The sequence below is a fragment of the Cheilinus undulatus genome, linkage group 6, assembly GCF_018320785.1.
Source record: "Cheilinus undulatus linkage group 6, ASM1832078v1, whole genome shotgun sequence".
Classification (NCBI taxonomy): domain Eukaryota; kingdom Metazoa; phylum Chordata; class Actinopteri; order Labriformes; family Labridae; genus Cheilinus; species Cheilinus undulatus.
Window position 1 is genome coordinate 24,449,966 of NC_054870.1, and position 288,358 is coordinate 24,738,323.

At 38.9% G+C, this 288,358-nt stretch overlaps 7 protein-coding genes and 1 long non-coding RNA gene across 18 annotated transcripts; 5 read left to right on the forward strand and 3 right to left on the reverse strand.

The window, feature by feature from the left end:
- Positions 1-3,214: 3,214 nt before the first annotated feature.
- On the reverse strand, positions 3,215-53,909 carry abch1 (ATP-binding cassette, sub-family H, member 1). 6 transcript variants are annotated; one of them, XM_041788956.1, is made up of 23 exons: positions 53,853-53,909; positions 53,229-53,370; positions 52,476-52,529; positions 50,282-50,395; positions 45,104-45,252; positions 42,182-42,341; positions 39,232-39,386; positions 37,247-37,354; positions 35,313-35,406; positions 32,203-32,277; positions 31,133-31,313; positions 27,574-27,670; positions 27,300-27,468; positions 26,604-26,704; positions 18,991-19,061; positions 18,601-18,650; positions 18,018-18,074; positions 17,808-17,878; positions 16,573-16,661; positions 16,008-16,111; positions 12,556-12,715; positions 10,246-10,350; positions 3,215-7,106 (listed from the first exon to the last, which is right to left on the reverse strand). In XM_041788956.1, the coding sequence occupies exons 4-23, from the start codon at positions 50,351-50,353 to the stop codon at positions 7,000-7,002; spliced, it is 2,175 nt and encodes a 724-aa protein (XP_041644890.1). In that variant the 5' UTR covers positions 50,354-50,395; positions 52,476-52,529; positions 53,229-53,370; positions 53,853-53,909; the 3' UTR covers positions 3,215-6,999. The 6 variants fall into 6 exon arrangements, with proteins under 6 accessions (XP_041644890.1, XP_041644891.1, XP_041644893.1 ...); XM_041788957.1 differs by having other exon boundaries at positions 52,476-52,524; positions 53,297-53,370; positions 53,853-53,903; XM_041788959.1 differs by lacking the exon at positions 53,853-53,909 and having other exon boundaries at positions 52,476-52,524; positions 53,244-53,284.
- On the forward strand, positions 53,294-68,395 carry LOC121510752 (galectin-related protein-like). 3 transcript variants are annotated; one of them, XM_041788964.1, is made up of 6 exons: positions 53,323-53,380; positions 56,622-56,856; positions 57,364-57,456; positions 57,545-57,633; positions 58,342-58,528; positions 62,461-68,395. In XM_041788964.1, the coding sequence occupies exons 2-6, from the start codon at positions 56,824-56,826 to the stop codon at positions 62,602-62,604; spliced, it is 546 nt and encodes a 181-aa protein (XP_041644898.1). In that variant the 5' UTR covers positions 53,323-53,380; positions 56,622-56,823; the 3' UTR covers positions 62,605-68,395. The 3 variants fall into 3 exon arrangements, with proteins under 3 accessions (XP_041644896.1, XP_041644898.1, XP_041644899.1); XM_041788965.1 differs by having other exon boundaries at positions 57,373-57,456; XM_041788962.1 differs by lacking the exon at positions 56,622-56,856 and having other exon boundaries at positions 53,294-53,380; positions 57,373-57,456.
- Positions 68,396-70,000: 1,605 nt separating this feature from the next.
- On the forward strand, positions 70,001-72,674 carry LOC121510757. Its single transcript, XM_041788971.1, has 4 exons — positions 70,001-70,306; positions 71,181-71,534; positions 71,743-71,946; positions 72,094-72,674. Exons 1-4 carry the CDS (start codon positions 70,114-70,116, stop codon positions 72,540-72,542), a joined length of 1,200 nt encoding a protein of 399 aa, XP_041644905.1. The 5' UTR covers positions 70,001-70,113; the 3' UTR covers positions 72,543-72,674.
- A 118-nt stretch (positions 72,675-72,792) lies between these two features.
- LOC121510758 lies at positions 72,793-77,359 on the reverse strand. 2 transcript variants are annotated; one of them, XR_005991987.1, is made up of 4 exons: positions 77,295-77,359; positions 74,776-74,840; positions 74,239-74,368; positions 72,793-73,571 (listed from the first exon to the last, which is right to left on the reverse strand). It is a non-coding gene; the product is annotated as an uncharacterized LOC121510758 (long non-coding RNA). The 2 variants fall into 2 exon arrangements; XR_005991986.1 differs by having other exon boundaries at positions 77,031-77,308.
- A 196-nt stretch (positions 77,360-77,555) lies between these two features.
- Positions 77,556-79,770, forward strand: LOC121511357 (zinc finger protein 239-like). The gene is made up of 2 exons (XM_041790006.1): positions 77,556-77,696; positions 78,078-79,770. Exon 2 carries the CDS (start codon positions 78,130-78,132, stop codon positions 79,216-79,218), a length of 1,089 nt encoding a protein of 362 aa, XP_041645940.1. The 5' UTR covers positions 77,556-77,696; positions 78,078-78,129; the 3' UTR covers positions 79,219-79,770.
- A 957-nt stretch (positions 79,771-80,727) lies between these two features.
- aftphb (aftiphilin b) lies at positions 80,728-92,954 on the forward strand. 2 transcript variants are annotated; one of them, XM_041788729.1, is made up of 10 exons: positions 80,728-80,801; positions 82,001-83,490; positions 84,083-84,252; positions 84,719-84,845; positions 86,374-86,430; positions 87,297-87,416; positions 87,562-87,622; positions 91,833-91,928; positions 92,138-92,261; positions 92,408-92,954. In XM_041788729.1, exons 2-10 carry the CDS (start codon positions 82,036-82,038, stop codon positions 92,547-92,549), a joined length of 2,352 nt encoding a protein of 783 aa, XP_041644663.1. In that variant the 5' UTR covers positions 80,728-80,801; positions 82,001-82,035; the 3' UTR covers positions 92,550-92,954. The 2 variants fall into 2 exon arrangements, with proteins under 2 accessions (XP_041644663.1, XP_041644662.1); XM_041788728.1 differs by having other exon boundaries at positions 80,739-80,807.
- Positions 92,955-95,431: 2,477 nt separating this feature from the next.
- LOC121511535 (actin-related protein 2-B-like) lies at positions 95,432-113,867 on the forward strand. The gene is made up of 9 exons (XM_041790277.1): positions 95,432-95,579; positions 98,172-98,282; positions 99,863-100,078; positions 103,716-103,788; positions 104,443-104,579; positions 104,811-104,960; positions 108,147-108,292; positions 108,691-108,823; positions 112,246-113,867. Exons 1-9 carry the CDS (start codon positions 95,532-95,534, stop codon positions 112,414-112,416), a joined length of 1,185 nt encoding a protein of 394 aa, XP_041646211.1. The 5' UTR covers positions 95,432-95,531; the 3' UTR covers positions 112,417-113,867.
- Positions 113,868-119,594: 5,727 nt separating this feature from the next.
- On the reverse strand, positions 119,595-163,721 carry LOC121511027 (sprouty-related, EVH1 domain-containing protein 2-like). Of its 2 annotated transcripts, none has more exons than XM_041789506.1 (6): positions 163,511-163,721; positions 134,976-135,168; positions 134,720-134,888; positions 134,404-134,468; positions 124,475-124,633; positions 119,595-124,354 (listed from the first exon to the last, which is right to left on the reverse strand). In XM_041789506.1, the coding sequence occupies exons 2-6, from the start codon at positions 135,132-135,134 to the stop codon at positions 123,563-123,565; spliced, it is 1,344 nt and encodes a 447-aa protein (XP_041645440.1). In that variant the 5' UTR covers positions 135,135-135,168; positions 163,511-163,721; the 3' UTR covers positions 119,595-123,562. The 2 variants fall into 2 exon arrangements, with proteins under 2 accessions (XP_041645440.1, XP_041645439.1); XM_041789505.1 differs by lacking the exon at positions 163,511-163,721 and adding an exon at positions 154,704-155,265.
- Between the last annotated feature and the right edge of the window lie 124,637 nt (positions 163,722-288,358).

Sequence of the window (288,358 nt, forward strand, 5' to 3'; positions counted from 1 at the left end):
ATCAAAGAGTGAAGATGGTGTACTTGTTAGAGTCAATGAAAGCTTAATTTAGCCCATATTTTTAATATCTGAAACATACGTCATACAGTGCCAATAAAACAAGTATTCACTACCTTTAATGTTTGATCCTTTTTTGATTTTAGAAACCAATTATTGTCAATAATTGGGCTTTAAAAACAAACAAAAACTCTTAAATTTCAATGTAAAAACAGATTTCTACAAAGTAATATAAATTACTTAAAAATGTATAATGTAAAATAAGTGAGGTTTCAATCATTATTGCACATCTGGACGCTGCAATTTCACTCTATTCTTACCGTTGTCTACCATTCCATTCCATTCCACCATTCCATTCTGTTCTACCATCCCATTCCATTCCACCATTCCATTCTGTTCTACCATTCCATTCCGTTCTACCATTCCATTCCATCATACATTCCATTCCATTCTACCATTCCATTCCATCATACATTCCATTCCACCACTCCATTCCACCATTCCATTCCATCATGCATTCCATTCCATTCTACCATTCCACTCCACCATTCCATTCCATTCTACCATTCCATTCCATCATACATTCCATTCCATTCTACCATTCCATTCCACCATTCCATTCCATTCCACCATTCCATTCCACCATTCCGTTCCATTCTACCATTCCATTCCATTCTACCATTCCATTCCATCATACATTCCATTCCATTCCACCATTCCATTCCATTAACATTCCATTCCATTCTACCATTCCATTCCATCATACATTCCATTCCACCACTCCATTCCACCATTCCATTCCATCATGCATTCCATTCCATTCTACCATTCCACTCCACCATTCCATTCCATTCTACCATTCCATTCCATCATACATTCCATTCCATTCTACCATTCCATTCCACCATTCCATTCCATTCCACCATTCCATTCCACCATTCCGTTCCATTCTACCATTCCATTCCATTCTACCATTCCATTCCATCATACATTCCATTCCATTCTACCATTCCATTCCACCATTCCATTCCATTCTACCATTCCATTCCACCATTCCGTTCCATTCTACCATTCCATTCCATTCTACCATTCCATTCCATACCATTCTACCATAGTGCACCACTCCACCTCCCCCCAAAAAAACATTTTCCTAAAGGCCATTATGACTATAATGTTATATTAAAATGTTGATGTTGAAAAATTTGGGTTGCACATGTTTCGGTCGCATTTATGTCCATTGAAAATGAACACATTTTAGTACAATGCAAATACATTCAAGAACCATATACAGTATGTGTACTACCAACCTACCTCTTTGCTGGTGCTTGGTTGGGACATCGCTCCAGTTCTCTTGAGTCTCTGCCAGGGACATCTTTGTCCTAGGCTACATATGTCTGCTATTTCCTTGCTGGAGTGTGACATGATTTGTGTCATATCTGAAGGTGCAATGGATCGCGCACAAACCAATAGAGTGTCAGAATGGTATTATGTTTATACTTCTCATCAAACCACAGTCAAATTCACTCTATCTGGATGGAACGATTTATCTGGTTGATTTATCTGGGGTTTTAATTTGTGTTTTTTTGAACGATGCCAAGCCGGAATGAAAACAAGCTGAAATGAAATAGCAGTAACGAGTATATTTTTAAAATGTAAGGAGTAGAAAGTATAGATTATCGTGTGAAAATGTAAGGAGTAGAAGTAAAAAGTCGGCAGAAAAATAATTACTCCAGTAAAGTATAGATACCCAAAAATTCTACTTAAGTAAAGTAACAAAGTATTTGTACTTAGTTACTTGACAATATAAGAATTTGTTCTTCTACTGTTTTTATAATGTTCATGTTCATTGCAAAGTTGTAATTATGCATGTTTAGTTTATTTGCTTGTGTTTTAGTGAGAAGTGTTTTTTGAAGTGTGACACCATGAGTGAGTCATGATGGAAGCATTGCCTGCCGGTGTCAACAGATGCACTGACAGTCTCACCGATGGTTTTTTGAAAATTTTGAAATAGCCCCCCCCCCTTAAAGAATTAAACATACCAAGATATCTCAGTTTAACATGATCATTGCATTGCATCTTTCAGCTGAATGGTACAAATGACTAATTTGATTTAGTAATGTCAACGTTTTCGACAAAACATAAAAGAATAAGTAATAATTGCTAAAAAAGTTTAAGTAGAAACAAAATCCGGGTTTACAGTGTAATATGCAAGTTTCGCACATGGTGCTTTGAGCGACATCGTGCACTCTATTCCCTTAAGGGAAGGTAGGGGTCCCCGATCTCTGACACTATTTTGGGGGTCATAGGCTTAAAAGTTTGGGAACCCCTGACTTAAGACATAATCATTGCAATCGGTTGCCCCCTTTTCACTAATTGTTAGACTACTAGATGAATATTTATGCAGTCACTTGTTTTACCCTGCAAATTTTTAATTGACGTTACTTTGTAGAAATCTGTTTTCACTTTGACATTAAAGTTTCTTTTTAATGCCAAATTATAATCAAATGATTTCTAAAATCAATAAACATCCAAGGAGGGGAATACTATTTATAGGCACTGTAATTTACAAATCCCATGAAGAGATGAAATCATTAAAAAAAAAGAAATAAATTCCAATAATGTGTCAACTTGAAACATATCTTAACACCCCAAATGCACAGTTCTGAACAGGTTTATCTGAATAATCCCACTGAATAACAAGAAAGGAGACATTTAAACACTTTGAGGTCATTTTTCACCTGTATTCACTCTAACATAAAGTTCCCCAAAAAATCCTAAAAGATTATAGTTAAGTTAAAAGCCAGAATGTGATATCATTTTCTTCATCAGTACTGTGTGGTTTAATCAAATTTAACTGTCAGTTCCTGGAAATGCCAGAAAGCGTTCTCACAACAAGCTTTATTCAAATATTCCTAAAGTATGTGACATCCTCTCTTTGCTGCCAGTTCCAAACCACAGACATAAATCACACAGAGAGGGCATCCTGAGTCATTCATGAGCCACTGCTAGACTTCATTATAGACAAACTAAAAGGATGAAGTAGTTTAATAAGAAGTTATGTAATCAGCTTTATTTTCATAAAGTGCCTTCAGAAGTATAATTGTAGTTCTTGTAAACATTTACAGTTGAGGAGTTTTACTTATGGATGCTTACTTTAACAATGATAAGCTGATTTTGTGGGTAGATTTATGAATATGTTAAAGTACAGTGTGAGGCTAAGGGTTTAACTCAAAAGTTGTGCTCATAACATGATTCAATGATGTCCTCATTTTATGTAAGCAGTGTCACTTTTACCAAAGATTAAGCATTTTAAGTTTCTTCAGTGAATGGTCCATTATAGTGTGATTGGAGTTGAATGAGGCACAGAGGTAATCCCACTGAGACCTTCAGCTATCTGCCAAGGACAGAGAGCAAACATCCTCAGATAAAGTTCTATTAGGTCCATGAGGAGTGTGTCTTTGTGTTTGGAGTATTATTAAAAATGTTCAGTAAAGAGTTGCCCTATTTCTACCTAACAAGAGCACAAATAGACTTTAAGAGTCCATGTATGACACAGATTAATGTCTAGCAGAGCAACAGCAGACTCACAAAGCAGGGCAATCTCCTCTAAAGGTTCAACATACACAAAGTACTGTACATCTTTATCAGCAGTTCATTATGTCATCAATCATCATTAGAGAGAAGAAAACAACAAGAGGAATTTACAGTCAAATGATTAATTATTTATCTTGTTTAATGGACACATACATTTTTCATAACATTTATATAAATGCCATTTGCAGTATGTTAAACGATAGCAGCTGAACAGGGGGAACATCCAAACACAACACATGCTGGTATATAAGTTTGGTCCTGCTGTCAAACATGTGCTATTCAAAATAAAAATACTTTTTCAGACATGCCTCCATGTTGCTGTAAACATTTCAACGTTTATAAGACTGGCTTAACGTGATGCTGGAGTGAGTCAAAATTTTCATTTTTTAAAGAAGAAGCTAAAGTATTTTGGAAATCAGCTTCTTTTTGTTTTCATCAAAGAGTTAGGTGAGAGGATTGATATAACACAATCAGAATCTGATTAGCTAAGATTAGCATAAAGACTGGAAACATGATCACAGAAAACATCCAAATTTCCAAATTTAAAAAACAGTTTTGCCCTGGATAGTGTGCTGAGATATTTCTTTTCCATGAGTAGTGACCCTCCTGGGATTGTTGTTTTGCAACATCACAGTGATAAAGCTCCAGGAAGTTATCATACTTTGACAGAGATAAATGTGCTTTAGAGCTGCTTTAACTCAGTCAGTCTTTAAGACAGGGGTGAGCAGGGCACAAACTGACATGGGGTAAAATGTAATGTGGAACTTTAAGGGTGTTAAACATTATGTTGATGCTCAACTGACCACAACACCAGCAGGGCATCACCTGCTGATTCTTATCAGTTTAGGATTGGTTTTGGTGGAGTTTTCAAGGAAAGTAAATTTCTTTAGCATGTTTCATTTCAGTTACTTAGCTCTATGTAGAACTTACTTAACCCAACCTTATATCACCCAAATAACCATCCTGTTGTATAACACCAAGCACTGATTAGAAGTATGTAACTACCTCATAGCCAGTGTTAAATGGGTGAAACAGAACTTCTCACACTGGGGATAATTGTAACACTGTAAAAACTAACTAATTAAACAGCTTATGGTGCACAAGGATAAGAGAATACAAAAGAGGAATGAAATAGAATCAAAATGAAAAAATCTTTATATTTAATATAATTCTTATCTTATATTAATTCATGAAAACAATATTGATCTAACATAATTTAATAAAATATATCTAATATAAAGGATGCAAAATTTAATACGAAGACATACATATTTATGTAATAATGGGAAGATGTATTTGATGATATATTTAAAGATACATTTTAATATATTGTCTTTATTACTGTGTTTTTTTTTTTTCTATATTATTTATATTCTTAAATATTTTATTGGTGAAAACGTAATATCCATACTTGCCTAATATCCATCTGTAATCTTTCCACACGACATGAATGGTATGGATAGACATGTAAATATGTATCATAGACCATCTCCCTAAAGGATATATATGATGATAACTGTATTAATTTAATAATATTCAAATAGTCTTTTTTGGCAAGTCTTACAACCATTGTAACTAATTTACAATTAGTTACAATTCCCCCATTTGTGGTATAAGTTATAATATTTCACTTCAGTCACTTTCAGTGCAAAAGTAGTTCAGCATAATAACAAAATTCCAGTGTTGATTTGAGGCAGAGATGTGTATGTTGGTGATATACCATTCTGGTTAATGTAACACTAATATGTTAAAAATTATTGAGCCAAATCCAAAAAGTGTTAGGTTGTGCCCCGCTCCCTCCTAACATTTTGTCAGCCGTATATCTTTGTTTCAGTTTTTTTATTCTGGAGTAAAGAATTGGAATTTGATCATGGTGTTAGCATGAGGGTGGTATCAATCTTCTCATCTAACTTGGATGAGCATTTCACAGAGTAATACATTTTTGTGGAAAGTAAAACATAGATTTTGTTTAATTCTCATTTTCTGTTCTTACATTCCATGCCTTTATACACTGTCTCATTTTTTTAAGATAGTTTTTCATCAATTCCCACCTTTCCTTGGAAAACATCCCTTAAAAAAGAAACACTTGCCTTCTGTTAAGATAACATTACAATGTTGTGTTAAATTGCTTAAAAGAGGACAAAAAAGATTTGCAACTAATTGTCAGTTCTTCATTTCCCCTACAAATATGTATTTTCTAAAATTGGGCAAAACAGCTATGTTAGTTTTAATATTCATTCCTCATTTCTACATGTCCCTTTTTGAACACTAAAACATCCCAAAGGCACATCCAAAATAGCATTAATTGCTGTGCACTTTTATTGTGTACCTGCTTGGTGATGATCCACAAACAAGGCATAAAGTATGAGCAGTTTGAAACTGATGTAAAAAAATATCATGTCTTGTAAGTATGGAGACAGTTAAAGAGTATGTCACATTTAACCTGTGAGAGGAATAAAATCACACGTCCTCCACTCTGTCCAGCAAAGCAGAGAGTCATCAACAAATAAATGATACAGTACTAAAAAACGTCTTCCATCACCGGCATCAATCCACAGGAGAAGCAGGCACAAAACACAAATTATGGAGAACACCTTCAACCTGAACTGTAGTTGAGCACCAAGGTGAGACACATTTAGCACTTCCTGCCACACACCAGACAGGAACAACATAAATCTGAACAAAGATATAACAAACAAGTGGCTAGAGAAGATTCTACTGCAGTGGGGGAGAATTTCCTTCACATGATGAGGTTGAAAGCTTTTTAGAAACCTAGTTGTGGTTCCCACAACATGATGTAACCACAGACCTTCACTTAGTTTCTCTGCTTGTCAATGAACCACACTCATGGTAGGAAATGTTGTTATGCTAATTCCTTTTACTGTTTGGAATAATGTCAACTACTATTGTTAGTATCTACACAAATCTCTCTCATAGCTTTGAGACCAAGGGCAAACAAAAAGTTTTAAAAAGTGACCCTGAATTGGTGTGTGGCCTTTCCTTGGAGTGAATGTTTCAAAAAAGCTGCTCAAAAAAGAAACAATGAAAAGACAACATATTCTCATTATTTAACAACTATTCTCTTAATATGCATGAGCATACTCTTCTGTTGGCAGCTTTTTAAACTTCACTCACGCTTAAACAGGCCAAAACAACTGCTGCAGGAACAGGCAGCTGACTGAAGTGTGTGTCAGTGTCTATGTGCATGTGTGTGCTGATAATTAAGAGGAGGGAGACTGATGAATCATCCTCATCAGTTTGTTAAACCACAACAACCCCTCTCTCTTTCTCTCCCTCCTCCTGATCTCTGCTGTCCTGGCTCAGGAGGTCTGGGTGAGTTGTCGGCTGCTGGGCTTCACCTGATGGCTCTGTCCTCAGACTGAGGTAAAGTTCTCCCTGGGGCGTCTGTCACGTCCTCAGCTTTAAGATGACGGTGGCCAGGATGAGGAAGAAAGTGTTCCAGCCTAGAGTGACAGCGAAGCCTCGCCACACCATCATCCGAGACAGACCCCAGCCTGTTAGAAAGAGTCATGTTTACACTCACTATTAAGGAACAACATAAGCTATATGCTTCATAAACTAAAGCAGCTGCACAAGATCAATGGAGATATAAACAGAGTTTATAGAGAAAAAAATAGCTTAGCATGGTGACATGCCAGGGAAAAAAAGCTAGCCTGGCCCTTTGAGAGGTAAAACAGAGCACCAACCAGCACCTCTTAAGCTGAGTTATTATGTAAAATGTATTTTATCAAGCTAAATCAACCAGCTGCCAGAGGTGGCCTTTTAGCTGAAACACATATGAAATGCTGGTATATTTACTCTCTGAACAGCAGCAAAGCTGTATTATCACAATGAAGAACACCTTAATTAATTTACATAAGATGTGAACTTTAATCTAGAGCATCTAGAGCACCAAAAATGCACTGCTTACTTTATTCTGACTACTTCTAAACTACTTCACAAACTGTAAAATTACACTGCTAATATGAGTAAGAATATGAGTCTGACATTACCTGAGGAGGAGCCCTGTGGGTTCATTTCCTTGATTTTATCATGTTTACTATTGCTGCTAGTCTTTGTTAGCTAACAGAAATACTTCTGTTGTATTTATGCAATGACAGATGAAGCATTTATGTAACAATAAGAGTCATCACATGGAGTGTGACAAACTGGTTTTGTTGGTCTAAAAGCCTAAATAAGGTAAAGCTGCAAAGCTGTCAGTTTCATTGTCTCACTGCATTCAAATGGGTGTTAAAATTATCTACTGGGGGGTCTATTTCATTCAAATCCAAGATATATTTTAGAGCAATATTCTTGAAACAAAAGTAAAATCAGTTTTTAAGTAAGTGATCATTAGAGGCTGTAGTTGGTGTTTAGTAATTTACATTTTTATTGGACAGTCATGGAGGGTGTTGTGTGCTTGTTTTCTCAATTATTGTCCACCTATATTGTACTTTATTCAAATTCCTCAGTGATGTGTTTAACAGTCTCTACTTTTTGCACTTTTTTGTTTGTTTTTCCTTTGTTTTCACAATAAATTTAGGCACAAATACTACATAAAAATGCTTATTTGCAACTCACAGACTTTTCATAAACATACATTCAAAGTATATTGTTACCTTGAAGCCATTATACATTAAAATAGCCCAAACACTGACAGCTTAAGAGCAGCTATAAAAGGTACCATGAGAGACTGCTGTTGCCAAGGTCAAGAACAAACCTTATTCTTTAGTCAATACAGTTAAAAGTAAAAAGAAGACACCATGACTTCCCAGATTACTTGTAAAATTAATGGTAGAAACGGCCATCAAAACTGAAAATCCAAGGCCCTCTGATGTAATAAAACTCCTTCATTGAACAGGGATATCTACGCGATTCAACCTCAATGAGCCATCATCCGGACATGAATGTCCTTTATGTTTGCATGTAATCTGGCAAGTCATTATTCCATCTTTTTGCATTACATCCCTGTCTTCTTATCCTGAAAGAGCACCTGATCCTCGTTACAAAGTTTTAGACATTTTGATCCCATGTAGCACTCCCCCTCCTTTTTCTATGGGTAAAAGTAATTAAACCTAAAAACAAAAAACAGTAAAATAAAAACGAACAAACAAAAAAAAACATTCCATTAAGCATTTTCTCTTCTCAGAAATCTACTGTAAAAGCTAATCCAGGATAACACTGACTGTGTCTGAAACCACACACTCATACTCCCTATTCCCTACATAGTTAGCTGTACATTGTAGACTTTATAGTGAACTCAACTGCAAAAAAACAAACAATTTCAGACACTACTCTGGTCGCATCTCACAAATAAAACTTTAGCAACAATGGCTCATGACAATGGCTGAGGATAAAAAATTAGAATTTCACTGTTTGTGTAACAGCACTGTTTGTTTGTTCATAAAGATAATGGTCTCATGTCTGTAATCACCTGAGGGGAAAAGTTACTTTGATTCGAATACTTAGCATGTTACTACAAATTATATATCTTGCTTAAAAACAAACAAACAAAAAATTCTGAAAAATGAACTCTCCTGTGTTCCTATGCCCCTCTCATTTATCTGTCATGTATGAGAGCTGTCCACCGTTACTCTCTGCTTGTTAAGGCTTTGCACCACAATGCATGAAGGTAAATATTGCTGGGCTAGAGACTATCAGTTGTTCACTACTTTTCACAATGCATTGTGGAAGAAACTGAGTGCATTATATAGTGTGCAACAACGCTCACTCAGAATTTGGACACCACTCCAAGATGGCGTTTTCACTACATAGTGAATAGGGAGTTATTTTGGACACAGACATTGGTATGTAACCTAGAAAAAAATCAGTGAAAAAAAAAAAAAAAAAAGAAAAAAGAAAAAGAAGCTAAGCTAATGCTAGCAGCAGCTCAGCTTGCAGCTGTCTAATGTCAGACAAAGACTGTCAGGGTATCACAGATTTTATGTTGTTTAACATTTAATAAAACTGTTAATTTACTAGTTTTGACTGAAGTTTTACTCTTACCTTTTAATGTACTTTTCATCTTGAACTAAAAGCAAAAGTTACTAGCAGAGCTGATTATACTTGCTATACTTGCTGTTGTAACAGCATATAATAATCCAGATTGTAGTAAATTCATACACTCAGTGCATTCATGAAGAAAGAGATTAATATAACACTCAACACAGGGTTTGACACTAAGTTTCAAGCAAATACAATCAGTGAATGTTGTAGGACGCAGTTGCGACAAAAGTTTCTGTTCATCCCCCAAACTGAATTGTGACTCTGTAGACTTCTGCCCTCATCTTGTCTTCCACTCCACTCTCTGATAAGCTTTTCAAACAGGAAATAGTTCCTCAGACTTCCTGTACTTGATGTGTATCTTGTAACATGGAGGAGCTTGTGCTGTCGCCAGGTTTTATTGTTTGGAGTCGACAAGGTCAAGAGAAGGAGAAAGATCGGGAAACAGAGTGAAACCACTACACCTTTCAGTCCAGGAAGCTGAGCTCCACAGTAACTGGGCTGATTAATGATTCAGACGGCTGCCTGGTACACTGGATGTGTTGTATATAGTGACCTGAGCCTTGTGCATGCTAAAGGCACAGCAGATGAGCTACAGTCGCTTCTATTATGCAACTGAAGAGTGTTGTGTAACATATGCATGTTCATTACCTCTGTACATAATACAGCGAAGAGCCTCTGAGGCGTACGTCTGAGGGAGCGCAAGGCTGAGGTAGCGCAGAGGATACGGGATACACTCCACAGGCCAGATGATACCTGCAGCACAGAGGCAGAAAGGATGCTGGGTAAGACATCGTGTACACCAGATTAAATACAGGAAGTCATGTTCAAATCAACCCAAATTAGCAAAAACTTAAAAGTGCTAAATTCTCTGTTATAAAACATGAATACAGCTACTAAAAATTTAATACTATCCCAGGACTGTCATTATCACACAGTTTGTCCAGTTGCTATGGCTCTGTGATGATACATTTTTTGTGGTGGGATGTTAGGGGGAAGGATACACTTTGTACTCAATTAATCAAAGAGAGAGAAGACACATAAAGCATGAACTCTTTAGCCCAGCAGGGGAAATATTTCAAAATAAAAGGAAACAGCCACAATAACAGTTCAAAAACACTTGAAGGATCAACTGCACAAGACTACAAGCAAAGGGTAAAATGCAGCAGTGCTATTTGTCAAAGTGTTTTTCTATATACTGCACATTTCTCTGTTGCACTAGGGTTTAGTGTTTGAGTTCAGTGGCTTGATGGAGGCTTGGACAGATGATAGCTACAAAGGGTTTTGTTTACACTTTGGTACACAGTGTTCTCTCCCTGATGGTGGAGGTCAACATTCAGAGAAGAAGGGACAAAGATACTCCTCTAGGATTTATAGTCCTTGTTTTATGACTATCAGCTCATGCAGGCTCTGTTCTGGCTGATGTCCTTTTTTCCTTTTAATGTCATAAGCTTTTTTAAATTTGATTCAGCCTCTAGTTTTGGTGGAACATTAGCCTGGAGTAGATCTTTAGATACAGCCTCAATACTCCATGGTAGACATAAGAGCCCCCTGAAACTGAAGCCAAAACATGTGCTCCTTCTGATTGGTGGTAAAGGTCATAAACCCCACCTTATCCATGTTGACAGGTGGGACATAACCTTACAAAGCATTGCCAGTCTGTCATCAGGCAAATCCATCTTGAAAAGCTCCAACTCAGAACATTTGTGACAAACCAAAACAGTCCAGACACATCAGCATCATTTTAGGAGAATGAGGCAGTAGTTACGGGTAAGGTATAGTTGTATTGAAAGACTATAGCAATGGCTGCTGCCAGTATGAGGATTAGCTCAGATATAGCTAAGTATAACGGCAATTCTATCACAACTGGACCACGTTTCTGCATGAAGTAAATCGCTCTTCTCCCAGCCTGATTTGACGGGAGTTTGCGATTGTTATGGGTTGAGCTTTCTGGTGTATTCAACAGCTACTGCCGTAGCACAGATGTAGCTGTAGCAGTTGAATCAGAACTTGACATTTCTTTGTTTTGGTAGAGAAGATGTTTTTGCATGTCTCCTGACTGGCTTTAGCAAGAAATCCTCTTTCTCAGACCTTAATAGGGAAACTTTGCCATTTATATTTTATGGCAGATGAATGTGAAATATATCCATGCAATTGATATAGCATGCAACATTCTATCTGGCATGTCAAGTAAGATGGGACATGGATCAAAATATAAAATCAAAATATACATCAAATAACTTTGTGTTGCAAAAATGTTTTATACCATTCTAGCTGGTACTGCTGTTAAATGTCCAATAGATGCTATAAAAAGGGCAATTGTTAGTAAAAGCTGGATTAACAGAACAGAGGAAGAACTTTGAAAGAAAAGACAACAAAAGGCTAACGCAAGAGTGAGTGAACTTTGGATAACTGTGTCTGCTTCAGACTTACACAGGAACCTGTTCTGCTCTGGACTCTACCAACTTAATGGATCTTTGCCTTCTAACTGGTAAGTTGAATGTATGCTTGACCATCTGATCTATACTGTGCCTCCAAATTACTGCCACCAGATTAATCTGTCAGCATTCATAAGAAGAGTATTTTTTTTGTTTCATTTTATAAAACACAATGAGTCAAAAATCTTTCTTTCAACTTCACACCCAGTCAGGTTTCTGAATGTTATTTTCTTTTTAAACTGTATAAAGAGGATTGGACTCAGTGGTCTTTTGAACATCTAAATCTTTGAATACACAAAACAATCTACTGGACTATCTTAACACAAAACTGCACCTAGTTCAGAAAACTACATCAGGTTTAAAACATCTTCCCTGGGTGAATATTACTCCACTTACTCTACTTTTACATTAATATAAATGTACTTACAGCAGTCTAGCCAGTCTTAGCCTGCTAAAGCTGCTGGTTCAACCAGAGGATGGTAATACGTTTCACCAGTAATAAAACTCAAATATTGAATCTTACCACTGATTATGAGGTTGGGGTAAAAGATGCCCAAGGCAGCCTGGTTGGCGTTCTGCTCATCATCGATGGCAGATGAGATCACAAGGCCAAACGAGATACCGGTGACGCCCTGCAGCACAATGAGGATGACGACCAGCACCAAGGAGCCTTCATTAGGATTCTGCAGAGAGATAGAGACCAACATGACTCATAAAGCCTCTGAGGACCTAAAAGTGGAATTAACTAAAGACATATGAAATATATTTCAATTGATTCTTTTCTCACAGGCAAATCCAAAGAAGAAACTGGAGCACATGAGCCACTTTTTGCATTTTAATAAGGTGCAAAGGACTAATGTTTTCACTGTTTCTACATCAGAGTCAAACAACAGATTTTAAAAAGTTAAACACCCCCTCCCAACAGAGCATCAACACTGACTGGTTGCTCAAAGTGGGAATTCAGCATGCAATGAACCAAAACCAACCACATGTGAGGGGCTGACATGCATGAGACTTGTGCTGTATGGCATTAACTAAACTGAGAATTAATCAAAAAGATACAAACAGAGCCCATGTCGGGTGTAACACGGTACAAAGGGTCATGTAACGGCACTTCTTTTGTTGACATAACTTACGTATCCTTAATTCTTGTACTGCATGAAATAGTGCTATTACATTATATAACACTACTGTGGTGGTATGTAAGGTTAAGCATTGCATTTTTTATTGGAAATTAAGTTAGATCTCAGCTGACAAGGAGTGATGCAAAAGTAATGTAACTAGTAGTGTTGCTTACTTTTTTCTTTCAGTAAGTAATGTAACTCAGTGTTTTAGAGAGAAATTTGTTATATGTAATGGATTACTTTAATTGAGTAATGACCCTAACACTTAACAGAGCCATTAAAGTTACAAACTATAACATAACTAAATACCATAAAATGAAGGAGCTTCATCATCCTTGACCACACAATGAAAAAGTCCTAAAATTGTTTTGTTTTAGATTAATTAAGCTCAAGTTACAGAACTTATTAAGAATTAGAATCAGAAAAAAAGATTTATTGCCAGGAAATGTTACACAAACAAGAAACCGCAGTTCTTTTATTGAGAATCTTAAGTAAAAATAACAATAAAAAATGAAAACAAAAAGTAGAAAATGTGCAAGTAGATATACAGTATGATGTCCTCAAAAAGTTGCTAAATACTATACCTATTCCCTTTTGAAGTCTGAAAGTGTAATGGCAAATAAGTAAGAAGTGTTATCCAATGACAAGATTAGATAAAAGCAAAGGGAGAAAGAAATTAAGTGGACAAAGGAGAGACAGGAACAGAGAAATGCACTGATGTTTTGCAAAAACATATTCAGCCAAAAATACAAGACATACGAGGGCATGCCTCTGCATGTTAAATCTGGATGTAAATTGCACCGACAGAGGGAGTGGAGACAACTCAAGCTTTTTACAACAGCTAACAATTTTAAAACAGAGAAAAAAGTCTGAAAATTTAAGCTCAGAAGACTCAAAGGTGAAAAAAATGTGTGTCAGTCTTTGTGTGTGTTTGCATGTGGGTCGCTGCACTTGTCCTCAGTGTGTTAAGACACTATCCGTCTCCCCTGACAACGTGCAAAAATAGACCTGCACCGAGAGGCCACATGACTAGCCGGTTGCCACAGCAATCAAGTGCTGTTGTCGTGGCGATCCCACAGTGATCCCTGGATACAGGGGCCAATGCAGGAAGTGATTTATGCAGTGGTGGTCTCTTTGGACTTCGACACCTTAATTAACGCACACATGAACGCTCGCACGCACATTGACACACATTCACGAGATTATGTGCCTGCACAGACTGGGCATGCAGACTCAAACACACAAGCACACACATTTAAATGATCCTTACCATATCATGTTTAAGTGCATTCTCTTTGTATTGATACATTTCACATGTGTATTGATAATCAATGATGAACAGAATCCCCCACGTTGTCAGTGGTTTGTTATTCTCACAGAAATTGTGACTCCTCTGACCTTCAGACTCAAACAAGAAGATTTACACAACACCTCTCTGTCTGTACAATGGGTCAAATTATTGACAGGAAATAATTCACTGACAAATGATGAAGACACTAAAAAATAAAAGGCTGTACTTTTATGACTGGTGGGACAACCATGGCTCTAATGGGATATTGTTTAAGTCAGATTTGTAAGATGTTGTAAATATATAATAATAATATAATAATATAATATAATATAAATATAGATATTAGCATGGTAACAGAGCTGCTACATGGCAGCAGTCAATGGATCAAACTCTTCAATGACTGATTTTATATTTGAAATGTAGACATTGAAACATTCAAAAAGCCAACAAGTTGATTACTATAAAGCTTGACTACTATACTATACCTCATTGCCTTATGCTGCCTGTTAAAACAAAGTGGCTAGTAAAAAGAGTGAGTGGCGGGTAGTTTTCTGAGTCCACAACCCCACCAATTATACACACAGTAAACAAACATTTTAGCCTTGCTTTAGTCTCTGTGACAAAATTCAAACTTTCATCACAGTTTTATCATCAAAGATCTTTTTTAGTTAGTCCTAATCTTGTATTCCTCATGGAAAATTGTAGTGAACTAACAAAATTTTAGTTAATAAAATTAAAACTGCATACAACCCCAAAATATAATGCCTCCTGCCCTGGCTACTGCTGGCACAACAGTAACACTGCTGGCAAGTATTAAAAACTGAAGCTCCTAAAGTGTACATGTGAGGCTAGAAAAAAAAAACAAACAAACAAAAGAGGCAAAATGTGGTTTTATATATAAAAGGCCATTTTAAAGACAGAACAGCTGGGTTCAGAAAAGAGGTTTCGTCTTTATAGTTCATATCTTGATTGGAAAATATCCTAAAGAGGTTAGATTTTTCAAAATGTAAAATATCTTTAAAATGTATTAAGGCCGCAGAGTTTTGCGTACATTTGTTTACTTTGAGGCTAGAGTGGTTTTCTAGCCTCAGCTCCTCATTACTTGTTACTAGACTGAAAGTTAGATGGAGACGAGATTTTCAACAGAGCCACTGCCATCGTTTGACTTCATAATGCCTCTTCAGAAACCAGTGGTAGCATCACTGAAACTACATCAATGTTTTATGGAGTCTTTGGGTTAAATAGTTCAACCCTGTTTTCTATTACGGTATAAAGTAGTTAGTATTTAAAAACATTTAAATAATTGGAAATGAATTTCGATCTGTATTAGAGAATAAATGATTAAAGCCGCAATATCAGTGTCTTCTGTTTTTATAATTGCTGGTAACTGTTATGTTCATTGTTTGTATCATCACTGTTTTTCTGCTGTGACTCTCCTCTCTGCTGTTATTCTGCTGCTGTGAAGAACCAGCTTCCCGATCAATAAACTCTCATCTAATCTGAGGAGTGTGTGCTTGTGGTTGTCAGCATCTGTTTTATTTCCCACATCGGGGGACAAACCTTAAAGACGAGCAGTATGAAGAGAAGCAGCAGGATGATCTGAACGCTGATGACAAACAGCTGAGAGAAGAGGTGAGCCAGCATCATCTCTAGAGAGCTCACACCTGAAACACAGACAAAGATACACACACACACACACACATATAAAACTGTGATTTTCTCTTTCAAAGCTGTGGAGGAATCTGAAGGGAATTACAACTGAACCAAATTCATTGAAATTCCCCTACTATAAAAAAAGAAACTATCAATTACATTTTAGTAATGACAAAGTATGAAATCAAGACTGGGAACCTCATCTTTACATTCAGCACTGGCCATATAACTCCCTCTACTGGTTACGTATCACATTACACTCAAATTACCTTCTTTAACTTGTGAATATTTACTATTACAAATGAGTTAAAAGGAGCTACAAGTTGGAAGTATATTAGGAACTATCCCCAAAAATATGACCACATACTTTCTTAACTATCAGAATATTGTTTTCAAATATGCACTAAATCGAATTTCTGCTTTTATTTTGTAAAGATGTAATATTTTAAACTTGCAAAGAGCTTTGCCTCACCTGCGACCCAGCACCTGTCCAAAAGACCCTCCTTCCTCTCCAGGACAAAGGAGAGAGCTGTCAGACCCACAGCCAGGTAGAAGGTAATACTATAGGGTGAGAAAGGAAAAGGAGATAAAATGGACCTTAAATGGCACAGAATTATTACAATGGGAAGTCAACAAAATCATCTAGGTCAACCTCTAGATAAGTAGTTCCTCAATTTCTCATGATGTGATTCCTCAAAGTGATGGGAATTCCATCTTTCTTTAGAGATCTGAAGCCTGTTGCAGCAGTTATGAGTTACCCAGTGTCTGTTAGAGAGCAGCCTCTTATGTTGATCTGACTCTAAACAGGCTAAAAATGTATTATGCTAACTGTAGTTAATCTACAAACAGCACTGAAAATGTATGAAAAATAAGGCAAAGTATGTTCCTTAGGTGATACCAAAGCTTACAGCCTAAACTTAGAGCAAGTATAAAATAACAACACTGACATCAAGTGGGAAAATTGTGATTAACACAAGATAATTTAGTGGCAGTCAGTAGAAATGGTCTTGGCTCATGGAAAACAACACTGTTATTGATCAGGGAGAACACAATGTTGACATGAAATGTTGGTGAAATCCTCAGCTCCTTGTCATCCTTCTAGTTATCTGACCTTTCAAAACCATCACCACGACAGCAATATTTTACTGAGGACTCCACACCCAGTAGAAAGTAAGTTTAATATTTAAGTTATAACTTAAGCCTACGTATAAACTGTCTCAGCTGGTGCAACATCTCAAATGTAGCCATAGCATAAACTCCATTGTAAGAAGTAAGGTTCAATCTAAGCCATGCTTGAACTTACACACATTTGGTGCAACCCATAGCCAGATGATTTGGCTTAGCGCAGTAATAATAGCTGTCTGATAAATAATACATCACTGTTTCTTTTAAAGGCATGTATATGAAAAAATAAGGGAGAAAAGCCATTCAGCTCAGTGTAAAAAAGGGGCATTTTGTGTTTGTTTAGTTTTATAGCTGATAGAAGGTAAGTGGTAATTCTTTCAACTAATAAACAGGCTGCAGTGATTCTAGCTCTACTCTTAAGGTTTGGATCGGTCCACTTGGTACCTGAACAGAAAAGTAGAACAGTGCTGATCAGTTAATTTGATAACCTTTCCAACTTTTGGCAAGAAAAAAAAATGAACAAGCTTGCTTGGGGAATTTGCAGTTTTAGTAGCTTCTCAACTCCAAACAGCCCAAACTAACCTGAGAATAGCTCCAGGTGTCACAAAGGTAGTGAAGTCTGTGTTTAGATCTCCGTAAATCGGCTCTTCAAACTGTAGGATTAAAGCAGCAAACGTATGATTAATAACTTTACGTAAAAATGTCTGTTGGGTAGTTTTTCTTTCAAGAGTGCGGTACATGCAGGTGTTAGAGATGTTATTCATTCTGAAATTATTTTTGTTTCTGTCTCACCTTTATTGGCAGGGAAGCCAGATAGGCCATACTGCCCAATTTATTGTCCACAAAGGCCTGCAGATGGAAGACAGAGAAACATGGTAAGTTTAAATGTATGAGTCAAACGCGGTATACAGATTATGCCTTGCAGATGGTGATTGGTATACTGAGTTATTGAATAAAAAGATATTTCAGTGATGTTGTTTCAGTGTTATCGTGATGCTAATGAAATCACTAATCTGTAACCAAAGATTGTCAATGGATGAAAACATAAATGGTTTGTTTTTAAATATGAACCCTTTCTAAATATGCCAAGGCATGTCTAGAGAATAAGATAAAGCAATTAGTACAAATTAAAGCAAACATGACAAACAAAATGAGAAAATTAAGTTTAGGAATGTACACATAAAACGATTGAAGAAAAGTGTATATAAACAAAGGTGTATAATGTAAAATCTTTGCTGTCAAATGTTCGTCATATTTTCTAGACCTGTTCAATAACTTCTGATGGGATCTCTCCCTGACAAATGTTAACACCGGAATATTTCCACCATGCAACCAGACTTAAAGGCAGAATAAACACACAAAGAATTATTTTTACCTGAAAGGCCTCATGTAGTTTCTTCTGCAGCATAACTGCAATTTGTCGATCTGAAAAAAAGAAGTGAAACCAAACATCTTGAGACTTTGATATCTGTGTGTCATGCGTTTGCCAGTGCTTTTATTTGCACTGGGATCTTGTGTATGTAGTGTACAAATATATAGTTATTTATTTTGAAAAGATGCACCAGATTTAAGGCCTCTAGTTCATAATATATGTCAAATATGAAGAATTTAAACAATCCTTCATGGAAAAAATGTTTTATAAAGTAATGTGAATTGTACAATAAATAATCTGACTGAACTATACTGAAATTAACTAATTTGAGTAAAAAGCTAAGGAACTGCAGGAAATGTATAAGAAACAGGAAACAGAAATAGGTAATCTTACTTGTCAGGTCCAGCCAGACGTGCACTGATCCTCCATCCACCACCTCTCTAGAAACCTGCCGCTGCATCATCCTATAAAACCAGAGACACAGTCAGTCTCAACAACATCCCTGAATTTGAACATCGCTTTAAAATTCAAAATCAGCCAATAAAACTAAGGTGCAGAGGCTGCAAAACAAACAAAACAGCAGAGTTTAGATGTAGTTTCTCTAAATGTAGCCATTCCCAGACTTTTTTGCAGACAAAATACAAGATATTGTGATATAGATGTAGCAGTGACGTATGTGAAGAAGGGAAAAAAAAATCACTTTTAGCACTGACTGTTTTTGAAACTCTGCATGTTCCCTTTTTCTACAATAAAAAATAAACCTTAAAGGTTTTGTGTTCTGAACAATAATCTACAGCAAGCCAAAGAACTGATAGATGAAATATTTTCTAAGGCTGCAGTTTTCAAAGAGACAGGTGAGTCTCCTCTGGGGGGTGCTAGAGGATGTCAGGGGAGGCATGGTGATAGAAAACATTAAGAAGGGATCTGCTGAGCCAACTTGGGGAGATTTTTGGCTGACCACTGAGGTCAACCCTACACATGGCAATGTTTGTGTCTGAGTAAGTAATTAAGTAAGTCAGTAAGCAACTGAATGAGTGAGTGAAGCTAATTTATAAGCCTTACAATACAGAGTTGCGTTTGCTTGTACCGAATGCTGGCAGTGATGGCTGCCTCCAATGTATTCACTAAAGCCATACATACAGAGTTGTGCTATGGGCGGCATTTACTTATGCTGAAAGCCCTCTAATGGCTGCCCCCACTGCTCTAAATACTCAGATATAGCTTTAGCATGGGCTCTGTTTAACCAGAACTGGGCCACATTTATGTATGACAAAAAATAAAACACAAGCCTATAGCTTTTCGTATTGGGAAAGATGTTTTCACTCCTCTGCTGACCTGCTTTGGCATGACTATGTGATAGTTGAGGGGGAAAAGGTAACTTTTTGTGTAAATGCTTGAGGACAACTGCTGCTCGTGTAGTGATTAGCTCTGACTAAGTCACAGCAACACTTAGTCAAAACTGGACAGTTCTTTATCAAAACCAGTGCAGACAGCAACACTAAAAGCTTTCTGTAACAGAAAGGGTGTTTTTGCTTTTCTGCCAACCCGCTTCAGCGTGAGTGTGTGATAGTTAAAGGGGAAAGGGTAACTTGTTGTGCTTGTATTTACAGCTGCTAACCGAACGTTAGCTCAGCCTTAGCCAGACCAACACATGTCTTCATCACAGTTAGCGCTGAGAGCAACACGGAAAGCTTTCTACGACAGAAAACTACATTGTCGCTCTTCTGCCACCCCGCTTTGGCATGATTATGTGATAGTTACGGGGAAAGGGCTAGTTGTTGTATACAGCTAATGAGTTGTTGTGTCCCAGCTAATGACTCTAGCAGGCCTGCTAGTCATTAGCTGGGACTGAGCCGCAGCAGCGCTTTTGTCTGAACCAGACATCGTGTCTAAATCCAAACAAGTGTAGAGAGCAACACTGAAAGCTTTCTGTGACAGAAAGAAATGATCTCGCTCTACTCCCGGTCTGTTACGGCATGGCTTTCCAGACATGGCGGTGGGATTGTCCATATTGTCCGCACGCTAACATTTCGTTAGTGTAGACTCAAGGCTTCTATTTGTTGAGGGCAAAACTTTCAGAATACTGGAGCATAACCTGCAGAACTTTCTCCTCTTAAAGCCCCTCTCTGACCATGGAGGACCAGTGCGTCAGCGCTGTGTGTGTGAGCTCCAGCTGTGTGTCTCTTTGTTGCCCGCATGAGCCAGGGGTGTGTGCTATGTTAACAAAAAAAAAATTGGTAAATATTCCATTAATACTATATGATTATGGGGAACAAATAAATGTTAAAATCTCCGCATTTGCGTTGAATTTGCGTTGAGAATGCTACTTAAACGTTTAGCACGTCTTTATTTGCAGGGAATATGATAATTGGGCTGTTTATTGATAATCAATGGATATAAACAACAATAGGAACACTGAAGTAGACATTCAGCTTAATTTTACACATATAAAGACCCTTACACACCTGAGGAGAATTAGAAATGCTCATGAAACCTGCTGCAGTTTTTCTTTTATTTTACAATAAACAGTTCATTAACAGTGTTTTATTGTTAGTATAAACTTAATACCATTTAAGACTTATATCTGCCAAAAAAAACAACAAAAAAAAAAGAATCTCCAGTGACACTGTCTGTCTCTATCAGTGAAGTCTGACCCATTTCTGTAGTGTTTCATATATACACAGACAAGAGCTTTATTAAGAGGAGAGACAGAGAGAGAAAGAGGACAGCATGTAGCTATGTACATTTAAGTTGCCACAATAAATTTGGCTCACAAAAAACAGCAATAATGACAAAATCACTGTGCCAGTCAGGCATTTCAACAGACATCCCAGACAGATGTGGTCAGCCATATACTAGGTTTTAACCTAGTCTTGTTTTAGATACTGCAGAAGAAGTTACTGCAGAAATGAGCTGGAAAAAAGAAAAAGTATGCCCACGACTATTTAAAGTTTGGGCTTTAATGAAAGACTCCTGATGTTACTCCAAGGCCATGGTGTCTATTTTGCCTACTTATGACAGCATGATGCCATGTAAACTCCGGTGTCACATTGAGACAAACATGCAAGTTTGGTGACCAAGTTATGTGAGTTTTGAGAGAAAGTCAGTGGCTTTATGCAGATATATGTTTGTTAATGGTGGGAGAAGCTACTGCCAAGCTGAATGTGATCCTAGTGTCTAACACACCATCTCAGACATGCCCTTTGGTGTAAAGCAACAGGTACTGGTCAATGTTCAGGAAAGTCCTTTCTTCTCCATCAGGCCCAACCCTGCATCAAATATGTTTAAAAAAATAATTTGAAAATGTGTATTTTCAAAACCCGTCAATTAATACTATAATTGGTGGCATGTCTGTCTGGATTTGCACACCACTCCATTGCTCCAATTCTCCATAATACTTCTGAGAAGACTTTTTGGGTGTACTATTCAAATCTGGTGCCATGGAAAAAAAAAAATGGAAAGATTTTTAATAAAATCCTAAAATGTTGTGCCAAGTCATTGTTAGGGGACTTCCCCTATTGAACACATTAATTTTTCTTTCTGTTTTTTTCACATCCATGGGTGGCTTTCGCAACACCACCCTTTCCCTTTTGCCATTCTATTATGTCTTCAGGATGCCTTCATACACAACGTTTAGCGGTATTACTGCTTCATAGTTGCTCGCTTAATTACTTGCTACCACTCCCACCTCACTGCACCACCATGCTAAAGACGAGACGGTGTTCGCTGTCAAAAATGCTAAAAGAAAGAAAGGAACTACAACAGGCTCATGGGATTGCTGAAGCAGCAGGTAAGCTTCTTCATTATTGCTCCTGCCATGACCTGGCTCGTGCCAGCGACTACTACAGCTCACATAAAGTTTTGTAAAACATCACATGTATTTAATGACCAGTGCTGCAGACCTCAGCTGGAACAAAATGTATGATTGAACAAAGAGATGGGGAAAAAAAATGTTTAAAAAATGCATCATTACAGAAGCTATGGGACGATATGCAAGCATGCATTTGATTTGACTCCATCATGTGACAACATGTAAATTACGTTGTATTCTAGATATCATGAGAAATTAACACATTATCATCGAAAAACAGATTTGTGTTCCTAAGACTCAAGATGAGATCTTGGGAAATGACAAAACCTATTATTCCAGTAAAATGGAGTAAAGTGCTAACCTGACATGCCAGACTGACTGTTTCATATCGCCATTGCGTGGATATATTTCACATTCATATAGAAAACCTCTCATTCAAAGTGTTTGGGAAGGGCAGGACTTTTCAAAGAATTCTGAGAAGGTGATTGGATGAACGTCCAGCCTGTCATGCTATACAGGCTCGCGCTACCGTAGTGTTTGAACGGTGAATTATACCGGTGGCTAAAATTCATGCCGAAGCCACTCAAGAGAAGAGCAAAAACATCTTCTCTGCTAGGAGAAACTTTTGGTGTTGCTCTTTGCTCCTTCTTTTTTTTGGTATAACAGAAATTATTTTCTTTCAGGTGGTGCTCATTCTCATAAACTCTGGAAATCACTGGTCTAGTTGTCTGGAGTATCTAGAGATATTAATTTCAATTACCCAGCATCCCCACTATTATCATGAGAAGGTTAGCTTAGTTTATAATTTCTTTTAGAAAAAGAAAATATATATTGCAGTCTGTGCATCCATTTCAGTAAACTTTGTTTGGGAGTCAAGCCAGGCCTTGACTGCTTTCCTAGTTGTTCATGTTGATTGTTTGTTGCCTACTGATTTATAACTACACCATAAAGGATCAGTCAGCTGGGTTTGAAAGTTTTATTACGGTTACATCTGCTGATTATTTCATAGTTATAACAACCTACTTCATTGTTTATAATGTATCATTAAAAAGTGAAATAATAACTTAAATACTTTTTGGTTTGTTTTTTTAAGCCAGCAGTTGGAATTTAAAGGAAAAAAAAGACTATATATCTCATTAATCAGTGTTTCCAGAAATGAGGTTTATATTTTGCTCTAACTCATGAACCATCACCATGAGTACAACGTTTTCAAGCACCTAAGGGAGCCTTGTATACAGATTATTTTTATTATTTTAAGAAAACCTGTTTTGTTATTCGAAGATAGGGATAAAGGATGTGTTGCCATGGTGGCAGTCAGAAAAGAAAAATCCCTGATGTTAGCTCTCCACTCTAACAAGAATCAGCTTGAATATAACAGTAATTGAACAACTGAGGCTATTTTTAAATGAGGAGGAGGCATACATAGAAGCAAAAACGCCTTTTTGTCTCCCTCAGGCAGGTCTGTCACATGAACGGCACATGATTGAGGAGGAAAGAGCATTTGATTGGTCGGTGCTAAGCTGTGACCTGCTCAGGTGTGTTAGGGACAGGAAGGACCAGACTGTCTACCCAGGCACACAAATACACACATATACAAAGAGCTGTGATTCAAACCTTAAAAACAACCACTCATGCCTTTTACCCACCAGGATAGACTCATCCTCACATGATTCTGAGGTGTGTTTGTGCTTATGTGCTTTAAAGACTAACAGAGGACCAGACAGTATAATTAACAGAGACAGTATTTTACTATAATGAGTTATACAACAATACTAATTTCATCATATTCAATAGTTTTACGTTTTTCTTTTAATCTATATTTCCATCAGTTTTAAAGGATCAAATGTAATTTTCATTTTTCTCACTTTTTATAGAAAGAAAAGGTTATGCTTGATCTATTTTTCTTTTTATGTGATGTGTCTGGCATATTGAACTACCTTTAGGAATGTTTGCATAAAAATAAATAAGAGTGAACCAAATGAATCTTCCAAAGAAAAAGTCAGGACATCATCATACTAATGAGGACGCATCTCCTGGGGTACCATCATTTTTGCAGATTTCATGGCGAATGGTCAAATACTGCAGATTTCACAAAGTGTAATCTTTCTGTTTCTTATCTTGGGGTGCAGCCAAGTTAAAAAAAAAACTACTCTGTGTATTTATTATGCATCCTTGTGTGATGAGTTTGTAGCTGGAATGCTGTCTGTGCGTCACACAGACGTTTTGCTGGAGCCGGTCTGCTCTACTGCGGTTTCTGTGTGACTACTTTGACGCACAAAAACAGCCCTCTGTACTCAGCATTGCATTGCAGGTGTATAACATCACAAACATAAGTCTTTGGTGTGACATGAATAGAAACTACCAAGGAGGAGACACCAGAGGAAGAGAGTAAGGAGAGAACAAAAACAAAGCTGCATGCTGAGAGTCAGCAGAGGGGAGAGCAGAGGCACAAAATAAAGGTGAAATCATGTCAGACATGTTGAGACATGTCGGCTTACAAACAGGTGACACAGTAGCTCCTGGCACAAGTCATGTAAATTTGCTTTTTATATCATGCTGAACAAAACCATATGTGCATTTGTGAAAAATTCTTAAGCTTAAACAGGATTCGTAATCGAGTTAAATTTGCCAAATTCCATAACCACGACCACAAGGTTCAACAGTAGCAGTGAGTGATACATCAAAATGATAAATGTTGGGGCGCGCAGATGGTCGAGTGGTTTAAGGCGCCACCCATGTACGCAGGCGGCCTGGGTTCAAATCCGGCCTGTGGCCCTTCACCACATGCCTCTAACCACTCTCTGTCCTGTTTCCGAGTCTATCCACTGTCCTTCCTCTATCAAATAAAGGCATGAAAAGGCCCAAAAATAAATCTTAAAAAAAAAAAGTTAAGGTTTTCTTTTCACCCCATCTATTGAACAGCTATAACATCATAGAGGAAAGGAAGGTTAACGCTTTAAAGCCTGAAAACACAAATTATAGCCAGAAAATTCAAATTTTTCAGAAATGAAATGTTTATTTCACTTTCTAATGAAATCCAAATAAAATCTAAATTTCCAAAAAATTCAGCATGTATATTTTTGTATCTCATTTGATGCATTAGGTGTTTTTGGTAACTGATAATCCACTTGAGGGCATTTTTATCATTTATCATATTTTATTCAGATTTTTTTTTTTTCATCATTTATAATCATTTTGATTTGATAGAGGTATCATAAAAGTATGTATCAATATGGTACAATAGGCTTTAAGGGATTAAAATTAATTTATGAAACGGGGATGAGAGAGTGGGGGAGAGACATGCAGGAAAGTAGCCACAAGCTGGACTTGAACCCCGGCTGTTCCCCATACATGGGGCTCAACCTAATCCCTGGACTATCTGCACCCTGGGATGGTGAAGATTTTAAATGATATTATGCCATTATGTCCAGCTAAAACAACAAATTCAACAATAAAAAAGAACATGGTCTCATTTCAGTGAACAGAAGCATTTTACCTAAGTTGATCTGATTTCTGAAATGAAAACTGGGGACGTTTCCAGTTCAGCGGACGAAAACCACAAATTATTGTCATGTCGCTAGCTATATCACAAAAATGCAGAAGCGTTATTAATGCCCCTCCTCTACTTCAAATAATATCACATTAATATAGCCTTAATCATATAATTTTGATGGCTAGGGATTATTTTAATGCTAACTTTTGTCTAAAGAAGAATTTAATTAATTCCTAGCTAACATTACTGACAGCTAGCAGCTAACACAGCAGTCACTGAGTAGCCAGTCTTACTTTTGGTGAGCTGTTAACTTTTCAGTCAGCAGGTAGCTAGCAATGCTCTCAGTGATAGCAAACAATGGTGCCAGTGACTGGCTTATATTACCTTCAGCAAGCAGCTGCTGCTGCTGTTAGCTAGCTAACTTGACTTTTGCCTGAATAAAATTACTCTGAGCTTGGAATCCGTGATTTTCCTATCCTTGAAATTAACTAACTCTAACAGTGAAGTTCGCACAGAGCAGTACTGATTGCTAATGTTTGCTGTTTTCTGCTAATGGATCATAAATTAAACAAAATATGGCGATAATTTCTTAAATGGCTAGATGTTGGTAACATTTAAAAGTAATTAAACATAACTTTTAATGATGTTTATTAATTATTGAATGATGACTGTACCACAGAGGATAAATTATTTTTATCTCACCTTTTTGTCAAGTAGCTGGTGAAGTTCTTGCCAAAGCCGATGACACCCCAGTACTCTCCATTATAGATCCCTTCAAAAGCTTCTCTATGGGATAAGGGCACCTAAGGGTGACAAGACAAATTTAAAAATGACAAAAAATAATCTTTTTACTTCAAACGGCTCATAAACTCCCAGTTTAAAATATATGTGTTTTAGTCACTTCACTAAAAGGCTGTGGTTTCACATCTCAGATCTATTTTTCACATTCAGAGATTTCCAAGAAAAAGGAAGTATTTATGTTTATTTTCGCAGAAAACAGAGGTGCACCTTACTCGCCTGAATATAAATTAGAACAACTGTGAGAAAGGCATTTTACTTCCTCTTTAGACTGATCCATCACACCACAGAGCAGCTACTCTAAGCCACAAAACAAGCACAACTCTCTGCGCTCTGCTTGTGAGTAACAATATATCATACTGAAATGAATCAATATAGGAAGTTAGAAAATAAATTACAATCTATTGATAGTTTTGAAGGAAAGATATGTTACACTGAAAAAAATAACAATATGTAAACATAAGCAACAACATGTAAACATGAACAGAAACCGCTTTGTTTCTCTTTAGTTGTGCCACATTAATGTAAGTACAGATGCCATCTTTCTGCCTCCCTCTGTATCTGTAGTATCAACAGCCTCTTGAGGCACAATGACAGTACCTGGTGTACACTTGAGTTGTCCAGGAAGGAGAGCAGGGATTTGCTGAAAGCGGATGTGGAGGTCTCATTGTTCACCACAGCGACCTGGATCCCCTTTGGGTCTCCTCCAACACACAAACAGATCAGAGAGACCTGGATGACAGGCAACAAGAACTGGAAACACAGCGAGCTGCAGAGCACAGGAGGAAAATTTAGCGCAGGAAGAACAGCTGCACCGACATTTTTCCTGTGTCATTTCTTCAGATTACTTTGAATACTTTATACTAAAACCCACCCTGGCATTCTCTTCATTCGCACCATTGTTTTGATCATCAGAGCAGCGATGTTCCTCCACTTTGGCAACACATGTCGGGCTCGCACCTTCCAGTCCGCTAAACAAACGAAAAAAAATTGATCTCAGAATAAAATCAGAATCTCAGAAATAACTCCTTCTTCTAAAGTGCAAATGTGGTTGCTTGATCTTTACATCAGCAATCTGCTTTTACATTACAACATTTAAGAGGCAATGTTGTATTGTCACTAATTATATGAAATCTAGTGTTTAGTAAAGAAATAGATTATTGCAAAACATTTATAAAGGGCTTATTTCCTTTTTAGGTAAATCAATTTAATAAATACTCAGCATCATCTTCATTAATAGCAACTTCATCAACTCATTAGTTTATCAACTGCTAGTATTTTTTTTTTTTTTTGCCTTTTCAGTGTTCTAAATAATATTAGGGCAGTCAAACAATTAGAATTTTTAATTGTGATTCATTTAAGAATTTTTACAGTTCATTAAGATTCATCATGAAATTCCACTATTTTGCTTTCAAAACTTATTCGTTTTAGTTAGGATTTTGGTATTGTCTTTAAAGATAACAGGCTTCTTGTTTGGATAGAGATCTGAATTTATTTTGAAAGGAAACAAAGACGTTTGGGTAGATCGAAGATAATGACATAACCTTTACCATGGAAAAAGGAACTTGTTATGGATTGAAAAGAAAATAAGGGGACAATACAAAGGAAAATATTTGATAACACGAGCTACAGATGAATGTTTGTTTGTCCACTGAGCTTTCTGTGAGTTAACTGCAATTAAAAAAATGCACTAATTATGGACTTTAATTAATCATGATTAATGCATTAATGCTGACAGCCCTAGTTATGAAACCAGAGACACAGGGAATGCAAATAGATATGACCAACTAATCTGGGTACTTTGCCTGAACAATGCTAGCCCCACCCCTTTCTGTGGAAAAACATTTCATAAAAATGAATGACAGTAAATGTGAAAGACTGGGTCATAAGGGATTTAAAGCTTAAAATATGAAAACTGTACAGTTAAATGATGACTGGGGGCCAAAATCCAATGGCTGGTAAAATAAACATATAATGTAGGACATTTATGTCATAAACCAACATCACATACCTTATGTGTGCTGGATCTTAACACTTGGATGTGGTTAATAAAAGCTGTTAACAGGCAGGCAGACAATAGCTCCTGCTGCCACAGAGTGATTGCTAGCTTAGTCATGAAGAACACAGCACTGGTCCAACATTTGCCTGCTTTACTCCTCTCTAGTTTCAGCCAAAAGACACAGAAGCCTCTTTTGACACTCTTTCGTCATTGAGAATAACAAAACATGCCTTACATGATGACTTTTTAATTGTTTCCAGCACAAAACCTAACAAAATGGCTTTTAATCGCGTTGTCACCGCTGTTTTCTAACTTACCACCATTCAATCTGACAGCTTGTTTTCCCCCAAATGAGGGCATGCTCAGATTGGAAAGCAGCAAGTGAAACTGCACTGCTCTTATCCATGGACTAGTGGTTAGGTCGCGCCCCATTTAAGTGGGCAGCCTGGGTACAAGCCCAGCCTGTTGCTCTTTCACCTCATTCCCCACTCTCTCACACCTGTTTCTGGCTCTCTACTAAAGGCAAAAGCCCCAACATAAATATAATTTTTAAAGGGATCAGAGTCATGTATGTTGACTATTACTAGCAGTGTGAAGGAAAGAGTAGAGCAACCAATCAACAACTTATAATTCACTGATAGCAATTAAATGAAAATAATCTTTAGGTGGAGGATGTTAAGTGGTAACAAATTATTTTTAGTTTCACTAAAGGACCTAAAAACCCCTCCACTAATGAGTTACATAGTATTTTCACTCAATAATTGTATTTATCAAAACATTAATGATTCCCCTCCAAAACTGGGCATATTGGTAAGATAGGAAAAGGCACTAAAGTCTGACTGTGAGATTTTTTTCATTTTTCCATTTTAAAATGCAGATACAAAAGCTAACCAAATGAAAGAGGCGGACTGTCTTTCTCCTTTATTTCACTTGTTAACTGAGGACATTGAAGTTATGTGGTGTGCATCTTTGACCACGTGGCAACAGTCACATAAATATTTATAACTAAAGAGTTAGATGTTGGAGGAATCTGAAGCAGCAAAAATATTGCTTTTACGGCAGAGTGGCTAGTCAGAAGACTCTCCTCAGTGCAAAACACATGAAAGGCTGCTTGGAGTTTGCAAAAAAGCACCTGAGGAACTCTAAGACTGGCAGAAACAACAGAAAAAAGATTCTCTGGTCTGAAGAAACCAAGATTGAACTGTTTGACTTCAATTCTTAACGTTATGTCTAGAGGAAACCAGGCATTACTCATCACCTGCCCAATACTACAACAACAGTGAAGCATGGTGGTGGCAGCATCATGCTGAGGGGTGTTTTTCAGCAACAGGGACTGGGAGACTAGTCAGGGTCGAGGGGGAAAGATAAAAGCAGCAATGCATAAAGACATCCTTCATGACAGCCTGCTCCAGAGTGCTATGGACCTCAGACTGGGGCAAAGGTTCATCTTCCGGCAGAACAAAGACGCAAAGCACACAGCACACAAGATAACAAAGGAGTGGCTTCAGGTCAAATCTGTGAATGTCCTTGAGTGGCCTGGCCTGGGCCGAGACTTGAACCTGATTAAACATCACTGGATAGATTTGAAAATGGATTTGCACTGATGCTCCCCATCCAACCAGATGGAGTTTGAGAGGTTCTGCAAAGAAGAATGGGAGAAACTGCCAAAAATAGGTGTGCTAAGCTTGTAGCATCATACTCAAAGAGACTTGAGGCTGTAATTTCTGACAAAGGCGGACTGGTCAGGCTTGTGGGAATGGAGCAAAGTACAGATATCCTCTGTTAAAACCTGTTCTGCAGTGCTCAGAACCACATACTGGGCCAAGGTTTACCTTTCAACATGACAAGGGCCCTTAGGACACAGCCAAGACAACACAGGAGTGGCTTAGGGACAACTCTGTGAATGTCCTAGAGTGGTCCAGCCAGAGCAATGACTTGAACCCTATCTCTGTTGGGCCGGAAAATGGCTGTCCCCAGACAGTCCCCTTCCCACTCACTGGGTTTGAGAGAATTTGTGAAGGAGAATGGCAGGAAATCCCTCAATCCAGGTGTGCAAGACTTGTTATGTTGCATTCAAAAAGACTTTAGGCAGTAATTTCTGCCAAAGGTGCTTCAACTTAGTGCTGAGAAAATGGTCTGAACACTTAAGTTAATGCAATATTTCAGTTTTTGCTTTTTAACAAATTTTCAAAAATGTCTGAAATTCTGTTTTCACCTGGTCATTATGGGGCAGGTGAGTGTAGATCAATGAGGGGAGAAATCAATTCAAATGATTGTAGCATCAGGCTGCAACATAACGAAACTGAAAAAAAGTGAAGGGGGTCTGAAGACATTGTATCTTTACTGTTAATAAGCACTATAATAATCACACCAGATAACGGTCAAACCTGATAAAATCTTATCAAGAATAACATCATTGTATTAAAAAATGTACCTGAATATTTGGGTTCTTCCTCTTTTGCTCCTGCTGTGACCCCGAGGATTGGTCGACTCTCATCCCGTCCACTCTCAAATGACTGGCTGTTCGCTAAAGGCCCCTCTTGTGGACTGGACTCCCGTTTAGAGCCGATCTGGTCAGACGTCTCACACAGCTGCAGGAAGGCACGCTCCAGTGTCTGAAGCAGAGAGTGATATAGTTCACAAGAACTGGACAAACAATTTAGAGTATTTTATTTATTTTCACTTTGGTTTCTCACATTATAACTGTCTTTGTTTTCTTTGATGAGTTGCTCTTTAACATTTATTAAAATGTATCCTTTTTTTTGCTTGGTATAAAAGTAAAAGTTATCTCTATAAATTTTTCTTCCTCTCAACATTCCCTGTTCTTTCACTCAAATATAATCTGCTCAAGTTTAAAAGCTATGTGTCCCCTCTGCTCCATGAAGAATTTATTTTAGTATGCAATTCTGTCATTGAGATCAATTTATCTTGCTTTACTTTACAATTTTATTTGTTTTGTTTTACATCTTTTTATTGCTATCCTTGTAAAACAGCACTTGCTAACTTATCTTACCCTTATCATGGTTTATCTTTATTTGTTACTTATTTGCTATCTTATCTCATTTTTATATCTGGACACAATTCCTTTCTTTTATTGTGTATATGGTGCAGAAAATATGTGTTATTGCAGAGAGGATAGTGCATAATTACAGGGCTGGTGTAATATAAGCTAGTCCATGTAACTCCAAAGTCATCTTGTTACAGTGTAGGTCGTCTTTTGTTCCTATGTGTGACTCATTTTGTTTCTTGTCTCATTTGTGAGATGGATGTGCTGATAGTGATCACATCTCTGTGTGGCACTGTTGTCCATGACAAATTTACCACTGGGAACAAAAGAGTTTATCCTTATATCTTTACTGTGTCACTGAATATGAGGCACATCTAATGGCTGTTTTTTTAAAATAATAAATTGCCTTGATAGCACATGAACAGATTCCCTGCCTGACAACCACTAGCTCCTCTGGGTGTCAACATGTCCCATGTGGGGTTTTGATGAACACTCACTGTTGCACTGTGCTGCTTCATGACTGCGTCTGGAGGACCTTCAGCCAGCAAATGTCCATTCCTCATGAGACCAACCTAGAGAAATGACACTGTTAGTCTGAGAGAACATATTAGTTCAATAAAACTGTGATTGTAATTAAAAGTAAGGACAGAAGACTGAATTTTTTTACCTTTTGTAAAGAAGGTTAAACGTGGACAATATATGGTAGACTTACTGTAATAAGGTTTGCACAGTGCACTACCCCTTTAATGAATAACAATATTTCATACATCTGAACAAAATTTTCCATAAAACAAACTTCCCCTTACAAATCAGATAATGCCCCCACAATTAAAAATGCAAATATTTCAAACAAAATTGTTTTACATCAGCTTAGTAAAAACTATTGCATCAAAATTTTGATGTCAGCATCAATAAAAAAAAAGTGTGAAATTGAGCAGGTTATGAAGTTTGTCAGCCATTATTTCATTCATATTTGTGCTTATTTCTTTTCACTTTAATGGAAAAGTTCCCATTTATTTTAAGAAAGACTCATCTATCACAGCAATGTGATATATATATGGAGCACTACTGTTTGTTCACCTCTATGGAAAATAAAGTGTCAATTTTATAACTGTGTATATGTCTCACCAGAGTCTTTTATTGTGCTCAACATGCCATATAAAATGTTCAGTTGCTATGCAGTAAAAGTCTGCCTGATGTAAAAGAGCATTGAAACAACAAAGGGTGTTGAAATGACCTAGTAAAAGCTCACCTCTCAGTGCATCAATGCACTGTTGTACTTCATGCTTTACTTACTTCACCTGACACAGTTTTGTTGAGGTTAAAGTCACACAGACACAAATACAGCAGAAAATGGGCCTCATTCTACCTCAGTCAGTGTGATTGTCCTCCACCCACCAGTCACTGAGTGGAGCTGGTTGAGTGGTCAGACAGGTTTTAGGGGAGAGTTTCTGGCTCCAAGTTTAAATTTAGCTGCATGAGTTAGAGGCCGAAATGACCTTCAACCTTTTTTGTTTGTTTTCGGAGCTTAAAAAATGTTACTTATGCAATGTGGTTTTGCTGAGGGAGTGTCAGATCATGAAGAAACTCAGAAAAAGCATGGATGGGTAACTCAAGCACCAACAGCTGGAGTTTATCTCTTAACATGACAAAAGGAAAAAATATTCACCCTTTATTGTCTTGACCACAATAGTTAAAGGCTCTAAAAGAAAGGGAAAAAATGTAAAACTATTCATCTCCCAAGATTTCTCATCAGGGTGGAAACTGTCTCGCAATATCATATGTGTGCAGAGGAAACGTGAAACATGATCAATTTTTTAAAGATTTATTTTTTGGGGGCTTTTTCATGCCTTTATTAGAGAGAGGACAGTGGGTAGAGTTGGAAACAAGGAGGAGAGCAGGGAGAGACATGTGGGAAGTAGTGCCACGGGCTGGATTCGAACCCGGGTCGCCTGTGTATACACCTTAACCACTTGACTACGCGCCCCAAACATGATCAATTTTAAAGCAAAATAGCTAATAACATTAGCTTTTACTAGTAGTTTAGACATGTAGCAAAACCCAACTCGCCTATTTTTTATTCATCCTGCATATTCCCATTTCCCCTTTTTGAATTTGAACACTATAAAATATGTATGATGTTTTTAGCTTCTAACTTGAGGTTTGGGGTGTTACTGACAATTGCTGGTTAGCTATATTTAGTCCTGATGACCTCCCATATGGGCGTTCTCTCACGGCTATACACCGTTCAGTTCTGCTAGATTACACTGCAAAGATGGCTAAAATCACACAGAAGAATGAAAATGAGACAGATGTGTATATAAGATGCATTAACATTTTTGTCCACTAACTGAAGTGGGGCTGAGAGTTTAAAACTGTCTTACTATGGTGCGTTGTGGCTGCCTAATCTGTGCAAACGTGTACATGTAAAGCACTCAGTTTAAGGACTTCATGAAAAAAGAGGATTACTGGGGAAACAACGACTAACTGGAGGTTGATTGGATTTATGCTGAACAGAGAATTAGTTTGACAGACAGTGAACTTGACAGGTGTTAATTGTAGCGTAAAAATGTGGTGTTATATGCTTACAGCATGGAGTCCATGTTCCTGGAGTGAGGCCCCATAGCTTTTGTGTTTGCCAATAGACCATAAACTTTGAGTTATCTGTAGTATTTGACATGACTTTGATGAAAAATTGTTACTGTATGCAAAAAATGTCTATCAGCTGTTTTTGTTTTCAACTGTATCAGCATTTGGTTTTGTTCTGAGTATGACACAGTTTAACTATAACTTATGTAAACAAACCATGCCAACAAATAGCATGCTTCAACACAGCCACTGAAACTACAAGTGGAGAAAGATGTTATTTTAAACTTTACTTAAAAAAACAATGAAATAAAAATACTGAGTAAATATCATTGTATGCCTTTCTTGACTTTCTTATTCTGTTTTTGGCGCTTTGAAACTGTAAAAATGGTTCACATTTATTAAATATAACAAACTGGTAATTTTACTGACTAATTTTACAAAACAGACTAGCCATGTAGATTTTAAGAGTACTCTTCTCAAATAGGAGTAAATTATGAATTTATTTGAAACATTTTTCAGTGGTATTTTGAAGCCCGTTCATTGCTCCAGTGAATATTTACAGCACGTTGGACAAAATTCTAACCTAAAATCTAAAATTTCACACACAGTTTATATTTTAATCAACAGACCCTACGCTTTAAGTCATAAACCAAAAGTAGAAATCATTAAAAAAGCAAAAGGGTCTGAACTTTTTGTTTTATCAGTATAAAACACACAAATGTGCTCCAAAACAAATTCTGTAGGATATTTTTCCCACTAACTCTCATTTTTTGTTATCCATTATTTCTCCTGTCAGAGATAATTAAGAATAAACTTCATCTGCCATGTTTACACAGCACAGATATCAATGGACTCATTGTTTTTCTAAGAAGGGATGAAACATATGCAGTGCTTTGTTCTATTGATTTTGCCACAGCATTCTTGCTTGTGTGTATTTATGCTTCATCTGTCTCTCTGTGTTGATGTATAAGCGTGTGTTTGTGTGAGCATGTGCTCGTTCATGTATGAATAACCTCACCACATTAGCTTGCCTGGCCTCTTCGATGTAGTGTGTGGTGATGATGACAGAGACTTTGCCTGTCTTCACAATCTCCACCAGATGCTGCCAAATCCTAAAAGATACAAAAAAATAAACTTAAGTTGCATAACTTTCATTTGTTTATACACTTTTACTTTTTTTAATTCACAGTTTGAAAAAGTTCACAGTCACGCCAGCAGTAGTTTTCCTGCCAAGAGTCTGATCTGACCAGTCTCGGTGTTACACAATGAGACTGGAACAACGAGCAGAAGGAGAGCAGCATGCTTTCACAAAGGTTTCAGACTTCTCTAAAACATATGGTTCAATACTTGTTTAGAGTTTATACCAGTTTGAAGTTGTAAGACCAAAGTCATCATGTTTTCAAGGTGAAAAAAATGTGATTTAAGAAGGACACAACAGCTGTGAGCTCCTGTGGAAATTTAATTTGACTGCATTATTAACCTTTTAAAAGAAAAAGGTAACAAAATAGGAAGAGTAAGTAGTGAGTATAAACAGTTATAGTGCCTGTGACATGGGGGATCACCTGAGTGTAGTGAATGTGATTAAAGTGAGTGTAGTATAAAGACACCTGTATTTGGAAGGTCCAGTAACTGGTTAATCACTATTCCTGGCTACCATTACACCATGAAGACAAAAGAACACTCCAAGCATCACAGAGAAAAAGGCGTTGAAAAGTATTAGTCAGGGATGATGGAGAGAGACTCTGCATACACCAGCTGTTGCCCCGGTTCTTTGCCAGTCAAAGCTTTATGGGACAGTAACAAAGAGAAAGCCGCTGTTGAAGAAAACTCATCAAATCTCAACTAGAGTTCACTAAAAGGCATGTAGGAGATTCCAAGGTCAAGTGGAAAGAAATGGTGCTTTTTGGCCATCAGACAAGATGCTATGTTATGCAGACTGCACATCACCATAAACACACCATCACCACTGAAATGAATGCACAAAATATAGAAAAATCCTGGAAGACAATCTTATTCTGTCTGTCAGAGAAGTATGGCTTCAGAGAAGATTTATTTTCCAGCAAGACAATGACCAGAAGCATACAGCGAAAGCTACACAGAAATGACAACAAGATGAATGTTCTGGAGTGGCAGAGTCAAAACCCAGACCTCAATCCAGTAGAGAATTTGTGGCTGGCACAATCTGAGGGAGCCTGAGCTGTTTTGCAAAGAAGATTGGAATAAAATTGCAGTGTCCAGATGTGCCAGCCTGACTGACAGCTATTCACACTGACTCAGTGCTGTGATTGTAGCCAAAGGTGCATCTAATAAATACTGACTTGAAGGGGATGAATATCTATGCAGTCACTTATTTTACACTACATATTTTTATTTAATTGACATTACTTTGTAGAAATCTGTTTTCACTTTGACATTCAAGAGTTTTTTTTGTGTGTGTCATTTTGTAGGAGGTATGGTAACTGATACATCTGACTGTTAAAAGCCAGTACTTTCAGGCGCAGTGGAGTCGTGACATAAGCGAGCAGCAACAAGAGCCCAGTTCAAATATGGCGGAAGACATTAGAGTGGATGCTGCTAAAGTGCCATTTTTATCAGAACTTGACGACATTTCTTCGTTAAAAGAAGAACAAAGAACAAAGAGTTGTTTACTTTTACTTTTCAAAAACAACAAAAGTTGTGCACTGAAATGTCTATAGTCGCCATGGTTCGCATTATTCCTCGGTAGCTGCGCACACGCACCTCGGTCGTGGCAACACCACATGTTTTGTTGCTCTGGTTGGCCCGTAAAGATGTGACAGACAGAACATTCATCCAATCAAATTCTGAGTTTTTTCAAATCCTCTGCCCGTTCCCAAATGCTCAGTATTGAAGGTTTACCAGATGGATGTGTGAATCACATCCATCTGGCGTGTCAAGTTAACAAGTTTGAGTATAAGTGTGAATATAACATACTTGGCCCTGAGCACGGGGTCCACTCCGACTGTCGGTTCGTCCAGGATGAGCAGCTCTGGATTCTGTAGTAGAGCCGCGCCGAGAGACACCCTGCGTCTCTGACCTCCACTATAACACACACAAATAAAAACAAGTGAGAAAGGAAACTAGGACAAAGGTGCATTTTCTCCCACATTCCTAATCGTTGTTTCATCACTGATTTCTCACTCTGGAAGTGAAAGTGACAAAACCTGCAGGACAAACCTGCCAGACGACACAGGGGGGAAATGACAGTCCTGATGTCAGGAGGAAGGGGCTCTATGAAAAAACTTACTTTTTCAAGTTGTTTAATCTAAAAGTATCTTTTTAAAATGTATTTTAAATGAGCTGGTAGCTACTTCAGTGTGTGTAAGAAAGAAAAGTGAGCAAATTAGAACAAGAGGAGGAAACTACATGCCACAGTGAATGTGTGTGTTTATTCATACCAGAAATGTCTTTCATATCATGTGTCAGAACAGTTTCAACAACCTTTATGTGACACTTTGTTGGAGCAGTACAAATAAGGGCATCATTAACACAATTAAATAAAGTAAACACTTGTGTTGCTGTAAGGGATAAACAGTTTCTAAAGTGAATCCTCTCTTCTAGAGGGAGTTTTGTCCTACTTAGTGGCACAGGTGACATAAATGTTGCATGGACATATAATGGAAGCTGGTTTGTTTGTCCTGTTAAGAAACAGAAAGGTCTTTGTGGGGAATCAAGGATGTGAATCAAGAAGTGAAACAAGAGATGCTGATTGTTCTTCATTTTGTTAACAGCTGAATAAAAAAGTGCAATAAAGCAACAGACAACTTTTGTTGGTATAATGTGGCTGAGATACAACAAGGTTGTTTTTTTATGTGTCTTATGTCTTATGTTATGTATCTTGGCATGAAGAATTAAGTCTCAAAAACAGTTTGTGATTCAGGCAGAAATCCAACAAAAAAGGCCAGTGTCTGCTGTATAAGTTTTATTTGAAATAAAAATAAATAAATAATTTTTATTGTCTTTTTATGGTTCAAGGCATGTTGTCTTTGCAGGATGTTCCTTAGTAAAGAGTACAAAAATAGACTGAGCTGATGTTTGGGAGTGTTTCTTGTGAACAGAGCAAAGGGCTACAAGCTTTTTGATGTAGTTACAGCAGACTGTTGGCAGAGATCTGATGAGGTCTGAAGATTAGTTGTTTACTGGGATAAAACATGTTGCATAGGTACATTTAGTACCCCAAAAGAAGGGTGCCATAAGAGTAGGACAGAAAGGATCAGCTTTTTTTGTACTTTCCCGAGTATGACAGTGGTAACACAAATAGATGCATGCCATACCAAACTGAACTGAATCTGACCACTTGGTGGAAAGCAGCTTTAGTGGCTGACCATATCATAATAAATCAAATTACATAATCAGGGTCAATGTTTAATGTTTCTTGAAACTTCATGTATAATCCACAACAGCCAAGAAACAAGGAACATGTCCACATTAAGGCTGTAAGCATATAATGCATGCAGCATTTTAAACCTGCATGCATAAAGGACCTCTTCTGAAATTGAAGTTTTACACCACAAACTCCTGTTAGCATCAGCCTTATCAGAAACTCTGTTGAAAAAGCAACTCTCATTCTTTACTTGACTTTGTTGTCTGGTTATGTCCGACTTGATCAAATTGTTTTATGAGCCATGGGTTTACAACCTGCAGAGGACAGCGTGACTGTGTTTATCTTTGTGATATCAGGTAATTTAAGTATCAAAGTCCACAGGTAGACAGCACTAATATTACATTCACTTCAAAAACAGCATCATGCTATCAAAGCTTTCCAGAATTTCACTTCAATAACTGCACAAAGAGATCACTTGTCTGTATGCTGATAACTTTTCAATAAAGAGATATCAAAACATCATCAAAAGATACAATTAGTATCAAATAACCCCAGGAAACTGGTTTAAACAGTCCCCAAAAACGTGTGCTTATACCTGAGATTTCGGACAAGATGGTTCTTTTGAGGTAGATCCAAAAAGTCAATCAGAAAATGCATGCGAGCCTGGGTTTCCTTTGACGTCAGGCCGTGAATTCTGCCAAAGAAGGTCAAGGTGTCGCTGATGGTGAACTCATTGTACAATGCCAGCTCCTGCACAACACAGAGAGGAGCTTTAAATGATTTTGAAGTCATTTAATGCAAGATGTCACTAATTAATTACACAAAAAAGGTCTTACTCTGATAATAAATTTGATCACAGTATTTGAAGTTATAACAGCTTTTTTTATTTGTACATTGACTTATTAATGCACCTAAACTCTTACATACATGTTTAGGTAGAAATGTAGTAAATGACTATTAAATAATGATAAATACTAATGAAATAAATAATGAAGTAAAAGTCATAATAAACAAAATAAATATGTCTCATCTCTTCATTGATATATGTGTAGCTTGGGTATGAGGTACAAAAATGCATTGAATTTGTGTAGTCTGAAACCATGACATTGAAGTAGAGTCTTTAAAGCGAACACTCTGTCAAATACAGCATTTAACTCTGTTTTATGTGAAGAAAAATGTAGGAATGCATGTACAAAATGGCTCACTGAGGTCAAGTAACACATGGTTAGTATGACAGCATTTGCACTTTCCATGAGATCTAGTTTTGTTGCTTCCTATGTATACATAACCCAGAAAAGGGGAATAATTAATCTGAGAGATTTTCTCAAGAAAATGCTCCTTGTTATACTATTATTTTGATATTTACTATCTTAAGCTAGTGGTACTTGACATCATGTTTGGATAATAAAACAGCTTTTATTTTAAGACAAAATAAGGAACTTCTGGTGGTTTGAGAGAAACGGCATTTCAGTCAGGTACACTCTCATCAAACATTAACAGTTTTATTGGAAAACAGATATATAGTTTTACTCAAAGATGCTCCCTGGGTTAGTGAAGCAGCATACCTTGACTTCCCAGGGAGCAAATAGATAGAAACCCCCAAATAGATTGATATGTTTATGACAATGCATAAATACAAAAATACAATAAAATCCTTTAAAATCAATGAATCCATAGCAGCATGAATCTGAATATGAGGGTGCAACAGCTTTATGCTATAAAGGAGGAGGCTGGGGTGGAGGAGGTTAAGCTTTGTCAGCAGCAGCAGTGTGGAGCATCAGCATTAACGCAAGCAGGGATTAGTGAGAAGGGCATCATATTTAAATGAGCCGCTGTGTTGACAGAAAGAGCTATGACTGGCTGGGAGAGCTGGGAAGCGATAATTGGGATCAACTGGTTGTCAGCTGATCACGGCTGGGTGTCATGACTTCTGTGTCCTGCATGAACTAACGGCAAGCTTCATTAGTTTAACCATTGGAAAAAGACATTACTACTGATAGAATTTTTTCAATGGCAAAAGAGAACAGTAAAAAACAGTGTTTTATATCATAAGGTGTACATTACTTTTCACGTGTCTACTGAGCAGCCTGTAAATTTTTAAACTTCTTTTTCAAATCTTTAAACTTTTTAAAATTTTACTTGGTGATCAGGAAGATGCTAATGTAAACAGTATGCAACTGCTGCACTGCTATGGCAGTTTAACTACAGTGCACCTAAAAGGGCAAAACAGCATGTGATAAATGCAATTTAAAAATTTAATGCAGTCATTATCAACATTAAATGCATCGTGATTAATGTGTTAATGATGGTAGCTTCAATTAGGAATCTAAACAAGCATTTAAAGCCATGTCTGATCATTGACAACTCTCAGTACAGTGCAACAGCATGTTCATTCACTACTATACCAGCATGCTAATCAATACACTTTAGTCTGAGAAATCTCTTCCTTTATTTCCTTCACTGACTGATTCAGATTGATCAAGATTATTCTTTTTCAGTGAAGTAATGGTGTAATCCATACAACAACATCTACTATTAAAGAAAATCCAAAAAATAATAATAAAAAACAGAAATACAGAAATACAGAAATACCTCAGAGACCTTTGACTTCACATTTTCTTAGAGCTCTACATTACTGAAGGATTACCGCCCGGATTTCTGTAAGAAATGTTTAATCTTGCAGGATTACAGGCTTAAATGATGGTATGTATGTACATTTTTCTATAGAAGAGAATGAATAGGGTTTTACTGTATAGCTTCTTTTGTGGGAAAAATGTCACGAGTCAGCGGATTTCTTCATATTGTGGCTCCAGACGGCACAAGCATCAGCGCACCAGTACAACAAATACACACTGAGGAACAAGACGTGGTTTCACATTTCTTCTTCTCCGGGTCACAGATCACTTCCTATAGGGATGGATGAGATGCTACAGGATACACAGGGCATGTGTGTGTGTTATCAGGTTCATCAGATATCCAGCGTGACAGTAAGGAGAGACACTAAGGTACAGACCACTGACTGCCATAAATTAAAAAAGTCACGACTATAAAAAGAAACTCCCTGATGTGATTGCTGTGGTGAGAATATTCTTGAAAAGCACAAACTAAAACAAGGTCTAAAGTTTGCTCTAAATGACAGAAGAAATAGACTAGAGGTGGGCAAAGAGCTGTGAAGAATTCTTAATGGGAACAGCAGGTTTTAAATGAGGAAAGTGTAAAACTTTGCAAAACAAGGACATTTGAGGTGACCCTGTTTTTATGGTTGCTGTATTATAAGGATGGATCCCAAATAATGATTAAATCATAATACCATGGTGCAGTAATTTTCAGTGGCATGTCTTTTCAACACAACACTTCAGAAAGAAAATGTTTTAAGTCAGAAGCTATCAATTTTCATGAATTTTTAACCTTAGGAAAATAAACATTTTGCAGTCTATTCATTGAAACAAATAGAAGAAAGTGAGCTTTCATTAAGTTTTTACTAAATGGTCCCTGTTCATAAAAAGAATACAACTTAAAGACACATTGCTACATGTGGTGTTTACCTGTGGCATGTAGCCCACCATCTTCCCTGGCACATCATGACCTGGAAATGCAGGTGGCTTCCCTAATACAGTGATGTGACCTCGTGAGATTTTCAAAGTTCCCACGATGCATTTTAGCAACGTTGTCTTCCCACATCCACTGGGCCCCAAAAGACCGTATCTGCAACACAAACAAGAGCAAGAGATATAAAAGTAGAAGTTTTCCACTAGTGAAGTCATAGAAATCTAAATTCATCATCTATTCTTAGAGAACTGCACAGTTGCATTAATTCAATAGTGCATCCATTCTTTAAAATTAGATTTTCAAAAACTAAACAGGCCATTTAAGAGAAACTGTAGCTTCTGTACACCTAAGGTCGGGTATGAAAGCTTACAGAGTTCCTAAATAAGGACAAAAATGTGCCCTCTGCGTCAGCATTTTTCCCCCACTGTACTCATACTACTCTCAGTTGAAAAAAACCTTAACTTTTAAAATAGCTCCCCATTATCAATGTCACTACTCAGGACTTTTCAAACAATTCTTGGAAGGAGGTAGGATGAACATTCTGTCTGTCACATTCAGTAAAGGCCAGTCAGAGCAACAAGAAGAGCAAGGGCAGCTCCAGTAAATAACAGGAGCTCGGCAGTAAGGTGCCATCATAGTTTACCAACTGTGGAGCTTGTTGTTGGATAAAACTCGTGCTGAAGCCAGTAAGGAGAGGTGCGAAAACATCTTTCCTGCCAAGAAAAGCTTTGTTTCTTTGCTCCTCTTTCAAGAAAGAAATGCTTTCCACATCTGATTAAAACTGTCACTAGAGCTACATCAGAGCTAATAGCTTCACTGGTGGCAATCATTACCATTGGCTTGCAATACAACTAAACCTCACCTGTAACTATTGCAAACTCCTGCTGAAGCAGGTTGGGAGAAGAGACAAAAAACAATAAATCTGTTATGAAAAGTTTTCAATTTTCTTTGCCCTTATTAAATAAAGAAATGTGGTCCAGTTCTGATAAAACTGTCACTATACTATAGCTACATCTGGGCTAAACGCCACACCGGTGGCAGCCATTGCTTCCAACTTCCATTACAGCTTAATCCTGCCAAAGCTACCAACCTTGTCCTCCTCAAATGACTCTGATTAGTCTGATTTTACCCTCAGCTTGAATTTTCATATTTAACTTCAGATACCACATTTTTTTTCAACCCTTTAGAAATTTGTAGAATTTTTTGAAATACATTCATTTGCTTTGAGGCTGAAACTGCAATGAGTCACACATCTTCAAGGGTGAGAAAATTAAGTTGTTACAGAGACATGCACTCCCCTGAGGAGTTGGTTGAGACCAAAAACAGCACTAAAAGGAGGGAGACTTGTAAAAAAAAAACAAAAAAACCTTGTGCTATGCCATGTGCACACAGGTAATAGTTTGTTTTTTGTGGTCTATTGCTTTCAGTCCAAGCCTTGAGTGATTATTTTTTCTTAATTTGAAAAGAAACTAAAGTCATCAATCTCATTAGGTGAGATAAAAAGTTGTAACATGATTGTTAGAAATTTTCACCCCTGATGACCAACTATTAAACCATTATGATAAATTATCTTATCTTATTAGAGTTTCCACGGAAGAAAAAGAAATGTAGTTAATATATACCAGTCCTCTATGAATGTAATTTTCTCTGTGTGCATTCCTTTGTTGTAATATATCAACTTTGTCATTCAGCTCATTTTCAGCCTGTTATGAAACTTTTTTGTCTCTGATAGAGCCTAATACTATTCACTTCCTCACAGATGTCAATTTCTGACTTCAGGTTTGTTTTCCATCAAACTTCTTTATCTACAGAGTCACTTTAGGTATGCAGGTATGTGTGAGAAAGGTGATTTTGTAGCTGTGTTAGCTTACATAAATCCTCTACTTTGAGACTCACGTGCTGGGAGATGACAGAAAAGGATGACTGACAATGACAACAAAATAAAATGTGAGCCACAAAGACATGAACAGTGCTGTACTACATATCTGACAGTAAATTTCTCTCCATTAAGTTATAAATCCAAAAACTATCAGAGGTTTAAAATGACCAGACCATCCTAAAGGAAACTGGGGTTTTGTCAACTGATCAGTCAGCAGATACATGACAAAGATTGGTTCAAGTCAGGTCAGAAGCTCTTCAACTAGGAATGTAAACCTTATTAGCATGTAGACAACATGTCTGCTGACTGAAAAGAAGTAAAAGCCTATTGTTTGTGCATGAAAATTCTCAGTCAAAGTTGTATTCTTTTTGTGAGTATTTTCCCCTTATACACTATCAATTAAGGCTGCGCAATCAACTGCCAGTTACATAACATTAAACACATTGTATAAGTTTTGATTTATCCCAATAATAAGAACAAGAAACCTGTTTGAACAAGCTTTCTTACTTATGATGGGTACTTTTCACCCATTAAAAGGAGGCCTGTGTGACTTCGACATTCTTTCACACTGTTTTGATGCAGTCAGATGAAGCACAGACAGTTATCAGATACGCTGAGATTTACTGATGCAAGATTAGTGGTATAAAAGAAGAGATTTATTTTGCATTCAGGGAGGATATACAGCAAATTTAGGTACTGTCTAGAACATAGGAAAATAAGATAGACATAATATTAATTGGAAGTTACAGTAACAGTTTGATTTTTATCTATTTATCACATCATGTCATTACTGTAGAATTTAAAAAAAGCAACAGCACAGTAGATTACATATTTTACTCATGGTATGTAGGTATAGTATCAGTGTTTCAGTTTTTAATGTCTCCACAGTATAAAAATAAATTATGTTGAGATTAGGGAAAATTTCTGCTATGAAACTGAGCGTCTATGGCAAATTGCAAACAATAAATGTATCACCCATATGAGGCAAACAGTTGTAAAATACAGTAGAATGATAGATTTCAGTCTGAACTTCACTCACATGTGTCCCTGTGGTACAGTCAGGTTAAGGTTGCTCAAGACCTTCAGTTTGCCGTATGAACGGCATACATCTCGACATCGGATTGCGCACTCCTCCTGTCCAGCAGGCAGAGAAGCCTCCAAGTCAGCCTTCATATTCCCCTCCTTCACCTGAAGAGAAGATGAAACTCTGTTAAACATCGGTTAAACTCTCTCTGGCTGGCTCCTCATCCATCATGGCAAAGAACTGCAGGAACAACCCCCGAGATGAGGCCTGCAAGCAAAGTGTTGTAACACCTGAAGACTAGACCTAATATGGGTCACTTTATCTTTGTTTGAATAATTTTTACTTTTCTATAGCTATACCATTGTTTGATCAGTGGCTTTGAGACGTGATGCTGCCATATTTAAGATGTATATGTTGTTGACTATGAACTCAGACTACAACAAAAGAAAGCTTACAGTTTAGCCAGTGAACAAATGCATACACTTCACTGTTGCAATCATTCTTTACACTGTTTCTCCAAGAAGTATATGTTGAAATGTTTGAATTATCTCAGATTACAGAGAGGTCACGTATTCAACATAAAGGGCTACCTAGAATGAAAAAAAAAACTAATAAAAGACTTAAAGTGACAAACTGAGATTGACTGAGGATACAAAACATGCTACTTTAATTGGAAATGTGTTTGTGTGTCAGTGTATCTGGCTGGATTTGTGCGGCACACCATTGGTCCAGTTGTCCTTGATACCTCTCAGAGGATATCTTGGATGTACTGGTCGAAACTGGTGTTATTTAAAAAAAATCATAAATATAAAATCCAAAACTTTTGCACCTTTTGCTTCAGTTTGCCCCCCTCCCTCATTGTGTGCCATTCCATCACTTCCCCTGCACAGCACATACGCTTACTCTGCCACACAGCCAAGGGGAGATGGCCTTGGTTCTCAAAAACCCACGCCTAAAGAGGGACACTACACTGGCCTCATGAGTCTGTTTTTTTTTATATAGCTGAGGCAGAAAAGGGCAGAGCTGGAAAACAACTAGATTTTGTTGAAACACATCCACAGGGAAACGTATTTGACGTGCCTGGATGTGATGATACACCTGCCCCACAATCCCTGATTAAAGTAAGATCTCTCTGCAGCACTTCTCCATGCTCATATTTGACAACATAACACAAAAGATGTGTCACATGGTGCTGTTAGGAATCACAGTGTATTTGCTCTTATTTGTCAGCTGTAGTTAGCTGTCAAACATGTTTGAATATGTGTCTTCTCTGTGCTGCTTTGTTAAAGCTTCACAATAAACCACAAGCACTCAAACTTTTTAAATGAGTAAAAAGGCAAAGCTTAAATGCTCCACTTATAATGTTGTCGGCCAATCACCATAAATATGCAACAGTGTGCGGAGACACTGAGCCATTTTGCAGTTATTTGGGGAAGAAACCTCCTTTTCAATGCAAATCAGTCTTATTTCATTGAACATCTGATGATGAGGTTGGTAACGGCATAAACAGGTTAAAGATGAGTCTACAGTTGGTGAGAGCTGATGGAAGTGCGATGCAGTTTTTATGACGCACCAATTTTCCAGAGATCAGGAAACAATTCCGTCTCTCTTTGACTTTACAATCAATAATGATAAATGACTGTACTTTGACATTACTATTACAAAGCCATAACTAGGAGTTAAATCAGTCTGAGGCGCTCAGCTGCTCTTTTATTCATGTGTGGCACCGTTACCCATGATGAGGATGTGAGTGTTGTGGTTACATTCTGAAACTTTTCCTTCATTCAGAGAGGAAACTTTGTCAAGGTGGTGCTTAGTAAACACAATATTACAATTCCTTTGAATAAACAATCATTTATTCAGAATATTTGACATAGATTGTCAGTCTGTGCAGGATGCAGGCAGAATTGGACACAACTGTTGCGGGTAGGAGTGGATGGCACGCACTGCGGGAGTGAGCAGTAATGATCAGATATCCAGTGGGAGCAGGTAGGATCAAGACAAGACTCCCATGTGGGGCTCTAGTTATTATTAAAATAGGCATGAAGAACAACGCTCTTATTGCTTTGTCTTCTTAGTTTGTTTTTCCATTGCTTTGTTGCTGCAGGTTTCAGAGTCACTGCTGCAGTTTTAACATTGATATTAAAGAATGAAGAGAAGGGGATCATGGTCAACTTCCTTTTCTTGTATAGTTTGTCTCACTTTACGGTTTAAAAAAATGTACATCTGTTTCTTCTTGATGAAAATCACACATTAATTTGCACCAGCACCTTAATAGAAAACATGTTGTTCAATGGTTCAGAACACAGAGTTTTCCTGAAGTGCACTCTTCTGGCGACTCACACTTCTGTTTTACGTGTCTGAGGTGGTTTCATTGGGAGGGCCTGAGCTGTCTAGTTTATCTTCTTGTCATTCAAGGATGCCACAAATTTCACTCATGCTTTTCTCAGATTTGTTTACAATATTATATTTCAGTTAGGCTAAATAAGATTTAGTATCTCTGCATTTTTACACATTTTGGAGAGAAACTTTGGAATCACACAAAGAAAAGATTTAATATACATTCTAATTTCTCTGATTTCTCTGAAATGAGGATGGTCAAGACAAAAATCATCAATACCCGACAACAAAGCAATTCCAAGGCACTAATTGATAAGAAATTTCTTGTTTTTGCTCAGCAAAACAGCAGGCCTACTTCTGCATGTTTGGTACTGACAAGATAATATCTGATAAAATTTAATTAAATTAAAAAATATATTATATATATATATATATATTATTGTTTTGTAAAGCTTTTATTTCTCAACTCTTCTTCAGTTTTGTTATTGCCATAAAACATTTCTATGATCCACCAAAAACCACCAAATAAATATGCTTTATCAAATAATTCTTTTAACAATGTTTAATCCACACTCCAATCTATTTTACAATTCTGGTCATGCAACAATAGCAACAAGTTGTCTGGAAATCTTTCTGAACAATCAGTAACACCAGAGCTAAATAACAAACACCTCCTGACTATGTGTAATTCCTGCATAGAAGTTTGTAGCTCCATAAGTAGTGGTTTAAAAAAGCTTTACTACAAACCAAAGAGGCACCACAGTAATCTTTTTCAAGAATGCAAATGTGACGAGGAACTGCTTTGCCTTTTTAAACCTCAAAGTCCAAGAAGGATCTCACTTCAGCAACAACAGACTGAAACTCTCTCGTGCTTTGAAATCCCTGGTTTGTACTCTGCATCTTGTCAGGCTGCAGCCGACTCCATATTTGGGTCGTAAAACAATCCTTTGCTTAGTAATCTCTTATAACAGCCTTCTTTCATGGGTTTCCCCGCCCCATGTCTCCAACTAACTCCCTCTTTATAATCCAGCATCTCTCATTTTCCAGTGAGGAGATTAGGGCAATGCATTGCGTAATCTGACACATTTGGTCAGCCTCACCTTTGACATCATAGCCTACATCTGCAGAAGATACACAAACACATCTCCACACTTTCTGTGTGAACTATGCTTCAGTAACTGCAAGTTATGACAGAGAGCTAAGTCAAGCTCAAGTAAGATCCACAAGCAGCAGTCTGAGATAACACTTGCAAAAACAGATAAACTCATGGGTAGGATAGTAAACTTGATGGAAGATTAAGGAACAATTTAAGCACTCACCCTGAGAGACAACGGAGGCACAAAAAGGAAGCAGAGAGGATGAAGAGTGGCTGATGAGTGAGTCTACAGACTGAGGACAACGGCTAAAGAGCATGTGAACATCAGCTGACACGAACATCTCAGCCAACTCAATGCAAAGTGGAAGAACAGGTTCAGTTCAGCAGCCAGCAGGTGGAGAAAGCATGAAGAATACCCAGCTAATACACACACACACACCCCTCCTAAGCCTACAACAGGTGCATTAGTCCCAAGCCAAACTAAATGTGTGTACTTTTTTTTTTTGTACAAATACAAAAAATATTGATGGCTGCAAAAGTCTCCTTCATCACATAAAATCGACACTTTAGGGTTCATCTTGTATGAATCTGGCTCTCTTTGGGTTCTGAAAACTTCTGTACAGAAATAAAGTCATAAAACTTGATTCTAATGCATTTTTTTTAATCTTCAGGCAAAATCCAAAGCTTACTGATAAACAGGCCTGTAATTATAGAAAGCAGCACAACGGTGGTTGAATTTTAACACACCACGTGCTACAATCTCCTCAAATTAAGTGATCAATAGTGCTGAAATGTACCAGAGCTCTCCCAAAGGCTGCTAGGGGCAAAAAAGAGAGCACTGTCAAAGCTTCAAAAAACACATTAACAAGACACCCATGTTGCCAAAGTATTTGAGCAATTTAGACACCGTGTAGTACTTTTCCACAATTATTTGGTTATTGAAGGCAAGAATTTACACAATTTATCCAATAAGGTGCCGATGATGTCCATTTTCATTGCCCTGGTATCAAAACACGTGTCCTTACTGTATTGGGATTAAAGTGCTTGGACTCTGACAGCCATAAATTGAGCACATTGAGCCTCAGCAGGCTCTCCTGCTGGACTGTCTTCTCTGATAATGACCTCAAATCAGCCCAACAAAGCTTCCCTTTTCACTTATTCATTCATTCCCTGCTCTGCTCTGTTGATCAGAAAAAAAAAGCTCCTACCTTTGCCTGCCAAGCTGCCAAGTTGTTGCCAAGTTGCGTTACTGCCGTGTGGGAGAATACGGGCTAAACGGGCGTGCTCAAATCTCCCAACGGTGAAAACAGGCGTGAGATTTTGACGCAAACTGTTTAAAGACGGGCCAGTGTCACGGTTATTTATAAACTGAGCCCCAGTAGCCTACATCCACAGAGCGAGCGGCCAGCTGCTGCTGCTGCTGCACTCTCACTTCTCTTCCTCACATCAGCGCGTCACACTGACAGGATGTCAGCTGTGCAGCTGCAGCAGCTCTTCACCTTCTCCCTCCGCCGGTTAAAATGTTCACCCTCCCCTATTCCAAGCCCAATTGTCAAATACGTCAAAAAGCGCATGCATGATGGAAACGCATGACGTTGCAGCGGCAGTGAGCGTCCCGCTGCAGAGTTCCTCTCCATCTTGCTGCAGCAGCGTGTCATGAAAGGATGGAGGGCCCGCCTTCAAGAGACGGTCGCAAAAATGAAATGAAATTCTACGCCAAGAGAGAGAACCGTTCATTTTTTAAAAGGGTATCTTACCCGGTTCTCCATCTCTGTGTAGTCTGCAGGATCGGCCGTCACGTCATCCTGATCGGCAGCCTCCACGGCCATGGCAGCAGGGAGAAGGGCGGACTGGACAGCCGGCTCTGCAAACTGAGAGGGAAAGGGAGAGGGAGAGAGAGAGAGAGAGAGGGGGGGGGGGGGGGTGAGAGAGATGCGCTATGTGACTGCTTCCATCAGCTGATTCTTTCATTTTAAACAATGACTTTGAATGAGAAATACTCAATTGTAAAATGCCGTTATTTTAAGGGTTTTTCTGATCGCTTCTGTGTTTCACTTCTGTGCTAGAAAGAATGTCTAGAGCTGCTGTGTGTGCAGACCACATAAAACAATCTGTAGCTGCAAGGGTGATCCAACTCAAACATACATATATTAATTCTAAGATGTGATTTCATGTAAAGTGATGATGATTCTCCTTTTCATCTATTTGTCCAGCTAAATCGGTGCTCTGAATTCAATTTGTTATTGTTTTAAAAGGGAGAACTCGTGAAAAATCCCACGCTTCAGTGTTACTGCACACAGGGCTGTTCTGACCATTTTAGCACCCTTTGGCGTGATTACAATTTGGCGTCCCCCACCCCCAGCAGCACCTAATCATTACCTCAGAGAAAAGTTGATAAAGTTTACCCACTGACATCAGCACAAGATTATTGTTTTGATTTTTATTTTTGCCTGAAGTAGTAAACATTGTTCATATGGTGTACTGTGAAATGTAAAACACTCTGGGCACTTTATTTACTATTAAATCAATCTCTGAAAATTTGAAATGTGGGCCTTAAATGTACTCGACAGGCAATATAATTAAACTTTTATTTTGAAATTTCTGTGCATTTATTTTACAATTACTTAAACGTAAGAAATTATTATCAATATAATCATCATTAATATTATTATTGCTATCATTATTATCATAAATACTATCATTATATTATTATTACAACTGTTTATTATTTTCCATATTATTCACAGAAACTGAAAACAATTATTTTTGGTCACAATTTTTAGTTTCTGTCTTTATAATACACTGCTTTTTCTCCCTCTCCCCTTCATTCTGCTGTCTAATTTGAATAGTGTATATTTCCAGTTTAATTGCTAGTCATGTTAGTAAAAAAAATACTAACTTTTTGGGCACAGATGCCTTGGTTCCAAACTTGGGGTCTGAGACCCCCTTTGGGGGCGCCAGGGATTTCAGGGGGTGCACGAGGGCATGTCTGCTCTGAGGTCATTACAATCAGGTTCACTTAAACTACCTAAAATCATGATAAAACCCATATTAAATGTTACATTTAAACAATGAAAACAATTGACAGCAATATGTCACTTTATTCTGTGTGTGTGTGTGTGTGTGTGTGTGTGTGTGTGTGTGTGTGTGTGGGGGGGGGGGGTCTTCTTAGACATTTGAAGGAGGGCCTCGATGGAAAAAGGTTGGGAACCACTGGCCTAGTGGTTAGGTTGCACCTTATGTACCCTGGGTACAGCTTGGGTTTAAGTCCAGCTTGTGGCTCCCTTCCATCATGTCTCTTCCCCACTCTCTCATCCCTGTTTCTGACTCTATCCACTGTTGTCCTCTATCAATAAAGGCTTATAAAGCCCCAAAATACATCTTTAAAAAGAAATATTAGTTTTTGTTGTAATATCTGTTCCTTTAAAGTAAAAATTGTTTCTCTATCACTGCCTATAGAAATCCAGAGACCAAAGTCATTGATTTAATGTTTCATTATAAATATAGCTTACCACAACATTCTGTGATGTGGAGATATGAAGGGAATTTTTAAGGTTAAAAGTTTTGGATAATTATACTCTAGTTTTATGCTATTTCATCCTCTGTAGGCCCCTTATTTACATTCAAATACATTACATTTGTGCACTGTTGACGCTCATCTGCTATCATTAAACCTCTTGGCTAGAGTTGTGGAAGAAGTGAATGTGTTTTTATGATCATCGCATTAATAGGCCTAACTATTAAAAATATATTCTCTCTATGACAGAAACCATGATGGAAACAAATGCATGTCATTAATGACCTGTTTCCTCTGCTTGCACATTTACCTACCAACTTCAAAATGTAAAAAAGTCAACCCAATCCTCATGGACAAAATGAAATCAAACTGTTCATTCTGAATCTGTACTCACTGAAACATAACAATGAGTCATTATAATATTTGCAGCTCACCTTGTGGCTCCACCTGTAGCTCTCCACCCACAGCCATAAAAGCTCACATCTGTACTTGAAGAAAAGAGGGACAAGGTTAGAATGAGCATATTTGCATTTATTTGTTTATTTTTTTAAATACACTTTAACAAAATCAAGCTAACCCAGAGAAAGCAAAAATATTAAATATTGGTTAAGGAATATATATTTATATATAAAACATGTTGTATCTTTTTAATGAACCTGTCTGAGCAGAGTACTGTCTCTCATTTGGCCTTCACTTTCCATCATTGTGTGTCTGGGTCCCCCTGCTGTCTCAAATATGTCTGACATTTCTTTTGTCCTTACAACTCTATGAAAAATAGATTTATCAACAAATTATGTCCAACAGTTTGCATAAAAAGCTGTAAAAAAATTGTTTTAAGATTATCATGTTGCCTAGAAAATAAGCACAGAACACCAAACTAATCATTTAGACTTCAGAGTAAGGAAAACAATGCATCTTGATTATCAGATACTTCATAAATTCTGCATGTAACTACTTTAAATGATCTTATCAAAACAGTTGTTTCTGACTGACTATAATTACAAAAGAAATGTGCAATCAACGAGCAGAAATTTGAGCAAAAAGTGAACAGTAATTCATCTGGCCTGGCTGATTAGATATTGTGTCTCAAAGAATAAGGTTATTCATCTGACCAGTTAGTAGTTAGTTAGCGTTTGTTTTCGTTAGACCAAAAAAATGTATTAATAAGAATAGGAGAAAAGACTCACTGCTCGCGTATTTACATCTTAGAGAGGGGTAAGCATGTGAATGAACCAAACCCGGTTATTTTTCAAACCTTCTCCTCTCCACAGCCCGCCATGTCCCGTGTGGGATGGATTGGGTCACATGCACAGGCCTCCTCCTTTGGCCCTTCACAAATGTAAGAGAAATATGTGTGACACAGTTGTACCATTCAGCCTTGTGTCAAGACTGCCGAGTCTGGCTCAAGTCCAGCTGCATAAATTTGGGTCTTGACTCTTTTGCATGACAAAGCGGCGCCTCTGGGGCTTTATAACCATGCTAATGCTAATCATTACATAACTGCTATTTAATATTTCGGTCTTCAAAAACTGGACATGGCATCACACAAGGTGAAAATAGTAAGTCAGATATTGTAATGTCTTATGTTTGTGTACTATGTTAAACTTAAAGTTAGTAAATGTTCAAGCTAGCTTGCTAGCTACTACTAGCCATAGCTACTGATAATCCTGTCTGGTTAAAGCATCCGGGAGCACTTCCGGCTGCATCTTGTGCATCTTCTCATATTTGTTATTGATTAATACTTGCTACATTTGGAGGAAAATTCTTTTAGAATTATATTTTGAGACACTCTGTAAGCACAATTAGCCTACCAGGTACTCAGTGATCCAGACTGGGCAGAGAGCAGCTACTTTTGACTTGAACATTTGGTCTCTGCAGACTCTCAAGGGTCAAGTTTGTTTACAAAGCAAAACTTGGCAATTATTTGAATAGGCTTTAGAGGCCTTTGAAAAACAAATTCCCATGACCCAGCTTTCTTGTAGGAAAAAAAACGTCCTGGAAATTGAAGAACTATCAAGAAGAAATGAAACTAAAAAATAATGATAGAAGAAAATGCATTACAGTAAATTAGAGTAACAAAGAATAAGAGTGAAAAGACCTCTCTAAAATATGTTGAGCTCTTCAGCACAGAAGTGAAAAAGCCTTTCAGATGTGAGGTGAAACCTGTGGACTCAAAGTCCAGCTACCTTTTGAATGCACATATATTAAGCCAGTGATAGCTTAAAATGTAGTCTTAATCTATGACACTTGAAGTTTTTAACTTACTAAAATGTAGAGTTTTTTTCTATTTCTCACTATACAAACACATCTTGTGAGGGGTGTATGTAGGAAAAAGTGGAGGGTTGGCCCACTCAATTACAACCCCAATTCCATAAAAGTTGGGCCGCCATGTAAAATACAAATAAAACAGAACCTAATGATTTGTAAATGTCATAAACCCATATTTGCTCACAATAAAACATAAAATTTAAGATATTCAAACTGAGACATGTTTCAATTTCATGATAAATATTAGCTCATTTGAATTTGATGGCTGCAACACATCTAAAGGTTATCGACTGGGCCATAAAAGGCTGGAAAAGTAAGTGATACCAATGCAAAACAGCTTGTGGAGCATTTTGCAACTAATTAGATTAATTCGTAACAGGTCAGTAACATGACTGGGTATAAAAGGAGCATTTTAGAGAGACAGGGTCTTTTAGAAGTAAATATGGGCAGAGGTTCACCAGTCTGTGAAAAAAACTGTCTTAAAATAGTGGAACAGTTTCAGAAAAGTATTCCTTAAAGTGAAATTACAAAAACATTGAATATCCCAAGGTACATAATATCTTCAAAAGATTCAAAGAATTTGGAGAAATCTCTGCACAAGGGACAAGGCTCCAGCAAGACAATACCACATCCATCACAACTGCATGACATTGCAGTAGAAGTGCCCTGGTGCTGAACTAGTCTGCTTGCAGTCCAGGCCGTTCACCAATAGAAAACATTTAGTGCATCATAAAATAAAAAATCCAGTAAAGAAGACTCAGGACTGTTAAGCAGTTAAAATACTTCATCAGACAAGAATGGGAAAACATTCCCCTCACAAAACTGCAGCAACAGGTCTCCTTGCTTCTCAGATGTTTGCAGACTGTTTTTTTATAGAAGAGGGGGATGCTACACAATGGTTGACGTGGCCCTGTCCAAACTTTCTTGAGATGTGTTCCTGCAATCTAATTCAAAATTAGCTCAATTCTCTTGCAATTGGTAAAATGTCTCAATTTCAGCATCTGATATGTTGTTTATTATCAACTGTAAATGACTGCAAATTATTGCATTCTGTTTTTATTTAGGCTACATTTTACACAGCACACCAAGTTTTTTGGAACTGTAGTTGTAAGACAAAATCAGAACCAGGCTAAGTTTAACTGATATTGAGATCAGTTATACTTAGCACAAGCATGAATTTCAAATGATTGCTTCCTCTTTTTAGCCTCAAGGGTCAGCCACATTTGCTCTCTCGCTCTCCAGACTAACAGAAGTACGAGCCTTTGCTCCCTCTGCTCCTCACTTAAATTGAAGCTAGAGCTGTTTTGTGGGAGGGGCAGGGCATACTGGGCACTCTGTTTACCACATGTAGCCTACAAAAAACTAGAGAGTGCAACATGGCATTCAGCAGTTATATAATCTCACTTAGCTTGTTTTCATTCTTGGAGCTGAATTTGAAACTTAATGAGTTGTCCAGCACTGGGCATTAAAAAAAATAGTCTATTTTGTGTTGTTTCCCTAAAAGCAAAACAGTCTGTGGACAGGACATAATACTTGGGCTTCCATAATTCCTGCTTCATGCCCCACATCTCACAACATTAACTATCAAGTTGCTGTTGAAAGGTAAATTACTTGTACGGGGATAAAAAGAGATACCATGTCCTTATAAGACTGCGTGATGTAATTGGATGTATCAAATCCCTGGTATAAACGGCTCTGGGCGCTTCTAATTGGCTGTTGCATCAACAATCTTTGGGAAAGGTCTTGGAAAGGTTGCTCTAGCTTGTAATACCGTCAAACATCCACAGAGGGGCAGAATGGCCCAGTTTAAGTGATCGAGCCGAGCTCCACAAGGGAGAGAGGGAGACGTGAGCAGGCACTGGAGTGGACAGATAGAGGGAGATAGAGTAGGAGGGGGTGGATCGTGCAAAAGTCAATGAAAGGGAGACAATGTGAATGCCCACTTCAGTCACTGGAAAGCAATTAATGTTTGGAAGCTGGTCTATTTATAGCCTCAAAGCCTGGAGTATTATTCAATCATTCAAATGTATTGAGCGTGCACACTTTGCCCAATTAGGCCAGAGCCCAACTGTGTCACATTAAAACTAAACAGGCGACCGCAGAGTTTTGAGGGCTGTCAAAAAAAATCCACTGATTTAGTAAAAGTTATAAATTGTTTTGTGATAAAGTAGATGAAAAAATAGCGCATAGAATGCGTTGCTTAATTGGGTGAAGGAAAATCTGTCTGATTAGCCCTCTCCAACAGAAGGGGATTAAGCTTTTAGGCGGTAATTATTATAAAGTATACGTCAGCAGATATCCACCCATTTCAGGCGGACAGACGTGAGCTGGAGGGGTGTCCTGCTTGGTGGATGTGCTCTGTGTAGGGCCCGGTCAGACGTGGAGAGACCCACCAGGAACACAGGCAGGAACAGGAATATCCTCCTGAGTCAGTGCCACGACGCTGACACACCACACTCCCCGGCAGGGCAGCCTCTGCTCCGATAATAAGCATCCTATGCTATTCAGCTCAAGATGGCGGTGCAGGCAGCGGAAAAGGACGGAATAGTGAGTATTTTGGAGCTTCGTTGGAAACGAGGAGGGGGTTGGATTGGAATTTATTCATATAGAGTTCATAACGGGCTGTGGTTTTTACCGTTATGTCGAGTATCCGGTGCTTATTGTGAATGCAGAGCGCAGTGCGCAGCGCATTGAGCGCAACGCGACTCCTCTTTCATGTATAGCCGGAGAGGAAATCCAATACGAGCAAGGTGAAATGTACCGGCGTTTGCTCACCTTAGCAGGTTCACCGGTTTTCTGTGTGCATACGTGCAAGTTAACGAGGCTAAATTATGATCTCGTATGGTTTACGAAAAGGTAACCTGCTGCGACATGACAGGTCTGGTGCCACCTCGTCATTGTTAGTTTACACCGCGTGCAAGGCCACACAGTGTGTTTGTATTTGACAGACAGGCCCGCGGCCTCATGGTGTTTATTTTAACCCGACCAGGCCACTTTGCATCCCACCTGGCGGGGCGATAACTGACAGTTTGCTTGTTGTTTCTTTTGTCACTGGTGTTGCAGACTGTGGAGGATGACCACCTGAACGACTCGCTGGGGAACCCCGGCCTCATCTCACCTGACAAGGAGGATTTATCACGTCTCCTGGTAGGAAGAAGCCTTAACTACCTCCTGCCTGTCCTTGTTTGGCGCTCGCTCCGTGCTGTGCGTAATAATTTTAATGTACTTTACGTAGACGGTGCCATTCAGCGGGCGCATCCGGGGCGGCATGCGGCCAGGGAAGAAGATCATAGTGATGGGCATTGTCGACTTGGAGCCAGACAGGTAGGATAACGCTCAGCAATGCATGCACAAACTCCCCGCCTGCAGCCTGAAACACTATTTTGTCATGCATATGCAAACAGAGAAAATCTAGAGATGTGTTTTTGTTGTAAAGGCAGTCAGACTTGCACAGCCACTCCAGGACACAGTGAGTAATGCGTGGGCAGCCTGAGAGAGAGAGAGAGAGAGAGAGAGAATAGTGGCTTGTTAAGTATGCAGAGACAGGGCGTTCCCCCCCAACAAGCTGGAAGAAAAAAGGGGGGGAAAAGGGGAAAAAGGAGACCAAGCAAGGCAGGCTTGTTTGGGTGTGTCCTGACCCTACATTGGAAACTTGTGTTAAACTTGGAAGAAACCTCCCCATGACTTCATCGCTCTCAGTGGCTGCTGCTGGCACAGTTTTCATGGCGAAGTTCATGTGAATGTCCTGCAGAACAAAACTGCTCCAAGGCTCAAAATAAACAACTGTTTCCCCAGAAAGTTTGAGCCTGCAGCCTTGTCAACACACCACAACAAAGAGGGTTGTGTGTAAACAGCACAGCTGCAAAGGAGGGCTGGTTAACCAAATCTAGCAGCAGGGATTATGCATTATTAACTCACTTTGGTTTTACATTGCAGCAGCAGAATTCTGCATTTAAATTAATCCAGATTAGTGATTGGGATCATATGCTGTCAGTGTTGTGCTGCAATCCTCTGTTTTCCTTCCTCACTCAGCTTCAATGTGAGCCTGACCTGCGGCCGTGACTCAGAGAAGGAGGAGCCTCCATATGATGTGGCCCTGAAACTCACTGCCCGCTTTTCTGACCGCCAGTTTCTGCGCAGTGCCCGTGTCTCTGGGAAATGGGTTGGGGAGGAGGCGTCCACTGCCTACTTTCCCTTCATCCCTGATCAGCCTTTTAGGGTAAACATCCTTTTCTTACAAAGTCATACGCCACATGTGGTTATTTCTGGTTCAGGTCAAGTGTCTCTAAGTTCTTGATGAACAATGCTTTCATGAAAATAGGTTGATGCTCTATTTTTCCCTGCAGTCTGCTTTCATGGTTGATCATGATCCTTTTTTTCACTGCATCTTATTTGGTATGCATCTGGAAGTTTTATTGCTGCTATTTGGCTTTAACTCTTTTCAAAAGCATCTACCGTGTAAAGTTGTCAAAATCATGATAAGACTTTTCAATACTGGACATTTCCAAATAATACCATCTTTATTATTTTAAAGATCCATCTTATCTAAAAATACCAACGCTTAAATAAGACATCCTCAGCCATACTTAAACCAAAAAGTGTCTCAAAAGACAGAAAGGGCAGCAGTGATGCATTAAGACTCACAGGACACTTATGTTTCTCAAGTCCTTTTGGCATCTAAAACATATGCAAAAAAAGTTGGGTTTTTTTTCTATTTCTCTTGCAAAAGACACAGAACAGACATAAATGTATTGTCCAAATTGCATAGATAAATTAGAAGTATTTAGCAATGTATGTGATTTGAAACAAGAAATTACCCAATACTGGGGCTTTAAATTTAGCTACTTTGATATCATAACCTATATCAGTATTTATTTTTGAACTAATATCAAATATTAGTTTGAGATACATTCAAACTACAACAGCTATGTAAAGGGGATAGGATCAAAGTGAGCAAAGGATAAAATACTTTACTAAAACAATCATCTAAGAGTGTAAAATGAAACAGAATGAGTTGAAATCATTGTGTAATTTAGCAGCATTTGCATGGTGTTGTACTCAGGGCAGCTTTTGTCTGTATACAATCCTGGCACCCACCAGCATGCTTTTCTCCTGTTTATTTCATGGCAGTTTTTATATTTTATGACATTTAAGGTTAGTCAGAAGAAAAGTCTTGATCTTGTCAAAAGATTTTATTCATAGTACATCACCTTAGCATGCAGAAATAAAAGGCAAACGGGAAATCTTTTCCACGCTTTATCATATTCCTCCATAGCTACAGGCTGTGAGCTCCGTGAAGTAGTCTGTGAAATGCATTAGAGGTGGCATCAGCTGTTTATGTGTGTGGATGCAGTGGTCGGCTGAGCATTACATATGCAGAATGAGTAATTCTCATATGACCAGAAGGACTCTAATGTCATATTCCGCTCCAGTAATTCTGAATATGCTCATTAGTAAGACATATGGTGTTTGACAAAAAATATATGAAGACTTTTTTTTTTTTTTTTAACTTCAAATGTGAATTCCCTGGACTTAAATTACACAGTCAAACTCATCTACTTCTGGAAGAAAGAAGGTTTAGGCCTTTAGAAAGCACAATAAGCTAAACAAAGCCACCACCATCTTTCACCTATTTATAAAGAGGTTATCCCTGCGTCTGGTTATGTAATGCCTGCTCTCTGTTAAAGTGTCATTGTTTATTGTTGGAGCGTGACTGAGCAGGTCAGCACATTCATGACTCTGCCAAAAGCTGGAGGCTGCAGATTAAAGCTGCCATGCAGAGTGCTGCCTCACAAATTCACTCGCAGGCATGTGGTCAGACACATGATGAGTTGTGGTTTTAGAGCAGGTTAGACGGAGTTCAATGATAACTGTCTGCATCAGGAGGTGGGAGCACGACTACAAAATTGCTTTTCTTTGGTAGAAAATATCAGAGACGATATTAACACTGATCAGTTTTTCATGTTGGCTGATTTAGGTGAGCAAGGGCTTGTATGGTAAAGTTACACAGACTTCCTTCTGGCTTTGTTAGACAGTGTTTGGATGGTTTGGTACACATAAACTGTTGTTTTTTTGAGAATCAGTTTGGATTGTGGTGTTTACCTTTTAAGCTTTTAATATTAGACTGGACAAACATGATTAAGAGCTGGCTACAAAAGTCTTCTCATTAAGCTCATAAAACTTTTTTGTCACCTATTGTTTTCTGTATTAAGTCAGAGCTGCAGCCGGTAATGTTTTAAATGACTGTGGGAAAGATTAACTGCAGAGTGAAAGGTGTTGCTCAGTTCTGCCTAAAACAACATTGTGCACTTGCACTACCTATCCAGAACAAAATTAGCAAATGGTTGAAGTGCATAGTGAAGCCTAAACAGAAAGATATTTTAATTTCATTTGTTAGAGAAAAAAGATATTTATCATGTGGGCTCAGAAATATGAATGACTCTGGATATCTTTTTGTCTTAACCTGATTTTGCAGATTTCATCAAAAGATATTGTGAATTCTTTCATATCTAAATACCGAAACTAAAGTAAGGATTGTGGAGATGAACAACATCTAATTTAGAGTTGTTTAATCAATCTACTCCTGTTGAGTGAGTGTGTGTTGGGTTGATTAAACAAAAACAGATGTTCAACTGCAGCAGAAAAGCAGTTCATTAGTCGCACCCTCATGCAGCTGCTACTGAATTGGAACAGACATCTTGATTTGAATTTTCTTTTGAGTGAGCTTAATCTAAAACTAACTAGATTTACATTGCAATGGCATCCTCATCATGAAGTAGTGCAGAATGTGAATGATTACTTAGAACCCTCACTGCATGACAACAACTGACTAGATATTTATAAAAGCAGAGATCTGTGTTTTTAAATAAAACAAGGTGAATAGGTTGGTTAAAGGACCATGCTAACCTTTTTATTAAACATATTATTGGGGGAAAAGGTAAGGAAATGTAGGTTTGGTAGATTATTTCTTTGTTGTAACAATGCTTCTTGGCAATAAATTCTCTACCCTGTTTATTATTAGTTTAAATGGTGCCTCATTTGTAAGGAACATGTCTTTGTGGGATGAGCAGTAGAGCTGAGTGTGTGGGTTGTGCCCATGAAAAATTTGCCAGATCTTCTCAGATGATGCCAAACAGCTTATTCTGCTGTTGCTATTGACTCTTGTTTTGAGCTTCTGATACCCACAGGTACTGATAATCAGGTGTCTGATTGTCATCATTGGAGGCAATGTCAATGCAGAGAGATATTGAGATGAGAAATGCTGGTTGAAGAATGGGATGCCATCCCACAGCAGTGTGTGACCAGCATGAGGAGGAGGTGCCAGGCTGTTGTGGCTTTATATGGTTCTTAAACGTGTTACTGAGGCTCCTGTTTGTAAAATGAACGAATTGTTAAATTGCCAATATATCTTGATTTCAGACTTCAATCTTCAACCCCAAACAAGCATCAATGGCAGAATCAGCTGTTTGACATTGGCAGAGAAGATTTGGCAATTTTTTCATGGGCACTGATCAGCTCTGCTGCTCATCCCACAAATGTATGTTGCAAACAAATGTGGCATCATTTAAAAGGGAAATAAACAGGCTTTCCAACAGTATAAGATGTATTGCCAAGAAGTATTGTTAAAACAAAGAAATAATCTACTGAACACAAATAACCTTACTTTTCTTGTGCTAAGTTTGGTTATTTCTTGTTTTAATGACTGATGCAATTGAAATCAGTCTCATTAGTACTTAAGCTGTGGTGTGAGAGCAAGATTTTTTGTAGCTTAGCACATGGACCTGAATCAGAGGAACAATAAGAAAACATATTTTTGTAGTCTGTTTTGGTACAAAATTGAACTGTTTTTCTTCCAGCGTGCATTGTTACGTCACATCAGCTAGCCTGCTCGCTAGATGTTTTTGTTTTACCGCTTAGCAAACCTGGCTAGTCTGTTTCTTATTTTTGTGCTAAGCTAAATGTTATCTTGTTATCCAATGCTCTGCAAAGGAATTGAGTCAGCATGTAACACTGAAGGTTTCCTTTTAGATCTTTGAGGTGTTGATTGCTCCTTTATGCACTGAGCTCCCAGGTTAATCATTTCTGCCATCTAAAATTCTCTTTCTCTTTTCCTTCCTCTGTACTTTCTTTGGCCCTCCTCCCTCTCTGCAGATTGAGATCCACTGTGAGCACCAGAGGTTCCGGATATTCGTGGATGGACACCAGCTCTTTGACTTTTATCACAAAGTAAAATCTTTGGCCTCTATCGACACAGTACGGATACAAGGAGACCTACAGATCACCAAGCTGGGTTAACTTCCCGCTCCTCCTTTTCTGCAAGTCAAGTGTGAAACAAGGACTCAATCACAGACGACCATGCACACACAGTACGCGCCTGTTACGTCATCATTCCTTACCCATCATGCAACACTGCAGCGACAAAGCAACTGGAAAAAGACTCCGGCTGTGACAAGTTAGAGTTCCTTTGTTAAGTCTCATTCACTTCTTTCTTTCTTTTAATCAGGATCTGATACAATGAGGCTTTGATGGTGAATGTGTTTGTTGGTTTTCAGGGTTTCCCTCTTTGTAGACCCAGTTCTGTCAGATCAAGGATCTTATGATTTATTACTATCCGTTCCAGGTTGAATCCTTTAGGGAGATAGAGGCAGGTGTGAAGCACCTCCATAGATGGGAATAATAATTTTAATTTCATAGAAACAAGTATCTCAGGAAAAAATGATGAGGAAAGCAAAATATAGAGGTTAATTAAATGTCCTTATTCTTCAGGTTATATCTGGACATTTAACAGCTCCCATAAGTTTTTGGATAAACAGCAACATGCCTGAGATTAAGACAAAGTAGAGAGTTCTTGAAGATTGTTCAAACATGACAAGTCTTCAAAATTCAGCCGTACTGGACTCAGATGTGACAGGTTAAATCTGAGTCACAATCAACAGTTTTGAATATCAGATAAAGTTTTGCGTAAATTATTTCAGATTGTTTCTGTTCTTTCGATGCAGTTATCTTCTAAAACTCCTGATCAGATCACAGTAGAGCAGTGTTGCATCCTGTTTTCTCTATGCTGGTGTTTCTCCATAGGGTATTCCTCTGTGATCCCTTGGGTTTATCCAAGTTGCCATGGCAACACATTGCAGTCTCATCGACCTAAATTCCCAAAAATAAGGATTACATCATGTCAAGATTTATCAGAGTGGTCCCATGCTGTACACAGCATGTTTTGCTACGTAATTAAGCCATAATTAAAGGCATATTTGCTGTTTGAATGAGTTCATGACTCTGCTGTCACACTTGCAGATTTTTCACTTCCTCTGAATAGTACACTAAAGCAGTATGCAACTTATTTTCATTTTTTCAAAGCACTAGTTTCACTTAATATTTAGAAAAACAGTGCTGTCAGTGTGCATGTGTGTGCTGAGCAACAATGACACAAATCCTTCGGTCTCATTTGGTTGCAGCGAGTCTCTTGGAAGCAGGATCAGATCCTGATGGTATTCTGAATGTATAGTATTCATGTTTCAATAGTAGCATAGAAAATATAGTGATGCACAAATTATGATGTTAAGTCACAGTTTTTGGTGGTATGGCTGGTGCTGTTATAGTCCATTTTCAGTCATACAGTATGTCTTATGTGTTTATGACTTTTTAAAAGTGTTCCTGAATCATTCCACACTAAGGCAGGTTGACGTTATGAAGCAGGTCTGTCTTTGTTTGAATCAGCCAGCAGGTCTAACAATTGTAATTTATTGTCTTGAATTTATTACATGGTTTTATCTCCATTACCTCTCCCTTCACGTAGTATGTCTTTATCTTTAACTGAGGCAGAGACAAAGTTAAGATAAACACGCAGTGACTGTCGAGGTTCAACGTGAAACTCACAGTGTTGAAAGTATGAAGTCTTAATGTGCTCTGTTTACACTTCATTCACTATCAGTGCTCACCTTGCCTGCTATAGAACTACTACTTTCAACAAAAGCCAAATAAGATGACTGACTATTATAACGAATGCTTATTTTCAGTTTGGATTAAGTTCCAAATAATTGTGTAAAAAATATGAATCATGCCATGTATAAAAGGATATAAAAATTGTGATAAATGTCCATCCATGAGAATATTTTCACATTCAAAGTGAGGTCTTCTTTTTTTCTGTCAACAGTCAAAAACAAAAGACCCTGTTTACTTTCAAAAACAGCAAAGTAAAGCAGCAGCTAGAGTAGAATGAGTTTATTGAAAAATGGCTGAAATGCCTTTTTTATAAACCCATATACTGTAAAAACTACAAAGTATATTTGCTGCATTAAATGAGTGACTAATAGGGATGTAACAATATCAAAATCTCGCGGTACAATAATACCCCGGTTAGTCCCGGTATGGTATTTATTTCTGTATCAAAAAACAACAACAAAAGACTTGGTAAAAAAAGTGACATTGTGTTTACAAACCTTATAAAACCTTCACAGTTACACCTTGTGATCTGATGAGCCCTCTGTTGTGGGGAAGTAGATAGTGAACTCTTCCTTTAGAGTCTTTAAGCCTTGCTGGATTCTGCTCCTTGTATCTCTGTGAATCTTTACAGGGTGATGATTTGCCAACTATCTGCTTATGTTATTGGTATTCCCCAGTAAGTGTGTCCCTGCAGTCTGACAGTGTCTGCACATTATTTTTGGATTGTCCATTGCCCTTTCTTCTTTCTTGACACCAGGAAACCAAAATGCTTCCACATGTCATATTTTAAAGTCCCTGGAGCCTTCTTAATCTCAAAAACTTTGTCACATGGTCCACCCTTGACACTCATAACATCCACCATTTTCACGCTGTTGGATCAAGCCAGCAAGCGGAGTGCAAAGGATGATGGGTACACAAGTGCAAAGTTTTGGGTTGACAGAATTTTAAAATTTGTGTTTCTTATCAATTTGGTAACAATTTTGGCATTAATTATTGGTAAAAAAAAAAAGTAGCTCTTAATGGTGATAAAACAACTAGGGACGCATTATTCTTGCTTTAATGTAATGCATAACTCAGTTGTCAGTGAAGCCTGAAGATTTTGGAAAAAACTCTTGTATGGTGCATCAGTCAGTGAGTTTTTCTTAATATTTTCTTTTATAATTCGACCTTGAAGCATTATCTAAAATAAAGTTAACCAAATTAATTTCTTACAACTTCTATGTCAATTGGAGATGGATGAAATATTAATTAGCTGTTAATAACAAAAACCTCGACTGAGCTTTGAGAAGCTTTGACTGAGACAGATGCTCATTCATATCGAACAGATTATTAAAAGGCATTCTTTCAGAGGCTGTTTTCAGCCTCTGCATAAGCAGTTTGACCCATCAAGGAGGCAAAGAGTTGGGACTGTAGTAGACTGCACAGAAATACATTTAAGATTTGTACACTCAGTCTTCAGCTGATGAGGGTGTCCCGTCTCATTCTGCTGCTGTGTCTTTGGAGTAAGCTTGTTTTGGATGCATGCATACATCCAGTGTTTATCATCTCTACTCTTATGTTGGACTAAGTTTCCCTGTTCCAGCTCTGATGGCTCTGAAGCAAGCCTTTTTTTTTTTTCTCCTGCTTGGTCAGACAGAATCTTCCTCACTTGCTTTCGCTTGGTAGGCGCTGGTTTATTTTGGTCACAAACAGGAAATGAGTACAGTTTGTTATGAAGTGCAGTGCTGACTGAAAAGATATGAGCCAGTGAAATGGACCATTTCTTCAGTATTACAACTGAGAAAAGTGGGAGAATAATGTGAAATAACTGTCCACAGGTTTTTTTGTGTTCTTTCTTTTACCTGGTGACCATCCATTTACAACACTACATTTTCTACATTTTACAGCAACGTGTTGATGTTACTCATGTAAAGACTACAACTTTAACTCAGCAGTGTGTGTCATGGATGTTGAAGCAAAATGTACTCTAGTGTTCATACAGGTTCATGTTTTGCAGCAGCAGTAGTAGTGCTGTTTTTAAGAACTATGGGGGAGGAAGATGACCAGTTCAAGACCTCTGAATTAAAGGGCTCACATCAGGGAGGGTTTTGTGTTTGAGTGAGTGTACAGGGATCTGAGCTGTGTACGTGCTTTCTTAACATACAACAATGTAAATCTGCAATAGCATGTTTGGGGATTTTTTTTTTTTTTTTTTTTTTTTTGAGGTTTATGCACAAGTGATTGTCTGGCACATGATAAGCTGGCAGGGTACTTGAGCTTTTTTTTGGTACTAGCACACTTTTAAAAAGGCTGGTTTGCCAAAGGATACAGTGCGCAGAATTTGTCATTTTGGGCTATCTTGCTGTTAAGTTGCAGATTGCAATCAACTTGAGCTTTTTCCCTGTATCCTTCCCTAGATAAGCTGAAGAAAAATACAGGAAAGGTGTTGCAGCAACATTTGAAAACTAGAAACATTAAAGTTCCTCTCTGGATTCAGTGCGTGGAATATGCCTACATGGAAAAGGCCTTGGTCCCTTTGTTAATACAAAGAGCTTTTCATATTTAATTTCATTCATTTATTTTAAAAAATCATTTTGAGATGTTCTAATACTGGGTTTTATTTGTTTTAGCCTCTTATACTGCAGAGCTAAATTCAGCTATATTATCATTGGACAGATATGAAATAAACACACTGTGCCATCAGGGTGTTGTAATCATAAGTTAGTAAAATGTCAGCAATCAGTTTCCTTTCACAGATAGTGTGTAATCCCCCCTCCCCTCATGTTAACAATTATCAGTGTTGGTCAGCACTAAACTCTACCTATGAATACCAGGAGAGAAAAGTTGTTTTAACATCTGTATATTTTTGTTTCTCAATACTTTGTTTAATACAACGGGCCCCACTTTCTTACCTTTCCATGATCCCATTGCTATTGTAACAATTCTTCTTTTTAATGAATATTTAATTGTTCTTCAACCCTTTAAAACGCCACTGAAAAACTGAATGTTACTCTCCTTCTGATTGTAATCTATTGATATGAACTCAGCTTCATGCGTGTTCTGAAAAGGTGAAACAGACCATCTTTCCTCAATTAAAACATAAAAGGTTTAAGATGAACTTGACATGATTGGACTTTGGATGTACATATTGTGGAACATGGCCTTTAGGCTGAGTTACCAGCAGAAAGCATTTTGATGTGCATGTAAGCTACCTGGAATTTTGTATGAAAGACTAAGGTATTATGTTGTCAGTGTTTGGTGCATTCAGGCATGCTATTTCTTTTATTCCATCTACTGTGTACAGCGTGTTTTGAGGGCAGATTCCCCCTTGTGGTAGCATTTTATTTTCCTTCTGTTTAGCCTAGTATTTATGAAGAGACCAGTTTACTAAATGCCGAACTTTGAACAAATTCACATGAAGAAAGATGACGGGCAAAGTGTACAAGTCACGCTATTTACCATTTCAGATTTGCACTTTTAAAACGTGCTAAAACTACATCATGGTATCCATTCACAGTATGAAGTGTCCTCAAAGTAGGCTGATATGTTGGTAATGTGTTGTGTGGTTGTACAATCATGTTATTATTTCTATTTATTACAGTGTAACCAGCAGGGTTGTGTGTGGTAACATCATACCTAATGTATTGGTAACGTACTAATTTTTGCTGTTTCTATGAAGGCATCTTGAAAAGTAGAGGTTTTTTTTTATATAATGATCAAAGCGTATCTTTGGTACAGGCTTACATATTCAAATTTACATATTCTACTTTCTGTATGACAAACGTGTGGTGAAAGGTGTGTTGGACTTTTTTTTCTGTTAACCTTAAAGCTAAGCATCATTTTGACTGAAGTATTTTTTAGGATGTACAGTCTGAGGATATCCAGGGTGTCATAAAGCATCATGTTGTCTCCCTTTCAGCTGTGCAGCTTTCAAAAACCTGCTCCACAAATAGCAGAAGCACTCTCATGTATGACATGATGCAAATTCCCCAAATATCTTAAAATGACCCTGATTTTGTGTCTCACAAATGTGCACTGGACCAGTGTTTAGATGAAGACGGTACATTCTACCACTGTGCTGTAAGACTTCTCCAAATGTTCCTTTTTTCCACCTCATGCTTTTGTAAAAACAGCTACTTTGCAAACCAATAAACTTCTCATCTTAGACGTGTTCTTGTGCTTAATGTCTCCGACTGTTAATGCCCCCATAGGACAAATAACCTGTTTGCTGAGTCCTTGTTTAACTAAGTGGTTTTTTTTACATAATAAGATGGAGTTCATCCTACCTTTCCTAGCTGCAACAACCAAAGTCAGATATACACTATGGACAAAAAGTATTTGGCCACACCTGTTAATGATTGAATTCAGGTGTTTCAATTAGCTCTGTTGCCACAGGTGTGTAAAATCAGCATGCAGCATCCGTTTGCAAACATCTATGATACAAAATGGGTCGTTCTGAAGAGGTCATTGACTTCAGGTGTGGTACTGTGACAGATGTCAGAAATCAGAGCAGGGCAAATGACTGCCGATGTAGATGATTCATAAAAGTCACCAACAACCTGCTGATTCCACAGCTGAAGAGCTCTAAACTTCCACTGGCATTAATGTAGGTGCAAAAACTGTAGGAGCTTCATGGAATGGATTTCCATGGCTGAGCAGCTGCATGTGGGCCTCATATCACCCATCCAGTGCCAAGCATCAGATGGAGTTGTGAAGAGCAAACTGACAATGGAGTGTGGAGCAGTGAAACGTTCAGTAGCAGTCTTCATTTAGAGAACTCAATGAAGTTGTCACATTTAAGTCATTTCAACCCTTTAAAATTTTAGGAGATGAAAATTAAAAATCGTTTCAGTCCAGTGTTAGTCCATAAAAACTCCTTACATTTTAGTCAAAACTTCTGGTCAAAACATTTATTTTCTTTGCCTGAATCTGATGCAAATCATACATGTCTTTTATACACCCCACAAAACCTGGTATCCCTGCTCTTTACAGCTGAAAGGCAGAAGAGCCGTAGATTTACCCAACCTAATGGCTTGTGCTGTCTCATATTATGAATTTTCAATGTTTGACAAGAACTACATTGCATTTTAGTCTTGTTTTAGTCCCCCTGACAAAAAGTAAGCTTACTTTTCGTCAGAATTTTTGTAATTAAAGGTCTGTTTTCAGCTAGTGTCAGTATTGTCTTCCTCTTGGAAAAATATTGTCAGCCAAATACTTTTGTCCATTTAGTGTGCTTTTGAATGAATGCATCAAATAACATACTCCAGAACTTGAATCAGCATTGAGGAACATGCAAGTCTGGCCTAAGAATGGTCTGACTTGTGGGACTATACATACTGTATGTAGCAGGCAGACTACTGTATGTCTACACTGCTCTTCTATTGCTAACCCTGAGTACAATAATGCTCTAATAAATATCTTGATTTGTTATTATTTCTTAAATATATTTTAGGGGTTTAAAACAAATAAGCAAAAACAAACTGCAACTTATGTACTTGAAAAAGATAGATATATTTACATTGCACTCATTTATTGACTCAGGGTTGTACAAAGGGTTGAAAGATTAGCTTATCAATTCCTTATAGAGCATAAACATAGGCAAGAGTTTTTTTTTTTCGTGTTCATTAACATTAACATTACATAACATTACATTTTATTCTATCCTATTGCGTTTGAGATTTTAAGAGTCACCCGCGTCAGCAGGGGGCGCTGTGATGATTTTTACAGTATGTCATAAGCTGACCCAGAAGCATTACCTTCACACTGTTGACTCACATGCTGTTTGTGTTTGTTACTGAGCAGAGTTTTCAGTTTTTATCTCGTTATTTTCATGTCTGTCCGTCCTCCTCACAATTCCTGGTGACATAATCTTCAGGCTTCATCATGTCAGGGACGCTGCTGCTCAGACAGCTGGTCAATAAGAGACTGGCAGCGGCTGCGGAGGAGATCTTTGGGCTTGTTGAAAGGACGATAGCTGAGTATCAGGATGAAGCTGCCCGAGCCAAGAGGGAAATCTGTCAGCTGAGAGAGCAGCTCGAGAAACAAACAAAGGCCCAAGTGGCATTCCTCAAAACACGTGAGCATCACAAATACGTTAACTTTTTGCCTGTTGATACATTGTTTATAGCAAACGCAAGCTAAATTTAGGCTAGCCATAGTCTGGAGACAGCGAAGGCTCCATGGAAACTTTATTTGATAAACCTGTGTTTTGCATACAAATGTTGTAATAAACAAATAGAACATTTAAAATCATGTCCTTTGTTTTCATTAAAGTAGAGATTTTCAAATTACAATTACTTGCAATCGTTGTTTAATTAAAGATTAAAAATTCTACATATTCCACATATATCTCATGCAAAGTGAAATATTTCTAGATTTTTTTAAAAACCTTGACCATTATGGCTTAGAGCTCACAAAAAAACAACAAAAGTCCACTATCTCAAATGATTAGAATATCACAACACATCAGTTCTAAAAATGGTTTACAATACAGAAATCTTGCCCTTTTGAAAAAAATGTGCCCATTCATGCACTCAGCAATTGGATGTAGCTCCTTTTGCACAAATTACTGCACCTATGTGATGTATGGAGCTGATCAGTCTGTGGCACTGGTGGGGGGGGGGGGGTATGAAGTCCGGGTTACTTTGATAACAGCCTTTAGTTCATCTATATTGTTGAGTCTGGTGTCGCTCATCTTCCTGTTGTCAAAATGTTGTTAAATGCACCTGTATGTATCAATTACAGCCATAAGTAAATGCCAAATTATTAGTCAGTAGTCTGATATCTGTCATATGTGGAAGTAGGGGGGTGGAATGAAGTGAGGCGTATCAACCAGTATTGACACTGAGTATCAGATAACTTAGTGCATCCCTGATTGAAAACATATGAATAAAAATATCTTACTTGCACTAATACTAATGAAAATGTCATGCTCTTCTACATCCCTTCAGATCCTCCACAAGTCTCAGAGAACCAGCTTCCTTCACTTCAGCAATGTGACATCAAAGTGGAAGAGATCATCATCAGTGAGGAAACAGAGCTGCAACCACAGGTCAAAGAGGAACCGTTGGATCATGTGATCAGTCTGGACTTTTCCAACACTGCTGAAGTCGGACATTTTAAATCAGAACTAGAAACAAACTGTGAGCTGTCTTCATCTCATACTCCCTCTACTGAGAGTGTAAGTGAAAATCACCAGATGAGTGACTGTGATGGGCCATGTTCCCCACCTCACAGTTGTAGCACTGAAGGCTCTGTGGAGCAGGAGCAGCCACAGAAGAAGAAAAAGTCCAACTATTTTTTTGGTAAATACTTCTTATGTTTAACATCAGTTTGGAATAACTACAGAGCTAGCTCACTTGTGATTGGACAACTAGTCGTATAAAATCTGGGTTAGACAACTTGAAAAATCTGGGGAAAAACTTTAGATTTTGAAAAAAAAAAACATAAGAAAGCACAAAAACTCACATTCTTGATCTTACTGTGGTTTTCTCGCATTATTTTTTATTTTAGGTATGGATTTTGAATGTGTTCAGGAAATTCAGCAAGCACTTCCTGAACTGAAATATTCGAGGTTGATGGCTGTTATTGAATACTTGGCAACAGAGGTTGGAATCACAAAGACAGAGGACCTTGTCTATGTTGAAGAGGAGGACTTGCAGAGTCATTTGACGGCAGAGCAGTGCTGTAAAGCCACCCAAACGTTCAGAAAAAAAGGTGAGAAAAATACATCATAAAGGTTGTTTATGTTGTGAGAGGCACTTAATAAAGGGATCGGTATGGCCAATATATAAATCAAAGTGATTATACCTGTTAATGTTATTTAATATTTATTATAATGTGTTTATTTCTGTCTGTTTACAGTGTTTAAAGACATAAATCCTGTCAACAGTGGTGTGCATCATGAACAGACTCCTTCTCTTTCATCCGCGGACTCATTTTGCAAACGGCCACACCATCCTGGACCTTCATCAATAGGAACACTGAACTCATGGATAAACAATTTAGAAATTCCCTTTGACAAGTTGCCTGCTTCACTCTCTCAGGCTGTGGCCAGAGGAACAAAGGCATACCCTGCAGATATCAGAGCAATGGTGAGAGCTGTGGTGGACGTTATGCAGAAACACTGCCCAAACCCCAGCAAGAGTGCCTGCATAGAGGTGGCTAAAATGCTTGTTTCAAAATATCCAGGGGTTTTTTCAGACATGACAGAGGGAGGAGAAGTATCTGGGAAAAGTTTCTTCTCACTTGTATATAAGCTAAAGACACGAGTTGAACATGTGAACCGTGACAGTAAACATAAGACAAAGTGACCTAGTATGGAAACAAGGACAATAAAAGAAACTGGGATGCTAACAAAGGTGTCTCCACCTTTATTATCACCCCAGGGATTTTTTAGGTCATCATCTCTTGGCCTTAAGTAAAGGTTATGGACATAAAACTTCCATTGAGTAAATGTATCATTACTTCACGTATCTCAGTTGTTACAGCACATGACCCATCCATCCCCATTTCTGTTCAGCTGTCTTGTCAATCTAAGGTGAAGGATAATTAAAAAAAATGTGCAAACAATTTCACAAAAACCTTGTCTTTTGCTCTGGTCTATGAGAAAATACTTCTCAATTGGATGGGATGAGTTACAGTGTAGCAGTTCATTCATTTTGGGTGGATTTAACTTCCTTGATCGTATTTGCCCCAAATGATTACTCTGCAGCCATTACAGCCACCTCATATAAACCTTATTTATAGGGCTGATTTTTGTTTCCTTGGACACAGTTAAAAGGGTTCCACAAACCACTTTTGGGTCCTAACCTACCAGTTGAGAACCACTGGTATAGCTCAAGAAAGTTTAAAAAAAAAAAAGGATCCCCTATTACTGACTGATACACTTTTTTTTTTTTTTTTGTCCATAGCGAATTTGTTTTGAGTTGTGCAAATTAGGTTTAAGATAATTGTGCATGATACAGGACCACTATGAATAATGTAGAGCTTTCAGGAAAAAAAACACAAAATTTCTGATTTTTATCATCATTTGTATTTAGACAAACATTCAATACAGGTTAAAAAAATGTAAACTTGGAATTGTCATGGCATTGAGAAAAAAATGTAATAAAGCTTGTGTCAAGTTTCAGAGTAGTGCTTGAGGTAGCTGGCAGAAGCTTCAGTTGGAGAGATTGGGCACAGCTTCTGGTAACAGTTGCAGATCAATGCAGTGGCTTAAGGTTGCTGATAGAAGTAGCAGGTGGAGTCAGCAGCTCAGTAAGGCTGATGCTTCAGACAGACGCATCAGCTGGTGTTTGGCAGAGGCTGGTGTTGGAGGTTAGCCTGAATGAATCATTTTACTGAGAAACAAATGCATGAGAAAATGAATGAATTCAATGTTTTTCTAATGAGTGCATGCAGGCAAATGATTTTTCTACATCATCCTCCTTTTTAGGCATTTCTTATGGCAAAGTTTCCACTCAGTACAGATAATGATTAGGGAATTATACAACACGATTTTCCCAACATCTGCAACTCATCAGTTTTTGTTCAAAAGGTACATTTTAAGACAATTCAGTGGGCATGTTTTTCCCCCTTTTATAACATCTTGTACAATGTACGGTATTAGTTGGAGGATACAACGTCGAACGGAGCATTAATGATCATTATCTTTTGCAAAGCTGACATGCTTAATCCAACGAAAACAAGCTTACACCCATTACTAAAAATGGTAACTGCATAATATGACCTGATCAGTTATGCAGGAGTACATGCAGAGTTTTAGCACTAAACACAACCTTTAATTTTTTTCGCAGAGATAATAAAATGGACAAAATCAACACAAAGTTCAAAAGTCAACAGAATTAATTTACTTTGACAGTGAATGGTTCAGTGTGGTTGGTCGGCTCGGCATATGGGCAAGGAAGAGTGTCCCTGTCTGACAAGAGTGCCCTGGACAAGCAAGACTGTCATGGGCAGACAAGAATATCCTCGACAGACAATAGAGTACTGGACAAAGAGACTGACCTTGCCAGATGATTTTCCTTGCCATACAAGAAGGTTGAGGCTTGACAATAAAGTCCTGACCAACAAGAATGACTTCACCAGACAAAGAGTGTCCTCGCCATACAAGAGTTGTGGCCTGACGACAGAGCCCCTGCCAGATAAGAGTGTCCTGGTCAGAGGATCCATCTGCCTGAACACCAGCACAAGGCCAGGTGGCACAGGAACTGAATGGCGGGCCATAGTGTAAGCTAGCAGTACATTACCATAAGCAGAGCAAATAAAGGCCCATTGCCAGCATGAATGCTTATACTTTAATTACCATTATCAGAGTGAAATATAAGGATCATTGCCAGCATGAATGCTTGTGTTTTCATTATCATCAGCAGGGTAAATTAAAAGGTCAGAAGCAAACATGAATGCTCATAATTTCATTACCATTAGCAGGGTAACATAACAGGATCATTGCCAGCATGAATGCTTGTATTTTCATTACCATTAGCAGAGAGAAGAAAATGGACAAAATCAACACAAACTTAAAAGTCACCAAAATTTATTTACCTTGTCAGTGAGTGGTTCAGTGCGGTTGGTCAGCTCGGCATGTGGGCAGCGAACAGTGTCCTCGCCTGACGAGACAAACAAATATTACTTTTTACTCCAATACAGCAAAATAAAATATACTGACGTCTGTATGTAAGCTTAGGCTTAAATGCTAACAGTAAAAGTAATGAAAACACACTCCAACAGCCAACATAGTCAATGTTAGCATTAGCTTTAGCCTCATTAGCTTATTTGGCTATGTTGATACATTAGCTACATTTAGCATTAGCTAAATAAATACTTCCTACTGTTGATTCAGGTCAATCCTGTCCTGACAGAGGTGGTGTATCACATTGGTTATCTGAGAGTGGCAGTCTGCAGCCAGACCCCTCTCATATTTTTTTCCAGGCACACATTCACGACCCACTTTTGGGTCATTACCCACCAGATAAGAACCACTGCTCCAAACAACTTGGATGGGTGTGGGGAAAAAACTAAAATAAAATCAGTCTAAACTGCAATAATAATAATTGACAGAAGTTTTAGTCTGTGTGAAAACGGGATTGATGATGTAATTACATTTATTTTTAATTTTACAAAATTAAATGTGCAAATGTACTCTGACATTTGCCATAAAGGCCATTTAATCTGGAAATAAGATAGGCCTATGTTGTTCATCAACTATGAAATTGTGTCCAAAAGAAATATCAGTTGTAAGTTTAAATACAGTTAACTGGCAAAACCATGTACATTCAAATAAACCAAGTGGAACAACTGATAAGAGAGTGTGACTCTCAACCCTTACACATGCTGACCTTCTGAGGTCCTACTGATACTAGGAAATCATTTAACAAATTACCACCTTACTGAATATAATTAAAAAGCTTAAAAGTAGCAGTGAGCAAATTAAACCTCATGAGGCATTGGGGGGATTTCTTTCCATTTGTACTGAAAGAGATTAAAAGGTGTTTTTTAAGGATTAATGGTGACATCTGGTGGCATAGTGAAGTGACACCAGACGTTTTAAAGTGAGGCTGAAGCATTAGCAGAACACCTCAATGTCTGAATCTCTAATTTTTCCAATAAAAGTCCCATAATTCTGAAGGAAAGGAGTAGATCTTTTACTTTGAAATAAGTAAATAAATACATACAAACCCAGAGATTAAAAGCAGTAACTTATCTTGGTGTGCTACCATAGTAGATCCACATTTCCATTTAAAGAGTAATCAAAAGATATTGTATTTGTGACATTAGACTTGCACATCTTTAAAGACCGACGTGAACTCAGATTTCATAGAAGAGGTGGTTTGATTCATCGGTCATTTGGAAACACTGTGCAGTGGTAGCAGAAGCAAAGTGCAGGCACACAAACTTGTGCATTTTTTGCAAAATTTTTATGTTAAAATTAATGTAGAAAAAGGTAGCCCCAGAGGGAATTATACTGGTGTAATCAAATTTAAAATCTTCAACATTTTCACTTTAAACAAAATCAGTCCCCTCTAGCAAAACTTCAACAGCGTGTCATGATTTCCACAAAATGCATGGTATGCAGTGCCTCAGAGGCTAAACAATGCAAGGATACAAGGACAGACTGATTTTAGAGTTTTATGATAAAAACTGAGCAATTTGTTGTGATTAAACCATTATATTAAAGGCTGAGAAATGATCTGCCAGATTACTGAAGAGTCTGACTAAAGCTTGTACCTCACAAATCTGCCAATAAGTACAACAAAAAGACTGAATCCTGCTTTTAAACAGTAGCTTCACCTTCATGAGTGATTCATTTTTTGAGTGAATCAAAAAGTAGCAGTTAATTGATGCATTATATAGACATGCAATATTGTGACTTTTGTTGCAGAAATTTGAGATTGAAAACGGAGAGGTATTGTGCAGTGCTTCTGTCCCGCTACTCAACAGCTGCCGTAAGTTCACTGTGCTGTCATATACTATTGCTGTTTCTGATAATTAAACCCTAGTGTTGAATCTTTCAACATAAATTGAAAGAAAGTCCCAATGCTATGAGTATCCAGCCAACCATCAATAAAAATAGGGAGTTTTTCAGTTTAAATAATTAATAGGCCTACATACAGGGAAAGGATGCCAGAGCTCTGATGCTTATTCTTACTGCAACTGGTGCCTAACATATAAGTTTAAACTTTCACTCTCAACATTTACGGCACCAACTTTGTATATGCTTTTTCTGTCATTTTAAGCCGACACCAAATTCGCATTTGTGGAAAAATCCATGAAACAAACAATAGAATTTTTTTTCGAACCTGGAAACCTCCTTTCGCGCCTTCCTGCCTACTGAAATGCGCCGCCTCGTTTTGCTCTGATTTACCCAAAGATGTAACATGGCAGGGTGTTTGCCGCGGTCTAGGTAGACCAAGGTAGGCATGTGTTTTAACCGGCTGTTTCGGACGGTATACTTGACGAAAGCATAAAGTAAATAACTGTTTGTTTTGATGTATGTTTCTTGTTTTTTGACAGAAACAAATAACTACCCCATAAAATTGAAGAAGCCCTACACAAACACCTACTCAACGACAGTTACTCCTTGGTTTTAAACCTTTTTTCTTCCGGGGCACATCCAAGAACGAGTCGGAAGTAACATCATATCCATAAATGCACAAACAGACGGTGAAAACGTGCATTGGTTGTAAATATTTTTCCTTTTGTTTGAATGGACCGATAGTCAATTTATGGAGCCATCCTCTGCAGCAGGGGGCGCTGGTGAGCCTTAACGACCATAAACAGGAACCAGATTCTCGGGCTGTTATCTTGTATTCGTCTTTCAGGTTCAGCATTTCACAGGGCTTCGTTATGTCGGTGAAAACTCAACGAACTCTCTGTAAGAGACTTTAGGCAATAAACTGCCCACCAAAAAAACGACTGCACCGGCTAAAGAGGGAAGAACGCAGAGCTGAAAGTGAAGATATCAGGTAAACAATAATAGAGCAGCATAATGACATTTTTCAGTTATATGTAGTCTCATCCACAGGTCCTTATGTTCTTTGTTTTCTACAGTTCCTGTGTATTTTGTTGAAAATTCTTAAAAGTGAGTGAGGGACTGAGAAAGAAGGAGGATTTGTGTGAAATACATGCATAGAGGTGCTTGATTATGCAGGACGGAGATTTTCTAATGGATGGTGTCATTTTTGAATCTCACAACTTTATATGAGGAGCTGAAAAAGTTATTATCAATAATAATTGGTGTTGATTTTTATAAGCCAGTGGATTCATATAACTTGAAGACATTGTTCTTGGCTAGATAGTACGTGGAGATTTTAAAGTGAATAGCATGTGTTCTCTCTGTCACTTAGACAACCAGCTGGCCTCTGAGGAACCGAACTTCACACATTACAGCAAAGTACCATGAAGGAGGAACAGATCCTGGAGGACGCAGAGATGAAAGATCATCCACAGGTGAAAGAGGAACAGGAGGATCACTGTATCAATCCAAATGTGGAGGCTGATGCTTCAAACTGTGCTGAAGTAAAACTTCTCAAATCAGAACCAACCAGTGGATGTGAGCTGTTCCCCTCTTCCAGTAGTGTATCTGTGAATGTAACAGAAACATTGGACAAAAAACAGATTGAAACTGAAGGACCGTCTTCCCCTCCTCACAGTCATAGCATTGAAGTGATTGTGGACATGGAGCAGCCCTCAAGGGATGAAAAAAAATGCCGCTTTTGTGGCAAACATTTCAGGAAAGACTCTTTTCTTATAAGACACGTAGAAAAGAGTCACAAAGGGAAAAAAGCCTTTAAATGCCTGAAGTGCAGCAAAGAGTTTGATGCAAGGCCAAACCTTGTTGTGCATACAAGAATACACACAGGTGAAAAGCCATTCAAGTGTGATTTTTGTGACAGAACGTTTGTGCAGAACTCAAGTCGAATCGTTCACATGAGGGTGCACACTGGAGAGAAGCCATATTTTTGTAAGAACTGTGGAAAAAGTTTTGCCATAAGCAAACATTTAAAATTCTGCAAAAAACAGAATAACAGTTGCCAGAGCCCACCAGTAAATGTGACAACACAGGAGGATATGAAAGTGGAGAAACGCTTCAAATGCTTTGGATGCCAAAAAGAATTTCAATATAAGTACCAGTTTGAACAGCATTCCAGAGTTCACACTGGTGAGAAACCTTTCCGCTGTGAGGTTTGTGGCAAAACCTTCACTCAGAGCTCCAGTCGTAATGTTCACATGAGGCTGCACACTGGAGAGAAACCATACTTCTGTACAAAATGTGGCCAAAGTGTTACCCATCAAGCACATCTGATATACTGCACAGGTACACAAAACAAACGCAAAAAAAAGTCTTTTCGTTGTGAAATGTGTGGAAAAACCTTTTTCACTAATTCAGAGCTGAAGGTGCACTTTGAGGTTCATGAGCAATGGAAACGATACATTAGTGAAAAACAAGAACCAGAGATAGAGGAGAAAAAACCCATGGACAAGTAAGGGAACAACAGAGGATCTCTAATAACAAATAGTTTATAAAAGATAATTAATAAAAGAATACTCCAGTTTTTAGGAATGGTGTGTTTCAGCCACAATATGTCATGAATGGAATATATTTTTGTCTTTGTTGAAATGTAGTTATATGAGAAAATGCACTGAACAGTGTGTACAGACAAAGGCAAATGTTTAGATGATTTCACTGCTTCACCTTAACCTTTTTTATTTCTTTTTAAATTTTTGGAGTGGTATCAATAAACTCTTCCAAAGCTGTGCTGTATGGACTCCATTTACATGTTATGAAAATGTTTGATTGAAATGCGACACAGGTTGGTTAAAGCAGCCATACCAGTTAAACTATCAGTGCCTTTTAAAGGTATTTTTTTTCTTTTTATTCCCAATAGAAAAATATTTTTCTGCACTTAACAATTTTAATCCTTTAATTTTTGTTTTGGAGCTTCTGTTTCATGTAGTTCTGTTTTATTAAGAGGTCAAGAGTTGAATAGGTGCATTAAACACATTAAGTACTACTGCCATGTGACCAGAAAAGCATTTGTTTCTACTTGACGTGTAAACTGTGTGTTGCTTGCTTTCATTAAAGCTGGTGTAATATTCAATTGATGGAGGAATCTCCATTGAGGTCCACTCAAAAAATGTTTCATCTTTGCAGCGTAAGCACAGCAACTAGTCCAATTAAAGTCTTTGTGATATTTGTAGACATGATGTAAGAAATCTTTAACAATCAAAGAATCCATGATAAAGCTATAAATTTATTGTGATTATTTCTAACAATGGCTTGAAATCATCTGGAATAATTCTGAATCCATGATCTTTTTATTTATCCAGTTTTGAGAGACTTAAGGACACCCTCTCTCTATGCTTTACTCTTTGCCATCCAAACAGGAAACATATAAGTATGAGTAGAAAATAGTGTACAGTTGTCTTTTACATGCAGATCTATTTTTGCCATGCTTGTGCTTGTATAAACTAAAACACAAGGCAATCCAATAAACAATGTCGCACGTTAAAATCCATTAACATACTTAAACAAATGACAAATACATAGGCTAAAGAATAGAGCTACATTACAGTAATCACAAGGTTCTCCAAGTAAACAGTGGTGGGTGTTGAAATAATTTGAAGTGCTATGTGCTTTATGAAGAAGGCTGGCTTTAAAGTAACAGCTCCACATACCTACTTTCCATATAACAAGTAATGAGCTGCCACATTGTTAGCACTCTTAAAAAATAGAAGAAGAATTAAATTCTTTAACGACATTTGGGATGTTTTTTTAATAGAATCCCTTACATTGTGGTTTCTGGTCTCCCCACTAGATGCTGCTATTACACTCATTCATTGACTGTAAATTAACGTTCGCTGAACATCAAAGATCGTCTATTAAGAAGAAGCGCTCTGTTGACTACAAAATGAACGTTCCCAAATTCTCTTCTTGTTACGTTAAAAAACGGTACGTAGTGATAGCTCTTGCCTTTTCGCATGTCCCATTCAGTACTCGAAGAGAATGATGACAGAGGATGGAGAACGAGGCTTGTGCACTGACAGACAAGAAGTAAAGAGACGACGAGGTGCAGGTTAAAACTGGTTCTTTGTATTTATCGCTAGATGTCTTTTTGAATATATGTAGCTCGCCGGTCTGTGGTTTGTTTTGAATGGTAGCTAGCATTAAGTTAAGCTAGGCACAGGCTGCCCGAGCTAACCGTTGGTCATGTAAGCTAATCAGTCACTGTAACAAGGTAGCGGGGTGAGACTCGAGCTGTGAAATTCGCATCTTGCCGTAAACATACCGATTACCCTAATGATTTATTAGTAGCTTGTTATATATGGTCTACTTTTTATTCTAAGACAACATTTTGTTGACAACTGTTTGGAACCCGCAGGATTCGGCTGGTTATGTCATGGAAACACACCTGTCTGAGAATAAAAGACAGAAAATGGCAGGACGTCAGCGCTTGTTTTGACTACTGTCAAAGGCTTATAATAATGTTAGAATATCTTTTATGTAAAAAGAAATAAATCTATCGATTTAATCCAGTTTTATCATTCTCTTTATGTTAATGTTTTAATAGAGACTTTAATCTATGACCGTGAGGTGGCAGCTGTAGGCGCAGGACTGAGTCTGGACTGTTATCTGGACAGTACAAAGCTGCGGATAAAGTTTCCTGTATCAGTTTACTGACTGGACACTTTTTCCACACAAGGATCAGTATTAGAAGGAAGGGTGGTTGTTTCTCTGTCAGACGATTTATGATTTTAAAGAGACAAAAAGATGATATGTAAAAGGAATGAGATTGTGTTATGCATTTAACAGTTCAGATTTTATTTGCGGAACAACTATGCAGCTTCCTCTATCTTAACACAGGCTGAGAGTTTGAGGGGAAACACAAAGCGATAGTGTTTGTACTGAACCAACACTTATCCAACCGTATATCTGTTTATTTCCACTTATTTGTCAGGGGGTTACTCTTTGATGTGTATTAAGTTTTTTAAAGTTTATTCTGTGATAGTGACACCCTATCCTCATACTATAGTTAAGCTGTTATCAGAGAAAGAAAGGTTGCAGTGTTTTCTAGCACTCGTATATTACTTATGGGTAATCAGTAAGACTCTTAAACCAAAACAAACAGGTAACCAATGGAAGGATCTCATGTTCTGTTGTCTTTTCTGCATTATATTGCTCCTTGAAAAGGCAAATAGTCTTGTGCTGAGCATCTGGCATTATTTATACAAAGAGATGTTGTTTTTAATGCTTCTCTTTCTTCTTCAGGTGCATGAGGCCTTCAGGTCCAACTAGGAGAACTCATGGAGCCACACATCCTGTCCCTGTACTCTTCCGCCCCTCCTCCACTGGATGATGATGGTGATGAGGCCGGATCAGAGGAGGACAAGTTTAGGGACTTTAGAGAATTCTCTGTAGGGGAATCCTGCGCTTCCTCTGGCTTTGATGATTCTACTACTCCACCTCCAAGGCTCAGATATTCTTCGCCTGAAGTAAAGCTAGCCAGCCACCAACCAAGCTGCAGTTCTAATCATCCTGTGGACGAATATACCCCCACATCTACTGTGATTTCAGGGTCTGGCATGGATGTGGAAAAGCAGGGTTGTGATGCTGAATCACATGTGCACCTCACAAATGGGTATTCTGAAAGAGACTTTAACTCAGCTGTCTCTGCAGGGGATGCAAGCTCTCCCTGTGAGGAAACTGGGTTTGCTGATTTTACTGTGTTTACAGAGCAGGCTGCAAATCCCTGGTGCTGTGGCTTCACTCCCTTAGTCGGCATGGAAGAGAAAACCTTTTCCAACAGTTTAGGTAAACAAATCTGTGATCCAGAACAGGAGATTATTATGGAATCAGAGCCCAGATCTTATTGCAAATTGAAGGCAAAAGAAAATGTTTGCACTATCAAGCACTGTGAGAAAAGAGATGCAGCACTCATGCAACCATCTCAGGACCAACAACAGCCTCAGGAAGCTGCTGCAGCAGCTTTGGATTTTCCATCTGAACCACCTCATTCTGGAGAGAAGGACTTAGGCCATCCTGAAGACATTAGGGATAGTTTAGATTACTTATCAACCACTGGGATGCAGGAGGATGGAGAGCCAGATGAAGGCAGAGAAGATCAAGAAAAGAGTTTTTCCATTCTCTCCCAAACATTCAGCATGTGTGGGTCTGTTTCAGACGCGTCCTTCTGTGATGATTTTTCATTCGAGTGTCCCTCTGCTGACTTGGAGCCAAATGTTTCATCTCTTGGTTCACCAGATGATCAGACTGACTGGGACCAGACTGATGATGAGGAGGAACTGGAAAACTTTCAGTTAGACTCTCTCAGTAACAACACTGCTAATCCCATGGATCCTAACACAGGAAAGGGTTCTCAATATTTAGACCAATCTGCCCCTCAGGAAACTTCTGCTACCTCACAATCTGAATCACACACAGAAGACAAATTTGCAGACTTTAAAGACAGCGGGTTTGCGCCCCACAGGAAACAAGGACATGTCCAAACAGCTGATGCAGGGGTGCAGCTTCTGGGAAACCTCCCACCCAGTGACAGCTTTGCAGATTTCTGCTCAGCACCCACACGGGAGAGTTGGGAGGAGTCGTGGGCAGACTTTAAAGACCTGGGAGCTCAAGAGGAGTGTAAAACTTGGACTCAGTCCCAAGAGCAAGTCAGTAGCCTGAAGAGGGATTGGGACACAGAGGAAGAGCAGGACAGGGAGGGACAGTGTGTGGAAACCAAGAGGAACAGCTATCAGGTGAGGGACTACCGTTGGGGTTGTTTATTAGACAATCCCGGCTCATAGAGAATATTAATTTTATTTGGCCAGAAGCTGTCTGGTGCAAAGTTGTAAGAAATGACAACAGTCCTCAGTTTTTAACAGGGATGCAAAGATACAGATAAATGTTTCAGGTAATGGTGCTAATACCAAACCTAAGTACTTGTACTCGTGAACACTGCACATACCGTACTCAGAATAATAATAAACATGATGTTAGGAGGAATATGTCAAAAGTGCCAAAAATATGTTAATAGTGGCAATAATGGGTGGAAAAGGCTGTGAAAAGGGATTAAATGCCTAAAAAATGGTTGAAAGTCACAAAAATCAATGAAAATTGCACTAAATTGATTGATAAACTTTGTATTAAACCAATGCCATTATTGTGTTTAAAACTCTGTTGCATGGTGGCCCTGAGTTTGTTGTTTTTGCTTTATATTTTTTCTGATTAGGTTTTCATTTACGTCTTTTGCACAACAGACATAATTTCCTAACACATTTAAAGGCAATGCAATCATAATAGTAAAGGCCTGTAAGAACTTCATTTATTACTGTCTTTTTCTCTTGTTAGACATTACTGTCCGGCCGTGTCCAGCAGCTTTTCCTTACCAGTTTTCCAGAGGTGGAGGTCCCAGCTGTAGAAGATGACGAGGTGCTTAGCCTTGCTGCTCAGCTCCATAAATGGCAACCCCCTGTGAACGAGGAGGAGGATACTGCAAAACTCTGTCCAACATCTCAGTGGTGAGGATGGCTTCCTACTGCAGAAATGGTGGGGATGCTATTAGTGGAAATGTTGACAAAAACCTGTTTTATAACCCAGTTTAGTACAGTGTATTGTGCTATATAAAGCCCAACAAGCCTTGTTGATTTGGCCCTCTAAATTCATGATAGCTAAAAGAGATTTGCAGAGAAAAAACTGGAGGCACATTGTAGAATTGACTCATTTCTAGGAAGATGCAACAACAGTGGGGTTCTGGGTAGTTGAAAGGAGCCGTGTTTAGTTCGATGACTGAATCTACACTGAAAGTTAGTACAAAGAAAGATTGTTTTCTCTGCAGTCATTGCCATCTGTACCATTTCAGATTTTCAGCTGTTGCTCTAAATTTGCATTTTCCTGTGCCTCTTCTGTGTTAATATGGTGTCCTAATCAAATTAAAAAACTAAATTAGATCAAAAATCGACTTTGTTATGTCCCATGTTTCCCCAGGATTCAGCTTGGCATACGGTGGCCATATCAGGATGTCCACAGTGCAGTTGGTCTCAAGTTTCAGTGGGGAGGTTCCCACACAAACAGGGCTCTGCTCAGGTGCCTTGATGTGGACACAAGAAACATTGTAAGTTTAACTCAACTTCAAAAACATCTTTTAGATGCGTCCTTTAGGAGTTCAAATCAAAACAGCATCTTTACCAGTGACTGGTTAATACTGACAAAGCAACTTATATCAGGGCAGCTTTCCTCACAGTGCATCTATTAGTACATTTCTAATTCCTTTTGATAAACTGCACAAGTTTATCCACCTTATTCCTGGGGTTCTTCTGTGACTACGAATGTGGGTGGAACTTCCAGTACAGTAATGTTAATAGCAAACATGCGATTCTTCCAGATGTTTACAAAAGTGATTTGGCATCAATGGTGGTTGATTTGAAAGGAATAAGTCTTCAATGTAGTAAGTACTTCTTCATTTATATTAAATCAAACATTTTGCGAAATATCATAAGCTGAAAGTTATAAATGATATATTCTGTAACACTCAGTACCTGTTGCTCTGTTCCTGGTACTGATAACGTGACAAAGTTAAATTTGTCATCAACAACAGTGTTTTAAACATGCTTTTCACTGTCTGAATGCATCAGGAATGTGATTCTTTCAGTATCCATTTATCATTAATCCTTCATACAGAATTTGAGATTAACCAAACTGAAGGGTTGACAATTTGAGTCGTGCATAGTAATAATCAATATAATCCCCACATTTTAAGAGGGATTAGTTGGTGAAATAATGAAATAATTATTTCAGCAACCCCACTAATTGCACAGAGAAATATTAAAGCTCTGACTGGGCTTTACATCTTATCTTATCTGCGGGTGGTGTCCCAACTTCTTTAACAAAACGCCATCGACTATTACTTTAGTGATACAAAACTAATAAAGTTTGCTAAATGTGCTTGTCTAGAGGTTATCTGAGGTAATGTCCCATCTAGTAGAGGGCAGAGAAAAAAATACTATTATTACTATTAATATTATCCCATTTGAGGTGTGACAAATGAATTTTATCTATTTTAATCTCATAGCCGCTCTTATAATCCTGTTAAGCATCTTGTTTTATGATAAGTCCCGTTTAGACAGAAAGGATCAGAAATTACGCCAAAATTTCATGTTAAGTATCACCAGGGCTAGAAATAAGGTGCATAAGCCATAAAACAATGTTGGTTGTGCATAAATTTTATTATTTAATTGAATTAATTGTTGTGATGTTTATTTGGCTATACACAAATGGGGGTGAACATGGCGCCCACAGGTTAAAGTAAATACATTGTCTTCAAATTTATGACAGTCTAGAAAAATGCAAGGAATAAATAACATCTATCATAATCTATCATACAGAGTATACATGTAAAAGAGCAAATAGCACATTACATACAATACGCCTAGACTGCTCCAGTAATGCTGTCTTTATATTACTTTCGTATTTTCAAAAAGTATTTTCTATTCATGTTCAAGGTTTATTTACATTCATAACAACATTAAAAAGACAACAAAACAAAACAGTGCTAAGATCAAGACTCACTCATTTTTTAAATCATTTTTGTTACCTTTTAACAAGTCTGTTTTTTATTGTTGTTTTTCTGTGCCTTTTCAAAGGTATTCATTGGTATGAAGAAGCAGCCAGTGACAGTTCCTGCTTTTGCATCCAGCCTGGTGAGCCAACAGTTAGATATGTGAAGTAAATTAATTTTGCTTTATTGGAAATAAGAAGAACTGTCATGGTGTAGGATGATGGGTATCTGTGAATGTTTACATTTTTCAGTCGCTGTTACCATGAGAGGGGTCTGGCTGCGGACAGTACATCTCTAATGGCCACTCTCACAGACTGTTTATCTGAGATATCGTCTCTTTCAGAACCAAAGTACACGAGAAAAAGTTTTAAATAAACAGGGAAATAAACAGGGTATGTTCTTAACATAGTTAGCTTTAGCTACACTTATGTAGATAGCATAGCTAAAGGTAATGTAGTTAACAGTAAGCTCACAAAGTGGCTATGTAAGCTATTTAGGTACGTTCTCTACAAAGCTGCATTATCTTTAGCTACATTTGCTAAGGCTCACACTGTAAAGCTAACTTGTCTACATTGGCTTGTGTAATAACGTTAATTACTTAGCTAGCATAGTTATATTAGCTTTAGCTAAAGCTAACAAAGCTAAAGCTAGCCACTGTTCACATAACTACTTCTAAAATGGGTCTGTACATAATTTAATCATGTATTAGACCTCTAACCTTTTTCTCAGATTTATTTATAAAAAGTTGCTTAGTCAGTAATGCTTGTTTATTTCATGTATGTAATTGCCAGACTTTGTTTACGAATAAAGTTGAATTAAAAAAAATGTTGTACTAGCAAATCATGGCACTTCTTTCTGGAATATGCGGCATCTTAGATGAGCAGTTTGTTTGAATGGCCCTCTGAGATGTACCGTCTGCAGCCAGACTGTTTTGGGTTACCACTGAAGGATAATGCTCGAAAGGTTTTGTTTTTAATTGTTCCTCCCATTTTTTATTTCACTCATCAGGGAATGCTGGAGCCAACCAAAGATTCTGCGCCAGCCGACTATTCTCCAGGACATGCGGTCATGTCACAGGCATTTCTGGAGCCACAGGTCACATCAGCACCCTTAACAGATTCACTACAGGTAAATATGTATATTCTGTATGACAAGTTATAGCTGTATCTTGTTGCTAAAATATAACACGAGACTTCTGCATGGGAAACAATATGTTTTTGACTGGTTCCACAATCAAGCATACAGTTGTGTGTTTTTCTTACTGTCTGTGTAGGAGGCTCTTCCCTCTAGCCAGCTGGACTGGAGCCGCAGTGGCCTTACCAGTTCTCAGGACGGTACGTCCCCTCGCCGAGCACCTCACTTCTGGGGCCGGAAATAGACTTCAGTATCAGCAGTCCCTCTACATTTCTTCTTCTGATAAGCCAAAAACTTTGAGAGTTTATTCTGGGTCCTCTGGACTCTTGATTTCCTTCAGGGCATGTTGTGTCTTTTGATTTTTGTTGTGTTTCCCCCTGATTTACTTGGGTAAAAATGAGTTTCCTCTCATAAATAACACAAATCCCATCTACATCATGATTGGTCCAAAGAAGAAAACTTAATGAGATCTAACATTCAGCAGACCCAAACCTGGACTCAAAGTGTGCAACCAAACAGAAAAATGTCTTGGCAGTCACAGCTGATCTGAGCAAAAGCAGGGGAAACAGAACTGGCTTCCTTTTCTCCCTCCTCCAGCTAATGTAGTGTGCCAGCTTTGCCTGCCGCTCCCTCTTTATGTCAGTATCTACGACTTCCACTTGTTTAAAGGAAAAACTGTTGTCATTTTAAGGTGGTAAAGATGTTATGGTCAAAGCCAACTGAAAACTAATGAGCTGGCAACTAAAAAAAAAAGATGTGCATAATGCTACTATGCAAATCAATGATAATGATGTTTTGGTAGGAAAAGAAACAAAAATTTAAAAAAAGAAATTAACAATTCATGGCAGATTCATATGACATGTGCAAAGCACTAACACCCAGTTGAATGACAACTTAAGGAACTTAGCCATAATAAATTCTGTGTTGATTTAATGAATATGTTTATTGAAAGGAAATACTCAGTTGTATTTATTGGTGGCCACTGTTGATGTCCAAAACATACAGTGTTAATACTTGGTCTAATGTTTGCAAAGTGCATGACTTTATTAAAAAGCAAGATTTGCCCTTAAAATCCAACAGAATCGTTCAGTTTTAGTGTGACCTAACCCAGTCATATCCTCTTTGTGGCTGAAATGTATTTATTCATATAGGCATGTACAGGTTTTCCTTATTCCCACAGACATGTTAAGAGAAAAATCAATCATATAAGTATTTTATTTAGTAAGAAACCAACACAGAAATCAATCACTCTTTTGCTCAGGAAAAGTGTTTAACAACAATCACATATGGTAAAGTAGTGTTTAAATCAGTTTTTGCACAGCAGTAATTAGGTTTTTATTAAATGTAAAATCTGACCCTTAAGTATAAAACAGTCTCTTCTTATGATAAACACGCAAGTGTAACAATGTACTGTAAACATTGCTCTTAAAGATATCTGACCAAATTTAACTAACCAGTTAATAATATATATCTTTGTTTTAATAAAGGTTACATGAACGGCCTGACTCCTTATTGGTTGATTTGTAGCTCTGTTTGGAGCATGCAGTCTGACAGTTGGTAATAGATTGGACACCTTGTAGTTTCATAGAAGACATCTAGATGAATAGGGTCCTCTCATAAAGACGAAATCAACTTTTTTTTTTCAATAGCAATATTAAGTGAAGCAAAGAAGAAAATACCATAGCCTGGCAGCTTTAGACAGTTGTAATAGTAAAGTGTGCACAGCAGAGGGCAGCGTCTCTGATTTTGGTGTTCACAGCAAAAAAAGTTGAACACATTTACAGTATTTACTGTAGGAACTAATGAAAAGAATTAGTGTTATTCTCTCAGTTCTCCATCTCGCCATCAGCCATGAAAGCATTCAAATATTACTGACATAAATTATGTAATGCTTTTTTTTCATTTTCACATTTGTTTTCACATTGTTTTCCTCTGTGGTTAGGTAAATATATTTGGGGAGTTCTTTTCATGCATCTCTTTGACATGGTTTCAAAGACTTTAACAGAAAATGTGATGATGGCAGAGCAGGAAAGAGGACAGCAGATGCCGTTACGTTTTTATGCTCTCTTACTTTATGAACCTTGTGCACTGAGGCATATAGCATATGAGCATGCTTAATATGGTAATGGAGTGTTAATTTCTAAAGCACTGATGTTTGAAACAAAAATGAACTAAATCAGCTTCTAAGTATTTAATTACTAATCAACAGGTTTGTACAAAACCTGTGTAACTGCGCGTGCAGTGTTTCATAATGAGTTGTGCCTTTATGCCAGCAATTCTTTGAAGAAAAGTTTATTTTTGTTTTCAAATGGGGAAACTTTCTCTGGACCTACATTTTGTTGATTTTTATTTTTTCGGATATACTACTCTAATCCAGATTTAATGCACTGCAATAAGGAGCTTGTTTGAAATCCTTGTAAATACTTATTAAAGTTGGTTGATCCTTTCTGGTTTGTTCTTTTCCTCCTCGGTTTCATCTTCTTTAAGGCTGTATTAATTCTCTCTGTGGTGAAATGCAGTGTTTTGGCTCCAAATGGCTATGCCACCTGCTGGATGTTGGTGTGATTTTTTTTTTTTAATCATAGTCAACTTTATTGTCAATTCTGCCATATGTGGAGGACTTAAAGAGAATTTAAATTGTATTTATCTCCCATGTGTGGAGCAATATCAGTAAAGATAGAATCGAAGTCAAACAACAAACATCAATATAACAGTTTGTATATATAGTGCAACAATAGAGCCAAAATAAGCAGAATATAATAAAATAAATAGAATAGAATAAATAAATAAAAGTGGCTAATAATGACACCAGTCTGAATTTCCAGCCCTGGTACCAATTCCAATACCCAGGCCTTTGGTGATACAAAGTACTGATCCTCGCTCAGTTTTTAATCAGTCAGTCCAAATGTGTCAGAGAGACTGGGAGCATTGGTCTATGTGCGGGGTAACATCAAGCATGACTGAAATTTTCCCTGACTTTATTAAACCCAATGTAACCAATTTTCATTTTTACACATACACAAAAGTTGGAGGTATGTGTGCTATATCGGGACATACTGAACAGCTGACATTTAGATAAGATAAAATATACATTATTGTCCTTGAAGGGAGATTTGCCTTGGGGAGTAATGCACTGTACACAGCTCAAACATACACAGACATGTAAAGAAGTATGAACTGTACATACAAGGTCTAAACAATAGAAATATATGGTCTAAAAATATAACACATAGTGCATAAAGGTCATATAAAGCTTTCATCAAATAGGCAGACTATCTCTGCTTTGAATCAAGTCAGTTTTAGGGCAGGCTTTGTTTTTGTGATCAAATGTTTTTATTTTCAGTATGAAGGCTAAATCACATATTAACACAAATCATTACACACATTTCTTCCTCGCTTCAGCTCGTCCAAACTTAATGCAGAATCATCATCCAGGAGTAACACGTTGGGTAAGATTGGAACATTTGTTCCACTAATATTGGATAAAACTTGAGATACAATAGACCAAAAGTGCTTTATATCTGGGCAGTTCAACATAACATGTACATGTATGTGAGGCAAAGTTGAAATTGGAAACGTTTTCTAGGTGCTAAATAAAATCTATGAATAAACTTAAAATGAAATATTTGATAGTTGCCATTTTGAGATGAAAGTGCTACGTTTTCCCAAACTCTTTCCCAGTTGATGGGTTCCTTTGATTGCTTTAAGTCCATATTCCAGACCTTGGTCACACCCATGGATGGACACGTACCTTCCTGAAGTTTCTTATCCATATTTGACATAAAATCCACACCTTTAATTTTGTAGGACATACAATTAATGAAAGGGTGAGTAAGGAGCACAGCTTTCAGTGGGATCCCATTGGCTTGGAAAACTGATCTTAGCTGCAAATAAAAGAAAAATGAGGCTGATGTCAAGTTATATTCTTTCCTGAGGTCTTCAAAGGATCTTAGACGGTCTATAGCGGTTACTACAGTCAGACCAAGACAGAAATGACATGGGTCGGCAATCTAGGCAGAGAAGCTGATTATTAAAAATTGGAGTATGTTTAAGACATTTCATATCCCAGTCCTCCAACTTAACAGCCTGCTGCCATATTTTTATAGGGTGAGCTTTGGGGAAGACTTTGTAGTATTTTTCCATAGGCACTTTTTTGGATACAGAATCAATATAATATTGTACTGTATTAAAGAACATTGAATCCAGATAAAAACAGGTTGAATAACAAAACTTTGCATTTCTTTCCAGAGTTTTGCTAGATTTGTATCTCCACACTTCCTCAGTAAAAGGAGAAAACATCACGTGTTTTAAGTACATGCTTGTTCTCCTTCTATAAATAAGAAATCAAGCCTCCCTGTCCCTCCTCAGCCCACAACAATCCTCAGCCTCTGTCTCCTCTTGTTAGCACAGACTGCTCTGCTCTCAACCTGGATTATTTTGGTCCTGAGGAGGAGAGTGCATCCTTCAACAGCAGCGACAACATCCGTAGCAACAGCCCTCCTCCAGGTCAGCATGTGAATCTGCTGAAATGTAAATGATGTGTCATCTATGAGGTTTATGTTTTTAGGAAACAACCAAAAGGCTGCCACTGTGATAAAAAAAAGAGTGATGCTAAATTTAGCTCATGTTGTGGCTGTGTGAGCCCTTTTCTCCCTCATTGTTTCTCTCTTTGATGACATATTGTATTTGTTCGGCATACATACTTCGTGTAAAAGGAGTTGACCGTGAGCTGTATGAGCTGACCATCAGCAAACTGGAAACCAGCAATACCAGTAGCCACATGGAGGACACTTTGAATCGTCTGATGTCCACTGCAGAGAAGACAACTACTTCAATCAGGTTAGTCATTGCATCTATGTAATGTACATATTTAATTGTTTTATGTCATTTTATACAGAATGAATCCCATCTCATTCTTTAATATTATTTCAACATCTCATTGTCTATCTTAATCTTTGAAATCATTTGTGTGTCTGTTTTATTAGGAAACCACAGCAGGATAAAGAACTGAGTGTGGAGGCCAGTAGGGTGATCTCTGGACTGCCTAACCTGTCTTTCATGCGGGCTAGGGTTCTCATGTTCCCAGCTGTCCTTGTACCCAAAGAGTCCTGCCCCCCTAATTTATAGTGATGTGTGATGTTTGCACTTAATGATATTGAAACTGGACTTGAACACTCCACAGGTGTGAAAATAAGGCATTGTGGACCTAAAAATAATTGATCTTTCTTATATGGTCAAAATACTCCACCTGTTGGTCAAGATCAGCTTTAAAAATTAGCTCTTTGTAGCTTTTTAATGCTTAAATACACTCCAGTGTACATCAGTCCTCTAATTGCAAAATTGTTTTGCACTTTTACTCTGATGTTAAAACATCTTTATGGCCATTGCAGAAATGTTGTTGATATTACTGCAGATTTTTTTGGTTTAAATGGCCAATACACACATTAGATAATCTTAAGGCTGCAGACTCCCAGCCTTGAGCTATGTTTGACCATTATTGTTTTTATAAAACATATACACATTATTATGAGCTTAAATAACACTATACAAGGGATGAAAGATGTGACTTTTTGAATGCTTTAAAATGTGGCCTTGTGAAGATGCATTAAATATAAAACACTTTTATCTCTGGCTGTTGATTATAGTTTTTTTTCTCAAGTAAAATAAGGGGGTTACATTTCAGGTTTGTGAACCTGAAATGTAACCCTTGAAAATACAGCTAGTGAAACTGCCTGAATATGTTTCGGATCAGTTAATGGTCAGTCATGAGCTCTAGTCTTCAACACAGATCTTTAATTTGACATTTGTGGCATTGATACAAACACCCCCAGGCTAAAATCAAGCTTTCAATTTAAGTGTCTTTGCAGGAGGAATCACCCTTATATTCTGAGCAGGTCATCATGCACCAATTTTCACCCCGTAAGTATTTTTATATTCAATGTTCAAATTATGCTTAGAGTTGCTCATTTATTCTTTTGTATATCATAGATATGCTTTTATCATAACGTGAAATTTAAAAAGTGCATTTTACAGGTGCATTTTAAAAAAATTAAAATATCATGAAAACATTTTTTTTCCCCTGCGATTTAATTCCAGAAATGAAACTTCCATATATTATAGATTCATCCTTACAATGTGAAACATATGAAGCTTTTTTGTTTTAATGTTGATGATCAATGCTTACAGCTCACAAAAATCCACTATCTCAAAATATTAGAATATCACAAAACACCCCCCCCCCAAAAAAAAAAGGATTTATGATACCTAAATGTTGACCTTCAAGAAAATGCTGCTAATTTATACATTCAGTAATTTGTTGGAGCTCCTTTTGCACAAATTTTGCATCAATACAACATAGCATGGAGCCAATCAGTCTGTGGCACTGGGGTGTTATGAAGTCCAAGTTGCTCTAAAAGTAGCCTTCAGCTCATCAGGTTTGTTGAGTCTGGTGTCTCTTATCTTCTTCTTCACAATACCACAGAGATTCTCTACGGGGTTCAGGCCAGGTGAGTTGGCTGGCCAATCAAGCACAGTAATACCATGGTCAGCAAACAGGTTCTCATAGTTTTGGCTTCCCTGGGGGCAGGTGCAAAGTCCTGCTGGAAAGGGAAATCAGAATCTCCATCAAGTTTTTCAGCAGGTGGAAGCATGACGTGCTCTCAAATCTCGTGGTAGACGGCTGACAGCGTTGACTCTGGACTTGATAAAGCACAGTGGACCAACAGCAGCAGATGACATGGCACCCCAAACCATCACTGTCTGTGGAAACAGAAAACACTGGATTCCAAGCACCTTGGATTCTGTACCTCTCTGACCTTTATCCTGACTGGGACCTTTCTTTCCAAATGAAATGCAAAATTTAGTAGCATCTGAAAACAGGAATTTGGACCACTGAGCAACTGTCCAATTCAGTTTCTCCCTGGCCCAGGTGGGAAGTTGATGAAGTTGTTTGTGGTTTAGGTGTGGCTCGACACTAAGAACTCAGCACTTGCAGCCCATTTCCTGAACCGGTCTGTGTATGGTGGCTCATACGCTAACTCCAGCATCGGTCAGCTCTCTGTGAAGTTCCCCTAAGTTCTTTCATCGGCTTTATTTGACAGTCCTCTGAAGGCTGTCCTCATCCCTGTTGTTTATGCACCCTTTCTTACCACACTTTTTCCTTTCAGTCAACTTTAAATATGCTTTGATACAACACTCTGAAAACAGCTTGCCCTATCAGCAGTGACCCTCTGTGGATTACCCTCCTTGCAAGGATGTCAGTGATTATCCTCTGGACATTTGTCAGCAATCTTCCCCATAATGGATTGGGATTGTGGGAACTAAACCCGAGTGAGTGAATTTAGGCTCACTAAACCTTTGCAAATTGGACTTTTCCATAATATTCTAATAGTTTGAGATGGTGAATTTGTTTTATTTTTTTAACTAAGTTGTAATCATCAAGATTAAAACAAACAGGTCTTGAAATGTTTTACTTCCTTTTATTAATGTTATTATTTATGAAAATGTAATTTTCTGAAGAAGCCTAAATCGCGGAGAAAAAAATGAACTTCTACTTGATATTCTAATTTTTAGAGATGAACCCATTTTTGAGATGCACCCAAAAAAAATAGTGAGAAACAGTATTTTTTTAAAAGGACGAAAAGAAGTACGAAAAGTTAGAAAGAGAATGACAGCAATAATATTGGCAGAGTAGACCATGGAAGAGGTTTAACTTAAGTAATATTTTTGGGGTAATATGTCAACTTTTCATTTATCGAGTGGGTTTATTTAATATTTTATCCCTTAAGTACATAATGATTTGTTTTGAGTTTTGTCTAATAGTTATTTCATATTTTTATCTCAGATCACTTTTTTTTGCATTTATGAAAAGCAATAACGCACATACGGTCGTAGCTAACTTTGAAAATAGTTAAAGTAAGGGTTATAGGTGAGGTATTTGAAAACCTAAATGTTTTTCTTAGGGAGGTACCGTCATCTGAGCGGCTGTCTGTCAGTCACTCACCGGATGAGCACCCTTCCCTTCCTCCTCTCGGCCGGGTTGGTGTGTCTTCCTTCCGGCTTGCCGAAGAAAGTTGAGGGAGGTTCAGCGGCAACTGGGGCTTTTACATAATGGACAGCCAGGGAAGGAAAGTGGTGGTCTGTGATAATGGGACTGGGGTAAGTGTACCGCTTTGGTTTGACACTTTGTGAGACCGTGGCTTGCTTTGAACGGAGCCGTTATGTCGAACGATTAGCTGAAACAGGAAGTGGTCCTGTCAGCGTCTGAGCTAGCTAGCGTAAACTGGGTGGGTAGCTAGCTAGCCTGTTAGCTAGCTAATTTTCATTCATCCAGACCCGACACGGAAACGGCTCATGTAGAGGGTGCACTTGGCAGGGTCTTTGCCGAAAACACAACTTTTGCTATAGCTTACTTTGCGACACATCCGAAAAAATAAGACAGAGGAGTACTTGCTCATTTTCCAACAGCGGTTATTGAGCTAATGCAGCTAACTAGCTAGCCTGCTAGTTAACAGCTAGTGAACAGCTGGCTGTCTGGTTTAGCTCTTCTGTCTGGCCGCTGCGTCGTTTATTTCCCTGATTCGATTTGCAAACAATGCTGATTTTAGAGATTCAAACCCCATCTAGAGCCCTTTTAGAAATGTACTAAGAAAAAATCTGCAAACATAATACTGTAACCCCTGTCGGCTAGTTGGGTGTAACGTTAGCTAGGCCATGTCAGGTGAATCGAGGAAACACCTTTATGTTTTTTATCCAGCTGGGCAGTGCTGATTTTAGCTTATGGTGACTTGTTTAACTAATGCATTCATCCGTAACCAGAGCTGCTCTCAAAATAAGAAAAGCCATTCCGTGCTCACATATACTTGATAACTTATGGATGTGTATTACCGGTTATTACGAAATAAGCCTAACTGCACAGTTGAGATGGCATTATGTGAAGCTTTTGTCAAAAACTTTCTTGCTTGTGCTCCGTCTTAGCCCAATCTTTGCACATCTGTATTTATGGGCAAGAGTTAGTCTTGAAACCCTGCCTTTTTTTAGGTGGTAGGGACTTCCTTTCTGAACCTTGTCAGCAGTGAAAGAGGATGTTAGCTCAGCACGTCGCTGACTAATAAGGCTTTTTTGAGAGGTGACTTTGTAAAGAAGAGCACTGTGCGGAAAACCTGCCCTGTGTCAGAGTTGAGTTGAGAAGTCAAGAGGAAATGAGAACATCTAAACCACAGCCTTATCTGTAGCTCATATTTTTTCATAGCCTTTTTATATGCTATTTCACATCACAGTTTACTGCAGAAAAACTGACAGTTGATGTTTGCACTGTGTACTTGCAAAGACATGCTGCTTTAACAGGGAGGATTTCTTTTAGTCTACCGTTAATTCAATGATCCCTAACAGAAGGCATGATGAAGGGTGAGCTGGTTCTGCAAGATAATTAATCAAGCTGCAGCTGTTTTGAGTGACATTTCTATACACTGTTGTTTTGTCTCACCTGTTGCTCTTACATTCTTTTAAAGCAGATTTCTTTGAAACTGCTTATTACATAACATTTGACTTTACTCAAGATACTGTTTTTCACTATTAAAGGTGTTCAGAATTTAACAAAACTTAATTGTGGGCTTGGACCCTATTATCTTGTGTGTTTCTAGACTGTAAATGCAATGAGATGTGATAACAGGCATACATGCACATGTTATAGCTTTGCAGAGAAAATAATGTGGCAGCATCTCAGATTGCTCAGATTTTGTAAAAGTATTTGTTGACAAAATGTCAGTATTTAATTAACCAGAAATAGTGATGGTTTTTAACAGAGCTGTGCGAATTTGTAAATTATTTTGTTCGAACTAATAACAGATGAGAAATTTTAGTATTTTTTGTGCCAAAATGTTGGACATTTGAAAGTTTAAACTTCCTCAGTGTAGGAATTTAAGCTCAGTGTTACTGATCATTTATGACAGAAATTTTAAGTCATTTCATTTTTAAATTTTGGTCTGATAAAATGAGCAATGTTAAGAAGACATCTATATGGCCTTGTCAAAATTAAGAAACTTTGTGCATTCTGTGGACTAAAATGATTTGTTGATTCATCATGAAAAAAGTACATGAACTGCTGATGATGAGCCTCTTTTTTAATCTGTTATATTTTTTTAATTTGTTTTTTTCTCAGCCATTACGAATGTATGATAAAGGCTGAGTACAATTTTCTACTCAAAGACAGTCTTATGGGTCAGTGACTTTAAGTTTCTGAGCTTGTATAGCTTTTTTTTGGCCAAATGTAATGAACAGACAAGGCCTTGACCTGCTTTGTCCTTCCTTTCAAAACAACACTGAGGATTTTCTTTCACTGTAAAATCTCTGCAAAATACTGTGACATATTTGTATAGATGTGCCAAAAGAACTTTATTACTGGTGAGACAAAATACCTCATTCATGTCTTAAGTATAATTGGCAAAGAAAATTTAAACATTTAAAAAAGTTTAGGTATTAGTAAATTGAGGCTTTTTCAGTGACTGGATAAGAAAGAAATTAACCCAAAATCAATGCTTATCCCTCAAAAAGTAAAGCTTAACGGTTGTTGTTAAATGTTTAAGATCACCCTTAAAATGTCTGTTTAATCTCCGCCATCTAAGATCACTATCTACAGCAGGGTGACAGTGTTGTCAGCTTCCTTGTATTGCAAAGTTTGCCTCATCAGGAGAGCTATATTTCTTCACAATTTCCTCTGTAATAATTGCTTTTCATGTCTTTCTCCTATAGTTTGTCAAGTGTGGCTATGCAGGCTCCAACTTCCCAGAGCACATCTTCCCTGCGCTTGTTGGGAGGCCAATCATCCGCTCGACAGCCAAAGTCGGAAACATTGAGATCAAGGTAAGAGCTGATCCACCTGATGTTACTGAGATTATTGTTTCCATGCCTGGAAAAGCTGAATCTGTTAAGTAAACCATCGATGAGGCCCATATTTTAGAGCTCCTCCTTGTTGAAACAGGAGTAACTCGAGGGCTGCCAGTAAAATGATGTCACTTTGGTAAAGATCTGTTGTTGTTTTTAGAGTGGAAATGCAACTGTCTTGAATATTCCCTCAACTTAGCATGAAGCCTTTCTCTTTTCGATCTCCTTTTCAGTTTTTCTTTATCTTTTTATGTTAATATCTACCCTCCTCTTCCTCCATGTTTTGTTCCCCCACGATGAAGTAGAATGCCCAGAAGATGGTAAGTTCAGGTCGGTGTGTGCCCTCTGATCCTGCCTGCTCCAAGAGTTGTGTCATGATTTGATCTAAACCTAAAAAGAGGCCTTCTTTCTTTATTTCAGTTGTTTCAGTGTGATTTCTTTCATCTCTTTTTCTCACAAAATGTTTCCATTCTTTCTCATCCTACGTGGTTTGATGATTGAAGTGTCGTTGGCCCAGTGAGTGGCAGAGAGTCAAAAAGATGTTGAGCTGTTATGTTGCTGCACTCTTCTCTGCGGGCTGAAAGTGTTGCAGAAATGGCTGTGATGAATCATGGGCCAGCTGCTATCGATGCAAGTGTTGAAAGAAATTTTGGCCTGATTTCATTTTCACAGTCTCTGATTTGCTGGTTCATCCTGACAGCTACGCCTCCCCTAAATCCTGCTGTTATTTAGGGACAAACAGTTCACCAGAAAACTGAAACTGTCAGTTGCAGCAAAAATACTGGCTGCCAAATGATAAATGTTGTGTATGTTAATGCACCACGGCACCATTTAACTGTACTGACAAGCATAGCTGATTTGAGAAATGTCATCATTTAGGCATAAGCCCTGTTACCTTTAAGTCCCCTCTCCAGAGGAAGTGTCCAGACTGAAGGATGCATGGCAGACAGCTGAAAGTCAGAGACGGAAGCACATCTGTTTTTCTTTCTGCTTTTTTTTTTTTTGTTATTGAGACCACATGGAGGCAGAGCCTTTGACTGGTACTTTGTTTAATGCCAAAGCACACAGGATGAACCCATAAAATGGCTGCCTTCAGTCGTCTTTTGATGTCTCCAAATGGAACGTGAGATGCTTGACTGTGTGGCTAACACTGAGCTCTAACCCAGCCGTTGTTTACATTTGCAAGGCTGCCTTGCATGCAGCTAGTTGAATGGTGCTAAAACAAGTGGTTTACTTAAACACAAGTGTTTCCAGGTGTACATGCATGGAAAATGACGGCTTGTCGTGCATGCTGGGTAACTGAGTTTTAAAGGACAGGCTATTTTGGGTGGGCATTTCTGATAGATGACTCAAGGTCAGTTAAAGCTTGATGATCCAATTTATCTGATTTTATGAGACTAGCAGATCAAGGGGAGCAGTTAAACTGCCAAACTACATCGCCCTGCAGCACTACTCAATGATCTTCCCTAATAGTAGTGACTCCAAGTGATCCAGTAGGTTCACTGCACTGCAGTGTTTCTTAATATTTCTCTCTTTTGTGCTTTGACTTCTTTCTGCAGGACCTGATGGTGGGAGATGAAGCCAGCGAGTTGCGCTCAATGCTGGAGGTCAACTACCCAATGGAGAATGGTATTGTCAGGAACTGGGACGATATGAAGCACCTGTGGGACTACACCTTTGGCCCAGAGAAGCTCAACATCGACTCCCGCAACTGCAAGATCCTCCTGACTGAGCCCCCCATGAACCCCACCAAGAACCGTGAAAAAATCATTGAAGTATGCACTTATTTATTTATTTATGTGCATTTTAGGATGTTAGTGCACAGTCATTGACTATATGTCTAACTAATCAAAATGTTAAAACTATCCCTTTTAAATGATTTCAGGTCTCTCTTGCTTAGCATCATTTATAATGGGCCATTGTCTGTTAACACTTTATACAGGTGCATCTCAATAAATTGGAATATCATGGATAAGTTAAGTCATTTCAATAGTTTAATTCAAAAAGTGACACTTATATTTCATAGTCATTACACAAAGTGAAAAATTTAAAGCCTTTATTTCTTTCAATTTTGATGATTATGGCTTACAGTTGATGAAAACCCAAATTCAGTATCTCAAAAAATTAGAATGTTTCATAAGACAGAGTTAAAAAAAAAAAGGATTTTTAATACAGAAATGCCGACCCTCTAAAAAGTATGTTTAGTATGTCCCTCAGTACTTGGTTGGGGCTCATTTTGTATGAATTACTGCATCAATGTGGCGTGGTATGGAGGCAATCAGCCTGTGGCTCTGCTGAGGGGTTATGGAAGCCCAGGTTGCTTTGATAGTGGCAATCATTGTTTCGGGGTGTTTTGGGGTCTGGTGTCTCTCATCTCCTTCTTGACAGTACCCAACAGATTCTCTATTATGGTAATTCTCATTTCCGGTGAGTTTGCTGGCCAATCAAGCACAGGAGTATCATGATCATTTGACTGGCTTTTGATACTTTTGGGTGCCAAGACCCACTGTAAAATTAAATTAGCATCTCCAGAAAACTTGTCTGCAGAAGAAGCATGAAGTGCTCTAAAATTCCCGGTAAACAGCTGCATTGACATTGGACTTCAGAAAACATAGTGGACCAACACCAGCAGGTGATATGGCACCACAAACCATCACTGACTGTGGAAACTACACTGGACTTTAAGCTTGGACTCTGTGCTTCTCTGACCCCCCCAAGCGGCAACCTCCGGTCCTGAAAAATGAAGCCAATGCGGAAGTGCAAAAAATTGCAATACCACGAGTGTCCACTTGAGGCTGCTGCAGGAACATTGGAAGTCCCGTCTGATCACTTGTTAAACAGACAGGTTTTTACACTATTAATAAACTGGTTTACAGTCTGGTTCAAAAAACCAAACGTGTCTCATTAGCTAATGTCTTCATGTGCTCTCACTTACGGGGGGAATTTTTTTTTTTACCAAAATGGTTTAGATTATATTTAGGAAAACGTCACTGCGGATTGATTGGCGCGTCTCATTTGATTGACAGATAGCTCGACAGGCAGAAGCTACGCCTCTGTCAACCAGAATGCTAGCAAGCTAGCTGACAGGAAGTCGAGCTTAGTGGGTAGGCCGTTGGGTTGATCCAAAATTCAGTTGAGACAGCAATTTCGATATGGAAGCCGCCATGGATTGGCTTCAAGAGCTGTTTTAATTCACCTATTGTAAGCAGACAGCTGACCAGGGTTTGTCCAGTTCTACAGTCTATGATCCTCCCCCAGACTGTGGGACCTTGATTAAAAATGGAATGCAAAATTTACTTTCATCAGAAAAGAGGACTTCAGACCACCGAGCAATAGTCCGGTACTGTTTTCCTTTAGCCCAGTTAAGACACTTCAGACATTGTCCCTGGTTCAAGAGTGGCTTAACACAAGGAATACAACATTTGTAACCCATTTCCCTGATCTTCTGTGTGTGGTGGCTTTCTACTCAATGTGACGTTCCCCCAGATTCTTGAATGGGTTTTACAATCCTCTCAAAGCTGCTGCTGTCCCTGTTGCTTGTTCATTTTTTTATATCACACTTTTCCTTCTACTCCACTTCCGATTGATATGCTTGAATACAGCACTCTGCGAACAGCCATTTTCTTTAGCAGTAAACTTTTGTGGCCTTTCCTCCTTGTGGAGGGTGTCAATGACTGTCTTCTGGACAACTGTCAAGTCATCAGTCTTCCTCATGATTGTGTAGTCTACTGGACAAGACTAAGGCCGATCCGAGGCAAGATTTGCCTCCCCCGACAGCTGGAGCCTGTCATAAATGACTATTTGTCTGAATAATCGTCATGTATGTGGTGTCAACACGATTGTTTTACTGCTCCAAATTGTGTCATAGCCTTCCAGACCCTGAATTGTAAACACCAAACATGTTTGATGTTTACAATATCAAACATGTTTGATATTTACAATTTTAGGTTGTAATGCCTCTGACTGAGCACCCACAACAACCGATGAGTGTGAGCAGACAGGGTAGTGTCACCAGCCGGATCATGGGTACTTTCACTGCCCACAACCATGAAAACAACTGTAGCTTCATTCCAGCCAGGATTTCGTCCTGGGTCTTTCCCTTGTTTTATGATTTTTGCTGCACCTGCGTGTGCCAGGGCAACCTGTGTGGAGGGACAGCAAGAGGATATCGACAGACATCCTCCTTTTCATTTTTCTGAAGTCATGTTGATCACCCAGGGTCAGCAGGTGTGTGGTCTCCAGTGATCTGACAGTCTGGCTGAGTTGTCTGGTTTGTGCATTCAGTTTTAATGATGAAAAATCATTTGAAATTGTCTTGATGTCTGTGGTCTCTCATGCTCTTAAAATTGTGTAAGATTTGAAAATTGTCTAATGTGTGGCCGGCCTAAGAGACAGGAAACACAGGAAACCTTTGAAGGTGTTTTGAGTTAATTAACTGATTAGTGTGTGATGCCGTTAGTTTAAGATATTGAACTTTTTCTCAATATTCTTATTTCATGAAATGCTGAGTTTTGGTAACTTGGCATGAAAACCTTTGAAAGACAGCATTTGGGAAAGGGCAGAGGCTTTGAAAAAAAAATCTCAGAGGGTGATTGGATGAACGTTCTGTCTGTCACATCTTTACAGGCCAATCAGAGCAACAAGACATGTGATGTAGCCGCTAATGAGCTGTGCCTGCGCCCCTACCGAAGGAGTAAACTCCATTAAAAAACTGCTTAACATGAACCATGGCAACTCTAGACATGTCAGTACACGACTTATGTCGTTTTTGAAAAGAAAATAACTCAATGCTGTTCTTTGCTCTTCTTTTAACGAAGAAATGTCATCAAGTTCTGATAAAACTGGCGTTTTAGCAGCATCCACGCCAATGTCTTCCGCCATACTTACAACGGCCTCTTGTTACTGCTTGCTTACGTCACGATTCTGTCACGCCCGAAAGTACTGCCTCTCGTCGCTGATTGGTCCTGTCACTTTCTAACTGGGCCCAAACGGTTCAGATGGGAACTTTGCAAGATGGATTTGCCAGTAAGAAACACGGAAAAGGGCGAATCTATTTGCTTTGCACAGTTAGAATTTTGGGTTTTATTAACTGTAAGCCATAATCGTGTGTATAATGAATCTATATAATACGAATATCACTTTTTTAATTGAATTACTGAATAAAATTTCCTACAATATTCCAATTTGTTGAGTTTCATCTCCACTACTTGAAAGATATTTTCAACTGTTTTTGAGGAAAATAGAGGAAAACAATGTAGGCATTACAGAAGTGACACTTTGACTGTGTGTTGTTTCATGATGTATTATTCCAACATTGAAGATACAATTGTGTTTATGCCACCAGGTAATCTAAAAAATGATTTTGTCAAACAATTGCCTTCTATTCTTGATGTCATCTGTCTTTCCCTTTAGGTGATGTTTGAGACCTATCAGTTTGCAGGAGTCTACATTGCTATTCAAGCTGTGCTGACACTGTATGCCCAGGGTAAGAGGACACATTCAACAAAACATTAACTTATTCTCATTTTTCTATTGACTTCTCCAGTTTTCATGTCAAATCTTTCCAAAACTTTATAATTTATTTTGAATATGTTTGCAAAGAGAGTGCAAAATGTTCATAAAATTAATAAAAAATATAACACAAAAAAAGAAAATAATATGCAATACAAAAATATCAAACAATGATTTAGTCAAAATATCTGAAAAAAAATTGGAGGAAGAGTACACTTATTTGATCCTACCCTTCGTAACTCATTGATTGATATTATCCAGCTTCCTCATAGATATAAACCTCAAAAATAGGAATTTTCCTAACATACAAATCTCTTGTCATAATTATCTTTCATCTTAGTTTTCCAAAAAGAATACACTGCATTTGAATCTAAAACATAATGTTGTGCTGTTAAATAAATATTTATTTACTATTAATTAAAAATATAACTTCTTATATTGTATTACCAAAAATCTAAGTGCATGACTGATTTGTGTACCTTTACCAAATTTACAGCATACGTGTATAATATGTGTTTATATACTTTAGATATTTACCAAAAGTAGAAAATACACAGAAAACAAACTATTAAATCACTGATGCAGAGTTGTATTTGTTATAACTGGAACTGGCCTGTGTGTGTTTTAGGCCTTTTAACTGGTGTGGTGGTGGATTCGGGTGATGGCGTGACACACATCTGTCCAGTTTATGAGGGTTTCAGCCTGCCCCACCTGACAAGACGTCTGGACATTGCAGGCAGGGATATCACCCGCTACCTCATCAAGGTGAAAAAGAACAAAATATTTATTTATATTTGGAGTGTGGCCTCATTAATCGAGGTCATAATCTTGGTATAAAATTGTTTTGTATGGTGTCGTCTTAAGTTCTTTGGTAGTTCTGAGAAGGATTTAGTAGTACCATTAAGTCATTTCAGATAAACATACTAGGGATCTCTGTAAGTGACTGAAAAGAGTATGTTTTCTATCACCTTTCTTCTTTTTCTTCTCCATTCCTAGTTATTGTTGTTGAGGGGTTATGCCTTCAACCACTCTGCAGACTTTGAGACGGTGCGCATGATGAAGGAGAAATTGTGCTATGTTGGCTACAACATTGAGCAGGAGCAGAAGCTGGCACTGGAGACCACTGTGCTGGTGGAATCATACACGGTAGGCAGATGTCTTAATTTGGAACAAGATGAAACACAAATAAGTATGGTATTAAATGTGTTTAAAAATTTACAGACATATGCAACATGCATTTCCTAAGTGCACTGGTTGTTTGTAAGGTCACTTGACTTACATGGGATGGTTATGAGTTGGCTTTTATGTCTGATTTGTAAAATTGCTCAGCTCATCATTAGGTATTTGTCATTTAGTAAGGTGTGCAGATGCTTTATTTAGTGTGAAGTTGGCCTTTAAACCAGGTTGCTGGATGCCAGTTTTGCTCTTTTGGTTGAGCAGGCATCCATATGCAGGGGGCTATGGTCGTCATTGCACTGGTTGAGGGCTTTATTCCAGGTCTCGGTGCAAGTTTGGCGCATGCCTTCACCCACTGTCTTTCCCCTTATTTCCTGTCCTTCTTCAGCTCTCCTGTCTAACAAAGGCAAAAAGCCCCAAAAATAATCTGAAAAAAAAAAAAAAAAAAAAAAAAAAAGATTGCTGCCCTCCCCTGGACAGTCTGGGCATTATTCCCTCAGTTTAAAAAATAAATAAGAGAAATAGGAGAAATATAATAAAAAAAATGGCAAACATTTACACAAACGTGTCAATCTTTGTTTGATAAAGATAGCTCAGCATTTTTCCCTATTTGCAGTTATTTCTCATACAGTGCTCCAGTCTTTCCCACCATATTCAGTTTCACATAATTTGACAAAATCATCTGAGATGCCATATATCTCATTTATATATCTCAAAACAGAAAGTTAAAAAACCTGACCTGCAAAACCTAATTAAAAATGTTTATTAAAGCCAAATAAACAGTCTGCTTACAGGAAAATAAGCTTGTTCCACATAAAAACCTTCTAACTTAGCAAGCACAGCTTACGCAGTGCCTTTAGCTGCATAAGCTGATTCGCTAATGGAGCTAAAGCTAAGCTAACAAAGCAGCCATGTATCGGTTATCTTGGTTGCTAAGTTAGCTTTATCTATGTCTTCTAAAGTTTACATTGCTAGAGCGAACTTAGCTACAGATAAGGTAGCTAAGCTTACAAAGCAGCCATGTAAGATATGTACATACATTATTCACATAGCTATGTTAGCTTTAGCTACATGTGCTAAAGCTCACATTGATAAAGCTCATTTAGCTACATTGGCTTATCTAGTGATTTTAATTACAAAGCTAGCCTAGCTAGGTTAGCTTTATCTGGAATTTAACTATACATAATTCAACGCTGGAAAAGACCTCTGATCTTTTCTCTGTTTTATTTACGAAATGTTTCTTAGTCTGTAATGTTTTCACTGTTGTTATTTCATTAATGTAACAGTCAGACTTTGTTTATGAATAAAGTTGAATTTAAAACAACTACAATAGTAAATACTTTGTGCCAGCAAATAACAGGATTTCCCTTTCTGAGATGTACAGTTTCTCAGATGAACAGTTTGTGAGCGTGGCTGTCAGAAATGTACAGTCTGCAGCCAGACCCCTCTCAGATGTGTTCCTCTTTATATTGTTTGACAAATGAAGCAGCTACTTTTGAGATTTACCATTGGTGCATCAAAAAGAGAATCATTTTTGTAGCCTTTAATTGGGATGGGGATCGTTAATTTTTATTGATATTGATACCCTTATTGATACTGCTTATTGAACAAAGTCCTTATCGTACCACTATTGATACTTTTCTATAGTTTGTTGGAAAAGCAAAATGGAGACAAATATTTACACTCGAGTGGTCTTAGCTGAGTAGTGTTTGAGTTAAAAAAGCTATGATTCAGTCTGTCACATCTATTTTATATCCCTCAAATGTACACATTCTTCATTTCACAGCTGTATTTATCAAGGTTTCTCGTCAAAAACTAAATTTTCCCATTTTTATGTGGCAATTGAACACATCATAACATATAGAATGCAGTCATCTAATTTACAGAGGTTATCTGAACGCATCATATTTTCCGTCTTCAGCTCGTAAAGTTCGCTAATTAACTTCATTTTTGACAATTTCACCATAGATTTCTACACTGGATTAATATTGTTAACAAACAGGACTTGCTCAAAGTTTTGAGCACTTTCCAGCATTTATCTGAGCAGCTGAAGAAGAAAACTGTCCTGAAGTAGCTTCAGTGAGGGATATGAGAGCCTGTTACTCCCAGCGCAGGCAGATATGTTTGCGTGCGACTAACAGGCAGCATCTTTTTTTCCTCAAACCGACAGTTGAAGGTACATTCTTGTTTAATGTGATGCATCCTTATGGACCCGGGTTTTGATCCCCATCCCTATCCTTTAAGGGATTTTCAGTGTGTTTGATTGCTTTTTTTAGACACTCTGTTTGCACTCACCTTTCACAGTTCTGCTTAAAATGGAAACAGAAAACAGTCTTCCCAAAGGCAATGACGGTATTTAAAAGCAATCAAAACTAATATGGTTACTGAGTCTGTTTGTGCTGAGCTCAGTAGACTTGTACATGCCTGTTGTTGGCTTTGTTGGGTGCTTGAGGACAGGGCAGTGCTGCTTAATAACTGTTTTCTCTGGGACTCAAACACATAGGGGTGCAGCGCTCTTCCATTTGGCTTGCTTTTCTTTCCAAGGCCCGTTTTCCCCACAGAGGGAACCACAGGATCTAAAAGCAGGTCTTGAAGTCTGTGCCCCTGCACGCTTTAGCGAGCACATGTTGTGTCTCAGCACTCACTGACCATGAGTGTTTGGATTAGTTTAGGCGACTCAGTGGTGTAGGTGTGTGAACATGTAAGCGTTAGTACCATTTTGTGTGCAAGAGTGTGCCGAAACAAGGAGGGCAATGTAACTGTGGCCGAAAGGGCCCTGAACTGTGCGTTACATCATTTCCTGTGCAGCCACTCTGCGGCAGTGGCTGGGCTCCGCTTCCTCCCACTGCCCTCAGCTGAATAAAGCCTTTTTATAGTCACACACTCTGCTCAGTTTGGAGCCCACACTCTTTGGGCTTTAACTTTATCTCCCGTGTTGTCAGAGCCTTGTAAGACATTTGTTTAAAACACACAAAAGGCTGATTGAGAAATTTCCTTTTATACATAGCACACAACCATTGAATGGCATCATTCACGATTCTTAGATTCAAGATTTATGACTCTCTGTTGAGTCATCCATTAAATCCTACCTCTTCAGCAGTGTCACATTTTCTTCTCTCCTTCTCTTTTCATCTCCTGCCTCCCACACACCTCCAGCTGCCAGATGGTCGTGTGATCAAGGTGGGAGGAGAGCGCTTTGAGGCCCCGGAGGCTCTGTTCCAGCCCCACCTCATCAATGTGGAGGGCGTTGGAGTGGCTGAGCTCCTCTTCAATACAATCCAGGCAGCCGACATCGACACCAGGTGAGGCCAAGAAAAAGGTAGCACAAGCGGGAATAAAGATTAGCAGTATTTCCACTCAGGCACACATAAAAACAACACATTTTAAAGCAGAGAGATGGGTAAAATGTTTTTTTTATTGTGGCCAGTAGCACTAATGCTTTGCTGGATGAAAAGATCAAAAATTGATCTTGGGGTATGTCAAAGATTGGAAATATCCAAGAAAATGTACAGCTGTAAATCCAGCCAGTCATAATTTGTTCCTTACATTCACCTCAAGTGACTCAAAGGCTTTGATCTGCAATGAGGTTAAAGCAATTTTTCCACATTTATGGACTTCATAAAGGAAAAATGTGCCTGATAAATAGAAAGCTGCTCTTACTGGTTGCATGATCCATGTCCTTCTCTCTTCCCATCCTCAGGCCTGAGTTCTACAAACACATCGTACTGTCAGGAGGATCCACCATGTACCCTGGCCTGCCTTCTCGGCTTGAGAGGGAACTCAAGCAGCTGTACCTAGAGCGTGTGCTAAAGGGAGATGTGGACAAACTTTCAGTAAATCTATTATTTTTCTTTTAACTCTATAAGAATCTTTATAGAAGGACTGTGGGCCACAACTGTGCTGATGGTCATGGATCATTTTTAATCTTAAATCAGAACTTAGTGGAGGAGGGTAGGAGTCCATTGAACATTCACATGAAATCCAGCTTTACTTAACTCCTCCTCAGCCAGTGTGAATGAGTATTTTCCATCTAAATCTCTGGGTTTGTTTAAGTTTGACTGGGCGTGGTTTCCCACATGTGAGGGAGCAGTAAAGGGCACGAAAAGGGAACATATTTGTGTCAGCTGTAAACAGTGACTGATACCTGACAGTATCTCTTTTGTCCTGGTGAGGTCAAACTCCTGACTCTGGTGGTTCACACTAAAATAAACTCAACATGTTGAATAATGTGCATTTACAACTAGAGCGATCCATCTTAAACACATCTGGAAGGTTTAAATCCAAAGGCCGTCATCAACACCTCTGATGGGTGCAGTGTATTCAGACCACCACCAGGTGGTGCTAGGTTAAAAGGCATAAATTAACCTAAGCAGAGGACTTCAATAACAACATATGAGAGCTCCAGTGCTAAATGATAACTGTTTGTTTTGGAAAACTATCACTGATTTAAATTTCCAATACAACTTCTCAAAGAGACAGATTAGTTTGCACAGATTCGTTTTGTAATCAAAAGGTCTGCAGATGACTCAGAAGTTAAATTACTCATTATGTGCTTTACTTTTTCTGCACAAAACTGCAGCTGACTTTGGTTTCCTTTTTCCTAATCTAATTAAGCAGTATGAGTCTTTTTCTGCAGTGATGGTGGTGTTTTTTCATATTGCAGAATCAGTTAATCAAATATGGGAGACCTGTGACATCATAGAGGACTTTTTTATATAGATCCCCCAGATACATACATACATATATATATATATATATATATGTGTGTGTGTGTGTGTGTGTGTGTGTGTGTGATTTTTTTATTTTTTTATTTTTTTCTTCAGAATACTTTGCAAACCTGTTGCATTGGAAGCTAGCAGAAACAGTCTGGGCAGATTAATTAAAAATTTTAAACCAGTCCAGTTCTCTGCTATTCTAAATTCGCCATCTTGTTCTCCGAACAGTAAAAAAGTTGTTGAACACGCCGTCTGTGTTTGTAGCTTGCATCTTTATGCTATTAGTTTGTTTCTTGTAACTATTCTTTCACAGCTTTCCACTTAAGCAACAAATACAAGCAATGTGTTTTGCCATATTTGGCAAAGATATGAGTGTTGGAAGTGTAGTGAGCAAGTAAGGATTCCCAGAATGCTTTGCAAGCAGCTCACAGTGTAAACCAGGAAGGTCACTTTTAAACAGATTCACTGTGTGAAATGTACCCATGAAACAAAAATGGCAGTTGGCTGTTTAAAACATGAAAGATGGAGTCCAATTTTTATTGAATAGTGTCCTGTTTATAAAAACAAGGAGAAAGCAACTGAGCTGAGCAGTGTATCTCTGCTTTGAAATGCCTAGTGGGGCCACAATGTTACAGGGATGCATTACTGGAGGTGCCCAGTTGACAAAACGCGTAGCTGTAGATAGAGAATAATGGAGGTCTGTGACATGTAAGCAGCACAAAACATGAATGAGATTGACCCACAGAAGGGAAGCTTACAATAGCAATTCACAATTTTCTCACACCATGTCCTAACTAGCATGTGACCGCCAGTAGTATTCAAGATCAATATCAGTACCAGTTATTAGTAGTTAATTAGACTGATCTCCAATATGCAAAAATGTATTCGATGTGAGTGTATTTTTTGGTCTTGCAGGTAAAGTTGCAAGACTAAAAAAAAAGGGGGGGGGGGGGATTAAGAACTTTGCACTCGCTCTGCAAAGATGAGAAACAGCACAAAGCAACATATTAGCAGCAAGAAAAGTGACATCATATGCTCACTGGTACCAGGCCTCAATGTTGACTGGTTTGTATTCAGGGTAATAGGTGAGACTGCAGGGAGAGAAGACATAGCTGGAGGGAAAGACCCAACTCACAGCAGAGCAGAAGTAGCACACTGTACTGTACAGTTCTAAGTAAAATAAAATGCAGAAACAGATAATCAGCCAGTTATTGGTCTCAATTACCAACCAGGCTGAAAATCAATCAACGCCGGGTCCTAGCAGCATGCAAGCATCAAACATTGTGTTGCATTTCACAGCATCACAGGCTGTCCATTCTTTATCCATTTAAAGTGTAAATCTCTGCCCTGTGAATTTCAGGCTCCCCTTATGATTAGTATGACATCTGGTGCTTTTATTTTGAATGTGGATGAACAGAAGCTTTGTATCAACAGGCCTTTGATAGCTTTAGTCAAGTAGTTTTGTCGCTGTGTTGACACAAGTCAGAGTACGACACATTTCAAACATGGATATGGTTATTATTAATGCACTCCTGTTTCCAATTTGTAAAGCTGATAAGTGAGGAAAGTGAAAGAACATCACTCCTGGTGCCTTGTCATCTACCTCTTTCTTTGTTTCTATATGACAGAAGTAGGAATGGGGCAATAGAGGAAAACATTGCACTGCATCTCTTGCTGTCAGGATTCTACTTTAGGTACAGATGTAATCAGGCTGAGTTTGTCAAGAATTTCCCTTGCTATGAAAACAGGCTAAATTATTTTAGGTAATGTAAGTAATTACCAGAAAAGTATGTTTAACATCAAAGTCATTTTAATTAATGTGGAAATTTTAATAGGAGAATCAGATTTTTATGAACCAGGCCAGTTTCTATTTCAGTTAAATGCTGTTGCTCAAAACATGAAATACTGGTCTCTCAAATTTGAAAACCTATCAGCTCAAATTTCAAATCTATCCAGTAATCTTATTTTGTAATCTTATACAAATGGATTTTTATTAAGGCCAGGCATTGGTTAAAAAATTGTGTTTATTGTAATATTGATTGATTTCTTGCCTGTGTTTGTTGAAAAATACACAAGACAAGAAACTTGAGAAATAATTGGATAAAATTGCAGTATTGGGGAAAAAAATCTCAATTAGATTATTTTCCCAAAATGTTCACCTCTCCTTTTTATCCACACAAACATTCAATGAGGTTTCCTCCAAAATAAAAACAAGCCTTCAGAGGAGGTAAAAACATTTAGTTCCACTTTCTTGAGTTCTGGTTACAACTGCTATTGATTTACTCAGCTTAAAGAACTGCAAATTGTAAAACAACAAGAGGGCTTAGTGACTCCAGCAAATATGATTGTGAAAATTGTATAAGACTGTATTTTATGTGTTATTAAAGTGTTTTAATGTTAAAACGTTAACCTCGTTATCACCCTATTACTAGATTTGGTTCAGTATTTGCTGTAGTTCTGTTCGAGTCCTTTTGGAGTGCACTGCAGGATGTTCCATTGTTCTATAAAGTGCTTTAACTCGCCTCTTCGTCCTCTTGTAGAAATTTAAGATCCGGATTGAGGATCCTCCCAGGCGAAAGCACATGGTGTTCCTTGGTGGAGCAGTGCTGGCCGACATCATGAAGGACAAGGACAACTTCTGGCTGACCCGGGAGGAGTACCAGGAGAAAGGAGTCCGTGTGCTGGAAAAACTTGGAGTCACCGTCAGATAAAGCACTGAACGGACAGACCAAACACACCAACACACCCACACACAAACACACACACACACACACGCTCAAACAGTGCATACACATATTTCCCCTTTGCCCACATCGCAGAGTATATATCTATTTATCCCTCTTCCCTCTTTTCGGGCTCTGATCCTCCTCAAACATCAGAAAGAATCGAGCCTCCACCTCCTCTTTCTCCTCGCTCTCTCCTGGTTTGGAATTGGCTTACACTTTTTCTCACAAACCCTTGAGAACCAATTCCACCTTCACACTGACCCCCCTCCTTTACTTAGACTAGGAAATGAAGGGTTAATGCTGCCTTGCTGGTGTATTTAGGAGTCTGATTTTCACCCAGTGCTGGTGGTTTGAGCTCGACTTGTTCACCTGCTGATAGGTTTTGTTGTGGCTTAGCTTCTACAGGTGAACTCACCAGCTATTGCAGTGAAAACTTCTTCTCTTAAATAAACTTCTGAGGGGTCAAATTGATGCAAAGTTTCTTGTAAAATCACAATCAGGGTCCACAACAAACAGCCACGGGCCGCATTCAGCATCTGTTCCTGGTGAGTGAGAACTGATCACATTTTTATGTCGGTTTTTATAAACAATATCAAGACTTCTTTTCTGGGAGAGGGATGATTTTTTTGTTCTGCTTTTTTCCTTTTTGTTGGATGTATGATTTATATCTTTAAGGTTTATTTCTTAACTTTTTCATTGACTTTTTTTCTTTTGTTGCTGTGCACTACTACCATCGTAAATGAGGAGTGTATTGTGGTAACAGAAGTTCCTCCATGTTTTTATGAAGAATTGATGGTTGGTTCATAAAGGGACAAATAAACAGTGAAAAAGAGCGCAACATCAGGGGGTGTGTGACGGTACTTACGGCTCTGCGGGTGGTGAGACAATGATAGGGTGTGGGTGGGGTTAGGGTGGGAGTGCTACTATTTGTTCCTCATGCAACAGCCTTGCCTCTGCCTCTTCTATTTGTGTTATGGATGCAAGCTGTTGTTGCAATATTACAGGCTGTGAAATCGCCATAGCATCTTATTGTAGTATTCCTTCAGATCCACCCAGGGCTCTGAGGCAGTTGCAGGTTGTCACCAAGATAGATCTGAATCTGGGCGTAGCAGAGCACCTCAAAATGGGGGGGAGGGGGGATGGTATATTGATGACTTTGAAATGCTGTTGAGATCATAATGAAGCTCTCCGGTGTTCTCCAACTCCAAACGGTTGACTTAATGATTACTGGAGGCACTTCTATTTTGCGTATGATAAATGTGTATATTTTTTTCCTTCTATTCCATAAACGCCTATCCAGTGCCAAGTGCAGTTAATGTTAACTGGATCTCTCATGTTTTATTGTCTTTCTTTTTGTCACTGTTTTTATTTTCCTGTGTTGTTCATAGCATAACTGCCTAACGCTGATTTAAATAAAGAAAAGTGATTTATAAAGATGGCTGTGTGGCAGTTTCTCTTTTTCTTTTACTAATGCTGGGCTGTTTTCCTAATCTGCCGTAAAATCTTTAACCACTACATATAACAAACATAAACATTAAAAGTACTTACCCCCTTTGGCATTTTACCTTTTTATTGATTTTATAAATCAATATTTGTCAATAAAATTTGGCTTTTTTGACCAAAATAAAAAACACTCTTTGATGTTAAAGTGAAAACAAATTTTGTCAAAGTAATGTCAAACAAAAAATGTCTTGACATGAAATAGGTGATTGCATAAATATTCACCCCCTTCAAGTCAGTATTTCGGAGATGCACCTTTGGCTGCAATCACAGCACTGAGTCTGTGTGGATAGGTCTTAATCAGGACACTGCAATTTTACTCCATTCTTCTTTGCAAAACGGCTCAGGCTCTGTCAGGTTGCACAGGGGTCGAGTGTGAACAGCCCCTTTCAAGTCCAGCCACACATTCTCTACTGGATTTAGGTCTGGGCTTTGACCCAGATACTCCAGAACATTCGTCTTGGTTTTTAAACCATTTCTGCGTAGCTTTTGCTGTAAGCTAGGGTCATTGTCTACACACGTGCTGTATTCTCTCCATATCTTGATGATGGATTTAACTGAGCTTTGAGGGATGTTCAGTGGCATTTAATTTTTTTTGTGTGCTGCCCCTGACTTAAGTTTTCCAAGAAATTTTTCTCCAAATTGCTTTGAGTGTTCCTTTGTCTTTGTGGTGAACTTCTTGCACCAATTTGCTGAATTGTCAGTCACTTTAAAGGGGGTGAATATTTTTGTAATCATTTATTTTGCCTAACTCATTTTTGTTTAATTGACAATACTTTGCAGAAATCTGGCTTCATTTTTTTGTATTTTTTTTGTTAAAGAAGCCCAATTATGTTTACCATGATTGATTTTTAGAATTTATTTTTTAAAGGGTAAAACATCCAAGGGGTTGAATACTTTTTATAGAAACCGTATTTATATCAATCACACGTTAAACAACTGTGTCAACACCTGTATCTTAAATTAGACACAATACACTAAAATTTTTTAAAGATATGAAAGTGTTCCTTTATGGAAACCAAAAAGCAGCAGCTGATATATCTTTTCCTGTACTGTATTTGAAGCGATAGCTAATGCTACTCATTGTTTGCAACCCTAACATCTGCTGATACTGATATATTGATAATACCATGGATCACTATTTTAATCCCCTGGCTATTGGTCAAATTAAAGGAACTGTAAACAGCTGTCACAGTTTCCAGATGTTGAATACATCATCACATCTTAGTATTTGCCAAACAGTCAAATTCACATTTTATTAAGTATCGTGAGAGGCAAGGACTAGTAGGAAAACTTCTAATACATCTTGTATTAACATGAAATATTGGATGTTTATGCTTAAATGTTTACCTTTAAAATAGTTGCAGGAAAATTACTGTCTGATTTCTTCCTGTGTGATTCACAACAGCTGCAGATGAGATGTGTTAACAGATTAAAACTCTACCAAAGGAGAGGATGGAGCCACAAAGGTGACAGAAGAGGAGGAGGAGAGCTCTGCACGCAGCCCAGGACGAGGAAGAGGAAATGGAACAGTGGCAGAGGACTGGCGCCACCAGAGGAAGAGGCTCTCTTTCCGTGGCCTGAAATAAAAATCTCACCCAGACTCTTCCGGCCCTGTTCCATTTTAATCCCTCGACTCCCGACACTTCCCTCTTAACCCTGAACTGTTACCTCTGAAGCTGTGTTTGATGTTTGCTCCCTGGCAGGGCAGAGATGTCACTAAAGTAAATGATTATGGTAAAAGTCTTTTGTTCAGCCCAGCTGTTTAAACTGTGTGAAGATTGAAGACAATTGCACTTGACATCAGCTTTTTTGAATGAGATTTAGAATATCATTTCAGACAGGGGTTGGTTGGGACCCAAAGGTGGGTCCTGGAGCTGTTTTCAGTGGGTTGTGAATGTATGCCTGGAATAAAACAATCATGGCACAGCAAAAAGTCTGAGGACCTAAGCAGACATATGTTTTATTCACTCTATTTCCCCCCTTATATCAATAAGTTCTCTCAAAATTTCAAATCCTTTTCTCAAGATAGCAATTCTGGTTTTCCCATGATGACAAAATTCCCAGAGATCTCTTGAAAATTTCCAAAATGTATACATTATAATGGGAAAACAGGTCCTCTAATGGCTCTTGTAATGAAGCACTTTTGTATATTCTCTTTTTCTAGTCATATATTTTGTTCCATCAAAGGTCCATCTGTGACATTTTTCATTGAATCTTTTCTTTTTTTAGATTTTTTTTAGATTTATATTAAACAGCTGAAGAGAGACAGGGAATATGGAGAGTAGGAGGGGAAAGACATGCACTTGCAGCACTGTGATCCTGCTGCAAGTGCACTGAGGACTGCAAGCCCTCTATACAATGCAAAAATTCAGTTTTCATTTTGCCATTATGGGGTACTGAAAGTACATAAATGAGGAAAACATGAATTTAAAAGACTGTAGAATCAGGCTGCAACATAACAAAATTATGTGAGAGTGGTCTAAATAGTTTCTGAATGCAACTGAAACTGTTTAACCAAAGGCTGGCAGAGTCAGACTTTTTGGGTGAACCAACTGGGGCGGTCCGTACTCGTATCATCTAAAGATCTATCTTTCATGCAGGCTACTTAATTTGCTCTAACTCTAAACATAAGCTAAATCAGTTTCCACAGGGTGGGAGTAGAGAGATGTTTTCCTCTGCTGCAGTTTTATCTCAGGTGCAGAGTTTAAACTCACCCAGGCAGTGCTTAAGCAGTCATCTTAATGCTTCTAATCTTAACTTTTATGACATGTGTGCCTTAGAACTGATGAAAGAAACATGGCAGGCTGAAATGCTGCTAAATTGGTTCAAACAGGCAGAGTTTTAGTGCTTTCTTCCTCACAGCTGATATTTTGCTCTATCTTTGATGCAACATAGGCCACCCATTCCTGTAAACTTCACTGGGAAGTGAGTGCTGGTTCTCCATGCACCCAGAGAGGGGCCACGCTGACCCCATTACATGAGCAGATATCTTAAATGTTTGCACATGTGGACTGTGATGCTGTTTGCAGCCGTTGAGCTGCTTAGCAGGCCCCCAAAAGCCCTCAGGGACCTTCTTTTTTCTTCTCTTTTTCTCCCTTCTCCTCCTCCTCCTTCCCTCTCTCTCTGCTCCATCATTATCGCCCACATGCTTTTCCAGAGACATCCTGAGTGAAACAGCTCGACGTCCTCGATGGCTATCACATGTTCCTGCTGAGGAGGGAGGCAGCTGGGGAAAGACATCTTGAAGAGAATGAAACAGGGTGTACTGGGCCCACTTTGTTTCTTTGTGCTTTCTTTTATTGAACACTTCTTTGGAGTTTGATGGAAGTTTTAAAAACATTATGAGAAAATACAGGCCATGTTTGATATGTTTTATCCTGTCAACATCCTCATAAAGTCACTAATGATGTCTGTTAGAGGCTTTCTTTATCCTTGAGGATTTTCTGAGCGAAAAAGAACTGATTAGGTACATTAGGGATGGATTCAGCCTTTCTATTCAATGTCTGAGTTTGTGTGCTATCCCTTGTTTTATATAATGAGATTAAATAATAATCTGACAACTTTTGTTGACCTCTAAATACAGCTCATTACTCTTCATACAGCTCAAAGTTCCTTAGTTTTGCTCACGACAGGAAATGGTGTTGGCTTTGACACAAAAAAATTTATTCAAATCTTTATTCAATATAATCTTGAAAAACCTGTAAAAAAAAATCTTCCTTAGAGCTTTACTCTGTGTTTATTGTTGATTAGCAAATGTTGACAGCAGCATTTGCTCAAAGCACTTCTGCATGTTAGCACAACCTTAGAGAAGAGGTAACATAAGTGCAAGTTTACTCTTGCCTGTACTTTTTTCCCCTCCAAAAGTAATCTTTCCAAAATTTTTTTCTTTAGTTGCATGCATAATTGTTTTCCTGTTTTTACAGTTGGTAACCATTAACATCTGTGGTTCTCAACCAGGGATGGTGAACCAAATTGTTTAGAAGACTTGCAACAGCTCAAATAATTGAACGAAAATGTTGCCGTTTGGTAACCTGATACACCGGATAGACTGTTTCACATTTCCATGACCAGGGATGTATTTCACATCCATCTGGGCAACACCCCATAGATGGTGTTTGAGAAGGGCAGAGCCTTACAAATAAGGATGGGGTCCAGACAAAATTTCTGTCACATTCATTGGAGGCCAATCACAGCAAAACAAAAAACAAACAAACAAACAAACAAACTAACAAACAAACAAAAACATATGGTATAGTAGCCCTGTGCCACTGCTGAGGAGTAAACTATGTAGAGCAAACTCAGCCCATGTCAGTACAGTTGTTCACCATCAGTCGAGCCAGCTGGTAAACTGAACTCTTACCAAAGCCCATAGGAAGAAGAGCTACGGTCTCAATCTCTTTAAATGTTTATTGGTTCAGTCGTTCTTTGATCAGGAAAAAGTGGATCTGCTGATGACAGACAGGGAATCTGGCTAATCCATCGGCTTCTCAGCATTAGCTTAGCATGTTGGACCTTAGGAACAAAATATGACTGAACAAGGAGATGCGATAAAACAAACATGTTTAAAAAGCTCCTCGTTGCAGGTACCCTGGGAAGACTTAACTCCTTATAACTTAATTTTTTATTTTCTAGAGAGATCTAAAAAAAAAAAATTAATAATAATAATAATAATCATCGCTGCACTCAGTTGATCCCAATTTCACTAATTGTGAGACTACTAGCACTAATTGGCTGGACCTCTGTTGAATTAGTTCAGTCACTTTAAAGGGGGTCGATATTCATGCAGTCTTTTATTTTACCTTAGATTTTTTTGTTTAATAAACATTACTTTATAGAAATATGGTTTCACCTTTTTTAATTGCCAAATTATATTCAACATGATAAAAGGGTCAAACATCCAAGGCGGTGAATATTTATAATAGGCACTTTATAATAATGTAACTCCACAAAAGGCTTCTGTACATCATAGAATTTCTTTAAAGATGACAGGACAGTGTATAGCGTAGGAAACTGGGGAGAGATAATGGGAAATGACATGTGGGAGAGAAGCCACAGGCCAGAGCTAACCTGGGCTGCCCACTTGGAAGATCATTTTCCCTCTGTGGGGAGCGACCTAACCACCAGGCCATCTGCCCCCCTGTACATGAACCCTTAGGAACAATTTGTTCCCATAATGTGCCCAATTCTGTTACAATAAACTGCTTAAAACCGGACCAGAGATGTAGATGATGTAGCAGAAAAGCTGTAGTTTATTCAAGAAGACTGCTGGGCCTTTGTTTCTTTACACTCACTGTGAATATAATTCAAAAGTCCCAGAGTGCATCTTGAAATGAGAGAAAAGAATTTCAGATACACTGCTCTGCAGCTTGGAATCTACTGCAGGAGGATTTGGAAGAGCTCGTCTCATTTGTCTTAGAAGATTTAAGGTATATGAGAAAAATGCATCAGGTTGTATGCTTCAAATAATGACTTTCTGCTCTGTGAACGAGAAGTTGACCTGTTTGTAATTTTGTTGTATGTCTCTAATTTATTCCTTTGTGCTGCTGCATGTTTCAGCCAGGACACGTTGTCAGTGTCTTTCTAAATCTCAATAATGAATAATCTTTAATGACTGTAAATAATTTTGAAATAAAACAAATAAGCTGCAGAGTCACATGTGGTTTCACGGTTTTCTCTCATTTTATTAGAGGTGGAAGGTAAGACACACATTTCATTTTAGTTTTCTCACAGACCTGGCCACCCTTTTTCTTTATCTACAAAGTACTTCCTGTTCCTTCTCAAAAAGCAAGAGCTACATCCATCGTACATGTTAGAAACAGTAATTTTAAAAAAACCAAAACAAAATAGAAATAAAAATGTACAACATACACTTGATATATATAATATAATTTTTGCTCTTTTTTTTACAGAGGTAAAAATACTAAGCGTAAAAAATGGGTCTAATTCATTACAGGGAGTTTGTTTCTTTAATTTTTATCGATTTAAATACACAAGGAGATAAAGAGGATGCGTTGAGGCACTTGTAAATGGCTCTGACATGTGAGAACACACTCAACACCAGACGAGACAGAGAAAGAAAACACTCACGCACACAAAAACCCACACGCTGGTTCCTATCTGATTGGCCCCGTCCCTGACACATTAAGGATCTGATTATTCTGGATAGGTGATTTGTGTGTTAGCATATTCAGCTGATCCCTGTAGCTTTGGATCAAGGAGCAGGAGAAGGGAAAGGGATGTGGGTTAAAAACACACACCAAGGACATACAACTAGAACACAGGACAGGATGTATGAAACAGACACAACCAGGGGAGGAAAAAGGACATCCTCAGGCATTCTGCTTTTCAACTACAGTAAGTGACATTTCCTTGGCAAAACAATCAGGGATGGATGTTTGTCTGCACCATTTCAGCTGTTTTTCAGACTTCACGCATTTTTCAAAGGGACCCCACTCAAATCCTGTTTGTTTTATTTAAAAGGTTAATGTGTTCCTGATTGCAACCCTCGCACTGCTGTAAATCAGGATCTAAATTAAAACACACACAGTTGTCAGTTTCATATTGTGCTGTTAGTGCAAAGGGTCTGATTAGTCAGCTGCTGTGTCATTCAAATTGCACAGGTGTTTTTACTTTTCTCCAAAGCAAGAGTTTGTACATTAGTACCATGACCCTGAATAAATATGTTACTGTTCTTAGTTGAGTCAAGCTGTTGTCAAACATCTGATGTTAAACTCTGAGGGTGCAATGATGGACGGAATCTAGCAAGGTGGATAAATATAACAGCAGAATGGAGCACACCAGTGACATATCATTTTGGATATAGTAGGCTGACTGCCCCATTTCACTGAAAAATTAAAGGCTAGGATAAATAGTTTTATATTGGGGAATGCTCAGTTTCTTGCAGAAAATTTACAGAGAGGCACACAGCAAAGAAATTATTAGCTTAGCTTAGCATAACCTGACCAAATGAATATCCTGGCAAGCTTTTAACATAGCCAGTATATCTTATTTTGCATTTCCATCCAACATTCAACAGTAGAAACTCCAGTCTGGCTGCAGACCATTCCTTTTTGACTCTTACAGACCTTTCATCTGAGGTGCTAAAACTTAAGAAATAAAATTGGATTAAACTTCCATTAAGGGATAAGGTAAGAGTTAGGATACCAAAAGTTAAAACCCGACCTGCAAAACCTGAATACAAAACTGTTTAATATAGACGAGTAAACAGTCTGCTTACAGGAAAATAGCTCGTCCCCCATAAAAATGTTCAAGGGTAAACTAGCTGGATAACAGAGTTACATAGCTCAAGCTAGTGTCACAAAGCAGCTACATTATTTACATTGTGTAGTTAATTAGCTTAAGCTATGTTTCAAAGCTCACGTTGCCAAAGCTACCTTAACTATAGATAAAGCTACGTGGCTAAAGCTAAGATCCCAAAGAGGGTATGTAAGCTGAGTAGGTACGTTATCTACAGAGCAATGTTAGCTTAAACTGCATTTGCTAAAGCTCATGTTGCTAAAGTTAACTTCTGTAGTAATGTTAATTACCAAGCTAGCATAGCTATGTTAGCTTTAGCTAAAGTTAGTCAAGTTTAAGCAACACCTTCATTCTGTACTATTTCTAAAATGGGTCTGTACATAATTCAATCTCAGATTAGACCTCTTACATGTTTTTTCAGTTTCATTCATGAAGTGTTGCTTAGTCTGTGATGTTTGCAATGTGGTTATTTCTTGAATGTAACTGCCAGACTTTGTTCATGAATAATGTTGAATTTGAAAAAAAAAAAAACAGCTAAAACTGAAAATAAGTTGTTACAGAAAATTATGGGATGTCCATTCTGAGATATACGGCATCTCAGATGAATGGTCTGAGTGGCTGTCCTAGACATGCAGCCAGAACCTGTCAGAGGGTCCAAGAAGTAACTGTACCCATCCAGCATATATCCTCATGTACAACTAGAACTTTAATTTTAACAATTTGGTGTTGCACTCAGACAACACAAACTATATGTTACATGATTTGTCAATGAGGTTTAGAGGTGCTGGTACATAGATTTCATAAATCCTAACACACCAAGGTTGTCTTTGCTATGCTAGGCTAACCACCAGAGGTTCTATCATTTGGCAAATGTCAGATTATTCCTTTTAAACTCCAAAATGAAGGCATATATTTCATGAATGCATGTTGAAACATTATGTGTTACTGTGATGACATTGAACACTACAAAGTTTATTCATTTTTGCCTTATTCACAAAAAAAATACAAAAAGTGAATGTTCCATATTAATTTCCCAAAGGACGCCTGTTTCTATGAATTTATATTTTTTTGAGCATAGAATGGAAAATATTCAAAATTTAGTTTATAGACCAGTTTCTTTAAAGCTGTTTTTTTCTGTTCCACATATGTGACTGGTGTGCTCCATTAGAAGGCGGGTCTTGAAGAGCAGAGCTGATTGTATGTCGCAAGAACACTGAAGTCCTTAGTTTTGACACTTCTTTTACTAAAACAGTTTGAACTGACTTTAAATTGCTGAGGCTGATTGCTCTGAGCTTAATTCTTCTCACGCCTTATCATTACAGAGGACATCTTCAGAGGGACGAGGGAGGGTTTGGAACGAGACATTTTAAGGCATAATGGGCTCTAAATTTAAATGGTGTCTCTGATTGATTTATTAGTCCTGGCATGAGCTGACATGGACTGCTGACTGAGGTCTAAGACTGGATGGGTTCCTGGTTTAGGCTAAAGTTTAGGCACTGTTTGAAAGAACATGAAAGGAGCAAGGAGACGGGTGCTAGAGTATCTAAGTATGACTTGAAGCACCGTCTCGTTCAGTGAGAAAATCACAAGCCAGCACCCTTTTGCTGGTAGATAAGTTCAGAGAGGAAATAAATAGGATAAAACACAAATCTTTGGATATTAGATTAAGATGAGTACCACGTTTGTTTCAGTGAACAAAGGATGTTGATGTAGGAGCTATGCAAACTATATACACAAGCTTTTCTAGAAGCTGCACAAAAGACAACAAAAGGCCTCTGCGCACTTTGTAAGCATGCACATACAGTACATCCCATACGCACACACGCACACTCACACTCACACATTCAAACGCAAAGAGGTGTAGTGTCTGATTTCTTTTGTCGCTGGAGTCGAGCTGATATCGGAAGAGAATATAAACAATACGGCCACGCATACATCAGAGGAGAGAAAAAAATAGAACAAAGGAACAATTCAAGTTCTTTGACGCCAAGTCAGTGTACAAAGTATAAAGTACCTGCATATGTGATACATGACATATAGGTCAGCTATAAAAAAGGCCCCCTGAAAAGAGTGCTCTCTCACTATAAACAGAGCATGAAATGGCCACGTGGAGAGCGGAGAGAACTGTCTGCCGTGAGGGGGAGCTTATCTTCCCAGGCTGTTCAGAAAATGCACCAACTGTTTTTTTTTTTTGGCTTATTTCAGTGTCTGGAATTTGTAGAGAAACCCAGAGAAACCAAGGCAAAAGAGCGAGCAGCCGTGACCATGTGTCCCCTCTGTGTATTTCCCCTTCCTTCCCTTTCCCTGTGCTTGCGTTGGGTTTTAGCTTTTCATCGTTTCCTCTCCAAGGTTTATTTCTGAGGGCAGCTGCTCAGCTCAGGGCCTTGTGTCGGCCCCCACAGCAGCCGCACCTGAGCCCCGCCCGGTGGCAAGCATGGAGAGGTGGGTAGAGGCATAGGCAGGGTGCCACCAAAGACAAGCCCAGCAGAGCTAACCAGCGAGAGCCCAGTCGACCTCCCCCACTGCCCTCACCCCCGTCACATGAGCAGGGGTCCAAGTAGTCCCCCTCTGGATCAGACATGCAGTGGTAGAGCATCGTGTCTGCTAGCCACATGCAGCTGACTCTCCGGATGCACACCTGCACAGGGTCCGGCGCATCCTGGCACCGGCCTCTTCGGTTCTCAGAGACGTAAAAGGCTTCTCCACAATGCTCACACTGAGCGCGCTCCATCCCGTCCTCCTTACGTCCCTTGCTGCCATTGGTGGATGGTGAGGAGTTTGGGAGAAAGGAGCGGGGCTGGCTGGAGACCACAGAGGAGAAGCCTTGGCGATATGAGCCGCCATGGCCCTTAATGGCCATTAAGGGTCCAAGGGAGGGGTCAGAGTCTGAAGGCGACAGGGACGGTGCCAAGGGGTAGGTGTAGTCATGCTTCTGTGCATCTGTCTTGGCAAAGTGGACGTAGGACTCGTTGTCGTCCATTTGGATGAACTTGTCCCGCACAGTGGCATGGCGGTAGTCCTCGTAACCCGTGAGCCAGGGCCGATCCGAATGGCGGACATGATGGTGCTCTGTGGTTCGCTCCCAGCTACGCTCTCGAGGGTTGATACGCACTATTTCCTCATTCTCCAAGAAAGTGACATGACGAGGAAGCCGGGACGAGGGCTGAGGAGAGACAGAGAAACTCAAACACTGCTGGCAAACCCACACCGCAGCGCAACGGTGATGAATATGATTCAAGAAAAATAATTTCTTGGTGATATAAATGCACATTCTCAGTCTCACCTGGTCCAGCAAGTAGTGGTCCGACAGCCGACAGGGGTCATGGAGGTCATGGCGATGTGTCAGCACGAATTTGTGTCTCTGTGGGAGGGGGGAGGACTCGAGCGGCTGCAGAGAGCTCTCCAGTTTCTGGGAGGAGTTGGACGAGCTGTCTGTAGTGTTCTGAAGGGACAAACAAACACAGGATGCGGACTGAGTGCAGCTCTCTGATTGGATACACCAAACAGTGTGTGACAAGGACATGATTGGACAAACAAAAACAGGAAGCTGCAGCACAGCTCTGATTGAGAAAACAGGAAGTGCGAGCTCTGTTGTTCTAGGCACTTGATCCACATTTTGGGTCACTGTTTATGTGAATTACGGGTATCAACAACATCTCCAACAACATACACAATTAAGATGTACAGAAATCCTCAGACTACATTAGTGAACAACATATTGATCTCTTGGTGATTTATATAATAGGTGCCACTGATTTAATTCTTCTTATACTACTAGTTTACTTCAAGTTAAGTTGACCCAAAGAATTTTAAATATCCAACTTAGCACTTATTAGGTGCTTTTAGTTGCCAAAAGCCCTATTTACACTGTCATTTCAAGGCATGAAATCTATGGGCTTGTGATGTTGCACCTCCACCTTAAATGGGGAGAAAACTGACTCCCCTTGCAACATTACCCCACTGTAGAATCAATATGAATGAAGAGGCTGTAATGACCATGGTTTCCTGACAGGAGCATAAAGTGTGACTACTGCCACTACAAAGACAAGAAAAGCTACAACATCTAAAATAGATTACTGATGAAATGCACTTAAAGCAGATGCGTTTAGAAAGGAAGGTTGTCATTATTTGTGTACTTAGGGCAGGTCCAGCTGCAGCATCTGTCTGCATAGATTATGAGATGCCTCTGCATTGATGCAGAATCGTCTGCATCACGATGCATCATGGAAATGATTATTTTTAAAAAACACTACTTGAAGGGGATGAATATTTATGCTATCACTTATTTTACTTTACATATCTTATTCTAATTGACATGACTTTGCAGAAATCTGTTTTCACTTTGATATTAAAGAGGAATTTTTGCATTTTTTTTCCATTAAAAAGGCAAATTGTATCATCCATGATAGGTTTATAAAATCAGTGAAAGGGTAAAACTCCCAAGGGGTTGAATACTTTTTATAGGCACTGTATTTGTTATGTGTCTATGCTAGTTATTTCTCTGGTTATTTTAACAGTGCGATTAAAAGAACAAGCCTGTCTTAAAATAATTTGTTTCAGCTCACAACAAACAAAAAAAAAGCTATCAAATAAAACAGAAAAAACACAGCTGAAGAAGAGAAAGTTTTGTGGTTTTAGTTACTCAACAATGACTCAAGTGATAAATCTGTGGTCCTAAATATTGGGCAATTCTGACTAAACTTTGATTCTAAATCTATGCGCTCTGAACTAAAGACAAGCACAGGTCAAATAAATATCACCGTAATCGTTGACAGCCACCTTAAGAAGGATCCTTATTTTTGATATAAAGGTTACGCAACTTCATTTCAGGAAACCAACAGTCTGCACACACATCACCTTTTCTTGGCCCCTCCCTGTCCTCCTCTTCACTAGTATCCCCCCTCAAACAATCGTGTCTCCTTTCCCTCTATCTCCCTTTTGTACAAATTCCATCTTTCCTCCTCTCTTTTTCACCACTCCGTCTGTTTGTGTGTGTATTTGAACAGTATCCTGTCCTCTTTCTGCTGAAGGCTGTCAGGGCTTCACTCCAACTCAAACATTGGCCAGACTGCAGACAGTCAGGCCGCTTCTGTGTAGCACTCAGACTCATGGGTTTCAGTCAGGCACAATGGGGACAGCCTCAGCGTACCAGCTGATGGGCATGTTTGGAAAACTCCAGTCTCATCCTGGTGAAGTGCTGCATGCTTCAGTAAATAAAAATGGTGCAGGTGTTTATGTGTGAAATTAACTTATTTTATCTATTGGAAGGTCTGAGGTTGGTGATTTTGGACTGTTTTTCCTACAGCATGCAGAGATGCCCATTAGCAGATTAAAAAAATCCAATAAAACTAAAAAGGCTGTATAAACACTGCCTTTTGGCTATTTTTCACATTAGCAAGGAAGAGATCTAGGAATAGGGCTCAATAATGCTGCAAGAAGTTCTCATGATTCATTACATTGCAAAAAAATAAACACCATACAAGCACACAAAAGATGATTCAAGTTTGATTCAACCTAATTAAACATCTCATTGCTCTTTAACTGCAGTCCACATTGATGCTTGTGGCTCTTTCGGCCCATAGTTTTCAGCTGGTGCGTTGGGACACAAAAATGGATCACAAAGCCTTTTTTCAGTGGACAAGTGCTTAGGAATGAGAAAAGCTGGGACAAAAAGTTGATGTTGCGCAGTTACTAGGCACCTTCTCTCCATCAAAGGGCAATCCTACTGCTTCAGCATACCAAGACATTTTGGACGATGCTATGCTCCCAACTTTGTGGCAACAGTTTCGGGAAGGCCCTTTTCTATTCCAGCATGACTGCGCCTCAGTGCACAAAGCAAAGACTATTAAGACATGGTTTGATGAGTTCCGTGTGAAAGAACCAGAGTGGCCTGCAGAGCCTGTCCCCTGACCTCAACCCCATGGAGGACCTATGGGGTGAACTGGAGCAGATTGTGAACCAGGCCTTTTCGTCCAATATCAGTGCCTGACCTCATGAATGCTTAACAGAATGAATGGGCACAAAACCCCACAGAAACACTGCAATGTGGAAAGCCCTCAAAGAAGAGTGGAGGCTGTTATAGCTGTAAAAGAGGGGGCAATATGTTAAAGTACATGTATTTGAATATGTCATTACAGTCCCCGTTGGTGTAATGGTTGGATAGTGTACATCTGAATTGGAATCAGCTGAAGCACTTAAATAAACTTACATAAATGTTTAGCCACATGATGAACCTTGATGGAAATGTTTTGGGATCATCAAAGTTGGTCGAGTTTCCTAATAGAAGAATTAATGTGTTGGATTAGCAATGGAGCGCTTTCCCTCAGCAGAAACTTCGAACCCCATAGCTGTGCTACAGGAAATGTTTGGGGATCATAAAAGCCCGGAGGAGTCATCATCTGGGAACCATGAATGTCTCCACACAGTTCTGAATCAATCCAGATGTTGAGTTATTATTTAAGATAAGAGAAGACATCGACCTCCTTGTGTAGTTAAGAGAAAAAGTTGTTAGAAGTCAGTGGGGATCATCCTCTTAGGACCATGGCTGACCCACTGACACTACCTCTCGGTAAACTGCTCTGCACAAATTTAACCTTTAGATACCTCACAAAACTTTATATTTGCAATGCAAACATGAGTCATTGTCAGATAACATTTCACCCTTGAAATCCTAAAAAACTCCTGCCCCAACTTTATAAAACTGTTAACCCAGTGTGTCAAAACTTGGTATCCTGCTAGCCTAAAAACAACGCTACGAATGATATGACCCAGATCTGCTGTCTGTCTGTCTGTCTGCTGGAGCTATCCCTGATATATCCTACTCCCCACATGGATACCGCCATGCTGAGAATTTCCCCCAGCTTTCTTACAAAGCCCTCAGAGCAGCCAGCCAAAAATAACATAACATGCTGCCTCCACTCCAGTCCCCGCCCCACTGGAGAAGACATTACCAGGGGGAGGGAGGGGCTGATACGGTCCAACTCTGGCCTCCATGGCTGCAACTAATTCAAAACACAGACCAGACTTTCTGCTGAAAGCTCAAACTACACCAGGACGCAGAGACAGAGAGGAGTCGAGGGGCTGAGTTTATATTTCTGGACATCCTCTCCTATATATTCTGTCTCAAGGCTGCAGCGAGGGCATTTGAAGTTATTTTCTGACACAAAACATGTCCCGACTCAAAGCTCGGGAGGATTCATCCTTCAACAGGGCTGTCCCGCTCTCCTGGGATGAGCCCAGAATTGCTTCAATAGCTTTTTACTCCCTCTGTTGTGAATGGGCCAAAATAGAGACAGGGAGAGAGACGTGCTGACACGGGGAGCAGAGGAAGGGCTGGGTTAAGTTTAGGTTTGGCAAATGAGAAATAATTTAGGTAAGCATGTCCATCCTTGCCCCCCTGCTTGCCTTGCTAACTCTACTGCCACTGCTAACTTTAGGAGAGGTCATAAGCACAGTCCATGAGGATCATAAGCATATATAAAAAGATCTCAAACACTACACTGGAAATCTTGGCATTGTGTTGATTGCATGGCCATTAGTTACTGCTATCAAATGTTATTAAGCATGTTAAAACAGTGGTGGAGACTGTTACACAGTAGGCATGACTCACAACCTGGGGAAGCTAAGGTTTCTGTAGTTTTCAGGAAAGAACATGTGTGTTGCCTTGGGTTTGGAAAGCAGATTAAAATGGCAAGAGATTACAGCCAATACATTTACATGCACAGGTCATGCTACAGTTACAGCTCTAGACTACTCTCCTTGTCTAAGTATAAAAGCACTTGGGGAGAAGTGATTGATGGATGTATGTATTTCTGACTGTTACAGCAAATGGCAATATGCTTCTTTTCATGTAGTTACTCTATGACCTTCTGGTTGGCCTATTATTAGAGCTGGGCACATGTCTATTTATCCATTTATCATTACTTATTGTCGTTACTTTTTTAAATGGATTTTTAATGTGGACATTAATTTCGAAAACATTATTGAACCCTTAACATCCATTAAATTGAGTAGTGAGTCTAATACACCAGTCTTCCCTGGGTGCTTCTATAGTGAAATACCATCTTACCCTAAGACCCTGTGGCTGAGGCTCCTCTGTGCAGTGCTGCTGGCCCTGACAGGGAGTTTAGCATACTGCTTTCGAGGGATAGGGTTAGCCATCTAACTTCATTTTTCCTGCAAGATGTTTAAGCTCCGAAATGTTCAGCCACTCACACCAGTGAGGTTTAAGAAATGAAAGTGACTGCATTACATTGTCGAGAGCAACAAGTTTGGAAATATTTCACTGCAGCACCCAGGTTGACATTGGTTCATTATTTCGCTAGCTACGTTTTGGTGTCGCTGTTCCTCATGTGCACAATGTGAAGGCTATCTGTGTACACTCTGCTGTGTGTAACGTGTGCCATCTAGTTGCAATAATGGTACTTTTTGTTGTATATCTGCTGACTAGTCTGATGTAACAAAGTCTGGACAACATCACAGACTAGAAAGGTTTAAAAAAAGTGATGGCCTGGTCTGGACTTTTGAGCTTTTCAGTTTGTTCTGAACTTAAATGACAGGTATGAAGCCTCTGAAACCATTATATCAAGGGCAGGAAATTACATCATAAAAACCAGAAATATATACATACAAGCCCCACATCACATAGGTTTGTCATGTTTAGTCTTTAAGTCTGTTTGCCATAATTACAGCGTAAATCCACAACTAACCAAACCAAACCAAATGTATACAATGTAACAAAAACAGGAACCTTGTCTGGATTGCTGGTGTGAAAACACCCTTTTGTCACTAGTCATGACATAAAATGTTGTTTTCTTCCCAGCTTTCCTCCACATATTTATGCTGTTCAACTCATGATTTAAAACCTATCATGGGAACTGTAAAGTATACTTGCTAGACTAAACCAATCCCTGGTTGCATTATCTAGATGTGTTGGTCAGACTTTGAAAGATTCTTTGTACAATTTCAGTTGGTCCAACATGTTTACATGTATTTTAAAAGTCCAGTTTCTGACAGATTAACAAAATAAATGGCCTGTTTTAATATCATGTAAATGTACTGAGGGAATCTATATGTTAATGCTACTACTTTTTCCAAAGCTGTGTAATTTCTCTTTTTTCCCCACAATTACAATGCATTTTAATAATTGCATGAATCCAAAGCTTCCTTTGAAAGTGCTTAGACATGCCTTTTGGACACATAAATAAGGACTTTGTCTGAGCTTGAACACAAAAGCAAAGACTTTGGGCTAAATTTGGGTTGCATTTACACAAATTGGATTTTTTGTAATGAAGTTTTTTTTTTTATAAATCTTTGGGGGTGTTACAGTTTTAAAGCAGACATTACTCTGAAGAAATTATTTTTCTAGTCAACTATTGTTGTTGATTTTTCTTGGTGTGGCAAAGCAATATGAACTCCTGTGGTGTTGGGTCAAAACCTTCTAGCTTCAACAGTGTTTATTCATTCCCTACATTTCAGGGAAGGAAAAATACACTATACTTCTCAAATAATTGAAAACTGAATAGTCATAGCCAGCATTTTTTGACACTTTTCTTGCTTTAACACTTGGTAAAAATCACCGACAGATTTAAAGGGCGACCAATGACACTGATTTTTGGATATAAAATTGAAAACATGAAAAAATGAGATACAAGGTTTTGGCCCAATGCCAGTGATAAAATAACATTTTTGCATAATCTGTTTGAATAGCAAGCTATTGTTTTTTGCAGTATGCTTAGTTTATCTGGAGCTGAAAGTGGAATACAAGCAAGCAGCTTAGTCTTATTTTGATCAACATGACAGCTTTTAAAGCAACAACAATGAACTGTCTCCTATTTTGTGCTCTGGCTGCGTCCACTTTCCTAAAAATCTAGTGCTCCATATTCATGGATATCTCCACCCTCTAACAGAGCTGTAGCCTCCCTCCACGCCTCCTCATGTGTTTGTATGTGTCTCTGCGGTGGCTGTACACTCCCAGCAGAGCACCTATTAGTCTTGGCGCTTACAGACAGCTTGAGTCAAAGATGAACCACGAGGCACTTCCTCTCGTAAATCACCGACCTTGCACTAAGCTGGGAAACAGCTGCTAGCTGCTAGTTTGGTGGCGACTCTCTTTTTTTCAACTGGAAGGGTGGGAAGGGAGGGTGGGGGTCACCAGGAGAGAGCAAGGTGGTGGGATACAGGAAGTGGCCTTGTGACCCTGCCTGCTGCTCCTGGTGTCAGGTTATTGGGTGGGGGAAGGGGGTTCCTTCATGGTAACTTAAGGTAGAGAGGCCCTGACACACAAACACACACTTCATGTACTGTGGCTGGTTTCCATGACAAAGAGAGGAGTTAAAGTCTACTACAAGGACAGAAAAAGTTTTGAAATTTCTGAATTTAGACTTCTTGGGAGTAAAAATGAGCAGTTCCATAGTGCGAACCAGAACCATTTAGTTTAAGATAGGATTAATTTAATTTGTTCCCACTTCCCAATTGGGGAAATTCAACTTTAAACAGTGGGCATCAAGTGTTGGAAAGCCATTGGGAATCAAGGATGTTTGAGATACTGGTAAAAACAGAATGCTTTGATAACAGGATGTGTACTATAGCTTCTCTGTAGTTGCAAAGCTCTTAATGGTCAGGCACCATCACTTATAGCTTATAAAGCTTATAAAGCTTATAAAGCTTATAAAGCCTCCTTGGCCTGCTTATGGTACCTTCAGTGTCTTCTTGGCCCAGTCCACACGGAAACAAATTCAGGTGTATGCACCAAAGGTTTTTGTCGCGATACTTTTTGAAAACGGGTCCCAGAGTGAATAAATCTGTAAACGACTACCGTTTCGTCTCTGTGTGGACAGCTATCTGCATCTTTCTCGGAACGGATTATGTCACACACAGCGTAGCTCTCTTGCGACGCCTCCGCGGGTCCGACCAAAACAACACTGTTGAATACAGGGTTGTGTTCGTGCTGCAGAAGCTACTGAGCTTGTTATGGCTTTTATAACAAAATCTTATGCTCCTTTACCACCACCGGGAATCGCATACACCAGATGTTAAATCCAATGCGGAGAACAACCAGAAGGGCAACTAGAAGAAAGCTTGTGTCAGTGTGCTGTGATCTTCTTCTCTCGTTTGGGGAATGTTCATGGCAGCAGTTCCATCCTTACACGGATATTTCCTGAAACGATTCCGTCTTCACGGAAAACTTTTTCAAAACAAAATGGCAATATATCGTTTTCGTCTCCGTGTGGATGGGGCTTAAAGTAATACAGGAGATGGAGCCTTCAGTTATCAGGCTTTTCTCCTTTGGGATCATCTACCAGTCGGAGACACCCTCTCGACCTTTAAGGGTGGGCTTCACTTGTTGATAAAATGCACAGTTAAGGCTGGGTCAGTCATGCTATAGACAGTGCCCACCCTCGTTTTCAGTTGTGCTAGTTCCAGAAGTAAAATTCATCATCCAAATGCCCCATGGACATTTCACAAAATCCATATTACAATGCTTTTAATGCATGAACCAAGCTATCTAGCTACCTGAGTAATCATGACTATATAACATTTAACGCAGCACAAAAATGGCATTCAAAAACTCTTTGAAAAAGCAAACATACAAGACTGTGTACGTATTTATTTACAAGGAGCAAGGAACTACATAGCCCTATTGACCTTTTGCATCTGATAATACACGTCTGTTCCATCATGCCCAACCCCTGCCTGGACGGCAAAAGGGACATGTTACTCACTGAATGCTGGTGTTAAAATGAATAGCTGTGTTGACAAATTACCTGTTATACTTTGTGTAGTGCACGTTTTGTACACAGAAAGTTTAGAAAAGTTTAGAAAAATGTCAGAATCAGATGCCTGCAAATTGTTAAATAATGCATAAAACAGCCTTTTCCATATTAACAACTCATTTGTAGCAGAGGCAATGAATAGGTTAATGCTTACGGAAGCAAACGCTAGTATTGTAGCTTAAAAAGTGAGCTCATTTACATGAGGCTTTCAACCGAATCAGATGTAGAAAATGAAAAGAGTACTTGCTAATAAGACTTAGTGTTGAACTGCCTTCTACGTTAGGTGTCTTAGATGACATTCGATATGAACTCCAAATAAAGACTGAAGACTTATGAATGAAGAAAGAAGACTGAATATTCAGAACAGCAATAGAAATCCTGATTACTTTCACAGAATTTGTATACGTAATGCGGTGGGCTTCTGGCAACCAGTCATAGTGGAAGTCCTATTATTTGCTTGCGATTTAGCATGAAGGAAATACAGATGACACGGAATGCAAAAGACTGTGTGATGATTATTAAGTACTTTATCAACCTTTCTAAAAAATACTTTATTCTGTGAGTACAGATAGCAATGCAGTATAAGAGATTTACACTCCACTCAGACTCCTTCTGGCTAGCTGAAGTTGCTAGTTAGGCTCAATTAAAAGGACGAGCACAAGCCAAAAGCCAAGAGCTGTAAAATACTTAAAATTTGAACCTTTGCTCATTAAGTATAATCAATCATTAGAGAATAGCACATCTTTAGGAGCAGCGTGGATTTTCCACACATTTACTGCACAAAAAACCTTTCTGAAAACACCACACAGGCAGCACTGATCAGATTATTTTTCCAGATATGTGGTAAGAATGAAATCTGATCCTGTTTGTCTGGTTTTGTGGATGGTTTGTGAATTTGTCTTTCAAAATCCCTGGATCATGCAAAATTGCCTCACTGGTATTGAAGCAACCAAACAATACAACCATGTAGCCCACAAAGGTTAGTCCCAATAGATTTCCTAGAATACGACTGTTGGTGGAAGGTTTGAATGCATGAATTGAACCTTAAAATAACAGCCTGGTACCACCTACTGTGCCTCCAATCTAAATAAATCTGATACTGGGAGACATTGGGATATGTCTGATTTTATTTAAATGCTTTTTGATGCATAGGAGCATCAATTTGGATACCATGCAGTCGTGCTTCTTTGGGGGAATGGGGGAGTAGGTTTTTACTGTATAACAATTACATAAAAGGTTTTAAAACTGGAGGGAAAGTGAAACATCTGCACCAACAGGGTTTTTATTCTCCATAAAACAAATTAACTGACCTAACCTGGTGTGATAAGAACTGTATGTTGAGACACTGAACAGAAAATGAGTGACTCTGTTGAACATTTTATCTCACAGAAAAGGCATCTTCAATTCTGATGTGCATGAGGAAAACATGAATGCTTACTGTAAAGACGTCGTCATCACCCAGTTCCCCTTCATTCTGGAGTGCTGTAGAGGAGGTGGTGGAGCCTGCACAAAAGCAACGGAAACATCCTTCAAATTGAAATATATATACTCTTTAAAGGAAGCTGTCTCCTTGAGGATAAGCCTCCAGATGGACTTCATAAGAGTTTTTAAGAAAGACGGGTTGATACTAGAATGACACAAGTAGCATTTTCAGTTTTAGTCTTGAATCGCTTCTGGTCTGATTTAAAATCAGTCATGTGCAAAAAAGTGAGTAGTGTAGTCAACTTGACAACAGTTATAACAGTGCAGTGCACCTTCAGAAAGGTCCTCGTTGGCTTTTTGAACCCCTCTGTAAAATGCTCTTGCATCAGCTGGACTCGTAAAGGTCAGGCCACACTTTCTGTCCCCCACCATCCAATGGTGAAATGTGGGCGTTGCTTTGATGTACCTGATGTCCTTCCTCAACGGACAGTCCAGGATCACCTGTTAACACATCATATGTATCATAACTTTTCCTAAAATTAATGGTGTGTTCTGAAATGTTTGTTTGTGCATGTTTCTGAGTTTTACCTGCTTGTCCCGCAGCCGTTCACCCCTGATAAGAAACTGAGAGCTGCTGGAGGCCGGCACGGGGGCCAGCTCTGAAGGCATAAGGCGGCACACGCCGACCTTGCTCAGAGCTCCGCTGTCTTGTGCCAGCCAGCCGCCGCTCGAGTCGTCCCGTGTCATCACCACTGCTTTCACACGCACGATGTAGCTGTCACTGCAGAGAGAAAGAAATAGAGAGATTAAGGACTATTAAAATAAACCTTATATATGATTTAACAAATCTCACTGGAGTGCTGGAAGAGTTTTAAAATTACACATAAAGAGATTAAAATTGTTACCAGGGCCACTCATAAGGGGGAAGAGGGGAGCTTTATGGGGACCTGTGAGAAGGGGGACCCTTGGAGGTCAGCAAAATCATGGTCAATTATAGAGTAAAGCTTTAATAACCATTTTCTACTTTTAACCAGGATGCCAGAACATAAAATAGAAAAAACTGAGATAACTTCAGGGGGAAAAATATTTCACCAAAAATAGGCTGATATTGGGCAAAAAAATTTGCATAGAAGAAAGTGGAAAAGAAAATAGGGAAAAAGGGATAAAAGAGGCAAAAACAGTAATAAAAAACAGGCTAGTTTGGAACAAAAATGGTTGAAAATGGGCTAAATAAGCAAAACTGAAAAAGTTGTGAAATGTGATTAAATAAAAGGGGACAATGGATGGCAAATAAATGGCAAAAATTGGATAAAAGTTGCAAGAAGAAGTTGCAAAAACGGGATAAAAGTGGGAAAAAAAGTGGAAAAAATGGCTTAAAAGTGGCAAAAAATGGGTGGCGAATGTGTTGAAAAGTGGTCAAAAAGTTGTATGACTCAACATTGGACTGTATAATTGTTTGATACACTTTTCAGCTCCAAAATAAGGTAACTGTAAGCCAGGATGCTAGCACCAATGCTACTTACCCAGCACATGTGGAATTGTTGCTATCAATAAATCACAACTGGGGAGGGCAACATTAGGGGGGAAACAATTTCACAGAAATGGGCAGGAAGAGGCCAAAATGGTTTAAAGGTGGCAAAACATGGCCAAAAGTTGCAAAAAGGGCTAAAGTAGCAAAATAAAAAAAGTTGGAAAAAAATGTGATGAAAGTCACTGAAAAAGGTGAAAATCGGTTAAGATTGGCAAAACAGTGGTGAAAATCGGTGGAGGGTGAAAAGGGGTTAAAAAGCACAATTAAACGGTTTCAACATAAGACTCAATAAGAGCTTGACAAACTTTTCAGCTAAAAAAAAAAAGGTTGCTGTTTGCCAGGCTACCACCAATACTACTGACCCAACACACATGCAATGACTTCATACATAAATCACAGCTGAAGAGGGCCGACCCACTGGGTTTTCAGGGGCCCAGTCAATTCTGTGGGCAGGCCTGATACTGTTCAAGATGTAACATTTCTTGGGGCAAATCATGGCTATGGAGGTGTTTAATCACACCACTGGCTCAATCAAACCATTGATTTTACTGCAAAATTTATGTTATGAGAAAAAACAATTATAAATGTAAAAGATCTGTGGAATCAGCATGCTCCATTAAGCAACTACAATGATTTCTCTGGACAGCAAACCACCGTGTATGACAACAGCAACACGTAAGGGGGGCTATGAATATTTCCAATTTACAGGGGGAATTTCTAGTTTTTAACATTGCAGTTAGTGAAGTTATTTCAGCAGCTTTCACACCAAAACTTCAACATTCATTTTTTGTATACTTTACATAAAATTCTGAATTTGTCTACGCTTTAAACTTTTCTAGTCCCTGATGAAGATTTAATACTAACTGTGACTTATTATTTAGTATAAAACCATGATCGAATCTCACACAGGAAACTCTGCTGCATTTTGAGATGGCAAGCCTTGTCTTTGTTTTTACCAGGCTTATATGCCTTATCTTATTTGAAGTCGGGGAATTGTGAATGACACCATTGCACCTAAAGCTGCAAGGAAAAGTAGTAAAAACATTGACAGGACATTTTTATTTAAGTTTAGAACTGCACAATTAATCAGCTTATAATTATAAAGGTAATATGGTATAAACATACTTCTTTAATACAACATATATGGTAAATATACCTATGTTTAAATATGTGTTCAACCACCTGAATATATAAAATTGTTTTATTTCATCCACTTAGAATAAGCCTTTTATTAAAACACGAAGAGGACTCCGCCATCTTGGATTTTTGATTCATGTGCATTTCTACAGTACTACAGAAGGGACCAGATAACATGTTTCATAATATTCAACTGGTTGCCACACAGTTTAACACACCATTCCTTTAAGGTAAATGGCACTTGAATGAGACTCAATTTATGGTTTGAACCAGGTGAGACGACATTTACAATACATATGAAAATGATTCAATTAATATGCATATATATCTGTCTTATGTGCTCATTTTCTAACATAAACAAAGAGTTTTAAAAAACAACAAAGATGTGCAAAAGAAACAAAGAGTAGCAGCACTCAGAGTAGCTAGATAGACAAAATATTTGTATTTAAGCCTTGAAACAAATATTTTCCATGCAACACAACAAACAAAAGATCTTTAGGCAACAACACTTCTTCCCCAGGCAGGTTCTGCTGTTCTTAATCATAATAGTCTAAGCTTGCAAGAACACTGACTTAACTCAGACTTATCTAAGAGTGTTGTTACAGAGCAGATTTACACTGAGCCAGAATGTTTGAGGGTGTTTCAAGTCACGACTTTGCCTGGTCGTGGCTGTACGAGGTGTGAAGTGTTATCAGGACAAATCAGCACGGATACACATACAAACACACTTTATGCAGCTTTGTGTTGTGTTTCTTTGCTTGCTCCTAAACCTCCTTAAAAAAATTAATTTGCCATTCACTAAAACGCCCTATCAACATCAAAGTTGTCAATAGCTGTTTTTTATTCAGTGTTTTCCACAGTAGTGATATCACATATATTAGAAAAATGAAAGAGATGCAACAAGCCACATGGGATACTTTTTGTAAAAGACTGTGAAGATTTTGTAAGGTTTTGTGACATTTTTTGTACCCTCTATCTACACATAGTACTGTCACCTAGATTTTTTACCAGTATTAGGGGTTGGATGTACATTGTATAACAGCATTGTGGAACACTGAGGAACTGTTTAAATATTACATTAGTATCAATTTTGGCATTTGTATTCCAAGTTGGCTTGCCTTTAGCACGTTTCCACTTTGTACATCAACAATATGTCCTGAGTGTCAACCTACAGTTTGAACTCACTTTCCCACTTCTAGTGTAGTTAACAGCCCACACACTGTTTCTGTGATACTCAGTCTTACTGTGGCATGAGATATGCAGTGATGCTGCCAGCAATGTAAATACATTAATGTAGATTAAGTTTATATTTATAAAATGGGTAATCACAGTGTTTGTTTGATTAATAATACATCATCATTTCCTTTTTTTTAACAAAATGGAGGAGAAAAGCAGTTAAAGAGGCAAACCTAGCCTCTTGGGTTGTGGCTCATTCCTCCCTGTTTCATTCCTATTGCCTATTGTCATTAATAGTAATATAGTCAGACAGATGAAATATACTATGGTAAGCCTTAGTCTAAGGACAAGATGTATAGGCTATATTTGAGTGGCAGGCAGATGAGTTCTGATTGCAAGTAATCAAAACACATTGTTCATAGACTTGTATACAGCCATAAAATCTGTGTATAAGCCTCACTTGCAATATTTTTTTCAATTTAAAAAGTTGGCTATGGCATATATACCAGTATTAAATGCTAAAGGCTAATGTAATTACTTGTGCGTGAAGGTGCCACGTCGCATGCCACACATGACCTACCAACTGAGAATTAATCTCTATCATTGTATATCGCAAGAGGCCGCTTCGGCTTTTCTGCTTAGAACGTGCTGGAATTTATAGTGACACAAATCACACCAGCAATATTGGGGCCACTCTTTAACTGCTTTCCCCCCCTCATTAGGCCATAACCCTTTAAAGAAAACAGGAAGTATACTGTTCAGTAAATAAACCTTGTGGAGTGCTAAGAACCTTTCTCGGTAAGGACAAACACTATCATAGCTAGTAGATTTGCAAACTCTATAGTAAAAACAGATGGCACTAAGACTGATACAGTTTCAAAAAAACTACAAGTTGTGGACTTGCTCATCATGCGAGACCATATACTAAAGCCTTTTCCCCTTGGGAGATTCCAAAAAAACACTCCAGATTTTACGGTAAGTTCAGTCAATTTGGTATCTGAATTGCACTGCTGCTTCTGTGTGTTATAGGTTACAGGTGTTGCATTATTAGGGACTGACCAATCATCAGCCTGGCGGATTATCCAGGCAGATTCTTGGTATCAGCACTTTTACTGATAATCAATGAAATTAACTAAAAAAGTGCCCTAGTTTGGTTCCACTGAAAAGTGTGCCTTACCCTCTGGCTTTATTTTCACTCAGTCTCACCAAATGTCCTGTAGATGACACAGTCTGATTGGTTAAATGTCACATGAGCACTAGCCAATCAACACTTAACCTTGGCACAACTGGCCCGGTACATGAATGGCATCACTTCCTGTTTTCCTGCCGCTACTGTGTTGCTCTGTGCCGTTACACATGCAGATAGACCATGGTATAAGTTGTTTATTTTTCTTAATTGTTTTGATTATGCAGTTTTACTTTGCCACATAATGTACATTTTGCTCCCAAGGTAGATTAATGGTCTCATGAACTACTAATAATTGCATTGGTATCAGACATACGTCACCCAAACGTACAGATAGTGCAGCTTCTGTTTAGTTTGTACACCAGTGCTGCACAATACCTGACAAAAACTCCCTCTGCAGTCAATGGAGTCCTCAGTCCCACAACATTAGACACTACAATAGGGTCTGAATGGTTAAATACAAGACATTCTCAAGCATTAGCATGACAGGCCACCACCCTCACAGGGACACAATGAACATGGTCACAATCCTCATGAATGATCTGACAATAACAGGATGTACCTCGGTGTATTCCATCCATGCTGCACTGAGTGAGTGTGACTGTCTGCATTTTGGGGGCGGGGTGAAAATAAAAGAGAAATATAGAGAGAGATAGGGAGGGAGGGAGGGAGAAAGAGAGGCCAAGTGGGAGTGAATGAGAGAGGTGTTGTTATATAATTAGCTTTCAGACAGTCCCAGGATTCAAAGTACACACACTCACTGACACACAAATACACACAGATCTACACACGCGTGCACAAAGGTGGCAAAACTGGTTCACCAGCTCCCGCCCACACACATTCATAAAACTGACTGAATGACAGACTGACTGACCGGGTGACAGCAGACAAACAGAAAATAAACTACAGATTCAGACACCGCTTTTGTGTAAACATACACACTTTTTCTGCATCCTCTTCATCTAATCAGAATTTTCCTTTCAGAAATCAACACTACGTTTTATTCTATTTAACAAAACACAAACGGTGACCATTTGCTGATGTTTTCTGACATTCTGCATCAAATCTATTCATAAAGATTGACAAATACCCTGAATACATTAACTAGAATATCAAGTTGTTAGCAGGATGGAGCTAAAGACTTAAAAGTCTGCTGGCATAGCTATATCATTCCATCTGTCATGTCAAACCACAAAGGGTGGAGGCAAATAAGTCATTCAGGTTCTACTTAGCCATGTGGAAAACTTGAATGGCAACAAAGGAAATGATAGGGATTCAAAACAGAAATGTCAATGGTCTATTTTTATTTCTATTATTTTCTAGGAGGGCTGGGTTAGGGCCCTATGAAATCCATTTAATTTTTTTATCAAACTCCGTTTTATTTTTTGCCAAATTCCATTTCAGTTTTTTGGAATTCCATTTTTTTTTTTACATTTCCACTAATTTTACCATAAAAAGGAGTGTCTTGTTTGTGTAAATGAATCAAAATGTCCACTACTTAAATAGAAATAACCTTAAATTTATTGAAAAAGGGCCACAGTTGGCCCAGGAGCCATTGTTTGGATAAACTTGATATAAAATAATTCTAACCAGTGTAACAGTCAGATATTTCCAGCATTTTAAGACACTTCCATGTGTATAATCACATCCTAACTGATGCTTATAATGTAAATGAAGAAATCCTTCTGTTCTCTCAAAAACAGAGTGATAGTAACTTAATAAGAAGGTCCCATTAAAGTTAAATGGTTAAAAGTAAACCTGTTACCTAAACCTTTATTTACTCTCACAGTATGTAACAGTCCATGCAGTTTGGTGCTGCATTGTGTTTTTACTCCTGACTGTAACGTTTCTCCCCTCATCTCCCTCCATTCTTGCTGTCTGTCCGGCTGCCTCATATCAGACCGCTACGTTAATGCAGACACGTCGGCTCCTTAAGAAACCAAAGGGAACTACAGTATCTACCAGAGGAATTATTAAGTTAATTGATACTCGAATGTAACATCATTTCGACAACAGGACTTCAAAAAATCTTGAGTCCGTCCGAATCAAGTTTGAAGCCCTCGAGAGGTGAGCAGGTCTTCAAATTGTAACTTCAGCTGTGTGCCTTGCACTCAGACACACCTCTCTCAGTGTCTCTCCGGCATGGTGAGGTAAAATAACTCAAAGCACGGGTGAGTTTTCTTGAAGGACCAACATTATGTCGCACTGTACTGCCCCGTGTTGAGCAACGTTATGTTTGCCAGTGTTTCGTGCAGCTGCTTTGACATGCTGTTATTGTTTAGGAGGGGGCAGGTTGAGCGTTTCTGAAGTGAGGCACAAGCTGTGCCACACTTTAGTGATCCCCAGATCATATTCCTCAGATATACGTTCCTCTTTCTAAAAAACACAGCATTTTCAGTCAAAATAATTCAAATTCAGCGATTTCCACGTTAAATTGTAATTCTGTTCATATCAGCCAAAACCGCAATTCCATCCGTGATTCTGTTAACGTGGAAATCACAGGGCCCTACTGGGTTTGCAACTTGACTGACCTTAAGATTTGCCAGCTAAGGGCTGCAATGGCCTCCTTCAAATCAAACATTAGCGATAGAGAAAAAAAAATTGTGCTGCCAAAAATGTTAATTTTGATTGATTAGCCACAGAAAAAAAGTGATTTAAAATCATTTGCCAATATATCACACTCTATGCCATCACACAATAGTCTTCAGTAGCTTTGTATATCAGATAAAACCACATAACAAAATTCCCTGAGCAATTTTATCCATCTCATCGAGATTGGGAAAGGGCAGAGCCTTTGAAAAATAAAACTCAGAGGGTGATGTGATGATTATTCTGCCTGTCACATCTTTACAGGCCAATCAGAGCAACAAAGCACGGGACAATTAGACTCCTGCTGAATCCGGTCGGGAAAAGGGCAAAAACATTGTTTCCACAAAGAATAGAACTCAGTGCTGTTCCTTGTTCTTCTTTTAATGAAGAAATGTCGTCAAGTTCTGATAAAACTGACACTATAGCAGCATCCACGCTATAATCTCTTCTGCCATAATTGCACCAACCTCTTGCCACTGCTTGCTTGTGTCACGACTTCTGCCGCACCTGGAAGTACTGCCCCTCGACGCTGATTGGTCCTTTCACTTTCTTACAGGGTCCAGTCTGTTCAGATGGGAGCTTTGCAAGATGGATTCGCCAGTGAGAAACATGGAAATGGGCGAATCCATCTGCTTTGCAAGGTTACAGATTAACACCATCTGAGATTGATTATTAAGTGGGAAATCTTCTCTCAGTCTCTCCTCCTCCTGAACAAGTCAGCATCTAGCATGATTCACCCATGTGCAAACGCACAGAGAGGTACTGAGGTTCATCCAAACTAAATTCAGGTCACTGATTCAAAAGCTTATAAAAGGCATCCTTCTCATGTGTTAAATTGTGATTAATTCCCCATAAAGCCTGCAATCAATTTGATATTTTGATAAAAAATAGTTTGAGCTAATCTCAGAAGATCTTTGTGCTTAAACGTTGTATTTGGATGATGATGTCAGGTTTGCTTACTCTAAGCTAACTAGAGTTAAACTGGGCAGACGCTGTGTACTTTCAAGCTGACTCCATGACAGATGTAGTGGAAAATAAGCTCACATTGTTTACAATGCACGACTAATGTGCACAATTCATGTGCTAGCACTGCAACATCCGGTGGCTGGGCCCGACCTCAGTGCTCACATTGTACGAGTGAGGCTGGGCCAGACTGTAACAAATATCAGTGGAGTTTCCTTGAAAAAAGTTTCACTCATGGAAGTTAAAATCTGATCATGCTTCATGCTTCATATAGCTACAAACAGTGACAAAAACGCTCTCACAATCTCCCTCTCTTACACGCCTAACATCGTCAGCAAACACAACTAGCAGCCAAATAGTAACAAATATTCCCATCAGCTGGAGGTCCACAGGTAGGACTATTTCCTGCTCCTTTATCATAGTCTGGGAGTATACGTCAAACAGGCATTCCTGCTGTTTTCATGGTGATTAAAGACACTGTCTTGCAGTTGACAAAGGAAAAAAATGCCCCAAAAGTGGGGATTCTGCTCATGGTTCTGCTTGTACCGTGTGAGTTTGTGCTGTTAAAATATCATAAACGTCAGAAATCCAGAATAAAACCTTGTAAGCAACAGAATGAAAGCTTTATTAAATCTGTGCTTCAACAAATATTATTCTACCTTCAGAGCAATCACAATAAAAAATTGGTGCAGAAATAAAAAAGAGCAGCTTTACCACAGCGCTAACAACCAAAGAACACATCCAGAACCCAACATCCAGTATAACCACACAGAAATAACAGAAACTTCTATATAAGCACATGAGCGTTAAGATACACGATACAGGCTATCAGCTCTCTGAGATGAACTTGTCTCATTTTGGGCTGTCTTGTGACCCATGTTTAGAGCCCTGTCTGCCGACAGGGCCTGTAATCTGTGGTTGGAACACACAGACAGTCACAACCAGCAGCAACACGCTACTTTAATACACTTGGGAGTGACCACACATTCTGGCATAAATAAACACAGACACACACACAGATACATTTGGGAGCTGTGAATCTAAGTCTGTCCACACAAATGCAGCACGAGGTACTGACACTGAAAAGGGACTATGACGCTCACTTTAAGAAAAGGTGGTTGATGCAATATTAAAGTTACACAGTTTGCACAGATTAAACTTAATGCAAACTTCATGAACAATATGGCTTTCACAATATGAACATATAAAGGTGCTACTGTAGATTTATCATAGTTATTGTATTATATTTAGGGTTATAAAAACTTTCAAGGCTTATTTAGATGCCATGAAAATGTTAGGTCAAGGTTTGAATGATGACTCAGTCCGGATGACTGGAAATACGGGTGCATCAACACCACACTGATAAGGAAAGTGCAAACAATGTGTGTATCATATCCTCTTATAAGTTAATATGAGCTGTTTTCTTCAGGTCAAAGGTGCTAGGCGTGTCCTTATTTCTACTTCAGAGGCCTTTTACTCTTGTTACCATGCAGCCAAACCTCTTCCAAACTCTCCTTCACTTTACTATGATATACTCTTGCCTGCAATGTCTAGACAAATGTCTTTTCTAAATGTCAAATATGCCAATTCTAAATTACTGCTTTCTGCCCAACTCACAAGCTCTTCCAGTTAGTACCAGAAGAGTATCGTCACAATTTTACAAACATTGACAACACTGCATCCATTTCATTCACACTGCACATAAATATAACTTGACTAGTCTTGAATAACCCCGATGTTTTCCATGGGAACAATCTAGTATCAATAGAGCAAGACATGCCAGATAAATCTGCTTAGATTATCCCTGGGGCCACTAGGGGAGAGCAGAAACAAGCTGTTAGCACACAGATGATTTAGGTTGTACTGGCTAATGTATCGGTTTTTGAAGCAGTCACAGAGTTGCTCTGATGACCACTCAACAGTCATAAAGTGCAGAAAAAATAGAACCTTTGTTGAACTAGCACCTTAGCCCTGCTTCATTTAAAATACTCTGCAGTCTCTTACTGCTTTGCTGAATTTGGAAAACTGTAAGAAAGCTCACTGTGCTAATGGGCTTCCCTCATTTACACATGTGTAATAATCAATCTACTAACTGTAACAAATCACTGTGGTAAAATGCCTCACCTCATATGCATATTTTGCGCCAATTAGCCTATTTACCATACTAATTACTTAGCTACTTTAATCAGTTTACTGTAAGAGTTACTTACTTAATCTATCCTCCATACTCAAATGCTGTAGGTCATCAATCTATTCATTGTAACCCAAATACTGTAAGAAGGCTCTCTATGGTAAAATGCCTCACCTCATATATGCAATTGCACTAATCAACTATCCTAAATTATCTTATCTAGCTCATGTAATCTAGAAGTTTATTCACTAAAAATGACTGCTGTCTTTGTCTGACCAAAATGTTACTAGCACTGATGCTAAAGCTAATCAGTAAAAGGGGGTCACATTACCGAAACAAAGAAGATGCTAACTAGAATTTATGAGAATATATTTTCAGGCATTTTAGTGGCCATTTGGTTTTTGCAGAATAAAAAACATGCAAGCAAACAGCCTCTGTAGCACATGATCAGCCTTAGAAACATTAGCAACATTAGCTCATTGAGTATCTTCACCAAAATTAATCACAAAGATTAACACGAGTTTAACTGAGATCCACTTTGGTTCTGCGATATCAAAAGCTTCCATACTTGTTTTATGTGTATACCTGGTCCACACCTTACATGCTAGTCTGTGTAATGAGGAAATGAGCTGAGGGTGGAGTACACACCTGTACATTTCCTGCCAAGTCACATTAGTGCACAGTCAGTGGACTCCTTAAGTTTCATTTGTTACACTTACTTGCCTTGAAGCCATCTCAGTATCCACATTCTGTCTGTATTTACTATAATACACCACAAAATGATAGCTCTGATAAACTTAGAGCATGACAGAAAGAAGTTCTACTTAGTGAGATGGCAGCTGCAAATACCTGACGTGGTCTGTGAGTAACAATATTGCCATAAAACAGTAAAGAGGGCTGGGTAGAGGCCTGGTTATCAGGTCTGGAATCCAGCTCATGTGTGACAGATAAAAGGGCCAGTGAGGGCAGCCCAGCCATGTGTGATAAGGGCAGCTATACTTCCTCTGATAAGGAACGACTGGCCGCGCCTCTGCCTGATCAACAGAACCACACACACTTTTAAGCTGTGTTTCCATCAAGGGGTCCGGTTTGATTCAGTCCAGTTTGGTATGGTTTGGTACGCTAAACCCCAAAATAGTTTGTGTTTCCACAGACACACATGCTCTCGCTTGGTGGGTGGGCTATAAAGGCGATGAATGTGGAGTCACAGACAGCGCTACATTAATATGTGAATATATCTAGTCTAGAACAGTTTATACGACAAAATATGAAAGTTTAGAGCTGTACTGTGAGAATTCGCCGCATTAAAAAAATAAAGGAAAAGTTCAGCTGGTGTTAAAATCAAGCTAGATTAAGTCCGAAATCCGGGGTTCGCTGATCTCATTGTAAAATAATCTGCAGCCTGAAGTTTTACAAACATGTTCAACAACCACAGAGCGATGTTTTCACAGGTTGCCTAATGTAAGAAGTAGATTAATAATTAGTTACAGAAGAGAATGAACTGTTCGTGTGTGTGTGTGTAGCTCCACCTTTTTGGCACGGGTAGGTAAGATTGGCACCCCTACGGAAGGGTGCCGAAAAGTGGGACGGTGGGACCCTTTCCAACTTTTGCTCTATGAAAACACAAAAAAAGGGGGGCCATTCCGCACCGAACTTAGTCGGACCGCTTGGTGGAAATGACCTATTACCCACACCCCAGCACAAGGTTCACCTTGCTCTGTAGAGCTAGCACAAAGTGGGCTGTATAAATGCCCTGTCTTAGGGGAAGGAAGAAGCTCAAACGTAGTTTACAATCAGGAGTTTTTTTGTTCTGAATTTAGCATGTTTTAGTGGAGATAATGATTACAGTACATGATGAAAGAAACCTGATTAAATCATTTTTATCAATGAAGTAACCACATGCTCATTATAGGTGCTAAAACATGGCAAGTTTTCTTTATCCCTGTTCCACTGTTTATCTTGGAAGTCCGACTTTTAGCCTGCTGTTGAGCCACATTTATTAAAATTCCCACCGAGCTTTACTGAGATCTTTTTGACAGTTTAAAGACCATATTATTAATAACATTTGCTTCCATGCATTTCTATTTCCTCCTAAGTAGTTCAAGTAGGGCACACACTGTGTACTAGTTCAAAGCATTGTGATTAAAAACCCTTGATTTTAGGCCACTGAATTAATACAAAATAAATTCCTGATTTTAGGTAGAAAACCTAAAAGCTGCAATCTGTGGATTTCTGCACCAGTATTTCATTGTATGTTTTTAGGACTGTCAAGATTAATTGCATTAATTATGATTAATTAAGGTACATTATTGTTGCACAATTTTTTTAAATTGTAATTATTCTAATGCATTATTGTCCCTTTCAGCACACTTGCTTAAGCCACTACAGCATCTCCCTGCAGCCACAGTGATATAAAATAAGTCCACCACTGCTCCTCAATGTCAGCTCAGTAGAAAAGTCAAAAGTCATCTGCATCATGTGCTATCAAACATTTACCTTTTTATTGTTCCCTTATATCCTTTGTCAATCTTAACATGGTCCTTTTTTATGAAGCTAAGTTAATGTTAGACATCTACCTAATAAAGCACATCTGTATGCAAATAGGAAGTCAATCACCCTTAATTTAAGACTGTAGAAAATCCAAAACGACATGAACAGTTTGATTGCAAAATAGTGGAATCTAAAAAAGGATGCAAATAATAACAACTAACTAAATTCTGTGATTAATCATTATTACATATTTTGATCTGTTGACAGCCTTATTTTTCTGACTGTAGGTGCAAGAAGAGTTAAAAACTGGGAAAAAAATACAATGTAAAAGCAAACAAGAGAGCAAGAGAGAGAGATAGAGAGAGTGGTATGGTGTGGTGAAGTGAGTTCATTCACAACTATTGACCATGGAGGCTCCTGGGGGGAGGTTTGATCGGCTTTCTGTCAATCAACTGTAGTAATATAGAGCGCTCACATGTCTGGGCAGCACAGGACTCGGTATATGTGTGTGTGCATGTGAGTGAGTGAGTGTGTCAGCTGACCCAACAGAAAGGTCACTAATATGCAGAGGAACTACGTTAATGGATAACATCCCACACCCAACTGACCAATCATGAGGAGAGTTCACACTTGTGCAGTACTATTACAGTCTGTGGCAGCAGAATATCTTCACTGTTCTTCATTTTGAGATTAATTGAAAATGTTTCACAGCAAACAAAGTGTTAAAGAAGATATGGCAAGATATCTGTGTTTCCAAAAACATGTTCAAATATAAAGGGCCATATTGGGTTGCTGCTCCAACACCTTATCCAACAACCTGTAACTGCTCTCTAATAGTAAACAGTTATCCCCTAAGGTGACTCCGCAGCCCCTTCATTTTATATCATGTTGGAAACCATACTGGCAAATAAGCTTATTGGCTCTAAACCTCTGAAAAGCCGACCAAAACCCTCTATAATACCTCATATCCTCTTGTGCACGGCTGGGCTTATCACTTTGGGTTAAATGTAAGCAATCAGACATCTGTCAAAATGTCAACCTTGGTGTGTTTCATTTACATAAACTGTCAGGTGTCAATGGTTTATCTTGTAATTGGACAGTCTGTGGGTCAGCTCCAAAGCAGCAAATCAACTGAAAATTATTTGCATAATGAACACTAGACAGTCTGTTCTTTAGGGCTTCCCTAGTTTAAATATGCTGTTATATTTACCACACGGACGAGTCTCCTCATGCTATTTGTGGTTAGTTTTAAATAGCAAGTAGTCTATCTCTATTATCTGTTATTGGAACAGTTTAATTTACAGTTAACAAAAAAATATACAGTATCCACAAAGCCTCCTTTTGAAATAACTTTAAGAAATACATAAAAGAGAACTGTTGGAACTTTTTCAACTCTATAAACTTCTCTCAGAGGAGAGGCCAAACACAAACCAGGGCAGGAGAGGAGAGACTGACTTGACAGCTACTAGAAAGCAAGCTAGATTCACATACCGCCAGGCAGGTACACATAGAATTTTAATAAACAACCCCATTTTCTTAAAAGCTTCTGTGATTGGTTTGTAACTCATTATAACACAGACTGAAATTAATAACTATGCCTCTTTATGGTCTATGAAAGAAAACAATAAACAAGACTGATATTTCTGGTTGTTTTTAATACCTGTATGCTAGCACAGGTAAGAAATCAGTTATTATAGGGCACACAAAATAATCATGTCGATTTTGGGTCAGATTCTCCACTTATCAGAGGGTTCTTAAGATCCTCTATGCCAGATTTTTCTGTGGTGTGTTAAGAGTGATCTTTCCCACTCCCACTTGCATGGTCTGAGCCGCTCTGACTTGACATTGTAAATATTAAAGATGTTCAGAGAAATCCTGTTGTATGGGGGGAAAGCACACTGTTGTGTGGAACTGAACGATAGCTAATCAGGGAGCAAGCTGGTTGGAGAAGGAAGACAGATGAACTTTAGAAATGGAGGACCAACTTTTTAGCTCACTGCAACAACACAAGTGATTTTATAGTGTCCTCTAAATCATACCACAATCCAACTGACAAAGAGAGGAGCTTGACCGAACCGCAATAGTCGCAGTAACCAGCTAGCCTCAATAAGCTCGTTTTCTCAAGTCCCGTTTGACCTCATTTTTAGAGTTGAGACTAGTTATTGGTGTATGATTCTGTGGCAAGATGTTTTGGTCATCTTGTTACACATCACACACTATAAGAAAGAAAAAGTTAATCTGTTATTTTTTGTTCTCATGTGGTAGGTCTCACATTTTCAAAAACTGGAAAGACTTTAAAAGTCCTGCCTTTTCTCTACTTTGCAAAGCCAACAGTCACAGTGAGGGATGCATTTAACTTTAAAAAGAAAGTAGAACCAAGCTAGAAAACACCATCTACACATATCGGACAAGATTACAGAACTAAAATGTAACACTTTGTCCACAGGGGGCACCAAAATGTACACAACCCAGCATTTCTTATCAGAAGCTTTAAATGCCACATGAGAACATCTGTCCTAAATGGAAATGAGCAAGATCATAAGGCGGGCCCGAGAAAAAAATGAAACTACACACCACATTATGTAACTCTTGTGTATTTTTCTACATACAACTGATGTTAAATAAATTGTCGATTAAAGCAAAATCCCCCCGGTTCTATGACATCAAACTAAGTAAAAACTTTAACTGTTTTTAAAGGAAGTGAAAGTTCCCTGAGTTCAACAGTCTAAGAGATGAATGGAACTTGAGTTGTCAATAACACATCTAGCAGACTGCAGTGAAAAAAAAAAACAAAACAAAAAAACAAACAGCACACTTGGTGAGTGAATTGAAGGAAAACCCATGCTATTATAATCTTGGTCATCCAGTCATCTGATGAGCAGAGATTAGTTAAAAAAGGGAAACAATCCAGGTCCATTGTTTGGTCTCCAGATATAAACAGCTCAGGCCGTTATATAAAGACTCCAGATAGCAACCATTGATGAGCTGCTCTGTTAAACACAGGAAATACTATGAACAAGGATCTGTTCCACATGATGCATCTGTTTGTGTGTTTGTGTGGAGGGGGAGTACAGAGAGAAAAATGCAAAAGAGGTTCATTTGTGGACATGAAGTTTGTAGAAGATTGCTATGATTTGCTTCTATTTTTTGTTTTAGTATACTTTTATTTTCTGAATTTTTCATGCCATCCTTATTTTCTTTTCTTTTAAAAATGAGCCATCGTTTAGCCAAGAACAAAGCGTAATTAGACCGTACCTCTCTTTCTATCTTTGGGAACGTTTCACATACGTACTCTTCTTAAAGTAAATGCAAATACTCTTTACTTCAAATATGTCAGTAAGCCAGCTAGCCACTAATACAGTTCAAAACAAAAACACTATTCAGCCATCGAAAGCTTCAACAGGAAATGTCAGGTTTCAAGATCAGTTCCTCTGCATCATCGCAAAAGAGACAGTAGCTGAGACCAATTCTACACCACAACCACCGTCAATCAACCTAAAATGAATGAGATTAAACGTGTATTTAACTGGTGTCAAGGGGTTACACTTAAAGTGCAAAAACAACCTCATTGTGCCATATAGTGATTAAGTTATACTGGTAGATGTGCAACTAATAGAAAACATGCAACACAGTCAAATTGTCCTGATGTGCGTGGTTTTGGTGATGAACTTTTTCAGTGCCCTGATATCCCTAACCTGTCGAGTTTATTGTAGTCTCAGTATCAAAAAGAACAGAACGGTCTTGTTACGGGAACATGCAGACCTGCCTACTCCATGCTGCTGTGTTTGCCAGTTGATGATAGCTTTTTGTTCAGGGATGGATTATATTTCGTTGTTAAGTTGACCTTAGCTGAATGTCACTGGGCATCTCCTGTCCAATTCTGACTATGCACATGCTGACCCTGCAACAGCACGCACCAGATCAATACATCCTCTGCTTTCGATGTGACTTTACAGGGTGTATGCATGCAGAGACAGACATTCTGTAAAAAAGGAAATGATGGTGAATCCTTAAACCAGAAAGATGGTGTGAGGACACACAGGTGTAAAAGACCCTAACAAACCTAATGAGTATTTGTACCAGTAATCATTGATAGAAGAAGAATAGCTTTCCACTGTGTACGACTCAACCCTCACAGCATGTATCAGCAGAAAAAGTCCACAACTGCAACACCACAGACATACAAATAACCACTTGCTGAGTGAAAGAGGTAGTGAGATATCCAACATGTGATGCAGGCTACATAATCAGAGAAGAGAAGTCACACTGCTACACCCTTTGACATCACACAAAAGGTACAAAGGGGTGCCTTTTATTCCCAGGGCCTTCCTAAATCCAAAATAGGAGTTGTATTTCTAATAATAAAGCCAAAACATACAAACAAGCCAATAAGCACATACCGGCTTAATTAATTATGTCCTAAGACATTAAAAGCCAGTTAAAGAGCTGGAAAGTGGTATCAAAAGCTGACCAAGGCCTATTTGTCTAGATCAGGGGTGTCCAAACTTTTTTGGCTTAGGGCCAAATAAAAAATAAAAAGATGATTGGGCTCCTCATGATCAACTTCTTCAGCGGTAAAACCAGTACCATGTAGATTATATGCAAAGTAATTGATATACATCAGAGATTTCCATTAATGGCTGACATTAGCCAATCATTGCCGGGAACATGAAGGGACCAACAAGATTTCAGGGCCTTAGTTGACCCATGCTACCACAGAGTAGTTATCTGAACAAATGAGTTTGGCTTGTGCTACTATTTGCTGCTACCGTCCTTTTTTAAAATTAAGATATTGTTATAATTTTGGTTGTCATTGTATTTTATGTTGTGGTGTTACAGTTTAATTATAAAAAATGCATGTCATTGACTTTTTGTCAAAAAAGTTTGCCGAGGGCCGATTAAAAATGGACCACAAGCCACATTTCGCCAAAGAGCCACAATCTGGAAACCCCTGGTCTAAAATATTTATGTAAATGAAAATGTGAAAGGCGTAACAATGAACTGCTAGGGTCTCTTGACTACTTGTTGGTTAAGTAAAATAACAACTCAAATTTTTTTTTAGATCTGAAGCTTTGTTAGTGAGCCAAGCTTTGAAGTGTGAAACAGGAAAGGGGGAAATTACAGCTATTACTGTAAAAGTCATCCATATTTATTAATAGGGTGACTAAAGGCGAAGATCCACAATAAGCCACTTACTGATATCTGTCAGTCAATCTGTTCAATGTTAGCTTAAAATCATTTTAACTGGAAAGAACTTTAGCGGTTATCTTTGTAAATGAGAAATCTAAAAAAATTAAGAAAAAATGTAAAATACTAAATCTCTAAATAGCTACATTAAAACATTATTAGGTCAAATTATGCCAGGAAATCTATGTTCAATAGGGTTCAATAACTGGCAACTTTACAGAATAATCTTGCTAGCAAATTCAGCTGATTAGCTCGTTAGCACGCAGATTTTCCATGTTTAACAACTTTAAGAAAGAAACCATAAACGCTCACTCATCAGGAAGTAAGAGGCAATTATAGTTTAAATTTTATTTGGAGATATGACTCAGAACGCCAATATTAATATGGTTATTCCTATGCATAGAAATGTACAGAGCTTCACATGGTAGAAGGCAACTGAGGGGGAAATGTAGTTTTAGCTGAAGGGTTAGCTAGCTCTAGGCTATGTCACTCTGAATAAGCATTGGCTTTTTATGAAACTGGACTGGAGCAAGGTTTCAGTCTCTGTACCTCTATAAGACCTGGTACAGACCGACAGTCTCTATCTGCTGGCTTCTTAATGGCGAGAGTGGCCAGCAGTCATGAATGGGGACGCGCTGAAGGTTAGAGGGCTTTTATGAATGAGCCGGCGTCATGCCACAGCAGCGCAAACATCCCCTACGGTGCCCTTCGCCCTTCCACCCCGCCGACAGAGAGCTACAGGACAGGCATGCCAGCCGAGCACAGCTCCGTGCAGTCTGACAGGGACGGAGAAGTCATAGATACATTATAATAGTGTTATTAAAACGCAAACTAGGAGCCAGCATTTTAAATGTCTCTAGCACGGGTTCTCATATGTCTGCACATTTCCATTTAAGAGTTAAAGAGATTGACTTTGGCTGAAGCTCGTCTGCATACCCAACATTGAATAATTTTAATCTCTCTGCAGTCTATTCGTGTTTGATTTAACAATAACATGTGGGCTATAAGCGCTCAGCCACCTGCTCCATGTTATTCACATTTAGCTACAGTTCCCTCTCGGTATGGCTAATTTTAAGCTTCAAGCGCTTCCATATAGGCCTATGGGTGCCGTACAAACAGGTCCGTGGGCCTACACATTTTACCGCTCTATATTAGCAACATTTCGCAGGACGCTACAGCAAAGTGCACGGGTCCGTCTACACAAGGACACACAGGCACGAGCTCATGATCATAGGTTCAAAGAAAAACAGACGTTTTTCTCGGCTCAGGTCGTCGTTCACAATCGGTGTTTTTATGAATGGAGCGCGGTAGGCTATGCAAATGAGGGCAATTGAGAAAGAGATGGCGGATGAGGCATATCGGATATCTCATATCCTGTGAGACTTCCCCCTTCGGTTGGAAGCAAACATGCAGATGTGGCCAAATAACGAAGCCAAATTGCCTCTGTAAACGCCGTCAGGGCTTTTCTTTTTCGCAGAACAATGCACAAACAAGAGGTGCGTGAGCTCGCTGCTGTTTGTGTGTTTATAAAAGGTGTAACTTCGGGGCGTGTTTGAGTTTCTAAGTTACGCTGCAACAGGCCTGCTCTCTCGCTTCAGATCCTTTCAGAAAATGTTTCCGATCCACCCACGCTTATTCCCCTCCTCCCACTCCTACTCCTCTGCTTTCTCTTGCCTTCTCAAGCCTAGTCCACACCAAGGTAGGGGCCCGAAAAAACCCTGTTCTGAACCAGTGTCAATGCATTGCCCTACTGCAGCATCAAGCATGAAATCCAAACAAGTCCATGGTTTTAAATGCAAAGAAAGGGCTTCATGAGAGAGGAGTTAAAGCTGAACATTCCACCAAGTTGCCTAAATCATCTCCAACTTGTACGCTCTTCGAAAGGCGAAAGAAAGAAAGACAGATATGTTGAAGCATTATACTTACTCGTTTGGGTGTGTTTCTTCTATCATTTTCTCGTTTCACCTCAGGTAACGTACCACGGCGGTTGCATACTTTTCGCTCGTCATTTTTTCACCGCGGCTCCTCCGATTCTGTCTCCAATTCCGCATAAATCCCCCCTGCGCCTTTGTGCGAGTGTCGGCTCTTTGGCTTGCCTGCGACTGGCTGAAACTCAGTCTTCTCTTTCCTCACTTTCTCCTCTTCTTCCCGTGGAGACACCCTGGTTCTTCTTGATCGCAAATGCCCCCTTGACTATACTACAACTTCAAAATTCCCATCGCCTCCAGTAGGTAACGTAGACTAAACAGACAGTTTAGTAGCCGAATCCAGCTCTCCTCTTCGCCAATCCCCCCCCTCCCCAAACACACTCACGCACGCACACACACGGACACACAAGGCACACTCTCCGTTTTTAAGTCCTAAGGCGCATGTTTTGACCGACGACTCCGGTTCCAGTTGTGCGTAAAAAGCGCGTCGTCGCTGTTGTTACCGAGGGGTGGCCCCGCTAGAGCCCCATCTCTCTCTACTCCATGTTGGATTGCAGGCAGCCGAGCTGCTCCAACGACGCCGGGGGAGGGAGGGGGAGGAGGAGGGGAGGGGGTTGCAGGGCGGAAGCGGTGACGTCGGTCTACATTTTGGTGGAGGGCTCACGATGGCCTAAGCCTTAGGGGCCCGTGATAAACGACCCCCTCCCTTTCTTTTCCCTCTCCGGATCCTTGATTTCAAATCCGGTCATGTCACCTTTGTTCCCAAATGGAAATCAATTCACTTCCTGATGATAGATTATTGTAGGCTATAGAAATAAAAAATATCCTACTTGACTTTAGATTTGCGCATGATGCAGTTTGAAATGTTACTCTGGGAAATAGCTCTGGTACTGGGGGATACTCTGTATGCAAAACTTTATCTTAAGTCGTTTGTATCGATTGAATATTGCAGATTGAGGGGACATTGAGTTAATCACCGAGTAAAAGAACAAAAATCTAACCGGAGCTGCGTGTCTGGTGAATGAAAACGGATTAAAGGTTTTTCTGGATAATCTTGTTAACTTTTAACTAATCTATCTCCGGTAATCCACCTCAGATCTGAGTGTAAATGACTAGTGTATTTATAAGGTAAACTATTCCGCACACTGAGCTCTTTAGCACCTATTTATCATCTATAATGCGGGGAAATTCGTTGATTAAACCACTTTTGTTTTCGTTCAGGGCAGCCAGATTTGTGTTCTTGTCTTCAACAGTTGCCAGCATTGTTTTGAGGTTCATGCCTGGGCGAAAAATCAACATATGGGTTAGAACAATAGTGGTGTAGCGCCCTCTTCTGGTGGCTTGGACGCTCTACACGCTTTGAGAGACTTTTGATCAGTAATCAAAGAAAGTTATTCATCTTTTAATTGTTTTTGATGAAAGCCCATCTCCGCCACATTAAAAAGAAAAATGTTGAAGTTAGGCAATTTAAATAAAGAATCCTAAGTGAGATTATGGGATAAAATGTTTAAATTATGAGATAATAGTCATAATTATGAGATAAAAGGGCTAAATTATGAGATTAAAAAAATCATAATTATGAGATAAAAAGTCATATTGACTCATAATTATGACTTTTCATCTCATAATTATTCCTTTTTGTCTCATAATTTCTACTTATCTTATTACATAAGATCAATAAAAAAAGGATATTTTAAACAGAAATGTCAGGCTTCTGAAAAGTACGTTCATTTCTATGCACTCAATACTTGGTTGGGCCTCCTTTTGCATGAATTACTGCATCAATGCGGTGTGGCATGGAGGCGATCAGCCTGTGGCACTGCTCAGGTGTAATGGAAGCCCAGGTTGCTTTGATAGCAGCCTTCAGGTCATCTGTATTGTTGGGTCTGGTATCTCTCATCTTCCTCTTTACTCCATAGATTCTCTATGGGGTTCAGGTCAGGCCAGTTTGCTCACCAATCAAGCACAGTGACACCATGGTCATTGAACCAGCTTTTGGTACCTTTGGCAGGGTGGGCAGGTGCCAAATACTGCTGGAAAATGAAACCAGCATCTCCATAAAGCTTGTCAGCAGAAGGAAGCATAAAGTGCTTTAAAATGTCCTGGTAGATTGCTGCGTTGATTGCGGACTTCAGAAAACACAGTGGACCAACACCAGCAGATGCCATGGCAGCCCAAATCATCACTGACTGTGGAAACTTCACACTGGACTTCAAGCAACATGGATTCTGTGCCTCTCCAATCTTCCTCCAGACTCTGGGACCTTGATTTCCAAATGACATGCGAAATGTCCTTTCATCTGAAAAGAGGACTTTGGACCACTAAGCAACAGTCCAGTTCTCTTTCTCCACAGCCCAGGTAAGACGCTTCTGACATTGTCTCTGGTTCAGGAGTGGCTTGACACGAGGAATGTGACATTTGTAGTCCATGTCTAGGATTCGTCTGTGCGTAGTGGCTCTTGATGCGCTGAATCCAGCCTCAGTCCACTCCTTGTGAAGCTCTTCCAAATTCTTGAATGGATTTTGCTTGACAATCCTCTCAAAGCTGCAGTTATCCCTTATGCTGGTGCACCTTTTCCTACCACACTTTTTCGATCCACTCAACTTTCTATGAACATGCTTGGATACAGCACTCTGTGAACAACCAGCTTCTCTCGTAATGACCTTTTGTGGCTTACCCTCCTTGTGGAGGGCGTCAATGACTGTCTTCTGGACATCTGTCAAGTCTGCAGTCTTCCCCATGATTGTGTAGCCTACTGATCCAGACTGAGAGACCATTTAAAGGCTCAGGAAACCTTTGCAGGCGTTTTGAGTCAATTAGCTGATCAGGGTGTGACACCATGACTTTCCAATATTGAACTTTTTTACAATATTCTAATTTTCTGCGACACTGAATTTTGGGTTTTCATTATCTGTAATCCATAATCATAAACATTCCAAGAAATAAAGGGTTGAAATATTTCACTCTATGTGTAATGATTCTACATAACATATGGGTTTCACTTTCTGAAATGAGTGACAAAAAATACTTTTTTATGATAGTCTAATTTTTTGATATGTATCTGTACTCTTAATGTATATATCCTTTATATTAATGTTTATTTAGAAGTGGGTATACTCTGTGGAGACTAAAAAATAAGTGGGAATAAGTGGGAATAAGCTTTATACCTGTGGATACCCTGCACTACACCACTGGTCCTTAAGTGTTTCACCCCTAACTCACTCAATCGTGCTTTGATTTGGTAGATTCAAACACCTGTGGTTAATGATTGTGTTTGCAGTCTGCAGAAACTGGAAGATGAGGTGTTGCTGGTATCCAATTTTTCCAGACTGCCTTGTCAGTTCTGCCAACAAATAATCCTTATTATCAACTTTTTTGTTAACAGAAGATGACCTCATTCAGAGAATAACTCTGCTTAATAACAGCAGTTTCTGTGTACCATACACATTCTCAAATTTGACAGTAACCAGTTGATACAATCAAACTGTTCTCAACTTAAACAGTCTAAGGTGATGTAGTCCTGTTTGAGGATCTGACAGCTGGAATACAAAGACTTCTGTACCGTAGTTGTTACTGATCTTGAGAGCAGAAGCAGATAAAGACCTTGTTTTAGCAAATAAATAGATAAAAAAAATATAGAGTGTATTTTTTCATAGTTGTAACCCTTCAACTGAAATTGTAACTGCAGTCACCTGTAGAGAAACATGCTTTGAGACATTTAGATCCCTGGAAGAAGGACAGTTTATTCCTACTAGAACAGTAACATAATCTTCTAACACCATTTGGGATCACTACTGCCATCATGTGGTTTGGATATGAAAACTGAAGCAATACACTGTCATGAAAAAGCTGATTTAGTTTCATACAAAATTAAATATTTCAAGACCCTTTTTTAACTTTAATCTTGATGTTTACAGCTCACAGAAATAAAGAAGTCCCCTATTTCAAAATATAAGAATATTATAAAACACCAGTCAAGCAAAATTATTTTTAATACAGAAATGTTTACCTTCTGAAAAATTATGTTTCTTTATGCACTCAGTACTTCTTCTTACTTCTTAGTACTTGACACATCTTTAGCATGTACTACTGCAACAGTGCGTCAGCATGGAGACAATCAGTCTGTGGCACTCCTTGGGTGTTACGAAGCTCAGGTTGCTCTGATAGCAGCCTTCAGCTCGTCTGTATTGTTGAGTCTGGTGTCTCTCATCTTCCTCTTGACCATACTCCAGAGATTCTCTATGGGGTTCAGGTCAAGTCAAGCACACTAATATCATGGTCAGCAAACCGGTTTCTGGTAGTTTTGGCTTTACTGTGAGCAGGTGCCAAGTAAGGAATCAGTATTTCCATAAAGCTTCTTAGCAGATGGAAGCATGAAGTGCTCTAAAACAAGGTTATTATAGTTAACTAAAACTAAAATTCAAAAATTATTTCAGTGAACTGAAACAAATAAACACAAAGCTTTGCCAAAAAAAAAATTGAAAACTAACTAACTAAACTGTATAGTGCACTTATAAAACTAATAAAAATAAAAATAGATACAAAATATCATTATTTTAGTCTTTGACAGAACCATACTAACTGGCACCTACACCCAAGCATGGGAAGCGTAAAATGGCCTGATTTGACTGGTTAAGACTTCACACAGTGGTAATTTTTACTTCTGGAGTTGGATTCAAACATTATCTTTGAATGAATAAAATGATAAGTGAAGAGTAGCCTGTTTGAATATGTTTTAAAAATGTATGATGTTCACTCAACCCTGACATGTATCTGAAAAAGAAAACTAAAACTAACACTGAAAGTAATAAAAACGAAACTAAAATGAAGCATTTCTGCAAAATGAAATCTAAATTGAACAAACCAGCAGTGAAAACTACAAAAACTAAATTGAAATTGAAAGCATTAGGTGAAAACGAAATAAAAATAAAAACTAATGAAAAATCCAAAACTATTATAGCGCTGACTCTGGACTTCATAAAGCACAGTGGACCAACAGCTGCAGACGACATGGCACCACAAACCATCACTGACTGTGGAAACTGAAAACAATGGACTTCAATAAACGTGGATTCTGTGCCTCTCTGAACTACCTCCAGACTCTGGGACCTTGATTTCCAAAACAAAATGTACTTTCATCTGAGAACAGGACTTCGGACCACAAAGCAACGGTCCAGTTCTTTTTCTCCTTAGCCCAGGTTAGAAGCTTTAGACATCTTTTGGTCAGGATCGGCTCAACAATAACACTACACTTGTAGCCCATCTCCTCCTCTGTGTGGTGGCTCTTAATCACCGTCTCCAGTCAGCTCTTTGTGAAGCCCCCCTAACTTCTTTATATGACAATCCTGGAAGGTTAAGCTCATTCATGTTTCTTTTCACTTTTTCCTTCCTGTCAACTTTCCATGAACATGCTTTCATACAGTCTTTAAGGACAGCCTGCCCTTTAGCGATGACTTTCTGGTCCTCCTTGTGGAGATTGTTGATGATTGTCTTCTTTGACAAATGTCAAGTCAGCAGTTTCCCCAGTTTAGTCTGTTTTACACATAAAGTTACTGTGTAATTGTGTAAAACAACCTTGAGAATGTCATCAAGGTGTCGTTTTTTGTTTGCAGACTTGTTTTTGCCCCATTAAAGTAGGCTACAGCAAAGTGTTTAGAATTTTTTCCTTCCTCGTGTCTGGTTTCTGTCAGTATGTGTTGTTTTTGTATCAATATGCTGTCCTAATATTTGCCTTTAATTTTCTATGTACTTCATGCAGCAGAAATTTCCCCTTAGGATATTGAGAGGTCATTCATCTAAAGCTCCCTTGTGTATATAAACAGTTAATGAGTCCACATACACAGTCAGCCGCCCATTCATCATGAGAGCGAAAACACTCCAAATTCTGTCTCACATTTATGTTTCTCTGGAAGATATATCTTAAACTACTCTCATTTTACAAATGATACCATTGTTGGTGAGTCCTCTCCTCCATTAGAATCCCCCTAAGGTAGTCATATATATTATATATCATACAAGGTAATTATAATTAGTGCCGTGTGACAAATATGAGAGCTACCATGAATCAAAAGGGTTTTAACTTTTTGATAAAGTACCACTTGATAGTTGTTTAGATTTTTTTTTATTAAGGTTAAATTCTCAAAGTTCAAGCTGCTGAAATTCCTTCAAATAAAAAGCAAACATATTTTCACTTTTATTTGCCTCACTAGTCTGCATTAGAGTCTAAAAAGTTGGCTATCATGCACACTTAAATGGGACGCATTATGCAAAAAAACCCCACTTTTTCAGGCTTTTCTAACACAAATATGCGCCCCTGGCCTGCCCAGAATCCCCTCAAGTACCAGAAAAAAACATTTCCTCTCCCCCTCTCTTTTTCCACCTTTCAGAAAATGTGTGCTGAAAAAAGCCGTTCTCAGATTTTACATCTGGTGACCTCACCAAGGGGCTAAGCACCTATCCCCAGGTTTGGTTGGCCCTCCCCCACTTGGAGAAAAGTTCCACCCTCCTCTACTGATATTGGATAGCTCAGTGGGTTATCCTGCTGACAACGGTCTGGGAGATTGATGGTTCAAATCCCAGTCTAAACATTGGGAAAAAAGTGTCTGTAATATCATGAGTGCTGCATCCATTTCCTGAGAGGGGTGTGGTCAGGGGTAGGGCGGAACGACTTACAAAAATAATCTAATTGCAATTTTTTCCTGCAATATTGCGATTGCAATTTGAAATGCGATTATTTAGGTTCCTCAGTTTTTCTGTTGTTCAACAAACATAAGAAAGAAATCATTCTATAACAAGTACAATATTAGATGAGTTTAAACTAGGTCTAAATTTAGAAAAAAATTATCTTTCCGTGATTTTGGCTACTAAAGCAAATTTGATATCAGTTGCTTTATTGAAGGGGATGATCATTTCTCATATTCTTCTCATTTTGATGAAAAAAAATAAATGCATGAGCAAGAAAAGTAAGATTTTTGTAAAAAATAAAATGAAATAAAAAAGATACTTGAAGGTTTTGATAATGTATAAAGTAGTGATACTCAACGCGTGCCTCTAGAGCCACATGTGGCTCTTTTATGTCTTCATTTTAAATATGAGTCCCCCAGAAAACCTTAAATAAGGGAAACCTTTTTCCCCTTTTTCCCCATTTTTCCCAATTTTCATCCATTTAAGCCACCTTTTGCCTTCGAAAAACACTTTTTTCCTACTTTTTTGCCAATTTTTTGCCACTTTCATCCAATTTTTGCTTGATAGAGCTATCTTTAGCCACTTAATGCCACTTTTTCCCTACTTTTTTGCCCATTTTGACACTATTTTGCAACTTTTTACCCATTTTTGCCTCTTTTCTCCCATTTTTGCTCTTTTCACACGTTTTTCTCTGCATTTTCACCCATTTAAACTACTTATTGTCATGAAATACCACTTTTCCCTAGTTTTTTTTTCCCATTTTAGCCAATTCTTGACTGCTTTTTGCCCAGTTTAGTCACTTTTCACCATTTTTTGCCACTTTTGTACAATTTTATGCCAACTGTAACACATTTTTTGTCACTTCTTACCCATTTTTGCTACTTTCTGACCTTTTTGCCCCTTTTCCTCCCCATTTTTGTCCCTTTAACTTATTGTTATTGCTTTTTCAAGCTGTCTTTGCCACTTCTCACCACTTAGATTGTGGCTCTTCCAAAGGTATTTTTCAACAAATTGGCTCTTTGGTTGAGTAATACTGGTATAAAGCAAAAAAAAAAAAAAAAAGAAAAAAGATTGTATCAAACTGATATTTTGACACGTTCAAGGTTAAAGAAATATTGCACTGTCTGCAATTTGAAAATTGCGGCATGCCATATTGCGATTTAATCTAATTTGCGATTAATTGCCCAGCCCTAGTCAGGGGCAGAGTCAGACAGCTAATTACCATTTAAAGCCACAGACACAGAAACAGCTCATTCTGAGAAGGGCTGAAACAGAGGGGGTTTTAGACATGCAAAAATCCAATACTGGAGTGTTTTTTCAGCAATAAACTTCACAGGCATGTTTTGGGGATCTCTGAAAACAATATAAACTTGTCTTAAAAGGGTAAAATATGTCACCTTTAAGGCTGTTATAGTGAAGCCTTTGCCGCTGCAATTAAAGCATTTTGTCTCTTCAGGCATAATGTGTTTTTTTTTTTTTTGATTGGGAGGAATGAAGTACAGAAAAAAGTGTCAAGCAATACTTACACCACGTTTTGAACGATTTCTGAACTTTCTCATTTCATTTCTGCTTTTCAATCGAGCAAAGTATGTAAAGTTTAAGCAATAGCAACATAGCCTAGTCATAACACCATAACAGTTAAAAGGCACACAAAAACAAGACTGAAAGGAGTAAGATGGTCGGACATAGTCAAGAAGTAGTTATTTAGAAATATGCAAGTTAGTTTTAAATAAAAAGTCATCAGAATTTATTTGGCCAGAAGGTCTATATGTTTGAAGATCATTATAAATGTTTTTTTTTTTCTTTAATAAAATCATAGCAGGCACTCTTTTTATAATCATCTTACAGAGACAAAATAAACATATCTAACTGTTTATTCATTGCTGGTCTCAAAATCAGTTTTTTTTTCCATGCAGCCAACAGGCAATTGGTTCTGCCTTGCTGAGTGGAATATCAGGCTTCAATTCCCTCTGATCGCTACCACACAGAAATTATCATCCACTATTGTGCACGTTTGTTGCTTGGTGAAATTTTGCACAAGTCTTCTTCGATCCTGAAGTGTTCAAGAGCACAAAAACGCACATTGTTTCTGACCTGTTGCGGGCATGCGCACCAACTCACCTTGAATACCGGTAAAAGTGCTGTCCAATAGCTTCGTCAGGAGCAGCAGTCCGCTTCAGCGATGAAACCTGAAGACGTTCTGGTAAGGTCTGTTCGCGGGATCAGTTTTGGCAGCGTGTAATGCATTGCAGTATGAAGCAACTCAAAAGTAAGCTTTCCATGGCTGTTGTCAAAAAGGCAGACACAAACTTGTTTCTTGTTTCTGCGTGTGGTCTTGAATCGCGCCAGGTTTTTCGGTTAAGCTAATTGGCAAGCAGAGTCACGCGCACTTGTCAATCATCGTGGCGCTAAGCGTGGCGAAAGGAAGGGGAGGGACGGAAAAAGGGAGGCAAGGACACGGAACCATCAGCCTCAAACATAAAACGAGGCTTTATCACATGTCTCTTAGATTTAAATTTGTAAGCTAAACTTACCAAAGGGAGTGATACTCGGTAGTTAGCTAGGTGTATACGTTTGTTTGGAGGTGACTGGCAAACTGAACGAGCTAACTCAGGGACAAACTGAACTAGAACCAGCATAGATCGAGTTAAACCGGAGGTGGAAACAGTATAACGTCACTGTATGAAAAAAAAATTGATTAAGTAGACCTAAAAGTGCTGGTATGTAAAGTAAAAGTAATTTGTTTAAAGTTTATTCAAGGTACTGAGTAGCTAGCTACTTTTGGTTATCTAGAGCGCATGTGTGGTGAAACAGGAGCTTTCCTTACTGTGCAATAAAAACAAGAGAAAAAGGAAGGCTGAACATTTAGGAAAAAAATCTTATTGCAATGTTTTGTCCCAATAATTTGGTAGAGATTCAACATGTGGTTATTTTTCAAGTTCCTAATTTCACATATTTCTCAACAAACAAGCAACATATAATTCTATTGTATAACATAAACATGTTAGATTTAACTAAGGCTGAACTATTCTGAAAAAAAAAAAAATCAGTTGTGGTTATTTTGACTCATTGCAACTTCCATATGAATTGCTGCATTGAAGGTAGTGATGGTTTTATGTCTGTCTTGTATGAGACAAACCTATACAAAAATAAGGAAAGTAGGATTTTTACAAACTATTATAGAAAAAATTGACACTTAAAAGTGAATCCGGGTCTTACACAACAGTACACAGAAGACAAATTAAATTCTATGAATGAATATTAAGTAAGAACAATTAAATGAAGAAACATATACTGTTGATTCATGAGACAGAAATGATCATATATATTCTTTAGAAATGTTACAAGAGGGGTTCCCTGCCAAAGTCTAATGTTAGAGCAGGACCCAGGCATAACAGAGTTTGAAAACACCGGGCTTAAAATCTATGTGCATGTTAATGCTGTGTTCTGATATTCAATAACCTTGCAAAGCAGATGGATCTGCCCGTTTACATGTTTCTCACTGGCCAATCCATCTTGCGAAGCTTCTGTCTCAACCGTTTGGGCCCGGATAGGCTGGCCACACACTACAGGATTTTAAGCCCGATTTTAGGCAAGATTTGCCCCCCCCCCCCCATTTGTGGGGCGTATACTGACTGGGGCCTCTTCGCAAACCATTATTTGTCTGAGTAGTCTGCATGTGTGTGGTGTCAACACGATTAATTTACTGCTCCAAATTGCGTCGTAGCCTCCCAGACCCTGAATCGTAAATATGAAACATGTTTGATATTTATGATTCTAGGTCCTAGTGCCGCTGACGGAGTAACCACAACAACCAATGAGAGCGAGCACACCGGGTAGCGTCACCAGACTGATCATACGTACTTTCACCGCTCACAACCATGAACACAACTGTACCTTGATTCCAGCCAGGATTTCATCCTGGGTCTTTCCCTTGTTTTATGATTTTTGCTTCACCTGTAACACATGCCAGGATGGCCTGCTGTGGAGAGACAGCAAGACTGTATCGACAGACATTCGTGATTTTATTTTATTTTTTTTTTCTGAAGTCACGTCATCACGCGAGGTCGTAGGCAGGTCGGCAGGTGTGTGGTCTCCAGTGATCTGACAATCTGGCTGAGTTGTCTAGTGTAAACATTAAGAGGATTAAAGATGAAAAATCTTAGAAATTGTCCTGAAGTCTGTGGTCTCCCACAGTTTTAAAATCGTTTCAGATTAAAAAATTGTCTAATGTGGCTTGACTCAGAAAGTGACAGGACCAGTCAGCAACGAGGGGCAGTACTTTTGGCCCCAGTGGAGTCAAGACGTAAGCAAGCATCAGCAAGAAGCTGGTGCAGTTATGGCAGAAGACATAAGCATGGATGCTGCTAAAGCACCAGTTTTATCAGAACTTGATTATATTTCTTCGTTAAAAGAAGAAAAAGAACAGCAGTGAGTTGTCTTCTGTTCAAAAACGGCAAAAGTTGTGTACTTACATGTCTATAGCCGCCATGGTTCGTGTTATGCTGTTTTCTATGGAGTTTATTCCTCGGTAGTGGCACATGCGCACCTCAGTAGGGGCTACAACATCACATGTTTTGTTGCTCTGATTGGCCTGTGAAGATGTGACAGACAGAACGTTCATCCAGTCACCCTCCGAGTTTTTTTTCCCAAAGGCTCTGCCCTTTCCTAAATGCTATCAGTGGTTTTCCAGATGGATGTGTGAAACAAACCCATCTGGCGTGTCAGGTTAGATATTCAGTGCATAAAGTTTAATAAGTAGTAGCCTAAAATGTTTTTAGTCAAATACACAAAATTATTATGGAATAATTTGAATTTACAGCCTAATAATTGAGTCTTTTTATGATTTGCTAACTATGTTGTAGCCATCCATAGTAACCCTATTGTATTGTAGTATTTTGTATGTAGTATTTTCAGCAATTTTGGGGGTATGGTCTCCTGGATTCCTGGATTTGTTTTAGTTGAATATTAGCTCAGCTTATACTTAATGTATCATCCTTCATACATTGGCTAAAAGCATGCTGCCTGTAGTGTCACACATATTGTCACCTCAACATACTGTGTATTACTTTTTCATCTTCATATGTGCTTGACTTATGTTAACTGGCTCACTGTGGGGACTTTGAATATATCTAGGGTTTATTTTTGCTTTCTGTCTTGCTGTGAAGTGGAACAAATTTAAAAAGTGTGAACCCTGTAACATGATAGCCTTAAGATTTGTCTTGGTTAGGTTGCATGACTTGTACAACACACGATCAACGGCCTCAACATGTGAATTTGTAGTAAATGGTGTCTACAGTAATTTTAGGTTGGGCAGAAAGAATCAGTCTCAAAGGCAATAAATATGGTAGCCTTAAGGCTGGCCACACATTACACGATTTAAAGCCTGACTGTAAACCAGATTTACCCCCTCTGATATGTCCCAAGTTGAGGTTCTTCCCAAACAGTTTTGTGTTAAAATTATCAACAAGTGTGTGGTTTCCACACAATTATTTTACTGCTCCCTGTCATGTCTGAGCACCCCTGACCTCAAATTAGGGAAGATCGGATACCATTTTTCCTTCCCGATGAAATTTTGATATCAAGGTGTTGGGTATTGGCCAATATCGAATACTGATCCGGTACCAGTGTGAACTTTCTGGACTAACTGTGCAGAGTAGCAAATTATTTTAGACCAATATTTGACTCAGAACATGGCTCAACAAATAGAATTGTTACTGTACAGCATCTCTGTGACCCTAAAATTGTTTTTCTGCTGATTATTAAGTCTAACTGCTTAACATTAAGATAATAATACAGGGGGCTGCACAGGCTATCTCTGTCTCTCTCTCTCTCCATAATGCTCTATTTAGGCAGCATGAAGTGATTACAGAACAGCCTGCCATTGGCTGTCAGACCCTCACAAAGAATAAGCAATATGGCGGTTAGCATTAGAGTTAGCAGTAATAAATGATCGTAATTCTATTAAAATGGTTAAAAAAAGACGTTCAATATCAGGTTCACTGGTGTGGGTTTTATCATTAAAGTCCCTGAAAGTCACATGAGTTCTGGGCTCGCTGAAAATGCTGCAGCAAAAATTTTAAGGCATCAGTGGCCTCAACGGGAAGGCGCAACGGCTAGCTTCAAGAGGAAAAACAAGTAAGAAGCAACAATTTATGGTTCAAACGTTATTAAGCTTTTGATTAACTTTTTGTTGTGCACAACAGCGCTGGTCTGGAAGGCATTTTAACGATCACATTCAGAGAAAAAATGTCACGCAGCCACCATTCTTTGCTGCTGATGCAGTGGGTCCTTTGGTTCTTCTTCAGTGCTCTAAAAATGGTAGCCCGTGCATGCAGTGCTTTCCGGCAGCGAAGAAGAATTGATTTCATGGCTAGACGAAGCAAAATATAAAGCTAAATCAAATGGTATCTGATCGGTGAATAAATGTGAGCTCGCTGATACCAATACCTGCATTTAAAGCAGTATCAGACATATTTCTGATACTGGTATCGGAATTGAAACAACCCTACCTCGAATCCTACATATTGAACTTATTTGATGATGACTATTCTAGGTCATTTCTCTGTTTGAATACACAAACCAACCTGTTAAAGTGAGAAGTCGGAGTAGCATCACTGCCCTGATGTTGCATACTTTTATGACTCATAAACATAACAACTGCTACAATAACTTAACCTTAGCCAGGATCAATAAGATTTTAGAATTGGGCAGTGTTTGGCCAGCTTGGCCTCTTTTAGAGTAGATATTTTCTTGCCATAGTAAGAAGAGCATGACACAAATACATTTTTTAGGGTTGGCCCGATCAGCATTTTTGGCCTCCGATCCCAATCCGATTTTTGATATTGAATATCTGCCAATACCGAGTACCGATCTGATACTCATAATTACCTAGATTGGAGTTTCAATTGTTTTTGTTTGCAAAAATAACTGAAGTAAACTGAATAACTAGTAGATGTCTCAAACATATTCCATAAACTCAGTACTGCCAACATTGTTGTAAAAACATTAAATCACATTTCTGCTCAGCATGGTGTAATAGCTTTGTTTAGCTTTAATCATTTGTCAAAAAATAAAGTTACATTTTCACATAGTGCAGTGTTTGAATTTAATCAGACAATCAAAAATCCACTTAAAAGTGGTCAAAACAGCTGACAGACCTAAGCAGTCAAGAAAACCCCTCAAATAACCTCAGTTCCACTTAGAGGTGGTGAAGGCAGAGTCAATAGTCACAATAACAAATTAATTCAATAAATGAATTTGAAATATAATAATTCCACTTAGAAGTGGTAGTTAACTTGACTATCACAACAAAAACTGAACTCAATAAATTAATTAGAAAAATCCCAACTTCATGTTAAAGAGGTGTAAACAGTTTAACTTAAATGGGATCAGAAACATATAAATCATACAGATTAAACACAGCAGTCCCTATTAAAATGTAGCAGCTTAATCTGCGACATGAACCAAAACATTAACGCTGCATATAACCCAAATATCAATCACAAGGCACTCTTTCTTTCAGTGCAATTCTAAAGTGCAACTGGAGCTAATACATCACTTTTTCCTCCCTCACTTTTATTTCTTTATCCACTGTTACTTTAAAATAAAGTGAAGGTTCTTGTTTAGGAAAACAAGCATCCTTGATCGCCTGCTTTACATGCTCTGCTGTGTGAAACTGACGTGCGTGTAATACTGCACACATTAACTCGATGGTGGACTGTATAGTGAGGTTCAGCAGTGATATGGGGCAAACATCAGGGGCCTCATTTATAAAGCTTGCTTACACACAAAACGGGGCTTGAAAGTGGTGTACGCCACTTTCCATGCAAAGGTTATGATTTTAAAAAATAAACTTGTTGGGAGAATGTGCGCACCGGTAGGTCAACTTTGATCCTTGTGCACGAACATTTTGGAGACGGGGAAACATGCAGCGCAGATGGTGAGGTGGTGAACTGAAGCCAGTTTCATGTCATACACATAATGTCATCACATATCAGACTTACAGGCCCGCGTAATCATAAACACCCAAGTCTGCAATGTTACAGATGTGTTCCTTTAGTGAGCCATTAGGCGTACTACTGTATGCACAATGTTCACATATCATACTTTCATCTTCAAATAATATGGAGCGGTGATAGCACTGATTGATTAGTATTAATTGTGACAAGGTGTGTAACAATCAGTCTAACTGATGAGTAAGCATATAAATAATGCGGTGACACTTGTGTGTAATGCTGCACAATGGATGCGCTGGCATTGCTGGAAGATCATGCAAATGGTAGGATCAGGATGGAGAGAGTCTTTAGATACCATGAAGATTTCCTGGCCCATGATGATGACTGGCTAATAAGCCGATTTAGATTCCTTAGAGCAGTGCTCTTGGATCTATGTGCTGCACTGAGCCCAGTGTTAGACAGAACCACCTGCCGGAACCGCGCCATCCCGGTGCATATAAAGGTGCTGACCACTCTGGGGTTTCTGGCAACCGGCTCCTTCCAGCGGGAATTACCCGTCAGGTATAAAATTTTACATTTTCTGTCTAAAGCCCCTTTTGGGTATGACATAATACAGTTAAATTTTTCGGGGGCTTTTCTGGGGTGTATCCCTATTGGCCAATGAGTTTTTGAGTGATGGCTCAGTCACTCCAGATGCTCCGGAAGTTTTTGTTCAGCTCACGTTTGGGAAATTTAAGGAAACCAGTGAACTATCATTTTTCAATCAGTTTAACTGAATCATTGATGCTTCATTAAATCTAACTATTGAGTGAACAGGTTTATTTGTCAGTGCAATAGTAGATGTTGTGTTGTTTTGTACACATATGTGTTTATCGATTTTTCCGGCCACTTCAGGTGTCATCTTCACTTTGCACGTAAACTACGTCTGCGTAAACGCAAAACAGAGAAGTGAGAGCAAAAGTCTGATCACCGAGAGAGAAATACAGGAACTGTAAACAAAAAGATAGATGTTCAAAATTCAAAGACTAATAATTTGGTTGGTATTTTAAATTTGTTCTCTTGATGTGAACATTTTTTTGCTTGGATCACATTTTTTTTGTTCTCAAATGCTAATTTTTGTTTGATACCGAAAATGTTTTGTTTGAATCTTCTTCTTTTTTTTTTTTGGTTTATTTTGAGCATTTTTGTGCCTTTATTTGAGAGAGGAGGATAGTGGATAGAGTCGGAAACAAGGACAAGAGCGGGGGAGAAGCATGCGGTGAAGGGCCTCAGGCTGGATTCCAACCCACGCTTTCTGCGTACATGGGGCGCGCCTAAAACCACTCGGCCACCTGCGCCCCTAGTTGTTTGAATCTTTTTAACACAAATCTCATTCCATAGCCATCCCTCAGCACAATAATGCTAGGCATTTTGGATGGCATTATAAACATGACGAGTCGATACATCAGGTTTCCTTACACTGTGGGCAAACAGGCCAACATTAAAAGGCAATTTGCAGCAATGTCCAGTTTCCCAAATGTAATCGGTGCAATTAACTGCACTCACGTTGCTATAAGGGCCCCGAGTGAAAATGAATTTGTCCATGTGAACGGAAAAAAAAAAAGCATACAATCAATGTACAAATTATTTGTACCTCAGACATGGTTTTGACAAATTTAGTAGCACAGTGGCCTGGGTCAACACATGACTCACTCATCCTGACGCACAGCAGTGTAGGGAACAGACTGCAGATCACTCTGTGGCACTCACGCTATTTACAGCAGTGACGATGTGCTGCCACTCGCTTGTTTTTCTTTTATTAGTGATGCTGTGACCACCAAATGAAGTATTTTGTCTGGCCTCCACCTCACCCACAAGCACCTCTATTTCGTCTCCGTGAAATTCCTTTTCCTTGTCTTCTCTGCCGTGATTGAGCGTAAAATGCCTTTGATCAGCAGGCTTTTTTATATTTGAAAACATCCATGAGGTACTTTTCATTGACCATTCATGGTAAAATGTGGGTGTGTAGAGGGTGGGATGTGAGATGAATCCAACTGTGCAATCTTCCAGGTGGACTGTGATTTATAAAGGGAAAAGTGCTTGCAGGTGTGAGTACGTACGGTTTTATAAATCAGATTATTTTTTGGCACACGCCATTTTCAGCTTTCGGGCCCATGTATACTTTAGTATGGATCCTACTTAGTGTTTAATAAATGAGGTCCCAGAGTTCTGAATGTCTGGAGTGAAGCTAATGGCAGTGAAGTTGCTTTTCTCTAGTATCCTGTCACATACTTTGTTGTACAGCTCCGGTGAGCCAGTGTTAGTAATGTAATGTCAAGACGGCAGAGCATAGCGTGGGTCCAAAAGCTCAAGAAGATGACAAAAACTCAAATTCTCCTCCACGGAGATGGGCTGATTGTCCAAAGTGATGAATTCCACCACTTTTTCTGTTTATCTTTTTTGCCTTACCGCTTGTTCGAGGGTACTTGTCTTTCCTCTTAAAGTCCAGAGTGTGTTGCTTCAGTGAAGCTGCCTGTTGCTTTAGTGAAGTCACCGTATTCCGCTGCATGTTTAATTTAGAGATGACAGATCAAATTTGTAGAATTAAATGCAGCTCTGCTGCGACCACCTTGTGAAGCGGTCGTGTTACAGATACTGCAAGTGGCCGCTGGACTGTTTTCACTCTCACATTTGAAGTTTTTCCACACCGCTGACTTTTTAAACACAGGAATGCTAATGTTGCTACCGCTACGGGTGCATTTACGGCCTGTCATAAATTGTGCTCCCTTTAAAATAGCTGATGTAAATGCTCAGCTGGGCTGAACGGATCAAATTGCTGATCTCCTATCAATTAAAAATACTTATATTGGCTTCGATCCAATACATACAATCGGGATCGGGACCACCCTGATGTTCTTATCAAAGTCTGGCAAGTCATATCAGTGTTTTTTGGATTTAGTGAATCTGTTGTTGTATTGCTTGCCACTTTGATGGATGGTGGGATATTTTTGAACTTCACCCTCCTATTCTGACGTTTTGCTTAAGTGTACATGAACTAAATCTTCTGTGGGAGTTTTTTTTTTTTTTTTTGCAAGTCTCCTACAAGCAACAGCTGATGAAGTATAACCAAGACCATGTTAACTTGGAAATGAATTATTTTCAGTTTCACCAAAGCACTGTGTCTTGATGAAAAATAGTGTCCTGATTCCAATAGTAGTGTTGAAAATATGTCAGATACAACTGAAAATGCAGGTGCTGGTATCTGGGAGTACACATGTTTACGCAACAGCCAGATACAGTTTTGGTTAATACCCTCCCGGAGGGTATTGTTGTCGTATACGTCAAGAAATGAGACAGGTTATCAACAGTTAAGTTCTTTAAAACCATAAACGGTAGCCTCTTGCTTTTTCCCTTCTTAAAATTGGTTGTTATGCTGTTCCTATGATGCTATCCATGCCTTTGTACCCCTAACAGAGGCTTTTCTTGCAAGCCGGGAACTTCGGTGACTTTTTGGGGACTTTAAAGATTAAATCCACACCGGTAGATCTGACATTGAGCATCTTTTTATCCATTTTAAATCAATTTTTATTGCAGTTAGTTTTTATCATGTCGATCGTTATCTAGATGGCCTTAATAGAGAGTAATGGAGAGCCTGTGATGTGGCCATCTGTGTTGTTTTAATTTCAATATTAAGAAGTAAAACTCACAATAATTTGCAGGAAACAACTCAAAGTCCAAAACGCTAACGGACATGTCCCATCATTTGACGCGGCTCAGTTGCCGTCTCCAACACCCAGCAGGGCGTCAACAGTCAAACTCCACACCAGGCACTGCTGGGCCAGGTTAAAAACAATAGGAACAGTAGTAACAAAAGACGATGCTAGATTTCTTTTTCTGTGCTCTCAAACAGAGCTGCTATCATGGCAGTCAAGATGGACAAACAATTGTCTCTCCACCAGATGCCCCGGGTGGCCTCAGGAATAGAGAAGTGGCCTGAAGTGCCATTGCTGTTGTAGTTTATCTACTTGTCTGGTGTGGCTGTTGTCTGCAATAGGGATGGGACCGATCCGATCCAATATCGGTATTGGGTCCGATATGGATGTAATTAATAGATAGGATATCTGACTGACGGCGCCAATCCAAGTGACCAATCCAAATCCATCCTACAGTTTGCGGTAGACCATGAACGCACCGCAGTCTAACACAAGACAGTCTGTGTGTAACTGAGCTAGTATTAGTTAGGATGTTCTTAGTGGTATAATTACCTAGTTGATTAACAAATGCTGATAGATTAAATCTATATTTAAAATAGTCAAAATGAGCCTTAAGATGAGAGAACACAAAGAAGAGTGGGTGTCAGGGGGAAGGAGCAGCGGGACACAAATGCAGACAGCGGGTTTCAAAAAGTTATCCTAGAAGGATAACCACTAAATCGCAAGCGATAAATAGGGAAGGGAGAATACCAAAGCGAAATGATAAGCCAAACCAATAAGCTCCCATTCTAACTAATAGTTAAGAAGGGGAAACTGAACCACTGCTGCTGTGCAGCTGAAAAGAAACAGACTTATAGGGAGAGCGAGACAACTGTTTTTAGAAGAAACTCAAAGATTCCCAGACTGAGATTCAAGAGAGAAACAAAAGAAAGCTGGTTACATCTCCAGCATCAACAAACTAACTCTGGGGTAACTAGTAATTCAAATGAAAAATGCTCTAAGAAAAGAGTCAGCAGTGCTTGAGAAATTTCACATAGAAAGACACAAGAAAAATCCCAAGGAGATGCTCTCAGTACCTCTGAAGGTGAGATAATGAGTCTGCACTTAGAGCTACAATCCCAGGAGCATATATAAGCTTTCCACACCTGGTTTCACTCGGTGCTGATCAGCCACACACACCTGGCCCAGCCCTGATTGATTCAGCCACATACACCTGGCACAGCACTGACTGATCCCCCCTCAGTGAATCCCCTGTGTGATCCCCCTCACAGTGGGTGTGACGTTAGCCTGATAATACTCTCTACAGCATGGCTAACATTGAAAGCTAGCGCTGCCAGCCTTCGTTCCTCTTTGCAGATTAAAATCATGCTTTGATATTTGGCCTCTTTTCACTTCAGGTGAGTAGTCATACGTGAGCTTAACCCTCAGTGGCCCACATACCACTTTATTTCCATTTACTACTTTGGAAAACTGTCGTACCGCAGTCTTCCTACTATACGCTAACAGCTTAGCCAGTGCCAAGCTTCTCTTTGTTTACATCCGGTGAAGGGTCAGAGAGGAAGGCTGCGGCCATTAACTGAAGCTACAGCGGTCTCTAGTGGCGGGAGGTTCATTAAAGAGCATTATAGACAAGGGTTTCAAGCCTGTGTTCATAAAAAATGATAGATAATTGTTGTTTATAACTTATACTCAGTTCTTTTTAAGATAATGTTGATTATTATTTTTTAGTAGTTCAAATAAATTTGTTTGGAATACAATTAAATTCAATTCATTTTTGTATTTTTTTTTGCTTTTTAATAAGAGGAGCTGGGTGGTTTACTACAGCCTCATGTAACCTCACACATTATACCAACAACAATAATAATTGTTAAAAAAAAAAAGTATATATATTTCGGAATCAGTATCGGTATCGGCACATATTTATCGGAATTGGATTGGAACTGAAAGAAAGTGGATTGGTGCATCCCTAGTCTGCAACTGTAATATGTATGTTTGTAAGTCTCTGCTTTCAGAGGGAAGTCCACAGTGACAGTTTACACAAAAACAAAAATGGTGAAAATGCTGTTTTGTATAAGCTAACAGTCTAAATGCAACAAAAAGTTGCTGTTTTCAGATCACTGTTGTTTAAATGTGGCCTTAAATTCACTAGAACTCTGCAGAGCTTTGAAAGAATGAATAAAATGAGTTGCTTTGAAAGACTGTTGAAGAAAATGATTTTTTACTAAGAAGCTTTGGCTGAATGTGTGATTTCATTTTGCTCTGTTTCTAACTTAAAAGTAAGAAAAATGATAAGACGGTGAATTGTTCAAGCTTGTTGAGCATTTAAAGTCTATTTTAGATAAAGCTTAGAGGGAATCATTCCTGCTCTGACCTCTGTGGGCTAAAAGAGCTCCACAACATTGAATAGAAGTTTTAAGGGGGTCAATTTGTCTCTAATTCAAACCACACCATGCTGCTCCACTCCCCACTCATGCAGACCCCTCCTGAGTATCACAAAACATTCATCAGGCCTGACTCCTGACCTCTCTGCCCCCCTGGCCAATCAGAATCAAACCAGACAGCGTCTCTCTGTCTGTAACTTTTGTACATGTACATAAAAGCCCCCTTTCCCTTCAAGAGTGCTTATACCCCAAAGCCCCTCTTCCTCCCACTGCCCCCCTATCACAACACTCCACATCCAGGTGATAAATGAGGTTGCCCCAGTGTGTGGTATCGGGTCAAAGGTCCACCTAACAGTTCTTGTGGGGTTTTGGGGGCAAATTGAAGTCACTGGGACGGAGTCTGGTCAAACTAAATCCCCACCACAAATGTGCACCAGTCTTATCCAGCAGAGGGAGACAGAGATGCACAAAACCACCCACTGCTTCCCAAACAAAATAAATCCTTCTAAGAACTACTTCTTTAATAAACAAAAAGGTAAACAGCAGATTATTTTATTGTACAAGTTCTTAGCTGAGATAAATGATTGGTGACTTTGTTTAAATCACTGCTTTGCATCTAAACAGTCCCTGTGTTATTTTGGTCCCCATGGTCAAACATGCCCCCCACTAAAGCACAAAACAAACGCAGTTGCAGTGAACACATTTGTCTTGATGTGATCGCAGGATGTAGAGGATGTTTCATTTATCTTTTTTTGGACATTGCAGACAGTTAGAGATGTAGCAGCACCTCACAATACAGTTACTAATGCTATAAATATGAAAGACTGATGGGACAAAAAATACTGTGAAATACTCCCATTTTAACCTGCTGAAGGCGCTATCAGCTTTTGGCTGCTCTTGTTGGATGTCAGTAGCTGAAGGAAACGAGTGTACAGATCAAACAGTGGCCTCTGTGGTTGAAGCCGTTGTAGAAGTGAGGGTTTAGAGCTGAGGACCAATAAAAGAGGACACACGAGCAAGCTTCCTTTTTTTTAAACCCAATCCATTTTATTCATACTTTATACCACACTTTATTAATGAAACATTTAAAAACATGTTGATCAAAGTGTTTCATAGTAAATAAAAACTTAATACATGAAACAGTAGTGGACATAACACCATAAGATGAATAAAAACTTAAAGGCAACTAAAAACATAAAACACGTTATTATTGTTATTATTGTTATTATTATTATTATTATTATTATTATCAAAAGCCAAGGAATAGCAATATGTTTTAAGATGTGATTTAAAAGTAGGTAAGGTAGGGTCACAAACTAATGTGGCTGCAGAGGATAGGATGTCTTATGTCACTGAAAACATATTTTCTTGGTCTGATGTCACTCTGACTTTGTCCAGTATTTTCTACAGTTTAAGGCACCAAAATGGCAGAGGAAAGTAAAGATTTTTTTAGGTTTAGGTTTGTCTTGTTTTCAGGAGTGTAGTGGTGCAAATATTGCATGGACTGATGAACCAAATAAAAAGCACAACAGGCAGGCTGCAGCATATAAAAGGCTGCAACACTGAGAAACTTGAGACAACAAAATACTATATTAAAAAAAACGCTGGAAGTAAATTTGAATCCCTGCTTGCTTGAACAATGCACTCTGCTGTAATGAAAGTCAGTTATATGCTAGCTATTGATCTGTTGTGTTCATGGTTTTCAGTCTAAGCCAGGTTTGTCAGTATAAGAACTTAGATATAAAAGTAATTTTAATAAAGACTCAAAAGTGGTAAAAATATTGATGGCTTGAGCTTCACAAACATGAGGATTTACTTTTTCGTCTTCTCTGACATCATTGTAAACAAAATGTATTAAATTGTGGAGTGTCCTTTTTAAGTAAGGTAATTAATGTAAAGATCTTAACTTAGACTGGAAGTTGTTAAATTATGTATTTGGGATTTTCCCTCCACATGCTGCACTATTACCAAAGAGCAGTTAACTGAATTTGTGCCCTTTTGGTTTGTGTGGTTGTATGTAAAGCCCGACCGATTAATCGGAGAGCCAATTAATCAGGCCGGCTATTATAGCGTTTCACAGATTAATCAACATCGGCCAATGTGTAGCTGATTAACTCTTTCTTGCTGCGCGGGGATTTTGTCTCTCTCTCTTTTCTCCTGTTGCTCTGTGTATCCATGCAGAACTTAGCCCGAGTGCCTGGCCCCTCCCCCCCAGATGCAGAGTGCAGCAGCAGCTCTCCCTCACTTGGTGTTGCCAACTTAGCGACTTTGTCGGTATATTTAGCGAGTTTTCAGACCCTTCTAGCGAACCTTTTTCCAAAAAGCGACTAGTGACAAATCTAGCGACTTTTTCTGGTGTTACTGGAGAGTTTTGGAGACTCTGACGTGAAAGCACGTATCGTTGCTCTTCTCACTGAGCAGTGGGGGCTGCCATCATCGTCCCTAAGCACTCACATGCAGCCCTATTCCGGCTGCAGTCGGACTTACTTGGCTTGTTTTGCTGCTTGCGTGTGCCGCGCATACCAGCTCTGATTCCTGCCGGTGCCTCTTTCACACAGGGCGCCATTTTTCTCCCTGCTCTCAAAGCCCTGTCCTTCCTCATAAGTTTTACCTCAATAAACCCCCTAATAAAAGCGATTTGGTTCAGTATACAGTGGACATTTGTCGGGAACTTTTAAAAAATGAAAGAATTCTGTACAAGTGAACAGAGTTTCTGTATAGAAAAGCTGAACTGGGCTTTTACTTTGAAAATTACAAACTAGAAAAGCATTCATACGGTGTTTATCCTCCCTGTGACATATTCTACCAGTGTGGAGACAGTAAGTTTTACTAATAGTAGATCTTTAGAGAACAGCTTTCTAAAACAGGTGCATTTAAGCTTGTGGCCTTCCTCAGGGTTATCCTGAAATACACTGTAAACATATTCTATGTGCATATTTGCCACAGCAATGTAAATATGGCTCTCAATTTATCATTTTCCTGTCTAATATGGTCCACAGCCACAATAAAAAAACTATTATACAGCATTTTAACATAGTCTATGTTGCATCTTTGTGAAATAAACAAAGATAAATGCAACTGTTAATTCACATGTCCACATTTGTATTCATGTACAGTATATATCCTGTGTGTATCAATGTTCTTATTTCATATAGTGGCCGAGATATTGGAAATCAGCCGATATATCGGATATTGGCTTTTTTTTAGCCCCAATATTGGTATCTGCATCAGCCCCAAAAATCTCATATCGGTCGGGCTCTAGTTGTATGTGTGTGGTTGCCAGGTCAACATAGGGGTCATCAGTGTTTAGTCTGTGTTATTCCTCTAGAGTGGCAACCCCAGCTTTCTTTTCATTTTGCAGAGATGTTCTCAGCAAAGACTGTGTTAGTGATGTTATAAATAGGGCTTTAATCATCGATTACTATAATGATTGATTAACTGCCTGATAATTATTTTTTAGATTGGATGATAAACCAGAGGATTTTATTCCATTCACTTTATTCATAAACACAACACTGAGGTGCCAAAACTGTAAAAAAAAAAAAAAAAGAAATAAAAAAACCCCCCATCAAAATCTAACGTTGTAGAACAAATGCTGACAGTTTTTGCTACATCAGATAGCTTTAAAAACAGGCCATGAAATAATAAAAAATCATGTTTTACAATTTGTGTAAAATATGTTTTGTCTGTTCCCCTACTTGTCTAAACGACCATTTCATATGTGTTTCACTGACTAGTCTGAAGAGGATGAAATGCTTAGAAAACAGCCAAATTCATCACAGGGTCATTGTGTCAGTGGGTATGGTGTGAGCCTGATACACTGTGTAGAACGTCGCTAACATTAGCAGCTAGCGCCATCAGCCTTTGTTCCTCTTTGCAGATTAATATCGTGCTTTGATATGTGACCTCTTTTTACTTTGAGTAGTTATACATCAGGGCCGTCACTAGGATTGAAAGACGGGGGGCTTAGCCACAAGGGTTGCAGCTAGGTGCTTGGCATATAGCACACCAAATTTTTTTCTCCACACCTTAAAATACTCAATTAATTAGTTAATTATTAGTTGGAGAGCATTTTTCAGGACCTATATTCTGGCTCACTCTCTTTTCCTTAGATGACTGTCCTTTCCTGAGCCTTGAGGAGGGCTTCCTTTTTTTCTAATGACAGCCTGAGTGGGTTTATGAGTTGGTATTTAAAGGTCTATATGCTGGAGTGAGTTCATGGAAAAGATTTTGGAAACAGATCCATTAATGCATTTAATAAAATATAAATGTGGTATATCTAAAAATATAAAGTTTACTCCTCTGTTTCTTCTTTCAGGCTGTCCATGCTTTCCAAATAAAACTCATTTATTTCTGCCTGCCACTGATATTTCTCTGTGTCTGAAGACAGTCTATAGCAGTGGAACTCAACCTTATTCTACCCAAGAGCCGTATTGTCTTATAGTACTTTAGCGATAGCCACATTCCAAAACCGGGGATTTAAGAAGATCCATCGATCAACTGATCTGTAGTTGAAATAAAATGAAACAGTGAATTGTTGGATTATTGCATCATTAAATGGGATGTAATAGGCCACATAAAAATGTCTATAGTGTAAGGGGAAAGGATATGTTATATGTTATATATATATAATATATATAAAAAACATAAATGTTTTTGTATATATATTTTTTTATTTATTTGCTTTTCACAGAGCTGATGAATGATGGTTGGCCATTTGGGTATTTAAATCTCACACTGGGACATTTACTGTAGTTCTGTGGCTCTGTTTAACTTAAAAGACATGCTTTCTTTTTTTCCACTTATTATTGATGCTTTTAGCTAAAGGAGGAGGGGCCTCATAGTGGTCTTTGCCCTCGGCCTCAAAATAACTAAAACCGGCCCTGCCTCACACCTGCAGCTCTCTTAGATACATCATTCCACCTTGCCTCATTCTGTAGCTTTGGTTTCCTGTTTGTGCTGTTTTGACAGTATTTATTATCAGCAGTACATTAAAGATCAAGTAAAACACCCACCTTTGGACAAGTTTAACTACATATTACATTATTTCAACATGTGAGATGTGTGTGTGAGTGTCGCTGATGAACGTCAACATGTATCGCAGTGATCATCATAAAATACGAGTGTGGGTGAGCATGGTCAGGAGCTGACTGAAGAAACGTGTTAAAACGAGGGCAGAAGAAGCTTCAGTTTGAACACAAGACTGCACACCTCAATGGATGATCTTACTGAAGAGACGGAACACCAGTGGACTTCCTCTGCTCTCTCTTATGCACATTCCTCTGTCACGCGCACCTGACGATAATAATACATGGGTTACAAGAAATAAGTTTTCATTTAGACTTGGCACTAAAGAGCCACAGACGACTGGAGAGCCATGGGTTAAGTATCTCTGCTCTATACATTGAGCAGAAAGTAACATAATGCCATGGTGCATTCCTTAATTCCTTTTGCCACTGTTTTAACTAATTATTTTTAGGGTGGCTGAGGAACATTTTAGGGTGGCTTCAGCCCCTCAAAAATGGCCTAACGACATCCCTGTTATACATGAGGATAATCTTTTATAGCCTACATACCACTTAATCTCCATTTTCTAGCTCACACAACTTCCATACTACACTGTTCCTATGACATGCTAACCACTAAGCTCCTCATGTTTATGTCTGGCGAAGTGATGGGGAAAGCTCTAACAGGAAGGCAGTGACCATGAACTGAAGCTACAGCGGGTAATAGTGGTGGGAGGCTTCATTTACAGTTTTCAAAAAGCATTTGATTTTAGGCCCGTGTTTATTAAAAATGACAGGTAATTAGTGTATCCAACTTGTAAATCTTGCCCTGGCTAATTTAAAATATGAATTTAACTGTTTAGCTGGCTAACCGCTTGCATCCATAGTATATCAGTGTACTTAGAGTACTTTTGCTCTGGGATTTGTCAGATATTGTGAGCTTGTTAAGGCTCACTAATGTGAGCTCCTAATCTCTGCTGCCCTTATTCAGAGACACACATGAATGCTTACCTCAGTATGTACAAATCTACCCTCTCCTGTGTTTTGACAGTCAGACACATAGTGGGGGAAATACTGTGGACTTTGAACGTCTAACAGCCCATCAATGTTTGCCTTGTCTCGTACCTCAAAACAAAACTCTGAGATTTTATACCACAGATCTTGTTTTACTTGCCAACATCTCTTCATCATTGTGGAAAGATAGTTGTAGATGAACAATTCTTATATTTTTAAATAATAGATAAATAGCTCTGTGCCTTGGTTAGTGAGTTGGTAACTGTGCATGACACAATAAATCGCCAACTAAATATGCTTTTGATTATTGATTTTTTAGATTACAGCATCAGTCCCAGTTTAAATGCATGGAAAAAGCGTAGATGGTACCAACACTTCAAAAGGTCATTATTACTATGTTATTAAAATACAGACACAAAACATTAATTTGAAGTGCTGGGTTTTTACGATTAATAAATGGGATTATTGTGGTGAAGAGTTTCATGTTATTGGGTTGAGATCAAAACCAGAATAAAAATGATCAAGGCTTTGATTAGGCTAACTCAGCTTGGCAGATTGAAAACATTTTCTTTTCATGGTGGTGTGTATTCTTGAGTCATTTCCAATAACACTAAATTTTCTCCAGCACATATAGAATATCCTCCTCCTGTCCAGCATGGCCCCTTAAAGCCAGCAGTCCTATCAAAATAGACCCTCACCCTCACACACAGCTTGGCCTCCCTGGCTTCAGCAGGCGTAGTAATACTTCTGGGAGCCAGACTCTGTCTCCATCACCAGGCCCCGGCTCCAGTCCCTGTGTGCGCGACAGCAATTTCCTAAAGAATCCACTGCATGCGCAACACTTGTTTTTTTTCTTTTCTTTTTTTTACTAAAACACCACGCAACCCCCCCCCCCCCCCCCCCCCATGCACATACACACTTAACACGTACCACTTCTGAGAAACACAGAACAGTCGCTTGCAATTACAACTCATCTGAGAGTATGATATACAGCCCTGTCAAATAGCAAGCAGGCCATCAAAGAGAGATGGTGTCCTTTATCAGAGTAGATAGTACGCAAATGCTCAGTTGTTGTTTTTTTTTTGGAAATTCAAGGGCAGATTCTGACCACATTCAGATTCAGTCTTTGATTTAAGGTTGATTTTACTATTACACTCTTATTATGACTGTTTCAGACTGGGTGCTTGGCAGCCCAGAATGGCTGCCTCTCATTTTGATTTTCATTTAGTTGTGCATGTTCACAAACAAGGGCTTTCATGCTACATGTATGCGCACCGTGCCTCACGCAGCCAGCGCCCATCTTAGGCACTGAGAATCTTGAGAACAGGAGGCTCGCCTATTTTTACTGCAAGCCTTGTGCATCCCTCCACCACAACTAACAGGCAAATTATACAGAAGCAGCAGAAGCTACTGAGCTTATTATGGCTTTTACAACAATATCTGATGCTCCTCTATGATCACCACTGACAACAAATGTCATGGAGAACAGAATATACTAGAAGTTCTTAGATCCACTTGTTCTTGTGTCTGTGTACCTGGAAACAGCTTTATACGCATGCTCCGTAATCCTCTTCTCTTTTGGGTGCATTTCCGTGGGTACATTTTCAGTCGTTCCGTGGTTCCGTGTATACACAGACATTTCCTGAAATGATCCCGTGTTTACGGAAAACGTTTTCAAAACGAAACGGAAATATATAGTTATACTCTCCGAAGATAGCCTGAGACCCACTGACATCACCAAATGTTTGCATTCTTCTTTTGTGATGCTTTTCCAGGCTTTCACCACAGCCTCTTTTAGTTGTTTGTTTGGGGGTTACTCCCTTCAGTCTTCTCATGAGCAGGTAAAATGCATGCCCTAAAGGGTTTGCCAGTCTAAAACCTTCCACTTCTTGCTGGCTGCTGAGACGCAACAAACACACACCCATTCTGAAAGTGGCATTAGTTGATGATACCTTTTAACTCTTGTTTTGTACATTTTTACAGCATTAGGGCTGCAACAAACGGGTTATTTAAATCATCAATTCATCAGATGATTATTTTCCTGATTCATCGATGTATCAGATGCAATTTCTTAAATTTAATTTGATTTATTAAAAACAGAACAAAAATATTTGGGATTTGTTAAAATAAGGTTGAAGTTGAGAACTTTATTTAAAATTTAAAAATGTTTTTTTTTAATGAATTATTCTAAAATCAGATGATGAAAATATGGTTTACAGTGTGTAAAAGTTTTTCCTGCCCCTTACCTCTATCATCACTCTCATACTGATGGAAAAAGCCCACTGATCTGCTTTAAATGACTTCTAGTGGGAGTCTCAGAGTACTAATGCTTTTATTGCTACTGTGGAAGTAGAATTTTATGTCCTGTTCAGTGGACCCATGTATCAGCTTGTAATTTATTAAGAACCCATATGTGCTCTGATCACTCTTCACACTTCATTGTTAATCTAGGCCCCATCCACACGGAGACGAATTCAGGAGTCTACGCAAAGAATTTTATTGCCGTATCGGTGTTTCACCCACACGGAAATGGCGTTTTGGGTGACTGTAAACAATACTTTTGAAAACGGGTCCCAGAGTGCACAAATCCATAAACGACGACCGTTTCGTCTCCGTGTGGATGGCCAACTGCATCTTTCTTGAAATGATGATGACACACATAGCGTAGCTCTCTTAAAGGTGCAGTGTGTAATATTTAGCCTAGTAGCATTTAGCTGAACAAACTTGGTAAAATAAAGCAAAACATTTCTAAGACGGTCTATCTAAATAAGTGTTAGTCATCTAAATTTAAAAATAGCTATTTTGAAAAAAAAAAAAACTCAGAATAAACCTTTAATTCATATATAGGGAGGGTCCCCTTCATGGATGCCGCCGTCTTGGCTTTTAACATGTTTCCATGGTAACATAGAGGAAAAAAGTAAAAATAAAGTTATTGTTATTGAATTGTATTGTATTCATATTACAGATACACATTAAATTCAACTGGTTGCCACATTTTCAAGCAGAGAAATGCAATCTAGAACCCACTTCTAGATGTTGATATTCAGTTTTACACACTGCACCTTTAAGACGCCTGCGCGGGTCTGGCCAAAACAACAATGGTGGATTACAGGGCTGTGTTCGTGCTGAGAAGCTACTGAACTTATTATGGCCTTTACAGCAAAATCTGACGCTCCTTCACCACCACCGCAAACAACATACACCAGATGTTCTTAAATCTAGGATTGTTCCGATACCAATACCTGTATCAGAAATACGTCTGATACTGCTTTAAAAGCAGGTATCTGTATTGGCAAGTACGCGAGTTTATGGACCGATCCGATACTGTTTGGTTTAACTTTATATTTTGCTTCGTTTAGCCATGCTAACTGCTTGCGCTATAAACCGGAAATCAATTCTTCTTTGCTGCCACTGTATGAACAGACTTCTGTTTTTGGCGCAGCAGCAGCAAAGAACAACAAAGGGACCCGCTGCAGCTGCAAAGAATGTTGTCTGCGTGACAGTTTTTCTCAGAACGTTCTTTGCTGCCGCTGCGCCAAAAACGGAATTTAATTGATTTCCGGTTTATAGCGGAAACAGTTAGCATGGCTAAACGAGGCAAAATATAAGGTTAAACCAAACAGTATCAGATCGGTGCATAAACTCCTGCACTCGCCAATACCGTTAACTGCATTTTAAGTAGTATTGGGCATATTTCCGATACTGGTATTGGTATCAGACCAACCCTACTTCTAACCATATAAATCTTGTGATAATTGTTGTGAGGGTTTCATCATCTAAATTGGGGCTTGTTTGCCTAATTGAAGTGCTTTAGTTGAAGGGTTAGAGATATGATTCCCACCATGGTGGAAATATCTCTGTATATGTTATAACAATGCATCAGAAATCCATAGCTGTGGAAAAATGGTGTTGCTTTGCTGTCAATTAAACAGTTTAAAGTAATCATCAAAAATAATAAAGTTGCTGAGTGCTGTTTTTACTGTGATGAAGAGCGGCGTCACATATTGGCTATCATGTTACTCACATCAGAAGAGCCAAACGCTTCCAATTATTCATGACAGATCTGACATAAACAGCTTATTATCATCTCTGTCTAAAGCCTGCTGTAAACAAATCCACTGGTGATCAACCAACCTGAGTTAATCTCCCTCTTAGATTTCCAAACAAACCCTCACGCACACACGTCACACATCTTAAGTCTCGTGTCCATCAGAAGAGAACAAGCAGAAGTTTATGAGATTAGACGTTTGGCATCAACTATCAAAGCGAGCAACAGCAGAAACACTGTTCCTTAAAAAAGGATCTGTGTGTTTCTGTGCATGTGTGTGCGTTGTGTGCGTGTGTGAGGGTGGGGTTGTGTGTGGCCCGATCTAAACAAGCTCCAGCAGCCCCTTTGTTGGCGAGTTGCTCCAGGAGAGCGTGTTGATGGAACCGCATCGATGTTCGGATTAGGGCACGCCTCCGTGATCAAGTGCTCAAACACTAGATAAGAGCGACAGAAACACCCTTTAATCCTGGCTAACCCTTTTCTAAATAGGACAAGGCCCTGCTGGGCTCAGTGGAGGGGAGGAGGGCTTTCAAGAGTAGCCCAAAGTTTAGCTTCAATCTGGTACAGATACTCTGATTTATTTAAAAGCAAAAAGGAGATTGTGTGAGTGTATAGATAAAAAAAAAAATGCCTGGTGATACTTTCAAAGCCCTTGATTCTCACCTCCACCATCTCCTTTTGTCCTTTTGTAATGAGATATTTATTTTACCGTTTTGATAAAAGCAAGACATTTTGTAACAGATATGATACAACTTACTCTCTGCTTATCTTAATAGCTGCCAGTCAAAGTAATACTTCATAACTTTCACTGGTGCAGATGTTAACCATACTCTGACTGGTTCCTTTCATCAGAATCTTTTCACTTTTAATAAAAATGGTAGCACCCTGATGAAGAGAACCTGCTCTTACTCCACATATAAGCAAGTTGAGATTGTGGTCCTTATCATTCCCAAGATATCATCTAAAGCCTGGTCCACAGTAAAAGATTTTTAAAATCTTGACTATTTTTTGACATGTAATGAAAGATTTAGTCATTCTGTTCTTAAAGTGTGTGGTGTGCAACGAGATGACCAACAAAGCACACCACGCACTAACAGATCAATCCAGCACCAATTAGTGCATCCACTCAAAAAGTCTCGCTATCAAACGCGGCTTTGAGTTAAGAAGCTAAACCTGCTGCATCCATTGTGGTTGCAGTTTTAGTCCAACTCCTCCCCTTGCTAGTTTGATTGTTCTGTGTATTACAGGACATGCTATACGAACACTTGTGTTGTTGCCATACATAAACAAGTCGTTCCACCATTTCTGATGTCCATCTAATGATAGGCTTCACATTTACAATTGTTGCTATTGCTGTACTTGTGCATCTTCCTTCAGTCAGCTTGCTCCCTGATTGGCTATTGGTCCGTTCCACATTACAATCCTGCTCATGCATGCTCGGCTGTTCTCAGTCTTCCCCCCACATAACTGAAATTTCTGGTCGTAAATATTGAACATGATTAATATTTACAATATCAGGTCAGGGTCCTTCCAGTTGTCTCCCGAGCAATTCAGAGAGGGAAATATCACTCTTAACACACCACAAGAAAAAAAGTCAAGATAATCTTTAGAACCTGCATCTTTAGGGATTCATGATATTATCGATATTATACCAGTGTTGCAGATACTTGCATGAAAAAATGTGAATTTTCTGTATTGGCAGATATGACATTTTTTGCTGGGATTTATGATGATATTTCTGTTAGAAAAATCTGCCATATCAGCTGAATATATTTGCTGTACAAACAAATAAGTTAGTGGAATTTAAAGCAGGACCAACAGACCTGCTGATTTTTTAAAATCTTTATTTATCATCATTCCTTACACTATAAAGTGACTTTTAGGGATTGATATTTGTCGATTTGTTCATCTTCAAACTTTAAATTGTGTGTTTTAGGTCTGGACTACATTTAAATATCAGTATCGGTGTTGGTGTTGGCTAAAATTATGTGTAAGTATCGGCATATGGGTCATTGGCAAATATACTATATCATGCAGCCGTAGAACCATGCAATAATCAGATTTTTGCTGACTTGTGAAGCATTGATTAGCTCAGCACCATGGTGTTGCAATTGCTATGTATAAAAAGTGCTATTAATGAGTAATTTGTCAGTAATTTAACATTATATTGGCTTTTATTTATCATTTTGCCAAACAATATCATCTCCTGTTTGAATTCTACAACTTACACTTAATTTTTCTGAGCCACAACAGGACTGAGGGCTGGTGATTTTAACAAATAATTATTTACTCTTGTGATGATACTTTGATACTGAAGGTGGAAACTGCACCTGGGGACCTGGATCACCCAATATGTTATCAAGTCCATCCACAGGCATGTGCAGTGCTAATAGATAACCAGTGCACTGCTGAATATTAAGGCCTATTATGGCTCACCTGCACTGTGTAACACATAGAGGTGGAATGGGAGGAGGAAGCTGATCAACCATGGAAGTAGAGGGTTAATGGGGGGGTGTGCTTGAGTATGTATGACAGAGCTCCCTCTGAGGGATACCTCTTATACTTCTGCTGTGCTGTAATGCAATGTCACCCGTCACTTAGGGACATAATATACAACTGAGGGTGAAAGTGCAAAGGTGTAAGGATGGTGAAACTTGGTTGCAGAGTTGCAGGGCTCCAGAAATGATTTAACTAGAGATGCCAAAAGGACCATCTCTTGCTAACCTTTCTAAAGACAAAGGTAATGACATAAAGAACTCCATCAAGTTCCTAGTTTAGACCCCTGTTTCCTTTTTCTCCCCCCACTTTAGTTTTCAACCCCAATTTCGCACGTTTGTGCCACAAAACTGTTGAAATTGGATGTTAAAATACCTCTGCCTTAGCAGCCTGTCAGCTTCTGGGTGATGTGTGAAAAGTAATACAAGCTCTGCTTTAAAACCCTTCCTTCCCCTCGCTGCTTCAGTAACTCCACATTCACACCATCCCTCTCCAAACCAACCTAAGCCAATGAAAGAATCCAAGTTTCAACACCTTATTGTAGGAAAACAGTCCTCAAAGTACTTGTTATTTTTAACATTCAGGTGAGAAGCTTTATTTATCTGGTTGCAGGAATAAAAGATTATCCAAAGGAAATGGGAAGGAAATGATTTAATATGATTTTTTTATTTTCAATTGGCATTACATCTGCTGAACAGCATCTACAGGGATAGTCATGAATAGTGTAAACTAACAATGATTTTCAGTTAGATTACCTCACTACAACTGATTTCAATGGTAACTCAAGATCTTGTGTGCTGGACTAAGATGCCCTAAAATAACAACCATGTAATACCTCTAAGGATGAATAGATGAGGCCAACAGAAAGCTCAGAAGTAACACATGTATTGATATTTGATGTTTTTGCATGTCATTTTGACTAAAAATCCACTTTGACCCCAAAGAAGGAAAATTTGTCAGATTAAATCCTAGTGATGGGCGTTAAACTGGTATTAATACCGTCACCGGTAAAATTCCTAAACATTTTCCTGAATTTTGGGGAGTTAAGCTGCATGTGTGAATGTAACCTGCTGAGTTTTTCCACTCATACTTTTCCTTTTCCCTGATATTTCCCAGCTGGCTCCATACTATTTTCCCATTCCCAAACCCACCATTGACCATGAGTGAAACTGCAGGAAAACTTCCTAATGTGAGGGACAAGTATGAACAAACAAGTCAGGGAATTTTCAAAGAAGGCTATCTGGAAATTTCCCTGAGAATTTCAGTAGTGTGTATGAAAAGGGCTCCTAGCCTGGTGTGAGCTGTTTTTTTCAGGAAAATTCACCATAAACAAGAGAGCAGGGGTGATGTTTGCACCAGTCTTTGTGCAGGCCCCGAAGTGGCTTCAAACTATTCTCTTCTCCCCTGAAATTCTTAATCCCTCTAAATGTATTGAATCAAAATACATAGAGATTTAATTTAAGTGTTTTTAAGTCACTTCTTGCTTTACAACGGGGAAAATCTCCTGCTTTAAGGGATGTGTAAAAGAGTAACTGGTAGATTTATGGGAAGGCTATACTGAAATGTTCTACAAATATTTAGGTTAAGAGTGCTATAGAAACTTTGTAATTTAAACCCAGGGATCTGTATTGAAAATCCAAATAATTTCTAAGCTTTCGTACATATAAACTACAGCTGTAGATAATGCTCAGAGTGGATATTGTGTATTAGAAATACTGCTAACAAAGCATTTTTAAGGCACTCCTTGTCCTCATTGACGTGAAACAATCAATTACGATGACATGAGCTCTTGACAAGAAAACAGCAAGTCATTACACCTCAAACATGACAACCCCTGAGCGCCCTTCCAACAAGGATTGTTAATTCCTGCGTCTAGATTAAAAACACCTGTTGGTAAACAAGACAATTATTCTGTTGGTCCAATTGGGTACGGCGTGTTAATCATACAGGCATCCTCCCCTGTTAAAAGGCAACCTGATATTCCCCCACTGAATTCTCACTGATTAACTCGATACTCCTGACTGTTTAAAATTCATCCCACCAATGAGCAAGAAACTGATCTCCTGTGTGTTCGATGGTGTGTTTAAGAGTGTGTGTGTATACAACTGTGTTCTTTCCCTCCCAAGATTGCGGAAAGTGTATGCATAAAAAATATCCCCAGTCCCTGGCGTCAGCACAATTAGCTGTTAAATAAAATACCTACTCCTCGATGCTTTTGCGACATTTTAATTAGACAAACCAGCTGAAGTGAGGGCCTGTTTTAGTAAAATAAACAGCGCTGTTTGCCAAGAAAAAGCTCCCTGGAGGGAAAGGCACTAAGTGAGGTGGCTTGGGGCAGGAAATGTTGAGATAGTAGCAGTTTAACTGAGGATCTACAAGATGTTTTTTTAGTAGCAGTTTAACTGAGAAACTATAATACACATTTTAAATGAAAGAAACTGAACACTGTCTTCAGCTATTGTCTATTTCCATGTCTGTACCACCGTGTGTCTGTATCTTTATGAAAACTTTCCATCAGCTCCTTGACTGCTAAGGCTCTTTAAAACCTTCTGAGAAAAAATGAGGTATCTCTCTGCCATAATAATGCCATAATAAAATACATATATCCTAATAAGTAGCTGTTGTAATGGACCCTAAAGAGCCAGTGTATAGGATTAAATGATGGAAAGAAGATGCATTGCATTTAATCAGTAATCCATCATTGTATGCTACACTTCCAAGATTATAGAAGACCTACAGTAACCAAATACGCGCAAACCACTATGTGGCAGGTAAATTACAAAATGCTCTGCATGTTGTATCTAATATGATTGGGAACAGGGGACATGTATGAAGATATCTACCTAATTCTGTAGTTCAGTGTAGGGTTCGACATAGCCTTAATTTTAGTCACCAATAAATATTGTTTATGCATGATTAATATGTTTTCTAGGAACACAACGTATTTTTTGTCTAATCAGGGATTTTAAATAAAGGTTTGTGAGAAATGAAACAGGACATGTATGTATGTCATTCTAAGAAGACCACGTTTAAAATACCACTGCCTTGTTCAGCTGTACCAAAATAAATCAACTTTTTTTATCTTTCCAGAAAGCCTTTTTTGGTGTCTTTCTTTCACTGTATCGTGCTACATATTATTTCTCTTAAATGAAAAATAGCTGAGACCAATAAAAACTGAAACTACTCCTAAAACTCTGGTAGCTTAAAAAAGATTTGTCTTCCTGTTCAGATACATCCAAATAATTTTTCCTTTAGTAGTTATTCTGTAGAGCAAAGCAAGCTGAATGGGGACTTGAATCAGCATCACACAAGACTTGTTTAAAGTATCTAATTTATGTTTTCAGACCAAATATAGTGGCTCTATAAATTTTGCTTTATTTTCATTGTCATACACTAGGCGCATTTGTCGTCTCTTACCTCTCCATCTTTCCGCCCAGCTGTGCCACTAACACGATGAAGAATTAAATCCCTCCTTGTATTTTGGCCAGCTCATTTATACTATTCCTATCCTCCTTTATCTCCAACTTTCCACTTGAATTTAAAGTGTGACATATTCCTTCATGACTTGCCAACTGTTCTCACTTCTTTGCTCCATGGAGACCGTCTTTCTCCGCATTTTTTCCCAATGACTCTCTCTTGCTCTTTTGCGTTCCCATCCTCCTTTTCTTTTTAAGTTTTCCTTGAAATGACAACTGGCAAACTGTCAGAACTGTAATCACACTGTCTGGGCCATTTTCAAACATTGTCAATCGTTTTGTTCCATAGAGGCTCAAAGGCGGGAAATATGCCAGAGCTCTGAGAGTCAAACAAGAGGCTTGTCAACACATATGTAAGAGAATCACTTACAGTATCACTTCACGAGGTGTGTGTGTGTTTCAGAAATACAGTCTGCTTATCCTTTTGTAGATTTACTGATGCATTATCAGGTTCCTACACAATGTGGAAAGTACTAAATCAGATTTTAGGGATCGTCAGGGCTAGAGAGGTGTGGAAAAAAGAATGCAAATATTGGGAAATATTTTTGATTCAGACCTATCTTTGATGTTTTATTTCATAGCTGATGGCCAAATATTAAGCCTAACTTAACACTTTTGAGTAATATAGTGATGTAGCCAGCAGAAAATAAATATGCCTTGTTTTAAAGGGAATAAACAAGGCTGCACAGACACTATGAAAGTTAAATTGCCAAACTCTTTGGTTAATTTTAGGTTATTGTTTGTAAAAGAGGCAAAAATGTCAGTGTGAAGAAGGGGCCAACCATCCTTCATAAAAGAGACATCTACAGCTGTGATCAGTATTTTTGCACATTTTTGCACATTTATCTTTACAAACTACGTTTAAATTTCAGTACTCTACATTTAATTAGCCCAGTATTTATAGATTTTATTTTTTGTCTTTTTAATTTATATATTTTTTTATTTTAGACTTTGTAAGTAATGTTGAGCTAAACTACTCTATGTATATAGGTTATGTTTATTTTCTTTTCTCCATAATTCGTAGTGTTCATTTTTTTATTTATTCTACTGTTGCTTCACTTACCTGCTAATGGGCTGCGCCAACAATTTCTCAGTTTGGGATAAATAAAAATAAAGTAGTCTCACTACCTACAGACCACCCCCCCCATCTTGTCTCTTTATCATTCAGTATGTTAAAGGAAAAGGACATGATGGATCCCTTTTTGGGGCAGAGATGGATGCTAAAAAGGTTTGACCTGCCATCTAGTTTTGTGTGTAGGAACAAACCAGTCCTTTAACAGTCACCAGCTGCTAAAATAAGCTTTCACCATGCTGTGAATAAAGCCTTTTAATATCATTGAACACAGAAATAATTTTGTAAATGAAAACATTTGGACTTTAAAATCATTAGTATTGAGCTTTTTGGACACTAATGTCAGTTATAGTTGGACATATCCATGGAGAAAGAGAGAGCGAGAGGTTTTTGATGCCCGCTGTTGTCAGCTTTCAGGTTCCCCTGACATGAATGTGTTTTCATATGAAAAGGACATAGAGGATTACAGATGCACCAGTACCACATTTTTCCAGACCAAGCACAAGTACTTACATGTGGGTACTCACTGATACCAAGTACAAATATTAGTACTTGATAAAACCATAGCAGTTACTTGGTTCCTAACCTCCTGACCTGGGGTTCAGGCACCTCGAGGGGGGCGAAGGCCACTATCTACTCTGATGTTGTCAAATATTTCAAGTTTTACTGTCATAAAGTTATGACAGAATAAAGTAAAAAAAACTACAAGAAACTTCACTGAAAACAGTGGTTCAATTTTTGGCTTTGTAATCTGAAAAACTTTAGGTTTTAATTCATGACTTTTAGAGTCAAAAATTATTATTTTTTGTAAATTTCTGACTTTTTAAACGCAAGAAAGCACCTTTCTTCAAAATACTTCTATCTAAGATAACAGGATTAAAAAGTCAAGATCCTAAGAAAACAACCAGAATTCTTGTCCTGTAAAAAAGAGAAAAATAATATATATGAATCTCATCTCCCTAACGCTTCAGTTAATCCTAGAAATATTTTGCCATAATGTTTTTTTTCCAGGCACCACTGAAAACAGCCCTGCGACCCACTTTTGGGTCCGAACCTGCCAGTTGAGAACCACTGCTATAGAGGATCCCCCTACTTTTATCAATAACCTAAACTTATGAATAAAAATGATAGTACATGTCCTGGACAAATTTCTTGACCTAGACATAAAGTGTATAAGAACGATTATCCAAGCTAAGTGGAAACATTTTTAACCATCTTTTAAATTTTTATGAAAGGACACCTTGTTCTTCTCATCACAAAACTCTTACTGAAGGTGCTGTTAACTATTGAACAATACCCAGATGCCCATTGTCTTTTCACTCTCTGTTGCAGATGATTGTGTTTACTGTGTATCCACTGGGGGGCAGTATAACTCCAGTAGTCAGCTACTGTTGGGCCAACATGAACCCCTTCCTAGATGTCCTCAACTGGAGTGTTGGCCTCTGTGGGATGGAGTATAAGGGGGTAAGTTACACTAAGTTTTTTTCTTTTGAAATAATTAATTATTACATGTTTATAATGACAGTATGAATCAGTTGAAAAATGAGAATACATTTATTGCATTATTGCCTTTTTATGGATTTAGTGGAAGTGACAACACTGGTCAGTACTCAGTGTAGATAACTCAGTGTCAGTGTAGTTTTTTTCTTTCCTTTATATGAAAGTGGTGATGGCCCTCCTAGATTATTTTGGTGATTGCAACTAATTGAAAAAGGGTATGATTGTGATACAGGTCACCACTTATTAAAATTCTTTCTAAGAAACATCTACTTTTGATGTTAAGGAATTTTTCCCATAACTTGATGTTTGCATCTTTTGAGGAATGCATCACCTAGTTTGGAGTTTCAGTAAAAGACATATTTTTCCTCTTCTTGTCCTCACTTCCTCTGAACTTGTACTTTCCTCAGTTCCTCAGTGAGTGTGTCTCCTATCTTCTCTGCTGCTATTTACAGCCACATAATGCTAGCTAGATAAACTCTTTTGAAGTGCCGCAATCTCCGATCTGCTCTCTCTGTGTCTTTGATGGGAATAGGTTTAGACATGGCAATCAGGACACATTCACGTGAAGGGCATTGATTGATACTTAGATTATCTTTCAATGGAAACTTTAGATTTCTTCTTCTGAAGAGGGTTTATTTTGAACATGGACACAATCAGCTGTATTTTAAGACGAAATAGTTTCCATGATGGGAATAAGCTGCAGAGACAAAGTTGTTATAAAGTGAGCTAAATCTTTTGAGTTCAGGGCTGTTCAAGAAGCATCACAGATCTACAAGGGCTTCTAAAGTGCAAGTAAATATTCTTTTTTTGTTTTGTTTTTTATTTAGCTTCATTATTTCTGAGTGATTTAGGGATTTTGAGAGCACTTGGCATATTAGGGGTGAACTTTAATGCAAATTTAACACTGTAAAAAGTTGGTTAACTGTTTCAAGACGTACATACAAATGTGGAGAATATTTAAGGACAGGCTGCCCCTTATATATTCAGTATGTTGTTCACAGGTGCACCTCATAGTGGGCTGGAAAGGTAGATGCTTTCAGGATGCTTAGTGACAGGAATGGCAGATGAAGCACCAATGTCCGGTGCTATGATGGCAGTTCTTACCTTTGTATCAGAGCTATGTGCAGCCCAAAATATTGACCATACTGGTGAACAGAAAACAAAATAAAGCAGTTTCATTTCATGCATTTAGCAATGCATCAGGCATACACGTGATCACCACCTAGAACTCAGTTATAGCAAATTTCCCTTCATATTTTTGCCTTTTTTAACCTTTTTAGTAAGGAGCTGGCTAAAAAAGCCAGGGTAAAGTTTGGTGAAAGCCCTGTACAGGGACACCAAAACTTCATATACAGGCGAAGAAACAAGACGTATAACAGACAGTAGAGCAGGCCTCTTAAAGCTTCAGGTGTAGGCTCAGAAACCAGTGACAGATATTGTTTTTGATCCCACGTTCCTGAGAGAAAGACAGAGAGAGAGAGGGGTAGCGGTGTGTGATAGTTCGTCAGTCCAAACAGAGTCATAAAGCGCTGCATGGTTAAGCCTGATGAATTAATAACAGGGAGGCAGATGGGTCCCAGGGGCACTGTGGGAGCTGAGCAGCATAGAGAGCAGAGAGAACACACGCTAATATCACACTCATATACACACCAAACACACTTCTGTATGTCTGTGTGCATCCTTATAAACAGTCAAAGACTCATTTGCATCCATATAAAGTCTAGTGACACATATGCATCTCCTCACTAGCCTGCGGTAGTCCCTTAAGGTTAACAAACATCAAATCCATGGCTTATTCTTTTCTGTAGAATATTTGACCCTCTACTTTGTTTTCTTGACATCTAATTACAAAGACAGCCACACTTTTATTGGAGGAAAGTGATCACTGCATGCTGTGTGTTATCTGTTGATGCTTTGCAGACCTAATGGAGGCCAACAGAGGTCAGGAAACTGATGAATAAACCCATCAAAGAGCATCAATGAAGCATGGAGGTGTGTTTTTCAACTTAATTGTTTTGTCTTTTGTACTAGCTCCACATTTCAGATCTGTGTCTGAGTTCCTACAAGGCTATACCATGCCTGCATGTTTTTTCTGTTTGAGAATGAGTTAGTGCAGCTGCTACTGAGCTCTAATGATCAGCATCTAAATCATTTTAATTGCCAGGCTCAATTAAAGCTGCTTTGAGCTAAAATTTATTGTCGTGAGATGCACTAGTCTTATCAGGCTAAATCATAAAGTGAGGCTCCCATTACACTCTTATTTTCTTATTACCTCCCATTTCTTCCATTACCTGGGAACAGTTGCTTTCAATCTTACTGACTTTACTAGTACTGTAATGGTGCTGGAAAACCTCAGCGTGTTTTTATTTTTACTTTCAAACTGTCAGATTTATACAGCTGTATTTTAAGTCATTCACTCCTGATCAAAATTTTAAGACCCGTTAATAAATTGCAAGAATTTACATTTTGGACTGTTGGATCTTAAGAAGGTTCTAAGTAGAGCTTCAAAATGCAAAAAGAAGAAATGGGAGTGAGACAAAAAAACAAAACAAAACTGAGCAAGCAATTTATTGAAAACAGCAACTAAACTGAAATAGGCTGTTCATTAGCTTATCACAGTTTAAGACTGTCAGGTATTCACACTGTCATGACTACCTGATGGCAAAGGCAAAAAAAGCTTTATGTCTTTGAACGTGGTCGGATTGTTGAGCTGCATAAGCAAGGCCTCACGCAACATGCCGTCGCTGCTGAGGTCGGAAACAGCAAGAAAGTCATTTTGAATTTCTTAAAAGATCCTGGGGGTTATGTAACCAAAAGGTCAAGTGGTAGACCCAAAAAAATTCACTGGCGCTGAGCCAGAGGATCCGAATGGCTGTCCGTCGAGACGGGACGGTCCTCGACCCAAATCAAGGCTGTTACTGGTGCCGACTGCAGCCCGATAACCATCAAACAGCATCTGCAAGGGAAGGGGTTAAAAACATAAACCATCTTCAAAGGCCTCGTCTCCTTCAACGCCACAAAGTTGCCCGTTTGGACTTTGCAAGGGAGCACCAAAAATGGGACAATGAAGTTTTTTTTCTCTGATGAGAAAAATGTAACCTTGACGGTCCTGATGACTTCCAACGTTACTGGCATGACAAGGAGATCCCACTTGGGATGTTTTCTTCGCAGCACAGTGGAGGGGCCGCCATCATGATCTGGGGTGCTTTTTCCTTCAACGGAACAATGGAGCTTCAGGTTGTGCAGGGGCGTCAAACGGCGGCTGGCTATGTGGAAATGTTGCAGCGGGCATCCTTCATAACTGAGGGCCCTCGTCTGTGTGTTCCCTGATCTAAATCCAATTGAGAACATTTGGAGATGGATGGCAAGGGAAGTTGACAAAAATGGACATCAGTTCCAGACAGTGGATGCCCTTCTTGAAGCCATCTTCACCACTTGGAGCAATGTTCCCACTGGCCTACTGGAAACGCATCAAGCATACCGAAACAAATTTTTGAAGTGATCAACAAGAATGGTGGAGCTACTCATGACTGAGTCCTTTTTTGAAACTTTTATTTCTGTTTTTAGGGGTTTTTTGAGTTTTTTGAGCTATGGTCTTAAACTTTTGATCAGCTGATGAACAGCCTATTTCAGTTTAACTGTTGTTTTCAATAAATTGCTTACTCGTTTTTTTTGTCTCACTCCCATGTCTTCTTTTTGCATTTTGAAGCTCTACTTAGAACCTTCTTAAGATCCAACAGTGCAAAATGTAAGTTTTTGCTATTTTTTAATTGGTCTTAAAATTTTGATCAGGAGTGTATCAGTTTCATTGGAGAGGAGTTTTCTGTCCTTTATTTGGAGTTAAAATCTAAACCTAAAAAATATTGGAAGTTCTATCTGATATACAAAATATATTATTTTATGGTTTATTTCTATGTGTGTTTTTCCTTAAATCAAAGAGGACAGGAGAGTGCATAGTATCAGAAATCAGGGAGAGAGAGTGGGAGATGACAGTTGTCATTGTATTTAAGTTACTCTCAGATTATCAACTCTGGATTTAATGCGATAACTACTTAATTCCTAGAAATTTTAAGTCAATAAAAAAACATCTCCTTCTCACACAAAACTTAGTTAAACATTAAATGGAGTAAAATTAAATGTGCACATGGCAGCATACAAGCATTTTTCCTTAGAAAGATCTGGAAAAACTTGAAATTCTGCTCTTATAGCACATTTTTGAAACATTTTTGTTTTTTTGTTAATTTTTACTGTGTTGTAGCATTTCATGTGTATCCAGGTATGCAAGTGTTAGTGATTAGACTTCTTCTCTGGAATATGTGGGTATGGATAAGTTAAGGAGGGTACACAGAACAAGGAAAATGAGCCAACTTGATCAGGCTTGATTATCTTATGGTTGTAAAGATTATCTTGCTAGATTTTTCTGTGGTGTGAGGTGTGTTATAAGCCTCTTGATCTGCATTGAAGATGATTGGGATCAGCCTGATTTGAAATTATTTTTTTTTACATGTTCAGAACATATTCTTCTGATTATGGAGGGAACCAGTTATGATAGACAATCAGGAAGCGAGCTGAGTGAAAGTTGTATCCACATTTAGCTTGTTTACTCTGAAGGTGTGACTGCACAATGTTCGAGATTCAAGAGTGGAGAGTCTTAGTGAAAGAATCTGTAAGTATGTGGTGCGCTGTGTTGGTCATCTCCTTGCACACCACAGTATAAGAACAAAACTGCTAATCTGTCCATGTTTGTCGTCATGGGTGGAGTCTCACATTGTCTAAATCAGTTATAATCTTAAAAACCATGCTCATTTTTAAGATGCTTTACTGGCATAAATCACAACAGCTATTGTTGCCAAAGCAAAGTTAAACAATACCCTTTCCAACAACACTGAAAAATTTGAGTTAGTTTTGTGTTTGGCTGACAGCGCCTCTATCCGTTACTTTAGTAGGGCTTGTTTTGGCTGAAGAAGTTGTTGATCTGTTATACTTTTTGGTGCTAAGAAATTCTTACAATATTAACTCACTGAAGCACCACCTTTTTCAGATGTTCTGACTTTATCAGCCAGAATAATAGACACTTGTATGGGTGTACAGGTGACTTTACATCAGGCATCACTTGCCTTCTGTGCATATGCAAAACCCCTTCTACAACACGTCAGCCCTCCTCATGACAAACTACAAAAGTCCCTCAGTACAGTATTATGCCCTAGTCATATAACATAAACCCTTATGTTGCAAACGCTGGATAATACATACTCACTGACGCTCTGGTGAAGCGTAATGGCTACAGAGTGCTCAAGCTGATGACACACCAGAATGAGGTGCCAGAGGAGGCTGTTGGTAATTTATGATGGGCAGACAGGTCAAGGTTGCCATGTAATCTTGTGTCTGATGGAAAGCAATAAGTGTGTGAGTGGTAAGAGAGGAAGTGGATGGTGTAAGTACATGTGTGTGTATGCTAGAGGAGAGAAATTAACTCATGGTGTTATTGGTCTGAGTTACTTTGCTGTCTATTTTACTGCTGCTTGACAAAAATGCTTTATCTCTCACTATCTGAGGAAAAACTGTTAATAATCACAAGAAAACGTGCTACTTGGAAGATGACTAGATTAAACATTTAAAGGGGGATTTACGTATTTCAAGGTTTATTTTTTTTTAGGTTTGGATTTTCCTGTCTAATATAAAAGTAAATTTCTGTTCAGCTGCTGTAATATTTAACAAAAATAGAATGGCTGCATATCTGCTTAGTGTTTTTTCTGGTTGACAAGATAATGTCAAGATGAAAGTCTAACTGCTGTCAGAAAAAAAAAGGAGATTCTTTGCTCTAACAGTCACCAGTGATCCCAAAAAAATTGAATCAGTCTCCATTTTTGGAGAACTTCACTGAGGCCTCTGGGAATAAGAATGATTACCATAAGTCTTACCTGTTAAAGTGCCTATATTTGCCCCAGACTATTTTCTCAAGATGAACTTATTTTAAAATACTCACATAAATCTCACCCATTTCCTCTCTGGTTTATCAGGTCATATCAGAAATGTGTTGCCTCTGTCACTCATCCACCCAGCCCTCCTTATTCTCACTCACCTTTTGCCATTTAAGGCTGGCCACACACAACAGGATTTTAAGCCCGATTTGGGCCTCCCCATCATGATCGTGGGGGCGTATCCCGAGAGGAGCCTCGTCGCAAACGACTGTTTGTCTGAGTAGTCTGCATGTGTGTGGTGTCAACACTATTGTTTTACTGCTCCAAATCGCGTCATAGCCTCCAAAATCCCAAATCGTAAATATCACGCTGATGGAGCACCCACAATGACCAATGAGAGCGAGCAAACGGGGTAGTGTCACAGCCAGATTATACGTACTTTCACCACTCACAAGCATGAACAAAACTTTAACTTAATTTCAGCCAGCATTTCATCCTGAGTCTTTCCCTTGTTTTATAATTGTTGCTGCACCTGTAACACATGCCAGGATAGCCTGTTTTGGAGAGACAGCAAGACAGTATTGACAGACATCCATGTTTGTTTGTTTTTTTTTTTTTTTTCCCTGAAGTCACGTGATCACGCGAGGTCGTAGGCAGGTCAGCAGGTGTGTGGTCTCCAGTGATCTGACAGTCTGGCTGAGTTGTCTAGTGTGTGTGTTCAAAGGATTAAAGATGAAATATCTTTGGAAATTGTCCTGAAGTCTGTGGTCTCCAACAGTTTAAAAATCGTTTCAGATTAAAAAGTCGTCTAGTATGTGGCTGGCCTAACACGTCGATCTCACCATTCCTTTACATAATATCTTGATAATTACAGGTTATTCCTATCTGAAACAAACCAAAACAGCTAGATTTTATTGCAACAATCGCTGTTGTCACAACTTACAGGCTGAAGACCTTTGCTCTGACTTTAGTTTCTCAATTGAATAATTGACATTTTTCCTTAACTGTCAGGCCAGGAGATGTGTTGAAGAGAAGGACCATTTCTGAGGGTCTAGCACCCATTTCTTGTTTTCTTAAGCTTTGCTGTATGCCTCTGTATCAGAAGAGGGTGATTTCTCAGTTGTTATACACATGGCAGAAGTGTGGGAATGTACAGGCTGCCCAGTTACTGCTCAGCCAGCCAGTAGTCTCCAGACTGGCTTGGATAAATATGGATGGGCAAATAAAATGCATACAGATGGGAGGGTGAGTATGAAGTAGGCAAAACAGGGAATATACTCTGGCAGTCGGACAGCTGGATGTAAATAACACCACCGGTGTGCACTCATACCACATAGACTCTGCTACATAAAACCTGCACATTAGTGAGTCTTGTGTTTGGGCTGTCAGGCCGATGGCAATCATGCATGTATGCATTTGTGTGCATTGCTTCTGTGCATGTGCCAGTTTCTGTATGTGTATGCATATTTGTGTGTGAGCCTGTGTGTGTGTTGGCTGCCAAACATGGAGAGCAGGAAGAGGAAGAGGCTAGATGGTTGGAGGGGCTGTTTGTTTATTCATTACCCAGCGGCCTCTGTGGTTTCAGGGGGACATGGCAACACTTGTCCTGGGCCCTTTAGCACTGGTCTGTTTGAGGCCTGCGTTGGCCCTGCCAAAGCCTTCAGCTCTCACCTCCTTTGCTCTTTGCTCTCCACTATGCCTCCTGCTTTTTGTTCTTTCTTGCTCCTGATCTGCTGAGACTTTCACTTTTGTTTGTCTTATAAGATTTTGTTTTCTTTCTTAACTTAGTTCACTTTAACTTTCTGCTCTTGGATGGGTTGTTTATGTAACGAATAGTTGTCATTACAACCACAATCACATTTTCCATCTGTGGAATTCCATTTTTGTGCCCATAAAAAACAGAAATAGTCTGTTTTTTAAGTGTTTTATGGGTGCTGGTTGACAGATTGCAGCTTTTTTCAGTCCATGCTATAATGCAGGTTGACTTGTGCTTGGTAAATATCCTTTTTTAATACTTTTGTCCATGCAATACAAATAATTTGTTGGACACTTTTGGAAAACTTTCCCCATATACTGAGAAAAAATAGAATTGCTGTGTTGCACATGTCATTGGTGGGAGCAGCTGGGATTAACTAGGAATTTTTTGGGAGTTAATACCGAAAAAGTAGTTTACACAAGTTTGGAAATGGAAAACCAAGTAGAAAGTGTTTTAACACCAACTGACTACACATGAAAGTTGTCACCTTGCTAGTCGGCACCAGAACTACTTGGTTCTTGACTGGTTAAACTTAGTAATATTTTTTATAGATTCATACCTGAAGTGTTGGTCAAATGTGTGTGAGTTGTAGCATAGCTGGCTGCCCACTTACCAAGGCTGAAGCTCCTGTTTATGCATACCGCCATTATGCTGTACTATCTTGATATAAACCACTCCAGTGAATAGATGGCATCCTGCAGTGTAGAGTAGTCTGGCAGACTTTTGATAGCGATGAACAGATGAATCAGTGTCAGCCAATATTGGTCCCATTGATAAACATCAGCCATTGGCCAATAATATGGACATGAACAGGTACAGTATATTTTGCAGTTGTTAAGCACAGCTGACTGTTAAATTCAGATGAGATGTTTATTTTTGGGCAGAAGATGTGACCTGTTGGACAAATTACAGATCTGTATTTGTGGTCAGACATGAGACAAAAGGTGAGAAGGGTCTGGCTGCAGACCGTACTTCCTTGCCGCTCTCAGACTGTTCATCTGAGACGCTGAAGGGATCAGAATGGAAATTCTTGGTAATGCTTTAGAAATGAAATCAGATTAAAATTCTGTAACGGTTACCAAAAGCTAAATGTTTCAAAACTTTACCTACAAAACCTAATTCTGCATCGTTCAACAAAGCCGAGTAAACACAGGAAAAACACTAATCCTCACTTAAAACATTCTAAAGCCTGTTATACACTGTGCAAATGTGGGTTGTCTCAGACTAAGGATGACCCATCGTGATATTTTGGTCATGGCTCCAAACCAGTGGTCCTGTGTTGCACTGTTAGACTGGTTGACAGATGGCTGTTATGGTCTTAGGACCAAAGATAACCTGGGATAGAGTGTCAGAAATTTAGGATGACCATCTTACAATGTGACTGCTGCTATGACCTACATCGACTAACCAACCAATAGCAATACAGCAAGAAACTATGTAAACGCGACACCGGCATCAACAAACAAGCAAGCAAGTTAGCGTTACAATGGAGACAATCCTCAAAAGCTTAAGTTTGTTCTTACAAAGAGGAAAATATTTATCTCAGGTGTTTTTCTAAGCATCTGAAAGCTATACTCACAGTGGCTTTGTTGTTGATCTGCTTAGTTATTCACCATGACACTGGCAGCATGGATGGATGAGGCCCACTGTAACGGTTATTTTTTGCATATCACCATTTGTCATAGCCTGTGATTCGGCGATATGTAGTGGGAGTTGTCATCGTACAGTCTGCGCTCATTAAAGTTGATGCCTTATAAGATTCATGTCTCACAGTGTAACATGCCAGGAACTTATATGACAACTAAAAATGCACAGTCTTTAAGAGGCATTATGCAGTGAGCATAGCTCATGTAGCTCTGTTAGCTGTTAAAGCTACATAGCTGCTTAAGCTACATAACCGACATAGCTATGTAGCTAACGTAGCTAAATGTATTTATATAAGCAATATAGGTACATCTCTTTGTAGCTATGTTAACCTCAGCTACATATGTTGATAAAGCTAACTTAGGTTATGTAATATCATTTGTTACGTAGCTGGCATTGCTATGCTAGCTTTGGCTAAAACTAACAAAGCTAAAGGGAGCCACTGTTTGTCTAAGTACTTCTAAAATGGGTCTTTACAGAATTTAAAAGCAGATTAGACTTCTGATCTGTTTCTCTGTTTTATGTATGAAATGTGTCTTAGTTTGTAATGTTTGCAATGTGGTTATTTCATTAATTTAACTAGCAGACTTTGTTTATGAATAAAATTGAACTTTAAATAAACACCCAAAATGTTGTATCAGCAACTTAAAGCACTTCTGTTCTGAATTAGATGCCGTCTCAGATGGCTAATGTCTGTTAGAGTGGTCGTTAGAGATGTTTAAAAAACGTTGACATGTTGGTAGTGTTACACCAAAAGAAGTAATGAAAAACAGGAAGTGAAATGAAATGAAGTTGTAAGAGGGCTTTGTCAGTTTAAAATGGTACTTTAAACAAACACTTAGCTGGAAGGGTGGGTGCTAGTTGAGTTAGATAGAATATGGTGTAACCAAAACTATGTACGTATTGTCTTATGAAGAACAGGTATGATGTAGAGTTTTATGTGAAGTATAATCTCACCAGTAGACAGAGATCATTATGTGCACAGGTGCGCTCAGGAACCATCCCCTTAGCCACAGAGACTGGCAGGTTTAATGTCATTCCAGAGGAGGACAGGGTGTGTTTGTTTTGTAACTTTGGGGAAACTGAGAGCGAGATTCATTTTCTGTTTTACTGTCAAATTTATGATGACTTAATGGATTTACTTTTCAGGAAAATGTCTTTGATTAATGCTGACAAATACTGCTAAGACAAATTTTATGTATGTTTATGTGTTTACTTTTGGTTTCACCCTCTAATAGACTCAGTAGGAAGCAATGCCACATGCAAAAAATACAAGATTTCTCTTTACACTATTGATCCTAATCTAGAGATCTCGTTTTTGTTGGCATAAGACATTGGTGCCTACAGCACAAAAATGAGTTAGATAAAAGTAAAATAAAATTTAAAAAAAAGTTTGGGATCAAAATTAAATTCAAACACACAACATAACGTGAGCCCATGCTGTGCTCCACCTGATCTGACGGGGCTAATCTCTCTCTTGGTGGGAGATCATCGATTCCCCATAACAAAAGACCTGAGCTGGGCACACATCTTCCTTCTGACCCTTCCCTATGTGCTCAGCCCAACCGCATGTTTAAACCCCAACCGGATCAATGGCCATACAGGGGGATCAATTCTTCAGGCTTTGGGGTGTCAAATGTGATATGGCATTACTTTAGCTGTGCAGCAAAAGAGCCTGGGCTGACTGATGTTTCAAAGCTTTGGGTTCTCGACGTCAGTCAAATCGAGATTCAGATTGGTACAAGGTGATGAGAGGGAAAGAGATGAGAGGAGTTGATTCTTTGTGCCCTCCTTTGTTTTCAGGAGCTGGTTTGATTGGTAAAGTCACCTTTGATTGATTGGTTTTTGCTGTTAGTTAGTCAAGGGGAAGTGTGTTTATAAGATGGCAAATATCATTAATATGATTGTTTTGACTGATATTGAGTTCAGGATAGGAGTGTGTATTGGCAAGAATCTGGCAATATGATGCGTATCCCGTTACAGGGGTGCTGATATCCATATATTGCGATACCATGAGCAGGGCGATATAGTGCAATATTTATATATATTTGTATATATATATATAACAACTATGTAATTTTAAGTTAATATGGAATAAAACAGAATTAATCTATCAACAAAAATGTATTAAAATTATATGTATAGCATATAAATAGAAAATATATAGTGTATTATAGAATATATGGTCCTGCATGCAATGTAAAAATGAGTATTTTTCCCATTTGTTTTAGTGAATTAAAATGCTTTCAGGATTTTTATGAGAAAATTGGAAAAATAAATCAGTATAGAGTAAATGTACTCAAATCTTTTATTTTTCACGGTATATCAGCTTGTATGTCTTTACGTAATGACAAGTTGCTTGTGGAGGGAGACTGTGGCGCTCAAGTTGATCCTCATGTCCAGCTTTAAGGACTGATGGACTGTGTTGTGAGGAGGACATGACGTGATGGGCCAGTGTTTTGATCGTATTACAGAAGCCGTCATTACTAACGTTCACTACACGGCGCAGGTCCTTACAAATAAAACACAGTATTGACTGTTTTTATGGTTGCATGAGTAAAAACCAGCAGTAGTTTCAGCAGGCTTCTTTCATGTTCGCTGTTAGCTGCTAAGCTATCGCTATGTTGTCAGGTCCGTCGTGTTGTCTGAGTATTTCGCTCTGGCGTGACATATCTTAAAAACGACTGGACTCCTGTCTAAGTTTGTACTGTCTTTAATGTTTTGGAAGCCAAAATAGTCCACATATCTGCTACGAATGCAGCAGAAGCTGTACTGCTGTGTAGGCACGAGCAACCAGCTCACTTAGACTGGAAGTCTTGATTGATCTTGTTGTCTAAGCAGAGGAGAAGAGGGGAGAGTCAACTGCTTGCTGCCAGCTGAAGGTGCCTGCCGCAAACTAGCGGTCAGGGGGTGAAATTACACCACAAACTACTGCACCAACAAAGTAAATTATTAATTAAAAAAATATCGATACTACATTTTAAAATATCGATACAGTATTGCAAAGCGAAATAGCACGATATATCAGTGTATCGATATTTTCTTACACCCCTAGTTCAGGATGGTTAAACATGATTAGTCATTGATTTCACAATGTCCGCATCACATTAACCTTTCAATATTTTTAGCATATATTTTTGAGGAAGTGGTGACATGTTCTTGTGGTCAGAATATGATGACAAAAACACTGAAAAGTTCACCACACTTGACAAAACCTGTAAACAAAAGGAGCGCTACACAGCATGTGGAAGTTGTCTTATGGGCTGTAAACCCCTAGCTTTCAGTTTGGCTCCATCTTTGTTTTATGCACAGGTCTTTTTGGTGGTTTGCAATAAGACAGCCTTCTATCGTTAAAAAATGCAATGTATGGCTAATCTCCCAAAGTGTAGAGCTCACAGTATCGGGCCATTTTCCTTCTTAATGGAGCGGGGTTTCATGGCTGAAAATCAAGACGAAATTTAAGCTTAAAGTTGAGGTCAGATCATAAATTTTCATCTCAATTATTGCAATCCTGCCAGTTGTAGGGATTCTGGATCCATTTGCCTCCTTATCTTTTGTTTGATCTTGTGTTGTGTGTCATAGTGAATCACAATCAAGAACACCTCTGAGACAAATCTCCCCACAGAAAGTTGAGCTTGTTTGAATTTGTCCTGTCCTCCATCATGACGTCAGTGATGCTGACAAAAAAGGGCACAGAGCGCTCTGCACATGTAGAAGTCACAAATGTAAACAAACCAAACAGCACAGTAAAAGAAGAGTGATGAAATTGGAAGGTTTGTCGAGTCTTTGTAACAACATTTTAGTCTTAATGATATGTCTCTGAAGGACGACTGCGTGAGACTGAAATAGAGACATGTTGGATAGAAATATCAATTGTGGGTGACTGCTGTTACCTTTCACATCAAACTCTAGTGTATCATTCCTCTCAACTTTTGGATAGACAAACATTTACAGTACAGTACAGTAAATACAATGTTTGTTTACAGCCTTCTGTCTTGATGTCGTCTAGTCCAGCCCCTCTTCCAACATCACATTGGTTGCAATGACTAATTGTCTACCTCCTTGTTGTCTGTCATATATGTTAGTTTAGTCATGGCACAACTTTAGGCTCTGTGATCACCTAATCTGGCATAGTGACCATTGTAACAGAAAAAAAAATGGTTTAGTCTAACCTCAACTTTAGACCTTAAAAAGAACTTTCTCTGTTATGTGGAACTGATTCAGATTTTCTTAATCAACAAGTTGCAAAAACCAGTTAAATGCACAATCTGCACAAAGTTTGCTGGTCACCTGGCAATACAGCGGAACCTGCTGATTGTTACTGTGTAAGCTGGGAAATAACTTAGAGATTTGAGAGATGTCATGCACCTGAAATGTTTTGTTCCTTTAGATGTGAAGACAGTTTTTTAAAGTTTGAAACTTGTCTGTCTGATTCTTTCACCAAACTGTCATGTAGACTGAACTATAGCAGTTAGTCATATCATGAGCATGCTTTTCCACAACATATAACCACTAATTCAAGCTTCACATAGAAACATAAGACTTTCAACGCAAGCTTCACTTAAAATGAGTGAAGTATATTTCGAAAAATAAGTACATATCTTTAGTCACTCATCTTAATAAATATAACACTAAAGAAGCATCCCTCCTGTCATTGTTGGAGTAGCTGGTTTGCTGCTGAATCTGACTCGTAGTCCAAATTTTCAATTAATTTCAAAGCTACTTGATAAAAATATAAGATTATATTTTGACAGAGTAAAAAAGTATGCCCAATATTAAAAAACAGCTACTATGAAGTACTTAATACTAAAAATACATAAGTAACTGGGTCCTTTTTAGGCAGCCAGAGTGAGCTTTTAGTTTTGGACCAAAACCAAGGTAACAAACGGCATTTCTTCAGGACAAAGAGAAGAGATAGGAGAAAACAGCACATTGACAAACTCTGAGGAAAAATAGAAACCCTTTAGAGAAGAAAGGGGAAAAACACAAAAGTATAAAAATTTAATAGAAAAATAAAAACGATGTAATCCCATAAAAACATTTTAAATGGGCTTGGTGGGGCTGTGTATGGCGGGAAGCCACACGATGTACCTAAGGCACTGCAAAGTGTTAACATGAAAAACACATCAGAGAGGAAGAAAGAGGTGGAGGAAGGAGGGGGGCCGGCGGTCTGTGGAGGGGGTGCACGCATGAAAATGCAGACATGTGGCCGATATGTCCCACTTTGCAATTAGTCTGCATGATATGACTACATGCAGAAATTATGTGGGTCAGTTTTTTACCCAAGGTTTAGAGTGCAGTTCTCAGCAGAAAGTAGAAGAAAGTTCACATCTGATTTTGTACACCTAATTAGATTAGAATGAGCATTAATCTAGATTTTATTCTATATGTACACTACAGAGGGTCATTTAAAACAATGAAAGGCATTTTCACAACTCTTTAGCAGTGGAAGAGGAGGTAGAAAACGTAAAGATTAGAAAAACAACATAGAAACACAACACACATTGCAAACACCTCATAGAAACATAAAAAGCGCTGTGGTCTAAAAATACTCAAAAGTGCCAAAGTCATTAGGTATCGCCTTGAAATTTGAAGAAACCAGTAAGTTTTAGAAAATCCATAAAAGTTCCTGTAAGGATCTGTATGCTTTGGTGCTGACACCCAACCAATGGCTGTGGTTTAAGGTGATACATATAAAACAAAAACAGAGTGAATATATAAATAATAGATACAAATAAATGAAAAATACAATAAAAATGAATAAAATGTATACAAATAAAATATCTACCATTTTAGCCATAATCCATAGTACTGGATATACTGGCATATTTCCTCCAATACACACTTGGAGTCAAACTGTGGCCAGGCTTCCTATTACAGCTGGGGTTGGGGTCCACATGAACCAGTAATTTTTCTCATTTTATTTGTATAATCTTAAAATGACTTAGTCATAATATAAAACCCCTATTTAGTCTATTATTATAGAGGTCAAACTATAATATTTGCTTTGTGCTAAAATATGAACAAGTTTGTTCTTTGTGACCATTTCCTCTCAGCAAGAATTAGAAATAAAGCCTGACTCCAAATAATGAGTTACTTTCTTGTAGAGGTCTTCTACCACCTGCAATTTTGTAAATAAAGGTCCTGGTCTTTGTTTGAGGATTGATGGTAATACTATATCATCTCTCTATATAGAAGTAGTCATAGTTTAATTTGACATGTTAAAAGGACTACAGAATCAGAGGCAGACAAACATGATACTTTGCAGTTTATATAAAATATATTCGAATGTACTTTGCAATACAACAAGATCCAATACTGATTTTTTATTTCATATACAGACAGAAAGTTCTCTGCCTAAATAACACAAAATTAAATAAGAAGCTCATTTATATTTGATTGATTGAAGTATTTAGGTACTTAGCTAAAAAAATCAGGAGTTAATTAATGATGTGAGATCAAATTTTCAGTATGAATTATAATTAAGATGGTTTTGTCTTTTCCAAGCAGCTGTAATTCTTTGTTTTTCTCTTCTGTGCTTTCAAAAACAACTTTTAATTTCCTGTTTGGTGGAGCAAACAAAGTTGAAACTTGTCAGGCCCCTTGTCAAGTCTAATTGGAGAAATAAAATGCCTGGAGCCAAGTTTCAACAAAAAATGTGTGTTTGTTTGTGAGGTGGAGCTGTGTTTGCGCTCTTCTGCTGTGTGATTGCATGCCTGCTCTTCTGTAGCACACACATACTCGCATCTTTTTGATGACGGAAAAAAAGGGGCATGTTTGCTTTGCATATCCCGGATTCCCTGATTCTTCCGCTGCAGTGGGACGATGGAGGCAAAGTAAAGAGAGAGATGAGCAAAGAGTCAGAAAAAAACGGAGGAATTAGTCAGTTAAACATCTCAGGGACTCTTTGTCTCCTCTGAGTGTTTACAACAAACCCTTCTAAGCATTAAAGTTTGCAGGAAGCCACAAAGGAGCTGCAATCATACAGCAGCCTGACAGGAATGCCCTTAAACTATTAAGTCTTGGCTTCTCTTGCACACTTAAGCACTGTGTTTGCTTCCATCTCTCTAACACGCAGAACATAAAAGAACAGTGTGTAACAAATGCAGATATGTGCATGAACATATAGTGTGTGTGCATGCGTACAGACACACTAACAGCCTTTTAAAGAGCCTTTCATTGAGCATGCATGCTGCTGTTTGTTGTTTAACTGTAACTCTTGGACAGTCAGTGCATCCATTTAAAGTAAAATATGTCAAACCAATACGAACCCTTGTGACCTCTGGTTAAAAGCTTTGACCGCGATTGTTTAGTAACCAATGAGGTCACATGAATCCTTAACCCCTCATACAGCTCACATTACACCACCTCTCATTTAACCGATCACTGTTACAAGATCCAATCATATCAGAGCGTCTGATCCAGAACCTGTAGCTAGTAGGGCCCTCGGCCCGCTCGGCTCCAGGACTCATAATGGAATGAGCAGAGCTTTGGACTTTCTGCCGCTCTGCCCCGAGGCTGCAATCAATTCCCCCTCTGTGAGGGGTCGAGGCTGCAGAGTTCATTGTTTGATAAGAGGAAGCCAAGCAGGGACCTTTAGTTTGGACTAATGTCAGGTTCAGCATCAGATAAAAACACACTGATTTCATCTCACTGCTGCACTCAGAGGAATTCTTACTATGCCTGTGTGTGTGATGACCTCCCAGTTGCCTTGTGTGTGTGTTTCTCTCTTTGTGGTTGTAATAAAAGTGCACAAATGTCTGTGCATATGGACAGGAACTGGCCAAAATAAGCCCTGTTGACAGACAGTGACCATCAGCAGAAGATTACAGCAGTAACAGATGAGTCGGTGTTTATCTGTTGTGCCAAATCAAATGCTTGCATCCAGTGTGCCTAACTCCTGAATCAAAGAAGATTTTTTATTTATTTATTTATTCATTTATGTTTTTTCTGGAAGTGATCAAGTGGATGGGCTTTGGTCTGCTTTTATGGTTTAAAAAAAGTTGGCATAGTAAAAGTCTTACACCAGAAGAAGTAATGAAAAAAAAAAACCTGGTGTTGGCAATTGGCTAAAGGCAGCCTTACACTTAATGACTTTTCCTCCAATTTAAAAGTTGCAGACAAAATTCAAAAGTCAGAATACAATCATGGGGATCATGCTAAAGTTGCAGCTTGTTCCAGTAGTCAAAGTCGTTAGGTTTAAGGTGGCCATAAGGCTCTATTTCAGCAGTTTTAAGGCAGTATTTCTTGGTCTGTAATATTTAATAATATTGTCATAAGTCTAAAGTCTGGTCGTATACAAATTGTGTTTCTCAGTGACATGACTGTCATCCACAACCAATGGGAGCCAGTGTTGTGTGTAAGCACATTAATTCACTTCATACTACACTTCATAGCCATATCTCTGCACCTGTGGGTCTGTGTGCCTTGTCACATGTCTCTGTGTACCGCCACTGGGATTTTCAAATTAAAAGTCCAGTTAGTTTGTTTCTTTGGTGAGACGACTTTTCATACAGTGCTTTCATACTGAAGTGTTTCCAGAATAGTTCTTCGGTTGTTGAAGAAATATGTAAAATTGCTTTTGTGTTCAACTCATCTGTTTTTGCTGTAAATGATTTACAAACATAAGATTATAAGAGATATTAACTAAAATGCAATCTCTGTCTCCTTCTACATCTTGTTCTCTACTCAAAAATGTTTTAGTTCATTTCAAACAGATGCATAATGGGAAATAATGTCGAAAGGAGTCATATTCAAGTCTTTGCAAAATCTCAGTCTGAGACTAAAAACTCAACGGCTTGCTGCCAAAGTGTCTTTAGATGTGAGAGGGTCTCAGGTCTAAGTCTTTTTAGAGTATTTTAAGAGTTTTAGCAAAGTCCTCTAGTGTAAGGCTGGTATTGGCAGGTATTGAATTCTTCATTATATTCTTTGCTATATTTTATAAAAAATAAAGCTTATAATTAGGGCTTTTAGCATTAATAAGTTAACTGCAATGAGATCAGGGTCAAATTTTAATGAATTATGTTTCTTTAAAGACTGTTTTTGGAACTTTTGCCTTTACTTAATGGTACAATTGAAGAAAGACGAGAAATATGGGGAGATAGAGTGGAGAAGACATGCACCAAACAATGCTGGGAATGCAGCGGGACACTGACCCAAACACTTAAAGGAATCATGGTATTCATGTGATTCTTTAAATTTCAGCCGTCAATCAGCTGTCAGTATAACATTCTATCTATCTGTCTGAATGTCTGTCAGTCAGTCATTATCTATTTATGCATATATGAACAACAGCGTTGGAAATGAACTTTTTTGCCTTCCTGCCACATCAGGAGTAACTTTAGGACTGTATCATACCGATATTAAGTGTGAAGTTGACCTATGCTGTCAAAAAGGCCTCCCCACATGCAAATGAGTCAGCCATCGGAAAGATTTAACAAATAAATAACACAAAAATTATTTAGGAAACCGTTTATTGTAGCATATAACAGGTAAGATGATGTATCTCGGTGAATGTTCTTTATGATGATTGATTGTTCTCCACTGACTTTATCTACTCATTTTCTCTCTCTTTACTATTATTATTCACACACATTGCATGTCTCTGTCTCCTCCTGTTGTCTCTATGCCTGTGTCATCATTTGTCAATACTCCTACGTTTATAAAGGTTGAAGAGTTTCTGTTATAATCTGCATGTGGACGAGGTTCATTTAAGAGCGTAAATAACGATCATGAATATCGCCAATAGCGTCAGGTGCTATGAGAACCATGCACGCGAGGAACAAAAGGATAAAAGGGGTCTTCCACCAGTTTAGTGGTCCCTGATGAATGAATGCTAAAATGATCGTCAGGTGACCCCCGGATGGGCGGGTGAGTCTGTCTGTATAAGAACTGATCCTTTCCGATATTCACGGCACACCTGCCCTTCCACACACCTGTGAGTGCGTATTTCTGCCTGCTGTGTTGAGAAGCTCAAGAGGGAGTTGGTGCAGACATGAGGTCAACTGTCGCTGATTTTAACCACGTTTCCCACTGGTTTGTCACTTAGCAGTGTGATATACGGGGGATTGCAGGATTTTCCTGTATTAGAAGTGTCAGACTTGTTATGAAAATTTAATAAATTGTGCGCAATTGCTGCAATCTCGTGCCGAAACCCAGCGCTCATTTGACCATCTCAGAAGATAAATCAGTTGCATTGGAGAACTCTCTGTCATGATACTGAGTCAAAGCATCCCAGCACATATTTGACCCCAGCTCTGACACGAGGAGGAGGGGGCGGGGCTCTCTGGTCAGTGAGCGTGTGGGTTTGCTCAGCTGGTCATGGAGTCAGAGGGAGTGAGCAGAAATTAAATACATTCATGTAGACAAGATAGATAACTTAAGGTTATTTAGTTTGTTTTATAAAGGAACCAGGTAGAGACCTTCCTTGTAGGAAAGATATCCTTAAATGAGTTCTGTTGTGATCTGACGCTATATAGAAGATACAACTAAATAAAATGGATTCGACGTTCAAGGTGGGCGGGGGTTGCCGTTGGGGGGGTGGGGCACCCCCCTAATAGTATGGTAGGGGAAACACTGCTTACTACCATTAGAGACTCATATCTGACAAATAACATTTAATCTCCAGTGTCTCACTGTCTGTCTTTATCATTAAAGTTGCCACAATAAATTTGGCTCACAAAAAAATAACAATAATGACAAAATCACTGTGCCAGTCAGGCATTTTAACAGGCATCCCAGATAGTTGCGATCAGCCATATACTAGGTTTTTACCTAGTCTTGTTTTGTACTGTGTTGAAGCTACCAGTGGAGGCTTTCATGTAAAAAGGAAGTAACGTGCTCTTAGCCTAAGATAGCCCATATTACAGATTAGTAGCATTATTTAAACAGTCTGTTGAGAAAATCTCTGCTTCACTGATAACTATGCCTGGGTTACTTAAACAGGGGAAGCAAAACCACTGGAATGCTTTGAAAATCGCAAATGCTGTCACATTAACCAGGGATCATTGGAGTTTACTGAGTCATTTTGTACATGCACTCCTACATATTTCTTAATTTATAGCCGTGTTAAACACAGTATTTCACAGAATAAGCACATTGAAAGTGTATCTATCCCTAAACTGTGATGCCAGACCACTCTGGTATATCAGTGCATCATTCATTTAAAAAGAAGTAAAGATAAAAATAAGATTAACATTTTAGAAATCTGACGGTCATAAAACAAATCATCTTCATTTATATTTATGAGAGGTAAAAAGGCATATAATACTTAAATATTACTAAACCTGCAAATGTTTGATATACTTGCTAAAAAAGTGACCGTAAGATTAGTCATTTACCAAAATAGTCTATCGTTGTCTTTAGTAATTAATTCCATTGAATGACCAGTTTGTTTTAGGTCTTCTCCAAACTCTAAAATGGCTTCAGTCTTCAGTAACTGTTTTCACAGAGTGCTGTTTGGGGCTGTTTCTTGTTTTTATTTGTCATTTTCCCCACAACTGCTTCTTATTATGAGTGTCTTACCACAGAACCATGAATGTGCTCAAGAGTAAAGTACTGCCATGTTAACTTTTAGTGTTTCGCCTAATGCTCTCATCTATCTATCCCAACATTACTTCCCCTTTTAATTGCCTAAAACACTTGAACCACTAAAGCCTCAACCTGTTCACATTAGATGAGCTTTGTTTGTGCTGTGATAAGCTCTCTCAGGCGGCTTCTCAACAGGAAGCCTGATGAGAGGGTATATTAAGGCTGTTAAACAGTTGAGGAGGGCTGGGGGCTTCTGGGAGCCCAAAGAGACAAGAACCTTTATTGGAAATGTAATTTTTGTTTGTCTGCAATTACCTCCCCGCTCATTTGTTTTACAGACGCTGTTGTTATAGTGAGGAGAGAGCACGCTGGATCTCCCAAGGATTGCTCTTGAGAGAAGCTGCAGTTTATTACAAATGGGAAAGCTTTCATTGCAGATTGCCCCAGCGCTGCAGAGAGGTACGTGACCCATCTCAGGCACACTGGGCTCCACTCTATAGGGTTGAATTCACTCACAGAGCGCACTGACAATAAATATAATTGTTTGTGTGTGTGTGTGTGTGTGTGTGTGTGTGTGTTTGTGTTCGTCTGTGGGCATAAACATGCTATAAAATATACATATGAATATTTTTTGTATAGACCAGTAACTCTGAGCTATGAAGCAAAAAATTTCAATCATACAATGTTATATACACACTCACCAGCCACTTTATTAGGTACATCTTGGTAGTACCAAATTAGACCCCCAGTTCTTCATGTCATTATTTCAACAAGGTGTTGGAAACATTCCCTGGACACTTTTATCTATATCGACATGATAGCATCATGCAGTTGCAGCAGATTTGTCATCTGCACATCCATGATGCAAATATCCTGTTCCACCACATCCAAAAGGTGCTCTATTGGATTAAGATCTGGTGACTGTGGAGGCCACTGGAGTACAGTGAACTCATTGTCATGTTCAAGAAACCAAGAGCCATTTTTCAAAACAGCTCCTGTCTACATTGACACAGAGGGCTACAACACAGGCTCTCTGTCTCTCTTTCTCTCCTCCATGAGATAGTCAGCCCATTTGCCCTGTTTGACATGCAGTTTGGCGAAGCATGACGTGACAACAGAACAGCCCACCATTGGTTGTCATAGCCAATGTGACAAAACAATATGTTGGCTAATGCCAAGCTAGCAGCAGAAACAATCACAAATGAATAAATGGATGAAAAAAGACATCAAACATTGGAGTTACTGATGTGGATTTATTCTTTAAATGCCCCGGAAAGTCACCAAAGTTCCAGCCTTGCTAGAAAAGCTTCTGCAAGGGCTACAAAAGCATGGATAGCATCATTAGAACGGCACGATGGAGGGCTTCTAAAAGTGAGTGGCTGTGATTTATGGCTCAAAAGTGATTTAACTTTTTGTAACATGTCTCTTCTTATAGTATAAAACATAATGGGGTCAATATTAATCTGCTATGTGTACCTCTCTGGGTTTTCTTTCCCTGATAGCGTTGTGTAGAAGTATAACCTGGACTTGTCTCCTCATTGGTTAGTGCTTCCAGTTGAACGACAACTCTCTTTCTTTAGGACAAAAAAACTGGCCTAAACTTTTTGGTGAAAAATGAGACTGACAACTTCTCCGGCAGTAAGAAGCAGTTCTTTGGGGACAGGTGGTGCTATGAGTGTGTGGCGTCACAGGAAAGCTGTAAATAACATTTATAAATTAACCAGAGCTACATCCCTGGCTAGTGGCGGGCAACTGGAAATATTTATAATCAATTAAACTGACTATTTATTCTGCTGCTGACTAGTAAAGGTGATGACAACCAGTTGAGTACTTGTACACATCAGGTTTATGAGTCATCAATATGTCAGTTAATAACTTTGTTTATGTCTGAGAATTACTGAAAGATAGATTAGCTGATATTTTTTGATAATGGCTCTCAAGTCTTACCATAGACACTCTACACTTAATTTTAATTATATTTCTCATTCTTTAGGCCATTTTAAAATAAGATGAAGGAATTAAAGAACTAACTGTGACAAAAGATTGTAGACCGAATCAAAATGAATATACAAGCAGGTATGTAGTTCTGCTTTCTCGTATGTTTTTCAGCCGGTAACAGCTAATCAGTTTGTCATCAGTGAAAATTTCTTTAATAAGGTCGCTGCCCCCTGACCTCCACCATTGTAAAAGAACAGGCCGGTTGTAGTTATTAGTCTGCCCCACACTGGGACACACCATTATCGCTCCTAGGATGAAGGCAGGTTGGGGGAGGGGGGAAAGCTGCAGGGGAGGGGGTCTGGGGAGTAGGTAATTTGATTGGAGCAAAATTAGGGACTCCTCTGCTGAGGCATTATGGGAGAGTTCCTTGTGGGTCATTTTAGCTCCACTTCCTCCATATTTCTCAGCTTGATTAAAAATTGATCGGCGACGGCTATGTGAATATATTATTGGGGCCATTATTCACCCCTGACAGATAATTGGATGGTACACACAACTCTATTTTCTTTGGGGGCAATGCCATCACTGGTTTGGCTCTGGAGCATGTGTGTGTGTGTGTGAGTGTATGTGTGTATGTGCATGTCTGTGAATGTTTGTTTGTGAGGGAGAGAAAAGAAGATGGAAGAAGAAAGTGTATAAGTACCGGCTAGATGGATGGTTAAGCTCGGGCCTTTTTTCTCCTTTTTTTTCATTGTAAGCCAATAAATCACTCCCTCTCTTCTTCTTTCAAGCCTTCCCTCCATCCCATCCCCACTCTGCTGTCACTTTCTACAGCCGTATATGATGGATGTGTTATTGAAACATCATGCAAAGCATATAATCATTTTTCTGGTAATCATTCATAACCTATTCTCCAGAGTTTGGAATAGGGCCATGAAATACAATGTTAGATAAAACCAACATGGATTTGGATTTGCTTTTTAGTTTGTGCTTATGCTCCATCTCAAATTCACTTATTACCAAAGATTGAATTTCCCCTAAAAAGCACTCGAGCTGTGGAACATATCTGTGAATAAGCCAGCCTGATAGCAGTTAGCTAGCATAGCTGCAGGCACACATGGATATTGGAATGAGCAAAATGCAATGTGTATTCGGTGGCTAATGCTATTTACTATTTGCCCAAGGCTTAGCTTGCTGCCATTTTCACGCCTTCTTAATGTCTTAAACTGCATGAAGAATGAAATGGCTTGCAAAACATGGTATGAACTATGCACAGTTCTCTGTTGGTCTGTAAATAATAAAGGGTATGTTGTCAACAGTATGCTTTATTTAACTGCTTATTTCACATTTCACATTGTTGTTGGTCTCTTTGATCGACAAATTTACCTGAGTAAAGTAGTATTTTGTCTCCTTAAAAATTGTGCTTTAGGGATGTTTTGTCATATTTCATCAGTCTCTTCCATTACTTTGAGTGTAATAAATTGTACTTCATGTATCTTGTTGTATCTTGTACCTTTTCTTCTAAAAAAGGAACAAGGAAACAATTCTCAAAAAGATTTTTCAGAGGAATTTTCTCCATAAACTAATTGAGAACAGCAAAACTGGAAAATTGGAGTCAAATCTCTGTATAACCTCAATTTCTTTGTGCTGCATCATTGTTTAGGCAACAAAATGAGGAATAATGGCTGAGTTTTATTAGAAATGTCACAGCTATAGCTCCTGTGTGATGCCAAAAATGCTTTACCTGTAGGTGAAAACATAGAGTGGAGAATAAGAAGCTATTGTGAAAGTTCAAAAGGCTGGGGTCCCTTGACTTTCCACCTAAGGTAGGCTGCAAAAGTAAAGGAATCCCTTTTAGTTCCCATGTTATAATTCACAGTTTTACAGCAGAAAAATTAATATTTACATCCTGGTTCAAAAACTGAATTTAGTATTTAACTGGCACAAACTGTGCGGGCTGTGTTTTTGTACGGCTTATCAGGTTTGATTATATTAAGGCTAAAAGTTACTCATTGCATCATTAGCAGTGTGGCTAACCTGACAGACAGGTGGGCTCAGTGTGGCTGTTGTCAGGAGGCTGAAGGCCTCATCTCAGCAGCACCTCTTTACTTGTTACTACAACATATCCCTCTGAGGACCAAGGCTATTATAGTCAATTAAAACTAACTAAAGCTACAATGTAAAGTAAAAATTTTTAACTGAAACAAAAAAATAAGCTTTAAAAAAACTAACTAAAATTAGAAAATAAAATTAGATATAAAATCTCCTTAGTTTTATTCATTGACTTGACTGACATGAACACCAAAGTCTCTGGAGTTTAAAATGATCTAATTTCACTGAAGTCCTCACGCAATAGATATATCAAGCCTTGAGCTGATTTAAACATTAAATTTGAATAAATAAAATGAAGAGTAGCCTGTCTGAATGTGTTTTTGAAAACTGTAAGATGTTTACTTTTTCTGACCTTTTTGGGTCTCCTTCCTGACAAGTACTATATCTCATATGAGGCTTGTTGCAACCAAATTATTTCTCTAAATTATTCTTAAGTGTGTGATGGGATACTATTATTTTACGGTTCTCTATTTCGTCAAAGCTCTCCCTATCCTGGAATTTTACTTATCAATTAAGTTTGTTATTTACTAGTCCGGGTCAGGCTGCTTCTAAAGGAATATCTACAAGAGCAAATGAGAGTAAGTGGAGTGATAGTAAGCAGAATGGGATTAAGCAGAATGTTTAGCACCACCAACTGTGTTTTACAGCTCACCAATATGAACACAACCATGTTGTCCTCTCAGTCGGGATTTCACCCATATTCTTCTATTTTTCTGCTGCAAAGCAGAACTCATATCAGGACAGCCAGCTGAGGAAGTTGATGGTTATTCTTCTGAAGGCACATATGATCACGGGAGTTTCTATAGATCTAATGTTGCAGGAATCGCCACTGTAAAAAATGTGCAAACAGCAGGTGTGCAACCTTGCACACCATCTGGTAAACCACTCACAGACAGCATTTGGGAAAGGGCAGTGTTTGAAAAAAAACTTCGAGGGTGATTGGATGTTCTGTCTGTCACATCTTTACAGGCCAATCAGAGCAATAAAACACATGACGTACCCACTACCCAGCTGCACCCCTACTGAGGAGTAAACTCCATAGAGAACTGCATAATGCGAACCATGGTGACTGTTGACATGTCAGTACACACCTTTTGTCATTTTTAAAAAAATTTTAAGGTTTATGCTTGGCATTTTTGTGCCTTTATTTGATAGATGAGGATAGTGGATAGAATCGGAAACAAGGACAAGTGTGGGGGAGAGACATGCGGTGAAGGGCCTCAGGCCGGATTCAAACCCGGGCTGTCCACGTACATGGGGCGCGCCTTAACCACTAGGCCACCTGCGCCCCCTTTTGTCATTTTTTAAAGGAAAAATACTCACTGCTGTTTTTTGTTCTTCTTTTAATGAAGAAATGTCGTCAAGCTCTGATAAGACTAGTGCTTTAGCAGCATCCACGCTAATGTCTTCTGCCATTATTGCACCGGCCTTTTGTTGCTGTTTGCTTACGTCATGACTTTGCCACGGCCATAGGTACTGTCCCTCGATGCTGATTGGTCCTGTCACTTTCTAACTGGGCCCAAACAGTTCAGACGGGAGCTTTGCAAGATGGATTCGCCAGTGAGAAACACGTCAACAGGCAAATCCATCTGCTTTGCAAGGTTAGCAGGTGTGTGGTCTGGCTGAATCGTCTAGTGCAGTGCTTCCCAAGTGTGGAGGTACAGCAGGTGGGCCGTGAGAGGCTTTTTACCTCATATAAAAACCATAAATGAGATAGAGTACGATTAAAATCCATTTTCAAATGATCATCAAATCCATGGTTACATGTTAATATGCTTTTTAAATCAAAGAAGTAACAAAATAGCCAGAAAGTTCAACTTACATGACACCTTTTCAACATTTATTGTCTGATGTACAGAGTGGGTGTCATAGTTTGGCTGGTGTTGCATTCAACTATTCTGCATTAATATTAGTAGTAAAGGGTTGATGGAGTTACAGTTGACTTTTTAAAAGATTTGTAATACAAAAGGATAAATAGGTGATTTTCCAGATGCAAACAAAATGAATGCTGGTGGCTCGTTAATTGTATGACTTTGCTAACACTTTTTTTGGACGTCTTTTATAACAAAGTATTCTCATTGAAATCATCTGTTTATGAAATAAGAATAAAGAGGCAAATACTGTGAGTCTCTTGTTAGGATTTCGGGGATCCCCAGAAGATTTTCAGATCTCCAATTGGGCCCCAGTGCACTAAAGTTTGGGAAAGGCTGGTCTAGTGTGTGCATACAGAGCGTTATAAACTTTTAAACTGATTGAAACTGTTCTTTATGTCTGTGGTCTCCCATGTTTTATAAATTGGTTAAGACACACTGTTACTCACTTTTCAGTTTGTTCTTACGATCTATTTTCTATGATCGTTTGGAAGGTTTTATCATTCATCAGAGCTTTTCTCTTTTTAAAAGTGTAGAGCTCAAGCTTTTACATACAGACCTCAAAAAGCCACTTCCGTGTAAAGATCACATCTTTTAATGAAACATGCCAAATCAAAAAACAAACAGCTGAACAGTCAAGGGTGAGATAAGAATTACTCCTGTAGGTAAATTGTCGGAGTTGATTTCTCTACACCACAGAAGTCATGAGTGGCAGCTGTAGTCCTTTTATCCTGAGTAAATCTTTTTTCTACAGAGGCAGTTATACCAACCCCCTCCACATGTACAAATCAAATTAGTGGCTATGATCTCACTGATGGAGAGGCCTCTCAGGAAATGACATGTGTCCGTAACATTATTTGCAGCCATGCTAGCTCCCACATTATCCGTCTTGTGGTGTTCGGACACCCCCACCCCTTTTTTTCCTTTTTCTTTCATATTTTTTTATTTTCTTCTCTTTGTCTCTCTTTTTCTTCATGGTTCACTCATTTTTCCTTTTCTTTCTCCCCCATAACTTTAATGGTACTTCTCCAGCATCTCCCCCTAATTCTCCTTCTCTCCTCTACTTCCCCACTCCCTCTATCCCTCCTCATGGGTGGAAATAACACAGCTTTCCCCCTCACAAAGACGCTTCTCTTGAGTGGAAATTACCGGCAGAGATTAATAACGACATTAGGCAGTAATGATGCTGCACGGAATGAAATATTTATTAAAGATCCCTCTGCTAGCAATTAGCGTGGCATGTAATCGTTCAGCACAAGAAATCAAGATGATTGTGCCGCAGTCCCCCAGCCCCCTATCTCTCTTCTCAGACCCCCCTCACTCCCCTCCACCCGTCACACAGTTGAAAACAACCCCCTGTGCAGCCTTGACTTTTGCAACATAACCCCCCCGTGTTTCTCATGTCTTCTCTCCATGACAACAGTAGCTTTGGGAGGTTCGTGGAGTCTGTAAGTGTGTTTGTTGAGGGTGGTGGTCCTTCCCAGTCCAATCTTAATTACAGGCCCCTCTGCCTTAAGCTGGTGGGGGCTTCTCCAACAGGCAATTACACTGACAGGTATGCAGACTTCAGGAATCGGCTGTTGATCGGCTCAGGAGGACGTCGAAGTCAGACCGCAGGCGCGTCAAAGAAAGAGCGCCGGTGTTTTTTTATCTTTGTTCCAAATTCCTGCCAAGTTGTCCAGGGCTGGAGCGGAGGAGAAGTGAGAGAAAACCTTTTTATTGGATGCCTGTCTTGTGTCTCGGAGTCTGCTCACTTCCACTTCAACGCCTACAGGGACAGTTTAGTGCAAGTTGCAAAGAAGTTTTTCCATCCAGGAGATTTCACTCACAAAACTTCTTTAATAACTTTTTGAAGATGTTGTCCAATCTATGCTTCAAGTATGCACAAGTGATTTCTTATTAATTTTCCTTATGATTTTTGGAAGATTATGTGCCACGTAAACACTTAAATTAAAGCACCCTGCCACTTTCTCTTCCAGAAGGAGTTAAAATCCTGCATGAATCATTTCAAGGATGAGCTGCCCTTGAGGAAGCGTGCCCTTGTTTGTGTTCACACAAGCATGACCTCATTTTCAAGTCGTCACCTGAGAAGGACAATGGAGAGAAGGAGGCGTGAAGGGGACGATATGGAGCGAGAGGGAGAGGAGGCTGCATGTTTGTTGTTACAGCAAAAGGCCAGAGGTCAGATAATCAAAAGTGTCCGTTTATTGGCTACATCATCAAACCTCAAGGAGCTCATCAATGCAGCCAGCGAGGCGTGTGGCTCGGCTAATCAGCTCTTGGAGCTGGTGTTTAGCCATGTTGATGGCATACTAGGAGTGACAAGAAAGAGACAGAATGAGTGAGAAAGAGACTGAGTGGGGAGAAGCAAGAGGGTAGAGAGGCATGAATTGGAGCTAATGTAATAGTAGTTCACTACACAAAGGGTGGCGGAGAGAGACGGATCAATTTGCAATATCGTGAGCTGCGGTCAAGGCAACAAAGGCAGGACATGAAAGCAGGCACATTAAGTGATGCTCTTATATGAACTCTGGCAATCAATAAACATCAGGGCGAGAGGGGTTGAAGGAAAGAGAGTGAAGTAAAGGAGAACAAGAAGAAGAATAAAAGAGGGGGATAAAAGAACAAAAGACGGCACGGAGTGATTGTAGAAGATAACGCTGATATCTAACCACATTGTTCTTTGTTTGACAAACTTTGGCGCTATTCTTCACTCAGATTGTTAATTAGATAGTTATCTTTAGCCCTTTGATAGATTAGATAAGCCCTTAATTAATCTTTGAATCTAATTAACTGTCTTGCTATTAATAGCTTTGGCCACGTTTTTGTACCTTTGACTGTCAGAGCGCTGAGATGAGGACTCACAGTTTAGACAGGAGGAGAATCCCTGACAGTTTAAAAAGTTTTATTAAACAAAATCTAATTGATGTCAAAGAAACTAAATTTTTCAAAAGCAGTTAATTACACTTACAAATGTCCGGCAAAGTACACATTGATGCTGCATAGTGGGCATGGTTCAAACATTTTGTTTTGAATCATAATCCGTTATGAGCTTGAAGGAACTTTAATTTCTACTTAAATATTTATTTTTGGGCTTTTTGTGCCTTTATTGATAGAGGAGGACAGTGGATAGAATTGGAAATGGGGAACATGTCAAAACATATTCTTACTCAGTGCTTTATCAGGACCTTTGTCAGCAGCGGCCTGAACACCTGTGAAAAAGTTACACTGCTCAGGTGAGTGTTAGGATCATTTCCCTTGGAAGTGTTAGCCCACTGGATCATAAAACGGGGGTGTTTTGAGCCAGTGCTTCTAATTTTTTTTCTTCAAATTTACGATTTCCTCTATTTCTACTGCTCACTACTGTAGTATTTCAGTTATTGACAAAAAGTAATCAGCACTGTCAGTTATTCAAAATGGTGTTGGATAAAAAATAACTGTCAGTCCATCTCTGACCATGATTTACTGCAAAGCTGCACATCTCTATCTGGATATCCAGAGTGTATAATTCCCCTTCTCTTTGGTCACTATTGACTTTAGTTTGTAGCCTTAAGAAATATTTATAGTTTCCATGTGAAGACAGAATTTCCTATAACCTCTGCTGTAATTTCCCTTTGGGACAATAAAATCTACCTTGACCTTCATCTTCAGAACATGGATAATACACATGGAGCTGAAGGAGAAGAGGACAAGGTGGGGTTAAACGGGATGGGAGAAAAGACAGCAACGATTTTATACCTTTAGTAAAAAATGTCCTCAGTTTTTTATTTAGATGAATCCTGCTGAGTTCAAGGGTCACTTTAATAGCGGGGCAGAAGGCCTTATTTATAGAGGGGGTCTTGCTGTAGTATTTTATCTGATCAGATGATGTTTTCACAAAATATGACAATGTTTATTTATGAAACAGAGGAGGTAAATGGCTGAACCTCTGTATTTGGACACTTACAGTGAACTGAGTAAATGGGTTTCGAAAAACAGGTGGTACTTGATTGTAAATTTGGATGATTTAGTGTGTGCATCAATATTTATTGATTCAAAGCTCCTGGGAGGAACATTAGGTTTTAAGTATTTTGGCACCCCCTGTGGTCAAAGTGGTTCATCTTGTCTCTTCTGATGTTGTCCAGTTTATGCATCAGGGTTTATGAAGGGTCTTAACAAGTATCTAAAGTTGATAAATCAATTTTGCAATGATTAGAAAGAATTAGAAGTCTTACATGCACCACCATATGTTCTTAAATTTTGTAGCTGTTTTTAATTTTTATATTTGTCAAGAGGTTGTAGGCTAGTGTTTTTATCCTTTTGTTTTTAGTTTGAAGCAGAAGTGACATGCTGATGGATCTCAGTCTGCACACTTGTTTATGTGCTGGCCAGATGAGCTATCAGTGCCTCCTTAAATCTTTGCTGTGTCACAAACCAGCAGGTTATTAAAGTGCTTTAGTGAAGTGTGCTAGTAAGTGATGGGTAAATGCAAGTTTTCTAGAAGGTGGTTGGAGGAGAAGGTGTTGGGGTTGATACTTTATCAAATTGTCAGGATTTCGCAAATACAAGCAGCTTTGCTGTGAAGCTTTTCTCTGGTGTAATACTGGCACATAGTCTGTTAGTGTGAGCACTGCTATCCTCTCAAAGAAAGCTTTATACACACTATAATAACAAATACCATTTGTATTTCCTTAAAATAAAATCATAATAACTTGGATTTATATAGTGCCTTTCATGGGACATAACTGTGTCACCATTGTAACGCAAAATAGGGTCTTGAAGTATATATAGACAGGGTCTTGAAAAATGTCTTAGAAAGTATTAAATTTCATGTCAGATTCTCTGTATATATCCTGATGCTCAGGTAGCTCTCTTTCAGAGCATTCATTTCGTGTATCACATTTGGAACGCCTCAGGTGTGTCCTCATCAGAAGCTCCTATTACATTCCATCGGCTAGGATTGGCTGGAGTTATGCATGCCAGCGTCTGCAAGGGTGGAAGCCCTCCCCTTTTAAAAGGGGTAGACAGTACGCTGTCCGTGATTCAAACACCTCTTCTCGCCACGAGCAGAGGTTCCCTCGTCATGCTGTCAGCCTGGCTATCTTTCTGGACTCAGCATTGCTGTCTCCTGACATGAGTGAAAACTTGGTCACTGGACATGTTTTTTCCTGACATCATAAAGATCAGATCCTGCATTTTTCAAAAGTCATTGAAATTACTCTCTTTGAGTGTCCTGTTGCTCATTTCTTTTGAGGGCCATAAAAGAAGCACCAGTATTACTTACCTCCGCCAAGGAGGGTTTGTTCCTTTGTTAGTTTGTTTTTTAGCAACATATCTCAAAAAGTTGTGGACGGATTTGGATGAAATTTCAGAAAATGTCAGAAATTGCATAAAGAAGAACTGATTCAATTTGATCTGATTCAAGTGATCCAGATCACCGTCTGGTTTCTGGAATTTTTTTAAGGATTCTGTACCACTGGGAGACAGGGCTAATGGTGGAGGTCTGTTTTATAGTCTAGTAAAAACTCATCATAGGAGCTTTAAATAGTAATGTTGTTGATATTGGCCATACATAGTCTTTTTAATTAATTTCTATTCTTCAAACCTTTATTTAACCAGGCTAAAAAAACCAATCAAGCAACACCACATCCAAACAAGCAACAGCCATACATACAAATAAAATGGCAAATACATGTATACTAGGAATGCATGATATTTGATTCGTGCTGAGATCCAATATGCCAATATTTACAAACTAAATCTGTACTGATATCGATAAACAAATTTAAATATAAAACTTCAGTCCTTAAAATTAACAATTTAAAGTTTGTGGAGGAAAAAGTCAACAAATTTCAGTCCATTAAACACTTTTTAAAGTTTAGATAGTAGTGATGAATAAAGAAAAACACTTCAGCTCATGTAGGTCTGTTGGTCCAGCCCAAAATGCCACCAACTTATTTATTCCTTCAGCCAATATTCACACTGATATAGGCAGATCTTTATAGCGTAAATATCTGCAAAACTATTCCTATTCCTAACTAATAATTCACTTTTTAAGCTAATACCTGCTATTACTAATATCACACTGATATCCTGCATTCCTACTGAGTACATTCAAAAACAAGAAATAATATTTAAAAACACCAATTATTTGTGAAGAGTGACTACAATCAAAACTATAGATAGAAAGTCAAAACATCTGCAGCCAAATGTTTCTATCTCTAAATCATTCATTATTATCTTAAACACATCTGGTGAGACCAGCTCATGATGTTTCAAATGTTTTTTTTTTTTAAATTCACTCCAAAGAACAGTTAAGTTTCTTAAAGGGGACATATTTTACCCTTTTAAGACAAGTTTATTTGGTCTCAGAGGTCCCCAAAACATACCTGTGAAGTTTGTTGCTGAAAAAAACCCTCCAGTATAGGATTTTTGCATGTCTAAAAACCCCTCTGTTTCAGCCCTTCTCAGAACGAGCCGTTTCTGTGGCTTTAAATGATAATTAGCAGTCTGACTCTGCCCGACCACACCCCTCACAGGAAATGGGTGTCTCACTCCTGATGATATAATGTTACACTCTCATGACACTCTCATCCAAAGTTAAGAACATATCTGGGATTCAAACCATCAATTTCCCAGACAAAAGTCAGCAGGGTAACCCACTATGCTATCTAGCATCTAAGCTGGTAGCTGAGAGGAAGTGTAGGAGAGGAGCATGGAACTTCCTTCTGGGGGTGGGTTCTTACTCCCCATGTGACATCATGAGGGTAAAATCTGAGAACAGCTTGTTTTAGGACACATTGCAACGAAGAAGACACAACAAATGATAGTGAAGGGTTTGAAATAATTGATGGAAAGCAAAGGCCTATGACAGAAAGGCTACGTTCACACTGCAGTTAACGATGACCTGAATCAGATTTTTTTGCTCACATGTGACTCATATCTGATTTTTTTCTGACGGTGTGAACAGCACAAGTCACACTGAGTCTGACCTTTTCGAATCAGATTGAGGCCACTTTCGTTTGTGGTTCTGAATCAGATACATATCTGATCTTTTGGAAGCTGACTGCAGTGTGAACACGCAAGCAAAAAAATCAGATCTGAGAGATCAGTATTGAGCATTACGGCCTGCAGTGTGAACGTAGCCATAGTCTCTAGAGATGCAAACTTTTCTTAAAATAAAAAAACATATAGATATAAATTTGTATTTTAAAGGATGATCTTTTATCTTCTACAGTCTTTCATTTTAATCTTTGCAATATTACGATACAAACTTTCCTAAAAATGAGCTTACTAACATCTAAAAATGACTACAAACAACATCCATCCATTAACTGCTTTGCTTATCCCATTCAGGGTTAAAGGGACATGCAACATTAGTGGGATTTTTTAAAATAATTGATTTACCTCTGCAGATAAAGTTTTTGTCCTAAGAGAGCATCAGCTTGTTTAGATTTAAGTACAGGAGTAAAAACAAGACCGTTTCTGTATTACGTGTGCTGTCAAACTTTGATAAAATTAGCATACAAAGTAAGAGGAGGAAGACAATGAAAGTGCAAAGTGAGACAAAAGGTTGCTGCAACAGTGAGATAACTTGTTTCTGTATGCTTTAAAAGTCAAAAACAATCAAAGTTTTATATCACTTTAAACTTTAGTGCTTATGTATTAAAATCCTTTTACTCTATGGAGAGATTTTCTATATTTTTAATGTATTTATTTAATTTGCAGAGTTATTTCTGGAAGAATTAAACACAGGATTACTATCATTTCCCTAGTTCACCCACATGGTGTCATATCTCAGTCTGCTAAAATGGACCTCTGGGTCTATGTGTGTAACTGGACCTGGTCCTGAGCCATTGTGTTAGTGTGACAGAAGCCTTTGCCCACTCTTTGATGCCCCCTCCAGAGCTTTCCAGCATTCTCTGTCAAGGGCCTTGCTGTTCCCCAACACACAGACACACACAGAGTATCTTCCCGCTGGGACCAGGCCGCTTCATTTGCATTATGATGGCAGGCAGATTAAGTACATTCCAGTGAACACTAAAGGGACTCCGAATAAAACACACACACTAACACACACACTTGTCTTTGGGCCAGTAAGGCAGGCTTCGAACAAAACTGGTGCCCAGTGCAGGGTACCAATCCCATTACTTGCCCCGTCCTCTGTTGCCCCCTCCCTCTGCGGAGAACAAAGGACTGAGACACAGAGAGGATCTAAACCTCAGTGACTCAGGGCGGGAGGAGGAAGAGGAGAGCTGAGCGATGGGAGGAGAGAAGAGAAAGATGAGACGAAGGGCGGGCATCCGGGTGGGGCAGCTGTTGGAGAAATAACTCTGACAGGCAGCTAGAGCGACTAAGCTCATTTAGATAAATCGACGTCCCCGGCTGAGATAAAACCAATGATGATTTGTACTGTATCTTCAGGAGATAAAAACCGTTCTATTGGATTTCACTGGGCCTTGGCTTCCTGGGATTTCACAGGCCCCAGTGCAGAGTGGTTGTGTGGCTCTCAGCATGGAGGGACAGGGCTGCTGTAAAGGGGAGGAAGGGTGACTCCTGCTAGAAGAGGGGAGAAAATTCCCATCATTAGAGGGAAATGTCAAACACAACACACAAGGGAAGTGGAGGAGGGACTGTGTGAGGTGATGTTGGGGTTTTCTGTCTCCTTCACTGTTGTCTGTCTCCTCCTAATTTTGTCCAGACTTCTTTAGGGGAAAATTCAGTGAGTAATCTACTAATGAAGATGCTGAAAGATGCACTAAGGGCTCAATATTCAGCCATTTTAAAACCACCAGAAGATACAAACCACTCATTAGCAAGAAGATCAGGAAGGCCAGGCTGGAATTTGCCAAAAAGTATAGAAAACAGCTTCAAAAACTCTGGGACAACATTTTATGGACTGATAAGACAAAGGTGAACCTTTACCAAAGTGATGGACAAGCTAAAGTTTTCAGAGAGAAAGGATCTGTTCATGATCCCAAACAAACTCATCTGTGAAACACAGTGGAGGTAATGGCATGGCTTGGGCTTGCATGGCTTCTTCTGGGACGGGCTCATTAATCTTCATTGATGATGTAACACATGATGGTAGCAGAAATGAACTCCGAAGTTTACAGAAACAATTTGTCTGCCAATTTAAGGAAAGATGCAACCAAACTTCATCATGCAGCAAGGTATACCGCTTCCACATTATTAAGCAAATGACATTTTTCTCTTAATTTCCAAAATATTAATGCAGATGACAGTCAGAATATTTTTCAAGTCATCAGCCATTAGAACATAATTCAAATGTTTTTGAACAAACTTCATTATGATAACCTTTATTTTTTAAGAATAAAACCCCCAAAATGCACTTTTCCACATTATTAAGCACGACAGAGTTTTAAAACATTTTATAGGTTGTAAAGAACTGAAAATTGTCATTTGTTGAATTTGCAGCATTAGGAGGTCATATTCACTGAAATCAAAAGCTATTTCAATCAAAAACATCTTAACAGGCCAAGTTACATGTTAACATAGGAGCCCTTCTTTGATATCACCTTCACAATTCTTGCATCCAGTGAACTTGTGAGTTTTTGGAGAGTTTCTGCTTGAATTTCTTTGCAGGATGTCAGAATAGCCTACCAGAGCTGCTGTTTTGATGTGAACTGCCTCCACCCTCATAGGTCTTTAGCTTGAGGATGCTCCAAAGGTTCTCAATAGGTTTGAGGTCAGGGGAGGATTGGGGCCACACCATGAGTTTCTCTCCTTTTATGCCCATAGCAGCCAATGACACAGAGCTATTCTTTGCAGCATGAGATGGAGCATTGTCATGCATGAAGAAAATTTTGCTACAGAAGGCACTGCTCTTCTTTTTGTACCATGGAAGAAAGTGGTCAGCCAGAAACTCTATATACTTTGCTGAGGTCATTTTCACACCTTCAGGGACCCTAAAGGGGCCTAGCAGCTCTCTCCTCATGAATCCGGCCCAAAACATGACTCCGGCCCCCCCCTTGCTGATGTCTCAGCCTTGTTGCGACATGATGGCCATCCACCAACCATCCACAATTCCTCCATCTGGACCATCCAGGGTTGCACAGCACTGATCAGGCAACAAGACTGTTTGAAAATGAGTCTTCATGTATTTCTGGGCCCACTGCAACCATTTCTGCTTGTGAGCATTGGCTAGGGTGGCCGAATAGTAGGTTTATACACTACTGCAAGCCTCTGGAGGATCCTACACCTTAAGGTTGGTGGGACTCCAGATGCACCAGCAGCTTCAAATACCTGTTTGCTGCTTTGTAATGGCATTTTAGCAGCTCTTCTCTTCATCAGATGAATTTGTCTGGTAGAAACCTTCCTCATTGTGCCTTTATCTGCACAAACCCATCTGTGCTCTGAATCAGCCACAAATTTCTTCACAGTACGTTGATCACGATTAATTTTTCATTCCTTATCCAAGGCATTACACTATTTGACAGTTTTCGGCAGCAGAGAGATCCTTTTTCTTTCCCATATTGCTTGAAACCTGTGGCCTGCTTTATAATGTGGAATATGTGGAAAAGTGCATTTTGAGGTTTTTATTAAAAAAAACAAAACAAACAACAAAAAACGGTTATCATTATGAAGTTTGTTCAAAAACATTTGAATTATGCTCTAATGGCTGATGACTTGAAAAATACTCTGACATTTGCATAAATATTTCGGAAAGTAAGAGAAAAATGTTCTTTGCTTAATAATGTGGAAAGTGGTGTAATGACACAATTCACACTACCAAAAAAACAGAGGAGTTCATCAGGGGCAAGAAGTGGAAGGTTTTAGAGACTGAAGGGAGAAACCCCCCAAAACAAACAACTGAATTGGACCCACTCATCCAGCAGTTTTGGAAGGGAGTATAAATGACGTGGACTTGGAACTACAAATCACATATTTTCAACCAGTTGCATATTGCTATAGAATGTTATAGACATTAATGTTAACTAGCTAGCTGCAAGAAAAAAAAAGGCCTTGGTTATCCGTGCAAACAGTTCTGAGTTTTTTGACATCCCTAAACTACAATCTGTACTTGCTATTATTTTCTGTGGTGGGTCATCTCAAGAGAGGGGCAACACCAGATCAAATCATCAGGTCATATCAGCTAGTGAGATTATCCTTCAGAGGAACAAGACAGGAAATAGTGTTAATGTGGATTTGGACAAGAATTGGTTTTAATGCTTTAATTTTGGGGTCAGACATTCAGGGCTACTTAAACAAGCCAGAATACTGTGTGGTGGAACTGTGGAGCGCGAAGAAGCACAAGACCATTGCAGAACTCCTACACAGCAAAATCGCCAGTGTTAGATTAACACTGAGAGTGTTAAATCTGACACTAGAAAAGTGTTTATATGTGTCCACACTTTTGAGTGTTAATTTAACACTATTCAAAGGGTTACTTTTTTACACTGAAGCAGTTACTCCAACACTGTATGGTGTAAAAAATTTACACTGGTGAACACCGAGTGGTGTTGATAGTATTCTACACTAGAGACACTAGTGTCAGTGTTAAGACAAATCAACTCTACCTGACTACACGTAACTCTGATGTAAAAACACTAATGAGTGTATTACAATTAACTCCAGTGGATGTAGAGTGTAGAGAGTGCCCTCTCATTACCACAGTTGAAAGTGACCAGCCTAGCATACAACTACACTCATGGTGCAAAAGTATTCAACGTCAAAAACTTGAGAACTCAAGATATTTCAAGAAACAATCAAATTAAAATCAACACTAAAATATTTAACACTCCAGTTTTTGCTGTGTACTGGGCGGTGCTGCCACCAAAGACAATCTTGGTCGACTCAAATTATACCAACACAGCAAACCAGTGGATTGGTTGTTAGAAAAAAGAAAATTACCATTGTACTGACACAATCATTGACTCAACTGACCATCATGCAGCTGCCTTTAAATGGACTTAAGCTTGTAGAGCGCTTTTCTAGTCATCAGACTACTCTAAATGCTTTTACATTGTACATCACACCTAACCATTTACTCCACATTCACACATTGGGCCCTTGACAAGAGCAGTGGGGGCAAATTGGGGTTAAAAATCCTAAGAGGAGGAAATGTCATGCCATCTGTAAAGAGACTGAAGCTTGGGTGTCATTTGGCTTTCCAACAGGACAATGATCCCTAACATACATCAAATTCCATCAAGGCTTGGTTGCAGAAGAAGTTCTGGAAGATTCTACATTTGCCATCACAGTCACCTGACTTGAACCCTGTAGAAAATCCCTGGTGGGATTTGAAGATAGCGGTTGCAGCATGCAGAACCAAGAATATTACTGAACTGGAGACCATTGAGGAATAGGCTAATAGGTGGTATGCACTTACCTGAGGGTTTCCTTGATATTAAGAGTGACTGGGAGTCCTCCTGGTGGTTCTTCCTGGTGGTTCCTTGATGTTAAGAGCGTCACTGGAGGTGCATCTCAGATATGGGGGGATGTAAATTTGGAACACATCATCAGTAGTGTACCTTTGAGTCATAGGGTGTTTTGGCTTTTTAAACACTAGACACTCTCATCAAAGGCGGCCAGCTACAGGGTGATCAAGCCTGAGCTTGTGTCCCATGCCTAATCATGAGATGCACAGATATTGTTCGGGGGGGGGGGGTTCTGTCCTGGGTTCTCAAGTGGGGAAGGAGGTGGTAGTGTTACTGAGTTGCTCCTCTTGCTGCTGTTGGAGCCCAGCATGGGTCCTTCCGCTTGAGCCATATCCACTGGCTACTCCTTTCAGCTGCTTCGGACACAGATCTAATGATCTGCCGCAGAGCCTGTCCATGGCTTCCCAGGTCCTTCAGCAGCCTGATGGTGGAAGAAGCGACAAATCCTCTGCATCCCACTTCGACTGGACAGACTTTTGTCTTCCATCCTCGATGTTCTGCGTTGGCTGCTAGTTCTGTGTACTGCAGTTTTTTTCTCTCATAGGCCTCTTCAACCAAGTCCTCCCATGGCACTGTGAGTTCTATGATGTACTCAGACTTGAGTGAAGGGGACCAGAGGACCATGTCTGGCCTAAGGGTGGTGGATGCAATCTCAGGTGGAAACTAACTGTTGACCAGTGTCCACAAGCATCTTCCAGTCACGGGTCATGGCTAGTTGTCCAGTTTCTGGCTTGGTGGCAGGATGTTTGGGCTTTTCCTGTCCCTCCCTGACAAACGCTGGTGCCTTGATGGTATTGTTTGCTCTCAGGGGCAGGGAGTTGGCTGTACTCCTCCTGATCTCAAGCTGGTGTCTGGATCTGCATCTCGTTTGCAGCAGGTCATCGAACAAAAGTGTGCTCTACTTAGTATTAAAGATGCTTGCCATGAAGAGGTTGAATAATTTTGAGACTGGAAAAGTCATCGACTCAATGAAGCATTTATTGTGCTGAGCTATTTCAGTTGCTTTTGTTTGATTTGTTCATTGCAACAAGAAATTCCATACCTATTGTTTTCAGTTGCTTATCAAACCAGACTGATGAAATGAAAGCTCATCAGATATATGTACATTTATTCAGCTGACAATCTGGAACACAGCAGAGCTACATCTGAATATGTCATAAGAGGAAAAAGACCACTATGTTACAAGGTGAATGTACTTGGGGCCTGAAAACTTGGTTTGAAACCTTAATTTTTCTGCAACATGTATCTTATATGGCATGAAAGCAACTGTGTACAAGTTGAAGGTTAATTTTAACACAGATATTTTTAGTTATTCATCCAATGAGTACTCACAGATTTTGTATTTTTTCCTCAACATCATAAAGGTGGACTGTAGATTTCCAAACATGATGGCAACGTAGTTGACATGATGCAGATTTAGGGGTAATGAGAGGAAAAATAAAGAGAAATTCAAGTTGAAGTAAGGTGATAGGAAGAAATAGAAACAACTTCTAGGTAAACAACCAACCTACAATATAATCTGTAGCATATAAGATAAAAAAAGAAAAAGGTTGTCAAAATGTTTTGCTTTCATATAGCCAAGTAGTGCAGTCAAAAGTTCCTCTGGGTGTATTTGGTTTAATAATAATGGCATTGTGAACGTTCTCTGCATTAAAATCTTATACATTTAGATTTTGATCTTCCATCCGCGCCATTCAGAGTTCCAGGTAAAGAGCCCTGAGTCTGAAAAATTAAAGAGTCTGTAAAACCCTCCTTACAAATTAAAAAGTAATTAATGTCTCTACCTTGAATGTACACCACCAACCTCACTCCATCCTTACAGAAAATATGGGTGTGCTGTAAAGTGGTCCCTTCACAATCCTGCATTTAAGCAGAGCTCTGGAAAGTAGCCGTCTCCACCTTGCTTGAAAACTCCATTGCATTAAGGCAATTAGACCATCTTGGCCTAAATAATAAACTTGAAACCCCACAGACTATGTTCAATATTTCATCTGTTATTCAGGTACTGGGAGTGCTTCTATAGTGAATACACTTTCTCTGCAGCATGGCTCTGTAATGCAGGTATTTTTCTGGGGAAGCTTTTAGGGGGGTAGTTAGGTAAAAGCTTGTGGAATGGCCCTCCCTTGCCCGCTCCTGGAGCTGAATAATGAATCTTTTACCTGCGTCCTGTGCAAAAGTTTCTTAAGCATATCCAGCTGGCCAAATGGGAAGGAGAGTGAATATTAAAGGTCAGATTCCCTAAGAAACAGGCTTTTTTTGACAGAAAACAATTACAAAATAATCCTCTTCAGTGTCAAAGTGAAAATAGTTTCCACAAAGTAATGTCAATTAAAAAATATGTAAGGTAAAATAAGTGCATAAATATTTACCCCCTTTAAAATGACTGACCTAATCCAACAGACAACACTCACAATTAGTGACATGTGGATCACCTGAGTGCAATGAATGTGTCTCAAATAGTTTAAGTATAAAGAAACCTATGTCTGGAAGGTCCGATCACTGGTTAATCAGTATTCCTGGCTACCACTACACCTTAAAGACAAAAGAATGCTCCAAGCAACTCAGGGAAAAGGTTATTGAAACGTGTAAGTCAAGGGATAGCTTCAAAATAATTTGCAAGGCACTAAACATCCCCTGAAGTTCAGTTAAATCCATCATCAAAAAATGGAAAGGATATTGCAAATGTGAAAATTCACCTTGATCAGGCCATCCTCACAAACTGAATGACCATGCAAGAAGGAGAGAAGTGAGGGAGGCCCCCCAAGACACCTATGACTACGTTGAAGGACTTAGAAGCTCCAGCAGCTGAGATAGAAGAGACTCTGCATATGACTGTTGGTTCTTCACCAGTCAAAGCTTTTTGGGAGAGTGGCAAAGAGAAAGACACTGTTGAAGAAAACTCATATTAAATCTTGACTAGAGCTTGCCAGAAGGCATGCTGGAGACCCAACAGTCAACGGAAAGGGAAGTTCTTTGGTCTGATGAGACCAAACTGGTGCTTTTTGTCCATCGGACAAGATGCCATGTTTGCATCACCACAAACACACCATCCCTACTGAGAAGCAGGGTGGTGGCAGCATCATGCAATGGGATTGCTTCTCGGCAGCTGGCCCTGAAAGGCTTGTAAAGGTAGAGGGTAAAATGAATGTGGCACAATACATTTAAAATTCTCTTGGACAATCTTATTCAGTCTACGAGAGAACTACAGCTTGGGACAATATTTATTTTCCTGCAAGACAATGACCAGAATCATACAGTGAAAGTTGCACAGAAATGATTTAAAGACAACAAGGTGAATGCTGTGGACTGGTCCAAGTCAAAGTCCAGACCTCTTCTAATAGAGAATTTGTGGCTGAACTTAGACAGGGCTATTCATTTCATTCTCTGTGCCCCCTGACAGAGCTTGAGCAGTTTTGCAAGGAAGAATGGAGTGAAATTGCAATTGTCTGAAAAATGTGTGCTTTCCCCTGTTAAATTCACTAAAATCCTTTCACATGCTTGCCTGAATCCACTCAAGAGAAAACCCTTAAACAACTAATATGAAAGGCATGTATAAATGGACAAAACTTTGGTCCTCCATTAGCTTCATATAGTTTCACATGTAAAAAAGGAGATTCAGTCTCATCAGGTGCAGAGTTGGAGTAACCATTTAAAAGAGTCCCTATCTGGAGGTGTGAAAATATGGAGGTAGAATAGGCAAGATAGAACTCTGTTAAAAAGAACAGACTGACAGAGTGTTTGCTTTTAGTTCTGAGCTGAATACCAACTGCATTTGGAGGACTACCTGTGCACTAAAAGTTTAGTGAAATCTGATGGGAGAAATACAGAGCAGGCCCCATAAAGAGAAACCTGTCAGTTAGTAAACCTCAAATACAAACAGAGTCAACCAAAAGGTCAAAAGATGATGAAACTAGAATCTAACACAGTTTTACAGTGAGAGTGACCAAAGTAACATGGAGCAGTAAGCGGGGTGAGCAGTAATTAACTGGTGGGTGCCCCGTTAAATTGAATTTAACGACAACACAGCAGTCTCACTGGGTGCAAACTAATCCAGGACTCTGGAGCATTGTGGTTAATGGGCCTGAAAGAAAATGATGGCCTTTCAAAAGCAAAACCAATTAACACCAAGTGGAGATGTCTAGTGCTGAGCTTTCCAAATCTCATAAGAACTTCTCCCCTCATGTTATATAACTAGATTTCTCTTCATTTTGAATAATGAAGGAAGCAGGAGAGCATGACATAATATAGCTATCATAACTCTGAAGCCAATGTAAGAAGTCAAGACAATTTAATTTATATAGCATATTTCATACACAGGGCAATGCTTGTCTATCAAATCAATCAGTCATTCGTGGTATTGTACCAGTTCACAGTAAATGTTATCCCAAGACACTTTTCTAAAACAAACCAGCTTAGAATACACTTTGTGTTATTATTTACCAAGGCCCAATAATAAATAAAAGGTGCATGGTATTACCTGAATATTTGTAATGGCAGAAAATAGATTAGTACATTAATTATTTGCATCAGCAGCTGCTGTATGAACATTTTTGCAGATTTTCACAGCCCATATATTGGCCACACAAATGTACCACTGATCTCCTCTTTTTAAGGAAAATCATGAAGTTTCCAATGTTTTTTTCAATATTTGCAAAAATTAGAACGGGAGTATCAGTAGGGATGCATGTGTTTGATTTAGCTGTAGGTCAGACCTAAAACTTGAGTCTCTGAACACACTTTGGAGTTTGAGGAATGAGGATGAGAAAAAAAACTAAAGCTGACAGAAGGCCATCAGTTTTGTTAAACTGCACAAATTTATTTGCAAAGCCTGCTTACATGTATAGCCAAAATATCTGCTGTAAATAGACATTTTCAGAACAGCTGATACCGATAAATACGTTTTTGAGCTAATGTCTACCAATACTGATATTATGTTGATAATATTGTGCATCCCTTGATGATTTAAAACAAAGTCCAAGTCATGCATCCTTACATTAATCCGCCATGGATACAGCTTGACGCAATAAAGTAAGAGTGGCAAAGAAAAAACTGCCTTTAACAAGTGGAAACCTTAAGCAGAATCTGAATAGTGTTGAACAGCCATATGCTGCAACTGTGCTATGACTGAGGGGACAGAGGAAGATGCAGAAAGAAAAAGGTGAATAGAGACCAGCAAACTGAGTAACAACAATGAAAAAGATAATTTGTGGCTGCCTTAGCTATAATGGTATCCTGTTGTTTTCTTTATGGTTACAATGACTGAAATCATGGTAATCGCAAACGTTGTATTGGCAGGGACAACCCTGTATGATAATTGTCCTATCAGTTGAATACTAACATTGCAAAGGCTGTGAAAAAGAATAGGTTTATGGCTAATGCACATAAACTTACTACAGAAGTGATCACAGACAGTAAACATTCACATACACAAAGTGAAATTATTTCTCAGCTTGGGAGAATAGATTTTGAGTTTAACTTTAAAAGTAGACAGCTATAATGGACCTCAAATCTAAAAGAAACTGTTCCACAGGGAAGGATGACAGTAACTATGTTGGTTGGGAAAGGCCAAGAAAAATGTTCTATACCTGCAGCTCTGCTGCTTCTTTACTCAAGTTTCATTAAAAATGAAGCCTTTATAATAACAGAAACACATTTCACAACAGATTTTTTCCCCATTAATTTCAAGGCAGTCTGGCGGCAGACTGTACATCTCTGATGGCCACTCTTCATCTTCTATTTCAGAATGAAACTCTGGCAGTTACATTCATGAAATAACTACATTGCAAACACTACAGAGTAAGAAAAAATTCCTAAATAAAACAGAGAAAAGTCCAGAGTCTAATCTTATGTATAGACCTGTTTTAGAAGTACTGTAGTTACATGAACAGTGGTTCATTTTAGCTTCGGTACTTTAGCTAAAGCCAGTGAAGCTACACTAAGTATATTAATGTTAATACATAAGCCAGTGTAGCTAGGTTAGCTTTAGCAATGTGACCCTTAGCAAACATAGCTAAACATAACTACATAGCTAACGTAGCAATATAAAGAACATACCTATGTAGCTTATGTAGCCACTTTCTGAGCTTTGCTTTGGCTATGTTAGCTACGTTAGCTTTGAATCTATGTAGCTACGTTTTTTTCCTGTAAACAAACTGGGGTTTACTACATCAGATTTTGCAGGTCAGGTTTTTAACTTTTAACTTTTGGTGTCCTAAATGTGATCTTAACCTTTTTCCTAACCCTAAATTAAAGTTTAATCCAATTTTATTTTGAAAGTTTTTGCATGTATTTTTGCTCTGAAAGAGACGGCATCTCAGATGAACGGTCTTTGAATGTGTCTGTCACAGATGTATAGTCTGCAGCCAGAACCCTCTCATCTGTTTTACACAATTGTTGGTAGAGGCCAAGCAACACTAGCTAAAAATTGCAATGGGCAGTGCAAGCTGCTGACAGGATTGCTCAGATTATATGCATTACTCATCAATTCCATTTGCATCAACAATAATGTTTAATGCATTAATTTGACCAGATTTTAAAAGACAGATTTCAACATCATGCATTTCTGTAGGAATTATGTGAAGTGCTCTCTTATCTGCTTAATTTGAAGTATTAATGTTGTTGGGGTTTTTAGTGCTCCCATCAGAGAAGCTGTTGTTTTGCATTACTATCTGACCTTACATTGTGATATTTTACTTATTCTTAAGATGCTCAGTGGTCCTTTGGAAGTCTTTCTCCCCTTACTCAGTGGGGGAGTACATTTAGAACAACACTCATGAATAGTAATGAAACACAACACTACCTTTTCAAGTCTGTTGTCACCCAGCCAAGTCAGTTCTCCAGTCTCGCCTAGAGTTGGCCTGGATTCTCTGTGTGTGTCCTGAGATTCTCCCTCCCACCTAGAGGGAGGGCCTAGAGGCCTAGAGACATGCTAGGATTTAAAACACTATGCTGACTTCCAGTTAAAAGTTTAAGTGTATGGTTGACATGTTCAGAGAAGTTTTCAAGAAAAAAAAATCCAACACAGATTTTAAATAAGTGAAAGTTTAGTTCCAAAAGAATCTATTCTTAAAGAGTAAAGAAATTTAAATGCAGAAATGTCCTAACATGTTTTCTACATTCTTAGTGTAAAAGAGCAGTGCTTTGTCTTTTGAGTGTCTCTGAAACTTACCTACACAGAGCAAAGACACTTCTTTGTAAGACAGAGTGAAGTCTTGTAAGACCTGGTGGATTTCTGTGGTATAGAGTCCATATATCAACGTAATTAAAGGCTGGTGTAATGACGCAGGGCCTCAGCAGCATGATTTCTGTCTGATCGCCATGCTGCTTCATTAAGACCACTCAAGCTAACGAGCTGTGGCTGTAATAAAGTCCTCCCCCCGGTCTGCCGCAGTGATGAAGGAGCTACCCAAAGCAAGCTGAGCCAAGGCTCTAGATAGAATTAGTCCTGGAAAAGCTTTAGCTGAACTTACTTTGTGACTGCTGGTGCTTGGGTCAAAGTACTTTTTCTAGAAGACTGTTAGTGTTAATTAAACTGAGACACACCAAACCACTGCAGATATGAAGGTATTTGAGACATTTTATTTTACTGACAAAAAGACTGGTATGGCATCAAAACACAAAGCCTTGTGGTCAAGACAAGAGAAAAGCAATCCCATTTTACACATTTTATTGACAAAAGTATATCAGTTTACATTGATCTATGAATTAACCAGAAATAAAATATAGAATTAATTAGGGTTAACTTAACAATCAAAAAAAGTTCAAATAAGACTCAACCAAACTAAATCTGAGACTTACCAGCCCACCCTATCTAACGAAAGTATGTAGAAACAAGAGCTAACAAATGGATACATATACAGTGCTTAACAAATTTATTAGACCACCACCCAAAGTAAGGTTTATGCCACAGCTGCGTTGGTAATTACCAAAATCATTTTTTATGTTTCTGCAATGGTTAATACACCAATATGTAGAAGCTCTTTAACTGAAATGATATTTTTTAAAGCTAAAATATAATTATTATTGTTTTTCATGAATTTTCAAATTTACTGATTTACAAAAAACTAAAAAAAAATGGTGAAGTACATTATTATTTCTTGATTACTCTGTCAAATTGTAGTTATTTACTTGCATTCCTGAACAGAAAAATGAGTTTTAGTGGTTGAATTTTATGCTTGATTAAACTCTGACTTCTCAGAGAAGCCCAGTGAGCCGGCTCAAATTTGGGTATAAAAAGGTGAATTCAATTTGAAATTCCTCATTCCTGTTCAAAATGGTAAAATGTGGAGAGCTCACTGAAAATGAAAGAGTCCACATTAAAGCACTTCATCAAAATATTTATGTTTTCTTGTTTTTATGAGAGGTGGTCTAATAGATTCGTTTAGCACTGTATATAATATATATTTTAGAGAAAATAGAGATGAACAAATCAGCATTTCAGCGCGTTATAGCAAAGTTCCGATGTACCTCAAGATGCACACATTATAGACCAAGTAATGAGCACAATACATAGATGAATGAATGACAAATCATCTGAAACGTTCTAAAACCAGTCGCTGATGCAGGAAGAGAGACACAGGAAGAGTTAGCATGACTCAGAGTTTCTAAGGTTTTTTAAACATTTGTATCAAAATTATATCAATTTTTAAATCAGTACTTTTACTTCTACTTCAGTAAGTTTCAACCAGAGTACTGATAATTTTACTTGAGTACTATACTCTTGTGCTTTTCCACCTCTGTTGTTCATAATAGCACAGAGAGGGAGAACGATTCCACATCCCATACTAAATTGCTGTTGGACACAGCAAAAACTGGAGTGTTGTATCTCAGGGTTAAACATTTCAGAGTTGATTTAACTCCCAAAATGTAATTGAACTCCATTCAGACTAAAATTGTCTTCAGTGTCTGAACTATTTGTTAGTGTCTATCCACCAGTGTTCAACTCTGTTAAGAATCAATTGAGCTGAACTTCACCCAAAGCCTTTTAAAATCTGGGGGATGTGTGGACAGAGATCCCCATGATGCCTTGGGCAGATTGTTTAGTTGTGTATGGATGTTGCCTGTTGTACAGTGATCCCTGCTGTGCTTCTTTTGCTTGTTTCCAATGGATTGTTGTTTTTGATATGAGACACATTTGCACCATGGGGGAAGTTATCCATGGAGTTAGAGTTCAAGCCTCTGACTTAAGGTGTTCCTAAAGGATTGCATATTATTCATCAGTTTGTATTGCCTTGCTCTGAGGTTGACTTTCTGTTTTGTTCTTGCCAGAGGAGTTCAACCTTGCCAAGATTTTCAAAAGGTAATCCAGCTGTCATTCTGTAGAATACTCAACACTTTCATAATTGTAGTTTAACTATATGCAGTGGGCCAATACGGACACTTTTAAAGTGTTAACACTATATGAGTTTGATTAACTGTGTCAATTTGCTGTGTATTTTACTGTTTTATGGAGGTGGGATTTTACCTGAACATCCTGGTTAGAGATCTGTTCTCTTGTTGTTCTTGGCAGTAAGGAAAGATCATATTTTACTGTACAACTTTTCAGTAGCTACTTAGTACTTAAAGTAAACCTCGAGTTAAATACTTTTTAATTTTACTTGAGTAGATTTATAGACCACTACTTTTACTTTTATTTAAGAAAACTTTAAATTTGGATCAGGAGATCTCACCACTGCTTGTACCCCACCTTGGATCCCTTTGCCAGGGCATTTATGGCCCACATCAGACCACATACAGCACTTACCAGCTGTCTGGTGTGCATGACAATGGTGCAAGGTGACATGCTGAGGCAGTGCCACCATGCACAGAGGACTGAGCTTGCATGTTTGTGGCAAGCAGCAACCCATTTTCAATGTCCTCATAACTTGGGTGTAGCATTCTTTGCCTAACCAGGGGTGTCACAAGAATCTGTGGGCCCTGCCAAAGGATTTCACGTCAGGACCTATCATTACAGCCCGAATTGATCGTGTACAGTTACTATAACCACACCTTTATCATGCAAAAAGTCATGCCCCCAGCCTGGTCTTGTGTTGCTTTGAATCCCAGCATGTTTTTGAGCTGTGATACAGTAACATAAATTTGGGCGAGTTTTAGCCCAGCACGTCATGATACAAAGTATAGGTATTAAGGGCATCTTAATCACCACAATTAACTTTTTAAAAATTCTTTTATTTTTAACAGTGCTTTAAAGATTGATGAACGATGTTGTAAAGCCTTCTAAAGCATGCCAATATCATAGAAAACTTTACACACTTTATTTAAATGTCAAAGTGTTCATGCATGTTTGAACACATAAAACACATTAAAAACACACAGATGGAGCCAGGCGGCTCTAGTAGATTCTGGCCCTCTTCATTGAGATGATGTCTCAGAGAAGTCCTCACTGTGTGTTATATTTTCCTCTTTCTCAGTGAGAGGCCGCTTCCCTAGTAGCTGCTTGCTTTAGAGATGGGAGGAGTAGCATAGTCTGTACAGAATTTTTTTCCAGTGCTCATATGTGGGCTTCCCCCATCCTCTCCATCGGCCAGGCGTCTTTTTATCCCCACCCTGGTGTTATTCAGTGTCTAGCTGTTTTGGGGGGATCTCTGAAGACTCGATGGCGAAGGGCATCGGCTGGTTGCTCTTTTACAGCAGTGTAAGCCTTGGTATATATCTGTATATCCTGGCTGCTGCAGGAAGTAGATGGACTACTGGAGCTGTAAGTCAACAAAAACGGGATTGAAAAAATCTTTAACATAAACAGGCAACAAGGAGGAAACTAGTGAACAGGAAGTAAAGGCAAATGCTGAGAATATTTGTAATCTACTGATTTATTACACATTATACATTTAAATCTCTCAATAAATCACCTTTATGCAGTGCATGATAGAGTTTATCTATATTCACATAAATTTATCGATATTTAAAGCAAATCTTTCAAAAATTCTTCAGTGAACTAAAGATCTGTCCTCTCTTTGTGGAGAGTCATGGGGGGGCGGCACCCTAGTGCCCCCTATTGACCAGCCACTACTGGTCTCCACTTTGAATCTTATCTGATAGTGAAAAAACAAGTTACACAAGGTCAGTAAAGTCAGTAATTATAAGTAACATCCTTAGGTATAGCTGATAAGGAAAACAACCTTACTGTATATCAAGAGGTTGAATGTAATGATAACATATTAACTTTATATACACAGCAAATCAGTCTGCCTTTCAAACCAATGTGAAACACAACATTTAAGTCATTTTTATGCAGTCCTGATAAAGACAACAGACAACTTCACGTGGAAAACACTGCAAACCGGGCTTTAACTTACAGTATATGTTAAAGCTCACTTACCACATCATATTCATTCAAGCCTGGGTACAGCAGAGTGCCAGGGTGCAAAAAAGCAGCAACAATGCCCAGGGTCCACATGTCAATGGCTTCTGTGAATGGAAGACCCAAAAGACCTCTGGAGACCTGTGAGAGGACATAAAACCACTTTAGAAACAACAACTCTCACTATTTGAGACTTAAATCCTGTAAGGACGAGTTTGTAGAAAATTGCCTGGCTTGGCAGCTGACACATCAGTCGCCAGGCCAAAGTCAATGAGTTTGACCCTGTAGGGCTTTTGAACACGATTTACCATCATGACGTTCCTAAGCTTTAGATAAGCATGGATTATACCAAATGACTTCAGGTAATCCAGTGCATTGGTGATCTGAAAAGTTGGTGATAAATTGAGTTACAAGGCTGAGGATTTTCATAAGTATTTATGTTTATAGTGTTCATGAATGCCAGTGAATTGTAGTAAAACATACCTGCTGGACCACTGGGCGGATTTCCTTAAGTAAAAGAGGACTGAATGCCCTCTCCTTCATAAAGTCGAACAGGCTTTTGTCCAAATGTTCAAATTCGAGACAGAAGTAGTGCTTATAATGGAAATGGCTGTGCCACTGGACAATGTTACATGTCTCTGAGTCGAGCACGGACAGCTTCTTGAGGGCTGCCACCTGGGGATATCATAATGGGCAACAGGTTAAATTTGGGCTTTAATGGCATTAAAATACATTTCTTCAAGTTGGAAATATACAGTGCTTAACAAATTTAATAGACCACCTGTCATATTTGTCTCAGAGACCATCCAGCATCATTAAGTGCTTTAATGCGGACTCTTTCATTTTCAGTGAGCTCTCCACATTTTACCGTTTTGAACAGGAATGAGGAATTTCACCCTGAATTCACTTTTTTACACCCAAATTTGAGCCGGCTCACTGGGCTTCTCTGAGAAGTCAGAAATTAATCAAGCATAACATTCAACCACTAAAACTAACTTTTCTGTTCAGGAATGCAAGTAAATAACTATAATTTGACAGATTAATCAAGAAATAATAATGTGCTTTACTGTTCTTTCAGGTTTTTTTGTAAATCAGAAAATTTGAAAATTCATGGATGACAATAATAATTGTATTTTAGCACTAAAAATAACATTTTGGTTAAAGAGCTTCTACATATTGATGTATTAACCATTGCAGAAACATAAAAAAGGATTTTGGTAATTACCATTGCTGTTCATTTAGGGAAGCTGTGGCATAAACCTTACTGTGGGTGGTGGTCTAATAAATTTGTTAAGCACTGTATTTCCATTTTTCTTAGCATGTCCAGTGTTTGAATCCTACCTCTTTTCTACCTGGCGCGCTCTTGTGTCCTTCATCATTTTGATGGCAACTGCTTTAAGTCATTCAGCCTCTTGCATTTAATGACTGTGCCATAGGTTCCCTTTCCGAGGGCATACAGAATCTGATAATTGTTGGTGCTGGAGCAGAGGACGTTTCCATATCCTAACTTGATGTCGTTATTAGAAGACATTTCTACGGTTTCAAACCTGGATCCGAAACTTGGATCTCGAAGCCAAAGACTTAGAGAGCTTCCAAAATTGACAGGATTGGGAAAGTTTCCACAATATCAGGAAATGAAAGCACAGAAACAAAGTCAACACGAGTCTGAAGACGCTCTAAATACAACTGCTGAAACACGAACTAACTCAGCTATACTGAACTGCACTCCTCGAGTCCGCATTAAAGCACTTAATGATGCTGGATGGTCTCTGAGATGAATATAACAGGTGGTCTAATAAATTTGTTAAGCACTGTACATATTTTAAGTCCAAAACAGTGGCATGTCTCACTGAGGTCATTATTTCAATTAATATTTCTTGCTGCTTTTAACCGCTTCAAGCGGCCTTTAGTCCTTTAGCACAGTCAGAGAGAAGTCCTTACATGATGAGTCACATTTCAAAAATCAGTTCTGTGCATCAAGTGTATGGTTTACATTTGAGGGTGGTCTTCCTGAGTTTTTACAGTACCAGCAAGCTGCATTTGAACTTCTTAAAGCTTTTTGTATCATATTTGATACATACTTTTATGAGACCTCTATCTAATCAACATGCTCAATTAATAACTTAAACCTTTTAAATACAATTTGCTGAATCATAGAATTGCTCTCCAGTGGACTAGAAATAGTTAATGTAACATACGTGATATTAAAATAATATATGTGAAATTCTATGGCATTTTTTCTGGTTTTCAGTAGAAGGTTGAATAAACATTTGAGTTCCAAAAAATGAGAATTTTCTGGCTGTTATTTGAGTTATCAGGCTGTAAGTGGTTAATGATTTGGCTTTTATTTAACCAGGACAAACCTCACCAAGATTAAAAATCTTCTACTCAAGAGTGTCCTGGCCAAGACAGCAGAAACAGAGTTTGATGCTCACCTCTGCAACTTGTTTCCTGCTGTAACGTGGTTTCTTTTTTGAGGGTAAGCCACATTGGTGCCCTAACTGAACAATTCCACCCTTAAAGGAAACTTTCAGCGGGATTTGGTGCTTTTGATGCGTTATTGCTGATGTGCAGAGGGGGCCGTGATTGGGTGACAGGCATGATCATGACATGAGGGGTAACTAGCAGTGTCAGATCTGATAAGTGAAATGTGATTCCAGAAAAGTAACACCAGTATTCAGGACAAGGGGCATCCTACCCAGGACCAGGAGCACTTCATGTTTAAAATAACACTTAAAACACACTGATACCAATGCAGATGTTTTTCATGACCTCATTTCTTTCATGTTTACATCTTCAGTAAGGTTTTGAGGTGTCGCTTGAGAACACATCATGGCAAAAACAAAAGAAATCAGTTTAGATTTGATAAAAATAATTGTAAAGCAGGAGGATACACAAAGTTATCACACCAAGTGTCAACAACTGGAGTGAGAACTTTCATAAAGATATTAAAGAAAACACAAACTAATTATTGATTGTTTTTCTGTAAATCCAGTTGAGTTATTCCAGTGATAAATGTTTGATAATATGAATACAGAATCCCAGCTCTCAGACTTTTTAATGAACGGCTCTCCTCATGTACCCAAGTTAAAAGTTTGTTCACACTATGAATTGAACCATCCATCCATCTTCAGCTGCTTATCTGGTTCTCTTTGCACCCTTTTACCAGCAACGTTCAGCTGCTCCTGGGGCATCCTGAGGCGTTCCCACATTGGCCTGAATATGTCGACCCCTTCAGCATTTTCTGGGTCCGCCCTAGGGTGTCCTTCCTGATGAACGTGCCTAGAGTACCTGGGTACGTTCATCACAGTTTCATAAGTGTTTTCTGACTTAATATGGTGAGGTTGGCTGTGTAAGGTGCATATTTGGACCAAATATGGTCAAAAACCTTTCTTTAAGTGACACCTTTGTTGAGTGTTTAGGCCAAAAGTGGAAGAAAAATTAGTGAAATACTAAAAAAACAGTTGAATGGAGTGCTCATAGAAATATAAACTGTTTCATGTTTTCCCAAGTTTAACTAAAGATCACTTCTTTGCCGTAGCCTCTTTTAATTTGCCAGTTTAAGGCAGGACTATTACGCCCCCCTAATGTCTCCATCAATGAAAATGAAAATGAAATGTCTCAGAGGCAAAAAGTTGTTCCAACAGTGACAGTGACATTGGAGGTAGTAAATAAGACTTTCTTCTACCACCTTGTTCTAAAAAGATACAGTATGATATTATTAATGATCAATATTGAAAGTATATAAGCTTAAAAAGATGTACACACGCCTCATAAGACAGGTGTCTAGGAGAGAAAAGAATCCATCTAAAATTGCCCACAAACTCCTACACACTGTTAGTATCAAAAGTAAAATGTTGCCAACACACACAAATAGTTTGAGGGGGTTTATTCAAAAACTTTGCTGATAACAAAAGTGACCTTATTGTGTAGGGATGTGCACGATCAGCCATATTATTGCTCTGGAGCAACATCTAACCAAATAATACACAGGGATCTGGATGTTAACCTGCTAAGAGTTAGTGTTAACACTGCTAAAGTTTGCTGCACTGGGTCAGTTTCCCCCCTGTGATGCTCTGATCAAATATTCAGTAAATTGAGGGATGCAGTGGTGTTTGTTTTGGGACTTTTTACAATTGCTACACAGGATCTCTGGAGCTCTAAATGCACTGTGTATACAATATTCTAAACTAAAATTTTATATTCTAGAGAGCCTTGGAAAAGGAAGGAAAAACAAGCAGTGATTAAATGGAGGACAGTTTACCTGAATATAGGTGTTAAAATAGAGAAAATAAAAACTTTAAACTTATACATTATTCATATGGGTACTTTTTAAAAAACAATTCTGCATAGGACACACTGGCATGTGAACAGACATTGAAATATCATACTTTAGTATGTATAGTCTTATGGTGATAAAGTAATCAGACTACTTTTGCTTGAATAGTTGCTAGAGTTGAGTCATCACAGCATGCTGTCTGTGCCCAACACAGCATATTTTCTACTAGACTGACTACACACTGCATATTCAATTTGTTGCAGCAGCCTTTGATATCCCCCAATTTTCTCCTGGTTCATGCAAACGGTCGGCTGTGGTTAGTCACACAATACGACATTAACCTGTAAATTAAAATTCCTCCATGCAATTTGATGGGTGATTTAATTCCAGCATCGTGCCACTCCTCTCTTCCTCGCTTTTCCTCTGCCCAGTCCTCCCTCTCCTCATCCTCCAGACACCTCCCCACACACCCTCTTGTTTCTCTCTTTTTCTCCACTCGCCGTGGGCTAATCCCATTATGAATTCTTTATATAGCCTTTTCCCTTAATGATCAGCGGGGCCTCCTCCAATCCTGATTACTATTGTACACTTAGCACTACATAAAGCAGGGGATTAATATGCCCCGCTAGGATCGTTGCTATGGATCCACTGGTTGCCTTCCGAGGGATGTTGCTGCCGCTTCAATTGGCCATAAATCGCTCTTCCCGGTGGCTTCCCACGTACCAGACAGGCCATGGAAGAATAAGGGGTGAATCACCCTCTCTAGTGGTTGCTCCCTCTCTCCCTGGACCCAGACGAAAGTGATCCGCTCTATAATTCATGACCCAGAGTTTTCTTTTTTCTCCTCGCAAATTTTTTCTCCCCTTCCCTTAGACGCTGCAGTAACCGTCCTCTGTGTCCTTTGCCCTGTGAAATGCAACTGTAGGAGAGGGTGGGCATCTTACATGGACACACATTGTGAATGAGGGGTTCTGGAGATGTAATGTATTCAGAAAAGAGCTGTGTGATGTCAAACATGGACAAGGAGGATTGAGGGTGTTAATGGGCTCAGCTGTGTTCCTTGGTTTCACTGAGGAATTCAGGGAGTGCTAACAAACCGTTGCAAAGCAACCCATGAACAAAAATGTACAGTAAGGACTTTTTCCCATCAAAATGCCTTGATCCTTGCGTGAAGTCCTATAGGTTGACTTGACTGATGGCGTGCCAGTTTCTCCAAAAACTGCCCTTCCCTATTTTAAAATGTAAGACGCAGCATTTCAAGTAAGGAAGGAGGCTTGATCTTGAAATGTGTTCTCCAGATAAAGGTTACCAGTGTTGACTCATAGTCCTTGGAGTTTCACTTTCATGTTAGCATTTAAAGTATTTTGTAAAGCTATTTTTATCTCTCTTAGATGGAGACTCCCAGTGAAACTCTGCAAGAGGTAGAGAGGAAAAGTGGAAAAACAAAAAAATGGAGAGGGAGCCTCGTGTCTTTATTGGTGTTTTTTTTTTTTTTTTGGCTCCTGTAGCGATTTTGGATGATTTCTCTTTTTCATTTGAACACATCCCTTCTCTTTCTTCTCAGGTTTACAGAACACTGAGAAAAGTCAAACAGCATAGTTTGAGGCAAGGCTCAGTGAGCTCAGGGGACGCCTGCCGAGAACCAGCAAGAAAACACCTGTGTTTGATTCCTGTTTCTTTGTAGTTCCAGTCAACCCTCTGAGTAGCTTCATCACAGACTGGCTTTTCTTCTTTTTATTGTGTTTTCCTCTTAACGTGGGGAGTGATAATGAAAGCTCTAAAATCTTTATTTGCACTTAACATGATCTTTTAAAGTAGTTATCAATTTTAAGTCCCCGCTTGTCTATACTATACAGGGGAAATTCAAAAAGTATAAAGGAACAATAAAAACTGATCAAAATCTCTTATTTTATTTCCTGGAACACAAAGCAATAACTGTGGATGGAAACCTGTTTTTTTGAATAATGAAATTACTTTTCAAACCCCTAAATCTTGCATGCACTCTTATCTTATACCTGTAAATACAGGTATGGTTTAGTCGTACTGCAAGTCAGTAAACAATGGCTGACACCGAGGAACAGATAAGCTCAGATGTGGCTACTACGGCAGTCATTAACAGAGCAGGACTTCCTTTCATTAGTGAAAGATAAGCAGAGAAACACACTGGAGGCTTTTCTTGGCAGAAATGCTGCTTTTCTATTTTCCTGACCGGCTTCACCGTGAGTTCTGTTCACCAAGTGGCTCCACTTTCAGTAAATGACAGCATCTGCCTGTCGAGCTCATGTTTTGTATTTTACTTACCTGAGCTTTGCTATGGCCCAGCCAAATGGGGGCCCATGGAGGTCAGAAAAATCATAGTCCATTGTAAAGTTAATCTGCGATAACCATATTTTATATTTAAATTGAATAATAACACTTGTATCAAAAAAACACATTTTTAAAATTTATTTATGCCATAATATATTACAAAATTACAAAACCCTTTTCTTTAGGCGGAATTACTTTTTTTTTGCTAATTTAAACAATGTGAATGGACACATTAACTAAAACATTTGAAACATAGTGTCAGACTCCATAGCACTGTTATTTTTTTCGACTAAAAGTATTCGACAGCCTTTTTTTCCATGATGAAAACTAGACTAAGACTAAAAAAAATAGATCTGTGATGACTAAAAATTGACAAAAACTAAGTTTAGTTTTCGTCAAGATGACTTAAACTAGACAAAAACATAATTAAGTTTTCGTTGAATATTAAAATTCCATGATATTTCTCCACTGTGGGTAAATCTGTCAAAATACGAACCATCTATAGCTATTCAGCCTCTTAGCTGTAGAAAGCAGGGGCCCCAGGTTTGGCAGGGTGCATAAATCACACCACCATAATTTGGTTCCAGATTTAGGCAAGAGAATAAATGCTTGGACTAAAAGTAAAGACTGAAATGTTTTTGAGTTTTCATTGACCAAAACTAGACAGAAAGGGTAGAAGTGACTAAAATGTGACTAAAACTAAAAGACATTTAATCAAAAGACTAAACCTAAGACTGAAATAGCTGCCAAAATTAACACTGCTCCAAACTGAGCTATGATGTGCACAAACCTTAGGATGCCAAATAAAATAAAATAGAACGAACAGAAATAACTTTACAGGGGAAAAAATAAAATAATTGCAAAAAGTATAAAAAGAGACAAATGTGGACAAAATGGGTTAAAAGAGGTAATAGTGGCCTACTAGATTTAGAAATTGGTTAAGAAAAGCACAACTGGGTGGCAAATGGTGAAGAAGCAGTTTGATTGTGGTAAAAATGAGTTTAAACATGTAAAATTGGGATAATAGTTGCAGAAATTGATTAAGAAAGGAAAAAAAGGATGAAAATGGGCTGAAAAAATGTGAAAAGCATCTAAATTGTGTCAAAAATTGGTTAAAAGTGTCAAAAATTGAATGAAAGAGGCATAAAGGAGTTTAAAGATGGCACAAATAAGTCATTTAAACAGCAAGACCCAATAATAGCTTCACATACTTTTCAGCTATTAGCAAAGACAGTAGCACCAATGCTACTGATCCAACACACAAGCACTGATATCTTCAGTAAATAACACAACTGGGGAGGGTCCGTTCTCTGTTTTTTTAGGGGCCCAGCCAACTCTTTTACTGCAGATTTGTGGACTGATTTCTCAATGGAGTCACATGATACTGCAGGCTATTCTATCACAAAGCAGCATTTAGCTTTGTGAATTTACTTTATCTCTGGTTAGCAGAAAGGTAATTGGAGGACTTTTATTTTGAAAGGTGAAAACTGAAGTGCAGTGCCTTGTATTGTTGAGTTGATGGTGATAGCCAATCGAAGGTTGCACTGTCTTGTTCATACTACAGAGCTCCATGTTGATTTTTTCTTTTATATTTGCACCGTTGCCAATCAAACACAGTAATACCATCAGCAAACCAGTTTCTGGTAGTTTTGGCTTCACTGTAGGCAGGTGAAACACGAAATCAGTATTCTCTATAAAGCTTCTCAGCAGATGGAAGCAAGAAGTGCCCTAAAACCTCTGCATTGACTCTTGTCTTGATAAAGCACAGTAGACCAACAGCAGCAGATGATATGGCCCCCCTAAACCATCACTGACTGTGGAAACTGAAAACACTGGACTTCAAGAATCTTGGATTCTATGCCTGCCCGATCCTCCTCAAGACTCTGGGACACTGATTATGCAGATGAAATGTCAAATTTACTTTCATTTGAAACCAGGACTTTGGACCACTAAACAATGGTCCAGGGGCCTCATTTATTAAACACTAAGTAGGATCCATACTAAAAGTATACATGTGCCCAAAAGCTGAAAACGGCGTGCGCCAAAAAATAATCTGATTTTTAAAACCGTACGTACGCGCACTTGCAAGCACTTTTCCCTGTATAAATCACAGTCCACCTGGAAGATTGCGCAGGTGGATTCATCTCACATCCCACCCTCTACACACCCACATTTTACCATGAATGGTCAGTGAAAAGTACCTCATGAATGTTTTTGCATATAAATAAACCTGCTGATCAACGGCATTTTACGCTTAATCATGGCAGAGACGACAAGGAAAAGGAATTTCACGGAGACCGAAATAGAGGGGCTTGTGGGTGAGGTGGGGGCCAGAAAAATTATTTTATTTGGTGGTCACAGCAGTGGCATCACTAATAAAAGAAAAACAAGCAAGTGGCAGCACGTCGTCACTGCTGTAAATAGTGTGAGTGCCACAGAGCGATCTGCAGTCTGTTCCCTACACTGCTGTGCGTCAGGATGAGCGAGTCATGTGTTGACCCAGGCCACTGTGCCACTAAATTTGTCAAAACCATGTTAGAGGTACAAATAATTTGTACATTGATTGTACGCACATTTTTTCGGTTCAAATTCATTTTCACTCAGAACCGTTATAGCAACGTGAGTGCTGTCAATTGCGCCCATTACATTTGGGAAACCGGACATTGCTGCAAATTGCCTTTTAATGTTGGCCTGTTCACCCACAGTGTAAGGAAACCCGATGTATCGACTCGTCATGTTTATAATGCCATCCAAAACTGCTGGCATTATTGTACTTAGGGATGGCTGTGATATCCCAGACCTAAGGACAGAATTTAACTGTAATTTATCGTACCCAAAAGGGGCTTTAGACAGAAAATGTAAAATTATATATTGCTAATCATATCAAACACATACCCGGCGGCTAATTCCCGCTGGAAGGAGCCAGTTGCCAGAAACCCCAGAGTGGTCAGCACCTGTATATGCACCGGGATAGCGCGGTTACGGCAGGTGGTTCTGTCTAATACTGGGCCCAGTTCAGCACATAGATCCAAGAGCACTGCTCTAGGGAATCTAAATCAGCTTATTAGCCAGTCATCATCATGGGCCAGGAATTCTTCATGGTCCCTAAAGACTCTCTCCATCCTGATCCTACCATTTGCATGATCTTCCAGCTGCCAGCGCATCCATTGTGCAGCATTAAGCCCGAGTGTCACCGCACTATTTATATGCTTACTCAGCAATTAGACTGATTGTTACTAATCAATCAGTGCTATCACCGCTCTATATCACTGGAAAATGAAAGTATGTGTGAACATTGTGCATACAGTAGTAGGCCTAATGGCTCACTAAAGGAACACATCTATAACACTGCAGACTTGAGTGTTTATGATTACGTGGGTCTGTAAGTCTCATATGTGATGACATTAAATGTATGACATGAAACTGGCTTCAATTCACCACCTCACCATCTGCGCTGCAAGTTTCCTTGTCTCCAATATGTTTGTGCGCAAGGTTTGAAGTTTACGTACCGATGCGCACATTCTCCCACCAAGTTTATTTTTATAAATCACAACCTTTGCGTGGAAAGTGGCGTATGCCACTTTCAAGCCTCGTTTTGTGCATAAGCAAGCTTTATAAATAAGGCCCCAGGTCTTTTTCTCCTTAGCCTTGGTGAGATGCTGATGATGTTTGTAGTTCAGGAGTGGCTCCACACTAAGACCACGACACTTGTAGCCCATTTCCTGGACCCTTCTGTGTGTAGTGGCTCTTGATCCGCTGACTCCAGGCTCAGTCAGCTCTTTGTGAAGCTCCCTTAAGTTCTTGAATCTGCTTTGTTTGACAATCCTCTGAAGGCTGTACTCATCCCTGTTGCATGTGCACATTTTCTCAACACTGTTACCTTCCCGCCAACTTTCCATGAATATGCTTTGATACAGCCTCTGAGAAATGCCTGCCCTTCCAGCAGTGACCTTATATAGCTTACCTCTCTTGTGAAGGGTGTCAGTGATTGTCTACTGGACAACAGTCAAGTCCGTGGTCTTCCCCATGATTGTGGTTGTGTGTACTGAACCAGTGAAAGAATGAAGTCTCAGGAAACCTCTGCAAACTGGACTTTTCTATAATCTAATTTTTTGAGATAGTGTATTTTTAATTTTTTTTAGCTGTAAGCTGTGACAATGAAGATTTAAACAAAGAGTCTTGGAATATTTTGCTTTGTATGAGATAAATCCAGAATATATCAAAGTTTAACTTTTTGATGTAAATAATGGAAATAATGAGCTTTTTATGAAATCCTGATTTTTTTTTTAAATACACCTGTATTTTTAAAAATGAAATAGTTTTAAACATGTTTTAACATCAAGCACAAGAGCTCATTGTCCACATGCATGTTTTTGTCATCTTATTTGTCCTGCAACCCCCTGTCCACCCACTCCTCCATCTTTCAATCCTTGAACCCCTGCAGCATCCCCGTTCCTCACCTTCTGACAATGTCAAGCCTCATTGCCCTCTGTGGGTGTGACATAGTGTGTTGACTCCAGCGCAGACTGTTAGACCCTTAGAGTTGTGGTTATACAGTGTGTGTAACACCCCCTCAGACACGCACACAAAAACACACTTTGCACACTGTCATCCTGGCCAGGACCACCACCTGCCCTGGCCTCTGCTGCCTTTCTCCCAGCCAGAGAAGCTCATGCCTGGGCACTCTGGGCAGCAACCCAGCCTTTCACATCCAGGTCCAGGGCCAAGAGACAGGGGCCAACAGCTGGCGGTGTGCAGAAGGAGCCTGGAGGCTTCCACAGCAGATGAATCACCACGGATTAATATTTAACTCCAGACTCCTGCTCCCCCTCTAGCATCTCTCCTTCCTCCCCCCTCTCTCTCTTCTTACAACCTTCCTTCTCCCTCCATCCATCTCTCCATCCCCCAGTCCTGCAGGTAAGTTGGCATATGTTCAACAGACCTATACTGTGAATATGTGATGGGGATGCTCTTTTTATATAAAGGCATCTTGGTTGCAGTAAGTTTCCAACTTAAGCATGTTACACCCCATTTTGCATTTTTTGAAGAATTGGAGGCAACATTATGTTTGTTATGTGTAATTTTTGGCTAAATTAGACATAATTTAGTATGTAGTGCTGTGTAATTTATAAAATCTAATAACTCATATGAAATAATGCACTGATGACGAGAACAAGCAAGTAGTAATTTTTAATAAGGTTTACAATGGTCAAAAATGCTAAATGACCAAATAACTTTTGCAGCTAAATGTTGCTTAGGTCTTAGTTTAAAATTCTCTTCTCTATGTGATGTGAAATCAAACTAAAGCCAAGGTTTTTAAGGCTATGGGATATGCAAGGAAACTCTCCATACTCCGAGAAGTTTTTGTTATATTCTGCAGAGTTAAAATGCTTTAAAGTGGTCAACTGAGATATTTAAGAAAAAGTTTCACACTTGCTATTTCCAGGCAGCGGTTTTATTTGCAGCTCCACATGTTCACATTCACAGCCTGGGAATTGATGAGTGCTTTGATATTATGCAGGCACGGTTTTTTAGCAGGTACTTAGAGGAGGTCATGGCTGAAGTATTAAAGCCTTGGTACTGCTGTTGTAAGCCCAGTAGCGTTAGCCACAACCAGAGCCAGGCCTGTACTGTAATAGCTTTCTCAGATGGGATCCGTTATGATGACTGCATGCATGCATGCCTCGTTCCTCCAGCTCTGATTTTGTGATTAAAGCACCAGACTGCTTTTCTTCCAGACTGCTCCTCTCCTTCTGTCTCTTTCTCTCCCCTTCACAGCCTTCCTCCATTTTCCATCTCTGCATCTTTCCCCTTTGTTCCTCTTTATCTCCGTTTCTACATCTTTCCTTCTTCTCCTCCATTTACCCCTCTTCCTCTCTCTCCGTCTATGTGCATATATGTTTGTAGAGATATATTGGTCCCCCATGGTTCCCTCTCATTCACATGCATGTTCTATGAGCCTCAGCCATTGGAGTGTACATAAAACCTCCTCTTTATGGTTAGACATAAAAGCCAAAACTAGGGAAACTGAAAAGAGATAGATTTTCTTCTGTTCTTAAAGTAGGGATGCTCTGATCTTTCTTGTAATAGACTGACCTCTGAAACACCCCCTTTTCATTTCGCCTTTTGTTTCTTGTAACTTTGGACACAAAGGCAATTTTGTCTGGGCTAAAAAGGCCAATCTACAGTTATCTGGGTCATGTTGTGACGCTGAATGAAGTATGGGTTTTTTTTGTCCCTCTTCGTCTCGCTCCCCGCCCCCCTTGTGCCCCTTTTATGACTGCGTTAAAGGGGAGCACGGTGGTGCATCGCTGAATACGTAACCAACCAACAGGCCGGTGGAATTGTGGGAATTCATGGGAATCGCCGTGGGGACAGGGGATCTTGCAAGACCACTTCCTGTCTGTCTGATTCAGGGACGCTCAGGGGTGCTGGAGCTTCCCTCCACGCCATCACGGACTAGGCCTCAGCGGAAAATTTGTGTCTTTGTATATAACAGGACTGAATACGCTCAGAGGGGCCAGCAAACTTTGGAGTCCCCATTGTCTTTCACACCGACTAAGGTCCAAATATGAATATGCATATTCATAAGCAAGACTTCAGTTTCATGCTCCCCCCAGCCCCTCCTTACTCTTCTTTATTCATCTTTTTGAAACATCCTCCCATCTCATTTTCTATTCCAAATGGCGTATGAAAGGTTATTGTGTCACACCCCTTAAGATTTTACAGTTGTAGAAAAAGAAAAAAAAGCATAATTACATCCTTTGCCTGTGTTATTCTGTGATTAGTATTGGATGATTATTTCTGGAGATTGAATATGTGTGGGTTGAGGTGAGTCTCAGTAGGCTTTGAGAGACAAAAGTACTTAACTGCTCAGTTTTCCACGAGGTCAATACGATATTATTTCCTCTGAACTCATCTGTGTGGTTAAATTGTGAGAGACTAAATCCCACGCTGTCTCGCGCAGTGAGCCCTCACTTTCTTGTCAGCACTCGTGCAATCAAAGACGCCCTAATAGATCCTGATCCCTCACGCTGAATGTGAAATGTGCCCCTTAAAGGAAAAAAAAAACATGGATTTAATATCTCTATCTTTTAGTTGTGCATGGAGGATTAGAGCGAGCTACTCAGTGAAAATCAGTGGTGCTATTACTAATCACAGTCAGCTTCTTCTTTACTGAGTGATGAGAAGCTGCTGGTATGCCCTCATCATCGCTCAGAGGGATACAGTTACATGTGAAGACAGGGCACATCAAACTTAAACAGTGTACTATTGAGAGGAGGTGTTAGATGGGAAGCATGTACTGTAGACGTTATGAGAACAACGGTGACAACATCTTATTAGATTTGTGTTTCACACTCTGAGTCACTAAAACATAAAGATACCTTAAAGAATTTCTGCTTCCATATGATGTTCAAAATGACAGGAAAATTAGAGTAGAAACAGAGGGACAGAATTTATGATCTGGATTTGAAAATGCAACATGTGTAAGAAGATGAAAGTGCCCAAACCTTGGTCTGAGGCCCTTCTCAAATAAGAAGAGTCAGGGGTGTTGTCTGTAATCAAACAATGCGCAATCTAAAGATGGTAAAAACATTGGTTGTTGGGGATTGTTATATGTTAATATGTTGGAAAAAGGGTTTAACCCTCTGAGTCCTAAGCTATTATTAACCATTTTGTCTTGCCTGGAGCTGTCTTAAAAAGCTTGTAAAACATCAACCCTGTGGGTGCCCCTTTAGCTCAGTGGGTAGAGCAAGCACTTGTATACACAGCCTATAGTCCTGAACGCACTGAGCTGTTCAGGCTGTCTCATGCATGATCTGGGAGTAAAGACATGCACAGTTTGGCAAAGTATGACGCGACAATAGAACATCCCGCCTAAGGTTGTCACAGCCTATGTGACAAAACAATACGGTTGATAGCATTAGCCGCTAGTGGCAGAAACTATTGAAAATTAATTCAAAATTGATAAAAGATAAGAAGTTCAATAGTAAGGCTCCATAAGGCTAAAAGGTATGGATTGATATGGTTAGAACAGCCAGTGGCTGGCTTCAAATCTTGTTTAACTTTAAGTAACATGTGTCTCTCAACATTGTTGTATACAACAACACTGGCCTCAGGCGGTTAAAATTTGGGTCTCTTTGCACTGCTACTTGCTAATGTTAGCATTGTAGCTAAACTTTATTTATCTCAACAGGTGACAATTGTATGCTACTGATGTACTTGATCACTTTTCTCCAAAGGGTTCAGACATGGAAACATTTGAAAAGTTTTCCCTCTACTGTATGAAGTCCTCATGACTTGATTTCTGAGGCTGAGAACCTCAAAACACTTTGGTGATTTTGGTAGTTGTTTTCTCCTTGTAACACATCTAGCTACCTTACAAGCACCCTTATGGCTAATGTGATTCTTGTTACATAAAAGGTCAATGTGAGTGTCGCAAGATGTATGATGCTGATGATGCAAAACAAGATTTGATAAGTAATAGAGCTTGAGTGAACTGGTTCATAGTGTTAAAACTGATCCACCAAATGATTCCACTTACATTTCTAACAACCCATGGATCCACTGACTGATCCACAACGTTGAGGTTGGTGACTGATCCGGATCAGTTAAGATTTACACCGCCACTTTACAGCAACTTGAGTTGCTTTTTGTATAAACACAGCTCTAAAAATAAACCTTGCCTTGCAAGCGGTGAGATTAGCTACTTCATACTCAGTTTAAAACAAAAATAATCATAAATGACTATAAAAAATTGGGTGTTGGCTTAGCTTAGTTGCTAGGATTAGGTACCCCATTTAGAGAAGAAAAGTCCTCAATGCAGTGTTCACTAGGCTGACTCCTGTTGTGAGATTATTTGGTGCATGTCATCTTCTCTTTTCCCTTTTTTCCTGTATCACCTCAGTTGTCTTATCTATAAAGGCAAAGGCTAAAAAACCTGAATACTAAATACATTAAAGGTGGCATACTCTGTCTACAGCACATAGTTGGATCTAAACTTGGTATGCCTACAAATGTATTTATACCATGGTCTTGGTGGATACTCGATTCTGATTGGCTCTGGAAATTCCATTGGTGTCCATTAACTTCTGATATATGGACACCGTTCAAACTTCACAAGTAGTTCCGGTCAAAAAATCATTACACAGTTCCAAATGAATGCGCAGCAGCCGTTAGATAGCAACCTGAGACAGTCATATTTTCTGAGCAGGGAGTACAGCGCTACCAGCCTATGGACCAACATCAACCATCTCTTAACTGACATAAATAAAATGACAGACTCCAGGTTTAAGACCACTAATGTAAGACAGTCTTATCTCCTATATCTGACATATGCCGTGTTTCCAGGCTTACCTTAACTCTGAGAGGTGAGTGTTGCAATAAACTTACTTCCCTCCTGTTCTAACGTCTACAAACTGTTGTCAGAAGATGTAAATAACACAAACCAAAAGAAAAGAAGCCATTATTTCTTTGTAGAGCCAAAGGAAACGCTTCTAATAGGGCGGCATGATAATAACTGATAAATTTTTACTTGTCTGACAGAGAATCAGCGCCTGTAGGGCGTGGACAGCTGCGTTTCACCTCTGTGACGTCGTAGTGCGGAAGGAGGAATTATTCTGTTCATTCAAACAGCTGGTCTGCTAAAACTAAGCTTTCTATCAGATGACTGTTCATGTTTATGTAAAGGTTTATAGTCTGATCACAGATGACTTTCATTCGTCTTCATGCCTTTTCATTGATAAATCCATTAAGAATGTTCACAAAGTGGACTAGTTTTTTTTTGTTCCGTTGTGACTTCGTATCCATGGTCCACCCTATTTACTGGAGTACTGAACTATGTTTACATTCCCTAAGAACGTTATGGGATTGGAATGGCTATTCCAGTTATTAGTCAGGCCCTCAGGCGTTGCTAGGGGAAAGGAATTGTTGTTTGAGTAAAACTTTCTATTTTGATCAAAAAACGTATGAAATTATATTAGTAATTTTATCAATTATTTTTGTCAGCAAGTGACCATGGTATAAGCTGGTTAATGCCCTTCGAGGTGTCCAATTATCAGGGAATAATGGAGGACGTGGAGGCCTGAACTGTCCAACGTGCAACCGTTGCCTCCGCTAAGTCCATCAGGCGCCTCAATGGGCATTAACCCTTACGTCTTTCCCATGTAAGGCACTACAGCATCACCAGTGATCATGGCTTAAGAGGATACCATGATCACTGATCAAAAATACCATGGAATGACAGATCTATGGGAACTTCAACCCTGGTTATGGACAACTGAAATTAAAAGAAGCCTCATTAACTCATTAAGTAACAGCCCTTTTATGAAATTGAAAGTGGCTTGTGCTAGCATTTTCTGGCCATTTTGAGTCATCTTTCAAGACCCACAGAATATTTTGTACTATGACTCTGAAAACAACCAAATAGCTCAAATGAAAGAAGAATCTCTCTATTTCATCATGGAAAAAAACACTTTCTTGATTTATCTGAAGTTGAACAGAGGCTAGTTTCACCAAAAACACTACTTCTTTTCTAGAACGCTGAGATGCATTTTTGTGAAAGAGAGTCTGTCAAGCAAAACAGTGATTTGAATGTTATAATTTTGCCTTCAATGGCATAAAAGACATCTGAAAATTGTATTACAAATGTTATTTTATTGTAAAATAAATAACAATGCTTCCAGTCACTGTCATGCCAATCACACTGGAACTGGACGGCCTCCACGTGACCCCCCAAATACGCCCACGTCCTCTCCTGCTTGCATGTCCCCTGGCACTGCTTGTGAATTATAGAAGTAATATAATAGCTATATAACATGTTTTATATATAATATATTTAATTTATAATATAGAATTTTTTTGTTCTTACCTCTTTTTCTGCCAACAGACAGTGTTGTAGAACTGCATGGGGCTTGCTCTTCTCTCAAGTCTGCTTCTGAAATCACAGGAGCATGAGTGATGGTTTCATTTGATAAATTTGTCTGAATAATCAGTGGATTCCTAATGTTTACTTACCTCCATCGCTCTGGGACAGGGAACAAGATCCGCTCCACTCACTTGGCAGCCATTCCCCAGAGTCTGGGTTGGAAAAGTCTGTCTCTGAAGAGTCGTTGCTGTAACCATCCAGCTGGCGAGAGGCTGCCTTTTTCCTCCGACATACGAGGGAGACCTGATGGCATTTTTTAGCCTCTTGGCCAGCCAAGGCAGATGAATGAAAGCGCTGATCGCTGGATTCGCTGTCGTTCAGATCAGTGTCGGTTTCAGTGAGTAAGCGACTTCTCAGGCAAAAGTTTAAAGTTTCTTCTAGCGTCTATTTTATAACTTTTAGCTTAGATTACCTCCGTAACGATCGCTCTGCTCTTTGACCCCTGGTTCTCCACCTCTGATCTCAGTGGCTTTGATCTACCGTCACTTCCGACTGTAGTGTTCCAACTACGTATCCCAGAAGCCCCAAAATTACTCACAGGGAGTGTGAGAGCGCCCCCTCGTGCCAGCCGCCGAAAAAACACTTTGATGTATATATACGTCAATGGCACTCAATGAGCTAAGGAAAAAGTTGTAAGTGGTAAGTGCGACATGCTGTGTATATTGATGTGATTTAGCTGCTAAGCATGTGTTGGTCTAGAATCCTAGTTTTATGAAAACAGGAGTTAATAATGGCAATGCAACATGGTTCCTTTCATGACTCAAACTTCAGTGATTCTCCAGATGAAGAAGAAAACAGCTCACTGCTGTTAAAATGGAATAAGCTACAAAAGTAGGAATGCATCAATGCAAAGTGTATCTGTTACAAACCCTCCTACTTTCTTTAAAATGCATGATATGATGGCAGAAAAAGGTCAGTGGCATAATCTGACTCGCTGCCTCATTGGAAATGTGCCAACAGTATTCCTGACTACATCCAAATTAACAACAAGCAAATGAATAAAACTGCTTTTCTAGAGGATTTGATGCTGGAAACATTTGTTATTGACTACAGTGATGATGGATGTATAAACAGTACCACTTTAAATGTGATTGATGAGAACATTTTAAAAATGTAATCTGTTTTATGACTGTGGACATCAAGGACTACCAGGTATGCCATGTTAAGTGCATAACTTGCTGATATCTGCTGTTTATCAAAAGCATATTTTGTTTGAAAGAGGTTTGCATGTGAGGAGTGTGGGAGATCACTTTTAGCCTCCCTGTCTGATCCCCACTCAGTGACAACAGCCTGGAAATCTGGACGTGATCATTACCAAGGCCTGGAGTCAAGGCCATTAGCTCCACTCCCCCCCTCCAGTGAATTATTGGTCATCTGTCAGGGGGGCCCAGTGTCCGAGAGCTGTCATAGTGAAAGATGAAGGGGTCCTTGCACTCTCCAATGAGCCGTCCGTGGAGATGCCCGCGACAAACGACCCATGAGCAGAGACACACCTTTCATCAGTAAGAGCGATGGGAGGACTGTGTGTTTGAGTGTGTGTATGTGTGTGAAGTTGCCCTGACCCTTTAAATACCCTTCCCCCTTCTCCTGTGATCCATATCTTCTCTTCTTTTCAAGGCAGAAAGGCCTGGGGATGGCTCAGAACATTTTCTTGCTCCCTGGTGACAAAAATGTAATCAGGCACCTCTGTCTAGTTTAAATTTGTAGTATCAGTGATTCATGCAGCGCACATCCTCATTCTACAGCTTCTATTGTAACTGGAGGATAAGAGGGATGCAGATAATGAACTTGACTTGTATTGAACTGGCCTTGCTGTATGTGTAAAGGTAAATGTAAATGTATTATGTACCTGAAGAATTGCTTCCATAGTGGAGGGACCCCTACCTACTCCCACATAGGATGGGAATGAAGGAAGCTATTTGCCCTGTATCAGAAAGTTGTTGTGATTGACTACTCTTAGGTGTCGGACTTTCCACTGTCTGCGCTTTTGTTGAAGGCTGCATCTATAGCAATGCACAGCGACTTTGAGCAGGCTAGTGGCTTCATACTAGAAGTTCTCGGCGGTACCAAGAAATAAGGTCAGTGAGTTAATAAAAAACAGAAATGAAGGATAGGGAAAAATTCTCTAACTTGCATTTGAAGTTGCTTAATCCTTTCTTCACCTTTAAAATGATTCGTTGGCTAAAACAAGCCATATCTTTTCCCATGCTATGAAATAATCATGAGTATTTGCTTCATGTGTCATAATGTTACATAATTATACGTTATTATTTCATAGCGTGGTGAATGTACAGGTCACAACTTGTCCACGTGAGCGTTTTGGAGTTGTTGGATTGTGTATTTGATGAATTTGATGAGGAAAAGCCGGAATACCATCTGCTTACATTGAGTTGGCACAGCAGCTCTCGAACTCCGATCTAAAAATAGCTTGCACTGACAACTAAAGATAACAAACCTATTACTAAGACTATAGGAATTATGGCAATGGGCGAATTTGCCGAAATGTTGAAGTATCCCTTTAAACAGGCTGGGAGAATAAAAATTTAACATGGATCCTCCACCAGATAACAATGTGAGCAAGAAGTAGCTGGATTTCCATTACAGTTTTTCGCAAAATAATAGCGATAATTCTTAAATTTCGACTAAGTACAATTGCGCTTTGAAAGCGTTTCCATTGAAGGGAGTTTTGTGAATGAGCCTTGCAGTTCTCGTAAAGTCTCATCTCGAGTGAATCCGATGCAGGGAATCTGAACGCTCAAAACCAGTTGCGTGTTGGTAAGTTTTGGTTACATCTACGGCAGTTGCCTTGATAAATTTGAACAAAAGATGGAGGCAATATATGACAGTTCAGAAGCAAATTCCATATGTATGGCAAAAGCCACGTATAAGGATATAAGTGGGATGCTAGGTCTCTTCTCCTCTTCTATCCACATGTACCGCACCATGTTGTCTCGGAATGACTGGTCATGTGACACCGTACGTCAAGTCCTGTGACTTGTAAATGCGGAAAAAGTGTTCATTACACTTTTGCGATAAACTTCTATGTTGAAACATCTGAAAAACCTCTTCATGAGAGCGTAAAAACTTTTTTTGCTATATTTGAGAGGTTTTTCTAAATTCAAGTGTTTCCATAACCAGTTTTTTATTGCACTATTTAGATTTTGCACATTTCTAAGGGTAATGGAAATGCAGCTAGTGTCAACAGCAAAATTGACTCCTATCAGCTGGTTTCAGTCAACCACTCAGTTTAATAAGGCACGCTGGCTTCAGCCATGAGAGGAGGCACCTCTGCTCACAACAAGAACAACAGCAAGTCATCAACTGTAACCAACATGTGCATAGGTGAACAGGATCACCAAGCACTTCAGTGAGAACACACAGACCTGTCTAAAGAGTACAAACCACAATAGGCTAGCATAGGAGCTAGTTAGCTAGCACACCAGTAGCATAGTGATGGAATGCTACACTATGTTTTATGATAAACATAGCATCAGCAAATCCATAGCACATTGCTGTTACCTGCACCCTGTAGCATCAAAAGCCTTACCGGCTTACAAGAAAACATGAGCTCCAAAACAGGCAAATTTATGATGTCGGTGTTATACGGTGTCTTGTTTAGTTGCTTTTAAAATGACTTAATTGTTAAAAAGCTAACAAATCAAATGCTTATAAAGACTCACATTTCATTCAAATAAAATCTAACAGCAGATTAATTACTAGCCTTGATGTGCATGCAATCAGGTATGAAAGATTTCTTTAAAAATGAACTTATTAAACTCAGTGAGTCTCCTTGGTTTGCTTACACAGATTGTATTTACAAATTAACAAAGAGAACTAAATAAGTGATTAGAGTTATACATATGAATTTAATTACCAAAACATTTGTTAAATGTTTTTTTTTTTTTTTTTTTACATTGTAGGTTGTTAATAAATTATTTCTGAAATGTGACATCCCCTGTAAACATCCTGCTTCTGATTCAACAGGTATCAATTATCAAACTAGTATCACTTCCAGTCTTGTATTATTATCGAGTATCCTGGTGCTAAACTAGGTATTGGCATCAAAGTTACAGTTTTGGTATCTTGACAACACTGGTCTCTCCCCTCCTCTGCTTGAACAGTGTCCTTGCTGAGGAGTGTTCAGCCAAACCAGCAATCCAGAAGATTCATTTACTTAACTTTATGCTTGCACTACGCTGGCTTCACTGACTCCTCTTTAAAATTTCCCTCCTTTTGTGCATAAACCTTGATTTACCTCGCTTTGACAAAGCCCCTCTTCTTGTACTGCCTGTCATTATCTCATCCTCTTTATTCCAATCCTCCTAATCTGAGATTGAGACAGTCCTCAATCCCTGGTCATCCTTTTTCTTTCCATCACCCCTTCCGCTACTCGCTACATCTTCCCTCCCCCCTCCACCTCCGTACTTCCCCCCTACATTCATTCCTAACTCACCCCTTGTGCACCTCCTTTTTCTCCTCTATAGCAATATAGTGTGTAGTTGGTGCTGTGGTATGCTCCTGGCAGAAAAGTAGGCCAGGATTACTCTTGCTGGCTTGTCCCCAGTGAAGCGTGTGTTGCATGTGTGTGTGTGTGTGCATCATATTTGTGTGTGTAGGTGTGCGTTCAGGCCTGGAAGAGAGTGGGCATACAGGCTGGCCAGCCAGCAGTCAGCCAGCAGTCAGGGTAGAGCTGGGCATATGGAGCCTCAGTATTGGGCCAGCAGGTATTTTTCAGCGTCTGCTCTCTCCTCCTTTGTTTAATATTTCCTTGCTTGTTGGCGTCCTGGCTGAAGAAACCTGTTTGTGCTGCCAGCACAGACCTACACTATGATATAAGCTCAGATGGAAGATCACTTCTGTCAGATGAACATCACGGTGCGTTCAAATGTCAAAAAATGCTGCCATTTCAGCATTGGGTATTTATATGAGAGTTTGTAATAGTTTAGACAGGACCCTACGGTATATTTGTAAAAGTTCTCTTAACTAGAACTGACTGCAAAACTCTCGGGTTGAAAAAAACAATCATAAAGTTCCTAGACTGTCTTTGCAATAGCAGCAGTAAAATGAAAGTACAGGGAAGGAAGGTAGTGGAAAACTTTTTGATTGTGACAAAGCACTATTGTTTTTTTCATATGAATCATTTGTTAGTTTACACAGACCGCCATATATTGGAATTTAGGCTGCAGTAGAGACATTCAAATAATTTCAAACCTGTACAAATTCTTCAACCAAGTACTAGGTCTCCACTGATGCGCTTTTATCCAATCCCTCTGTAGTTGCTACCAGAATTATGAGTTCGTTAAATTAATTATCTTTTATTTGTATCATTTCAGGCCCTGGTCTCACAATTTGATTGGATTAGGCCAACGATTCAATGCGATACCATATCATGATTCATCCAATACATTCTCTGTTGGTGCAGATAACAAATATGACAAACATATTAGCATCCATTTATCCCAGATTTAAACGTCTGTTTTCGCTGTCTTCTTTTTTAATCCTCCCTCACCCCCTCATAACAAAAGAGCTGATTGGTTTAGTCACATCACGTGTGACTGCTGCTACTGCAAAGACAAGAAAAGCTGCACAATTTGAAATAGACCACCATTGAGATGGCAGAAGACACTAGAATGGTCAAGGATATTTCCATGTCTGTTTGTCACAAAAGCCCCAAGCTGACATGCATCTGTGCATTAGATTTAATCTGTTTTTCTTGTTGCAGAGCATTTCTGGTTGTTGCAAATGTTGCAAAAGCACAAAACAAACAGAATGAGTTTTAAACTTACCTCGTTAGTGTGGCCAGTGTCCGCCTTGTATGGTGTCATCTGGTGTATCACAGTGGTTGAAGTTTTGTTGTCCAAAAGATTTTTCCATTATCAAGAAAAGCTTTTTTTTCCCTCACTAAACACATTTTGAAACAGACGTCCCACCATAACAATGCAAAGTAGGTTTGCAGAATGTAGCTAACGTTTGCAATGTTAGCACCACCAGCCTTTGATCCTCTCTGCAAGTTGACGTCCACATTCCGGTGCTGAGTTTTGTCCCTCAGTGCTTCGGTTATATGTGACACACATGACACAGCCTCTGGACAACTTTATCCCCATTTTCGAGCGACTGTGGGACTATATTTATCTGAGAAACTAAGATGATGATTCCCATGATCACAAATTAACTTAGCACTGGAAAATGAAGTAAATGAAATAAAAATAAATGGATGTCTGTATAAGTTTAGTGTCTGTCATATGTCACAATTCAAACTTTTAAACAAATTTCACAGGACAATTTTTTTTTCCCATTTGTTACATTTTTCCCGGACAAGGTCAGTCAACCCTTATTTGCACTGAGAAAATTCATGGCACATGGTCTTTCAAGACAAGTTCCTAAAAAGTTTGTGTAGATTGGTCTCTATACATAGACATAGCAATTATCAACAACATGGCAACATGAAGCAACTTTAGGAGATAAAAGTATTCAAAGTTGAAGCTACAGTAAAGAGGTACATTACCTGACACTGTGGCAACAGGCTTCATTCTTTAATCAGACTGTTTATGATCTTGACGTCTGCAGTGACACACATACACACACTTAAGCGCACACACACTGAATGACCCTCATTTTCAGAGCTCATAGCCTCAAACTTAATTGTTCTCTTAATTAGGTTCCAGAGCAGTGCTCATGGCTGGAGGGAACAAATGTACGTACAGTAAGAGTCTGAGTGTGTGTTCTTTGTGTGTAGCCATGTATATGGATACAAGCATGTGAGTTTGTGTTTGTGTGTGTATACATGTATTTCTTTTGTTTTTATGTGTTTCATGTTGGGCCAGGAGCAAGTGAAGCTTTAATGTGTGAGCACCATAGCTCCTTAGAGAGCAATGCATGCCAAAACACCAAACAGTCCCACACACCTACCTCCTCCTTACTTTATCTCCCCAAGATTCTTACTATACTTTTTCAAAATTGTGAGGAGTTCTTTCCATCATAAATTGTCTTGTAAACCTAAGTTAGAGGACCCACCCTCCCCCAAATTCACCTGTTAGCCCTGCACCTTTAGCTCCACAAATAATCAGCAAGATGCAGAGGTCAGGTCATATGCTGGTTCAGGCTTGTACCACCCTAGGGGACAACTATGTGATACAAGCTCAGCAGGAAACCCTCTTTTGTTGTTCACAATCAAAATCAAACTACTGCTGTGGTTGCATCCATGCTAATCTCTTTAACGCTCACATTGTTTGCAGGCTCGTAGTACAACTAACAAACCACGGCTGTAGCTACCATCTTGTTTTTCTCAAATGATGCTGATTGGTCCTTTAATTCTCTCTCTGTTTCAGTGTTTCAGCTTGAAGCTTTGCAGATGAATCTGCCTGATGACAGACATAGAATCTGGCCAATCTGTTGGCTTTACAAGGTTGGTTTGCATTCAGAGGGGAAAAAATCTGACACATGGAATCACATAGTCAAAGGATGCTGTTTAAACCTTTTAAGAGTGAAATCAGTAAGTATTATAAGCAGTCTGATACTGACAATGACAATATCATGGCTAAAACTGATGATGTTGTACCAGGATTGGCACTTTTTTCCACTAAAAATTAATTGCTAACAAAGGACAAGTTAATATTTAAGTGAACCTTGTGAATAACCTAGACATTAACCCCAAATAACACTTTATTCTTCTACTGTCAGAGTGCTACAAAGTCTCAGGGACTCAGTTGTTCAGCTCCCTGGTGGAAATATGATTACAACGATGTTCAGAACAGATGAGAGTGTTTAACAGTGGGTAACATAGCTGTGCAGGTGAAAGTGTTTAGTGCTCAGTAATGCAACCTCTCATAGCCCCCCTGCTTTAGCAGCTGTGCATAATTATAGTAACTTTGTTTCTCTCCTTCTTTCTCTCTTTTGATTGCTTCCCAATGTACAAGCAGATTAGCCAGGAAAGGAAATGTTAAAGCCTCGAGTACACTGCGCTTTATTAATCTCTTTACTATGCTGCTATTGTATTTAGCAATAGCCAATCAAAGAAAAGCCATCATTAAGAGTTATTATCAATAATACCACCTGAAAATACTGATTTAATACTGTGTAATAAGGATCAGACAGTTAATAAAACTATGAAAAGCTAAAATCTTGGATGATTTTTTTTGTAAAAATCCAGTTCCAGTAAATTCACATGAATCAACTTATGATTTTTTTTCCTTCAGTATTTGAAGTATCTTTTCTCCAAATGTCCTCTCTGTGTACATTACACACAGGCCTGTCTGTCTAGCAGAGGGCAGAAGGTTTGGGAAGGGGGTGCGGTTTCGTTCTCCTCCAGCCTGTAGCTTTCTCCTGCCTAATTAACCATCATTTTACGCAGAGCCCGAGCTGCACTGATGGAGGATAAGCTAGCCTTTGACGGAGTAAGGCAAGCGTGGCGGGTTCTAATCAGGGGGCCTGCAAGTGGGGCGGAAAACACCTGTTCTCTGTACAGGTGTACAGCCCAGCACATGGCTACACTCTTGCCCTCCCAGCTCTTCTTTTTCTTTTCTCCTCCTCCTTTTACATGATAGATGACTCACATTACTGCACTCTGGTTGACTTGTGTGCTACTTCAGTTTCTTCAGCATGCACTCAGTGACCCAATCTGTAAGCAAATGTTAAAGAGATAATACAAAACAACACAATACTTAAAAATGGTTATTGTTGAAGGGCGTGTAGATTTGGTATGTACAGTATGTTGTAGTTTTTAATTTATTCTAATTGAGACTAGGCTAAAATGACAATGCAACCAGCATGAAAGCAGGAAAAACTAAACAATTTTAAAAGCAGCTGTGATTTTGTGAATAAGATTCTACCATGAATGTGATCTTTTTCAAGACAGAAATTTGGTAATAAAAAGCAAAGACATTCTTTGAATTACATGTACATGATGTGAAAACTGTATTTTTAACAGTGACAGTAAAACCAAGCTTCTCTTGCCTTTTTGAGAACTTTAACTTTGTAGTCACCGTTAATTTTCCATATTAAACAACAGATTTGCAGGTCGGTTCCCTGAGAAAATGTTTGAATTTACACTGAAATTAAATTATTTTCAGATGTATAAAATTAAACTAGCTGTAATTTAAACCTAAAACTTCAGTCCTAAGGACTCACTTTAAAGGGTAAGGAATAAGGGTAAAGAAAGAGACTTCAGCTGAGTTAGGTCCATTTATTCTGATTTACATAAACTGCCAAAAGTATTTGTACCCTTCTTATTTTATAAATCTATCATGGTCAATATAATTTGGCTTTTTTGTCTCAAAAACAAAGCAAAGAAAACCTTTTTATGTCAAAGTGAAAACAGATTTCTTCCAAGTAATGTCAGTTTAACAAAAATATGCAGGTGAAATAAGTGATTGCATAAATATTCACCACCTTCAATTCTGTATTTAGTAGATGCACCTTTGGCTGCGATCACAGCATTGAATCTGTGTGGATAGGTCTCAATCAGACTTGAAAATCTGGACACTGCAATTTTCCTCCATTCTTCACTGCAAAACTGCTCATGCTCTGTCACGTTGACAGGAGATAGGGTGTGAGCAGCTGTTTTCAAGTCCAGCCACAAATTTTCTATTGGACATTCACCTTGTTGTCTTTAAACCATTTCTGTGTAGCTTTAATGCTTTGAGTCATTGTCTTGCTGGAAAATAAATCTTCTCCCAAACTGTTGTTCTCTTGCAGACTGAATAAGATTGTCCTCTAAGATTTTCCAATATTTTTCCATATTCATTTTACCCTCTACCTTAACAAGCCCTCCAGGGCTGGCTGCCAAGATGTATAGTGTTTGGTGTCTCCCACATAGCAAACGTAGCATCTTGTCTGATAGCCAAAAAGCACCATTTTGGTCTCATCAGACCAAGGAACTTTATTCCAAGTAAAAATTCAGCTTAATTTTACACATATAAAGACCCTTACACACCTGTCTGAGGAGAATTAGAAATGTTCATGACACCTGCTGCAGTTTTTATTTTATTTTAGAATAAACAGTTCATTAACAGTTATTGTTTTATTATTACTATAAAATTACTACCATTAAAGATTTATCTCAGACAAAAAAATTAATCTCCAGTGTCAGTCTGTCTCTGTCAGTGAATTCTGACGCATGTCTCTGTAGTGTTTCATATATACACAGACAAGAGCTTTATTAAGAGGAGAGACAGAGAGAGAGGACAGCATGTAGCTATGTATACTGAAGAAGCCACAATAAATTTGGCTCACAAAAAATAACAATAATGAAAAAGTCACTCTGCCAGTCAGGCATTTCAGCAGGCATCCCAGATAGTTGTGGTCAGCCATATACTAGGTTTTTACCTATTCTTGTTCCATGTTGTGTTTGTGCTGTAAACATGGAGATTGAATTGATCAATTCTCATGTGTTTCCCATGGTCATGTAATCTAAATACTGTTGGGTTTTGCGACACAGCATCATGAAAATGTCTGTTCACATAGAAATGTTGGATCTATATTTGATTGTTAGCTGCATTTGTGTGCAGATATCTGTTTACAGAGATTAGTGAATCATTATCAGAATATCCAAAATGGATGCTGGTATGTCATTAGTGCTCATAGTGTTTATCCTGCTTTTGAACCATTAAAGCTGCATACACCAAAGCCAGCTGGAATTGATCGATACAGTTGGAAGTACAGATGTACTGTACTAATCTAAAGCTTTTAACATAGAATCTGTAAACACAGATTGATTTTAAAAAAGTGTCCTTTGTTTAGTAACACTGTAAAATGTATATGGATAGGATATTCTGATTTATGTGGCACTTAAAAGTAGAGGCCAGAGAGTTGTCCTTTGGAAGGCATAAAAATAAGATCAGCCAAATACAATGTGAGTTAAAAGCAGGGATAAAAAATGAGAGAAAATGACTTTGAGAAGAGACCACAATAAATCAGGCTTTTTATGTGTCTGTGGTTAGGAACAATAATTAAGAAACTGTTTGCTGACAAAATGAAAGGCCAATATTGATCTAGTGTGGGAGCAAACTGATGTTTAGCTGTAGCAGTAAAGACTGCCCTAATGAAAAAGTAAAGTTTAATTGTCCAAGTTTTAGCCTTGTGTCTACAAAACCACCTGAATGTGAGGCTGATTTAAAACTTATATCCTACTTTTATATCAGAGAGCCTTGAAAATGAATCAATACTTCAGTTAGAGATGCTTCTGTTGATGCTTAAGGGTCCTGATGTCAGGGCAGGGCAGTATAATTTCCAGAGAAGGTGTATACTCGCACATCAACACCGTGCGTTGTGAATTTGCCTCCTCTCCTCTTTTGTCTTCATTGGAAACAGGCTGCATCTTCCTCTTCACAGAAGGAAGCAGTGCATGGATAATATGGTTACGCCGTTACTGATGCATAAAGCTGCGTGTCTGGTTCTTGTCAAGACCTTGCCACCAAAGTCAATTTGCCCGTGCCCTGGCAGAATGTAATATTTCTCTAATCAGATCAACACGGAAATTACGTCGGTGGACTGTATTGATACGAGAGGAAATAATTAAACTTGGGGCTCCAGGAATAATTTCACCCTCTGAGCATTACTGTAAACCCCATAAAAGACCACAAATCTGCCCTCTCCGCCCTCCTCTGCAGGATGAGATAAAGAGGAAACCAGAAACGTAGATAGACGGATGAGATTTCATTTACTCGGCCTCTGTTTTCCCTCTAGTATTTCAGCAGATTTCTCTCACTCAGACTTCTACTAAAGTAGCATCATCATCCAGTAAGAGGTCCAAAAATTACAGTCAGTTTCAGCTCCAAGAGGTTAGTTTAAGGTTACAATAAAACACAGTGAAATTACTGTCAATTGGTCATTCTTTCGGTGCCAGAGGACCCAGATATCCAGTGGAGAAGTTGTGTAAATAATCCACTGGCTGCTCCTTGTGTAAGGTTGTTAACTGTGATGCTCAAATGAACTACACCAGACCTCTCTAATGGCTCTTATTGGATCACACCGGGAGGAAAGATTGGACCCACCTGGGTCTCCACCATCAAATCCCTTACCTGCATAACATCAGGAGGGGGGTGGCATCAGTAACCAAGAGCTGTCCCCATGCCCTTCCTCAAGGTTACTATTCAACAAAATGCTTGTAAAAATGCTCCCTAAATATGAGAGTGAAGAGTAGCAGCTGTTATGACATATTACAGTAGATTACTGTAATTTTTTTTCCTGCTACATTTACCTCGGATGTTGGAGCTGGGAATAACTTTGCACCTGAGTTGAATGCCTTCCATTTGCTAGAAATTTGTAACTTTTCATAACTGAGAGAGAGAAAATGACAGAGCTGGAAAAAAATTGACTTTTTTGAAACATGCCCATATGGAAATGTATTTGGCACACCTAGATGTGATGATACACCTTCTCCACGGTCCCTGATTAAAGTAAGCCCTCTTTAAAGCACTTCTCCATGCTCGTATCAAAATCGCGGTTTATTTGCTGTTATTGATATTGGTTGTAGTCGACGTAGCTGCGTAAACATGTTTGAATGTGTCTGTCTCCATGCAGCAAAATGGTGTCATGCTTTGTTGAAGCTCCACAATTAACTGTGTGCATTAAAACTTTGTAAACAAGTCAAAAAGCACAGCTTTAATGCTCCCTTTATTATGATGTTGGACTATCAGCACAAATACGCACTGGTGCACAGAGACACTGAGACATTATGCAGTTAATTTTTGAAAATAACACCCCTTTCAGTACAAATTGGCCTTTTGCATTAAGCATCTAATGATGAATCTACTGTCTGTGAGAGCAGATGGAAGTGCGATGCAGTTTTTTATGATGCACAAAATTCCAGAGAGCAGGCAAAAAATTTAACCTCTGTAAGACTTAGAAATAAATGAATTGTAAAGGATGTGCAAATATGGTCAGTAAATAGTACTTTGACATTGCTATTACTAAGCCATAACCAGGAGTTAAAGCAGTCTGAGGCTCTCAGCTGCTCTTTTGTCTATGTGTGGCACCGTTATGCATGACCAGGATGTGAGTGTTGTTATTGTTTTCATAGAGTTTACCTTCATTCAGGGAGGCGGCACTGAAGTGAACACATTAGTATTACCATTCCAGTCAGTTATTCTGAATATCTAACATGAATTGTCAGAATAGGTGTGGGATGCAGGTGGGATTTGGCACACTTGTTGTGGGTGCAGGTTGGAGTGCATGGTGTGTGCTGTGGGAATGGGTGGGAATGGTCAGAATACCAACAGGAGCGGGATTAAAAAAGAGTCCTGCACAGGGCTCTAGTTTTCAAAATTAAAAGGTAAAGGCACACAGTGATTTTTCTGTCATTGCCTCTCACATATGTTTTTTGTCTCATATTTTTATGACTTTTTCTTCTTACACTTTACAGTTAACAGCAGAGAAAACTCCTAACCTATATGTAACTTTATTTAAATGAACATAATAATGATGCCAGGCTAAACAAAATCATCCAGTCTACATTATCACTTGTTTTGTTTAAAGCAAAGACAAAATATTGCTTGACTTTATGATAGGGTATGGTAACCAGGTTAACTGCCAGCAGGTTAGACAGATGATCAGTAATTTACTCTCTTTTTAAAAGTATCACGCATTAGCAATTTGATTTGATTGACTATGCATTTTTACATCTAACAGATTGATTTAAATAAGATCCATTTTAGTTGTGAAGAACATTTCACATCACAAATGTAAACTTGATATGCACGACTACGGAAAGGTTATGAGAGGATTATAACCTTATCTTGAACATTTCTTCAAAAGCAACACAACATCTTCATACTAGCAGAGACACACACACCGACAGACTCTTTTCTTTCACATTTGGCCTTGTTCATGAGGCTCTTGATTGCATTTGTTAAAATCTAAGAGCCCATCACTCATTCAGTCCCCTCAGGACCTAATGGGTTTGGTTTCGACCTGTTTGCATTGTGTCAAGGTGACTGCAGCTCCAGTGACGCTCAACTGCACATGATATTGCCTGTTAGTAAATGAAGATTAAGTGTTAGCAGGAATAAAACACAATACTGCTTGATCAGGCTTTCAGATGGAGGATTAATTCACTGTTCTCTTGAATGAGCAATCCTCCCAGTCTGCAATTATTTAAGTCCCTTTTTGGGTTAATTATGGTCATTAGTATTATGTGTTCTAAGTGAGGGGGCTAATTTTTACAGTAGTGGCTTGGGATTAAGCAGAGAGCAGAAAAAAACCCTCACGAGTCTCTGAAATGAACAGATCATTTAGTTTTCAGGGGCGGAAATTGATAGAAACAGCAGGGAAACAGCTGAGGAGGGAACAGTTATCGTAATGGTGCGACAAATGGAGATGCTGCAAATTAGATTTAGTTTAGCAAAGGTGCTCCCTTACCTGGTACTACTGGGAGGCTCAAACTGGTGTGTGCGTGTCTGACTGTGTGTTTGAGGGGAAATGTAACCCTTCAAGCAGGAAATTCAGTGTGCTGAGGCTGACAAGGCTGGGCAAGATGTTCTCAACAGATTTCGGAATTTAAATAACAATAAAATGATTATTAAACGCATTCATGTAGTGCTTATCAAAACATTTATGTTGTCTATATCTCTCCGTGTTCTCTCCCGGCTTGTAGATACAGACCAGACTTTGCAGAACAGCTGGGCAGAGGTCTCACAGAGCAGCAATGAAGGAGATGTGGAGAACAGTATGTGACTAGTGGCTCAATTCTTAAACTCTACACCAACAGGACAGATATGCATGAATAGATAGGCAGTGATAACTGTCAGGTTTAACATGCACATATCAATTTAGCTTGTAAAGGGAGCTTAAATTGACCTCCAAACAAATTAAAAACTATGGACTAGATCATTTTCCATGTTTTTGTTGTTTTTAAGTGTTTAAACTCAATATTTGAATTTCATTGATTTCACACGAAAGTACAACAGAACTAGACTACAGTAAGTCTTTAATTGGGTTCCTGTAACTGAAATAGATTGTTTGGAACATTATGGGTATTAAATTCAGGGTGAGGTGTCACACCAGATTATATGATTTCCAGTGGTAAAATGTGTTGAGTTTCTATAGCGATAAAAATTCAGGGACAGAAAATGATTGCTATTTAACAAAGTAACTCTTAAAATAATAAAAACAGATATATATTCTTTTACTTTAGCTTGAACATAAAGTATGCCAGTGCACAATAGACTCAAAATGTTTGAAAAGGTAATAACAGCTAACCTGCAAAGCAGATGGATATGCCCGTTTCCATGTTTCTCACTGGTGAATCCATCTTGCAGAGCTCCCGTCTGAACCATTTGGGCCTGATTAAAAAGTGACAGGACCAATCAGCATCGAGGGACAGTACTTTCAGGCGCAGCGGAGTCATGACGTAAGCAAGCAGCAACAAGAGGCCGGTGCAATAATGGCAGAAGAGATTTGTGTGGATACTGCTAAAGCACCAGTTTTATCAGAACTTGACGACATCTCTTCGTTAAAAGAAGAACAAAGAACAGCAGTGAGTTGTTTTCTTTTCAAAAATGACAAAAGTCATGTACTGACATGTCTGCAGTTGCCATGATTTGCGTTATGCCGTTCTGTATGGAATTTACTCCATTAAAAGTAGTTAATATTGGAAAATCTATTAAGAGCAGCTTGGTAGCTGCTATGTCATGTGTTTTGTTGCTCTGATTGGTCTGTAAAGATGTGAAAGACCGTTCATCCAATAGCCCTCCAAGTTTTTTTTTCGGAGGCTCTGCCCTTCCTAAATGCTGTATATGAGTGGTTTACCAGATAGATGTGTGAAACAAATCCATCTGGCATGCCAGGTTAAATAACAGCAGTTTCAATTAAAAAAAATCTTACCATATTTACTTAAGGTGACTGGAAATGCCAAGTAATGCCAGGAATCCGTATTAAAACTACAAAAAAACCCTTAACACAACTCAGCTTTAATCAAAAACCATGCAGCATCACATACTGAAACTTCACACTGGGATAAACTGATTAAGGTAGTACAATAAAACAAGAAACAGTTTTGGAGACCTAAAATATAACAGCTTAACTACATAAACAGTAGTTTGAGATTTTTCTATTGAGTTTAAATGAGGTCATATTTGCAACCATCAGTTTCTCAGGCAGAAGCCCACTGAATAGTGTAAGACCAAAATAATTTATTTAAATGGGAAAAAAAAACCTGGCTGTCTTTCTGGTTCATTCATGCTATGCTGAAAAATCTATATATGTATATACATATACAGTCATGTGCACATGTTTGAGGCATTTAGGTTGCTAAGGATTCATTGCATGGCCCGATGTGCCAGAACCTGGGGCTTGAGAGGGGGGTCAAGCTTGATGCATGTTGACACACGTGTCGCTCAACACCCAAGGTCAAGCATGGCAGCATCGCTTTTGTCTGGTCCTTTTTCACCCCTGGTAATATGCTCGAAGACTGCTGGCTGTTTTTGGGCCCTTGGGCCATCCACAGCACAACCAGGAGCTTGTGGTAACCCCACCTCACGCCCAGATAGTACCCAGTGGTTCTTAGCTGGTGGGTCGGGACCCAAAAGTTGGTCATGGGGCTGTTTACAATAGGTTACAAACTGGTTCATGGAAATAAGATATGGCAAAATATCCAGGATATTCAGAAGTTTTTTAGGCAGACAGATATCCAAAACCTTTATTTTACTCCTTGCTGGACAAGGAGTAACTTCTGGTTGTTTTCTTGAGATCTTGACTTAAGTAACCTGTTATCTTGGATGGAAATGTCTTGAAGAAAACCGGTTTTCCTATGAAATATCTTAAATTCTTTGGGCCTTTAAAAAAGAACAACCAAAATGCATGTTATGTTGGCGAAACAGAGTGAAATAAAATGTTTGCATCCAAGTTTTCTCCAGTCTCGTCATTCAGTCATATGTTTTGTTTCATCCAAGGTCCAAACCGCAACATTTTTTTCTTAGATTATTAATTTTCTAAATCGAAATCTGGTTTTCAGCATTTTCACATTATACAAGCTGAGGCGGGCCCTGTTGAACCAGTTAAGAACCACTGCTCTAGATGTGGCCTTACTTGCCACATCTACCTGCTTACTCACCTCCTTCTGTGTGGACTTTATTTTTTACAACAGCTTATTTTCCCATGCCCCGACTAGATGTAAGGGGGCTCAACACCACCTACCATAGCGGAGTAACACTTACAGATTCTCCCATAATACTTAAATACAGCGTAAGGGACAGTAGTTTTCTTATGCTGCCTTATGGACTTGTGACTATAGCACTTTGAAGCGAGCATGAAATATACTGACTTTCTCCTCTAACTTGTAGAATAAGTGATAGGCAGTGTATGCAATTTTGCATACAAAAGAAATTATGCATCCATTGCTTACCGTTGACCTACTTGGTTTACCTGATATCTTAGGTTTGGGAGTCTTTGCACAAACAGAAGATGAAATAGAGCCTGTGGTTTGCAGTGAAAGCAAGGTTGCAAGGGCGGGGATGATGAAGGCTTGTTTGGCTCCTCTGGTTTCTCCTTAGCAGACCAGCCCAGCGTGAGGAAAAGCTTGTTAAAACCCTAATAGTAGCTATCAAAGGCTATTGATTATCTTTCCCGCCCTGTTTGGGTGACAAAGTGAGCATTAGCTGGAGCCACAGAGAGCTTTTTAAGACACGTTCTCCTCAGGGGCAGCCCACTCCCCTGGGCTGTCCGCTGCAGAGATCACACGCATGTACACACACACACTAAAACGCACACGCACGCAAATGCACACACTAACACACTTACTTGTGTCTCTTTTTTCAAAGCTAACACACTGCTATCCTTTCACCCTCCTGCCACCAGATAATCCATTTTACAGCCAGGGATCAAACACTGAGCCCTCTGGCTGTGTGCTGCACTGACTACTGTAATACACACATGTGCTCACAGCCAAACACACACCTTTAAAGCCTTACACATACTGTATAAAGTTGCTTTAAAATGTTGCCCCATGCACTTAATTCGTGGTCGTTTTTTTGCTGTTTCAGCCAGGATGCATGAAGCACATTGTCCTTTTAGAGACAAAAATAGACATCTATCTAATACAGAAAGCTTTTTTTTCAACAGATCCTTACCTATGATGTTCAGATCACTGTTGTGTATCTGAGGGGCTTTTTTTTCTCTAATTCTGTCTGTTTTAAGGGCATTTCTCCTGCAGTGGTGTCAGACTACTCAGGGAAATGCAGTAAAGTATGGTAGAAACAGGAGAGAGGTTATGTGAGGCAAGTTATACATAAGGCATTATAACAACCAAATTAATGGATGTCTGTTGAAGTATTAATGAGATTAACCCCTAGATTTCAGGCGGGCTACATGGAAACTCTGAAACTCCAAAATGGTGTGTTTGTGTCTTTCTCGCTCGGCTGATCGGGAAATCTAGTATGCAGACCTGGAGACATTAGGCTGATTTTAATGCTCTTTCTTCCTTTGCACGGCTTTGTTTGTCAAGGATTTTGACTGTCTTGGCATGGCCATTGAGGTCTGCATTATAGGAGAGGGCTGTCTTTATTGCTTTGTTTCTGAAGGAATACATAAAAGAAAAAATATTTCACTGCTCATGTTTTTTTGTGTTTGGACGCAGGCCACGAGTGCTGCCAACCTCTGCTCACCCCTTGTCTTTTCAATCAGACCAGCACTTCACAAGATTAATAAACTAAACAGTACAGTTTTCTTTAAGAGCAAGATTACAACCTATGATTAGATCATAATTAAACTGAGGCCTTCTTTTATGGTGTTTTATAGTGGACTTTGCAGCAGTGTTCAGTGTTCAGAGCATAATGCTTGAACTAAAAGTAAAGATTAAAATGTGAGGACTTTTTATGGACTAAAACTAGATTGAAACTAAAAAGGGTAGAAATTACTAAAATGTGACTAAAAGACATGTAATTAATAATAATAATACTTTTTTTATTTATAAAGTGCTTTTCAAAAACTCAAAGACACTGTACAAAATTAATAAAATACATTACACAAAAAGAGGCAAAACAGGACAATATCTCAATCAAACAGAGAAAACAAACAAGCAAGTAATAAAAGTGATAAGACAACAGAATAAAACAAAAGAAAAGTAAAAGAAAAAATAGCTGACAAAATTAACACTGCTTTGCGGAGGCAACCATTGTCTGCTTTGTGTCAGACAGTTCAGGCCTCCACGTCATCCATGAGGCCCTCATAATTGGACACCTGGCTGAGCATTAACCCTTACATACTTTATATTTAACTTGCATTAATCACACTGCCAATTTTTCCAACTCAACTGATGGCCAGAGGTGCCAGCGTTACTCCTTTGTGACAGCTTCCATCCTGCACATTTTTGGGCATCATTGGCAAGACTGTGTGTTCAGTGCTGACATGCTAAGGTGAGAGGGAATGGAAAAGGTCAGCTGCTTGAAACATGATCAGCAGCAGTGCTTTTATGGGTACCTGGTGCGCTTCTCTGGGCCTGATCCAGCCCACTGCATACTGGGTGCTCTGGACCAGGTGGGCTGGTCCAAACGCTGGGAGTGCCTGTGGGCATCATGGAGGGGTCAGCTTAGAGGATACCTGGAGAGATGGGGAGAGATAGGCCTGGACAAGAGCCATCAGGAGGCCCGAGTATAGAATGGGACCAAGGTTGACACGTCGAAGTGCCGAAACCAGAATCTGCTCTCATACCTGACCTGACCTGTCAATTTTTTTACTTTTGTCACACCATAGCCCCCTCCCATCTCTTTTGGCAAACTGTATGCAGTCTTCTTGCAGCTGCAGTGATAGAAAAAGTTGACACCATTGTGTTTTTGAATAGTGCATTTTACTTTTAAAAACTCCTGGGCAGCTCAGTTGACAATTTAAAAGTAATCTAGACCCTTTGTCTTTTGTGTATTTTGAGTTTGAGCTACCACCAATGAGCTAAAAGCACAGGTGCAGCTAATCATATGATCTCAGTAGGAAACCACTTCACCAAAGCTGACAGAGCACTATTTGGAGTGTTGTTGTTGTAGACTTTTGACATGTAGAGACCAGTTGTAACTTACCTTACAGCACTCAGTTATGGAGCTTCTTCTATGTGAGAAAGTGTGTCCTTTCAGAAAATAAAAATAATCCCATACCTTATAGAGGAACACTGTGAAGAAAGGCATGGTTTCCGCTCATACTAGTGTAGTTTTGCAGCACTAATTTAAGTAATTATTTTTATATTTCTTACAAAAAGCCATGCTTTTATAGATTATTATATTTGATAGATTATATTTGGATGAATGTGAGGGAACCGGTGACCAGAATGCATGTCTGCACTCTAAAGCACATGGGTCTTAAATTCATAAAGACGGTATGTCTTGGTAACATCACACGACCTAAATGTTTATACTCTTACTGTATGTGTTGGTCGGAAGCAGCGATCTGTATAGAACAGGAATCACCAAGCCCACTGTAGCGTGACACTGCAGATGTATTTAGTAGCTTAGTAAGAGAATATTCAATTTATTCATGATGCAAACCACAGAGTCGATGTGTGTGTGTGTGTTAGTGACTTGTGTGCAAGTGCATAGTGAGTGTGGAGTGAACCATGAAATGAAAACACCCTATAACCATTTCACCGCATCTCTCAATTAGGACATCATCTATGCAGAGGCAGCGTTCATGAGTGGCTTCTTCTTTATTTACAGTTACACACCGCAGTGCAGACAAATGGGGTGCTGAAGGGGGAAAGCTTGTGCAGAATATCCAAGAGGGAATAGAAAAAACAGACATGTACTGTATAAGTTGCCGCATGTATCCCCTGCAACTTTCCAGTTGAAAACTTGCGGTGCTTAATAGTTAATATCAACTGCCAGGAAGTCTGGACTTGCTGTATGTATGTTGCACAAAATCCCTGAAAAAGTTTAGGATCCTCAGAAGCGTCTTCAGCTTCGCAGAGTCAATGCAGCATAACTGTGAGACTCATGTCTTATTAAACATTTGTTCTCTTATGCCCAACATCCATTTTGGGTTCCTGTACAGAGTTTGTCTGGAAAAATGAAAACTTTTCAGTGTAAGGACACGTTAGTCTCAGAGTTAAGCAACTCCTTAAAGAAAGAAATGAACTGGACTTTTCCCTATAATAGACAAGAAGTGGATGGATGATGGATGGATGAATGAACTGCTCAAAGAAGATAGATATATGGATGGCTAAATAGATGAATGCTTAGATGTATGTATGATGGCTTTATAGATGGATGGATGGAAAGGTGGATTGATGAATAGCAATATAGATAGATGTCTATATAAATATTTTGTTCAAAGGTGGATTGGTGGACATATATGTAGATGGATGAAGAGATTATATAAATTGCTTAGTTGGCTTCTAGAAGACTGATAAGTGGCTATATAGATGGATGATGAATGCCATGCCAATGAATAGTTGGTGTCATTGATAGATGAAAACTAAAGATAGATGGATGCTATTTCGATGGATGAATGACTAAATGAATGGATGGCTATGTGGGCTGTTTGGAAGATGAATGGCTTTATGGATTCATGGATGGAATCAAAGGCCCTAAAAATCTTTGGGAAGTCTATGGGTACAGCAGTTAAGACAAAGAAGAACATATAAGGGTTACATCAGATTTTTATTTATTTTTCCTTTGTGACCTTGATCTGATCAGTTTCTTTAGAAACTCACAGAGACAAGTTCAACCTTAATGACAGAATTTTTTTTATGGATTTTGGGAATCTAAAGGAAAGTGATAGTAACATTAAATCAAAAATCTGTAATGTTGACATTGAAAGAGTTTTTGAGACCAAATTCCTTGGGGTTGTGATCGACCAAAAGTTGGGAACAACATATTGAATAAATAAAAGGGAAAATTTCAAAGTCAGTTGCAATCTTGTATAAATCCAGAAATATATTAAATTCAAAGTCTTTGCATTTAATCTATTACTCACTAATTGTTCCCTTTATATCTTATTGTGTGGGATTGTGGGGATCCACCTTTAAAACGACCATAAATTTAATAATAAAACTGCAAAACGAGCCATACTTTTCATCAATAAGGCTGATTATTATACTCACAAGGATCCACTTTTTCTAAATTATCATGTTATGAAATTTTATATCTTTTACTACAAAATAGAGCAAATGATGTTTAGAGCAAATTAAAAATGGACCCTGATTCAGTACAGGGGTTCTTTTCAATTCAGAGGAGTCCATATAATCTCAGAGGTGTTTGTAAATTTATTGTACAAAAAGCTTTAAAAGGTATGAAAAGGAGATGTGTTTCTATTAGAGTTAAATTCTGGAATGATGCCTATATACATTTAAAAACTTGTGATTTCCTTTTGGTTTTCAAGAAAATGGTTTGTAAAGCTATTTTTGAAGCTTACAAGTGTGACTGATTATCTGTTGTTTCTTTGCATTTCTGGAAGTTGGTAGCTTGAATAGTTGAAAATGTAGGATAGGCTTTTATAAGCACCTTGCTTCTGCCTACACCTTTTCAGTCATTACTCAACACATGGCTATTGATTTTGTCTGAAATGTCTGTACTATGCAAAATGTTTGGAGTTGTGTTATGATTGGATAAAATAAACTATACGATGTACAAAGTTTTAGGTGCTGATACTAGACAAAGGTATACTGCACATGTTAAGTTATCATGTGGTTGCGTTTATGCAAATAAAGTGTTTTAAGATTGGGGAAATTATTGTGCTTAAAATCACATTAACTTTTAAATCTCAAATTAATCCACAGCCTTCTCATGACCTTGGAATAGAGCAGTCAGGGCTATATTTGCTACAAACTGCTTGTGTTGGCTTGGGTTTAATGCTAGAAAATATCTGCATACTTGTTGGGGAACATAATCTAAAAAAACATTTACTCCAATTGATATCATGTAACATTGCATTTTACCCAAGAATCTTAAGAATAATTAATGCGTTATTTTTCTGCAAAGAAAGGAAGTTATGGTAGAAAGCTCTAAATTGTCATCCTCTGCAGACAAATATTTGAGCTGTATCACTGTCTCATGCATGGAACAACTCTTTGCAACTGGATTTCGCCACTGAGTATCTGGTTAATTCAATCTGTGAAATGCTGTGTGCACAGAGAAGCATTTAGACTCCCAAAAGACAGCTATAAACTCAGAACTGTCCAGGGATCAACAAAAAGAACTGGTCCATACTGGCCCTTCATCATCCATTAGGCACCTTGGGAGTGGTGCTGTAAACATCACCAAGTCCAGGTGTTGACGTGCTCCATAAATTCCAGCTGAGAACGTAGCAGTGCATTCAGTCTTCTTTAGAAATGCAGGGCCACTCTATTCCTCTGATATTTTATACATGAAGCGAGCCATTTACAGTCTGATGAGCAAGTCTGGCTTATTAATGATATGGCCGTGCTCTTAGGGTGTCGGGCGCCAAGCAAATACTCATGTAAAATTAAACACAATTTGTTTACATAGCCGTGCAAATCAGACCACTCTCGGGCTTTGTTGCAAGCCTAATCAGAGACAAAGCACCGACTTCATTTAGTTATGAGACACGCTGCTGGATGTACCAGTTTTAGGAAACAGCAGGTTAAAACTCCTTTTAGAAACATTAAAATGTGTTGGGATGTGATTCCCGTTTGAGTTTTTTCTTTTGGCTCACACATCTGCAGACCAAGTGATGTCATAATTTGAGCAAAGTCCTGACAAGACTAGAAGGCTGAATTATTCAATGATGGCTCCACTTTTGTGGAATTATTTTAAGTATTATAATTGCAGCTGATTTCGCCTCAGCCTGCTGTGGGAGGGAGAGAGGGGCCCTGTGGGGAGCGATCAGCATCAGTCAATGGTATCAAGTTACTATGTGCACACCAAAATACTCCCCTAATGATGGCAAAATTGAAGGCAAAGCATTGACTGAAGCTGAAACCAAACAGCAGACAATATTTCTGTACATGCTATGGCCCGTGTGGTTGGTTCTCACGAGGCCTTGTAAGATCCAGACAGAGAAAAACAAAGCCAGACACCTTTGTCACCAAGGTAAGAAAGTACAGTTTCTTCTCGGCTGTGGATATGCTTATTAGTACTTCACATGTTTAAATTAAACACTTTTTACAAGTATTCACAATGTAATATAGAAGGATATTTTATCTTGCTGGCTTTTTTTCCAGAACTATGACAGTTGACAGAGTTGAGCAATGAAGAAAAAAAAAAAACACTCTTCATTTATGTCATTTTATTTCAACTTCTTGAAAGGAGAGATGGGTGCTTCTTTTGAAAGTTTTAAAAATGGAAGCTCTTGTTTCCACTTCTAATCTGGGTCCTGCATAAAGTTGACAACCTGTTGCATTATGTGGCTGTGGGTACAAACTTTATTGATTAGAAGTTGATATTCATACAATATAATACATGGGAAAATCAGCCTGTTTAAAGTGAGGTTTAAGTGCGAGAAAGAAAGGGAGAGGAGGGGAGCTGCAGCTGCTGCTCTGGATAGCTAGTCACCCGTATAAATGACCTGGACATATGTGGAGAAAATGCAAGAAATCAACCCTGTTCCAAAAATAAAAAATGACTGACTAAAGTTTCAGAATTGGGTTGCAAACACAGTTAAACAACCCATTAAATGTTGGACGTCCACCGGACATGCAGATCTGGTCTAAATCAAGTCAGTCGGTCCAGGACCCAATCTAGACGTCCTTCTGACCTCCAAATCAAGTAGTTGATCTGGACGTCAAAGTGCGACCTCTCCTGGATGTTGATATGCAGTTCAATATTTGAACACTTGTGTAATCGTTTTTTTTCAGCGTCTTGTGGACGTGAATGTCAGGTGCAGAATGTTGACATAAATTAAAAAGCGCATGAAATAGACATTATTCAATATACTGCTCACACCAGCATTTTTCTTCTTACACATATAAATATATTTACTGAAATTAAAACAAACGTTTTCTCAGGCAACCATGCAACCTCAGTGATCAAGGTAACTGCACAAGCGGAGTGACAGAAGCTAATCTGCGCAAGCGTGAAACCATCGGCAGGAAAAATGACGTATGTCTTTTGTTAAACTGGAAGCTCGTGCTGCCTGCCAACAGCAGACACACAGACTTGGTCGGGCCGTTAAAGAAATACAAGCTTAAGTTAAAGGTAAGTATAGTGGACTGCAGGTTATCTTTTATGTCCTATAATGTCAACAACAGTCATTGTTGCAAACCAGTGTCCACCTTTTGCGATTTTGTGTGGGTAAAAAAAGATGGTGAATGCTAACAAGTGCTAGCTCAGCCCAGCTAGCCAAATTGACCATAAACTCAAACGTTAATGGCGGATACTAAGTCATGAACGCCAGTGTGGTGAAATTCTCAACTGGGAGACACCGTTAACATTATTTTAGTCAGAAAGCAGATTTTATACTGTAGTATAACTAACACCACACTGGGAGACACAGTTAATTGATTTTATCGGCAGCTTTTTATGCTTTGGTGTAACGTAGTTGTGGCATCTCCATACAAATGGGCGCAAGCGTGTGCACGCAGTGAGGAAACCGATCAAAATAAATGTCCTGCACTTTAACCTAGAAAACAATGGAGATGAAAAAGAGCAGGGATGTGATGGCAGAGTCTATGGAAGCTTTAAGGAGAAAGTTAATGCCGAGTGCGTCTGTGTAAAAGTTGCTGTGAGTGAGTCTGAGTTCCCGACGCTTCGTCATACCTGCCCCCGCAGATCATGTGCCTTTCCCTGGCCAGTGAGAGCGAGATGCCCCCGCTAGACGTAAGTGTATGTGCTTAGCTGTGAACCGGCATTGTCGTACACAACAAGTAACAGTTGTATAAAACTTCTTTTGATCTGAAAGTTACTTCATCAGTATCGTAGGATGTCTTTGCGGGGATTTATGAAAGTTAATTCATGGACATAGATCCAATCCAGTAAACGCCTTTTCCCCATTTTTATGCAATATTGATCATATAGCCCATTGCAGCTAGCTCTAATCGGGGCCACAATCATAGATCCCATAATGTTTTGCAGGTCATTTTGTCTTCTAATGACAGACTTTGACATGTCCTGCAAAGCATTTTGAGATGTAACATTTAAAATTTTGACACTGAAATGAAAAAATACATGTCTAAGTCTTACTTCCTGCACTGTGATCCTTAAGTTGTGTCAGTAAAATGTTTTTCTTTTCCTTTTTTTTTTTTTTTTTTTTTTTTTTTTGTTCCCAACAGCTGCAGCAACTAGCTCATGTTGGACCATAAGGACAGAGTCCATGAAGTTATTCACTGGCTCTTCACAAGTTCTCCAGTGGCCTGATTCAACATGAAGGGGAAGGACAAAACATCCCTCAAGAATACAAAATCTATCAAACAATACAAGATGCTGTACTGAATTCACTTGGAGGGAAAAGAAGATACTGTCTGAACACATGCAACCGAACATCTAAATGTGATT

Bases quoted from the DNA above. Each gene is read 5' to 3' on its own strand.
- abch1 (XM_041788956.1), bottom strand. From the start codon at position 50,353: ATGGCCGTGGAGGCTGCCGATCAGGATGACGTGACGGCCGATCCTGCA. The intron at 12,716-16,007 runs GTTTGTCCCCCG...ATCTCTCTGCAG, and splicing joins TCATACTGCTCGTCTTTAAG to AATCCTAATGAAGGCTCCTT. The intron at 10,351-12,555 runs GTAAGATTCAAT...TCTGTGCTGCAG, and splicing joins CCCCAACCTCATAATCAGTG to GTATCATCTGGCCTGTGGAG.
- LOC121510752 (XM_041788962.1), top strand. From the start codon at position 53,333: ATGGATTGGGTCACATGCACAGGCCTCCTCCTTTGGCCCTTCACAAAT. The intron at 53,381-57,372 runs GTAAGAGAAATA...CTGGTGTTGCAG, and splicing joins TCCTTTGGCCCTTCACAAAT to ACTGTGGAGGATGACCACCT. The intron at 57,457-57,544 runs GTAGGAAGAAGC...TACTTTACGTAG, and splicing joins AGGATTTATCACGTCTCCTG to ACGGTGCCATTCAGCGGGCG.
- LOC121510757 (XM_041788971.1), top strand. From the start codon at position 70,114: ATGTCAGGGACGCTGCTGCTCAGACAGCTGGTCAATAAGAGACTGGCA. The intron at 71,535-71,742 runs GTAAATACTTCT...TTTTTATTTTAG, and splicing joins AAAGTCCAACTATTTTTTTG to GTATGGATTTTGAATGTGTT. The intron at 71,947-72,093 runs GTGAGAAAAATA...GTCTGTTTACAG, and splicing joins CCAAACGTTCAGAAAAAAAG to TGTTTAAAGACATAAATCCT.
- LOC121511357 (XM_041790006.1), top strand. From the start codon at position 78,130: ATGAAGGAGGAACAGATCCTGGAGGACGCAGAGATGAAAGATCATCCA.
- aftphb (XM_041788729.1), top strand. From the start codon at position 82,036: ATGGAGCCACACATCCTGTCCCTGTACTCTTCCGCCCCTCCTCCACTG. The intron at 86,431-87,296 runs GTGAGCCAACAG...TTCACTCATCAG, and splicing joins CTGCTTTTGCATCCAGCCTG to GGAATGCTGGAGCCAACCAA. The intron at 91,929-92,137 runs GTCAGCATGTGA...TTCGTGTAAAAG, and splicing joins TAGCAACAGCCCTCCTCCAG to GAGTTGACCGTGAGCTGTAT.
- LOC121511535 (XM_041790277.1), top strand. From the start codon at position 95,532: ATGGACAGCCAGGGAAGGAAAGTGGTGGTCTGTGATAATGGGACTGGG. The intron at 95,580-98,171 runs GTAAGTGTACCG...TTTCTCCTATAG, and splicing joins TCTGTGATAATGGGACTGGG to TTTGTCAAGTGTGGCTATGC. The intron at 98,283-99,862 runs GTAAGAGCTGAT...TTCTTTCTGCAG, and splicing joins TCGGAAACATTGAGATCAAG to GACCTGATGGTGGGAGATGA.
- LOC121511027 (XM_041789505.1), bottom strand. From the start codon at position 154,729: ATGATAGAAGAAACACACCCAAACGA. The intron at 134,469-134,719 runs GTGCACTGCACT...GCTTTTGTGCAG, and splicing joins CAACGAGGACCTTTCTGAAG to GCTCCACCACCTCCTCTACA. The intron at 124,355-124,474 runs GTGAGACTGAGA...GTCTCTCCTCAG, and splicing joins ACCACTACTTGCTGGACCAG to CCCTCGTCCCGGCTTCCTCG.